Raw genomic sequence first — 288358 nt, forward strand, 5'->3', positions numbered from 1 at the left:
CGCTGGTCATGTGATCCTCGCTATCCAATGGATAATGGTGATCATGTAAAAGTTAAAAACAGTTGAACTTCAATGCTCCTTTCGGTTTGGGTCCCGTTGTGCATCCAGACATAAAGATTAGGGCAACAATGGGTGTGTTTCTGAACACGGGACAAACAAGGGGATCCTTTTTGGGGTGAAAGTCTTCATTTATATGTGTGCGGTCCAAAAAAAACTGTTTTAAAAGTGACATAATTGCCAAAAAAAATGAAAAACTTTATTTTTTTCCTCCTGGTTTGCTTAGATTCATTCAAAAACTGTGGGGTCAAAATACACAGTACACCCCTAAATGAATTCGTTAAGGGGTCTAGTTTTCAAGATGGGGTTATTTGTGGGGCTTCTCTGTCGTTTTGGCCGCTCAAGAGCTCTACAAGTGAGCAATGGGGCCTGAAACACCTTAAAGCAAAATTTGTGTTCTGAAAGCCACCGGCTGCTCCTTTCTGTTTGGGTCCCGTTGTGCGTAGAGACATAAGAATAGGGCCACAATGGGTATGTTCCTGAACACAAAACAAACAGGTATCTATTTTGGGGTGTAAATCCTCATTTTTATGTGCACTATAGAAAAAAAAGTCTTTTAAATGACATATTTGAAAAAAATATGAAATTAAATTTTTTCTCCTCTAAATTGAAATAATTGCTGAAAAAAAACTGTGGGGTCAAAATACTCCTGACCCCTGAATACAGTAAGGGGTGTCGTTTTTAAAATGGGGTCATTTCTACGTCTCCTAAATGGTTAAAAAAAAAAACAGTTTTTCAAATGTGCGTCCAGAATAAAGTAAACAGATAGAAATATATATCTTGGCAAAATTTGTACAGTATGTTTGGACATATTTGAGATACAGTTGAAAATGTGAAAAAATAACTTTTTTTCAAAATTTTCCAAATTTGGGCACTTTTAGCAAATATACACAAATTCAATCGGTCTATTTTTACTACCTAAATGAAGTACAACATGTGGTGAAAAAACACCATCAGAATCACTGGGATATGCAAAACCTTTACGGAGTTATGATATGTTAAGTGACACATGTCAGATTTCCAAAATTTGTCTCCGTCACTAAGGCACAAACGGGCTTGGTCACCAAGGGGTTAAAGTTAGAAGTTAACTCATAAAAGTTAAATGTTTGAAGCCCGAATAAACGTGAATGTTTCTCACCGGAGGAATTATTGATGGGGCAGCTTCTAAAGATAAGAAAACTCCTAAATACCCGAGGGAGTGATTGAGAACGATGCTGTTAAGAAAAGGATATGACTATTAAGCAATGTACGTCTCCTTCATCTGTATCCTTGTAGAAGAATCGATGCCACATACTGTATATTGCGTACTCTAATGAAAATCTAATGTTCAAAAAAATAAAATCCCTTTAAAAGGGTTTTCTGGGCATTTACTATAATATATAATTATTGATGACCTGTCCTCAGGATGTCCCCTCAATAGTTGAGCAGTGGAGATCCGCTGATCTGCATCCCTGGCGATCATCTGATCCTCCAACCTGCTTTGAGTGCTGCAAGGCTGGAGGTCCTATTTTGGATCAGAGTCGGGAGTGTAATAGGTGCCGCTCACATTGATTACAATGGGGACAAAGTCTTTCTATTACATTTTTGGGTCCACTGTACTGACAGTAGACTGGAAGGTCTGCGGGGATCCTGAGCAGCGAATTCCCGACGGTCAACTACTGATGACTTTTATACAGAATTCAATTCAAACTCACTACCCTCATCCATAAAGCTCTTCATAGCGCCGCCCTATATTGCATCCCTCTTCTCAATCCAACACCCAGCGCACGCCCTCCGCTCCACTAATGAAATCAGATTAAGCGCCCCTTTAAGTTGAACCTCTCATTCCCGCATCCAAGACTTCTCCAGAGCAGCACCGGTCCTCTTGAACGCACTACCAAAGGCTATCTGGGCAATCGCTGACACACTAAACTTCAGGCGTGCTCTAAAAACGCACCTCTTTACTCCGCGTGATAACATGCCCCCTGTCCTACCGACTGCAATCCCTTTCAGCCACAATCAACTGCCCCCTGCAGTCATACCGATTTTGGCCACCACACGGCTTAATTTGACCATTGTCTATGTACATAGTAACCGTCACTCTCCACCTCGCCATACCGTGCACGTCTCCACCCCCTTCACCTTCTGTATCACCACATTATCTGTAGTATGTAAGCTCGTTGGAGCAGGACCCTCACCCCTACTGTCTCCATTAATTGATTACTAGATGTAACCGTAGTTTTTATTTCTGTATGCCTTCTGTCTTGTAAGCGCTGCGGAATATGTTGGCGCTATATAAATAAAGATTATTATCATCTTGAGGGTAGATCATCAGTAGTACATGCTTAGAAAACACTTTATAATATGTGTATATCCTATACAGGGTGAAGACACTACACATAAAGCCCCCTTCACACGGGCGACAGTCGCACGATTTTGTCACGTTGCTGCAATGCTACAAATCGCCAGTATGTGCAGCCCATGCTTTCCTATGGGTTAATTCACACATGCGATGTTTTGTAGCATGCGATATCCCGACACAAAAACATCGCAGGTCCGGCGATATGCCCGCAGCTCGTGAGGTTTTTGTAGCCCATGTTTCCCTATAGAGCCTTCCTCGATTTTGGTACGGTGCAATGCAACTTTGACATTAGGAAATCCTACTGTCAAAACCCTAATCTAAGCCCATATACATCACCTTAGAAGCACTGTCAACCAATCCCAGCCATTCATCGAGCGCTGGCTCTGATTGGCTAAGTGTCAGCCAATCACAGCCAGTGCTTCCAGGAGGCGGGGATTTTTCAATCCCTGGCCAAAAGAGATGAAGAAGACCAGTGCTGGGGACCATCCATCACGCCTCTCAGCTGAGGATCAGCAAGTGTTTCCCATTGTTTTCAATGGTAAACCCCGCACTGCGCTTGCCTGCCCCTCCCACGCCGTGCGATGTGTTTTACTGTCCCATTGAAAAGCATTGGAGATGTGGTCCAAGGAATGAGCAAAGATAGAGCATGCTGCGACTTGTTCCCGCACCGCATCACTCCTGTATCAAAATAATGGATTTCACATTCGTGCTTCTTACAGCCCACAAATCTCACGCGATTTTCTCAGTGGTGTGGAAGCAGCCTGAGTTTGCAAAGCAAGTACAAGGAAATATCTGAAGGGAAGTGCAATGCAAAAATCTCCAACCCCCCGCTGCTTTCAAAGGGGAATTAAACCCATTAGGTATTTATACATCAATGCAAACAACGCGATTCGGCAATCTAGAGCCCCAGTGCTGCTAAGCATCAATGCTAACCACTGAGCCGCCCAGCTTCCAGCACATGCAGATTATACATCTTACTGCATACAGTTCCCTGTGAAAAAGCTAAATGACAGGGGAATAATTAGGGGGTCTCATAGTACCCAGAATCTCTTGTGAGAAGCAGCCACTTAACCATAGACTAAAATAATAATATTCTGTTATACCTGCAGCTGCCACTAGAGGGAGCCCCTTAAATATAGATCAATAACAACTAGTATTGAAGGGGTATTCTGGACTTTTACAACTGATGACCTATATACTCTATATACTCTCCACACCGTTACACAAGAAAACCCTATATGGTTGGCAGTGAGACCCCGGCTAGTCTAGCACCGATGACCCGGCCTACTTGGAATCACTCAGATCGCTGGATTTTCCCATCTAATGTGGATTCACACTGAAACTGATCAACAGAAAACTTGTCATGTGATTTCATGCTGCAGTCCTGGATCAAGGCTCTAGTTTCTATACAGGAAGCCCCAATCATAAAATGATCGGGGTCGGTAATAGAGATTGATGTATACGCTGAATGGCCCCTTTAACCTACCCTAAATACCCAGGGGGGTTCACATATTAACCTCTAGGCACACTGGAGCATTGGGTTATTTTAAGGAATACTGTCATCTCTCTATGTGCAAATATGTCAAATAGTGTATGCAGAAAAGCGGTATAATAGGCGTGGGGAACATGTCTACCACAGCCAACAACAAATTTGAAAGCCTCACCCCTTAACCCTTTGCAATCCAATTTTAGATTCAGGGTTTCCTAGCAGGCTTTCTCTTTCTGCCTTTATACAATGGCGCCATCTGCTGGCTAGAGCCAGTACTGTGGTATGTGACATGCTGGAGAGGCCCCTGACAACAGAGCGGCCAGTAATCTACAGTAAGAATACCCTGCCGGACGTTTTCAGACATGGAAGCTGTACAGCCTTCAATCAGAATGTCTTTAGACGTCAGGCAGTGGATTGGAAAGGGTTAAAATCCAATGTTCTTACTTGATTAGGGATCGCCGTTACACTACTGGGTTAAGTTCACTTTGTACAACATTGAAAAGTTTAAAAAGTTTTGTAACTTTGCATTAAAATCTGCATTGATCTTTTTTTTTTATGAAAATGATCCATAACGAGGAGTGACCATGACAAGAGAATTACCTGTGCCCAGGTAGGTCGCTGCAAGTTTGGGGTATTATCACACGCAATGACAAATCACATCCACAGGAAATAATAGGGCAATGATGAAGCTTGATCGATGCATGCAGATTTCCATGTCTCTAGTGGCTGCAGTACAGAATATCCAGGTCACCGTATGGCTGTAACTTTTGATGAGTCTACATCTTCTACGGTTTTGACATTTTGAACATTTTTTGTCTAAAAATACGGTTTCCATGGTAAAATGATTCCATTTATAACAGAAATAAACCCCAAGGAAACTGTTGGATATGTCAAGCTGTTCAGTGAGTACAAGCGGTCAGGTGTATTAGTCCGGGAGAAATAGGATTTTAATATGTAGTTAGATAGAATGGACTTGGGTGAAAATGGCTCATAAAGCGCCCCCTAGAGAACCCTACAGAGAGCGAGCTTACACCTCTGCCCCTTTATCAGGGCCGCTCTTCTTTCTCTCTTTGCGTTGCTCCCTTATTATCTTTTCTTAATGAACAATGCCATTTGTATGGTGTCATTGCATAGTAGCAGTCCGTGCCATAAAAAGTGATCGCAATGACTGCATTTAGGCTTCAACTTAATGTCATGGTCACCTTGCTGGAGGGTGACCAGTAAATGCTTTTTATCTGCAACACAATGTAGATAATACAGCTTTCTCTCTCTCCCTGTAAGGCCCCCTGTCCACGGGCGTTGGGGGAGCCGCTGCCCGGGAGCAGGAGCCAGCAGACGGATCTCCGCCGTCAGCCTATATGACAGGTAGGCTGACCGCGGAGAATCGCAATGATTCTCCGCTCGTGGACACGGGGCCGGCGCTTTCCATAGCGACGCTATGGAAAGCTTCAGACGGCGTGATTTGCCAGCGATTTATCGCTGACAATATCACAGCTATGGACAGGGGGCCTGAATGATGTCGTTACAGATAGTACTACCTTCCTGTTTCTCCCTGTAAATAATGTAACTACAGATAGTACTGCTTCCCTGTTTCTCCCTGTAAATGATGTAGTTACAGATAGTACTGCTTCCCTGTCTCTACTTGTAAATGATCTAGTTACAGATAGTACTGCCTCTCTGTAAATAATGTAACTACAGATAGTACTGCTTCCCTGTCCCTCCCTGTAAATTATATAGGGACATATAGTACTGCCTCCCTGTCTCTACTTGTAAATGATCTAGTCACAGATAGTACTACTTCCCTGTCTCTACCTGTAAATGATGTAGGTACAGCTAGTACTGCCTCCCTGTCTCTCCCTGTAAATGATGTAGGGACAGATAGTACTGCATCCCTGTCTCTCTCTGTAAATAATGTAGGCACAGATAGTACTGCCTCCCTGTCTCTACCTGTAAATGATGTAGGTACAGATAGTTCTGCCTCCCTGTCTCTACCTCTAAATAATGTAGGCACAGATAGTGCTGCCTCCCTGTCTCTACCTGTAAATGATGTAGGTACAGATAGTTCTGCCTCCCTGTCTCTACCTGTAAATGATGTAGGTACAGATAGTACTGCCTCCCTGTCTCTACCTGTAAATAATGTAGGCACAGATAGCACTGCCTCCCTGTCTCTACCTGTAAATGATGTAGGTACAGATAGTTCTGCCTCCCTGTCTCTACCTGTAAATGATGTAGGTACAGATAGTACTGCCTCCCTGTCTCTACCTGTAAATAATGTAGGCACAGATAGCACTGCCTCCCTGTCTCTACCTGTAAATGATGTAGGTACAGATAGTCCTGTTGCTTTGTCTCTCCTGACACAGTGTCACAAAGCACATGCATGAGATTTCACCAGCGCTGTTACATTTACTATGCAGTCAGTCATTGACTTGTGGTTGTGGCTTCGGTGGCAGTCCTGAATACTGTGACTCATCTCTGGAAAATGAGTCTTCTACGCTCATTAGCATACAGCGTGGGAAAAATTCAAGATCGATTTGTAAAGGTAAATGAGGTTGTAAGGCCATAGGAAGCAGTTGGTTCCGCTTGCTCCCACGTGTCCTGCAGGCTAGTAATGTTGGTGTAACACACAAAACCGTCTTCACAGGTTCCCTTTGATGCTCACAAGCGCCTTTACATGCTCCTTAGCGTTGCATTTCTGCGGAGCAGTGCTTTTTTGCGTGCATATCAGCGCGTTTTACTGCACGTTTTTCGCTCGCATGGCATGTTCATGTGCGCACGGCAAACAAGACGCACCGCTTGAAGTAGCTAATGAGCTCGAGGTGTGTTATAAGTCCAGCGTAATTACGCAGTGTATTATGCATCTCCTTGCATATTGCGAATGATCGCAGATGCGATCGTTTTTTCCGTGTGCATGTACGTGTATGCACATCGTATCATCCGCGCAAAGGAAAGCTCTCTTTCTCCCCTCCAACTGGAATTCCATCTTTTCTATGTATTTTCCTATCAAGTTGCGAGCGTTTCTGCCACTCGTGCACAATGTTAATTGCGAATGGGCTGCGGATCGCTCACATCCCAAGTTATCTACTGAGGCCGTCCGCGCGGAATCTGCGTTAAATTGAAGCATGCTGCGTTTTTTTTTCAAATTTTCAGAATACACAATTAGAACATGCAAGTATGAAGGAAAATTGGAAAATACATGTCTTTCAATGCCCGCATTTTACCGCGGATCGCGTTTTGCGGCTTCCACAATTAAAATCAGTTCGTGTGAGACTCCCCTAAGGGCGCCTTCACAGCTGCGGTCAGGGAGCCGGAAAGGGGAATCCCTGCGGCCGAACGGTTCTGTCTTTGATGGAACCAAGCAGCGTCGGACGGACCCCGTTTTCTATAATGGAATCTGTCCGCATTCCACTCGGCTTTTGTACAGAAGAAGAAGCGCTGCATGCATTGCTTTTGAGCCGCAACTATGACCGAGGTTCCAACGCAGATGTGAAACCGACGTAACCGAATGAAGTCATAATCCGGATCCGGAAAAGTTTTAGGCTGGGTTCACACGGAACGGATTTGGTGCGGAAATTCCGTGCGGAATTTCGCTGCAGCAAATCCGCATGCAGACGCTAATCCCGGGATTAGCCAGCCATGTGGACGAGATTTCTCAGAAATCTCGTCCACACGAGACGGCAAATCCGCTGCGGCTAACCCGGCAGAAGCCGCTGCTGCGGCACAGATTTGCCGAATGCAGCATGTCTAATTTTTTTTTCCCCGCTGCGGCCGCGCTCTTCTCTATGGGAGCGCCGGCCGCAGTGGAAGAGCAAGCGGCCGGGCTGTTCCAAAGCTGCCCCGGCTTTTTCCGTGGCGGTTCTCCCGGCGGAAATGTCGCGGTTTTTGCTGCGGCCAAACCGCGACATTTCCTTCGGGAATCCGCCCAGTGAGAACCTGGCCTTAATGCACCAGTTTTTTTTGCAAAAAGCTCTTTCTTTGTTGTTTATTTATACTTTCTTGCTTGTTTTTCAAATTCTTTCTTTATTTTCCTTGTTTTCTCGCTTGTTTTGATGAATCGATACAAGGACCTCGATGGCTTCTACATAGAAAAGTCTTCTTATTTTCAAATGTCTTTATTTCATTAATCACTTGAAGTCTATGAATAGCCTAGGAGTTTAAAGAGAGAGAGAGGTTTTATGTGTCACCAGCGAGATGATGGATGAAGAGGCGAGAGCTGTGAGCCCGAACCGATCACTAATAGAGAGAGTACCTGTCAAAAGCTATTGATTCCATAGTGCTATTAGCATATTGCTGGGCTGGATGCGTCTCCTCCAGGCTGCTCCATCACACAGCTGTGCAGCGTTCTGTCTGCTGCAAACTGTTTGCACCTCCGAAATGAATGGCTGCACGGCTAGTAGTTAGTAATGTCAGGTGTTTTCTGCAGCCTGGACCCATGGGTACTGCACATATGACAGCCCTGCACATAAGACTAATGGCAAGATGCCCCCGTGTGCTGTGACAGCTTTGCCCAATTTGATTGGCTGCGCTATCGCTTATTGTGTTGGCAGGCCTCCAACATCACCGTAAAGGCAACTGTAAGGAAAATGACCGAGGAAGCATCGTCTGCCCGTGGCTATAGGGGATCTGTGCTGGGAAGCATCACTCATGCCTTGCTGTACTGTAAGTAGAATGCATCCCCCCCCCCCCCCCTCCCTCTGTATTAGACATCTGCATTCCCTTCAATGACCCCGATACATTGTGCTGCCTGATTTTACTAATATTATGCACGAACTGAGGTCTTCATAGAGAGAATTATCAGGCAGAGCATCATCTCATCAGCCCCGGCTTCCATCGCATCACAATGGGGGCATTTCAAAGAATTGCAGCTTCTCCTTACTATGCAGCATTTAGAGTCCGGCTCGGCATCTGCTCTGGTTAAATGGCAGTTTTAAAGACGTCTTGTGGATGTGGAAGAAATATTTAGTGGTTTGTGGGGGGCAAGTATCCTGGGATCAGATTACTGCATTGCACCTAATTTACTTGCAGGCTGACTGTTACTATTGACTTGAGCAAGTTTGGAAAGTTATGACTAGATTACACGGAGAGGAAGGGGCGATGTGATTACCGAGAAGCCGGATGTTTTCTGTTTGATTGAAGGATATTACTGCATTTGTAGAACAGAACTCCGGAAATTCAGGTAGTCTGTCATTAGCCCCAAAATACCCCCCTTTAAAATAGTGCTGCTGCAAGATACATGGTGGAAATGCCTTTTGCAACAATGTATCAAAAAGTGTAATTTTGCAAATAGTCCTATTTATATCTTGGGGCGTAATACATAATTAAATACGCATGCAACGGGTATTTACTGCGTGTTTTAAACCCCGTAGCCTATAATGGGCGCATCGAAATAGGGCGTGCTGCTTTTTTCACGTGTTTTTTATTTTTATTAGTATACAGAGTGTGACATGATGGAGTAACACTGCATGGAAAGACATTGGTGCTGTATACAGAAAACGGTAAGGGCGCCCTCACACTGGGGGCTGCGTATTACATGCGTGTGAAGAAAACGCATGTCTGTATTGCCCAATGTAATATGCAGCCCATGTGAGGGAGGCCTCACCGTTTTGTGTATGCAGCACCGATGTCAGACTACATTCATACGGGCATGTGCAATTTCGGGCCGCAAAACCTGGCCTGGTATCGTGTACGCCAACGTGTGTTTTACCCGCGATTTAAATGCAAAAATGCCTTGCGTCGCTGCAGTGAATATACAATCCTCCGGCGCTTGTTTTACGCGCATCGGAGGATCGGCAAGTGTTTCCCTTTGATTTTAATGGGAAACATCACATGGCACTCGCATGTACATCATACGGCATGCAATGTGTTTGACCGTCCCATTGAAAATTATGGGCGATGCGTTCCGGGAGAACGCAAAAAAATACAACATGAGCTTTGTACGTTGAAGGACACGCAAAACTCGCACGGAAATACAGCCCATGATCTGCAATAGGTGTGTTTACATGCGGGGTTTTCTCTCCCTGCAATGCTTTGCGATCCAACAATAGCAGCATGCCCTATTTTTTTTTTGCAAATCTGCTGAAAGCTTACCCGTTATTTCAGACGGGCGAGTTAAAAGAAAACGCGTTGGACTCCTGCGTAAATGCGAGTTTCATGCTAACGCAATTTTTAAAATTTCCTATTGAAATAACTTTAGATCGCGTTTGGTGATGTAATGCATTTTTCTCGCAAGCGAAATAGTGGGTGTACGAGCGCCATATCTGTCTGAGGGCGGTTTCACGCGGGAGCATTAATAGAGCCCATTGTTTTCAATGGGTTCATCCTCATTTTTGCTTTGCATGCTCTATTTTAGTGTCCCTTAGGAGCCTATGGAGGGTGCGCAGACGCATACTGGAGACTGACGCGATTGTGCAATATACTGCGCAATGTTGCGGGGAAAAGAACACACTGGGGTCTAATTACGCTAAACAGCCCTGTAATTCGGGAGGCGGCTGTGCTCCGCCCCCATGTGAACGGTCCCGGTCAGCGCAAAAAAACACAGTAAAATGTGCAGAAATATGCGTGATAACACGACATTCGTGGTGCAAGAACGTTGCACTTGAGCGTGCGTTTTGCGCATACGCTCGTGGTAAGCCTTTCTGACTTTCTCAGCCTGATATCACACTCGCCTGTGTAAATGTAGCATAAGGGCTTATACAGACAAGCGCATGTGAAATCCGCTCGCCGCTACGGAACATATTTGCACATGGGCAAGTCAAAATTTTTTTTTCTTTTGCCACTTAAATTTCGCCCAATTGTGCGCGATGTAGAAAAAAATAAAAGCAGAAAGATAGTTTTACATTTGCTTTCGAACACCGCTCCCTGCGGCTGGCAGTGTGTTTTTAGCGCACCCCATCATTGTGATGGGTGATGAGGTGCGCTAAATGGCCAATTATAGATCAGACTCCGCTCGAAAATCGCCACGATCGTGCGCATGTCTGCGAGTCCCCATTGATTTCAATAGGAGTGTTATTCTGTGGTTAACGCGGCGTTCAGTCGCTGCGATAAAAAGCGCCTGTGTGAGAGCGGCCGAAGTCAGTGAACAACTGATCGTTTCACCTTGGATTCCGCTGCAGTTTTTCTGTGTGTGCGATGCGTTTTTGAGATATCACCCATTTTGCATCGAGTTTACGTCCATTTTTCACACCCATAGAAAAAGCTGTGGTTACAATAGTAAAATGCCCGAAAAGCACCTCGCGCCAATTACAGAACAGGCGAGTGCAATCTATTATTTTTAGACTCTCATAAAAAAATAATGGGTGATTCTTGCAGCAGAATCGCCAGAAATAGGACATTCAGCTTTTTTTGTAGCTCGGACTATTGAGAGACAAATCACTCCTGTGTATTAACCCATTGAAATCAATGGGTTGGTTTCTCTTGTGAGTTCTGTCCATCGCCGTGTGAATACACCTCAAACCCTACTGCGCCCCCCTCACCTCACACCTGTGTATACAACGTCATAAAATAGTGTCTCTGCATGGTTAAAGGGACTCTGCCACCAGGTTCATGAAGTTGGACTCAGAGTTGGGTGCTGAGTCACGGAGGCGGGCCGTGTCAGCTTCTCCCCGCCCCCAGCATGCAGAGTGACAGCTCTATACACAAGGGGAGAGAGTTGTGGGTCTGCCTGCTGGGGGTGGGGAGAAGCCGCTATTTTATGAAGGTCTCTCCTCCGTTGTGGTACCTTCACGCACGGCGTAATCGCTGCAGTCATTCTGCAATGGAAAATTACACTGCAATACCACAGGGATCAAATCCACACGAAGGGCTTCTTCCCACAAGCGTACGCGCCAAAACACTTGCAGCGGTGCAACTTATTTGCACATGAACGAGGTTGAGCCGCGTGCGTGTCTGCGCATATTACTGTACTGTTTGCGCACGCAGGGTCAGTTCACACATGCGCTACGCACCGCTTCCGTGGATTAAAAGGCTAAATGAGGTCTAAACGTGTTCTTTTCTCCGCGTTTTTCGCAGTGTTTCACGCTTTCCCTTGCGTAATTGCGCACCTCCTGCAGACTTCTATGGGGCCTGTGCTGTGCAAAACATAAAAAATTGGAGCAGCAAAAAACACTCATGAAGACGAAACCCATGGAAATCAATGAGCTCCCATTCTTCGTGTTTAGCGCGAATTTGCTCATCTGGATAAGCCCTAAATGGTATGGATTTGGCTGCAGTTTTTTGAAGCAGTGGGTATGGATGCTAATGCATATTCCCTACTTTTTTGTTTATGTACCCAGAGATCTTAACCCCTTAACGACTGCCCATACATCTTTTGATGGCAGCCAGTAAGGGGCTTTAATCTGTAGTGCCGTCTTTTGACAGTGCTGCATTAGAAGCTGGGCGCAGGTCTCCCGTTCCGGGGGAAGTGGGTGCTCAGCTGTCGGATGACAGCCGGGCACATGCTCTAACATCGGGGACCGGAGAAACTTCTGATCCCCGGTGTTTCACCCTTTGCATGCCACGGTAAGTGCGACCGCTGTATCTAAAAGGCTGGCAGATGGAGGGAGCTCCCTCTGTCACCCGTCAGACCCCTGCGATGTGATTGTGGGGTCCCAATGAGTTGCTATGGTACCTGGAAGCTTGGAATATAGCCTCTGGGTCTGCCAGCTACTGTGGCCTATAAGGCGCAGTGTGTGGCTGACCTCATAGGCTTTCTGATGTATAGTGTATTAGCAGAATGGGAAAAGATGTTGATATTCAAATCCCCTAGTGGGACAGAAATAAAAAGTTAAAAAATGTTTTCAAAAATAATAAAAATAAAATAAAAAATGTTAAAACCGCACTTTCCCCCTTTGCTATGTAAAAAATTAAGAGAATGCAAAAAAAAAATCATATATGAGGCATCGCTGCGCTTGTAATGACCCAGACAAAAGTTAGCACGTTATTTAACCCGCACAGAGCAGGTAATGAAAAAAAAATTATCGAAACGAGTTAATTCTGCCTATTTTCTCAAAACGGAATAGAAAGTAATCAATATGTCGCCTGGATCAACAAATGCTTCTATTGAAAAGTACAACTCATCCTGCAAAAGAAAAAAAAAATACAGCAGTGTAGTGAAGTTCTTCCAGCATTCAATGAATGGCTGAGAGCTGCCTGCGATTGGCCGAGCGCTCAGCCAATCAGATACAGCCCTTTCAGCAGGCGGGGATTTTAAATCTCTGAATACACCAATTTAATTCAATGGGTCCGTACTCTGTCATTTATATCCTTACACTCCGTAGGAGGGTTCATATACTTAAATGTACTTTTCCTCATTTTCTTAAAGCGACAGTAATCAACTATTTACTACAAACTAGAATGTTGTAAATCCAACATCTCATCCATCTCCTCCGTGTGGCAGCAGCAAAACTTGTGACGGCTCAGAACTTTACTAAATACGCTCGATATTAGTTGTACTCCAAATATCCATCACCTATAGCCCAACCGTTCACACTCCGCAGGAGCTGCATCCTTAACACATTGGATGCCCGATGTCTTATCCATGGGGTCTCCTACAGAAAACACGTGGCTTTATACATTACCGCGTCACATAGGACTAAGTATGCCCCACTGCTCTACCCATCAGGTTCATGCTGCGCCACTACAGCCCTAATAGACCTCACATCTTACATCATGGACATATAACATTACAGCAACACAGCAATAAACTCTGCAAGGCCTTGCACTAAACTACGGTGCTATACTTTCATTACGCTCATTAACGTCAACTCATTTAGAAAGTCCCATAAAGTCCATATCCCCCACCCTGGCCAAGGATTCTACATGGCCCAGTCCAGGGGGAATTATCACACTTCCTCAGTACCACTTTTAGCAGTTTGCTTCTGCTTCATGTTTACCTGTGCCATGCTTGTTGCACGGACCTTTTACAGCATCCACTGCACCTCTGCCTCTATGTTATAGCGGGGAGGCAACTACTAGAGGCACTATTACTATTGGGGCTACTACTGTGGGCACTGTTACTATTGGGATCACTATTAGTATTGGGACCACTACTGGGGGTACTATTACTATTGGGACCACTGCTGGGGGCACTATTAGTATTGGGACCACTACTGGGGGCACCATTACAAATGCAACCACTACTGGGGGCACTGTTACTATTGGGAACACTGTTAGTATTCAGACCACTACTGGGGGCACTATTACTATTCGGGCCACTATTGGGACCACTATTACTAATGGGACCACTACTGGGGGCCCTGTTACTACTGGGAACACTGTTAGTATTTGGACCACTACTGGGGGCACTATTACTATTGGGACCACTGCTGGGGGCACTATTAGTATTGGGACCACTACTGGGGGCACTATTACTAATGCGACCACTACTGGGGGCACTGTTACTATTGGGAACACTGCTAGTATTCGGACCACTACTGGGGGCACTATTACTATTCGGGCCACTATTGGGACCACTATTACTAATGGGACCACTACTGGGGGCCCTGTTACTACTGGGAACACTGTTAGTATTCGGACCACTACTGGGGGCACTATTACCATTAGGACTACTATTATTATTCGGACCACTACTGGGGGCACTGTTAGTATTCGGACCACTACTGGGGGGCACTATTACTATTAGGACCACTATTACTATTAGGACCACTACTCGGGGCACTGATACAATTGGGATAATTATTACTATTGGAACCACTGTTTCGGGCACTATTGGGACCACTTTTACTATTGGGGCCACTACTGGGGGCACTGATACAATTGGGATAACTATTATTATTGGGACCACTGCTGGGGGCACTATTACTATTTGGATACCTATTAGTATTGGGGCCACTGAGGGGGTACAGTTACTATTTTTCTTTGCTCTCCTATATGCAGTGATATATGAATATGTTATTTATCTTTTTTAACACTAATTTTATAGCGAACAAGAAAAATAAATGCTGCAGTAAATGACAATGTAAAGCCCCACTATAATTTGGGATGTAGTAAATGGGACATTTACATGTAAGCACTGAATTGTATGTGTGGGTGTTAACATCTAGCAATGGTTAATACACAGAAATGTGTGATGGGGATTATTTTACTGTTATATTTGAATTCATGCCCCAGAATTAGTTTAAAAAACCGTTTTCGCCCATGTTATAAAAAAAAAGTTTACAATTGTTGTCTAGTGTTGTTATATTTGTGGCCCCTCCTCTGTGTAAGCACTGAAGTAATGTATACTATATTTAGACTTCCATCATTAGAATGCCATCACTTCCTCCTCATTGTACAACATCCAGACCTCTCACCGCATAAACAGAATTAAGGCCTAATGTCATTAACAACCTGGAATTACCTACATGGAATATTATGGACAGTTCTGGGCACCGGTACTCAGGAAGGACATATCAGAGCTTGAGCGGGTACAAAGGTGGGCAACTAAAGTGATAAATGGAATCGGCGGACTACAATACCCAGAGAGGTTATCGAAGTTGGGGTTAAGTTTAAAAAAAGACGGCTGAGGGGTGACCTGATAACGACGTATAAATATATCAGGGGACAATACAGAGATTTCTCCAATCATGTATTTATACCCAGGACTGTAACAAGGGGGCGATCTAATCACTATGTATAGATATATCAGGGGATGATACAGAGATCTCTCCTATCATCTATTTATACCCAAGACTGTAACAAGGCGGCGCCCTCTGCGTCTAGAGGAAAGAAGGGTTCTACACCAACACAGAAAGGGGTTCTTTACTGTAAGAGCAGTGAGACTGTGGAACTCTCTGCCTGAGGACGTGGTGATGGGGAACTCACTAAAAGGGTACAAGAGGGTCCTGAACATCTTTCTTGAGTGATACGATATTATACGTAATAGTCCCTAATTACTTCAGACGGGTCGGTGATCCGGGATTATTCCAATTGCCAGATTGGAGTTGGGGAGAAATTTTCCCCTTAACCCCTCAGTGACTAAGCCTCTTTGTGCCTTAGTGACAGAGCCAAATTTTGGAAATCTGCCATGTGTCACTTAACATAGCATAACTCCGTAAAGGCTTTACATATCCCAGTGATTCTGACAATGTTTTTTCGCCACATGTTGTACTTCATATAGGTGGTAAAAATAGTCCGATAGAACCTGTGTAAATTTATTAAAAGTTGGGAAAATTTTGAAAAAATTGTCATTTTTTTTCACATTTTCAACTGTAATATCTCAAATATGTGCAAACATACTGTACAAATTTTGCCAAGATATTTATTTCCATCTGTTCACTTTATTCTGAATGCACGTTTGAAAAACGTTCAGTTTTTTTTTAACCATTTAGGAGACATACACATTTAACATTACTTTTCAGCATTTTGAGAAACACCTTTTTTTCCTGCACCAAGCCAAGATTGCAAAGGCTCATAGGTGTCAGAATAATAGATACCCCCACAAATGACCCTATTTTAAAAACTACACCCCTTAATGTACTTACTGAGGGGGGGCAGGAGTATTTTGACCCCACAGTTTTTTTTTCAGGAATTAATGCAATTTACAGGAGAAAAAATAACATTTCATATTTTTACAAATATGTCATTTCAAAGACATATTTTTTTTCTATAGTGCCCATGAAAATAAGGATTTACACCCCAAAATGGATACCCCTGTTTGTCCTGTGTTCAGAAATATACCCATTGTGGCCCTAATCTTATGTCTGGATGCACAACGGGGCCCAAAATGAAAGGAGTAGTCGGTATCTTTCAGAACAGAAATTTTGCTTGAAGTCCTTTCAGGCCCCATTACCCACTTGTAGAGCTCTTGAGCTGCCAAAACAATAAAAAAAAAACACAAATGACCCCACTTTGAAAACTAGACCCCTTAACGAATTTATCTAGGGGTGTACTACTTATTTTGACCCCACAGTTTTTGAATGAATTCAACCAAAGCAGAAGTAAAAAAAATTATGATTTTGGTTTTTTGGCAATTCTGACAATTTAAAAACAGTTTTTTTTAACAGCACACTTATGAATAAAGACTTGCACCCCAAAATGGATATCCCTATTTGTCCTGTTTTCAGAAATATACCCATTGTGGCCCTAATCTTCTGTTTGGATGCACAACGGGGCCCAAAATGAAAGGAGTAGTCGGTGGCTTTCAAAACAGAAATTTTCCTTAAAGGCCTTTTAGGCCCCATAGGACTCTTGTAGAGCTCTTGAGCGGCCAAAGCCATAGAGAACCACGACAAATGACCACAATTTGAAAACTAAACCCCGTAACAAATTTATCTAGGGGGGTACTGCCCATTTTGACCCCACAGTTTTTGGATGAATTTAAGCAAAGCAGAAGGAAAAAATTATGAGTTTTGTTTTTTTGGCAATTCTGTCATTTTAAAAACAGCTTTTTTGTACAGCACATATATGAATGAAGACTTGCACCCAAAAATGGATACACCTGTTTGTCCCGTGTTCAGAGACATACCCATTGTGGCCCTAATCTTTTGTCTGGATGTACAACGGGGCCCAAACCGAAAGGAGTAATCTGTCTCTTTCAGAACAGACATTTTGCATGAAGGTGATTTAAGCCCCATTGCCCACTTGTAGAGCCCTTGACTGGCCAAAACCGTAGAGAACCCCCACAAATGACCCCATTTTAAAAACTAGACCCCTTAACGAATTCATCTAGGGGTCTACTGAGAATTTTCACTCTACAATTTTTGAATAAATCAAAGCAAAGTAGAAGGAAAATATTACGATTTTCATTTTTTTGGCAATTGTGTCAATTTAAAAACAGTTTTTTTTGTACAGCACACAAATGAATGAAGACTTTCACCCCAAAATGGATCCCCCTGTTTGTGCCGTATTCAGAAGCATACCCACAGTGGCCCTAATCTGCTTACAGGACACATGGCTAGGCCTATAATGGAAGGAGTACCCGTTGGATTTTAGGGTACAACTGAATTAATTCCAGGCCCCATTGCCCACTTGTAGAGCCCTTGAGCGCCCAAAACAATAAAGAACCCCCACAAATGACCCCACTTTGAAAAGAAGACCCCTTAACGAATTCATCTAGGGGTGTACTGCGTATTCTGACCACACAGTATTTGAATGAATCTAATCAAAGCAGAAGGAAAAAAATACGATTTTCATTTTTTTTGGCAATTGTGTCAATTTAAAAACAGTTTTTTTGTACAGTGTACATAGGAATGAAGACTTTCACCCCAAAATGGATCCCCCCATTTGTCCCATGTTCAGAAAGATACCCATTGTGGCCCTAATCTACTTACAGAACCCATGGCAAGGCTTATAATGCAGGGAACATCCGTTGGATTTCAGGGCACAACTGAATAAATTTCAGGCCCCATTGCTCACTTGTGCTGAAAAAAAAATTGACTTCCTAAAAATAACCCCCCCCCCCCCCACACACACAGCCACCACCACCACACACTCCGCGCCCTTTTTGGCCTTCCCCAAATCTTAGATAAAAGTAATAATGTGAACTGTGTGTTTTTTTTCGAAGACACGGGTAATTACGGGGGCCTGGTTGGGATGGGTACATCGGGCAATAAAACCGGGTATCCCCCCTCCTCTCATGCTTTTTGTGGGGTACTTCTTGAGCTCAGTGGCAAGGATGGGGTGTAAGACTGGGTTCACACTGGGCGGATTTGCAGCGGAAATTCTGTCCGGAATTTCGCTGCTACAAATCCGCATGCGGCCGCTAATCCTGGGCTTAGCCAGCCATGGGGATGAGATTTCTCAGAAATCTCGTCCACATAGGACGGCAAACCCGCCGCGGCAAAGCCGGCACTGCGGATTTGCTGGCCGCAGCATGATCGTTTTTTTTTCTTCTGCTGCGGCCGTGCTCTCCTCTATGGACGCGCCCGACGCAGCGGAGAAGCGAGTGGCCAGACTGCTTCAAAACCCCTGGCTAAGTGTCACGGGTTTTGAAGCAGCAGATTCCCGGCAGAAATCTTGCGGTTCTTCGCTGCGGCCAAACCGGAATCTGCCCAGTGTGAACCCAGCCTAAAAAGTCGCACTGAGTCTCCGTAAGCTTGCGGCGGTCTCACACAGAAGGCGCTCAACAAGCTGCTCCTGGAACTGCAAGAAGGCGAGCGTTCCCGGGGCTTCTTGTAAATTACGGACTACAAGTAATGATCTGAATAATGCCGGGTTCGCACGGCCGTAAGTGGAATCTGCTTGCGGAGGCCTGCAGCGGATCCCATCTGTGAGCCCGGCTATGGCACTGCATACAGACATGTAAGGTACTGCGCATAACTGCCTACTCACACAGGCGGTCATGCGCAGTACACCTTTTTTTTGTTTTTATTTCCCGTGCCATCGCTTAGCGATGACATGGGTACCAGCAGGCGGTACACGATGTGGATGCATATGGGCAGCGGGTATATCCATGACCATAGGGCACAATAGGCTCTATGTTGCAGATAAAACCTGCTGCGTTCTCTTTTCTGCGAGTGGATTATACAATTCCAACCCACTAATGTGAGCGGAATTGTGTAATCCAATGCGATTGATCTGCGTATTACCACGGATCAAACGCATGCGGAATCCGTAATTCCTATCCGGTCATGTGAGACCGGCCTAAGGTAGATCGCTATCTTTTTATCATGTGACCGGAGACCGCTCAATGAGGCCACCGGTCACTGCTCCAGGCTCTCGGCGACCGTTGTTCGCCGGGAGCAAGGAGACTTTAGGTTTCCTGGGCTCCCCGCCTCCTGCGCATGTGTCCAGCATTTTGCCAGCGGTTGCATGCGCAGAATGTCAGTAAGGTCCACGGAGGAGGAACCCGTCCGGGTTCAAATACGGAGGCCTCCGGAAAAAAGTTTCCCATCGGTGAGGGGAGATGAAACCAATTTTTTTTTTAACTTTTACGTGATTGCCATTAGCCACTGGATAACGGCGAACACGTGATCAGGAACCGCTCACCGCGGCCCCCCGTGACATCTCCAGGTTCTGGGCTAAGTTTTGTAGCCAAGAGCAGGGAGATTTTAAATTACCCTGGCAATCCACGGCTTTTGCGCATGTGTCTGCCGTTTTGGGGACAGGCGCGTGCACAGAAGCTGGGGTAAGGTCCGCAGATAAATCCGAGCATTTCCTTTTTTTGTTTAACCCCTTAAGGACCAGACACTTTTTAGGAATTTTACCCATGTAGTGGTTTTACTTCCGTATTTTTTTTCCTTCAGTTTTCTTTCCTATGACATATAGGGCTATATTTTACATTTCTTAACTGTCTTTTTTTCAGTTTTTTAGCTTTATTGGGGTAAAAAGGTAAAAAAAATGATTTAAAAAAAAAAACATTTATAGTTTTCTTTTAATTAGTAAATTTACACTAAAATAAAGTACAGGACCGGGTTCCTCATTTTGTTTCGGACGTTTTGATATATAATATGTACTGCCACTTTCACTTCTTAGTACATTGAGTGCTATGTACCCGGAAAAGGAGAAGGCAGAAGTAGTTAAAAAACCTCTTCTCTCGTCTTCTCTGGGTTCTCAGCTGGGACAAACAGCCGAGGACCCGACCTGCTCCTGATTGATTGCAGCAACAGAGGCTTTAATTCCGAGCCGTACATCTGCTTTTGGGCGGGATTAAAGCCCAGGTTCAAGTCGTAGATATTTACCGCGCTTTGTCCTTAAAGGGGTTAAAGTAAAATGGGTAAAAATAAACCCCCCACATGATTGGTATTGGCACATCCGTAATGACATGATCAAAAACCGCATCAAAATCGGCACTATTGGTACAGATTCTGGCTCTGATTCAGCTGCAGATCCAAGGTGGATTTCCGGCTGCAGATAAGCCCCCCTCCCCTTCGAATATCGCACACCATCACCTGCAGACACTACGGAGCGCCGCCGCTAGTCAGGTGGGCTGCCAGTCACTGGAGGAAAGATAGCGGCGCTGGGTAGTGTCTGCCGGGTGCCGGTGTGCGCTGCGCTCTTGGTGCTGACAGTGAGGGCTCAGTATTTGGAGGGGAGAGGAGCGCCGTTATGTGCCAGCTGAAGTCAGCTGCAACTTCACAGCTGAATCCGAGTCAGAATCGAATTTTAACAGGTTTTTGATGCAGAAACGCTGCTGATTTAGCCGTGGATTTTCCTGCTGAAGGAAATTCACAACATTTCTGCTATGTGTAAAAGTACCCTAAAAGTGATCAAAAAAGTTGTATGTACCCCAAAATGCTTGTCATGCAAAAAAAAAAAAGCCCTCGCGCAGTTCGATTCATGGAGAAATGCAAAAAAGAAATATTCTCCATAAAAAAAGCAGTTTGTGGAAAAACCTAAAAATATATATAATTTTGAAATCGTTGTAATCGTACCGACCTGCAGAAAAAGTTACGCCAAACATGGCAGAATGTATGTGTTTTTTTAGACCACTTTTGCATCTGTGTCAGGGGATTCTGGTTTCCTGCTCCAATCAGAGAACAGGAAAGGAGAATCCCCTGGCCAAATGGGTCTGTCTTATGATTGAACCGAACAGTGCCGAATGGCGTCCGTTCGGTTTCCGCTCGGCTGCTCAGTGCTGCATGCAACGCTATTTCTTACTGCACTTTATGCAGAGGTTCCAGCGTGGATCTGAAGGACGCTCACACATCAATAAAAGTTCTACAATACATTATATGTACTTCAGAATGGTAACAATAAAGTTTGCAGCTCCCCACACAACGGCGAGCCCTCATGCGACTTTGTTGATGGAGAAGTTAAAATGTCATGGCTTTTAAAAAGTGGCAATGAAAATCCCCAAAGAGTGTTGCGTCTTTAGGGCTCAGTCATGGGGCGTTTTTTAGACCGATGCGCTTGCGATCTGCGTCTATATAGACCCAATGCTTTGCAATGGGATCGGTCACATGTCCGTTTTTATGTGGATGTGCTGAAAATTATATGAAACAACGATTCGCAGAACGCATGTAACTGCGTTCTGCGCAAATCGGTGTTCTTGTATGTGCGCTCAATGGGGCCGGCAGCAGCAGCACCGACCCCATTGAGAACATATACTAAAGATCGTTCTCCTCGTTGAAAGCAATGGGCTGCCGGCAATTGCTGTATTAATTTTCGGGGAAGGGCTTCAAATATAAGCCCTTCCCTGAAAAGCATCCAAAGAAAAGTGTAAAAAATAAAAATATATATATATGCTTACCTTTTTGCAGCTGCCGGGGTCCAGCCGGCTCTTCTCCTGAACTGCTTTCTGTAGTATTCAGCAGCCGGGGATTTAAAATCCCCGCCTGCTGAATGGGCTGCCTCTGATTGGTCCCAGCCCTCAGCCAATCAGAGGCAGCACTCACTCACCCATTCATGAATTCATGAATGGGTGAGTGAGTGCTGCCTCTGATTGGTCACAGTGCTCAGTCAATCAGAGGCAGCTCTCAGCTATTGAATGACAGCTGAGAGCTGCCTCTGATTGGCTGAGGGCTGTGACCAATTAGAGGCAGCCCATTCAGCAGGCGGGGATTTAAAATCCCCGCCTTCTGAATACTACAGAAAGCAGTTCAGGAGAAGAGCCGGCTGGACGCGGCTGATCCCCGGCAGCTGCAAAAAGGTGAGTATACATATATTTTTATATTTATTACACTCTTTTGGATGCTTTTCAGGGAAGGGCTTATATTTGAAGCCGTTCCCTGAAAATTAATACAGCACTTGCCGGCAGCCCATTGAATTCAATGCCACTTATGAATGGGGTCAAGTGCACCCTTTGGGCTGATAAATGCTGCTAGCAGCGTTTTTTTCTGCCGTGATGCTGGCTTCGGTCACGCGATATTTTGTGCGCATCAGTTTAGCGCACAAAAAATCGTGCGAAAAAATGCCCATGTGACTGAGCCCTTAAGTAGCAAAGTAGGTCACGACCTTCAAGAGTTAAAACTGAATATAAGAAATTGATTTGCCCAATGGCTCTTGTTTAGGAGTCCTAGCAAGTCAACGGGAACAAAGCCTGAGCCGACCTATTAGCCCGGCTTCTATGTTCTGTAAGAAGTGGTATATGGGATATACAGGACAGTTCATATCAGTAGTAGTAGTATTTTGCTTTCCGTCGGTCAGATTCAGCCTGCAAATCCTCTTTACTGCAGAGAGATGGCGCTCTATCAGAATGAAACGACACATTGCTGAGGGCATTTAAAGTGCGTTGCATAGCAACCATGCAAGAAAGTGAAAAGGAGCGGAGTGAACGTTAAGAGCGAAATAACATCCACATTTATAGAAAGGAGGGAAGAGACAGGAGCTTTCAGTAATGTTTCCTGGCTTGTGAGATAAGGTTATGAGATTAGCTGAGAAAACGGGGACATAAATGGAACTAACTGCAAAGTACTTAAAGGGGCGAGCTCTTCCCGGCATGACTTGTGCTTATTATTTATTTACCATTTTCTGAAGCTCCGCTGTATCTCCAGGACTGATATGGCTGATATTTCACAGTATGTAGATCTTTTCCATACTGTACAGGGTTGTTGCAAATGATGGGAAACCCTCATGATTCACGTTTAATGACACGCGGATACATAAACTTGACATGAATGAAAACAAACTTAAAAAGTTTTGTTGCACAACATCAAAAATGCTTTACACATCAGAGGTGTTCAATATGACACAAATGGAGCCTGTAGTCAAGGTCCTGCTATACAGATTATAGCGGATCATGACTGACTGATACAATGGCTTCTGGGATGCTGCAGATCATACATGGCAGGTGGTAAGGGGGGCATGTAGACTCTAACACTCCCCCAGACAAGACATCACAAGTAGAGATGAGCGAGCATACTCGCTAAGGGCAATTACTCGAGCGAGCATTGCCCTTAGCGAGTACCTGCCCGCTCGGAAGATAAGATTCGGCTGCCAGTGGGGGGGGAACGGTGAGTTGCGAAAGTGAGCAGGAGGTAGCGGGGGGGGGGGGGGGGGGGGATGGAGGGAGAGAGAGATCTCCGCCCCGTTGTTCCGTTGTCCCCCCCCCCCCCCCCCACGCTGCTCCCCGTCCCACGCCGGCACCCGAATCTTTTCTTCCAAGTAATTGCCCTTAGCGAGTATGCTCGCTCATCTCTAATCACAAGGCGTACAGTCCGGAGAACATGGTGGCCAAGGAAGAAGTTCACTATCATCACATCTGCACGGCCAATCCATCTGTTTGGTAGTCACTGCTCACTTCTGAATTCATTGTGAAAATGGCGTGGGCGTCCTGTCCTGATGGAAGATGAAACCTGGGATGTCCTGTCCCGGCTGCAGCAGAAGCCAGATCTGTAAGGTTCAGGTATGAAATCCACAGGATTGTTTCCTGGTGGAATAAGAAGGGGCCATACACTTTCCTACAGGTTATAGCGCAGAGCACATTCACTTTGGGGGAGTTGCACATACGCTCCACGAAGACAGGAGGAGCGTGACCCCCCTCAGCGACTCGTGCACGAAAACTGCATGATGTCCCTGCATTTAGACAGAACGAGAATCACTCAAAAGACGGCTTTGAGCGATTTTTGACTGATTCTCGTTGTGTCTAAAAAGTCCTTAAAGGTGGTTTCACATTAGCAGCAGGGAATCTACTTTCCTGCACTGTTCAAGGATAATCCCTGTGGCTCGATGGAACCGAAGAGCATTGAGTGAATCCCATAGAGTATAATGGGGTCCCCCCATTTTATGCCCACCTGTCCAGCATTTGGATGGAAAAAAAAGCGCTGCATGCAGCACCATAGGCTGCGGTCACGTGGGTCGTATTCCCAGGGGAAATCTCACGGTTTTGCCGCAGCGAAAAAACACGAGATTTCCATCAGCTTCAAAACCCGCGGCACTTAGCTGCAGGTTTTGGAATGGCTTGGCCGCATGCTTTTCCGTTGCGGCCGGCGCTCCCATAGAGAGGAGCGAAGCTGCAAAGGAAAAAAAAAATAGACATGCTGCAGCTGGAGAATCTGCGCCGCAGCGCCAGCTTCTGCCGGCTTTGCCGCAACGGATTGGCCGTCCCGTGTGGACGAGATTTTTGACAAATCTCATCCACATGGCTGGCTAATCCTGGGATTACCAGCTGCAGGTGGGTTTGCCGCAGCGAAATTCCGCACAGAATTTCCGCAGGTAATCTGCCCTGTGTGAACCCAGCCTTATTCTGCTGGTTTATTCAGCTGGATCTGCAAACTCCAAAGTTAGTTAATAAGTTACATAAAAGTAAACTAAAAAATAAACAAACAAAGAAGAAAAGTAAATAAATAGGAAACCTTTTCAGATTCCACTGATTAGTTTGCACACTGGCAATGTTTACTCGTGTGGTGGAGCATAGATTTATATTGAAGACCACACTGGGCCCTCAAGGTGCTGTCGCTGCTAGTGGTGGAGCTGCTGCTCTCCTTCTCCAGTTTACACCATGTTTCCTCCTCCTACTCCCCCCTTAAATGAAAAATATGGAAATATGGGGCTACAGTTCTTATGTTTCTATGAGGAGCACACTGTGCCCTCCAGGCGCTGTTGTTGCTGGTAGTGGGGGTGCTGCTGCTCTCCTCCTTCCACCATGTTTCCTCCTCCTTCTACCAAAACAGAAGTTTCCTAAACCACAAGAAACAGCGGTAGCTCTACAGCCTTTCCTTGGAGCAGGCCCGTGCTTGGCTGTTCTGCTCACCTGCTAGAGTTTGTTTCTTGCAAACTTCATGACATTGCTTTTAAAACAAGCAGCACACCTTTTTTAGGTAGCTCTACAGCTGCTCCTTGGAGAAGGCCCGTGCTTGAGTGTTGTCTTCACCTGGCAGAATGTATGACATTTTCAGGACTTTATCTACATTGGGGACCTTCTAGAGAGCAAATTGGTGAACCTGATTTTTACTCCCATTGACTTTCACGGCAATCGGAATCAACTGCCCCAATTCATGATGAATATTTCACTAGTCGCTCATCACTATTGGGGGCAACTTCATAGTGGCATCCATGGTTCTGCAATGCTTGGCATATATGGATGAGATGTTTAGGGGTCCCATTTTTTTTGTCTCCCTGTGGTGTACATGTGTAATGAAGAAGATTACTACCTACTAGACGAGTTAAAATTCAAAAGGCACAAATGGTAAATTATACAACACTCATCTCTACTGAAAGCGTCCCTGTGATATGAGATGTTCTTTTTTTTTTTGCACTTGACCCCATTCATAAGTGGTGGTTTTTATGTGTAATTTTCACATCATTTCATCCATCATCAATCTCCACTACCAATCTGCCTGGTGACCCATGTGTCAAGATCCCTGCCGAAATCCCAATTATTAATTTATCTCATTCCAAAGTGGTAATTTGGCAAAAAACTCCACTTGCTGTTAAGTCATTTTTTTAATATGCGGCTCTGTCATTATCAGACACAAGTACAAATTGATCATCAATGTTCTTGCCCGCTTGAAACAAATGGCCATAAACCTTCCCTGATATGTAGAAGCTCATTAAATGTGACAGTGACTGATCTACAGTATGATTTAAAGGGGAAACCATCATTCAAAAAATATATATTTGGCCACATATACATTAGTAGGGGGCCTTGCAATAGAATCCAAATGATGCTCAAATACAGGGGCCAAATCTAAAAATTGGGCTGATGCTTGTTTACCCCCAAATCCCTTTTGAATAGAAGGGCTGAAAGATGCTCTGGTGTCGTCTTCACCTTCAGTGTTCAGCAAACTGTAAAAGCCAAATCTGATTTTTGGGTCAAACTTTGCTAAATTCCACCAAACTTTGCTGAACCCACTAAAAGGAAAAGAAGGAAAAAGAATGAGGGGAAGGAAAAAGGAGAATTAATTTTTTTCCCAGCTTCTTTTTCCTTCTTACGCTTTTTCCTTCTCATTGTTCTTACATTCTTTTTCTTCTTCATTAAGTCTGCCTTAGGGCAGCTTCAGACGTCCGTATATTAGCCGGGTTTTCACGCCCGGACGATATACGGTGTCCCTCTCTGCAGGGGGAGGATGCTGGAAGAGGCGGGAGCAGTGCACTGAGCTCCCACCCCCTCTCCGCCCCTTGCCACTGTTCCGGGAATTTAGCTCTGCCCCAATCCTGGCCCCTCCTATTGCAAATAGTGGCGAGGGGCGGAGAGGGGGCGGGAGCACAGTGCACTGTTCCCGGCTCTTCTAGCCTCCTCCCCCTGCAGAGAGGGACACCGTATATACGGTCGTCTGAATAAGCCCTTAACAACAGTTTAAAAGTACTTAATAAACTCCTAGGTATTGGTAAAGTTCCAGTTCGGTTTAAACTAATTTGGACCGAACCAAACTTTTTGCCGAAATTCGTTGCACCGGCTGAAGCAAACTTTTCAAAAGTACTTGGATATACTCTTGGTGATCTAAGAGTGTTATAAGGGCTTTTATGGATCTGAGACAATGTTATACCACTGTTTAAGGAGGATCGGTGAAGTTCCAGTTCGGTTCGAAATCATTTGGGACGAATCAAATTTTTTGCCAAAATTTAGCAAATTAGCCAAATTGAACTTTTCATAAGTGCAGTCATCACTGTTCACCTTTGTCTTACAATGCTGCAGTGCGGCTTGAAAGCAAGAGATCTTGTTTAGGTTCTCATCACCCATTGAGGACTCGGATGCAAGAAACATGAGCAGAGGATTTGTTACAATTGTATCTAGTCTAGACAATCTAATCCGACACAAATAGTCTGGACGTCAGACTGATTAATGTTACCTGCACTGATACGTTGTAGCAGACTATCAGATTTGTGCTGATGCATTTAGGGGAGGTGGATATTCTGCTAATGCAGTGACTTGAGGAGCTAAGGTCCCCGCTGGGATGACTGGAGACCGGGCATTTACATATAGGATGCCAAAGAAGAAAAGTAAGACTTTAGGGGCGCTCCTACTCTGTGTTTATAGACAAATGTGTGGAATGCATTGAACATGCTGGTTAGCACTATGGCGGTGGCTTGAAAGCGAAAATTATAGTGACAGTTTAAAAAAGTGTCGAAAGGGTGCATCAAATGTGACAGTTTTCTGCAGTTTTGTGATTTCAACTAGACTCATGAGCATTAGTAGTAATTAGAGATGAGCGAGCGTACTCGCTAAGGCAAACTACTCGAGCGAGTAGTGCCTTATACGAGTACCTGCCCACTCGTCTCTAACGATTCGGGTGCCGGCGGGGAGCGGCAAAGGAGAGCGGGGAGGAACAGGGGGGGGGAATCTCTCTCTCACTCTCTCCCCCCCGCTCCTCACTGCTCACTCCCGCAACTCACCGCTCTCCCCTGCCGGCACCCGAATCTTTAGAGACGAGCGGGCAGGTACTCGCATAAGGCACTACTCGCTCATCTCTAGTGGTAATCTCTTGTCCATGTCACTGCTGGCATTATATGGAGGAAGATCTGGCGCTACCTCTCTCCCCCTATAATATGCCAACTAGAGACCACCTTAAAGGGGTTTTCTGGCACTAAAGGTTCCTTTACACGGGGCGATAGTCACCCAAATAATTGCTCAGACGAGAGATTATGGGCGACTGCCGGCCAGTCTACATACGGCCCGCGACACGGCACTCAGTAGTCGCTAGTCGTTCTGTTTCAGCTCACTAAAACGGAATGACTACTGAGCGGCTTCATCAATCCTTGAATGACTGTCTGTTTGGAGCGATCCGTCTCCATTCTCTGACAGGCTATCTGTCTTATGTAAGAGCACAGGAGCGATAGGCGCTGGGATGGCTGTCCGCCGCTTATGCACCCAATGATCATACTATGTAAAGTTACCTTAGGATATTGATGAACTATCCTCAGCACAGGTCATCCATATCAGTGGGGGGTCCGCCACCGATGGGCTGTCTGAAGTGTGCTTGGGTGAGGGGGCCTTCACACTTGTGATTGCGGTATCGCTGCGTTTTTTAACACATATGTCAAAGGGGTTTTCTAATGTTAAAAATGCATCGCAAGTTTGTGCGATTGCGATTTTTGTGCGATGCGTTTTTAACGCAGCAATATCGCAATCGCAAGGGTGAAGGCAGTAGTAATCCCCGTGGGGTCATACTGCAGGGGCGATCAAAGCATCCCTAGTTGTGGTCCCTGAGGGGGACTAAAAGAAAATGTAAGAACAATAAAGTTTTACTAATTATTTTAAAAAAAAGTAATAAAAGTTTAAAAAAAAACCTTTTGCCATATTTACAATAAGAGAATCTAAATAATAAAACAAAAATACATATTTGGTATCGCCGCCTGCGTAAAAGTCCGATCTATCAAAGTAATGCAGTATTTACCCCGCATGGTGAACGTCGTCCAAAAAAAAATTAAGAATGTTAGAAATGCAACATCCTGTCTCCAAGAAAAAATGTAATAGAAAACGATCAAAAAGCAGTTTGTATTCAAAAATTGTATTGACAGAAACTACAGGACATCCCACAAAAAATGAGCCCTCCGCACAACTATGTCAACGGAGAAATAAAAAAGTTATTGGGAGCAGAAGATGGAGACAGAAAATAATTTTTAAAAATTAATAGAGATGAGCGAACGTACTCGGTAAGGCCGATTTCGCAATCGAGCACCGCGATTTTCGAGTACTTCACTACTCGGGTGAAAAGTACTCGGGTGCGCTGTGGGTGAGCGGGGGGTTGCAGAGGGGAGTGGGGGGGGGGGGAGAGGGAGAGAGCTCCCCCCTGTTCCGCTCTGCTACCCCCTGCTCCACCACACCCCGCCCCACAGCGCCCCCGAGTACTTTTTACCCAAGTACTCGAAAATCGCGGTGCTCGATTGCGAAATCGGCCTTACCGAGTACGTTCGCTCATCTCTAAAAATTAAATATCTTTAAAAAAAATACAATGAGTACAGCAAAAAAAAAAACTATATATAAGTTTGGTATCGCAGTAATCGTACTGACGCATAGAATAAAGATATCAGGTCATTTTTGTTGCAGTTTGTGCGCCGTAGAAACAAGAGGCACCGAAAGATGGCGGAATGTCGTTTCTTTTCCACTTCTCTCCCCTTTGAAAGTTTTTCAGTACATTAAATAGCACCATTGAAAAATACAACTCGTCCCGCAAAAAACAATCCCTCATACAGCGACGGCGATGGATAAATAAAGGAGTTACGATTTTTTAAAAGAGGGGAGGAAAAAACGAAAATAGAAAAAAACAAAAAAGCTCCGTCACTAAGGGGTTAAGCCAGAAGAAGAATGTTGTAGAATGCATGAAATTACCAGCTGCCAAAAATGATGAAATTGCAGCAGATTAATCAAAATGATGCATACAGCATGATAAATGTGGTGCAACTTGCTAGGTATGTTACACACATTACCCTTCCTAATGCAACTTCCTCGTTGCTGTACACGGATACCAAAAGTTGCCAAGTCTTTAGTAAATGTGGCACAACTCCTTCCCGGAACAGTTTTTTTTTCTCAACATATGTTAAAAAAGTCCCCACTTATGTGGCATCCACAGGGATGGAAGGAGCGCCAGGTTCCAGGATGTATTAGGGCAGCCGGTACAAGCTGCAACCAGCTGCCAGAAATGGTGCCGGCGCTCCACTAATGGACTTGCAAGACAGAGGACATAGCAAATCAGCCGGTCAAAAAGACGGATCTGGCGCTATATCTCACTACTGGTGAAATAATAATGGTGTAGTTGAATGGATAGGCGTGAAGGTGCTATGTGATGGTATGGTACACAGCTACTAAGGGCAGGGGTGTAACTAAAGGCTCAGGGGCCCTGATGCAAAACGTGAGTTGGGGCCCCCCTCTATCTGTATCTGTACCCGTACCCATACCTAAACCATGCTGCACAGAGGCATAACTTGAAGCTCCTGAGCCCCAATGCAAAACCAGTAACAGGGCCCCAACTATAATGCTTTATTCATAGTACTGGGCTCCCTATATGGAGAAGAGAGGCCTTATGGGCCCCCTAAGGCTCCTGGGCCCAGGTGCAACCGCATCCCCTGCATCCTCTATAGTTATGCCCCTGCCTGAGGGCCCCGGATTTCAATATTGTGTTGTGGCCCCTGTAAAAGAGAGAGAGTAAAACCCAACTAAAAAGTTGAAGAGTAACATGTGAGATGCAGCAATCCGCTTTCCACGTCTTTCTGAGGCTCCCTTCACACGAGTGCTGCATTTTTGCGCATCTTCGTAGTTTACGGTACTTTTGTCCGTGTGCAAGGCATGTGTGGTTGCGTGCGGAAAAAAAACTATGCACTGATTGAAATGGCTAATTAGTCTTATGAGCTCCAGATGTGTTCTTCATCCTGCACAATGACAGTGTTTCACACATCTCCTAGCATATTTTGCGTGCATTTGCGCATCCTCATTGACTTCTATGGGCGTTCTTCGTGCGCAAATGCGCAGGAAAATAAGCCAAGTTGTCTTTTTTTGGATGCAACCGAAATGCACAGGAAAAATACGCGCATGTGAACAAGCCTATTGAAATCAATGGGTTTTATTCTTTGCATATTGTGTGCGCAAATTTTGCGTCTGCGAATACCCCCGTGTGAAGGGGGCCTAAGTCTTGTGGGACCGCTCCTATGACCGAAGTAAGGAAAGCGTATTGAAAGCGGCCTCCTTCTGCTACAATACATGCATGTGCAAATTGTAGCACAAAGGCGTAGATTGGAATTTGGCGCGATCGCCTCGTTGGACCTGGAACTCTCAACTCAGATCGCTACTTGACTCTCCTGCAGACAGCGATGGATGACTTCCTGGATGATCGGTCCCTATTGTAGCAGAAGGAGGCCACTTTGAGTACGTTTTCCTTACGTCAATCATAGCCGCCGTCTCGTGGGACTTCGGAAAATGCAGAAAGTGGATCTTCAACTTTACATTTGGTTTTACTCTCTGTCTCTTACAGGGGCCACAACACAAAATTAAATCCATGTTACAGGGCCCCGGCGCCATACCATCGTGTAGCGCATCTGCGCCTTCCTATTCGAGAACGCCATTGTTATTTCAATATAGGACGCCAGTATGGAGATATAGCGCCGGATCCGTCTCTTTGACTACACCCTGGATTATGGAATTGCTATTCGTGGTTGCGTAGACTTTCTTCTGCGCTTTCCGTAAAATATGGAGCAGATAATACGGATCCTGGGGTCACGTCTGACGCCCGCGCCCCTCCATATCTCTGCCCATCCTCTCAGCTGACATCAGGCTTCAGTGGATGTGCTTCCTCCTCCCGCTGTCCCTGTGGGCTTGTGCTCTGCTGTCTGCACTCAGCCGCTGACATTGCTTGCTCCATGCTACAGCAGCAGCCGCTGCTCGCTCTACATCTGGGGACACTATACAGCAAAGTGAGAAGAGACTGGGCTGTAACACTTTCAGTCTGCAATCCACTGGGAGGAAAAGCCTCAGTCAGTGCTTAGCTCACAGGAGAAGGCAATGATCTGCAATGAAGTTCCTGCTTTGGAGACTCAGTAGCACTAGGAGAGCTGCCAGTAGGGCAGTGCCCTGTTGCCCCAATGTGCCACTAGATCCTGCCCTTGGCTGACAAGGTAAGAAATAAGAATCCATTCGCCTTTCCTTCTTCTTTTCCTTCTCCGGTGACTTGAGATGCTGCAGGCAGACACGGTTTTTCTTCCTATTAACTGTTGCTGGTGCCTTTTATTTCAGAACATAGAGATGAGAGAAATGTGGCAATAGTTGCAGGAGGAAAGACATAGACAATGGCTACATCCCTGACCGAGATGGAGGGGGACTTACTGGGGGTATAGTAAGGTTTGTGTGGATGATGGTGGGGTACACTATGGGGTGGTGCACATAACCAAGGGTTATCATGGTGGTTGTGAGATGTGGACATGACCGTTTATCAAAGTTCATTGTGGGGGTTGTATGAATGACCGAGGGGTGTAGTGAGAGGGTTGGATGAAGACCATAGGATGCAAGAAGAGGTTGTATGAAGATGGTAGGGCATAATGGGGATTGTAGAAAGAGCACAGGGTATAATGGGGGTTATACGAAGACCGCAGGGTATAATGAGGGAGTGTTCGAAGACCGCAGGGTATAATGAGGGAGTGTTCGAAGACCGCAGGGTATAATAGGGGTTGTATGAAGACCACAGGGTATAATGAGGGAGTGTTCGAAGACCTAGAGCATAATGGACGTTATACGAAGACAGCAGGGTATAATGACAGATTGTTCGAAAACCTAGGGTATAATGGGGGTTATACAAAGACTGAAGGTATAATGAGGGAGTGTTTGAAGACTTAGGGTATAATAAGGGTTGTACGAAGACCGCAGGGTATAATGACAGATTGTTCGAAGACCACGGGGTATAATGGGGGTTATACAAAGACCCCAGGGTATAATGAGGGAGTGTTTGAAGACTTAGGGTATAATAAGGGTTGTACGAAGACCACAGGGTATAATGACAGATTGTTGGAAGACCGCAGGGTATAATGGGGGTTGTACGAAGACCACAGGGTATAATGGGGGTTATATGAAGACTGCAGTGTATAATGAGACATTGTTCGAAGACCATAGAGTAGAATGGGGGTTATACAAAGACCACAGGGTATAATAATAAGATGTGTGAAGGCTATAAGATATAATGGAGGTCGTACGAATACCGTAGGATAAAGCAGGGTATTATAAATGACTGTAGGGTATAATGAGAGATTGTTCGAAGACTGTAGAGTATAATGGGAGTTGTACGAAACCACAGAGTGTAATGATGGGTTGTATGAAAACCATAAGCTATAATGGAGGTTGTACGAAGTCCGTGGGATAACACAGGGGTTGTATAAATGACTGTAGGGTATACTAAAACTGCAGAGTATAATGTGGGGTTGTTCGAAGGCCATAAGGCATATTGGGGGTTGTTCGAAGACCAAAGGATTTAACGGGGTTGTACAAAGAATGAAGTTTATGGGTTATACGAAGACCATAGAATATAATAGGAGTTGCATAAAGACTGTAGGATGTAATGGGGGCTGTATGCATGACCATGGTGTATACTGGGGGGCTTGAGCAATTAAGAATGGGGTGTTAAGGGGTTGGCCATGGGGTGTAGGTGAAGGAGTTGTCCACTCATTCAACACCATTGCCCCTGGAATTTGATGCGGAAGATGATGTTACAGGAAGTCACTTTACTACTGCAGCCAATCAGAGGCTGAAGCATCACCGTTCTGAACTCCTGGCATCATGGTGACCAGGATGTGAGCATTGATCCTAGGAGAATGGGTGGTGACACTGCAGCAGTCAGGCGACTTCCTGTGACATCTCCACAACAAACAATGGGAGGATGGCGAGGCTATAGCTCTGGATCTCCACGGCAGAGGGCATGTAAGTATGGCTGCTTTTGATATTTTAACACCGTTGGTCGTATAGGGGAAATGTTGTCCGGTAATGGACAACCCCTTTAAGGGTGTGTGAATGATGATCGGGCATAATGGGGGTCCTGCAAGTAACCATGGGGTGTAGTAGGAGTTGAAAGAATGAGTGGGTTCACACAAGTGAGCATTGCTTATAGTGTGGGTTTGATCAACCGGTAGTGGAGTATAATAGGTTTTGTACAAACACCCCTTGGATACATGGGGGATGTAGAAATGTCTATTGAGTACTATGAGGTTGTGCAATTGACCTTAGGGTGTAGTAGGGGTTGTTCTAATGACCATTGATTATGAAGAAGGGAGCACTATCCATGAGGCGAAGCGAAAACCATTTTGTAGACATCAGCCTTCCCTGACAGCAATGGGGCAGCGTTTTTGTGGGTCTCAGTCCATTACTGTACCTTCTTATCTCCAATTTGGGGAAAGGGGACCCCATATCACATTTTGGAAAATGCTAAGAAACTCACCTAGGTATGGTGAGTGATGTGCAAATTACCACAGGATATAATGGGGGCCTGAGGCACTGAGGCCATATAAATGGACATGTGGTAAACTGAAGGGTGTGCTAATGACTGTAGAGTATATGTGCCAGAAACACAGAAACAGTCATACACATTGGATATCTAATTGAAACTCCACAACTATTGTTTATACTAACTGCATAAAATTGCAAGGTTCTTAGGACATATTTTGATCAAAGCATGTGGGCCCATCTGCCACATCCAGACGAACATTATTGGATGGGTACTCACTGCTAAAAGACACCTCTCTTTGGGCCAAAGGCCTCCAGTGGACTTAATGAGAGGAGAGCTGGATACTCAAGGAGAGCTGGATAGCTGGAGTCCACCGGAGGACTTTGGCCCAAAGAGAGGTGCCCCATAGAGCTATGTACTTGTCTGATAAGGTTCACCTGGATGTAGTGGATGGACCGACATTTTAATCAAAATATATGCTAAAAACCTTACATTTTTATGCTGCTAATATAAAGAATTGTGTTTCTGCTACTGTTTTTGTTGCAGCCGTAGCTTACGTGTGCCTTCACTTTCAATTATTTTGTTGGAAGTGCTGACTTCTGGTTTTTGTATGTATAGGGTATATGTGAATGACCAGGATGTATAGTAACGGGTTGAGCAATTGATCATGGAGTATAATGCACATGTACGAAGAATCATGATAAATAGTTGGGGTTGTGCAGTAGCCCCTGGAGTATGGGTGGGAGTTGTACTAATGAATGGTCTGGCCGATAACGATCAGCACACTACTGGAGTATATTGGGGGTTGTAGTGTTGGTCATTGGGTATGGTCAGGGTTGTACTAATGACTATGTGTAAATACATCAGGGGACAATACAAGGATCTCTCCCATGATCTGTTTATACCCAGGACTGCGACAGTAACAAGAGGGCATCCGCTACGTCTAGAAGAAAGCAGGTTTCATCACCAACACAGAAAAGGGTTCTTTACTGTAAGAGCAGTGAGACTGTGGAACTCTCTGCCTGAGGACGTGGTGATGGCAAAATCCATAGAGGAGTTTAAGAGGGGACTGGATGCCTTTCTAGAGCGCTATGATATTACAGCATATAGGCATTAAATAACCAGCAGGGTTGCTGATCCGGATCTTGGAGTCAGATAAGAACTTTCAAACTTTGATCCAGGGATTATTCTGACTGCCATTATGGAGTCGGGAAGGAATTTTTCCCCCAAAATGGGGTAAATTGGCTTCTGCCTCATTGTTTTGTTTTTTTTTTGCCTTCCTCTGGATCAACAAGGGGGAAGGGGCGTGCAGTCAGACCGAACTGGATGAACATTGTCTTCTTTCAGCCTAACATACTATGTTTTTGAGAATTGTCCTAGAAGCACTCACATTTGCCACAGCTTGGCAGCGCTCACTTCTTCTTTATGACTTTTTGTTAGGTTTTCCATCATGTTTGACGGCAAGAAAAGCGCAGCGGTAAATGGGGTTGGCCATTCCGATCCATTTTATGACAGATCCACCACAATGTCATAGTTCTTCTACATGGAAGTCATGATACCAGTGTTAAGCATAGCCCATGAATCTCCCAAGAGCTGCCTGAGCATGCTGAGACTTATAGTTCTCTGATGTATGAAAAGGCACTATAATTGCCAACATGCGCCCGCCGGTTCCATCTCTCGATACAATGCATCTGTGAGGTTTCCCTGCACATTTAGGGAGTGTTGGCCGGCTGACCGGACTGATTGGATGAAGAGCTTTTCTGAATAACTGTTTCTTTCACTCTCACAAAAAAAACACCACTGAATTTCTTCAGGAAGGCAAGAAAATCTGTTTATTTGGCTGGTCACGCCGCTATCGGCCTGCTCATTAGTCGCGAGGCGTAATGACTCACGGAGAGCTGTTTCAGCTGTCACAAAGTGATGTCCCCTTCCTGGTCTCTTACACACAGGAACTGATGAAAAGTTAATGTAGCAAAGTGAAAACTCAAATGTATCCAAAGTCCTCTGTGATTAAAGGGGCAGGCCGCCTAAAAACAAGAAGGCCGCCAGGTTTAGTGGGAGACATTCTGTAATTTATAGAGGTTGTTTAAAATGAAATATGTGCAGAGTAATCAACGCAGGATATTATAATCAATTCACTGACTGCAAGTGAATAACAGGAGGAAGATGAGGAAGCAAAGCACAAAAACATTAGAGACTTGCAGAACTTTTCATTATGCAATGATTAATGTTTTCTGCAGCACCTGCTGTGTGTATTATATTATATAGTATCTGCGGTGTGTAATATATTATATAGTATCTAAGGTGTGTATTATGATATATAGTATCTGCGGTGTGTAATATATTATATATGGTATCTGTGGTGTGTAATATATTATACAGTATCTGCTGTGTGTATTATATTATATATAGAATCTAAGGTGTGTAATATATTATATTGGATCTGCGGTGTGTAATATATTATATTGGATCTGCGGTGTGTAATATATTATATAGTATCTGCTGTGTGTATTATATTATATATAGAATCTAAGGTGTGTAATATATTATATTGGATCTGCGGTGTGTATTATGACATTATGCAGCATGTGAGGAGTGCATGATGATGCTCTGCGGTAGCTGATAAGTGTATTATGAGGTTCTGCAGCATCTAAAGTGTTTTTTTTTGTACTGCAGCAGCTGAGGTGTGTATTATCCTGTTTTGCGACAGATGAGGTGAGTATTATGATGTTCTGCAGCATCTGAGGTTATTATATTTTACAGTATCTAAGGTGTGTATTATGATGTTCTTTAGTATCTGAGGTGCGTATTATCATATTATACAGTATCTAAGGTGTATATTATGATGTTCTTCAGTATCTGAGCTGCGTATTATGATGTTCTTCAGTATCTTAGATGTGTATTATGATGTTTTTCAGTAACTGAGGTGTAAATTATGATGTTCTTCAGTATCTGAGGTGCATATTATGATGTTCTTCAATAGCTGAGATGTGTATTATGATGATCTTCAGTAGCTGAGGTGTATACTATGATTTTCTTCAGTATCTGAGGGGTGTATTATGATATCATACAGTATCTGAGGAGTGTGTTATGATGTTCTTCAGTGTCTGGGATGTGTATTCTATTATACAGTATCTAAGGTATTATGATGTTCTTCAGTATCTCAGGTGTGAATTATGTTCTTTAGTATCTAAGGTGTATATTATGATGTCCTTCAGTTTCTAAGGTGTATATTATGATGTTCTTTAGTAGCAAGGTGTAAATTATGATGTTCTTCAGTATCTGAGGTGCGTATTATGATGTTTTTCAGTAGCTGAGATGTGTATTATGATGTTCTTCAGTAGCTGAGGTGTATATTATGACGTTCTTCAGTATCTGAGATGTGTATTATGATGTTCTTCAGTATCTGAGATGTGTATTATGATGTTCTTCAGTAGCTGAGGTGTAAATTATGATGTTCTTCAGTATCTGAGATGTGTATTATGATGTTCTTCAGTATCTGAGATGTGTATTATGATGTTCTTCAGTATCTGAGATGTGTATTATGATGTTCTTTAGTAGCGAGGTGCATATTATGATGTTCTTCAGTATCTGAGGAGTCTATTATGATGTTCTTCAGTATCTGAGGAGTGTATTATGATGTTCTTTAGTAGCAAGGTGTAAATTATGATGTTCTTCAGTATCTGAGGTGCGTATTATGATGTTCTTCAGTATCTGAGATGTGTATTATGATGTTCTTTAGTAGCGAGGTGCATATTATGATGTTCTTCAGTATCTGAGATGTGTATTATGATGTTCTTTAGTAGCGAGGTGCATATTATGATGTTCTTCAGTATCTGAGGAGTCTATTATGATGTTCTTCAGTATCTGAGGAGTGTATTATGATGTTCTTTAGTAGCAAGGTGTAAATTATGATGTTCTTCAGTATCTGAGGTGCGTATTATGATGTTCTTCAGTAGCTGAGATGTGTATTATGATGTTCTTCAGTAGCTGAGGTGTAAATTATGATGTTCTTCAGTATCTGAGATGTGTATTATGATGTTCTTCAGTAGCTGAGGTGTAAATTATGATGTTCTTCAGTATCTGAGATGTGTATTATGATGTTCTTTAGTAGCGAGGTGCATATTATGATGTTCTTCAGTATCTGAGGAGTCTATTATGATGTTCTTCAGTATCTGAGGAGTGTATTATGATCTTTAGTAGCAAGGTGTAAATTATGATGTTCTTCAGTATCTGAGGTGCGTATTATGATGTTCTTCAGTAGCTGAGATGTGTATTATCATGTTCTTCAGTAGCTGAGTTGTAAATTATGATGTTCTTCAGTATCTGAGGTGCGTATTTTGATGTTCTTCAGTATCTGAGATGTGTATTATGATGTTCTTTAGTAGCGAGGTGCATATTATGATCTTCTGCAGTAGCTGAGATGTGTATTATGATGTTCTTCAGTAGCTGAGGTGTAAATTATGATGTTCTTCAGTATCTGAGATGTGCATTATGATGTTCTTTAGTAGCGAGGTGCATATTATGATGTTCTTCAGTATCTGAGGAGTCTATTATGATGTTCTTCAGTGTCTGGGGTGTGTATTATATTATACAGTATCTAAGGTATTATGATGTTCTTCAGTATCTAAGGTGTATATTATGATGTTCTTTAGTATCTGAGTTGTGTATTATGATGCTCTTTAGTAGCAAGGTGTAAATTATGATGTTTTTCACTATCTGAGGTGCGTATTATGATGTTTTTCAGTATCTGAGGTGCATATTCTGATGTTCTTTAGTATCTGAGCTGTGTATTATGATGTTCTTCAGTATCTCATATGTGTATTATGATGTTCTTCAGTAACTGAGGTGTGTATTATGATGTCCTTCAGTAGCTGAGGTGTGTATTATGTTCTTCAGTATCTAAGGTGTATATTATGATGTTCTTTAGTATCTGTGGTGTGTATTATGATGTTTTTTAGTATCTGGTGTGGGTATTATCATATTATACAGTATCTAAGGTGTGTATTATGATGTTCTTCAGCATCTGAGCTGTCTATTATGATGCTCTTCAGTAGCTGAGGTGTATATTATATTCTTCAGTATCTGAGGTGTATATTATGATATTCTTCAGTATCTGAGGTGTGTATTATGATATTCTTCAGTATCTGAGGTGTGTATTATGATGTTCTTCAGTATCTGAGGTGTGTATTATGATGTTCTTCAGTATCTCATATGTGTATTATGATGTTCTTCAGTATCTGAGGTGTGTATTATGATGTTCTTCAGTATCTGAGGTGCGTATTTTGATGTTCTTCAGTATCTGAGATGTGTATTATGATGTTCTTTAGTAGCGAGGTGCATATTATGATCTTCTGCAGTAGCTGAGATGTGTATTATGATGTTCTTCAGTAGCTGAGGTGTAAATTATGATGTTCTTCAGTATCTGAGGTGTGTATTATGATGTTCTTCAGTATCTTATATGTGTATTATGATGTTCTTCAGTATCTGAGGTGTGTATTATGATGTTCTTCAGTATCTGAGGTGTGTATTATGATGTTCTTCAGTATCTTATATGTGTATTATGATGTTCTTCAGTATCTGAGGTGTGTATTATGATGTTCTTCAGCATCTGAGCTGTCTATTATGATGCTCTTCAGTAGCTGAGGTGTATATGATATTCTTCAGTATCTGAGGTGTATATTATGATATTCTTCAGTATCTGAGGTGTGTATTATGATGTTCTTCAGTATCTGAGGTGTGTAGTATGATGTTCTTCAGTATCTTATATGTGTATTATGATGTTCTTCAGTATCTGAGGTGTGTATTATGATGTTCTTCAGTATCTGAGGTGTGTATTATGATGTTCTTCAGCATCTGAGCTGTCTATTATGATGCTCTTCAGTAGCTGAGGTGTATATGATATTCTTCAGTATCTGAGGTGTGTATTATGATGTTCTTCAGTATCTGAGGTGTGTATTATGATGTTCTTCAGTATCTGAGGTGTGTATTATGATGTTCTTCAGTATCTGAGGTGTGTATTATGATGTTCTTCAGTATCTCATATGTGTATTATGATGTTCTTCAGTATCTGAGGTGTGTATTATGATGTTCTTTAGTATCTGAGGTGTGTATTATGATGTTCTTCAGTATCTCATATGTGTATTATGATGTTCTTCAGTAGCTGAGGTGTAAATTAATATGTTCTTCAGTATATGAGGTGTGTATTATGTTGTTCTTCAGTAGCTGAGGTGTATATTATGATGTTTTTAAGCATCTGAGATCTGTATTATGATCTTCTGCGTTATCTGAGGTTTGTATTATGATATTTAACAGTATCTAAGGTGTATCTTAGCTCGTCGACATCTGTTTTCTCTGCAATTCTGGGACTACAAATCCCAGCATAGTTTGCTATTATGAGATTGATGTGACTGCCTATCATTATGGTGGCAGAGCGCCGTCGTCCGCTGTGTTGGAATAAGTATGACACATGATAAAGCCAGCATCACACGGGCGAATGTGTATTTGCGCGTGCATGAGCGCGGCCTTTTCGTGGAACAAATCATTTTCTTTTCCGTATCGCACCGCACTGTTTGCGCCCGTGGGGCATGTTTTGTTGCGAGCAGAAAACAAAGATACAACGATTACAATGGCTAATTAGTCTAATTCAGATGTGTTCTTTTTCCTGCGCAGTGTTCCACGCACCTGCTAGCATATTTTGCGCGCATTTGCTCACCCCCATTGCCTTCTACAGGGACTTTAGTGTGCAAGAGCGCAGGAAAATAAAACACGCTGCCTTTTTTTGTGCGATAGAAATGCGCAGGAAACATACGCACATGTGACTATACCCATGGAAAGCAAATGGTTATATTCCTTGTGCATTGCGCATGGAAGTGAGCAAATATGCGCGCAAATATGCCCGTGTGACGCCGACCTAGGGGCTCTTTTACACGGAATGATAATTGTTTAAATAAATCATTGCATTGGGCAAATCTGCCTGATGATTGTACAGTGTAAACGCGACCAATGATTTACCGATAATTCATTCCCATTCGCTTGCACAGTCCTCTGGAAGACCAACGATTGGATGAATGACGGAATGGCGATAAAATGTAAATGACAATCCGCATGTGTAAACGGACGGTTTAAAGCCAACGACTCGGCATTCGCTCTTTCCAACAATTTCTCGCTCTAAAAGGACCCCAAACTCGCAATTGCGCACACCTCAGCGCAGCGTATTTGTGCCACGAATGAGTCTTTTCTTGCACATGTTTCAGCATGGTTACAGATACTGCTGATTGCAGGTTCCTAGCGTCATGGTAGAACAGACCCTGTAATGGCAGAAATAAGTCCATCATTGGCGCACATTAATAACAGCTGACAATTATTTTAACCCTTTCCAATCCACTGTCTGACGTCTTCCTACATTCTGACTAAAACCTGTACAGCTCCGATGCCGGAAGACGTCCGGCAGGGTATTCTTACTGTATATCACTGGCCGCTCTGCAGTCAGGGGTCTCTCCAGCATGTCCCATACCACAGTACTGGTTCTAGCCAGCAGATGGCGCCATTGTATAATGGCAGAAAGAGAAAGCCCCCTAGGAAACCCTGAATCCAAAATTGGATTGCAAAGGGTTAAAAGGAATGTGTCAACAGAAAATCTCTTCTATAAAACAATTTTTGATGTTAACCCCTTAGTGACGTAGCCTGTTTGCACCTTAATGACCAACTCAATTTTCAGTTTTTTTCCATCGTCTCATTCCTAGCCCCACAGTTTTTTCTAAATTTTCCGTCAACATAGCCGTATGAGGGCTTGTATTTTAGAGGGTTTTGGAAAATAGACAGAAATTCCGCCATTTGTTTTTTGGATTTCATTTTTACAGCTTTCTGCGTGTAAAATAAATAATGTGATTAATATTCTTCGCGGGTTCGGCACGATTCCAGTGACATGAAGTTTATACAGTTTTTTTTTATGTTTTTACTATTTTTGTACACTAAACACTTTTTTTTTTAAAGATTTGCTCTTGTGTCGCCGCATTCCTAGAGCCAGAACATCTTTAGTTTCCCATCGCCAGAGCTCTATGGGGGCTTGTATTCTGCGGGATGAACTCTGGTCTTCATTTATCCAGTTTTTCGGAACATATAACAAATCTATTAAACAGTTTCTTCTCAAGTGTATTCACAAACGAAAAGGAAATGCCACACAAGATGAAGGGGAATAAAATGAACCCCTCACAAAATATCTCATACCTAACGCAGGAGGAGGTGCGGAAGCGATTAAAGAAGACTAAAATCGATAAATCGCCGGGCCCAGATGGAATACACCCAAGGATACTAAGGGAACTAAGTGATGAGATAGCTAGGCCACTATACCTAATATTTCTAGACACTATCAAGACCGGTATAGTACCATTGGATTGGCGCATTGCCAACGTGGCTCAAATTTACAAAAAGGGGAGCAAAGGTGAGCCTGGTAACTACAGGCCAGTAAGTCTCACTTCAATAACGGGAAAACTTTTTGAGGGGATTCTGAGAGATGCCATCGATGAGTACCTCAAGGAGAACAAGGGAATAACTCCTCACCAGCATGGATTCATGAAGGGTCGCTCATGTCAGACAAATCTGATCAGTTTCTACGATGAAGTAAGCTCTAAGCTGGACCAGGGAGAATCTATTGATCTTGTATATCTGGACTTCTCTAAAGCCTTTGACACCGTGCCACATAATAGGCTAATATACAAAATGAGGCAGCTCGGACTGGGCGAAAACGTGTGTAAGTGGGTAAAAAATTGGCTCAACGATAGAAAGCAGAGGTTGGTAATAAATGGTGCGTACTCTGATTGGACCACAGTCGCTAGTGGGGTGCCACAGGGTTCAGTATTAGGCCCCACTCTGTTCAACATATTTATCAATGACCTGGTAGAGGGGCTGCACAGCAAAATATCAATATTTGCAGATAGATGACACAAAATTATACAATATAATTAATACAACGGAGGACAATGTGCGGCTACAAACGGACCTGGATAAGCTGGGGGCTTGGGTGGGAAAATGGCAAATGAAGTTCAATGTTGATAAATGTAAGGTTCTGCACATGGGCAGGAGAAACGGATGTCACCAATATACACTAAATGGGGTACCACTAGGGAAAAGGGATATGGAAAAGGATCTGGGGGTATTAGTGGATTGTAGACTGAACTGGAGTAACCAATGCCAGTCAGCTGCTGCAAAGGCAAATAAAGTCTTGGGGTGCATTAAAAGAGGTATAGGGGCGAAGGACGAGAACATTATCCTTCCATTATATAAGGCAGTTGTCAGGCCTCACATGGAATACTGCGTACAGTATTATTACTCTAGAAAAAAGACGGTTAAGGGGCGATCAAATAACCATGTATAAGTACATTAGGGGACGATACAAGGATCTCTCCCAGGATCTGTTTATACCCAGGACCACGATGGTAACAAGAGGACATCCGCTACGTCTAGAAGAAAGCAGGTTTCATCACCAACATAGAAGGGGTTTTTTACTGTAAGAGCAGTGAGACTGTGGAACTCTCTGCCTGAGGAAGTGGTGATGGCAAAATCCATAGAGGAGTTTAAAAGGGGACTTGATGTCTTTCTGGAGCGGAAGGATATTATAGGTTATAAATCTAAGGTTAATTGTTAATCCGGGTATACAGGCAGGTAGGAACTATTAGGGGGTTGATCCAGGGAACAGTCTGATTGCCATTAGGGAGGTGGGAAGGATTTTTTTCCCCAAAAGGGCTAATTGGTTTCTGCTTTTGGTTTTTTTTTTGCCTTCCTCTGGATCAACACAGGAGGATAGAAGGCTGGACTAGATGGACATTGTCTTCATTCAGCCTAACGAACTATGTTACTATGTTACTATGTATTTGATAGATTTTTATTCAATTTTTTTTCTAGAAGCGAGATTAACAAAATCTGCTATTCTGGCATGTTTTTAATAATCTGTTCAAAATGCAGTATAAATAAATTAATTCTGTGGGTGTGATTACAGCAATACCAGATTTATATAGGGGTTTTTTTTGCAACTTTTACACACTTTAAATGATGTCATTGAATTGCTGTGATTGGTTAATCCATCGCCGGCTTTCATTGGCTGACGTGGCTCTGGATTACCCAATCAGAGCATTAGCTTGCTGGAGGCGGGGTATTCTAGCCCTGCTTCCAGAAAGAAATGCTCTGTCGGCGTGGAGGAGGACGCAGCAGCCTGCAGCAGCGCCGCAGACCATCGTGAGGACCGGAACGCCGGTGGTAGGTGAGTATTGGTGTTTTTGTTTTTTTTTTACATGTAGTGAAGTTCGTTACCCAATTGAAATGTATTCAAACGCCATTAATCCGGAACGCATTAATGGCGTTTGAATTCATTTCAATGGGGAAAAGTGATTTGACAAACGAGTGTTTTGGGTTAAGAGCTCCGTCATGGGACGAATTGCACTTGTATGCCAAAGCAGCACTGTATCCCATTAAAGTGACCTAATAATAATAAATATATAGTACAAAATAAAGTGCGTACTGTAATTACTTCACCTGCACATCTAATAAAGCATCTCAGGCTGCTGTCACACCGGCGTTAGGGTCAGTTCGGAGTTTCCCTATCTCTGCTCCATTTTTGGAGGAAAGAAGCCGAAATGAAACAGAAACAACGGACCTGCTTTACTTCCCCATTGATTTCATTGGTGTTTAGAAAAACAGTAAGCAAACAGAACGGCTTCAGTTCGCTTCCATTCCGCCAGGTTTACGTTTTTTTAATGGCAGAATTACCCTGCAGACCGCGCTGAAGCCTTTCCATTTGCTTTCTTTTTTTTTTTTTTTTTTTAAATCAATCGGGAGAAAACTGGCCTGTTTTTTTCCATTGTTATCTTCGTTTTTCTCCACCAAAAAAGGAGCAGACAGACAGAACCCCTGAACTGACCCTAACGCCGGTGTAGAAGCAGCCTTAGTAGATTAAGCCAAAATGTCATAGAATTCAAGAATAAAGTGCAACAGTACAACAAAACCTTCAGTGCAGACCAATATATAATATAATAGGAGATGGCGTCAGCCCCGACACGCACTTCCATCCTCTCTATGTATGAATTTCAATAAAGATGTGATATGTTAGATGCGCAGCATCCATACTTGTAGGATTTAGTAATGTATTTTATGACGCAGCGTGATATATGATGATGGTGCAGATATAGTATAGTGGTACAGGCGTACTATTTTTCTGCACATTGCATGACTACTATTTTTTGTTCGTGGCTATTGTGTTTATGGCCTATGAAGCTGCTGTAAAGCATAATATTGAATGCTGTGAACTGCAGCACAGGCAAGATAACCGACCCATAGTGATGTACAGACAACAGGATGAAAACATCTACAATCGGAAAATAAAAACAGATTAGAGAAATGGAAAATATGTAACTATCTGATTTTAATTAGTAAGCAAACATGGATGACCTTTAGGCCGCCTGCAGACGGACGGGTCGGATCCGGCGGTGAGAATTCTCTGCAGGGACCAGCGCGTACTCACCCATGCCCGCTGGCTCCGGCTGTTTGATGTGCCGGCTTACCACTCTGTGGTTTCTGGTCACTGCCGGCCGCCGCCTCAGTGGTGCGTGACCGCTGCTCCCCCGCTGCATCTGGAGGCTCTGTCCCGGGCGCTGGGTGTGTTCTGTCAGGTCACTTGAGGCCTGCGCCGCAGTGCTGCATGACCTCCGCTCACAGCTCCTAAAGTAGCAGCACTCCGCAGCACGGCACTTCAGCCATGCAGGGGGAAGGGCAGCGCTTGTTGCTGGCCGCGGCAAAGCCATTTCACGGTGCTTTGCAGTCCCTGCTGCCGAGGCCACCCTGCACTTCTTTACTGAGTGGCGCAAGCGGGGAAGCCCCTTGCAGTTGCGGGCACCGCTGTATGCCTTGGGAAAAAATGCTTTGTGCCCTTCCAGGACCTGCAGCAGCATCGGCTCTGCAGCCAATCAGATACAGGGAGCATCACCCCTCTGTGAATCTTGACTCCACCAGGACTTCTTGGTGGCATCAAGATACACTAATACCGTAATACCATGAAGTGTATCTGCTACACTATGCAGTAGAGGCAGAACCATTCCCTTAAGAAATACATGGAAATATGTGTACTGTATCATATATGCTACAAAATGCAGTGAAGGGTTCTTTAAAGTCCCAGAATACCCCTTTAATCTTGCTTCTGCTTGTGTCACATTTGCTGCCATCTAGTGGTTTTCTAAGCACTGCAATAACCATGGTACTGTAAATCATAACATTTAAAGGGGCATTCCTATCACAGTAAGTTATCCCCTGTCCACAGCATAGGGAATAACTTGCTGATCAGTCGGGGGCTGACTGCTGGGACCCCACCAATCCCAAGATTTCAGCTTTAACACATCCCAAAGCCCTGGCTGCAGAAGCTGTGCATGTGTGCATCCACTCTATTCACGTCAAGGGGACCACCAGAGATAGCTGAGTTCAAGAGAAGTCCCGCTGAAGTGAATGGAGTGGAAGCGTGCGTACAAGGCCTCCACTCACAACATTTTGAGACGTGCCAGCGCTTTAATCTCAGGATCAGTGCAGGTCTGAGGGGTCGGACCCCCTCTGATCAGCAAGTTATCCCCATCCTGTGGACAGAACTGTCATAGAACTCAGACCACTAAAAAGGGGATCTTTAAGGCCATAGGCCCTTTGAGATGGGGGTTGCACCAGGTTGGGCGGGTGCCCTGTGTATATTTTCAGTGATATGAAGTGTAGTTTGGACAGCAGTAGGAAGATTGCTCCCTAGACAGTCACCGCATGTCTGCAGTGTTATACTCTCGCAGACGAATAGGACCAGATACAGAGGAGCTCGGCTATTTACACTGGTTTCCAGTGGGATTACCTCTGCATCTCCCCCGCACGGTGTTATAAATGACCGCAGAATAAGGATAAGAATCCAAAAGCGAGATCTGTTTAATTCTTTCATGTATTATAACATTTAAAAATGTCATATTTGCCAATACATTCCCAGAAACTGACATTTACAAATGTCATCAGAAAGATATGGAGTTCAGCTCCTCTACTCCTCCCCCGCTCTCATTGAACTTGACTGTCCGCCTGGGGGGTGGGAAAGGGTGAGGGGGGTGCAGGATTGATTAGCTCTGGGCCCTGTATACACTGTGAGAGGACTGGGAAATTGTGCAAAATGTCCAGTGTGAATAATCCTATCTATCTCATATCTATCTATCTATCTATCTATCTATTTATCTCATATCTATCTATCTATCTATCTCATATCTATCTATCTATCTCCTATCTATCTATCTATCTCATATCTATCTATCTATCTATCTCCTATCTATCTATCTATCTCCTATCTATCTATCTATCCATCTCATATCTATCTATCTATTTATCTATCTCATATCTATCTCCTATCTATCTCCTATCTATCTATCTATCTATCTATCTATCTCCTATCTATCTCCTATCTATCTATCTATCTATCTATCTATCTATCTATCTATCTATCTATCTATCTATCTATCTATCTATCTATCTATCTATCTCATATCTATCTATCTATCTATATCTATCTATCTCATATCTATCTATCTCATATCTATCTATCTCATATCTATCTATCTATCTATCTATATCTATCTATCTCATATCTATCTATCTCATATCTATCTATCTCATATCTATCTATCTCATATCTATCTATCTCATATCTATCTATCTCATATCTATCTATCTATCTATCTATCTCTCTCTCTCATATCTATCTATCTATCTATCTACTCATATCTACATCTATAACATTACTGATGTATTAATTAGCAGTGATATTTGGAACTCCTTCAGTGTCTCAGCACTGATTAGATCCTTTGCTCCTTGGATAAGTCGTGTGGCTTTAATGAATTGGCTTAGTTAATTTTTATTGTGCTAACTAATGGATCTCATTACGGTGTAACGACTCTTTAGCATTGCGCTTTCTGTTGTACGTTCTTTAGTAAAACATTGGATAAATTCTATCATTTGCTCTAATAAGAAACATTTCTGAGCAGCGAGGAGAGCTTGAACATTGGGAGCGATGGAATGAATGTATGTGCCATGTATTGTAGATAAGGGCACACCACCAACTATGGAGGATCAACCATATGATGTATAGTACAGGGACTATACAGTATAACATCTATGAGGTCTATTGTGGCATCATCCATGTACTTATATGCATTAAGTAGGTATTAGTTTTAGGAGTTCTGCAGTGGGGCAGCCCACCAGTAACATCATTGGGGGACTTTCAAGGGTAACATCAGACAATTAAAGGAGTATTCCAGGACTTTACAAGCTTCTAACCTTAGACCACAGCCAGCCTCCGTAAAGCATTTGACAATGCCTTAAAGGAGTGTTTGTGCTTCAGGGAAGGTGGCACATGACCCCTTCTGTCCTGACATCCTCTGATGCAGGGGCGTAACTAAAGGCTCAGGGGCCCTGATGCAAAAGGTAAGCTGGGCCCCCCCCCTCTATCTGTACCCGTACCCATACCTAAACCATGCTGCACAGAGACATAACTTGAAGCTTCTGGGCCCCAATGCAAAACCTGTAACAGGGCCCCCAACTATACTGCTTTATTCATAGTACTGGGCTCCCTATATGGAGAAGAGAGGCCTTATGGGCCCCCTAAGGCTCCCGGGCCCGGGTGCAACCGCATCCCCTGCACCCTCTATAGTTATACCCCATCTCTGATGTAATGATCATGGTCAGAGGCTCCAGCTTCCTGTCCTGACCATTCTATCTCAGCTACATGAATATTTATGAGCTGGGCGGGCAGTAAGGAGCAGATGATCTCCCAGAGTTATAAGCAGACACAGTTCAAATCTTAGAGGAGGATACTGCATGCTCCCTAATCCAACCCAGCCCCGCTGCCTTGTCCCTCTACCTGTTACTGCTCTGATGGCTGCCATTCGGCTAATTCTGAACACAACCACATCCCCAAATAGAAGTTCATATGTAATGGCCACTCTCGTGTCCCATTCCCCTTGATGTCAGTATGCAGAAAGCACTGGTGGGCATGTGCGGTCAGCACTCTACTCATTCCAATGGGGCTGACTAAATTACCGAGCGGGTGCAGCTTGGGTATCTTGGCAGTCCCAATGAGAGTGAATGGAGCGCTGGTGCGCTTGTACTACCAGCGCTCCATCCAGCCTCCTCCTCTCTGCAGGCGATGCAGTAACCCCACAGTGAGGACATCCTTGAGATTAGTGAGACCTGCACCGATCAGCAGGTTAGCCCATGGTTAGTGGATAACTTCAAATTCTGGCACAACCCCTTTAAGAAGTTTCCCTTCCTTTCCTTAAGGCTAGTTTCACACGGACGAGTGCGATATCACAGCGAGAAAATTGCGGCAATATTTTGGAGGCCCCATGAGCGAGTAAGAAAGGCTTATCGCAGCAAGATAGGACATGCAGCAATTTTTTTATTCACGCCACATCGCATGCATTAAAACATCGCACATGTGAAGAAGACCTTGAACTACATGGGATTCATTCATTCATTCATTCCTTCTTGCATCCCTGGAAAATCGCAAGATTTTATCACCCGTGTGAAACAGGCTGAAGAAAGCAATTTGTGGGGAAAGCTACAACTCCCAGTAGGTCTCCTGGATGTCTGCAGCAGTCAGTGAATGGTGGGAATTATAGTTCCCTGTGGGGGGGGGGGGGGGATTTGGCAAGAATGATGGTGTTTTTTACTCTCCAGTAGGAAGGGGGCGCACATACTTTTTTCTCAGTATTAGCTGCTGCCTGACTTCTGCCTAGATCTGTTCCTGTCCGGTTGGTCCTCAGTAGCCTGCTGCCAGCCACTTGCCTTGGGCTAGTCCACCCCTTGGTTCAGTAAGGGTCCTTTCACATGGAATGGAATAGGCAGCCCGGGGCACCACGAGCCGCGGTAAATTCCACATCAAATTCCGCAGGCCATCTTTGGATTTTGATGCAGAAGTTAAAATGGCTTAAAACCTGCCTGCAATCCTGCAACAAAACTGCAGTCAGACTTGTAGATTTCGGTGTGGAATTCCGCAGCTGCAGATTTGGCTGCATCCTTCGGCGTAATTCCATCCGGTATGAAAGGTCCCTAAGCTGGACATACATACCCAAGCAGCACCATGCTGCAGCAGCAACACGTGTAAGTCAATGGAAGCCGTCCGATCCGCGGCCCATCCGCGATGGAATTGCGGGCGGCCACAGATTCAGCGGGAAAGCAGAAGATTAAAAAATGAAAATCTACTGCACATGGGCGCCGCCGGCTGCGCACACATCTGCAGACCCGGAAATAGAAGGCCAGGACTGCACGCAGAAGACCGCGAGAGGTAACCGCAGTGTCCTTTGGTGCGGGAAGGGTCGAATTCCGCTGCAGGCTCCCACATGCAGAATCCGATCCGCCCGTGAACATGAAGCCTATGGGCTAATGCCCACGGATGGATTTATGCCACGTTTTGCGGCGTAAATCCGTGGCAGAATCATGCAGCTATTCGGTTCTATTGAGCCTAATGGCTCACTCCTCACATGCAGGATTCTGCCGCGGATTTATGCCACGGGAAAAGATCGCAGCATATTCTATTTTCCACGGCGTGTGGTCTCCATTAATATAGTATAATAGAGACCGCAGAAAAAGGTGCATTTTTCCACGATCGCCAGCGGGGACTTTTTTGTTAATCCCCGCGGCATAGAACCGCGGGTGCATCCCGTTCCGCCCGTGGCCTAAAGGATCTATAATTACCACTCTCTACTCTTATTTAGTAAATCGTGGACCCCCTTTAAGCCTCCTGGACAGTTGTAGTCGTGGTATCAGTGCCTACAGTGCAATCTGAAGGGAAGCCCCTGCCAATGATGAGCGCGGTTCTATCCCCACGGAGCGGGAAGTGTCTCCCACACCCACACGCCACATTCTGAAGTGTTTGCAGCCAGATCCGACGGCTTTGATAAACACTTGTAAAGAGGATTTGTGAATAACTGTTCCTTTCATTCTCTCGCTGTTGAATTCCACCGGGAAGCCAAGAAAATCTGTTTGTTTGGCTGGTCACACCGCTATCTGCTGCTCATTAGAGAGGAGATATAATGGCTCAGCAATCACGAGAGCGGGCATACAGTCACCACTGGCTTCTGTGCTCTGTGCCCACACAAATGGAGATTTAAAGGGCACCCATCAACATTTATGCCCTACGCAATAAACACAGTACAGGTCTCTATACAGTCCCGGGGTCATCTCTTTTTTTCTTATAGCTTTCTCAGCCCCCAAATCCTTCCACCTGTCACTACACACTATATATCAGGAGTCTCCTCTTCAGGTCCTTGAGAGAATGTGATCGTTTGCTACGTTTTACCCACACTGATACATTGTATCAGTCTGCAGTCCAAGGCTGTTCAACTGACAGACAATTATCTAGAATGGATACAATTCTACCAAACTCTCAGCTGTGAGAAGTGTTGGGTCTGCAGGTGTTTTCAGTGTTCCCTATCATTGGCAGCAAGCGGAGGTCATACCCCATAGTGATCACCAGGGGCGTAACTATAGAGGGTGCAGGGGATGCGGTTGCACCCGGGCCCAGGAGCCTTAGGGGGCCCATAATGCCTCTCTTCTCCATATAGGGAGCCCAGTACTATGAATAAAGCATTATAGTTGGGGGCCCTGTTACAGGTTTTGCATTGGGGCCCAGAAGCTTCAAGTTATGTCTCTGTGGAGCATGGTTTAGGTATGGGTACGGGTACAGATACAGATAGAGGGGGGGCCCCAGCTCACCTTTTGCATCAGGGCCCCTGAGCCTTTAGTTACGCCCCTGGTGATCACCAATACACCTTTTACGGCAGTCACTCATGGGCTTTAAACCTAGATATACATCTTTTTATGGCTATGGATTGGCTGACTACTGACAGCCAGGCTCCTGCTCTAGCTGCCAGGAACATAGAAACCACAGATCCTGGCAGTTTAAACCCATTACATGCCGCAATCAATAGCAACCGCAGCCTTATAAGCAGATGACGGGGTTCTCTCACCCATCGGCATGCCGCAGTGTTATCGCAAGGTACCAGTGGGTTCCCATGACAGCCGGAGTCTCATAGGCTGTTATCATAGGCTTATTAGAATGCACTGCATAAGTAATGCAGTGTACTATTCTAAAGCAGGAACAATCACATCTTCAAGTCTCCTTCAGGGACTAAAAAATGGGGCCAAAAAAGGTCAATCAAGTTTAATTTAAAGAAAAAAATATCCAGTTAAAAAAATAAATAAAACATTTTTCCCATTAAAAACCCATTGGAAATGGATAAAATATTTAAAAAATGTGAAAAACAACAAATAATAGGTATTACGAAACAACCCAGTCAATGGAAATATTTTGTTATCTATCATGCATAGTGATAAGGGATAACTTGTAGGGATGAGCGAGTATACTCGCTAAGGCACTACTCGCTCAAGTAATGTGCCTTAGCCGAGTATCTCCCCGCTCGTCCCAAAAGATTCAGGTGCCGCAGCTGACAGGTGAGTCGCGGCGGGGAGCAGGGGAGAGCGGGCGGGAGAGAGGGAGAGCGAGATCTCCCCTCCGTTCCTCCCCGCTCACCCCCGCAGCTCCCTGCTCCGCGGCGGCACCCGAATCTTCAGGGATGAGCAGGGAGATATTCATCTAAAGCACATTACTCGAACGAGAAGTGCTTTAGCGAGTATACTCGCTCATCCCTAATAACTTGCAATCTTGGTGCGACGCCTTTAAAATGGATTACGTTTAATTTATTTACTTGTGTCGATACTTGTTTTTCACATCAGTAAAAAAAGAACGGGGTGGTGGTGGGGAATTGCCGAATACTGGATAACCCCTCTTTAATAAAGTGCCTCCCCAAAATTAAGACCTACCCTGATAATAAGCCCTACCCTGATTTTCAGGGGGCTTGAAATAAAAGCTCTCCCCTGAAAACAGGTTCTAGCCACACTACATGGAAAAATAAATTAAGTCGCAGGCGCCGGCTCCGTCCCTCACGCTGCTCTCCAGGCGCTCTGGCAGTCTTCCGTGTCGTCCTCAGCGGTGACAGAGCTTTCTCTTCCTGGTAACGGAATACCCCGTCTCCAGCAAGAGGCTGTGATTGGCTCAGGACTGCAGCTTCAGCACCTGGAGAGCAGCGAGATGGACGGGGACGGCACCTGCCAGGTAAGTATTAGGACACCCCCTGAAAATAAGACACTGTGCCTCTTTTTGGGCAAAAATTAATATAAGTCAGTGTCTTATTATCAGGGAAACACGGTAGGACCTTTTAGAGTAAAATAACAAGCAGATACACTAACCCCTCAGTGGACGCCGAAATCCAGCGCTGCAACACATAGCGATTGTGGAGATCCCTGTGATAGATGATGTCAGAGGAAATCAGGTGACATCATCCTGGCATCGGTGCTCACAACCTAAACGCCATGATGCCAGGAGCAGGTATATATATATATCAGTTTGTTATTTTACCCTGGGGGTCCTACTGAAAAGGCGTTGTCCAGTATCCACACAACCCTTAAGATAAAATTTAAGAGCTCAATGCTTCTCTATGCAGGAATAGTTGTGGGCGACTTCTGCCCGTGCCGCTATTGTATTTTCTTTCGCCTAGGGAAACCTTTTACGAGTGGCGGTTGCAGAAAAATCCCAATTTTACAGCCACTCTTGTACGGAGATAAGTCTTTGTAGAGCCGCAGCCTTACAAGGTTATAGAATTATCGCTCACAGGATGTGGACATTGGCGCTCCTCATGTCAGCCGCCGTGTGACCTACATTTCATCCTCTAGGATGGATGACTGAATGAACGGACAAACAGATAGATGAGAGAGATACAGGGGGTGTCAAAATAATGGAAACACCTAGCTGTGGATTATAGACGGATATAGAAGTATACGGTATATGGCACTTAGAACGCTCTGTGAAATCTGATGAACGTGGCTGCACAATGCATCCTCCGAGTTTACAGCCAGCGCTGCGTTCACACCGGCGTTAGGGTCAGTTCAGAGTTTCCGTTTCTCTGCTCCAGTTTTGAGGTGAGAGAAAGTGAAATAGAACTGATTGAATGGAAGCCTTTCCGTTTTGTTTTTTTTAAACCCCATTGAAATCAATGTGGGAGAAAAACGGATGCGTTTTTTTAAAGTTTTATATCAGTTTCTCTCCTCCAAAAATGGAGCAGAGAGACGGAAACTCCGAACTGACCCTAACGCAGGTGTGAAAGCGGCCTAATTGAGCCAGAGCAAGGATCGATGGAAACACAAGATCCGCCTGTGTGCTTCAGAGCAGACGTTCGGTACAGAAGCCGCGGGGATGAAGTGACCTTTCCGAGTCGGCTTGTATCTCCTGGCATGGGACATTGATCAATACAGTCCGTAGTCTCCAGGGAGCCTCTGTGCTCCAGTGATTGCATGCTGTGCCCAGAGCTGTGCCGCCTAGGCGATCCGACATTTACATTCGTGCCATTTAAGGGCCACAAAATGAGATAATTCGCTCGTTTGTCATTTATAGCCTCTTTTATGTGCTCATAAATGTCGTTGTTTGTTAGCGGCACATCCCCGTGTGCGAGCAGGGGCGAGCGGCCAACATAATGTAACTGGGGGGAACGAATGATCATTCAAACGTCTTCCTGCAAAGGCCTCCCAATTATTCAGTAAATCAAATGCTAGTAAACGAGCGCCCAGCGATGTGCGGTATCATGAGTTACGGGCGATTTAAAAGGGAAATCTAAGGGCTCATTCGGACGAGGGTTGCGGTTTTGTGGCAGACGAAAATCGCAAGAATGAAGAATAACTGCGATCAAGTCTTGAGATTAAGTAGCGTTTTCCCGTCCATTCACGCGGGCGTATCACGTGAAAAATATGCTGCTGCCTGGAATTCCGTCGGACTTCCTCAGAATGACTTCTAATAGCTTTAATAGAGCCAGCTGTCTTAGTTTCCAAGCGCCGGACGCAGGTAAACTCCCCCCTCTCAGTTTTTTTCAGCTCCCATAGGAATTTATGGGAGCCTCCAGCAATTTTCGTCAAAAAATAAATCAAGACCTGCCTTCTCACACAGCGTGAAAAATCGGCGATCGATCGTTACTAGAGATGAGCGAGCACCAAAATGCTTGGGTGCTCGTTACTCGGGACGAAATTATCGCGATGCTCGAGGGTTCGTTTCAAGTAACGAACCCCATTGAAGTCAATGGGCGACCGGAGCATTTTTGTATTTCGCCGATGCTCGCTAAGGTTTTCATGTGTGAAAATCTGGGCAATTCAAGAAAGTGATGGGAACGACACAGAAACGGATAGGGCAGGCGAGGGGCTACATGTTGGGCTGCATCTCAAGTTCACAGGTCCCACTATTAAGCCACAATACCGGCAAGAGTGGGCCCCCCCCCCCCTCCCAACAACTTTTACTTCTGAAAAGCCCTCATTAGCATGGCATACCTTAGCTAAGCACCACACTACCTCCAACAAAGCACAATCACTGCCTGGATGACACTCCGCTGCCACTTCTCCTGGGTTACATGCTGCCCAACCCCCCAACCCCCCCCCCGCACGACCCAGTGTCCACAGCGCACACCAAACTGTCCCTGCCCAGCCTTCAGCTGCCCTCATGCCACACCACCCTCATGTCTATGTATAAGTGCGTCTGCCACAGGAAAAGCAGGCACACACTGCAGAGGGTTGGCACGGCTAGGCAGCGACCCCCCCCATAAAAGGGGCGGGCTGATAGTCCACAATGCTGTACAGAAGCAATGAGAAATCCAATCCTGTGCCACCTCCATCTGGAGCTGCACACGTGGGCATAGCAATGGGGAACCTATGTGCCACACACTATTCATTCTGTCAAGGTGTCTGCACGCCCCAGTCAGACCGCGGTTTTTTATAAATAGTCACAGGCAGGTACAACTCCGCAATAGGAATTCCGTGTGCACCCACAGCATGGGTGGGTGCCAGGAAGCCACCGGCGGTACATAGAAATATCCCATTGCATTGCCCAACACAGCTGAGGTAGTAATGTCGTGCTTAATGCAGGTGGGCTTCGGCCCACACTGCATGCCCCAGTCTGACTGGGGTTCTTTTCAAGTGTACAGATGTAGTAAAAACTCCGTGTGCACCTACAGCATGGGTGGCTCCCTGGAACCCACCGGCGGTACATAAAAATATCCCATTGCATTGCCAAACACAGCTGAGGTAGTAATGTCGTGCGTAATACAGGTGGGCTAAAAATTTATTTGATTACACTGTAGGCGAGGGCCCACAAAAATTGCTGTATCAACAGTACTAATGTACCTGAAAAAAATTGGCCATGGCCAGCCAAGAGGGCAGGTGAAACCCATTAATCGCTTTGGTTAATGTGGCTTAAGTGGTAACTAGGCCTGGAGGCAGCCCAGTTTAACGAAAAATTGGTTCAAGTTAAAGTTCCAACGCTTTTCAGAGCATTGAAACATCTAAAAATTGTTTAGAAAAATTATGAGTGAGCCTTGTGGCCCTAAGAAAAATTGCCCGTTCAGCGTGATTACGTGAGGTTTCAGGAGGAGGAGCAGGAGGAGGAGGAGGAATATTAGACACAGATTGATGAAGCAGAAATGTCCCCGTTTTGGATGGTGAGAGAGAACGTAGCTTCCATCCGCGGGTGCAGCCTACGTATTGCTTACGTATCGCTGCTGTCCGCTGGTGGAGAACAGAAGTCTGGCGAAATCCAGCCTTTGTTCATCTTGATGAGTGTAAGCCTGTCGGCACTGTCGGTTGACAGGCGGGTATGCTTATCTGTGATGATTCCCCCAGCCACACTAAACACCCTCTCCGACAAGACGCTAGCCGCAGGACAAGCAAGCACCTCCAGGGCATACAGCGCTAGTTCAGGCCACGTGTCCAGCTTCGACACCCAGTAGTTGTAGGGGGCAGAGGCGTCACGGAGGACGGTCGTGCGATCGGCTACGTACTCCCTCACCATCCTTTTGCAGTGCTCCCGCCGACTCAGCCTTGACTGGGGAGCGGTGACAGTCTTGGTGGGGAGCCATAAAGCTGGCCAGGCCCTTAAAGAGTGTTGCACTGTCTGGGCTGTACATGCTGCTCGATCTACGCACCTCCCCTGCTACATGGCCCTCGGAACTGCGCCTTCTGCCACTAGCGCTGTCGGATGGGAATTTTACCATCAGCTTGTCCGCCAGGGTCCTGTGGTATAGCAACACTCTCGAACCCCTTTCCTCTTCGGGAATGAGACTGGGAAGGTTCTCCTTATAGCGTGGGTCGAGCAGTGTGTACACCCAGTAATCCGTTGTGGCCAGAATGCGTGCAACGCGAGGGTCACGAGAAAGGCATCCTAACATGAAGTCAGCCATGTGTGCCAGGGTACCTGTACGCAACACATGGCTGTCCGCACTAGGAAGATCACTTTCAGGATCCTCCTCCTCCTCCTCCTCCTCAGGCCATACACGCTGAAATGATGACAGGCAAGCAGCATGGGTACCGTCAGCAGTGGGCCAAGCTGTCTCTTCCCCCTCCTCCTCATCCTCCTCATCCTCCTCCTCCTCCTGAACGCGCTGAGATATAGACAGGAGGGTGCTCTGACTATCCAGCGACATACTGTCTTCCCCCGGCTCTGTTTCCGAGCGCAAAGCGTCTGCCTTTATGGTTTGCAGGGAACTTCTCAAGATGCATAGCAGAGGAATGGTGACGCTAATGATTGCAGCATCGCCGCTCACCACCTGGGTAGACTGATCAAAGTTTCGAAGGACCTGGCAGATGTCTGCCAACCAGGCCCACTCTTCTGAAAAGAATTGAGGAGGCTGACTCCCACTGCGCCGCCCATGTTGGAGTTGGTATTCCACTATAGCTCTACGCTGCTCATAGAGCCTGGCCAACATGTGGAGCGTAGAGTTCCACCGTGTGGGCACGTCGCACAGCAGTCGGTGCACTGGCAGATTAAAGCGATGTTGCAGGGTGCGCAGGGTGGCAGCGTCCGTGTGGGACTTGCGGAAATGTGCGCAGAGCCGGCGCGCCTTTACGAGCAGGTCTGACAAGTGTGGGTAGCTTTTCAGAAAGCGCTGAACCACCAAATTAAAGACGTGGGCCAGGCATGGCACGTGCGTGAGGCTGCCGAGCTGCAGAGCTGCCACCAGGTTACGGCCGTTGTCACACACGACCATGCCCGGTTGGAGGCTCAGCGGCACAAGCCAACGGTCGGTCTGCTCTGTCAGACCCTGCAGCAGTTCGTGGGCCGTGTGCCTCCTATCTCCTAAGCTGAGTAGTTTCAGCACGGCCTGCTGACGCTTGCCCACCGCTGTGCTGCCACGCCGCGCGACACCGACTGCTGGCGACATGCTGCTGCTGACACATCTAGATTGCGAGACAGAGGTTGAGGAGGAGGAGGAGGAGGGTGGTTTAGTGGAGGAAGCATACACCGCCGCAGATACCAGCACCGAGCTGGGGCCCGCAATTCTGGGGGTGGGTAGGACGTGAGCGGTCCCAGGCTCTGACTCTGTCCCTGCCTCCACTAAATTCACCCAATGTGCCGTCAGGGAGATGTAGTGGCCCTGCCCGCCTGTGCTTGTCCATGTGTCCGTAGTTAAGTGGACCGTGGCAGTAACCGCGTTGGTGAGGGCGCGTACAATGTTGCGGGAGACGTGGTCGTGCAGGGCTGGGACGGCACATCGGGAAAAGTAGTGGCGACTGGGAACTGAGTAGCTCGGGGCCGCCGCCGCCATCATAGCTTTGAAGGACTCCGTTTCCACAACCCTATACGGCAGCATCTCAAGGCTGATAAATTTGGCTATGTGGACGGTTAACGATTGAGCGTGCGGGTGCGTGGTGGCGTACTTGCGCTTGCGCTCCAACACTTGCGCTAGCGACGGCTGGACTGTGCGGTGCGAGACATTGGTGGATGGGGCCGAGGACAGCGGAGGTGAGGGTGTGGGTGCAGGCCATGAGACGGTTGTGCCTGTGTCCTGAGAGGGAGGTTGGATCTCAGTGGCAGGTTGGGGCACAGGGGGAGAGGCAGCGGTGCAAACCGGAGGCGGTGAACGGCCTTCGTCCCACCTTGTGGGGTGCTTGGCCATCATATGTCTGCGCATGCTGGTGGTGGTGAGGCTGTTGGTGTTGGCTCCCCGGCTGATCTTGGCGCGACAAAGGTTGCACACCACTGTTCGTCGGTCGTCAGGCGTCTCTGTGAAAAACTGCCAGACCTTAGAGCACCTCGGCCTCTGCAGGGTGGCATGGCGCGAGGGTGTGCTTTGGGAAACACTTGGTGGATTATTCGGTCTGGCCCTGCCTCTACCCCTGGCCACCGCACTGCCTCTTGCAACCTGCCCTGCTGATGCCCTTGCCTCCCCCTCTGAAGACCTGTCCTGAGTAGGCGTTGCACACCAGGTGGGGTCAGTCACCTCATCGTCCTGCTGCTCTTCCTCCGAATCCTCTGTGCGCTGCTCCCTTGGACTTACTGCCCTTACTACTACCTCACTGCAAGACAACTGTGTCTGATCGTCATCGTCCTCCTCACCCACAGAAAGTTGTTGAGACAGTTGGCGGAAGTCCCCAGCCTCTTCCCCCGGACCCCGGGAACTTTCGAATGGTTGGGCATCAGTGACGATAAACTCCTCTGGTGGGAGAGGAACCACTGCTGCCCAATCTAAGCAGGGGCCCGAGAACAGTTCCTGGGAGTCTTCCCGCTCCTGAGCAGGTGTTATTGTAGTGGAGTGAGGAGGCTGGGAGGAAGGAGGAGCAGCAGATAGAGGATTCGGATTTGCAGCACTGGACGGCGCAGAACTGTGGGTGGATGATAGCTTGCTCGAAGCACTTTCTGCCATCCAGGACAGGACCTGCTCACACTGCTCATTTTGTAATAAAGGTCTCCCGCGTGGACCCATTAATTGGGCGATGAATGTGGGGACGCCAGAAACGTGCCTCTCTCCTAATCGCGCAGCAGTCGGCTGCGACACACCGGGATCAGGAGCTCGGCCTGTGCCCACACCCTGACTTGGCCCTCCGCGTCCTCGGCCACGTCCACGTCCTCTAGGCCTACCCCTACCCCTCAGCATGCTGTATTACCAGTGATTTGATTTCCCAGGCAGGAAATAAATTGGCGCAAGCCTGCAGGCCAAATATAATGTTTTCGCTTTTTTGCAAAGGGAAGACCCCACTGCGTATATTCAATGAACAAGAAGTTTAATATCTGTGGTGTGGCCCTCAAAAAGTGTCACACAAGTATAGTGTAGCAGAGTTATTAACTCTAGCAGAGCAGGTATTTGCCAGTCAGGAAAGACAATGGCGCTAGGCTGCAGTAAAGCGTAGCTGGTTGCGTCTGATTTTTGTACGTTGTACACGCAGCACACACATACACGGAGACCTTAGGACTGACACAGGCAGGCCAAATATAATTTTTTTCCTTTTTAGCAAAGGGAAGACCCCACTGCGTGTATTCAATGAATAATGTATGTCTTCTGGCCCTGCCTACACAATTCTATCCCTGTAGCATTAATGCCGGGTGCAATGCTCTGCACAGCCGGTTTTGAGAAAAAAAAAAAAATATGCAACACTGCTAACAGCAGCCTGGACAGTACTGCACACGGATAGATGTGGCCCTAGAAAGGACCGTTGGGGTTCTTGAAGGCTACACTCACTCCTAACACTCTCCCTGCCTAACCCCCACTTCTGTCCCTATTGCTGGGCGCAATGCTCTGCAGATCCAATTTTGGACAAAAAAAAAAAAAATACAGTGCTAACACAGTACTGCACACGGATAGATGTGGCCCTGAGAAGGGCCGTTGGGGTTCTTGAAGCCTACACTGACTCCTAACGCTCTCCCTACAGCAGCACCAGCAGCAGCACTTTCCCTCAGCTAAGTCACAAGGCATCTGAGGCGAGCCGCGGGAGGGGCCGATTTTTATACTCGGGTGACACCTGATCACCCCAGCCACTCACAGCAGGGGGGTGGTATAGGGCTTGAACGTCGCAGGGGGAAGTTGTAATGCCTTCCCTGTCTTTCAATTGGCCAGAAAAGCGCGCTAACGTCTCAGAGATGAAACTGAAAGTAACCGGAACACCGCGTGGTACTCGTTACGAGTAACGAGCATCCCGAACACCCTAATATTCGCACGAATATCAAGCTCGGACGAGTACGTTCGCTCATCTCTAATCGTTACATTTTAACGGTGAGATTTTTTTTTTTTCCCGTGCCCGAAAATCGCCCATGTGAATGAATGGATTGGAATCCCATGCTTTACACGGTCGCAATTTTCAGCCAATGTTTTATCGCACCTAAATAGCCACCTAAATACTCCCATGTGAATAAGGCCACATTGCGAATATGCGGTGGATTTCACACCAAAATTCTGCAGCAATCTAAGTGAACGCGGTTTCTCACTGAGGTCACATTGATAGGCATGAGTTTCTCGTACGAAATCTGTGCGTTTTGAGATTGTTGTCAATGAGGCCAAAATAGGACAAGCGTGTAAATATGTGCGAAAAAAATTTAGATCTGGATACTCCAATGAAAATCATCGGGGTTTCAGCACTGCGGATTACAGGCGTAAAAAAACTACGCACGCAATTACGCCCGTGTGAATGAGCCCTTAATCTGTGAGTGTTGGATAGCATCTGTTCTTATGTATTTCCAATGAAGCAGGTAGATGAAGGAGGCGGGAGGCTCGGAGTTACTGCTATCATAGGTGACAACCCCCCGGGGAGCGGACAGGTTGTTGACACCTGTGAAGGTTCTGTCATTATTACCGCGAGTCCATAGAAGAGCTTGTAGGAAAGACGACAGATGAAGATAAGTAACATTAGCATCTACCGGGTGAGTGCGGGCGGTAGTATAATGAATGTAGTGAGATCTCTGTATATATTATAGTCCCACTACGTCTTATAGACTACCACTATACTGGTTATTATCTAGTAATATAGTCCCGCTACGTCTTATAGACTACCACTATACTGGCTATTATCTAGTAATATAGTCCTGCTACGTCTTATAGACTACCGCTATACTGGCTATTAACTAGTAATATAGTCCCGCTACGTCTTATAGACTACCACTATACTGGCTATTATCTAGTAATATAGTCCCGCTATGTCTTATAGACTACCGCTATACTGGCTATTATCTAGTAATATAGTCCCGCTACGTCTTATAGACTACCACTATACTGGTATTATCTAGTAATATAGTCCCGCTATGTCTTATAGACTACCACTATACTGGTATTATCTAGTAATATAGTCCCGCTACGTCTTATAGACTACCACTATACTGGTTATTAACTAGTAATATAGTCCGGCTACGTCTTATAGACTACCGCTATACTGGTATTATCTAGTAATATAGTCCCGCTACGTCTTATAGACTACCACAATACTGGCTATTATCTAGTAATATAGTCCTGCTACGTCTTATAGACTACCGCTATACTGGTTATCAGTTAGTAATATAGTCCTGCTACGTCTTATAGACTACCGCTATACTGGTTATCAGCTAGTAGTATAGTCCCGCTATGTCTTATAGACTACCACTATACTGGCTATTATATAGTAATATAGTCCCGCTACGTCTTATAGACTACCGCTATACTGGTTATTATATAGTAATATAGTCCGGCTACGTCTTATAGACTACCACTATACTGGCTATTATATAGTAATATAGTCCCGCTACGTCTTATAGACTACCGCTATACTGGTTATTATCTAGTAATATAGTCCCACTACATCTTATAGACTACCACTATACTGGTTATTATCTAGTAATATAGTCCCGCTACGTCTTATAGACTACCACTATACTGGTTATTATCTAGTAATATAGTCCCGCTATGTCTTATAGACTACCACTATACTGGCTATTATCTAGTAATATAGTCCGGCTACGTCTTATAGACTACCGCTATACTGGCTATTATCTAGTAATATAGTCCCGCTACGTCTTATAGACTACCACTATACTGGTATTATCTAGTAATATAGTCCCACTACATCTTATAGACTACCACTATACTGGTATTATCTAGTAATATAGTCCCACTACATCTTATAGACTACCACTATACTGGCTATTATCTAGTAATATAGTCCCGCTACGTCTTATAGACTACCGCTATACTGGTTATTATCTAGTAATATAGTCCCGCTACGTCTTATAGACTACCACTATACTGGCTCTTATCTAGTAATATAGTCCCGCTATGTCTTATAGACTACCACTATACTGGCTATTATCTAGTAATATAGTCCCGCTACTTCTTATAGACTACCACTATACTGGTTATTATCTAGTAATATAGTCCAGCTACGTCTTATAGACTACCACTATACTGGTTATTATCTAGTAATATAGTCCCGCTACATCTTATAGACTACCGCTATACTGGTTATTAACTAGTAATATAGTCCCACTACGTCTTATAGACTACCACTATACTGGCTATTATCTAGTAATATAGTCCCACTACGTCTTATAGACTACCACTATACTGGCTATTATCTAGTAATATAGTCCCGCTACGTCTTATAGACTACCGCTATACTGGCTATTATCTAGTAATATAGTCCGGCTACGTCTTATAGACTACCACTATACTGGCTATTAACTAGTAATATAGTCCCGCTATGTCTTATAGACTACCACTATACTGGCTATTAACTAGTAATATAGTCCGGCTACGTCTTATAGACTACCGCTATACTGGCTATTATCTAGTAATATAGTCCCGCTATGTCTTATAGACTACCACTATACTGGTTATTATCTAGTAATATAGTCCCGCTATGTCTTATAGACTACCGCTATACTGGCTATTATCTAGTAATATAGTCTTTTCGGAGTCTCGATACACATGCCCCGTCCGATTCGTTCAGCTCACTTTATCTTCCATGACCGGTTGTACTAATCTAATGTCCGAAATCCTGAGAGGAACCCTTAGTCCACATTCTCTGCATGTCCGTAGAGTCTCTTCCCCCATGACTTCCCAGACATTCTTCATTATACCGGCGTGTTGGACTTAAAGGGAATGTCCACCTTTTTCCGTCCTCTGCCCTGGTCAAACCTAAATGGCCGCACTGGGGATTTTGACACAGCAGAATTAAATTCATCTCAATTCCACGTCTGCACGTTGGATATTTGGGTTTGGGTGCAGAATTTTCTACACAACTGCAAATTGCGCTGCGTTTGTCTGGGCAGGCGGCACAGGAATCGGGTGCGATGCGGACAGCGGGCTTACAAAAATGCATTGATTTCTTTATTTTAACATGTAACCTTGAAGCTTCTCCAAGTCATATGCGGTTATTCAGAAACCTTAGACAATCTGATTCTAACTAGTCGTATGTTTACCTGTATCGTGAGTGAGGGATGGTAACAATCTGTTACAGATCAGCAACACGCTTCACTGTAGGATATGTGATAGTATCACCCAATGCTTCAACCCAGCAATGGCGTTCGCCCGCACACGGTCTGAAAGTAACAAGTGTTGTCCATTGAATTGTCCACAAATGGCAGATGAATATATGTTCCTCTTGTGTCAGCTCCAGCTCACGTATTTTAATTGGCAGGCCTACTACCCATATGCACATATTCAGCCTTTTTCTGAGGGCCGGCCTCACTTACATATCTCCAATGTGTTCGGTACCACCATGTAGGTCACACATCTTTGAGAGTCTGTTGAAGGTACCTGCTGCAGGCCAATGTGAATCCTTTGTAGCAGTCTACCAGCTTTGTTCTCTCAGCGATGTCGGCTCTAGAACATTATGGAGCTGCACTTCTCAAACACCGGCTGACTCCCTTCAGGTGCAACTGTCCCTCTCACATGGGCCGAGACTCACACGGCTCAGCAAGCTGAATCCTCACAATTCTGGAAGCTCTCTCTTCAGGCTCAGTACCACAGCAATCACGTGGTGCATTTGTGCACTCAAATACTCACTGGAGTGCGCAAAATATGCAGGCGTAAGCACATTTCAGTCACGCAAATGTGGGGTATTTGCACGGCTAAATTGCGCCTGTGTCCATGTGAATAAGCCCCGACAGCCATGATCAGCATGAACACTGGTCACAGTTGCGGTGGGCAGGTGTCAGCTGGCAAAGACAGCCGGCACTTGCTGTGTACGGAACAGGATTGGCACTAGCTCCTGCAACATATAAACCCCGCACGCCCAGGATGCGGACCAATTGCGGATGGATTGGACGGCTTCCATTGACTTCAATGGAAGTCGTCCATGAGGAAATAGCAGGAAAATGGAACATGCTGCAATTTTTCATCCACGAGTGGAAACCGCAGTTGGTGTCCACTTATGTGCATGAAGACTCATTTTCCCATAGCATGCTATGGAGGGCTATTGCTGCAGATCCCGTAGGTGGACGCCCGCTCCGGATTCCGCAGCAAAAATCCACCCGTGTGCATTAGGCCTAAGTGAATACGGATTTCCCTAGCAAGGGACGTAAAAATGTTTTAAAAAATGTAAAAAATTTATTAATTTTGAAAATAACGTAGGAAAATAGTAATAAAAAACCTTATTTGAACACTTTCCCCTCTGAATTAAAAATAAAGAAAAAATGCTGTGAAAAAGCAAAAAAAATCCAAAAAATTGAGCCAAAATGCTTTTTTTAAATTTATTTGGACTACTATTGAATGACAGCTGAGAGCCGCCCCTGATTGGTCCCTGCGCTGAGCCAATCAGAGGCAGCACTCACTCACCCATTCATGAATTCATGAATGGGAGAGTGAGATCTGCCTCTGATTGGTGAGGGCTGTGACCAATCAGAGGCAGCCCATTCAGCAGGCGGGGATTTTAAATCCCCAGCTGCTGAATACTACACAGAGCAGTTCAGGAGAACTGCAGGCCGGCCGCGGCTGAACTCCGGCTTCAGGGACAAGGTGAGTATTTTTTTTATTTTTTATTTTTTACACATTTTTGGATGATTTTCAGGGAAGGGCTTATATTTTTAAGCCCTTCCCGAAAATTCATCCCGCGCTCGCCGGCAGCCCATTGCTTTCAATGGAGCCAGCTGTATTGCCGGCTCCATTGAATTTCAATGGGTTGGACAGCGCTCCTTTGATCAGGCCCGTTTCGCCGAAAACGCTGCTAGCTGCAGATTTTTCAGCGAATTGTCGGCCCCGGTCACGTGATTTGCGGATGTGCATCCGTCATGCGATCCGCAAATCGCGGCAAAAAATGATCGTCTGACCGAGGCCTTATTCTGTATAATTACCGAAATTGCAAAAATCAATGTTACAATTTGTGTTTTTTTTTCTCTCTCCTCTCCCAAAAAAATTAATAAGAGTTAAAAAATGCACTATATGTACGAAAAAAATGGTACTAATAGAAAAAACAGTTCGTCGCGCGAAATACAAGCCCTCGATGGAAAAGTAAAACAGTCGTGGCTTTTGAAAAGTGGAGATGAAACCCCCCACCAAAAAAAAAATTGTTTCGTCCTTCTGGCCAAAATAGGCTGCGTCACTAAAGGGTTAAGGACTATTTAACCTGAAAGAGGTTTTTACCTACAGGAACTAGTGGTCAAATATGGAACTGCTAGTGACCGGTATTTAGAGAGGGTAGATTAGTACTTTGCTATGGCAGTCAGACCATATAAATGACGTATCACGTACCGTTCGCTATTTCGGCGCCGTTACAAGTGCTCCGCTTGCTATGTACAGTAGATAAAGGAATTTCCCGTATGAAGATGTCGGCTTTTGTATTTGTGATCGCCGCCACCTCGCTGGCATTTCCTTTTCTCCGCGCGGTTCTGTAATCCGTGAAGTGTCCTTATCTGAATTCTCTCTGTAAATATCTGAAAGGCCTCGTCCTCTTGACTGCAGATTCTCCATGAAGAGAAATGTACTTTTCAGTGACGAGACTTGAAACTGTCGCCGGCTGTCAGGAAATTCATTATAAATTGGTCGAGACCCGAGCGGGAAGTTCTGCAAATAGATAGGAGGTTGCAGAACACTAATGAGATGAAGCTGGAGGTGTCAGAGCCGCCGCTTATCCCCATCCCTCCCCCGCTCTTAGCCGCGTTCTTATTGAGATGTTTTATTCCTAACGAGTGCGAATAATCAGAGGACGGAGGCCGTCGCGAATCGCTGCCGAACACATTCTGGGATAGGGGGGCATCAAGCCCAAAAAATGGACTATTGTGTCACTTGGGCTTCGGGGGTCAGAAACGCTCTTTTCTCCTTAGGGAGAGCAACTATAAACTAAGTGAGGAGACTCAAATGGCCACGCACGCTCCTCTGGGTAATATGCAAATAAGGGAGATGGAATAAATCCTCCACAGTGCCACCTAGTGGAGGATTTATTCTATCTCCCTTATTTGCACTTAAAGGGGTTGTCCCGCGCCGAAACGGGTTTTTTTTTTTTTCAACCCCCCACCCCGTTCGGCGCGAGACAACCCCGATGCAGGGAAGTAAAGAAAGTTTACCGGAGCGCTTACCTTAATCCCCGCGCTCCGGTGACTTCAATACTTACCGCTGAAGATGGCCGCCGGGATCCTCTGTCTTCGTGGACCACAGCTCTTCTGTGCGGTCCACTGCCGATTCCAGCCTCCTGATTGGCTGGAATCGGCACGTGACGGGGCGGAGCTACACGGAGCCGCTCTCTGGCACGAGCGGCTCCATAGAAGACTGCTGAAGACCCGGACTGCGCAAGCGCGGCTAATTTGGCCATCGGAGGCCAAAAATTAGTCGGCACCATGGAGACGAGGACGCCAGCAACGGAGCAGGTAAGTAAAAAACTTTTTATAACTTCTGTATGGCTCATAATTAATGCACAATGTACATTACAAAGTGCATTATTATGGCCATGCAGAAGTGTATAGACCCACTTGCTGCCTCGGGACAACCCCTTTAAGCTTCGTTCACAGTTGCAGATATATGCTAAAAAAAACGGGGTGAAATGAGACGGCATGCAGCGCTATGAAATCCAGAAAAATGACGGAAACCGACTGGACCGTATTGTAGTCAGTGGGATCCGTGCGGCACCGTTCAGTTCCATCATATGATGGTTCCGTCAGTCCAGAGGTTGCATTGACATTTTCTTGCTCCCGGAATGGAACATGAATACGGAAACCCCTAGTGCTGATCTGAACAAGCCTTTATATACTCTTCTCAAAGTCTCTTCTTGCTTTCTGTGAATAGAAGTGTTTATCGTTTACACTCAGAAGCAGAAAGTCCACCGGCAGCAACAATGTATCTGTGTACAATACCAAAAGTAATCGGACACCTGAGCAAGATTCAAAAGTACAATGTATTTACTATTTAGTGGGGCTCCTATGGCCCCTAATGACATCGGATACTCTCTGTGGCATACTTTTTACTAATGTCTGATACACTTCAGCTGACATTTCCCTCAATTCATCCTGCAAATGTCTGGTGAGTTCTCTCATAGAAGATGCATTGTCCAGATGGTGCAATGAGTGTCATTGAGCAAAGGAAGAATGTTCTATGGGTTGACAAATCATGTTACTCCATTTTTAATTCAGATGGATGTACCTGGGTGTGGAGGATGTCTCGGGAATGCCTTTTGCCACAGTTAAGTATGGAGGAGGTTCTGTTATGGTCTGGGGATGTGTTACATGGCATGGTCTTGGTCCGTTGGTTGTAGTGACAAGAACCATGAACACAGCAGTGTACCCTGACAGTCTTGACAATAATGTGCTGCTGACAATGTGACAATACTCTGGGAATGGTCGGCCATACTTCCAACAAGACGACGCACCTTGTCACACATCCAACGCTGTTTTATGTTGGTTTGATGATATGGATGTTCCACGATTAGACTGGTCTGTATAGAGTCCCGATTTGAACCCTACTGAACATCTCTGGGATGAACTGGAACTTCAGGAAAGGAAATGTGAACAACTTCCATCTTCTTTGAGAGAAGTTGGCAGACATTTGCAGAATGAATAGAGGGAAATACCAGCTAAGACGTTATTAAAACATATGCCACGGAGCGTATCTGGCCACCCCCGATGGATGTTGGGTTATCGTATACAGTGAAGCAGTGACCTCCTATTTGAAAGTCTAAGCGAGTCACTGTCTTTCACTGTCGAGGAGCCAGAATGCCTGGCATGACATGGACAGCCTATTGATTTCAATGAGAACCGTGTAATACATTTTTTCCCCTGTGGAGGCACTGTGGGGGGAAAAAACACTTGCTACTGGGTTTTCCACAGATTACAAAGCATCGGGACGACCTGTGATTAGTGTATTTTTAAGGACCCCCTTCTAACAAAAACGGATTGTTTAAATTGGAGCCCCCATCAGGACCCTCTTGTTGGCGGCGCAGCTGTGGATTTCTCTATATTGTAAAACTCTTAACTATCCCCTTTATACTATATCAAAAGATTAAGGGATTTTCATCCCGGAGTTGTGGGATTATAATATCAGCAAGGAACCGACCACTTTTTACCGTATATGAAAAGATTAAAGGATTTTCAGCCGTACGATTTAAGAACTGAATAAAAACACTTTTCATCTCCACAGTTTCCGCTCGTTCCCTGCGACGCGGCGTCCAGATAAGGCGGTCGCCATCTTAGCTTCTCCTATACGGAGACGAACGGAACGGCAGACATACAAGCATACGTTCAGCCATGTGCATTTTCCTGGATGGCCATGTGATGAGGACAAGCCGGATTCACATACGTGTATTTTACGTGCGCATTTTGGTCGCGCCAAAAAATTCGCAACATGCTCGATTTTCCCGGGCATTTGCACAGAGAAAGAACACATACTGAACTCATTAAACTAATTGGCCATTTCAATAGCCGAGAACATTTTTTGCCTCTTATTTTGCGCAAAAGTTTATAGCGAACTTGAGCGCAAATATGTAATGTCCATTGAGCAAAAACGAATCGCAAATGCGTGCATAAATACGCATATGCTAGTGTGAATTCACCTCAAGTCAATTAACTAGAAACCGTAAGGCTTCGTAATATGCAGTGAGTAAAAGCCATTTGCTTCAATGGGTTCGTTCACAAGTGCGTATTTTGCGCGTGCGATTCCATCAAGCAAAAAAAATTCGCAGCATGTTTTATTTTCCTGCGTATTTGCTCAGGGAAATAGAACATAGTAAACTAATTAGGCTAATTAGCCATTTTAATGTACGGACAGTGGCAGCGTTTTTTTATTCCTGTGCGCAAATGATGTGCGTGTGTCAAAAGTACAGTAAAAAACAGTTATGTGCAGAAAGGCACAATGTCAAAAAGATGGCGCACATACGCTCGTGTGAATTTGGTCTAAGAGTGTGTTTACATGTAGCAGATGTGCTGCAGGTCTTCCATAGCAGAAAATCTGCAGTTAAAACTCCGCATTAGGCCGACTGCATGCAGTGGGGTCGGATTCTGCATGTGGGATCCCGCAGCGGAATCTGACCCTGTGCCTGGCCGGTGACTCTCACGTACCTGTCCGCAGTCTTCTTATCTGTATTGCGGATGTGCTGGCCGGCGCATCGGCGCACATGCGCAGTAGAGATAATGGCGTGTCATCACTAGGCAATGATGGGGATCCTGCGACCTTTCCGCAATGATGATTGCAGAAGGATCGCGGGTCAGACGGCTTCCATTGACTTCATTGGAAGCCGTCCGAGTGGAATCCACCTAGGAATAGAGCTTGTTGCAGTTTTTCCCTTGCAAGTGGAAAATCGCAATTGCTTTCCGCTCGTGGGCAGAGAAAAAAAAATCGCTTTTCCATTGCATGCTATGGCAGGTATTTGCTGTGGAATCCGGAGTCAAGCGGCCATAGGCCGCCTGCAGACGGGCGGGTCGGATCCGGGGGCGAGAATTCTCGCCGCGGGACCTGACCCGCGCGCCTGCAGGGACCAGCGCGTACTTACCCGCGCCCGCCGGCTCCGGCTGTTTCATGTGACGGCTCGCCGGGCAGCCGGCGCATGCGCAGACCGGAGCCGGCAGTAGGTGAGTGACATTTCTGTCCGGGGCTCTGCGAGTCCTGCACAGAAGTAGAGCATGCCGCGGTTTGTTTGTTTGATATTTCGCGCGGCCAAATCGCGGCCATCTGCATAGGATTGCGTTTGTTAATGCAATCCTATGCAGGCTTCTAGCAGCGGAAATTCCGTGGGAAATCCCGCCGCGGAATTTCCACTCGTGTGCAGGGGGCCATAATCAGTGCAGGATGTGATGCAGATTTTGCTGTGGATTTCACCCCTCATTTGAAGAAGTGGAATCCGAACTGAAAATGCGCAACATAAACTGCTGTGGATCTAAAATCCGAATCGTACGCAGCGGATTTCGTTTGCAATTTTTCCATCCTATGGATGAGTTTTTTTTAACTCTCGCCGTCGCGGCTTGTCGTGTAGATGCTGTGGTTTTACAGTACAAACCCTAAGACCGCGTTCACTCAGGGAAGATTTGACGCAGATTTGACCGCAGTAAGGGCAGTTTCACCCGACCGTATTTGTGCGCACAATATGCAGACGATAGAACCCATTGTTTTCAATGGGTTAATTCTCACTAGTCTTTTTTACAAACACATTTCACATGCGCAAAAAAAAACGCACTTAAGGTCCCCATAGAAGCCTATGGGAGGTCCGAAAATGCACACTCAATACTTGCTTACTCAAGCGTTTTCGCACATACACTTGTGTGCAGGGGCGCTAAGGATGAATGCACACAGGCGTACTTGTATTGTGGAATCTGGAGCAGGCGTCCGCCTTCGGATTTTGCAACAGATACTGCCCATAAGCATGCAATGGCAAATCACTTTTCCATGTCCGCGAGCGTAAATCAGTTACGATTTTACGCTCGTGAAGGGAAAATCGCAGCATGTTCTGTTCCAGCACGGATTGCGCGTGGACGCTTTCCATTAAAGTCAATGGAAGCCGCCCGATCTGCCTATCGCCTAGTGACGACTCGGCATGATCTGTACTGTGCATGATCTCGTATCGTAGCCCCATTGAAAGGAGAGAACTCCGCGATCCTCTGCCGCAGCTGTGACATCTGGGTCAGGGAACTTCCTGTGGCCCCAAAGTGATGCGAGGCTGTTTTCACATGAAAACGCCTCGCATCCACGGGGCTTTCACATAGTGGGCAGCGCAAGATTCGGGGGGTGGTGTGGTGGAGCGGGGGGTAGCAGTGGGGAACAGCGGGGAGCTCTCGCTCTCTCCCCCTCCCCCCACTCCCCTCTGCAACCCCCCTCTCACCCCTGGCGGAATACTGATATGTGTGCACCAAATCTTTAGAGAAACACGGGAGATTTAAAAAAATCGCACATCACAGAGAGATAGAGCATTCTGCGATTTTTTTGTTCTGGCAACATCATATCAGTGGAGACCGCTAATGGGAAGGAAACCATTGAAAATGTTTTAAATCTGCTTTTTTACTCACTCACATCGCGCGGAAATTGCACCAATGTAACGGTGAAACCACCCTTAAATAAAGCAAAAGCGCAAAAAAATTGGTCATGTTGTGTTTTTTTAAATCCCAGGAAAAAAATCCCGTATGTGAATACAGTCTTAGGAGCGAGAGTGATTAGTGCGATGACTCTACTACCCTGATGAGGTAGATTTGCGTTTGTTACTTGGCACAACAGATCGTGCTACATATTGTGTTATTCTGTGGTTTTCAGCGGACTACCACAAATGCCAAATTCATCTCCGCTGTATTAACTATGCTTGAAAAAAGCGCAGTAAGTGGGCTGAAATAATGAATAATGAATAAAAGATGCTTTAATATACACATGTGAGTGCGCGAAATTCTTGGAGAATATTTCTGCACCCTGGATGGGGAACTAATCGCTGGGAACTGTCTATTGCAAGGCTGTAGTGCTGCTTTACTGTGTTGATTATATCTATCAACATTCTATCTATCTACATTGTATCTATATTGTATCTATCTACATTTCATCTATCTACATTCTATTTATCTACATTGCATCTATCTATCTATCTACATTCCATTTATCTACATTCTATCTACATTCTATTTATCTACATTCTATTTATCTACATTCTATCTACATTCTATTTATCTACATTCTATTTATCTACATTCTATTTATCTACATTCTATCTACATTCTATTTATCTACATTCTATTTATCTACATTCTATTTATCTACATTATATCTATCTATATTCTATCTACATTCTATTTATTTACATTCTATCTACATTGTATCTATCAACATTCTATCTATCTATCTACATTGTATCTATATTGTATCTATCTACATTTCATCTATCTACATTCTATCTACATTCTATCTATCTACATTCTATTTATCTACATTCTATCTACATTCTATTTATCTACATTCTATGTATCTATATTCTATCTGCATTGTATCTATCTATCTATATTCTATTTATTTACATTCTATCTACATTGTATCTATCTACATTGTATCTATCTACATTGTATCTATCTACATTGTATCTATCTACATTCTATTTATCTACATTCTATCTATCTACATTCTATCTATCTACATTCTATCTATCTACATTCTATCTATCTACATTCCATTTATCTACATTGTATCTATCTACATTCCATTTATCTACATTCTATCTACCTACATTCTATTTATCAACATTCTATCTATCTATATTCTATATAGCTACATTGTATCTATCTATCTACATTCTATTTATTTACATTCTATCTACATTCTATTTATTTACATTCTATCTATCTACATTCTATTTATTTACATTCTATCTACATTCTATGTATCTATCTACATTCTATGTATCTACATTCTATTTATCTACATTCCATTTATCTACATTGTATCTATCTATATTCTATCTATCTATCTATCTACATTGTATCTATCTATCTATCTATCTATCTACATTGTATCTATCTATCTACATTCTATTTATTTACATTCTATCTACATTGTATCTATCTATATTCTATCTATCTACATTCTATCCTCATTCTATCTATCTAGTCTATCTAGCTACATTCTACTTATATTGTATCTATTTATATTCTATCTATCTACCCATCTACATTCTATCTACATTCCATCTATCTATCTATCTATCTATATTTTATCTATCTACATTCTATCCTCATTCTTTCTAGCTACATTCTATTTATATTGTATCTATTTACATTCTATCTATATTCTAACTATTTATCTATCTACATTCTACATCCTATCTATCTATCCGTCTACATTTTATCTACATTCCATCTATTTTCTATAATTCCTATATAAAGGATGAAGCGCTGAGGGTTAACGCTTCGCCGCTGAGCCATAAACAACAGTAATAAATGCCTTTTCTAGATCATATCCCCACCACTGCTGGCAGCTTCCAGGATTAGCGTTTAATCTTTGCTCCACTGTCTACATAGTGACTTGGAGCAACGAGACTTAGCAGGCTCGAGATTCCTGCCCCGATGTCATAATAATTGGAAGTGGGATTTAAAAAGAAAAAAAAAAGCGCCCACATCAATGTCTCTGGCACTCACATGGCTCCGCTTCATTAACTTGACAAATTACATCCACAAGCTGAAATAATGTAACCCCTCTGCCAAGACCCGGCCCAGGGATAATGTACGTCACAGTCCATAAATCTGTATGGATTTTGGTCCTTCACTGCATTTTCTGGATCTTCAGTTTAAAGCTAATAGATGGGGTTTTTAATTAACAGGTTACAAGTCCCGTGAGGTTGTCCGAGAGGGCCCCATGCAGTTTCCATATCCGTACATTTCCTCGAGGAGCGCAACAACCAGAATGTAATAAATTGTTCCGTCATATGCTCGATTCCTAAAACATAAGGGAACAAAGAGCAGCATAGCGCAAAACCGTAACGGTACGCAGCATAGATGTTAGTATCAATGGTTTCACTCACCTGCAGCAATCGAATAGGCATGACTTTATGGGTCACGTATGTAATTCACTCCTCATTCCAAATCGAAGCTTGATATCTTCTTGTTAATCTTGATCGTTCTGTTTTTTAAAAAAGCTTGAAAGTTGACAACCTTAAGGCCCATTTACACGCAACAATTATGGCTCAAAAATCATTTAAAAAAAATCAAATTTGTGCAATAATCGTTAGCAATAAATAGTGATGGCTTCACATTTACACGTGAGTTTCAGCCTGCATAAAAATGGTTATTAGTTTGTTTGCTTTCTGCTACATTTAAATGTCATTCCTTCAGTCTTTGAAAGACTGAACAACTTCAGTGGAGGGGTGATTGTTTGCCTTCTAACACAATGACTACTTGTTTACTCAGGCCAGCCAAAAACAACCGCTTATCTTTACACTAATTAAAGGCTCATTCACACGCAAAGATAATCTTTCAAATGATTGAAAGATTGAAAGTTTTAGTAATCTTTTTGCATAAAGTGTTAATGGACAAATGACCATTAACACTTTATCATCTTTGTTTGCATGTAAATGAGCCTCCAAGATCTGTTTGCAGCGTGTGATTCATCACCGGTCCAGCTGTGCACACAGATGCATTTTTCTCCTTGTGGGTGCCGGCAGACTACCATGTTATGTGACGGATCCCCACAGAGATAATAGCCTATGGTTGACTGACAGATAAAGCAAACTGCTTTATCTCCAATAACTGAATGATTGATTTTAAGTTAACCTTAAAATAATTGTTTAAACGAAAAGTGCACGATGCCTGCGTTTACATGTAACGATTATCGCTCAAATTTGGTCGCTTGAACGAATTTTGAGAGACAATCGTTGCGTGTAAATGGGCCTTAAAAGCCTGCCAGCCATTGATTCCTCCATGCCCACCTGAGCAAACAACATATACAGTTGCTAATGAGGAAAAAGGAAGAGGATTTCAAACAATTTTCTGTACATTTCTATGCAAAAAAGTTGTTAATTCGTTCAGTCCTTCGTTCGTTCAAACGATAATCGTTATGTGCCAATGAGTCTTTGTTCAAGACCTAGCAGATATCGGGAACCTAAATATAAAGGCGATTGATGCCTTCTAAGCAAATTTTCGCAAGTTGACCGAAGTCATGGAAGACTACTGTACTTGTCTAAAGATGTAGAGCTCTATTAGGGCAATGCTCCAGGTCAACAGACTCGTTAAATACGAATATATGATTGGGGCGTGTGCTATGCGCTAACCGGATGTGGGCCCGAGTGTCCTGAAGGACAGGGTCCCACACCCAATAGTCCTGTCACAAATCAAGTGACAAATAGCAACACCTCGTCCTAGCAGAACATCCACCAATAGGAGAGCGCCAGGGGAGAGTCCGGGGCACAGCGGCACAGCGGTCAGAGGATAGGAAAGGTATAGAAATAAAAAGTCCCAGCGCTGCAGGTGTAGAGATTGGCTCAAGTGTATGATAGAAAGATAGTTCCCCAAATCAAAGGATTTGGAAGTATTCAGCATCCAAGAAGGTGTGTACCCATATCCAGCTTATTCTGACTAGACAGACCAAAGATAGTGCAACGCGTTTTACTGATCGCTACTAATTATCTTCATTGGTATCAGTAGGTTGCTAAGACACCGCGGACTTCCGATCCTGCAAAAACCCATACTTAGGTCTCATTCACACGAGTCGCATCGCAATGTCATTCAATGAATGGTTGTGATTGGTTCATCGAGTGCCGGCTCTGATTGGCTGAGGAAATGCTCATGAACCAATCAGAGCACTCGCTTGCTAAAAGTGGGGTATTCAAAGCCTGTTACCAGCAAGAGATGCTCCTTCAGTGTTGAGGACTACACCGGAGACCAGCGCGAGGGACCCGGACACCGACTGCTAGGTGAGTATAAGACACCCTCCAAAAATAAGACCCTGCGCCTCTTTTGGGGCAAAAATTAATATAAGACAGGGTCTTATTTTCACTGTAATTCCTAAATAGACGCATCTGTATGCTTTTCCAGTGTTGAATGCAGCTAGACTCCCTCCCCCTCCTTTTTTCCGCAGCTCCCATAGGAGTCCGAAGAGACTGTGGAGAACACAAGGAAAAAATAAATATAAGTCTATGTAGAAATGGTTCCTCTCAGAATCATTCAATAAAAAGCAATTTAAAACCAATCTGCATGTTGTGTCACTTCCATTTAAGTATAAAGTAATCAACGTATATATGTTAATATGATATACAAGAGAGTAAAAATGGTGCACAACAAGGGATGAGCGAGCATACTCGGTAAGGACTGACACTCGAGTGAGTATCGTCCTTACCGAGTACCTGCCTGCTTGCCCGCAAAGATTCGGGTGCCGACGGGGGGCGGGGAGCGGCAGGGGAGAGCGGGGGTAACGGGGGAGGGGGAGAGATCTCTCCCCCCCCCCGCTCCCTCCTGCTCACCACCGCAACACAGCGCTCACCCCCGCTGGTAATAACCAATCAATATAATCCAACACTAAGACCCAACTAGGGGAATAAAGGAGAAGACGGAAAGGTAACATAGTAACATAGTATGTAAGGCCGAATGAAGACAATGTCCATCTAGTCCAGCTTGTTTATCCTCCTGTGCTGTTGATCCAGAGGAAGGCAAAAAAAAACAAGAGCAGAAGCCAATTAGCCCTTTTGGGGGAAAATTCCTTCCCGACTTCCTAATGGCAATCAGACTAATCCCTGGATCCACCCCTAAGGGTGCGGGCAGACGAGCGTAGGCGTATTTACGTTCGCACGAGCGCAACGTATAATCGCCCGAGCGATCGTTTTTCACCGATCACGACCAGAGCTAGAAAGCGTATTTTCGTTTGTTCCTACTTTGCAAACGGTCTTTTCGGCGATCGAATATGCGTTGGCGCGTATTTCGGTCGCATATGTTCCGTTTTTTTTCGAATTGCCGTTTTTACGCGCCGTAAAATCGCCCATGTGAACGAATACATTCGAAACCATTGCCTCAGATGGTCACGTATATACGTTTGGTCGCAAAAACGCGCCGTTTATGCGCTCGTCTGCCCGCACCCTGATAGTTCCTACCTGCCTGTATACCCGGATTAACAATTAACCTAAGATTTATATCCTGTAATATCCTTCTTCTCCAGAAAGACATCAAGTCCCCTTTTAAACTCCTCCATGGATTTTGCCATCACCACGTCCTCAGGCAGAGAGTTCCACAGTCTCACTGCTCTTACAGTAAAGAACCATTTTCTGTGTTGGCGATGAAACCTGCTTTCTTCTAGACGTAGCGGATGCCCTCTCATTAGGTAAATCAGTGAAGTATGGTAATTTTGAAAGCATGAATAATTATATGGTAATCATAGTGTTAATCTTTTTCTTTATACTTCCAGATATAGATATTACTTTATATTTACATTGAAGTGAGACAACGCGCACATTGGTTTTAAATTGATATTTATGGATTGCTTCTGACATGTGAAAATTGATTTCCAGATCAAATTTTTCTACATTTACTTATTTTTAGTTTTTCCTTGTGTCCTCATTTGTCTCTTTGGCCGCTCATTTACATATATTCAAATTAGAGTTAATTTCAAACACGCATTGTCTTATATGACATCAAGTGAGAGGCAAAACTGCTGTTCGCTCGTTCTCATAACTATGGGTTCTTCCAGGATCATAAGACCGGAGCGTCTCAGCAACCCACTGATACCAATGGAGGTAATTGGTAGCAATCAGTAAAATTCACTCCTGCAACTCACCGCTCACCCACGCCAGCACCCGAATCTTTTCTTCCGAGCGAGCAAGTACTCGCTAAGGTCAATGCTCGCTCAAGTATTTGTCCTTAGCGAGTATGCTCGCTCATCTCTATTCAGAATCCTTTGTGGTGATCTTGGGGAACTGTTACTTAAGGTGAACCTGGACCTTATGGGGACTCGTAGGGATCACGACCTCCTTTCAGAATAAGTAACTATCTATTATAAACTTTATACTGTCAGAGCTAATACTGCCATGTATATCAGCCAACTGAAAGAAGCAGTGCAAAACCGAAAAACATGGGGGGAGGGAGCCTCTTGGGTCACTGAGGGTCGTGAACGAGTAAACGGCTAACAACAACAACATTATACACTTGAGCCAATTACTTCATCTGGAGCGCTGGGACTTTTTATTTCTTTGCGTTTCCTGCCTTAAAATGTAGTCTGATTCAGCATCTAGACTGATCCCCCTTATTGATGGGTTGGAATCCCTGCACTGTCCTGTCTCCGTATCGGACGAAGCCACCAAGCCCTTTTTTGGAAAGAACATGGCAAGGCAACAATAAAAGCTTGGCTGAGAAGCTGTAGATCACACTAAAGGCACATAACAGGCTAATCTAGTCCTGAAGAGCAGAAATATAAATATCTTCTCACCACCTTGGAATCTCATGGATGAAGCAAGGTTTGGCTGATGCTTGGAAAACTTTTCTTTCTCTTCCCTGTAGAGTAATTGTCCGGGCTGGTACTCCATGGTTTAGGTTCCTCCTGGTTTCAGTGAAGACGCTGAACGCTTCACCCTACGTTGGCATTCTGGAGAATTTCAACATTGTTTTAAGAAATGTTCTTTTGTTTCAGCAAAACAAGAAAGTCTTAGGGTTTGATTGGCTCAACTATGCCAAAATCAGGCCTTACCTCTCCAAAGTTCTTCTGAGTGGACATTAATCCCAGCAGTCATATTACTTAATGTAGTTGAAAATTTTACGAGAAGAATGGTTGAAGAGGGCAACTTGAGCTGTAACACAAGCATGTCTGGAGGAGTTACAAATGTAGCAAATGTGAGCTTGAACTAGCAAACATTGACTGTCACCAGACAGTAACACGTTAGAGGTCAAGTTAATATTTTCAAGGTCAAGTTGAAGGGGTTTTCTGGGTATACATTGGTGGCAGTGGGGGGACGAGTTACATATAGAAAACCCACTAATACTCCCTGCTGCCTCGCTGGTCCCCCATCACCAACCAGGGTCCACCGGTCTTCTATTGTTTACCCAAATGACCGCTGGAGTCAATAGAAGGCCTGGCAGGGACATCATCAGTGATGTCCTGTAAACCTGCCTGGGCTTCTACGTGACAGGTTCATTGGACATCACAAAGCCTTCTGACCTACCGTGTTTCCCCGAAAATAAGACACTGTCTTATATTAAATTTTGCCTCAAGGCGCAATGTCTTATTTTTAGGGGTGTCTAATAATACCCACCACCGGTGTCCCGATCCTTGCGCTGGCCTCCGTCGCTGTTGCAGGATACCATGTCCTCCTTCAAGCCGACACAGCAGTTCTTCCTGAAAGCTAGGCTTGAATACCCTGCCTCCAGCAAGCTAATGCTCTGATTGGTTAATCGAGTGCCACATCAGCCAATGAGAAACGGCACTCGATTAACCAATCACAGCCATTCAATTACATCATTGAAGGGCTGTGGTTGATTAATCAGTGCTGACTTTCATTGGCTGATGCGGCACTGGATTAACCAATCAGAGTATGGCCTCCGTCGCTGCTGAAGGCTACCGCGTCCTCCTTTAAGCCGACAGAGCAGTTCTTCCTGAAAGCTGGGCTTGAATACCCCGCCTCCAGTAAGCTAATACTCTGATTGGTTAATCCAGCGCCGCATCAGCCAATGAAAATCAGCACTGGATTAATCAACCACAGCCCTTCAATGATGTAATTGAATGGCTGTGATTGGTTAATCGAGTGCCGTTTCTCATTGGCTGACGTGGCACTCGATTAACCAATCAGAGTATTAGCTTGCTGCAGGCGGTAGGTGAGTATTTTTTTTGTTCTTTTGTTTTTTACATGTAACCTAGCTAGGGCTTATTTTTGGGGGAGGGCTTATACTTCACGCTCCCCTACCCCCCAAATTGGGGGAGGTCTTATTGTCGGGGAAGCGCGGTAGTAACGTCGCCTGTCAGATGTCGTAATGCCACAGTATATTTCTTCTATGTAGTTTTGGGCACGGGGAACACCTCATTAATGTTGCACCTGTACAGTTAGAGGAGGAGGTGTTCATACACATGGGTATTTCTTGATTTGCTGTATTTCTGCTTTTGCTACTTTCCATCAGTAATGTTACAGAAGTCAGTGAGATTTGTTCAGATGAGACATTTCTGGTTGTTTACTGACTTGTTAAGTTGCTGATGTGTTAATTGATGTTTTCACGGTCTCTGAAGATCTCCGGCTTGCCTGTACAGGGAACCGTCCCCCAGTGGTGCAATTACGACTTGTAACGCTTCTCTGTATTCCAGGATATATAATTGTATTATTTACTCTACAGCTTTACAATGTAACCAGGTCCACAGGAGGCAGGTGGATACACAGATCCACTGCAGATTACTGCTAACGGGGAGCCTGAGCTCTCATGAGTCCGCGCCGTCCCAGGACATTTCTTCTATCTCTACGGAGGAAAATGTTTGTCTTGTAAGAGTTTTGTTTTTCTTAAAGGAATACTAAAGGAGTGATCTAGGACTATAAAAAAGAGGCAGCTTGTTTTCCCAGAAACAGCGCCACACTTGTCCACAGGCCGGATCTGGTATTGCAGCTTAGTTCTATAACTCAAGCCATAGGCTGCATTCAAACTTAGTATTTTTTACCGTGTTTTTGGAACGCATTTTTAAAACAATAGCTTTTTTTTTAGACATACACACACATTGTTAAAAACTGCGCTCAGTTTCTAAAAGTGAGTACACCATTTTTAACTATGTATGTGTGTTTTTTTTTTAATTTAAAGCATAGTTTTTCATGTTTTTTTTTTTTTTGCTGCTGTTCCAAAACACTACAAAAAAACTCCATGTGTGAGCCCAGCTGCAGAAAACCTCTTTAATTTCATGTCTCTCCCCCCTTCTGCCCAAGCAATGTGAAGAGTAGCTCTACAACTCCACAGAAGGCAAGAAGGAAAAGGTTCAGTTGCATCTTGTCTCCATCAGAAGTATGGGTGGAGACAGAGTGATTGAATGTATCAGCCTTTGTAACGCCCCCAAGCTCCTAAGGAGCGGCTTCACTACCAAAGCTCTGCGCATGTAGGAGGAGGCAGCAGAGCAGAGTCCTGACCAGTAGCGTTATGAGCGAGGAGGCAGCAGAGCAGGGTCTTGACCAGCGGCGTTATGTGCAAGAAGGCAGCAAAGCACCACACGGGGAGAAGGGAGTATCACACATAGGAGCCCGCCGGGGAGAGTCACAGTGCCGGAGGCAACAGGGGAGAAGTGAGACCTGGGGGAGAGTTGTAGCCCGCAAGGGAATAATGGGAGACTGGCAGGGAAAGTCACAGGGGGGTAGTGAGCGGAGATGCCACCCCGGCATGGGGAGAGTGACAGGGTAGCCAGGAGCGGATATGGAATGCCGCAACCGAGAACTGTGACACCAGGGGCATGTACAGCTGTGAGGAGGAATGTGTGCAGCAGCCAATCTGCTTTTCTGGCTCTTCCCTACAACTCTACCCGGCCAACCCATGTCTCCACCCCTAGTTCCGGTGGAGACAAGATGCACCAGTGCCGAAGGAAAATGGGGCATGACGTAAACAGTTGAGCAATATTAGGACATAATGTGGTTATTTGCTCTGTGATGGAGTGTGAAAAATTTGCTACAGATTTGATGTCTAAAGAGGTTGTATCATCATTAAGCATTAAAGGGGTTCCTGGGACTTAATATTCATGGCCTATCAATACCAGGTCAGTGGGGGTCCAATTCTGTCAGCTGAGTGAAAGAGTCATTGTGCTCCAACAAGCGCTGTGGCCTCTGCATTGTTCATCAGGCACAGCGCCGTACATTCTATACTGGCAGTACCTGATATTGCAACTCAGTCCCCTTCATTAGAATGGGACTGAACTGCAGAAAGGCCATGTGACCAATATACCTGATGTCACAGTCCAAAGAGGGTTCACGTCAAACAGCTGATCATGGTGGGGCTTGAGTCAGGCCCCCTCTGATCTTACATTGATGATCTATCCTATGGATGGGTCATTAATATTAAAGTAGCGGAAAATATTCGTTTAAGGCATAGAGAGGGGTTGCCTCTCTACTACTGGAGCCTGGAGTCGTTGCAAGCTGCATCAGTCGCAGACAATTATGTAACAAATCCGCTACATGTGAATATACACATACAAGGGCCTATTCAAACGAATGCAGTTGCGCAGCGTATTGTGCATGCAGAATTTGTGCGCACAACTTGCAGTAAATAGAACCCATTGATTTCAGTGGGTTCGCTCATATGAGCGTATTTCGTACGCACACAAAAATACACAGCGTTTTCTATTTTTGTGCTTATTACGCACGAACATAGCAAATATTAATCTAATTTAACTTAATTGCTCGTTCAAGCCAATGTAAACATGCTTGTGTGCTGTTTTTTGAGTGTGCGAATGCACACAATATGCATGCGCAAAAAATACATTAAAACACCCGCATGGGCATGCAAAAAACGCAAGGGCCATTGCACGAATACACTGCGCAAATGTGCATGTAATGCCCGTGTAAAGCCGGTATAAGGGTTCGTTCACACGTCGCTGATTTGCTGCAGATCTGCAGTTTTCACTCCTTGAACTTGAACTAAACTGAAAGGGTGAAATCTGCTGCAGATCCGTGACAAAGTCCGCAGCCAATCAGCGGCGTGTGAGCGCGCCCAGAGATATTTATCACGAGCTGTTAGACATTTACTGGGTATGCCTCAGCCGTCGCCTGCAATGTTGTTTCCAGCACTGTTATTGATCCTCAGCTCGGTGCACGCCCTTTACTAATATCGGATAATCCATAAGTATGGCGTCTGTCCTGCCCCCCCTACATACGCAGTGCGCAGCGTGCTGATCCCCTGTCCCGTCTCACATCCCCCTGCAGCCATTTACTGACCCACTGCACAGAGTCGTCGCTATTATTTCACCTCGCTGACTATATAGGTTATGTGTTACAATGTAATAGAACCTGTTTACAACTGACTGACATAAAAGGCTGCCTGAGTGCAACGTTATGTAACCGCCTAGTGCCAGGTAACACCATGAGCGGCGCGATGTCTGTGCCGAGGACCGCTCCGAAATGTGTTATTAGTAGTATTTTTTTTTCATTAAAAAAAAAGAAATTTGAATATTATATTAAATATAATTACTATCTATCTCATATCTATCTATCTATCATCTATCTATCTCATATCTATCTATCTATCTATCTCATATCTATCTATCTATATACTATATGTCTATCTATCTCTTATCTATCTATCTATCTCATATCTATCTATCTATCTATCTCATATCTATCTATCTATCTATCTATCTATCTATCCATCTATCCATCTATCTATCTATCTATCTATCTCATATCTATCTATCTATCTAATATCTATCTCATATCTATCTATATACTATATGTCTATCTATCTCATATCTATCTATCTATCTATTTATCTCATATCTATCTATATACTATATGTCTATCTATCTCATATCTATCTATCTATCTCATATCTATCTATCTCATATCTAGCTATCTCATATCTATCTATCTATCTATCTATCTATCTCATATCTATCTATCTCATATCTAGCTATCTCATATCTATCTATCTATCTATCTATCTATCTATCTATCTCATATCTATCTATCTATCTATCTATCTATCTCATATCTATCTATCTATCTATCCATCTATCTATCTATCTCATATCTATCTATATACTATATGTCTATCTATCTCATATCTATCTATCTATCTATTTATCTCATATCTATCTATATACTATATGTCTATCTATCTCATATCTATCTATCTATCTATCTATCTATCTCATATCTATCTATCTCATATCTAGCTATCTCATATCTAGCTATCTCATATCTATCTATATCATATCTATCTCTCTCATATCTATCTATCTATCTATCTATCTATCTATCTCATATCTATCTATCTATCTATCTCATATCTATCTATCTATCTATCTATCTCATATCTATCTCATATCTATCTATCTATTTCATATCTATCTATCTCCTATCTATCTATCTATCTCATATCTATCTATATACTATATGTCTATCTATCTCATATCTATCTATCTATCTATCTATCTATCTCATATCTATCTATCTCATATCTAGCTATCTCATATCTAGCTATCTCATATCTATCTATATCATATCTATCTCTCTCATATCTATCTATCTATCTATCTATCTATCTCATATCTATCTATCTATCTATCTCATTATCTATCTATCTATCTATCTATCTATCTATCTATCTCATATCTATCTCATATCTATTTATCTATTTCATATCTATCTATCTCCTATCTATCTATCTATCTATCTATCTATCTCATATCTATCTATCTATCTATCTATCTAATACCTATCTATCTATCTATCTATCTATCTATCTATCTATCTATCTATCTAATACCTATCTATCTATCTCATATCTATCTATCTATCTATCTATCTATCTATCTATCTATCTAATACCTATCTATCTATCTACCTATCTATCTATCTATCTCATATCTATCTATCTATCTCATATCTAACTATCTATCTATCTCATATCTATCTATCTCATATCTATCTATCTCTCTCCTATCTATCTATCTATCTATCTATCTCATATCTATCTATCTCTCTCATATCTATCTATCTATCTATCTATCTATCTATCTCATATCTATCTATCTCTCTCATATCTATCTATCTATCTATCTATCTATCTCATATCTATCTATTTATCTCATATATATCATCTCTCTATCGCATATCTCTCTATCTCTCACATCTATCTATCTATTATCTCTCGATTGCATATCTATCTATCAATCTAGCTTATATCTCATATCTCTCTGTCTCATATCTATTTAATATCTATCTATATCATATCTATCTATATCATATCTATCTATCTATCTATCTATCTATCTATCTATCTAATATCACACCACATTCCAGCATTTTCTGTTATATGGCAGTATCTCATTGACTGTATCAGTACAGGGAATAACAGGTTTATTAGAAGTTGCAGTGTTGCATGGGGGATCTGCGGTGCGAGAGGCTTCCTGACTTTCCGGCTGCTGATGTTGAAATACTTACTGGATGCAGCAAAAAATCGTGTCATTAGTAAAATGGAGCATATGTTGTCCCCTCGTGAGGCAGCCTGTCTGGGATCCGGGTCCACGTGAGATCCGCATCTATCTCATTCTATTATTTAGAGTTATTTATGTGATAAGAAGCCGATTAGAATGAAAGATTTATAGGATTGCTGGTTCCAGCGCAGACGCTGTGTCCTGCTCATTACACCAGGAGGCGGCAAAAATGAGAGAAAATCACTTTTGAGTGCAATGCCATAGGCTACAGCTATATATTGTATATGGAGGCTTTCGTTGGCTGCAGGCCTACCAGAAGACCCTCAGGGCCAACTCCAGAGGTATGCGGGTCCTATCCGATCCTCAGGGTGACAAGTGTTAAGCTTGTTTACAGTGATTGGCATTAGACACCTGAGCCCAGTAGGACTTGGCATCTGCCCAGTACAAAAACTAACCCTGCTATAGAGGCGATGATATGCTCTGCCACTCTCCTCACAGTCTGGCATACTGATCCTCTGTGCAACAGCTTTCTGCCTGCTTGTCAGAAAAGAAAAACCTCTGAAGTACATGGAGATCTAGCTGAGATGACTTCTGACTGGGAAGTACTTTATCAGCTGCCAGAGGGGGAAGGAGACTAATTCTTAGGCTGTATAGATTAGCAGCATAAAATGGGACAAACTGAAGCAAACAAATAAAGATAAAAAATATCTTTATGTTAGACACATAAATTATATCTTAAAACCCATTATCAACAGCCATTCAGGACCTTTTATAGGTGAGTGCAGCTCTGGAGTTAAATATAGGATGTAACTCAGGATCAGTACAGGATAAGAAATGTAGATACACAGTGACTCCACCAGCAGAATAGTGAGTGCAGCTCTGGAGTATAATACAGGATGTAGCTCAGGATCAGTACAGGATAAGTAATGTAGATACACAGTGACTCCACCAGCAGAATAGTGAGTGCAGCTCTGGAGTATAATACAGGATATAACTCAGGATCAGTACAGGATAAGTAATATATGTACACAGTGACTCCACCAGCAGAATAGTGAGTGCAGCTCTGGAGTATAATACAGGATATAACTCAGGATCAGTACAGGATAAGTAATATATGTACACAGTGACTCCACCAGCAGAATAGTGAATGCAGCTCTGAAGTATAATACAGGATGTAACTCAGGGTCAGTAGAGGATAAGTAATGTATGTACACAGTGACTCCACCAGCAGAATAGTGAGTGCAGCTCTGGAGTATAATACAGGATGTAACTCAGGGTCAGTAGAGGATAAGTAATGTATGTACACAGTGACTCCACCAGCAGAATTGTGAGTGCAGCTCTGGAGTATACAAGATGTAACTCAGGATCAGTACAAGACTGGAAAGGTAATGTATTAACAGAGTAACTCTTTATGTGATTAGATCTAGTTAAGAGCATTTTCTTTATGAAATAATTTGCCAGTTTGCCCAGAATCTTCACCTACAGGTGAATTCTGTGTTAAGGCCCATTCACACTCAACGATTATCGCTCAAAATAGGTTCAAACGAGTGAAAGTGAGCGATAGTCATTACATGGAAACGCGGGCAGCCGAGCACCATTTATTCACTTGTCGCTTATTGCAGAGTTTCAGCCTGCATAAAAATAGTCGTTAGGTAGTTCGTTTATCCTGTGGTTTAATTGGCCATCATTCAGTCTTTGAAAGACTGAAAGACTTCAGTGGACGGGTGATTGTTTGCCTTGCTAAAAACATAATGACTACTTGGTTACTCAGAAGACAATGGTTTTTCTTTATACTAATTAAAATCCTTCCTGCCAGAGTTTCCTCGCATAAACACACGCCCGCCTGAGCAAACAACATATACAGATTTACTTTAGTTAATGAGGAAAATGAAGAGGATTTCAAGTGATTATCTTTAAGTGATATTATGCAACTATCGATAATGTTTAAGCGATTATGTTTAAGCGATTTTATGCAAAAAAAAGGCAATAATTCGCTGAGTCGTGCCGCCATTCAAACGACATTTGTGTGTAAAAGGGCCTCTAGTTGGATATTCCTTTAAATAAGTTTTCTGACTCATGCAAAAATTCTCAGCCAGAAACCTTTTACCCCCAATGTACCTCAACTCTAACGGACCTGTATGACAGCAGTCGGTGACGTCTGTGGTTCTCACCGGACACCCACACGTTCCCTGGGGTCATTGGGAGAACAAGGTCTGTCAGCTCCTCGCAGCGCCCCCTGGCATTGCACTGACAGCCTGCTTGGGCACTGACTGAGTTCTTCAGTTTACACTTAAGACGTCTTGGTACATAAGCAGCCACCACTCAGGGTCTAAATTTAGAGGCTTGTTGTAAGTAATAATCTGGTGCCAGTGGATCTGCGCAGTGCTTTATATTAGTCATAAGAGCGATCTGGATTGTTACTATATTCAGCCCTCGGGTCTAAATGTTCGGAGCTGCAAATGGCAAATATTCTCCAGAACAATATAATGACAGATTACATGTTGACTGCAGCAATTACCGGCTCTGACGGTTGGGTCTGTGGGCTGAGGCCAATGCTGATGGAGTTACAGCTCTCTTTAGAAATATGTCGCTGGTCATTTAATATCAACTACAATATCTGCAGAAAAAAATGTCATGTGTTTTTTTTTTTATTGCTATTTTTATGTTATTTTCCAAAGTGCAAAATGTGTGGTACTGGCTGAAAACCACAAACGAGCAGGCTAGTAGCTATTACCAGATCTTATTACAGCTTTTTGAATCCTGTTTATGCCATGTACACAGTTCAGGTCTTTAAGGGCTCTTACCCGCTAGCCCTGCCCTCTCACGTGGCTAGAGAAGGATCACTATAATAACCCATCTAGCCCCGCCCCCTTTCAAGCCCCCCTCTTGGGAAAGCCACTCTAGCCCCACCCCCTATCTCTCCAAAATATGGGGAGAAATGTCAGAGATCCCCTGAAGCTCCGCCCCCTCCCTCTGGGGGATTCCTAGCCTGCTTCGCAATCTTCTCCTATTGATTTCAATGGGACTGGAGCTGCTGCCGCCGGCCCTATTGGAAAACAATGGGCAATATCGCAGATTATTCTTAGCGCTGTGAGGGTTGAGTGAAGACATCACAAATGAGAATGAAGTCATTGAAAATCATTGGTTTCATTATCATGCTTTTGTCACTCACTCTCGCATCGCAGGAAAGTCTATCGCCAGTGGGTAAGAATCATAAAGGGGTTGTCCGAGCTGTTTTGCTGCAGGAAGCAGACAGCTCCGTACAATTTGTAGTGGCCTGAGTTGGTACTGCAGGCTGAATCCTACTGAAGTGAATGGGACTCGGCCTGCAATTCCAACCCAGGCCACTGCACGATGTATGGAGCTGTGTGCTTCCTGCAGCAAAACATTTAGAAGTGGGAAACCTCTGTAGGTCTTCATTCACGTTACATTTCCTCCTCATGTCCAGTGGTCCCGTCTCTGTTGACTGCTGAAATCTAAAAATGGGATTGGGACAAGACCGCTAGACATGAGCTATCTTGACCGTTATACACAGTTGCTGAAACGGAGACCAACAGGATTTATCTGAGCTGCACCAAAATCTGCAGCAAATCAGCGATGTGTGAACATTCCTTGTACTTTATATTTTTCAGAAAACCTCTGCGGCGCACAACATGAAGGAGGAGAATTTCCTCCGGCGCAGATTTTCCTTGTGTCCAACCGCCATTACTCCTCAGAAACATGACAATACCAAGCTGGCACGGAACTTGTCCTTTGGAGCTGATCAAGACATCAATGCGCTTAATACAGGTGGGTATTGGGGGGCTCATTAATATGCAAAGTACCCGGAGGTACCCTGGCGGTTGCCTTAAGTAACTCACAAGTACGAAGTAGAAGAGACGCTCAGTGCTGTTGATGGATCTCATCGCAGCTTTATTTAGATGTACATTATTCTATCAGTAGAACGGATCGTGTCTTGTTAGCATCTCACGTGTCCTACAGCATGCTACATAAGATGCCGACCCTCGGAGGTGTCAGCTATAGCTTGTGATGGGAACTGCATGCTATTGGATGTACGAATTATGCCGCTACACACAAGCCATCGATCACAGAACACAATGCGTTGGCCCGTCTACAATGGTGCAAGGAGCGTCATCATTGGACAGTTGAGCAATGGAAGAGATGGGTTATAGAAGGCCTCATATCTTGGAGCCTCTACCACCTCCCACTGGTTTTGGGTTATCATATGCAGTGAAGCAGTGACCAATCATGTTTGTGAGCCCCTCCTTGAAAGCCTAAGGCCTCATGTCCACGGGGAAAATCAGGCCCGCTATGGATTCTCCATGGAGAATCCGTAGCGGGTCCCTCCTGCCCCGCGGACATGAGCGCTGAAAAGAAGAATAAATAAGAATAACTTACCCGCAGCGGACCGGGCAGGTCTTCTCTTCTTCACGGCCGGATCTTCCTTCTTCGGTCTGGCGGATGTACTCGGCACGCCGGCAGCGTGCCACGCGCATGCGCCGGGCATATCCGCCGGGCCGAAGCAAGAAGATCCGGCCGTGAAGAAGAGAAGACTTGCCCGGTCCGCTGCGGGTAAGTTATTCTTATTTTAGGTCTCCCGCGGATCCGGACGGCTTCCATAGGCTTCAATAGAAGCCTGCGGGAGCCGTCCCCGGGGGAGACCCGCACGAAAATGGAGCATGTCACGTTTTTTTTCATGCTCCATTTTTTAAAAATTCACTTTTATTGACCATCCGCGGGTATTTATCTACCTGCGGGTGGTCAATGCATCCCTATGGGGTGCGGATCTGCATGCGGGTGATCCGCTGCGGATTTAAAATCATATTTTGCCCGTGGACATGGGGCCTAAGAGGGTCACTGTCTTTCTCTCTCTCAGACCCAGAATGCCTGCCTTTACGTGGACAGCCTATTGATTTCAATGAGAACTGTGTAATACTTCTTTTCCCCTGTGGAGGCACTGTAGGGGAAATGAACACTTGCTACTGGGTTAATGCACAGATTACAACAGCAGTGGGACGACTTGTGATTAGCTTATTTTTAAGGATCCCCGTCTAACAAAAAGAGATTGTTCAACGTGGAAAACCCGTCAGGTTGCCACAACATATTCAGGCAAAAGACGTTCCCCCCTCATCCTCCACACCCAGGTACGTCCATCTGGTGTGAAGATGGAGTAGCATGATTTGTTACTCCATAGAACTTTCTTTCATTGCTCAACTGTCAAGACAATGATCCTTGTACCATTGTAGATGGTAAATGAGCCGATGCATCATTGACGTTTGCAGGGTGAATGGAGGGAAATACCAGCTGAAATGCATTGGACGTTAGTAGAAAGTATGCCACAGAGAATATCCAATGTCATTAGGGCCAAAGGAGCCCCACTAAGTATTAACATATGGAAATAAATACTTTTGGTTCTTGCTCAGGAGTCCAATTACTTTTGGTAGGATAGGGTATATTTTGGCTCTTGCCTAAGCCTAATTAATGCATAAACACTGCTGCGGTGTTCATGGTCTTTTATTGGTCCTCTGCAGGGAAAGATACAGAACACAACAGTATACCACCAATTCTGAAGGATGAAGCTCCGCTGACTCCAAATGCTGCTAGTAAGGTACCAGATATGTGATTAATGTATATCTATGACTTGTACACAAGGAGATATTCTGGAATGGGCAATTTACACCTAAAAACCCCCATGCCTCATATCTCAGTATCTCTTGTCTGATAGATCCATATCAAAATCTGCAGCAGAACCGCTACATGTGAACCCACCCTAATACATGTGGGTATATATATGTAATGTGGTCAGAAGGATGCATGGAGCAGGATTAACAGCCAAGTCCACTTCATAACCTTGGTTGTCCGCTGGTTTTAACAGCTGACAGTCAATGGCAACTGTGTGATCGGAGTTACGTCCAATTATGGCAGTTAACTATTTAGATGCCACAGTTGAAACTGACCAGATATCTAAACAGCCTGCCGGAGGGGGTGGGGCCCTGTGGTGCCCCACTGGCATTGTGCGATGCAGTTGTGGGATACCAGTGGATCGTAGTGATGGCACCCACAACTGCTATTCATGGATGCCTAATAGGCAGCATTGAAAATTATTACATACTGCAATACTAAGGTATTGCAGTTTATAGTGCAAGTGATCCAGTGATCATATGACTAAAACAAATGTATGAAAAGGTTTAAAGGGGTTTACCAAGATTCCAACTTTTCGCCTACCCACAGGATAGGGGATAACTTGCTGATCAGCGGGAGTTTCACTGCTGAGACCCCTGCCAATCTTGAGAACGGGGGTCCTGTGTCTCCCATCCTCCTCAGGGCTTATTCACTGGAGCGTATATCGGCTGCCGTTTTCACGGTTGGCCGATATACACTACCATCTGAGCTATCTCCCCTCTTCCCTCCCCGACTCTCTGCCTGTCTCCTCCCCTTTCGGCTGTTTGCAATGAGAGGGGGTTGGACAGGGGGGTGGCGCTAAGATCCGAAGCAAGCAATGGGAGGGGGAGGAATGGGGTGGAGCTTAGCTCCGCCCCCTCCCATTGCAAACAGCTGGAGGGCAGGAGAGAGGCAGAGAGCTGGTGAGGGGGAGGGAAGGGGAAAGACAGCTCAGATAGTAACATATATCAGCCGTCCGTGAAAACGGCGTCCGGTACACTCCTGTGAACAAGCCCTCATTGTGAGACCTCCACTCGACCCCTGTCCTGTGGTACAACTCTTTTAATAAATTTTTTAAAAACCGTAATGAAATAAAAAATAATAAAAGATAAAAAAAAACCTTTCCAACAAATGTGCGAACTATTAAAAAAATCATACATTTTGTATCACCGTAATTGCACCCACAAAACATAGATCTCTTACTAACTTTTTGTACTGCACTGTAAACTCTGTAAAAACGAAACCCCAAAATTGCGCCATTGCATTTTTTTTCTATATTACCCCACTTAGAAATTTTAAAAAGTTTTCCAGTATATGATTTAGTAGACTAAGTAGTAAATTTAAAAAGTACGTTTCATGCTCCAAAATGAGCCCTGATACATTATGCAAGCCGAACAATAAAAATCTTATAGCTCTTGAAAAAAAAAAAAAAAAAGTTAAAAATCTCTGGTGTCGAAGGGGTTAAAAACCCCATCCGCATGAAGCTGAAAAAAAAAAACCTGTATGGAATTAAGGGGACGCTGCAGATTATACTAAAATATGCCAAAAAATAACATGCAGCAAAAACCGTAACAAAAAAGTCCCTGATAGCATCACTGCCTTCTATTGTGCTGGGTGGATGGAAGCGAGACATAATGGGCCCATGTAACGCTGGAGCCAGCCCTGATCGCTCGCATGCATTATCATGGATATTAGTCCATCCCAGAATATCTGGCTGCCTCTTCCGTGTCCTAGCAACCGCAATCCATGAAATACCCTCCCAAATCTCGAGCGTGCAATGAGCGGCACTATGAGGAGCTGCTTCTGTAATGGTATAATGGAGCTGTGAAGTCAGGGTCCGGCCCCACTGCCGGAGACTGCAGCAGAATCTGTTCCAGGCCCTGGTGGTAAATAATTCATGTCAGCCGCTCTGCAGTAAACATACTGTACATAACCCAGCGCCGTGCCCATGCATTATTCATACCCACAACCTCCAACCTGGGAAATATGCAAATTATCCAGATTGTCAATAAACACTACATAGTGTTATTACTACACTTTACTCCTTAGGATTAAATATTGATAGCTGCGCCGAGACTCGCACAATTCTCCGATTCAAGGGGCCACTCTGCTACAGCTTCTGTTTCTGCCTATTAGAAATGCATATTCTTTACTTTATCATTTGTTTTTTCTTTTTGGCTGGAAAGTTAAATTTAGTTCTTGTATTGTGGGGTTAAAGATTTTTTTCATATATCTCCCACACCACCCCCACTGTGCGTAATCTTCGTGTGATGACTATATCACATGACCACACAGATGTGATGCTTGTTAGGGTATATGCATGTTATTGAGGATAATCCTCTGCTTAGGTACCCCCCCTATATCAACTAAAGTAGTTGCAGTTCTGCAGAACCCGGCCCAGCCTCCTAGAATGATAGGAATGGGCAACATGTAATACTACATTTGCCCTGCAGAGGTCACTGTGGGGAAATTGAGTAGCTGCAAGTAGCTTCTCTTGGTGAAGTCAAGTGATCACTTGAGGTTAGGGAGGTTAGACCTGCTGATCACTGTAGCAATTTCATTCTGAGATTTCCGGTCACCTACGCTGCACTCGCTTGTGTAAATATGACCTAAGTGGGTTTTTCACCTCTGAACTATTGAGGATCTATCCTTAATGACACAAGTTGTACAGTTACATCCTGTGTGTTCAAGGTTTTTATGGAGGAGGATGGGGAGAGTCCATACAATGTGGGTGCCGGCTGTTTTACAGCCAACACCCACCCAGCAACAGCTGCAGTCCTCACTCCCGCTGATTGCGGCTGTCAAGCCTTTAAATGCCGCTGTCAATTCTGACAGCAGCATTTAAATGCTCCAATCAGAGTTTGGATGTCCCGAACGGCCCCCCGCGATGAGATTACAGGGTGTCCTTCAGTTGCCATTGCAGATTGCCTATCAAGCCATGCCTGGCTTGATAAGCTACCTGTTAAATCGCAGTGTAATGTAATACTACGATATTGCATCATACTGCAGGAGCGATCAAACAATTGCAAGTTTATATCTCATATGGGGACAAAAAAAAAAAGTTTTATTACAGAATTGCACTTTTTTTTGGTCACACAGTCTCCAAGAAAAACAATAATAAAAAGTTATCAAAAAGCCATTGTCACATTCGTCCTTGACTGCTAACATGAACAGGGTATGGGGGGCAGCCAAGACAGACGCAGGGAAGCGCTGGTACAGGTGGTTAGATGCAGAACAGACAAAGAGCACCTCTGCAGGAGGATAAAGGCCTGTATATCTTGACCGTGCCACGTAAATGCAGAATAGATTAAGGGAAATCCTTTCCCTGCAAACCTCTACCCCGGGAGGGAGCCCTGCCTAGTTGGCGAGCCGATCGCTTCCGAGAGGTGCGGACCCACACTCGTACCTAGGCCACTACAAATCCCTAGCAGGAGGCCCTGAACACATGGGGTACAGTACACGGAAATAAGCAGGACAAGTACAGACAAACAATAGACACAAACAGGGAACAAACCAAAACACTGAAGCCAGACACACAGGAGCTCTGAGCAGGAGGACTGCTCAGGGATCACTGAAAATTAATCAGCAACCCCCAGTCAGTAAGAGCTGGATCTTTTAGGGAGGGGAGAGAAGCCGATTGGCTGACAGAAATGTCAGTCACCAGCCACACCTTTCAGACACTAGCAGGACTAATTAACCTAGACTAGAAAACACAGGATTTGTTAACCCTGGCTAGTCTGGATAGAACCTACAGAAACTAGGTGACCCAGCTGAATTTTGATCCTGCTTCTGAATTAACCTTCACTTTAATCACTCTGGTATCTAACCCTGGACTACCTGACCAGTCATTTGGCCCATAGTTATTCTCCAGTATTCTGATCAGCTTGTTCTGGACCTGGATTTAGTCTTCTGATTTGACTTGTACTTATATTCTGTATACCAGGTGTTGACCTTAGTCTTCCCATGGTATATGCTCTTCCTGTCAGTTTTCCAGTAGGCCCTCTGCAGACATAACCAGGGAGATCCTTGTAGCCAAGGCTGGTTGCAAACAAAGCATGGCCCTTGGCAACATAAAAAATGTGGCCAAATGCCCAAATATTCTACCAACACCAAAGGCACATTCAGTCAATTCAGGAGGTGGCGTGCAGAGCGCCCTCTCTACATTATCCCCATCATTGCACAATCCCCCTATCTATAATGACCTAGATAGTAATAACGCTACCTGTGGTGTCTCAAAGAGTAATAGTATACTCCCTTCTGTGCCCTCTGTAGGCCCCACATTGAAAGTGCCGCTTTTAATGCCACTCGCACAGTAAATGTGCCCCCTTTTATGCTCCTACTCAGTAATAATGCCCCTTATATAACCTCATTCTTTAATAATGCCCCTGTTGTGCCCTCAGGCTTTACTAATGCCCTCTTTATGCCCTGACTTTAATCATTGTACCTTTATAACTTCACTCTTTAAAAGTGCAGCCTTTATGCCGGCAGTCTTTAATTGTTCCCTCTTTATACCTTTAGTATTTAATAGTGCCTTCAGCTTCTAATTGTGCTACCTTTATGACCCGAGTCTTTAATAGTGCCTTCTTTATGCTCCCTGTTTTTAATTGTGCCTCCTTTAAGCCCTCCATCTTTAATATTGACCCTTGCATGCCCTCTCTTTAATAATGCCCCTTTTTCCTGTCCCAGTTTTGGATACTACCCTCAATCTGTAGTAATGCCCCCAATCTTTATATCCCCCACTCAGTATTAATAATGGCCTTTTTTGTGCTGCTGGTTTGGTCTCTCTTCACTTCTGGGGTAGTGCAATCATGTGACTGTTGGGGCCAATCCCTGGCCTCAGCCGTACGATCACTGAGGCTGGGGACTGATCATCTGACCGGCTGCTGGGGGGCAGTGAAGTGAAAGCAACAGCAGGTGAAGTGAGAGGGGAAGTGAGTATTCAGTTTTTTAAACGTTGTTTCCCTATAAATGTCCCGTGCCTGTGATTGTTTGGGAGTCGCCCTGGGGATTAGGGCCCTGGGCAATTGCCCATTTTAGCCACTCCCCCACATATCCTCCAATGCTGGCAATGCTTGTAGCCAAGTCCCACCCATGAGGAGCGCAAAGATGAAGACCAGGAGCTCTCAAAGACTCTACTAAATGGAGCAACTATCGCCAAGACCAACCGGCCTTTCCAGATGAATGAGCTAGACCTATGCTCATGATCAGTCTTCAAGAAGACCCCTCTATAAACTGTTCTCATGTATCCTAATATTGTAGATTCTCAGTTTGATATTTTAAAAATAACAAACTGTATAAGAAAAGCTGCTAAGATTTGGTGACAGAACCTGCGGCAACAGAAACAGCGATTTCAGAATACAATTTACAGTTGAAATTTGCTACAAATCTGAAGACCTGTAGAAAAATGTCTTTAATTCAGAGGAATTACCTTTACCTGGGAGACTGGAGAAGTATGGTAATGAGCAATTACTATGAAAAACTGGGCAGAGTGGCAGCAGGATAATGTAACGGCGGCACGTAATTATAGCAATTTCCAATGGGCACCCAGGCGGAGGGACAGGAGACTAATGAAACCGGTGCAGAGAAATGCCTGGGAGCTCTAGAATGGTGTCTGGCATTTCCCAGATCCAGATGGTTCCTCGTCGAATTGATCCTCCTCCCATCTTTTATCCCTACCTTATTTTTAGGTCAAACATTCTGATACGGAGCTCCAAATCCCCTGCAGGAATGCTAATGAATGAATGTAATTATAGAAATTGAATGTTCGTTCGTCAAAAGAAGTTCCAACTCCTATAAAGATATACTATGAAGTTAAAGGGGTCGTCCGGTTACTGGACAGCGCTGCTTCAATAGGACCCTCCGTGTTAAAATAATAAAATGAACTATACTTACCCCTCCGTTGCTGCCGGGATCCAGTGCTGTAGTCCCGCTGTGGTCCCAGTGATTGCTGTGATAGATGATGTCACAGGAAATCAAGTGTCCGTTGCAGCCAATTAATACAGTATTTTGGCGCATAAATACGCACAAAGATAGGAGGGGTTCTCTTACTGTATATTGCCAGCCTCTCTGCTGTCGGAGCCTATCCAATGTGTCACCTCATGCAGTACTGGCTTTAGCCAGCAGATAGCGCCGTTTTATAATGGCAGAAAAAGAGTAAGCCCCCCTAGGAAAGCCAGGATACAAATTAGATTGGAAAGGGTTAATAAGATGCTCCAGAAATGTTTTATTATGGGGAATATAAGTATTGTCAGGGGAGGAGGTGGTGAATGGTTTCTGCGGGGTGAAGGTCTATGGATACTGTATCTTGTTTAGCAGGCGGGATGTGACCTCACACAGCAGATACATTGATTCATCCTCTGCCGTATTGTGGCCTCTTTTATGGATCGCCCTGGAAAGGCGCTGCAACGTGGAGCATTTTGTGCTGAGAGAAGCAGGAACCTTTCCATAAAGCTCCCCGGTGACATTTAACCAGCAGGGACGTGTCGGACTTAATTTCTTTAGTCCTGTTGAGAACAGCAGAATCTTCTGAGCAGCTAAATCAGGAGGAGCCAAGATTCACAATACTAACTCTGCAATAATGGACTCCGTGTCCTGAGGCACCTGTTACCCCTTCTTCTTGGCACAGGCAACTGACGTCTACAGTTCTGGAACAGAATATTCCACATCATTTTCCTCCTTCAAAGCAATAGTGCCCCCTACTGCTCAGGAGAAAGACATTTAGGTCTACAATGCCCATGCTGGTATATAAATGTAAAGTATTTCTTACCTAAATCTTCAGCTCTATTGGGGTTCACTTGGCTTGGTCTGTGTGCAGCAAGCGCCGGATATTCTTTTTTTTCTCACTTTTAATTGTTTATTAATTCTACTTTATTGTCCTTGCTGTAATAGAAATCTATTTTCCGTATACTGATGAGCTTGTATGGCGGTATTATCTGGGCACAATATGGTGATACTAGTTAAATCCTGTGTCATGGCGGTATTATTTGAGCACTGTATACATAGCTGTATTATTTCGGAACTGCATAGTGGGATTATTTAACCGCTTAACGGCCTATGACTGATGCATATACATCATGGATCACAAGGGATCATATGAAGCAGGCCCGGGAGCCAAGCTGACTTCATACCCTGCGGCTATCAGCTGTTTCTGCCACAGTTGGAGCGGCTCTGACTGCAGCTTTTAAGCTGCTTAAGTATTGCGGTGGATGCTGACTGTGGCATCTAAGCAGCTGGCAAGGGAGGCCTCCTCTGGCATTCCATCGCCCTCCCAACACTCAACGTGATTGTGAAGTGCCGATGGGTTACCATGGCTGCCTGGAGTATTGTGAAGGCTCTCAGGCCCGGGATTAATTGGCTGCTGGTATTACTACAGCTTACCCTGCAGAAAGCAGGTACCTTTACACTGCACCATCAATACAAAAATAAAACGTTCTGGGGGTCAGCAGATCGCGAGAGAAATAATTATTTTAGTAGTTTTTATTTTTTTAATGTAATAACACATAAAAACTATATAAATTTGGTACGGTTGTAATTGTGCTGACCTATAATAAAGAGGTAAAGGGGTTATCCAGATGTAAACTTATCCAGTAGTAGATTGATGGGACTTTTCTGCCAGGAACCCTTATTGAGCAGCTGTTTACAGGGCTGGTGTACACATGCATTGAGCAGACAGCTCCGTTCCCACTACAGTGGCCAGACTTGGTATTGCTGGCCAATTCCCCACTGAAATGAATGGGAACTAGTTCTCATGGAAGTGAGAACAGAGCTGTCTGCTTCCTGCAGAAATCAGCTCAGTGCACAAGAGTCTTGGGTGCATATATTGTATTTCAGCCGCACTTCAGTAGCGGTGAGCGATTCCAGAGACCTGATTGGTTGTTGGGTACACACCCCCCCTTTGGAGATGTGCACGAGTGCTACTTCACGAGACCAGCGGGGGGTTGGGTTTAGGGTTAGGTTTAGGCTTAGGCTTAGGGTTAGGTTTAGGGTTAGGCTTAGGGTTAGGTTTAGGCTTAGGGTTTGGGGTTTAGGGTTAGGCTTACGGTTTAGGGTTAGGGGTTAGGTTTAGGGTTAGGGTTTAGGGTTGGGGTTAGTTGCCGACCCTCCTACAGCCCTGCTGCTGCTTATTTAACGGGCCGGCCACTCGTGCACATCTCCATAGGGGGGTGTGTACCCAATAACCAATCAGGTCGCTGGAATCGCTCACCGCTACTGAAGTGCGGCTGAAATCCCAAATATGCGTCCTGGGTCACAGATCCCCGCCAATCTACAATTGATGTCCTTATAATGAGGCTAGGCCATTAATAGTTTACAACTGGACAACCCCCTTAACGTGCCAATTTTACAGCACTGATAATGTTATAAAAACCAGACCCCCCAAAAATGGTACAATTGTGGTTTTGTTTTTGTTTTTGTTTTTTATTTTATTTTTACATTTCACACCAGAATGCATTATGTGTTAAATAATACAATTAAATATATAACTCATCTTGCTGAAAACACGCCCTCATACGGGTTAGTTGATGGGAAAATAAAAAGTTTATAGCTCTTAGAGGGTGGGGATGAAAAATGAGAACGGGAAAAAAAAAGTGGCTGGTCGATAAGGGGTTAAGTAATGTGTGATTGTAATAGTTGGACACTGTCTGGCGGTTGTAATTGAGCACTGTATGACGGCGTTATGTTTGGCTCTGTAGAGTGATGCTAGTTATATAGTCTGGCTGTATTAGTTCGGTATTCTATGGCCGTTACTTGAGCACGCTACGGATGTTCAGTATTGCGCAGTCTCTGTGTGATACCGCATTAACACGACCGTGTGCGAGCTCCACCCGTAAAAATAAATATTGAACCGCACACAAACGGTCCGTCTGCTGTCATGTGTTCCTGCACTGCATGCCCTGCTCACGTCTGTAAAAACATGCAGCGATTTTTTATTTTTTTTCACTCGGACCATCTGTCATATAAAAAACGGACCGTCTGAATTGGCGGCTGTGTTTACAATTTTCATCCGACGGGCAGTAGCATAATGAGGCTGTTATACAATCAGTGTCTCTCTAACAGAACATGAAAGATCTTTTGTCCAATGCCCGGTCAGGAACGCTGTCTTTTCTCCTTAGGGAGAGCACCTAGATGGTGAGTGAGGAGATTTATAAGGCCATGCATGCTCCTCTGGGTAATATGCAAATAAGGGAGATGGAATAATACCTCTGCAGCACCACCTATCGGAAGGCAGCATTCCTGCAAGTCAATGTTAGACTCTTTATACAAGCCTTGTAACAATGACTGGGTATTGAAAGCCAAGCCTGAATCCATACATAGACAGCTGTTTCGGAGTATTTGCCCCTCATCAGTGTGCAGTAGGATCCTGGCTTGGCTAGAGAGAGGCCTGTGATATGGGTTAGAAATGCTATCTTTTCCCCTTAGGGGGAGCACTTGGAAGGTGTCACTGAATACGTATGGCCGGTCAGAACGACTGTAATGGTGGATACATACTAACATGCGAATGGCTGCATCAACGTAACAATAATTTGTACAACAATTGTTGAACCATCGACCTGCTCTTGTGGAGTGTGTATGGCCACTTTTACATCACATCCATATTTTGTGCCAGACTACGCCCTTTATGATCCCACTCAGCTATATACTTTTTTAAACACTTCTGAAAATTGTCTAATAAGTTGTGAAAAGTATCAGAATTTGAGCCAGAAGTCTGGTGCATTTTTGCTTAGTAAATCTCCTCCATCGTCCTGCCGCACGCCGGTTACACTGCTGCTCCCGGCAAGGACTGAGCTGTCATGGCGGCAGTAAAGTGTAAAGTTCTGCTATTGGGTAGTGAGTGTGCTGTAGAGAAGGGGCGAATGACGTTACTGTGCAGCCCCCGCTTTACCTCTAAATGCAAATTGGCAATTCCTAATGGCAGAACAGCACCGACTTTTCTTCATTATTTCTGGATGTGTCTTTTTAATGTTGGAGGAATTCAATGAAGACCTTTGGACAATTTGTACGATTACTTCACAAGGATGAAACCGCGGCAGAGAATTCCGTTTCAATACATTTCTAGTTATTATGTAGGGAATACAAGTGGTTATATAATTATTCAGTTCTACAGTTTCTACAGATGAAGCAAAGTTTAACTTGATTCTTAGTGTTGTAAGAAAATGTTGCAGTTTATTTGCCGTTTCAATAGCTTTTCAATGGCTTTCATTCCCAAAAGCAACTTTTATTACCTATCCATAGGAGAGGTCACCACTGAGACTCCCACTGATCCCGAAAAGGGGGTACTGTGTCCCCCTCTCGTTCTCACTACAGGCACTCTGCACCCCTCTGAAGAGGAGATTGAATGGAGCGACAGTAGCGTATGCACAGCACCATTCCATTCAACTTCAATGGGACTGAACGGAGCGTCGGGGGCTGCACATGTGAAAGCTGCTCCATTCAATCTCCTCTTCACTGTGGGGGGTGCAGTGAGCTCACAGTGATGAGAAGGGGGGTGGGGGGGGGCATGGGATGTCCATTCCCAGGATCCATGGGAGTCTCAGTGGTGAGACCCGGCCAATCAGACTTCTTTCACCTATCCTATCGATAGGGGACAAAAGTCGATTTTGGGACAACCCCTTTAAGTTAACAATAGCTATTCAATACCCTATGATAGGGGGTCTTCAAAGGATGCAGACGGGGACAACAGGTGTCCAGACCGTCCTCAGGGAAGGTGAGAGAAACACTTCAGACCAGCATGCATAACAACCAGCTCTGAGTGTGAATAGGACAGAATAAGTAAAATGACCAGCATCCTCTCACCAGAGGAGCTGGTATATATGTGCAGCAGACCAGTGGGGATTGGCAGGCTAGAGAAACTCCACACCCAGCCAGCTCAATTATCCCTCACCTGAGAAGGTGTGCTCACGGAACCTCATAGAACTACAGGTCCCAGCAGCACAACCTAACAGTATCTAGCACCCGGGGCACATGCCTAACTTAGGGTTTCAGCTTATGGCAAAAGCTGTGGTGGGATTGATTGGATGGGTCTGACACCTGGGATTTCCAACAATAATGAAAATGGTGTCCCATGTCCCACGGATAAATGGAGTGGCAGTCAAGCATGTGCGCTACTGCTCTATTCATCTCTATAGGAATGCTGGCGATCGCAAAGCTCTATATCCGACTTATTTTCCGTAGTCCCATAGAGATGAGCAGAGTTACTATAGACCCAGAGTCAATATCGTTGGTTACGATACTTATTGAAGACTGGATAATGTACCGCAGTGTTATAGCTTAATGTTCAACCCGTGTTTTCTAGACTGACAATAAACTCTGCAATGGCGCAGACAAGGAATGCTTATCACCTACATCAAGGTCGGCCAAGATGGACACCCTCAAGGTAAGAGGTACTATGTAACCATGAATCGCTATAATGTGTAACAATGGATATGACTCGTTTGACTGCAATGTCCTGTAATACAGATGTAGCAGACATTAAAGGGGTACTCCCGTCTCCCTGCTTTACCACCTTTGCCTCGTGTGGCACAAAGTGTTAAGGCAGCAGAATGCAGCCCTAAGCTCTCACTCACGACCTGAAGGTTGCAGGTTCAATCACATGGTTCAGGTAGCCAGCTCAAGGTTGACTCAGCCTTCCATCCTTCCGAGATCGGTAAAATGAGTACCCAGCTTGCGGAGGGGGGGGGGGGGGGGTAATAGAATTACCTGAAAGCGCTGCGGAATAAGTTGGCGCTATATAAATAACAAGTCCCTTCCCCATCTATGGCAGACTACTTCCTGGTTTCCACTGGGCGGGACTATATCTCCTGAGTAAAAGCTGGCCATGCACATTCCTGCTATATAGTCTGTAGGCATACTGGGCCTTTGCATCAATATCCCCCCTACTCTCCCCGTCTTCAGTCCTTTCTGCCGGTCACCTACTTCATTCAACCTGATCACCACCCTGTATATAGAGTGTTATCTCTATAAATGTACATGTAGAGATAACGGCACACTGACAGCCCTGATAAGGCATCTCTATGCACAGAGAAGGGCTACTTAGCTCTATAGAACGGCTTCTGAGCTACTGGACCTACCTAGAAGCCATCATATAGACATCAATAGGCAGAGAGGTGCTCATGCTCTCAGATCCCAGCCACCTACATGGAGAAAGCTTTCAGTGTGCGATGCAGAAGCATGGCCACCACAGTTGGATCGCAGAGGTAAAAACAGCCACTGACCACCGGCTAAAAACAAGCTCATTGTGAATACAAGAATATCTGCAGAACAGAGAAAGTTGGAAAAAGTTTCAAAGGGTGAAAACATTATTTTTACATTGTCTGCCAAATGAAACATGATTATGGAGATGCGCATACCCCTTTAACTTAACATTCAAAACAGCATCGGTGGTTCTCGGTACACTTGCACATAGTTTTTGAAGGAACTCGGCAGGGAGGTTGTTCAGACATCTTGGATAGAGATGAGCGAGCGTACTCGGCCACGCCCCTTTTTCGCCCGAGTACCGCGATTTTCGAGTACTTCCGTACTCGGGCGAAAAGATTCGGGGGGCGCCGTGGGTGAGTGGGGGGTTGCAGTGGGGAGTGAGAGGGAGAGAGAGAGAGGACTCCCCCCTGTTCCCCGCTGCTACCCCCCGCGCCGCCACGCCTCCCCCCGGCACCCCCCGAATCTTTTCACCCAAGTACTAAAGTACTCGAAATTAGCGGTACTCAATCGAGTAATTACTCGAAACGAGTACGTTCGCTCATCTCTAATCTTGGAGAACTAAGCACAGATCTGTGGATGGTGGCTCGCTCCAATCCTTCTGTCTCTTCATGTAATCCCAGACAGACTGGATGATGTGAGATGAGGGCTCTGTGGGACCAAATCATCACTTCCAGGACTCCCTGTTCTTCTTTACCCTGAAGACAGCCAATGTCATTAAGAACTGTATGTTTGGGGCTGTTGTCCAAAATAAATTTGGAGTCAATCAGATGGCTAGTTTCTTTTTAAAAAAAGTCTTACTTTGCGCCTGCCTAACACTTTTACGCAGTACTGTATGTTGGTTCTTAAAGGGGTTTTTCAGGAGTTTGAAAACTTTTTTTACAGGGATAAAATTAAGAGAAATGATATACTCACCTATCCTGGCGGCTTCCTGTCTGGCGTTGCAGCCCTTGTGCCGGAACCCGGAAGAAGCGGCGACGATCACATGCCAGGCACATGGCCACTCAGTCACTCGCAGGCTTCAGTGGTGATTCTTCTATGGCCGCTGAGGCCTAAGAATAGTTGATCAGCCACTCACACAATGAACGGCATGTGACCGCCCGCCTCTTCATCTGCATTTTGTGTGGCAGGCATCAGGGCTGCAGCTCTGGATGGGGAGCCATCGGGATAGGGGAGTATTCAATTTCACTTCCTTTTACCCCTGTACATTTTTTATTTAATGTCCATGAAAACCCCTTTAATAGATGAATGGCGGGGCAGTAGCACAGTGGTGTCCTCACAAATACCTACTACTTAGCATTACTCCAGCTGCAATATACTGTACACTGTATTATCTCCCTTAATTAAACTCCATAGAGCCATAATTCAGTCCTTATTAATTTCAGAATATGTCGTTTTTGTGGGCGGGGCTTGGTTTTCCTGATAGCGAGCTCCAAGTGTTTGCATATTGAACCAACCCTATTCTCCAGATTAAAATTGGTTTACAAAAGACTTACAGGCTACATAGACTTTTAGCAACATTTTTATTGTTCCATTGCATCTAAACTAAAAATAAAGCAAACTCCGTTTTGTTTACAGCTCCTCTGCAGCCCTATGTGTCTCCATGGTAACAGACTACAAACAAACCCTGTGTAGTCTGATCCTGCAGTCACCTGTTACATCATTTTCTCTACCTCCTCTTCTTGAAACTGTAATAGACAGACAGTAAAGGAGGCAGATGGGAGGAAGTAGCACATGACTGTATTATCCATATTTAATATAGGGCCCCCAGGAGGTCAGACCCCAGACACCCAGTCCAGAAAAAAAAAGTGTTCTATTGATGATTAATCCTTCTACTTTTTATTACTCAGGTACAGAAAAAGAATTACAGGCAGGAGAAGAAGAGAGCCACTAAACAGCTCTTCAGTGCCCTGAAAGACCCCAGCGTGGTGATTGTGGCTGACTGGCTGAAGGTAATCGATAAGGAACCGGTCCATAAATCTTGTAATGCTCCTATAAGATGTCTACAGTACAGGAGCTGCATTTCTGCTCCTGTCTATTCTCTGTTGTGAGCAGACGAGTTATACATAGAAATTCACAAAACCTTCACAAATTTATTAAAGTACATTTGTCACACCCCAGAATGATAACAGCAATAACCTCTAAGGCTGCCTGTCCACAGGCATTGCGATATCCCACGGGGGATATCTGCCACGGGAGCCGCCGCCGGGAGCAGGAGCCAGCTGACGGTTCTCTGCGGTGAGCCTATCTGGCAGATAGGCTCACAACGGACAATCGCGGCAATTCGCAGCATGCTTCGATTTGTCGCCCAAGAGCGGAGAATCGCTATGATTCTCCACTCCTGGACAGTGGGGCTGCGCTTTTCATAGCAACGCTATGGAAAGCATTCACCTCATTCCCCGCAGCCTTAATCATAGCATGGGGGAAGTGTGGCAGTATTATAGCAATTATATTCTTGTACATAGGGGGTAGTATTATAGTAGTTATATTCTTGTACATAGAAGCAGTATTATAGTAGTTATATTCTTGTACATAGGGGCAGTATTATAGTAGTTATATTCTAGTACATAGGGGGCAGTATTATAGTAGTTATATTCTTGTATATAGAGGGCAGTATTATAGTAGTTATATTCTTGTACACAGGGGGCAGTATTATAGTAGTTATATTCTTGTACATAGAGGGCAGTATTATAGTGGTTATATTCTAGTACATAGGAGGCAGTATTATAGTAGTTATATTCTTGTACATAGAAGCAGTATTATAGTAGTTATATTCTTGTACATAGGGGCAGTATTATAGTAGTTATATTCTAGTACATAGGGGGCAGTATTATAGTAGTTATATTCTTGTACATAGAAGCAGTATTATAGTAGTTATATTCTTGTACATAGGGGCAGTATTATAGTAGTTATATTCTAGTACATAGGAGCAGTATTATAGTAGTTATATTCTTGTACATAGGAGGCAGTATTATAGTAGTTATATTCTTGTACATAGAAGCAGTATTATAGTAGTTATATTCTTGTACATAGGGGCAGTATTATAGTAGTTATATTCTAGTACATAGGGGGCAGTATTATAGTAGTTATATTCTTGTATATAGAGGGCAGTATTATAGTAGTTATATTCTTGTACACAGGGGGCAGTATTATAGTAGTTATATTCTTGTACATAGAGGGCAGTATTATAGTGGTTATATTCTAGTACATAGGGGGCAGTATTATAGTAGTTATATTCTAGTACATAGGGGGCAGTATTATAGTAGTTATATTCTTGTACATAGAAGCAGTATTATAGTAGTTATATTCTTGTACATAGAAGCAGTATTATAGTAGTTATATTCTTGTACACAGGGGGCAGTATTATAGTAGTTATATTCTTGTACATAGGGGGCAGTATTATAGCAGTTATATTCTTGTACATAGGGAGCAGTATTATAGTAGTTATATTCTTGTACATACGAGGCAGTATTATAGTAGTTATATTCTTGTACATACGAGGCAGTATTATAGTAGTTATATTCTAGTACATAGGGGGCAGTATTATAGTAGTTATATTCTTGTATATAGAGGGCAGTATTATAGTAGTTATATTCTTGTACACAGGGGGCAGTATTATAGTAGTTATATTCTTGTACATAGAGGGCAGTATTATAGTGGTTATATTCTAGTACATAGGGGGCAGTATTATAGTAGTTATATTCTAGTACATAGGGGGCAGTATTATAGTAGTTATATTCTTGTACATAGAAGCAGTATTATAGTAGTTATATTCTTGTACATAGAAGCAGTATTATAGTAGTTATATTCTTGTACACAGGGGGCAGTATTATAGTAGTTATATTCTTGTACATAGGGGGCAGTATTATAGCAGTTATATTCTTGTACATAGGGAGCAGTATTATAGTAGTTATATTCTTGTACATACGAGGCAGTATTATAGTAGTTATATTCTTGTACATACGAGGCAGTATTATAGTAGTTATATTCTTGTACATAGGGGCAGTATTATAGTAGTTATATTCTTGTACATAGAGGGCAGTATTATAGTAGTTATATTCTTGTACATAGGAGCAGTATTATAGTAGTTATATTCTTGTACATAGGAGGCAGTATTATAGTATTTATATTCTTGTACATAGGAGCAGTATTATAGTAGTTATATTCTTGTAAATAGGAGGCAGTATTATAGTAGTTATATTCTTGTACATAGGGGGCAGTATTATAGTAGTTATATTCTTGTACATAGGGGGCAGTATTATAGTAGTTATATTCTTGTACATAGAGGGCAGTATTATAGTAGTTATATTCTTGTACATAGGGGCAGTATTATAGTAGTTATATTCTTGTACATAGGGGCAGTATTATAGTAGTTATATCCTTGTATATAGGGAGCAGTATTATAGTAGTTATATTCTTGTACATAGGGGGCAGTATTATAGTAGTTATATTCTTGTACATAGTGGGCAGTATTATAGTAGTTATATTCTTGTACATAGGAGCAGTATTATAGTAGTTATATTCTTGTAAATAGGAGGCAGTATTATAGTAGTTATATTCTTGTACATAGGGGGCAGTATTATAGTAGTTATATTCTTGTACATAGGGGGCAGTATTATAGTAGTTATATTCTTGTACATAGAGGGCAGTATTATAGTAGTTATATTCTTGTACATAGGGGCAGTATTATAGTAGTTATATTCTTGTACATAGGGGCAGTATTATAGTAGTTATATCCTTGTATATAGGGAGCAGTATTATAGTAGTTATATTCTTGTACATAGGGGGCAGTATTATAGTAGTTATATTCTTGTACATAGTGGGCAGTATTATAGTAGTTATATTCTTGTACATAGGGGCAGTATTATAGTAGTTATATTCTTGTACATAGGGGGCAGTATTATAGTAGTTATATTCTTGTACATAGGGGGCAGTATTATAGTAGTTATATTCTTGTACATAGGGGGCAGCATTATAGTAGTTATATTCTCGTACATAGGGGGCAGTATTATAGTAGTTACGTTCTTGTACTTATAGTCTTCTATATAAGCTAGTATTATGGCAGTTATCGTCTTGTACATGGGCAGACAGTGTTTTAGTATTATACAATACATAGGGGCAGTATTTAGCCTACTTTTATTTAATGATTACAGTATTCTTCCTTTGAATTAGTATTTGTTGTTTCAGATTCGTGGCACATTGAAGAGTTGGACTAAGTTGTGGTGTGTTCTGAAGCCAGGACTACTTCTGATATACAAAACACCAAAGATTGGGCAGTGGGTGGGAACCTTAATGCTCCACTCCTGTGAATTGATTGAGAGACCAACTAAGAAAGATGGCTTTTGTTTTAAACTTTATCACCCTCTGGATCAGTCCATTTGGGCAGTTAAGGTAATTTGTTTTATTTTCTCAATGTACCAGAATCATAAGTGGATAATGCAGCTATAGGGAGCAGAGGTTATTTACACCCGGGCCCTGTCGTGCTTCATAAACCAACAACAATGATATTTATGGATCAACAATCCCTATGGATCCCTCTTGTTCCTGGTATTCGGGTGGGAACTTAATTTGGCAGAATGTTTAGTAACTTCTCTATAGTTGCACTTTAAATACTGTACATAGACCAAATAGTGACTGTATGATTTTTGCTTTTTAGGGTCCTAAAGGTGAAAATGTCGGATCCATTACTCTACCTCTTCCCAGCAGCTATTTAATATTCAGGGCTGCTTCCGAATCTGACGGTAAGACCACATTTTTAAAGAGATGAGTAACTCAAAAAGCTAGACAATAGAAAATAAGGAGATTAAGGTTAGCAGATTCCATGAAATTGTATCATTCAGGATCCACCGGAATCTAGTTTTAGACGAACAGCTTGATTGCCCCTCAAAGTTTCCTATTGGAAGTATAGGGTTTGAAAATTTAGATTTTAACCTGATCAATCCCGTGGTTCTTCCAAAGATAACCAGCACCAGACGTGTCTGCAAGATATTTAGATGCCTTTATCTTCAGAAATAGCATGGATATTTGGTCAAGCTCTTGGTGGAGTTGGCCAATTTAGGTTGAATAGTCCAAATTTGACCATAGATATGAGATGTTGATCAGCCGATCCAGCCAGATTTGGTGGGATCTGTCAACAAGCTAATGTCTAAGGATCACCATGGATATTGAATTGTCTGCAATTCCCATCAAAATTGTCTTAATCTGCCAAGAAGTATCTGTTCTCTATTCCGGCCGTGGATATGCCATGACCTACAGGCACTCTACTACTATAAATCATTATACCCTCTGAGACTTCCACCAACATACTCTTTGTGTTTCAGGACGATGTTGGATGGACGCTCTTGAATTGGCTCTTCGGTGCTCCAGTCTCTTCAAGATTAATTTGCCCAAGCAAGAAAAGGATGGAGATGCCATGACCCCACCTGATGTGAGCCATAATGGGCTGTACACCTTGCTGCAAGCATCTACCATCTCCGAGCAAGAGCTCTTCCAGTAAGATCCTTAGGCCTGTACCAAAAATGCTAAATTTCTTGTAGCCAACCTTAGAGAGTTTTGGGAGTCTTAAGAGACCTTTCTCCTGGTCATTTTTAAATAAGGCTCCCTCAATTAACACTTACAGCTGTAGCCAAGTTTAACTTGATTTCCAATGTGTTAAGAAAACTTTCTGTGCTACCGCTTATTTGCCCTTTCAATTGCTTTACGATGGCTTGCATGTGTTAAGATAACAATGGATTTTCAATGGCTCAATATAAGAAAAACTTATTGTAGAAAGTTATCGCAGACACGTTAAACTTTTTTAAGCTGCTTTTTCTCCGGTTTAGGCTTCATGCATCTGCTCCGGAAAATGATGCCTTGTCTGACAAGTCAGAAAAAGACAATATAGAAGAGTCTGAAACCGAGCAGAGTCGAAAAACGAGTGAGAGCGACCAGTCCGAATTGCATGGAGAGATCTCTCTAGATAGAGAAGGGACCACATACATGGAGGAACTATATGAGGAATTTGGGGAGGTACGCTGGGACACCCAAAACCCCAAATATATTTGGCACTTCTAGTTGGTGCCCTCCTTGGTGGGTTCAACCATATCTTCCATATTTAAGTGCCTTGCCCATTCGAAATCATTATGGGTGGAAGACCTGCATGTGCTAAAGTCACGTGTTCTTAGTCCGTATGAGACATCTTTGGTATATTACACCTTAGTGTGGTTATTAGGCCATGTTCTGTGGCAGTTTATAGGGCAATACTTGTGGATGGGGTTCAAATTTTGTCTGAAAGCCGCCATGGATGCAGCGTCAAGTAGGGTCAGGTTTCTATGCATCATATATATCGCTGAGCAATAAATTGATCCTTTGTCTGTCTCTTCTGCTGTCAGATCGGAGAAGCGTCGCAGATGGAGACCGTCTCTGACGAAAACAAGAGCTTGATGTGGACGTTGCTAAAACAAATGAGACCCGGCATGGACCTGTCCCGAGTCGTTCTGCCCACGTTTATCCTGGAACCGCGCTCTTTTCTGAACAAGTTGTCGGATTATTACTATCACGCAGACATCCTCTCACAGTGAGTGCGCGACTATCGCCGGGGCAGTAAATCTACACATCATATCGTGGTACAAGATGCTAATATCGGTCACATTTTAGCAGTAAAGATCCACCCGTGAACTTGTCGTCGGTGAGCCGGTTTAAAGGGGCTGTCCAGCTCTGAGGAGTGATGATCCGTCCTCGGGGTAGGTCATCTATAACTGAATGGCAGGGGTCCGCTGCTCAGAACCTTGTTGATTAGCTCTTAGCCACTGGAATGTGTGTGGAGTTGAAAGCACGCAGCTCAGGACACTTTGGAGTTGCCCCCATGGTATTGCGAGTATGGAGGCTCTCCCATTCACTTCAGTAAGAGCTGTGCATGCAATACCACACTGGGCACAGCGAAGTGTACTGAGTGGTGTGCTTCCAACTCCATACACATCAGTGGCCGGGCTAAGAGCTAATCAACAGGGGTCCTGAGCAGCGGACCCCTGCCATTTAGTTACTGATGACCTATCCTGAGGGTAGATCATCAATCTTCAGACCTGGACAGCCCCTTAAATAATTCTATACAGTACAGGATAAGTAATGTAATGTATGCACACTGTGACTGCAGCATCAGAATATTGAGTGCAGCTCTGGAGTATAATACAGGATGTAACTCAGGATCAGTACAGGATAAGTAATGTATGTACACAGTGACTCCACCAGCAGAATAGTGAGTGCAGCTCTGGGGTATAATACAGGATGTAACTCAGGATCAGTACAGGATAAGTAATGTATGTACACAGTGACTCCACCAGCAGAATAGTGAGTGCAGCTCTGGGGTATAATACAGGATGTAACTCAGGATCAGTACAGGATAAGTAATGTATGTATACAGTGACTCCACCAGCAGAATAGTGAGCGCAGCTCTGGAGTATAATACAGGATGTAACTCAGGAGCAGTACAGGATAAGTAATGTATGTACACAGTGACTCCACCAGCAGAATAGTGAGTACAGCTCTGGGGTATAATACAGGATGTAACTCAGGATCAGTACAGGATAAGTAATGTATGTACACAGTGACTCCACCAGCAGAATAGTGAGTGCAGCTCTGGGGTATAATACTGGATGTAACTCAGGATCAGTACAGGATAAGTAATGTATGTACACAGTGACTCCACCAGCAGAATGAGTGCAGCTCTGGAATATAATACAGGATGTAACTCAGGATCAGTACAGGATAAGTAATGTATGTACACAGTGACTCCACCAGCAGAATAGTGAGTACAGCTCTGGAATATAATACAGGATGTAACTCAGGATCAGTACAGGATAAGTAATGTATGTACACAGTGACTCCACCAGCAGAATAGCGAGTGCAGCTCTGCAGTATAATACAGGATGTAACTCAGGATCAGTACAGGATAAGTAATGTATGTACACAGTGACTCCACCAGCAGAATAGTGAGTGCAGCTCTGGAGTATAATACAGGATGTAACTCAGGATCAGTACAGGATAATTACTGTATGTATACAGTGATCCACCAGCAGAATAGTGAGTGCAGCTCTGCAGTATAATACAGGATGTAACTCAGGATCAGTACAGGATAAGTAATGCATGTACACAGTGACTCCACCAGCAGAATAGTGAGTGCAGCTCTGGAGTATAATACAGCATATAACTCAGGATCAGTACAGAATAAGTAATGTATGTACACAGTGACTCCACCAGCAGAATAGTGAGTGCAGCTCTGGAGTATAATACAGGATGTAACTCAGGATTAGTACAGGGTAAGTAATGTATGTACACAGTGATCCACCAGCAGAATAGTGAGTGCATCTCTGGAGTAAGGTGTGGTTTGTTGGAGCTCCTCAGAGAACCAGGGTGTGGTTGCAGTCCCAGCTGGAAGCCTGTTTTTGGAGCCCAGGATCAGAGCACGTAGCTGGGCTTCTTGTTCTATGGAGTCCCGCAATTCCCCCCCACCCGGCTTCGGTCGGAGGGGGGGGAGTGCTGAGAAGGCAGCGACAACACCATCAGCGGCGCTGGCGGCATACGTGGTTTCAGCAGCAACAACCAGGAAAGCCGGAGCAGCTAGTAAAGCTGCGAAGAGAGAGGGTCCGGGTCGCAGGCGCAGTGACATGGCCCAGCAGGTTGGTGCAGCCGCATCTGACAGCGCCGGAAGCGAGATGATGACCCGCAGTCAGACTCGCAGCCAAACGCTCAGCAAAGAAGGTAAGCCACAGTGGAGTGATCGTCGGAAAGGGGAGTCTGTGGTAGAGCTGGCCTCCCGTCTGGCCACCAGCATGGCGGATTATGAGCGAGCGGGGAGAGAAATCCTCCTGCAGAAGGAGAAGCGGCGGTCGGCCAGGTCACTGAAGGACCAGACCGCCGCTAAAGGAAAAAGAGATGCAATCAGCAAGTCCATACAGGACTGTAAAGACTGCATACAAAGGTGCAAGGAAGAGAGGGACAGGATTCTTGAGCAAAGTGGTCCCTTTAGGGAAAAATTAATAAACAGTGATAGGTTCTCCAAGATGGCGTCAGGACACAGCGGTCACAAGGAGGCTGATCACTCCAGCGATGGAGACAGCAGTGGTGACTGTTCTGAGGAGGACACCTACCAGGACAGTCTGAGGGAGCAGCCTGTCTGCTCAGGAGAGCAGACCCAGAGTGGCACTACAACCACCAGCAGCCTCCGGCCGGAGCAGGTTGCGCTGCCTCTAACCTCCGGGGATTCTGATCCAGAAGAAGATAAAAGCGATGGGGGCGCTTTAATAATGCAGCAGATAAGGCTGTTGGAATCCCCCCCTAATATGAGCAGCCTTAAGTTTGGTGATGATTTACCAGAGGAGGAAGTGAAAATCAAGGCGAAAAAAGGAAAAAAAAAGAATTTGGTGCAGGAGAAATTTGTGTATGTGACGGGGGGCGCTGGTTTGGCTGCAAAGTCGGATCAGGGCACCCCCACCCTGAGAACCCCGGTTTCTGACTCTGCAGTGGGTTTTGAACATGGGAACAGGGATAAAGGAGTTAAACTGGCCAGGTCCCCTGTCCCTGTTTCAGTTAGTGCAGTGACAGAAACAGCCAGCAGGGCGGCCAGCACAGGACAAGGCAAGGTGGCAAAAGAGTTTGGCAGTGGCGGAACTGCCAGCGCCAGTAAGGCCAGTGATGCGGAGGGTGCTGCGGGATCGGGGGTCCCCCGTGCGACAGGTCGGTCTGCAGGGGTCCCTCAGTCTAGGTCCCAGGCACCCAGTGATGTGGAGGCTGCTGGCAAATGTAAAGGAAAAAGCAAAAATAAAAATGTTAATACTGCCGGAATGCAGAGTGCTGACCATGGGGGGGTCATTACGGTGGTTGCAGCTGCGCAAGATGGGGCAGCAGTGCCACCCCCCAGGTCTACCAAGGCCCAAAATAAAAAAGCTGCTTCTAACCCCAAGTCCGGTCCAGAGGGTCTTGGAATGAAAGGTCTTGGTATGAAAGGTGTGGATGTGTCTGGTGCAGCCCGCGAGTCTGATGCTCCGACGCACTCGGAGGTACGGGCTGAAGCTACTGTTCTCAGCACAGGGGAACCTACTGTAAATATAGGCACAGGTTCTGGGGATAGTCAGGGTACATCACAGGTTCCAGTCGCCCCTCCGGCGGCGACGACAGCTGGTAGGAGTTATGCCAGTGTCGCCGCTGGAGGGGAAGGGTCCTCCTTGTCTCCAGGCTCTAGAGAGGGCGTATTGCAACAGCGCCTCCTGGGGGCTCTACGGAAGGGGGAGAGTTCAATCACAGTTGGAGGAAGAGAGGTGAACCTATCTCTTTGGACAGAGAGACACGGCTTAGGAGCCTTCCGAGAGCAAAGGGGGGAGACCGTATGGTCCCTACCAACACCCGGGCAGGACGCAGGTCGTAGGAATGTGGTCCGTCTTCGTTGGAGGGGCAATGATACATGCCCCCCGAGGGCGAGGGTAGTGGAGCTTCTACTGAAGATGGGCTTTAGGGCGGTTGATATCTTTGCCCTAATCCATCCCTTCGGCACGTCTGAGTTTGACATCAGCTTCGTTCGCCCAGAGGGTCTAGAACTCTTCTGGGGGAATTACGAGCTGATGAAAAGCGAGCCCGGCTGGCGAGACTTTGCCGTCCAGGTGGTGTCTCGCCAGAACGAAGTCAAGAAGGTGACCGTTTTGACTCGTAACGAGTCACTTTCTTGTTTTGATATTATGACGTGGCTCGGTCGATATGGAGAGGTGACAGACATGCCCAGAAAGAACAGGGATGAGCACGGCATATGGTCCGGGGCCTGGACGTTTATGGTCAAGCTGAAGCGTTCAGGTAACTCAGTGGCACACATTCCATCTGCAGCCTTCCTCGGCAGGGATCGTATCCTGGCCTTTTACCAGGGGCAGCCGAAGCTCTGCCACAGGTGCGGCGACCCCTCACACTTGAGCGCCGCTTGTAAGACCTTGAAGTGCGCTCTGTGTGGGGGTCTGGGTCATCTAGCCGCCTCCTGTGCGGAGATTAGGTGTAACCTGTGTGGTGATCTCGGTCACCCATTCAGTCGCTGTCCACGCTCCTTTGCCAATGCGGTGTCAGCCCCTACGGATGGGGGCCATGGTGCGGCCTCCGGGGGTGAGGGGACTAGCAGAGGTGGAGGAGCTCAGGAGCCAGGGAAGAACCGGCAAAAGACGCCTGCTGAGCAGAGGCGTCAGGACAAACGCAGACGGAGCAGGGAGCTGACAGGAGCGCCCACAGCAGGTGGGTCAATGGTGGCCCCTGTTCCTGAAGCAAATTGTGCGGCTGAGGCCTTGAGGGACAGCGAAGTGGATGAAGAGGACAGGAGGATCCAGAGGGAGGAGAGAAATACCAACTCTTCAGATTCCTCCCACTATGAGAGTGTGGATGAGGAAGGAAAGAGGTGGTTAGAGAAACGGCGTAAGCTAGGTGCCACTAGGAGAAAGCGAAGGGGGGATTCAAGATCTTCTCCCACCCCTGGCAAAGTACTGGAAGGAGAAGCCAGCTCGCCTCCAGTTGGACTCTCCAACAGGTACCGGGCCCTTCAAGACATCTCTTCCTCCTCTGAGGGGGAAGCGAAGGGCAAGGTGCCTGGGGCAAAGAAAGGGTCAACAGGGGGCGCTGAGTCTCCTACTCGTGGAGGCATAGTTCCTTCCGGGGAGGGGGCTACTCTGGAGCCTGGAAACAAGGACGATGGGGTCGGGGGATCCCCTGCTATGGACACATCTGTGTCCAAAAAAAGAAGCAAGGGGCTTTCCTCTGACCCCGAAGAAGCGGGTGTGAGGAAGAAAGCCATCTAATTTAATCACTCATGATGGCGGCACCCACTCCGCTGACTCTGGCATCAATTAACGTTGCCAGCATTAAGTCGGATACGGCTAGATTTGCGGCCTTTGATTTTCTCGGCCGCGTTGAAGCCGACATTTTATTCTTGCAGGAGACCAGGCTGTCCGATTTGGCAGCCATACATAAGGCAAAAAGGGAGTGGAGGTCAGGCCCTTCCTACTGGTCTCTTGCGGCCGAGCCGTATAGCGGAGTGGCGGTCCTTTTTACCGCAGCGGTCGAATGCCGACGAGTTATTGAATTAGAAACGGGAAGGTGCCTGATCTTAGATGTCCTCATGAAGGGACAAGAATTGAGACTTGTAAACATCTACGGTCCCCAGTCAAAAAAGGACAGGAAGAGTCTCTTTATGAGGATCAAGCCCTACCTTTTTACCAGCCGCCAAGTTGTCTTTGGAGGTGACTTTAATGCAGTCACAAGAGCCCGCGATAGGGGAGGCTCTGGAGACAGGCGGTTGACTTTTGACAGCGTCGCACTTAATAGCATAGCTAGCGAGGCTCGCCTGGTGGATGTCCACATCCGGCACACCCCAGGCCACGAGGGATTCACCTTTTATAGGGGTCAGAGCAGGTCTAGAATAGACAGGTTTTATTTGAAGGAGGAAGCCATCTCTTCACCAGTGTCCGTTGTTGAGGTGGAATTCTCCGATCACTGTCTAATATTGTTTTCTCTGAATGTTGCAGAGACCCCCCGGATGGGTAGAGGTTTGTGGAGACTGAATTCATCACTCCTGGAGGAAGCAGAGATAAGACAGTCCTTTGAAGATTTTCTGCAGAGCCAGGTACCATTACTGGATCTCTGTAGCAGTAAGTCAGAGTGGTGGGAGATGTTCAAGAGGAGGGCGGCGAGGTTCTTCCGTGAGCTCTCCAACCTCAGATGCCTGGACAGGTACCGCCTGTACAACGGCCTGAGGAGGAAACTCGAACATCTCGTTTCGACTGGAGGTAGCCGCGAGGAGATCTCCAGAGTGAAATCTTTACTCAAGACGTGCCAGTATGACAGACACGCATCCTTGGTTTTTGAGAGGGATTTCGGGAAGTACCGCTCGCCCGACCCTTACAGAAACTGTAGGATGTCAGTGAATAGTAAAGTGGTCACTGGACTGATTGACAGTACGGGGTCCCTGAATCGATCCAGATCAGGGATTCTGGAGGTCGTCAGATCCTACTACTCGCAACTCTTGGGAAAGAGGGATCTAGATTCGGAAGTGATGTCGGCTTTCCTGGCTGAAGCTGTCCCTGGGCCAGGGGTAGACACCTCTCTTGGCGTTTTGACAGAAGAGATCAGAGAAGAGGAAGTTAGACTGGCGATTGATGGGCTCCGGCCCAAAAAGTCGCCAGGTCCGGATGGATTAACATCCGAGTATTATAAGACCTTCAGGGACCTCTTGAGTCCCCTCTTGACGGAGGTATTAAATGAGTGTCTTTCCTCGGGCACTCTGCCAAAGTCAATGAGGAGGTCGGCCTTGATCATTCTGTCAAAAGGTAAAGACTCGAGCCGTATTGAGAACTGGCGTCCCATAGCGCTTCTCAATACGGACAGGAAGGTTCTGGCAAAAGTGCTGTTTAATCGGCTGGTCAAGTTTGCACCCCGGCTCCTCTCGGGGGCGCAGCATTGCTCTGTTCCAGGCCGTAGCACCTTTAGCGCTGTTCTCGGTGTCCGGGAGGCAGTGGAGCAGGGTAGGGCTGGTCACTGGGAGGGGTACCTGCTGTCCTTGGATCAGGCCAAAGCGTTTGATCGGGTTAATCACGAGTACCTCTGGTCCGTCCTTCTGAGATACGGCCTGCCAGTGGGGTTTGTTGATTGGCTGCGAACATTGTATGCAGGGGCTGAGACTTTCCCGCTGGTGAACGGTTGGCCCGGCCGCCCTTTTGAGGTGGGGTCCGGCGTCCGTCAGGGCTGTCCTCTAAGCCCCCTGTTGTATGCGTTTGCGATAGATCCCTTCCTTAGGAGGGTTGATTGTGGACCTATAGCAGGGGTCGGGATGGACCGGGCGGTGCCGGAGGCTACCCTGAGGGCAGTGGCATACGCCGATGATGTCACGCTCTTCGTGTCCTCGAGAGAGGAGGCGGAGTTTGTGGTGTCGGAGGTGGACCGCTACTCGGAAGCTTCCGGGTCTATGGTCAACTGGGATAAGTGTGAAAGTCTCTGGTTAGGAAGGGGGGATCCTACGTTTGATCTCCCGGACACCCTTCCGGTGCCCCAAACTTCAGCAAAAGTACTTGGCATCAAATTCGGCCAGGGGGATTACCCCATGCAAAATTGGGTGGACAGGCTGGATGGTGCAACTCACAAGGTAAATCAGTGGAAGGGTTGGTCTTTGACCCTTCGGGAAAGAATTAGCCTGATCAAAACATACCTGCTCCCGTTATTCATCTACCTGGGCAGCGTATGCATTTTGCCAGAACCTCTCTGGACTCGGGTCTACAACCTGTTCTTCCTAATGTTGTGGGGGAATAGGTTGAACCTGATCAGGAGAGATGTTACATACCGCACGAGGAGACTAGGGGGGTTGTCTATGGTCAACCCCGTGGTGTTTCTTGTAAACACTTTTTTTAAGATCAACATAGGCAACCTCTGGCAAGAGAGGGCTCCTCCGTGGGTCTACTCCTGCAGGGGATGGTTTCGGCCCTTCTTCCAGGAATGGGAGACAGGAGGGCGAGTGAAGGACCTTCGCACGCAGCACGGACATCTCCCGGCTTACGCTACCTTGGTTCTGAAGGTGATACGCCGGTGGGGTCTGGGGATGTGGGAGATCAGGACTCTGACGAGGAGGCTCCTCGACGAAAGAGTCCTGTTGACCCATTTCCAGAAGCCCCTGGCGCTCAAGGACTGCCCAAGTCGGGACCTGGAGGGAGGGTTACGTTTACTGAATTCAACCCGGGTCCCCTTGAAGTTTTGGGACTTGGCTTGGCGCTGCTTTCACGGGAGACTGTATGTAAGGGGTAACTTGAAGAGCAGGCCTCTGATTGACAGGGGTTGCCCCCGTCAGGAGTGCAGCGACGTGCTGGAAAGCATGGAGCATTTCCTGCTTCAGTGCCCCTTTAATACAGAGGTATACCAACGGGTAGGGGTCTCCATAGGCTGGCGTCAGCTGGCACACCTCTCCTATGCGGAGTGGGCTTATGGAGCCTTCAGAGGTCTTGGTGGCAGGGACCGCTGCACTTTATTTCTAGTTAGCCTAGTGGTCAGGTTCCACATCTGGAGTGCACGGTGTTTAATCTCGACGGAGCTGAAAGTCCTCCCCGTGGATACGGTATGTAGGAACATCCTGGGTGACCTGGTGAAGGTGCGTTCTTTGGAGTATGAGAGGCTGGGCACATCTAAAGCTTCTCTCCTATGGAGAGGGCTTGTATTTCGTTAGGGACAGTTTGTTCTTCTTAATTTTCTAGGGGCAGAGTAGGGAGAGAATAGGGACAGGATAGGGAGAGAGGAGGGATAGGGCAGGGACAGGTTTCCATGAAGGGTCAGACTGAGGGGCAGACTAAGGACAGTCTAGGGCAAATTAGGGAAAGAATAGGGAGAAAATGCAAGGGATAGTACATTGTGATGTCTGTGCCCAGCTTATCACCTCCAATCCCGGTGGCGGGCTGTGAGTGCACCATAAAGCTTTTTGTTTTGATTTGGGCAAAATGGAGTGAAGTAGGGCTGCAGGTGAGCCGACCTTAGGCTTTCGGGTTATGTTAATATATATCGTGTATGTCATGTATATTGGTTATTGTATGTTTTATATGTATATATTCACGTTCTGGGTGGTAGTTAGGTTGGGTGGGGGGTTGGGGGGGAGTGGTTTCACGCCTTGAGCCGTAGCCTGGCACGTCCCGAATATTGAACTCTGGGCACGGACTGGTGGAGCGGGCATGGCCCCCAGTCTGCGGCAGGCAGAGTGTTGTACAGTTTATATATATTAAAAAAAAAAAAACCCTGGTGTGGCTTGGCACGTCCTGAACTTTAGAACTCTGGGCACGGACTGATGGAGCAGGCATGGCCCCCGAGCTGCACTGGGGACCCAAAAAAAAAAAAAAATTTTGAAAAACTATTTCTTTAGTTATTTTTGTATGCCGGTTGGCTTGGTCTTTATTTTCATATTTAGTTAATTATTGGTATATATATATGTTATGTTTACGTTATTGCCTAATTTTGTTTATGATGGGGTTTCAGTGCGGTACGGCTGGACCTGGAGTTTTAGTTTTAGTTTTATCTTCTGGATAGCTGGATGCTCTTCTTTTAGGTATATTGTGTTTTGCTTTGAGTGTGTGTGCGAGTGTGCGGCAGGGGGGAGGGGAGTCCAGACATGGGGTTTTCTTTTGTTTGTGGACCATGGACTCTGGGTGAAGGGCCTTATCTCTGTATACGGTTGTATTATTATTATTTACTATTGTTACAGTTTGCTTTTATTGTTATGTTTCATACTTTTATAATAAAAGATCTACAGGATGTAACCCAGGATCACTACAGGATAAGTAATGTATGTACACAGTGACTCCACCAGCAGAATAGTGAGTGCAGCTCTGGAGTATAATACAGGATGTAACTCAGGATCAGTACAGGTTAAGTAATGTATGTACACAGTGACTCCACCAGCAGAATAGTGAGTGCAGCTCTGGAGTATAATACAGGATGTAACTCAGGATCAGTACAGGATAAATAATGTATGTACACAGTGACTCCACCAGCAGAATAGTGAGTGCAGCTCTGGAGTATAATACAGGATATAACTCAGGGTCAGTACAGGATAAGTAATGTATGTACACAGTGACTCCACCAGCAGAATAGTGAGTGCAGCTCTGGAGTATAATACAGGATGTAACTCAGGATCAGTACAGGTTAAGTAATGTATGTACACAGTGACTCTAGCAGCAGAATAGTGAGTGCAGCTCTGGAGTATAATATTGGATGTAATTTAGGATGAGTATAGGAGTCATGGCCTTCTTTTAAAAGGGAGGTCTGAATCCCTTATCAGTAATCAGGGTTATCACATGTCTGCAGGATATGTGTCTGGTTTTGGTTCCATATATCTGAAGTTAAAAGAGTATGTAATGCGCTTCTTCGGCCATCCATAAAGAAGAGCCGGGGTTTGCGCATTATTTCTTGACCTTCTAAAGATGTAAGGTCGGCTCTCAAAGGCTTCTCTGGATTACATTCTCGCAGTCCATTAAAAACTGGATGATGAATAGCAGATGTCTGACTGCATTGTCTTTGATTATCCTAAGAAAAGTCATACAATTATGGCCCATCACCCTGATCAAAGGCAACCGCACTTACGTCAGAGAGCGCTGAAGGCCCGGCGGCACCAGAAGTGGCTTCTAGTTCTCCACAAATACAATGTAACATACAGGATTCAAATAGTAGGGCTATACACATGACAGTGGCACCGCAGAGATCAGTCCCGATCACCTCAGTCTAACCATCCTCTCCCCAACCCACCCCCACCTAACCCCGATCAGTCCAAAAAACACACATTTGGCCACAGCAGCCATTTTATTAACAAAATTTACAAACATAAAGCAAACCAGCAAAAAAAAAGTGTGTATGTATGTATGTATGTATGTGTATATATATATATATATATATATATATATATATATATATATATTCCATATTTAACATGGTTTGAGTATGTGTGTGTATATATATATATATATATATATATATGTATGTATATATATATATATATATATTCCATATTTAACATGGTTTGAGTATATATATATATATATATATATATATATATATATATATATATATATATATAGTCGCACACACAGTGGAACTTGAGTAGAAGAAACAGTAACCTCAATACACCACCCGTAAAACATGACACTGGATGAAGGGGGTCGGTTTGGAGCTACAAGGCCTGACTACCAACCTGCCCACATCCTAGAATTGCCCCCCAACTGGCCCAGGGGCACTACTACCAGCAGCAGATGGCTCAATTCCACTAACCATACGCGTTCCCAGCACACCACCCATGGTGGTACCCATGAGAACCCAAAAATAAGCCAGACCAGAACAACAATGACTCTGTATAGTTTTGAGGGGAACATAACCACTATGACTCTTCCCACCACCAATCAGTTTCACACCAATTCCCGGCCAACCCAGCTGCTGTGATGATATGCCCCCCTCAAGCTTAAAGTGCACAGGACAAACATACCCACTAACCCTTTTCCAACCAAGGCTTCTACCCCACCCAGAGCAACCAGAAAGGAGGGGGGAAGGGAAGGGGGGCACTGTGAAATGCTGCTGCCATACTGGCCACCCAGTATTGGAGATGACCTTAAACACCTCTTCTCCTCTTTACTCCCTCTTCCTCCATACACTACCCTACCTACTCTCCTTGTCTCCTTGCTGGCCCTGTTGCACTCGCCTTCTTCCAGCTTCGCCTGTGTCCGGCTTCACTATATATTATGATACCCTCATATAGTGCCCAAATAATAGAGCAATTCAGTGCTATAGACCATATCCAAAATACGAGATTTCTCCCAGCACTCATATGAAATTAAAAATAAAACTTTTATTATAGCATCCTTAAAACATCCTCATAGAAGCAGACGGAAAAAAAAGGGGAACAGTTTTTACATGTTTCAAGCCTAATTATGAGGAAGAGCCCAGGCTTGAAACGTGTAAAAATCCTTCCCACTTTTTTGTCCATCTGCTTCCATGAGGAGGTTTTTAAGGATGTTATAATAAAAGTTTTTAACTTTATATGAGTGCTGGAAGGAATTTTGTGTTTTGGAATTGGATCCATCCATGACTGAGGCGGCTTTCTTCCCTACATCGTACTACTTAGATTCCAAGATAGTGTCCGGTGTGGGTGAGCAGCTTTCACTTTTGGTATACACCATAAACCTTACTAATCCCATGAGGTCTTGGTTAGTGGTAGGGCATGTGATACAAGTACTGGGTGCCAAAGGGATGGCCAAGAAGCTATTCGGCCTTGGCTACAATATTTAGATGCAGGGCCAGGGCTGCAAACTTAATCTTGGGTAAGGGGAACGGCTAGCTACATCTCTTCCCTGACTCAGAATGCCGACCACCTTCACCATGTAGGTGGATGACCTCAAGGCCATTGCCCCCTTGGCCCTCCTATAGTCCGATCCTGGGCAATCATAAAGCATTACATAGCAACAATGGTGTAGGAACCGGATGTTGTAGATTAATTAAATCCTTAATTTTTCTATATACAAATGAAGACCAACCAACCTCCTCCATCATACTTGTATATATACGCGGAGTAACTAATGATACTCCATCAGACAGATGTTTCGTGACGGGATCGGCAGGCAGAAAACAGAACTGATCCGCTCTGCTTAGAGAATTGCAAGAACTCGTGAGTCCTCCGGGGATTTGTCCGCACTTCTACATACACGATATTTTATTATAGGTTTTGTAGCAGAGCTGCGCGGTAATATTCCAACAATCACCCGAGAATTAGGTCTTTCCTGGACAGACTCTGGCGCTCCTGGCAGAGAAAGGACAAGTCTTGCAGTTTTTATGCTTGCCTTGTAAAATGCATGTACTTAAGGTTATACGACTTCATCAGGATCGCTCTCAGGTTCATTATCATTTACTTCGTGTCGTAAAAATGTAAATGAACTGGAATATCGCTGTGATACTAAGTCATCAGAAAGTGGTGGAGAGGAAGTCCATAGCCTACTGTATAGACAGTGGCCGTACATAGAAAGATACTTGTGGCCAGTTTCCATTGGCATATATGGTGCCAGCATATACCGCAGCGATAGATATTATTGCAGCCGGTGTCATGGTGTACTTCCGTCGCCGCTCACCTGCTCATGTTGCCGTCAGAGGTTGCGAATGGGCTCCTGCTCACACCCGGATGTCTGCCTGTAGAACTCATGTACGCTCCTGACCACTCTCTTGGACTTTCAGCACACGCTTCCTTAGTCACCCTCCCTCCAGTCCCAGTCCTGCATTGACTATATTAGGCATCTACTCCCTAGGGTGGATGCCTAAGCAATTAGTCTCATTGCCATTGTGATAAAGCCCCTGTTCTGTGTATTCATGGTTTTGACCCGTGCCTGTCCTGACTATTCTGATTTATATGCTTCCTGACCATGGTTCTGTATTTTGGACTCTACTTCTGTTTATTGCCTGTCCTGACCTTCAGCTTGGACCTCGTTTACGCACCTGTGCTGCCATTTCCTCACTACATCACTGTTCAGACCTTCAGGTACGGCGCCTTGGCCCAGTGCAGCATCAGCAGCCACACAACTAAAACTATCTGTGTGTGTAATGGATTGGGGACCCTGTAGCAATGCCAGTGTCTTGCTTAGAGGGGTTAAGCATGAAAACTGGGGTTCTCCAGGTGCTTCCACCGCGGTTCGCCCACAGCCATACCGGTGTGTGGCAAGGCAGATCTACATCTGTCTGCCTGACATATAGTAGGATTACATACTATAGCTGTGACCCTAAGGAAAAAACTACTTACCTACTGTCAAACTAAAGGCACTAGTACACATTAGTCTTTAGTCATCCGAACTTACTGATAACAGTGGCACTGGGCAGTTGATACTGATACGGCTTAACTTTCCCCAACAGATGATTTGGAGGCTAGAAGGATCAAGGATGTTGAATTTCAACTCCCAATTCTTTGTTCCTCGGGAGATAAGCTGGTGCCAGAGCTGTCTGGCTGCTGCTTACCTCCATAAACACATGAACATTCGTCCAGCAGTTGGTTAAGCCTTAAGAGGCTTCATTCTTAGACCTGCCAGCATGGCTGGGTGTGGGTATATGTTGGGTCTTGGGTGACAGGTTGATTGTTGGCCTCCTCTTTGCGACACCATCTGCTTGATGCCAGCATGGAGCCCGTTACTTCCGTATGCTGCTGTCAGTGTCACGTAGGGCATCTAGGTCTCTCCTACATTCCTGTATATACGGGTCACTGATAATATTAATATAGCAATCATTATGTATTTCTTGGTGATTCTTTTTTTAGTGATTACTTCTTAGTCCTTTTACACTAATCAATTTCTCCCAGGTGATGTGCGCCAATCAGCAAGATCGGCGCTCATTTGTCTTACCTTCACGCAGGCCGAATAGGACTCTTTAAGGGGACCGATGATGGTTCATATGGTTGTTCATCCCCATTGAGTTTTTCATTGTCAGCAGCACATCCTCATTGACACGGGGCGAATGATTTTTAATACGATCGTTGGTCCCCGTAAAGCTGTCATTGGTTATCATATACAGGAGGACACATATTATCTGTATAAACATACTAAATAATACTCGCAACGCCAGAGCTTCAGTGTACCTCTCTGCTCTTATAAGTAACATTTGCTTTGCTTTCAGGGCAGCAGTGGAAGACAACCCTTACTGTCGGATGAAGCAAGTCCTGAAGTGGTATCTGTCAGGGTTTTATAAGAAGCCAAAGGTAAGGATTAGAATTCTTCTTTCTTTATTGTTTGGGAATGTGAAGTTCTGAATAGATATTTCCTTATTCTCTCCATTGACCTCCTAGGGAATAAAGAAGCCGTATAACTCCATCCTGGGAGAGAAATTCCGCTGCTGCTGGTTCCACCCGCAGACGAATAGTCACACGTTTTATATAGCGGAACAGGTAACGGATTCCTGTGTTTTATGTATAGGAGGTGAGCGGGGTGTACATAGAGGTGAGAGGATCTTGTAGGAAAGAGTAAAACCAGGTGTCAGGGCATGCTGGGAGCTGTAGTGGTTGCAGACCACTACTCTAGACCCTTATTTTGTTGCAGGCCTCATTGTTCTGCTCATCTGTCCGGCATTTCCAATTCAAGTGTCATATTAAGGGAGGAAAATTATATGTAAAAGCTCCCAGTTCTGCTACATTATTACATTCTCAGATTATAGATAATTGGCCACATTCCAGGGTGGGAGTTATTCACACACTCACGGGGCGATAAATAAACTGTGACCAGACAAGACTTGTTTTGTCCTGATGAAAAGGTCAAAAGTAAAGGACCACGTCTGCATGTATAAATTTATCCAATAGAATTAGAAGAGTTGTCCAGTTGTAGACCATTGATAGCCTATCCTCAGGTTTGGCCATCAATAGTAGATCGGTAGGGGTTTGCCACCCTGGACCCTCATTGATCAGCTGTTTGCCAGGCTGGTGTGCTTTGCATGTGGAGCTGATTTATGCAGGAAGCAAACAGCTCTGCTCCCACTGCAGTGGCCAGGCTTGGTATTACATGCAAACTTCCCATTCACTTCTATTGGAATTTTGCCTGCAATTCCAAGCATGGCCACTGCTGTGAGAACGGAGCTGTCTGCTTTCTGTGGAAATCAGCTGAGTGCACAAGCGCATTGGCCTGGTGAACAGCTGATCAATAGTCTACAACTGTACAACCCCGTTAATCTGGAAATGTTAAATATCCAATTTGGGATGAGGAATCGATGTATAATGAAGACTTTATATGTATAAAAACAGAGTGGCCCTTCTATTCTGTGAGCATTATCTTGATTTGTGTGAATGGTCGGCAGTCGACCTTATCTTCCTGAAGACTCTGTCTCTATTGAGTGGTCTTCTACTACAATGTCAGGAAATCTAAATGCCATGGATAGATCAGCGGCCAGGGGGAACATTTCCTCCGTAAATCAGAATTACTGTGAGCTTGCATTCTCAGATTATGCTGATGAGTACAAAATGTATGTTTAGTCCACATTATTCACTAATCCTATTTCTTGCAGGTTAGTCATCATCCACCAGTGTCGGCCTTTCACGTCAGTAACCGTAAGGACGGGTTTTGCATCACAGGGAGCATTTTGGCCAGATCCAGATTTTATGGTAATTTCATCCATTTTTTATGGACAGCATACGACACCGTTAATTTGTATTGTGTATTCAGGAGGGCATGCCCTATTTTGGTCTGTATCACAGACCGAAAACGCTCATTAACCCTTTGCAATCCAATTTTGGATTCAGGGCCTCCTAGGGGGCTTTCTCTTTCTGCCATTATACAAGGGCCCCATCTGCTGGCTAGAGCCAGTACTGCGGTATTGGACATGCTGGAGAGGCCCCTGACTACAGAGCGGCCAGTAATCTACAGTAAGAATACCCTGCCGGACGTCTTCCGACATCAGAGCTATACAGCCTTTAATAAGAATGTCTGAAGATGTCCAATCAGACAGTGGATTGGAAAGGGTTAAGGTCTATAGTATCGCGTAAAAAAGCTGCAGATACACAGTAGCATGCATATTCACTTAGGCATGTTGCCAAAAGACTTTGGGAGCACACAGAAAACTGTCCGGACTCAAATGCACTTTGCGGCTGCGGGCCTGGGTTTGATACCAGGGTAGGGTCAAACAGTGTCGGCTCGCCAAGATGAGACCACCATCTCTTCTCCTCACCTCGATAGGGGAGGTCAGGACTTGGGAGGACAGTAAGGCGAATCGCTACACATGCTGAACCCAGAGTGACTGTGCGAGTCGGACAGTCACAGAGTTGCAAGTGCCGCCCGCTGCCTCGTCATCTGTATTAGCCTGCTAGTGAGTAGAAGCTCACGGCCTGCCACTGCCAGGTACCGCTTGCAGCCTCTTCCAGATTCAGCCTGCGCAGGGCACCCTGCATGGCTGCATTCATAGCCATTCTGGGCTGCATGTGACCCGCAGGCCTCAGTTTTGGCACCCCTGCCCTTTCCCCAGTGTCAATGTGGCAGACTAAGTAGTCTACCCGTTCCAATTTTGTAATAGGCAAACTAGTTAGCAGGAGTTTTCAGCACTGACACCAGGGGAACGACGTGGGAGGTATGTAGAACACTTACTGTACATCCCCGGACTCAACGGATCACCAACTTTCAGCCCATAAGCTCAGCACATAGGGCTAAAAGTAGGTGACCGATTTCCTTTAACAGTATCATCTCTCCTGGAGAGCACTTAGGCCTTAGTCAGACGGGCGTTTTTAGCTGCGATTTGCGCATGCGCATGCGTCCGGCGATTTTATAAAACCATTGCTTTGCAATGGTATCGGACACATGAGCGCTTTTTATGCGCTCGTCCGATAAATTATAGAACAAAAAAATCGCAGATCGCACCTATCTGCGATCTGCGATTCCTGTTCTCTTCTCTATATGCGCTCAATGGGGCCGGGGGCAGCAGCGCCGACCCCATTAAGAACATATAGAAGAGAAATCATTCTTCTCTGCCACAGCTGTAACAGCTGTGGCAGAGAAGAACGATGTTTGCCCATTGAATTCAATGGAGCGGCAATACAGCCGCTCCATTGAAAGCAATGGGCTGCCGGCGTGCGCGGGGTGAATTGTCGGGAAGGGGTTAAATATATAACCCCTTCCCTGCAATTCATCCAGAAATGTGTTAAAATAAAAAAAAATTGTATACTCACCTTTCCGCTGCAGCCGGAGTCCAGCCGCGGCCGCTGTCAGTTCTCCTGAACTGCTTCTTGGCACTATTCAGCCGGCGGGGCTTTAAAATCCCCGCCTGCTGAATGATCTGCCTCTGATTGGTCACAGCCCTGACCAATCAGAGGCCGGTTTCACTCACACACCCATTCATGAATTCATGAATGGGTGAGTGACTGCTGCCTCTCAGCGCTGAGCCAATCAGGGGCAGGTCTGACTCACATCCATTCATGAATTCATGAGTGGGTGTGAGTGAGGCATGCCTCTGATTGGCTCAACGCTGAGCCAATCAGGGGGCAGGTCTGACTCACACCCCCTTCACACCCACTGCAGGACGGCCGCGCGGAGCTCCGGCTGCCGGGAGAAGGTGAGTATACAATTTTTTTTTATTTTAACACATTTTAGGATGAATTGCAGGGAAGGGCTTATATATTTAAGCCCTTACCGACAATTCATCCCGGGCTCGCCCGCAGCGCATTGCTTTAAATGGAGCCGGCTCTATTGCCGTCTCCATTGAATGCAATGCGCTGGACAGCTCCGGCCCGTTTCTAATGAAACGCGGCTAGGAGCAGATTTTCGGGCGATTTGTGGGCGACTTGCGCGCACCGGTCACGCGATTTGCGGATGCGCATCCGTCATGCGATCCGCAAATCGCGCGAAAAAACGCCCGTCTGACTAAGGCCTTAGAAGGTACCTGAGGAGACACATAGGAGGCAAGTGAGGAGACTTATAAGGCCATGCAAGCTCTTCTGAGAAGTATATGCAAATAAGGAAGATGGAACAATATGTCTGCAGCGCCACCTATTGGATGGCAGCATTCCTGAAAATCAATGCAAGACCCTTTATACAAGTTTTTATAATAATGATTGGGAATTGAGGAAAAGCCAGAAAACCATTCACATACAGCTGTTCCCAATCATTGTTATAAAGACTTCTTTAACCCCTTGAGTGGCAGGTTTCCTACCACCCTGTCGTGCCCACCAGGGCAGGTTTTTTAAAATGGTCTAATCATTGAATTTCAACTAATTTTGCAGTTGCGTCCCAAGAGCCATAACTTTTTCATTTTTCCATTGACATGGCCATATGAGGGCTTGTTTTTTGCGGGACAAGTTGTGATTTTTTAAACAGGGGGGAGGAAAAAAAGAAATGGGGAAAAAAGAAAAAAAGGGGCCATGTCATTAAGGGGTTAAATAATGTATTAACTTCCTTCTCTGGGTCATTACGACGCACACGTATACCACATGTGTGATTGTATTTTTGATTTTTTACAAAGTAAAGGGAGACAAGTGTTTTTTTATTTTTTTATAATTTTTTTACTTTTTTTTTTTTTTATTTAAAAAAAATTTTTTTTTTTTGTCCCTTTAGGGGACTTCCACAGGGACCCATCAGGACCCCTGATCACATTCCGGGGGTCCGATGGTGACAGCCCTTTACATGCTGCAGTGACAGCCCTTTACATGCTGCAGTCACATAGACTGCAGCATGTAAAGGGTTAACACAGCAGAGATCGGAGGTTTTCTCTGATGTCTGCTGTAAGAGCTGGTGCCTAGCTGTCCTCTGACAGCTAACAACCAGCTCTCCCTGCCACAGAGACCATCGGCTTGCTTCTGACAAGCTGATGGTCTCTATGGCAACTTTTAAACAAAGCAGGACATTGCCGACATGTCGGCAATATCTTCTGCTGGTTTTTCAAAGCCCTTGCACTGCTCTGTGTGGGTCTGTGCAGGCAGAGCACACTGTCACAGCTTGTGGCATTGTGCTCTGCAGCTCCCATAGTGATACATAGCCTGGAAATCTTCCAGGCTATGTCGCTATGAGCAGTGGAGCTCGTCCCGGAAAATTTCCGGGCGTGCCACTCAAGGGGTTAAAGGGTCTGACATTGATTTGCAGGAATGCTGCCATCCAATAGGTGAAGAGCTATAGAAAGAAAAGACTAGTAGATGGGCGCAACTCTGCAGAAAAGATGGCGGGACGGTACGATGTATTATCCAACTTCTCTTTTATGAAATATATTAATAAAACATCATAGGATACACGTTTGGGGGTAAAACCCCTTCTTCAGTCAAGCTGGGTGGGACATCACTTCTGGTACAAACGGGTATGGGACCGAAAGGTGCTGGTGGTACCAGTGATGGAGCTGGAGACAGCAGGAGAGGTGTAGGTCATCCTATGCTGTTTTTTAATGTACTTAATAAAAGAGAAGTTGGATAATACATCCTACCATCCCACCATCTTTTCTGAAGAGTTGTGCCCATCCACCAGTTTTTTCTTGCTATAGCTCTTCACACATCTGCCATGCCCACCTTTGTTGGGTTCTCCTGGTTGGCAGCACCTCCACAGTTCATTCCCTCCAAAGCCTACGATACCATCAGGTTTACTCCACGCCTCTCCTTGTTTACACCATCCAATAGGTGGCGCTGCAGAGGTATTGTTCCATCTTCCTTATTTGCATAGATTCCCTTTAAAACACACCAATCCTACCCTATTTTCCTTGAACAAGAGTCAAGAGGGGTGTCGGCTCTCCTTAAGGAGAGCACCCAAAAAGTGTGTGGAGACACCTAGAGGGAAGAGTAGTCGGGATGAAGGGGGGTGGGGGTGGCATCGTCTCTCCCCAAGGAGAGTACCCAGAAGGTCACACGCCTTCTAAGTACTCTCCTTGAGGAGAGACACTGCCCCCCTCCTGACCCACTCACCCCCTAGATGTCTCCACACACTTTTTGGGAGCTCTCCTTAAGGAGAGACGACACCCCTCTTGACCCACATCACAGGCCTCTCACCAGCCAAGCCAGAAACCTACTGCACACTGATGAGGGGTAAACACCCTGAAACAGCTGTCTGTGTATGGTTTTCTGGCTTGGTTTTCTATTCCCAATCATTGTTTTACAGACTTGTTAAAGAGTCGTACATTGATTTGAAGAAATGCTGCCATCCAATAGGTGGCGCTCCAGAGGTATTGTTCCATCTTCCTTATTTGCCTAGAACAAGACTAGAGGTGCATTTACACCCACAGATGATTGCTCAAAATTTGCCAGAAACTGACAGTTGTAAGTGATCATTTTGCATAGGTACTCATGGGCTAATCAGATCTTTAGTACCTCATTGCATGTATTTAGAGAACAGTGGGTGGTCTGTTCTCTAAATACATCGCTATTGTTCTCCAGCGGGACAGTGGCTGTTAAAAAATGTTATCAGCTGCCCGCGCAGGAACTCAGTGTGCAATCCATCTTATCTTATCGTCCTGAGGGTCGAGGATTTCATGCGGACCTGAAGTCAGCGATGGACGAAAAGTGCACGTTAAGTGCACGATGGGCACACATTTACACACAATGATTATCGCTCAAAAGATGGCTTTTGAGCGAATTTTGAGCGAATCGTTGAATGTAAAAGGGCCTCAATACCTTATAGTGACCTTTCTGGGTGACTTCACTGTCTATGTCCCCCTGCCCAGGATTACACATCTGCAGAGATCCCCCTGAGGTTGTATATAATTGTGAGTACCTCTGCATACATCCTTCTGCATCTGATGATCACACAGAGAACGCTTCAGAGCCAGGTAGGATCTGTCCCATATTACACCAGTACTGTATTGTCAGCATTCTCATCGAGCCACTGGGATTGTCACAAAGAAAGATGACGCATCAGAATCCGCTAATTGTGCATTATTATATTTCTTGCTCGATTTATTGTTACGGTTATATAATTATCCGGCACTGAAACAAGCAATTAAGCAAATGTAAAACCCCGTCATTTATCTTCATTATCGGGTTTTATATTTTCAGTAATTCTTTAATTCACTTTTGCCGAATGAATAAATATCTGGCTTCTACCTGGAACCGGCAAACAAGCTGCTGCTGATGGATCTTACTATAATCTTATGATTATGGCTTGTCTGATTGGCCGGGCGCAGACAGGTGACCTCATTAACACGTAATACCTCAGAACATCCAAATAGAAGGATTTATTGACTAATTCCCCGCAATGCCAGCTTAATGAACCAATTAGACTCACAGCCTATTCATGGCAGGATGCCGTTATGCACTCGAAGTACTAAACACGTAAAGGTGCCACATAAGCGTCCGACAGCCGTCCTAACGACCGTCGCTCCTGAGCTGTCACACAGGCGCCATAGTCGTTCAGTGAGCGGAGCCAGAGATCTCTTCCAGCCGCCCGCTTCCATTGATTGCTGACAGGCAGCTGCTCATAGATTGAACGACTGCTGTCCAAACTAAGTGAGAAGTAACTACTGAGCGACTATCGCCGAAAATTCCGGGAAGATGGCTCCTACCGTGCACTCTGAGAAATCCTCCATTGCGGGCAATTAACGTCTCCAACTAAAAGCTCCCCAAGGCTGTCGTATATGACCTGGTATAGTTTCGGCATGTCCTAGTAGATGCGCGTGCATTCTCTTCTGTTCAGGCATATACTTCATATCATGGCCCTTCCCTTTGCTGGCCACAGGATTTGGAACCCACCATTTACACATTTCTATCCTGTACTGTATCCATGAATAACCCTTTCAATGGCAAACAAACGATTGACAGTTTTAGCGATTGCTTAGCATAAATTGTTATTGGACTCTTATGTCCATTAGCACTTTATTAGCTTCATTTGCGTGTAAAAGAGCCTCCGGGAGCTGTTTGCAGAGCACAGCATGTGGTCTGAGCTCTGAGCATAGCTCTATTGTTCTCACAAGGGCTGTTGGCAGAATACAATGTAATCTCCAACTCTCATTCAGAACACAGAGCGCGGTCCCTGCTATCTTATCTCTGGCTGAACGATGGATTTTCAGCTCACCTTCAAATCATCGTTCAGCCGAAGAGTGCACGATGGTAGCGTTTACAGGCAATGATTATCGCTTATATGCCGTAGTTTGAATAAATTTTGAGTGATAATCATTGCGTGTAAATGGGCCTTAAGTCTCAATAGGGAATTTTTCAGTGAGGCTGTACTGACAGGAGAGGAGAGATAATCGTCTAATTTGTGACCACAACAAATAAACATTACTGTGTCATAAATTAGCGGGTGCAGGAGAGAAGGGAGAAGAGGAAAACTAATGGCCCTTTTACACGGGCCGACAGTCTTTTAAATGACTGCATGAGCGCTGATGTCACCGCTCAGGTTGTCAGCACTCGTGCAGAGCATTTAAACTAAAATGCCTCTCGTCTGCTTCTCGCTCAGCGCTTCACCCCCTATGGGAAGTGCTCAGCAGAAAGCATTTACACGGAACGACAAGTCAGTGAACCAACAAGGTTTTTTAAGCTGACTGAAAAGTCACCTTAACCGACCGCGAACGACAACTGAGCGATTAGCGCCCACTGTTGTTTGAACAAATTTTGAACGATAATCATTACGTGTAAATGGGCCTTAAGTCCAGACTCCCTGATGGATCTCCTATTGAGCCTTTTGGTCCTCTTACCCCTTTTTCACACAGGCATTGCGATTTTTGGCCACTTAAAAGCGCATGAACGAAAGAAAGCCGTGATCAAGTCGCGTTTTCTCACTCATTCAGATGGCCGGGTGCGGCTTATATACGCAGCAGCCCAAAATCATGTCTCGGACGAGGAGAGAGAGTTTAACGATGCTAAACGCTCTCCCCTTCCCTATGCTGGCTGATCGTTGCAATAGAAGCTCACATAGAAGCCTATGGGAGCTGCCGAAAACGGAGGGCTCTTTCTCGCGGCCGTATGCATTTTACGTTTTCTTGTCCATGCTGTATATTTGCATGAATGGACGTTTTTTCACAATCACGGCCAGCAATTTCTCGCCTATTCACCGGACCGTGCAAAAAAATACGTTACACCCCGGAAAACCCTCGCTCTGCAAAAATCCTCGAGATGCCTTCCAATGCCTATATAGAGGCACATGTAAGCTTTTTTGCAGCGTTGGACACTGCTAAAATGCCTCCCCTCCTTTTCTTTGTCCAGCTCCCATAGGAGTCTATGGGAGTCACAGCCGTATATCAGGCAAAAAATAGTTCCACAACTACCTTTTTACCCACCGTATAATCCCCAGGCCAGTATTTCAGTCGCGTATATGTTCCATCTTTGACGGTCCGACCTAATTACGTGCCGTATTTAGTGAAAAAAAAGTTGCCCCTCAAAAAGGTGTCCATAGCTTTGAGGAAGTTTAAAAAAAAAAATCGAAAGGGCAGCAGTTCCATACGAATCTTCACCTTCAGTGCACTCCTCTGAGAGCCGTATCTTCTCCCTGACCTCCAGGACATGTCCTTTGCTACCGCAGCATCAGCAGACCCATGGGGCTCTGCCACTCCATGTCACTGCTCACGAGCGAGGTGACAGGCCCCGTCATGTATCATCTGACAGTTCCAGGGAGAATGGGAAAGATTAAAAACATGGCGAAATGTCTCAGAAGTCGGAATGGCAACAGATATTCTCTTTGCGGAAGCTTTCCCTGTCAAGATACATTCTGAGAGCTGCGATAAATTATCTCTGTACATCCGAAGGAGAAAATCTCAACTCGGAAAGAAAGAACATTTGTAAGGACGTTGAATGTGAGGTTCCTATTTTTGAAAATGCCAGCGTACCAATTAGCGGCTTGTAAAGTCGTGTACTGAGCGGTCGTCTGTAATGAAAGACGCAGATAGAGAGAACAGAACATTCCTTATTCTTCCAGGAGCTGGCACAGTAAGCTTAGTGGTTTCAATTCACATTAGAGGTACGGTGCTTGATGGTTACTACTCACTTGGTGACGCTATAGTTCGAACGTCATAGAACTTTTGGAGTTAAAAACAGCACTTTAGGGTTACTGTTACTCTACAGGACAGAGCAATGCTCGCTTGTCACTGCCCTAATATCCTTAAAGCATAACCAGCCGTACGGACTGGGCACAACTGGCGCCTGTGTCGCAGTTGGTGGTGTGCAACACAGATTTCAGGATATGATGCAGCAGATGGAGTTACCAAAAATATACAATGTTTATGTAGGAAATGCGAGTATAGGGATAAGTGAGCAATGCAACTTTTACCATATATTTACTTAAGGTTGTTATTATAACCTTATATTTATGCGGGGTTCGGCTTTCGGATATGCTTCTCCATGTGATAACTCACATCTAGCCGCGTCCACAGGTCACTTATACACTCCACCACTGTTTTATAGGAAATTCGCTATCTGCAATACTAGATGGGAAAGCGAGGCTGACGTTCATGACCCGCGATGAAGATTACATCATCACCATGCCGTATGCGCACTGTAAAGGTATCAGTACAGGATAAGTAATATATGTCCTCTGTATATGTGAAGGAGGGGTGAATCATGTCTGTATATTTTGTTGCACATCTATGTATAATATAATAACTAAAGACCTATTTTCTGACAGGACTTCTGTACGGCACTATGACCATGGAGCTTGGAGGAAAAATTAGTATTGAATGTGAGAAAACCAGATACACAACAGAGCTAGAGTTTAAATTGAAGGTAAGAGAAGCTGATCTACCTTAGGGGACATGTCCATTTTCCTTATGACATAAGCATAGGGTGATGTACATCTTGGTATTATCGTAGTGCAATATGTCGACACCGGAAGCTAGGGGTTGGCCAGGCAGAGCTGGAGGTAACGCCCCGGTCACGCCCCAAGCTTGCCATTGGCTTACTTGCAGCCGGTCTCTGCTATCCCGTCCCCACTGACGAGCTGCCCTGGTGTCTTAGCGATGTTACTTGCCGGCTGATGCAGGCTCCTGCCCTAGGGGGCTGTCCTGTCTTCAGTGATGACTGTTCCCGGCCCCACAGCACTGTAAGTTTCTGCCTGATGCTAGCTCCTGCTTTCCGCTCTGACAGCGACCGGCTGCAGGAATGTACTCCGGTTGTCCCGCTGCTGCAGCTGGCCACCCAGCTCCTGCAAACCGCTCTGGCAGTGCCACTGCTCTTCCTCCTGGCCAACCAGCTCATGGAAGCTATGGCAGTACCGTTGCGGGTTCTCCTGATCGGTCACCTCATGCAGCCATGGTCCGGGTCCCTCCACAGGTCGTTCTCCTCTCTGCCCTCAGTGCTGACAGACGGGGATGGGAGCCAATCCGCAGCTTGGGGCATTCCCTGTAACTCACTATGTCTCCACCCATACTTCCAGTGGAGACATATTGCAGTAATACCGTACATCTCTACTAGACAATGCTGGGAATTACTTGGTTTCATTGTATCTCTACATAGGAGATGTCATGCTGGAGTCCTCGGCAGAGTGAAGTCCTTACTACTGCGTGTAGGTAACCAGTATGCTCATGGCCACTCGGATGGACTCCTTTCTGCCTGGGACTCTTGCAAGAATAATCTGAATTTGTAGCAGGAAATATTTCAGGGTTCTGATGTCTCCTTTAAAGAGAGAACACTCAGCAATGTCCGTAGAAGCTGTATACTAAAGGTTGTTACATAATCCCAAAGTGGGGCACCACAGGACTCTGTCCTGGGCCCAGGGTTGTTCAACATTTTGTATAAATAATCTAGATGAAGGAATTGAGGGGAAACTGATCAAAATTGCTGATAACACAAAGCTAGGAGGGAGGGATAGCTTACATTAGAGAAGAGAGAGAGAGAGTATTCAAAAAGATCTAGGAAAGCTTGCACAGTGGGCAGTGGCTAACAGAATGGTATTTAAGAGCGAGAAATGCAACATCCTACATCTGGGCAAGAAAAATAAAAAAAAGAACATACAAAATGGGAGGAATTGAGCTAAGCAGCAGCACATGTGAAAAAGACTTGGGTATACTAATAGATCATAGACTGAACATGAGTCAACAGTGTGATGCAGCAGCCAAAAAGGCAAACACAATGCTGGGATGTATTAAGAGAAGCATAGAGTCTAGATCACGTGAGGTAATTATCGCCCTCTACTCTTCCTTAGTCAGACCTCATCTGCAATACGGTGTCCAGTTCTGGGTACCACAATTTAAAAAAAAAAAAAAGAGATTGACAGACTGAAGCAAGTTCAGAGAAGAGTTACCAAGATGGTGAGCGGTCTGCAAACCATGTCCTCTAAGTTAATGGATCTGGGAATGTTTAGCTTGCAGAAGAGATGGCTGGGAGGAGACTTAATAGCTGTCTACAAATATCTGAAGGGCTGTCACAGTGCAGAGGGAATAGCCCTATTCTCATTTGTACAAGGAAAGACTAGAAGCAATGGGATGAAACTGAAAGGGAGGAGACACAGATTAGATATTAGACAGAGAGGGTGATCAATGACTGGAAGAGGTTGTCATGGGAGGTGGTGAGTTCTCCTTCAATGGAAGTCTTCAAACAGAGGCTGGACAAATATCTGCCTGGGATGATCCTGCATTGAGCGGGGAGTTGGACCCAATGACCCCGAAGGTCCCTTCCAACTCTACCATTCTAAGATTATAATCACATGGAAAGTAGTAACAGGTCCCCTTTAAGAAAAGGGAACATTCTTATAAAGCAATGGAAACAGTGTTTTTCTTCTTGACAGTCAATTCAATGTGTAACCTGAAATAGCACCCAACAATGAGTTCATAAATTCTTACTGTATGCTATGTGACACCCCATTTTTTAATTTCTACAATTTTGATCACTTGAAATTCTGTCATTAGCTCAGCCCATCAATGAGAATAGAAGTAGTGGCACCTTGCTGCTATTTACTACTACTTGCTGTAGTGCAGGGGTGTCAAACTCATTTTCACTAAGGGCCGCATCAGCATTCTGGTCGCCTTCATAGAGCCATTCATAATTGTAACACTGTATTTTAAAGGGTATTCAGACGCCAAGGGGAAGAACAGAGAGACCAGAGCAAGGTTTTAGTCCAGGAAAATTGGGGCACAGGTTTCCCAACACTGACTCTTTCTAAATTGCCAGGTAGTCGGAGAAAAGGAAAAATGGGAGTCAGCAGAACCTTATGAAGAGTTTCCAAAAGACTCCTTAGGGCAGAGCCCTTGCTTACAGGGTTAAACAGCCGTATAACACAACGTCCTCGGTGATCCGTGCAGGAGGCTCATATTGATTGTTCCCAGCAAGAGAAACCACGTAATCTTGTAGATATGATACCTTGTGATGGCTAACAAAAATACATGATGTTAATGCGAGCTTCCGAACCAATGTAGGGTTCTTCTTCAGGCTTAAATGACATAGATCCATAGAGGCACGTATATTTGTACACACTTATAACACACATACTTATGACAAGGCACAGACATGGATGTGATTGGTTTGCACTTAAAGCAATACTGCAACAGAAACACAAACATTTTTAACTAGACACTGATAAGGGAGTGAAAGTTTTATGGTCGTGAATGGGAGGTATGAGACATCTATAGCACAGATAAGGCTGCTGGCCTGGTGACCCCCAAACAGTAATTCAGGGACCATAAAACTTTCACTCCCTTATCAGTGTCTCATTAAAAATGTTTCTGTTTCTGTTGCAGTATTCTTTGAAGTGCAAACCAATCACATCCATGTCTGTGCCTTGTCATAAGTATGTGTGTCATAAGTGTGTACAAATATACGTGCCTCTTTGGATCTATTTCATTTAAGCCTGAAGAAGAACCCTGCGTTGGTTCAGAAGCTCGCATTAACATCATGTATTTTTGTTACCCATTAAAAGGTATTATATCTACAAAGTTACTTGGCTTCTCTTGCTGGGAAGAATCACATTTTGCTCTACTGGCTAACATGGTGCCAAACCTTTGGAGACTCACAGGATATGGACAGCCAAGCTGGGACAGACTGTCCTCTGCAGGATGGTAGCGAGGACATACAACGCAGCTCACGGTCCGAGCCCCGGCAAGCAGGATAGGCTCAGTGGGAGAAGCAGACCGGGAGGAACACTAAAGGCTTTGGGGGCTGCAGTAACGGCCACAGCTCTCAGTCCGCATCCACCTGACATTGCATAGTAGGACCAAGATGGCAGCCGTGATCCCGGTACCCAGTGGCAGGCCACAAACGAGTCTACAGTGCGCCAGAGGGTCTTCCTGGCAGAGCACAGTACCCTCTAATCTAGAAGAGGCTCTTCTACGTCCGGACCTCGTGGGCCACATAAAACAATGTGGTGGGCCAGATTTGACTCACTGACCTGGAGTTTGACGCATGCTTTAGGCAATGATTCCTGAGCCACAAGGTGACAGAATATGCTGGGACTTGTAGTTCCTTGGAATTATATTCACTGCTTCCTCAGGTGTAAAGAGACGTAATATAATGTAGTCAGCGGCGCAGATTCATATCCAGCAGACGTATATCTCGGAATATATTAGTCTGGGAATGGATGTGTCTGAAAGCAGCAACCTGGGAACCGCACTATATCGTTTTACGGGAAATGATTTTGTCAAGGAGATCGTAAAAAGTACAGATTGTAACAGAAAAGATGCATAAATAGGACATTTCTGTCAAATGTAGCAATGGATAGAGCGGGGAGGAAACGGACTATTACATCCAGCCGGCAACATTCGTACTTCTGTGTCAGGATCACAAATAGCAAAACAAGCTACTTCAATATATATATATGTATGTGTGTGTGTGTATATATGTATATATATATATATATATATATATATATACCTAATTCTTCTTCATGTCACCCGGACTAAGGGACTACAATCCGTGACGTACCCACCACAGGGGCCCAGAAGGTTGGCCCCGATTCTGGACCACTACTCACCCTATCAGATTCCCAGATTATCACTCTCTGTCCCCACTTGTTCTTGGAGTAGAATGCCGTCCCGCAGAGTATCGCTCCTGTGCTTTTACATAGGCGCGATAGTCGTCCATGGAACGGAGGCAGAGTACGCCGGGGGTCGCTTTTATCAGCTCGTCTCCATTCACTGCAAATAGGCAGTCGTTCATAGCTAAAAGCAGAGACTGACTTGTACACGGGACGCCGTGGGCAATAATCGCCCCATGTAAAAGTACCTTAAATCTGTTCTGGTCATGTGATGCACGGCTTATTGGGGCCCTATCACACAGGCTGAATATTTCTGCATTTCGTAGCTAAAAAAAAACTGAAAATTCAGCACCGAAATCTGCATGTATATACACAGGTAATAAGAGCACATACCCGCAGCAGCAGATTTAGCTGCGCAATACGTAAATATCCTCCCGCGTGAAAGGGCTTTACAGTGCGGTTATCAGCGTTTTGTCTTCCAACGAGCCGCACACCTGTTAGAACCCGGAGGTAAACAGTGAAGGTTCCTACTAAACGGCAGCAAGCAGAGATCTTGAAATTCCAAAGGCACTGAAAGAAAGTTTATTAGAAAATTGTCTAACTTTCATGATACAATGAATGTCATTTATTTGGTGACACTGATAAGTCCTGGAACTTTGGGACATTTCTTTAAAAGAGTCGGAGAATTGGTTTCCACATCTTTGGGAAGATGTAATACCGCCACTCCGTGCAAGTGGTGCTTCAATATTTTACCCAACATGCAACATATTCATTAACCCAATTTTGGATTTAGGGTTTCCTAGGGGGCTGTCTCTGCAATTATACAAGGGCGCCATCTGCTGGCTAGAGCCATACTGCGGTATGGGACATGCTGGAGAGGCCCCCCGACAACAGAGCAGCCAGTAATATACAGTAAGAATACCCTGCTGGACGTCTTCCGACATCGGAACTGTGCAGCCTTTAATAAGAATGTCTCAAGATGTCAGACAGTGGATTGGAAAGAGTTAATAGTCCACATGGCATGGTGCTGACTTTGGCACCGAGTCAGACCCTTAATAGTAAGGTGGTGGAATTTTTATTTCTTCGCCCTCGGTCAACTTTCGCGTCCTAGGTGTTGGATAAAGTGCTGCAGGCTCTACATCTGGCAGTCACGCATCACAGCTAATGATACCAGTAAATGATGAGTCTCCATCTACAGTAGCGGCGTGCCAGGAACGACTCTCCGTCTGCCCATCACTCACTCCGCTGCTTTAGATTTCAGTCGCTCTCACATTTCTCTTTCAGCCGTTCTTCGGTGGCAGCGATACGTTAAACCAGATCTGTGGGAAGATAAAAACTGGCAGCGAAGTTCTGGCAAACCTGGACGGACACTGGGTGAGTCTTACGTAAGGCCGGGCGCGATGCCAGGGAACAGGAGGAGGCTGTCACGTCTTATTTAAAGTATGAGAATCCTTTGATTACCGTCCAAATTAGATCAAATGGCCTGCACAATATTTGTTAAGCGTAGAGTGTGCAGCAAACGAACAATTCGTGATAAATCGTTAATTACCTCTGATGGAATCTTTCATGCAGACCTGAAAATTATCGTTTGTCTGCGGCAAATTAAATTGCGTAAATAGGCATCAAAACGATTTGCAGAATATAAAGCAGCAGCAGATGGGTTGACTAAGGTGTGATTATGTTCCAATGAACGATCAAAACTATCCAATTATTGTTCAGTGTAAACGCTGCCAAGTGAATGACAGACGATCGCTACCTCACTGCTCGTGCGTGCTCCAAGAGCAGCGCTGGCGGTATTTTCCCAATAAAGTGCCACGTGGGTTCTCAGATAAATGGTGGTAGCCAGAGTTCTTGTATGAACACTAGTAGGCTATGCACCCCCTTAACCGGCGGCGGTCACTAGCCAACGATTCATGCAATGTAAAGGTGTATTTGCATGCGCAATATGCAGGGAATAAAACCCCTTTCTTTCAATGCGTTCATTCACATTTCCATATTATACGTGTGCATTTTAGTTGCGTTAAAAAAAAAAAGCTCCCTTTTTTATTTTTCTGCGTCTTTGCGCACTAAATAGATCCCCATAGAAGTCAATGGGGGGGGGGGACAAATGTGTGCGCAATACACAAGAAGATGCGTGCAACACTGTAATTCTGGAGTTACAGAAATGGCATAGAGAATCCTGCTGAGCCGTTTCCATAATCCCGGCCTCCCTGTAGATGCGGGTCCACCTCTTGGACCCGCATCTGACTTCTGTGGCACATCCTGTGAATATACCATACAGGTCTGCGGTGGGAATACCACTTTAAACAGTTCCATCCAATGTTCATACCGGCTGGTATTATGTAAGGAGGGTCTCCTATATGGAGCGGTCAGTATGACGTATATTTAATGTCATCGTAGAGCAACGATCCGAGGTCCCTGGAGATGAATGATCTGTTTCATCATGGCACCTCCGCATGGGGGCTGTAGGGTTAAAGTGATCTCCTCTATATTAGCCGGATGCAGAACTACTGGAGGCGATAACCTATTTGTGCTCTTCTTCCAGGATCGGGAGGTTTATCTTGATGATGTCCACACCGGCAGCAGGGACATATTCTGGAATCCGACTGCTGAGATCCGAAGGCAAAGACTGAAGCGTCACATTGTGCTGTTCGAAGAGCAGACGGAGATGGAGTCAGAGAGGTGACGACCACCTACAGGCCTAATACCGTAACCCGCAATAATGCACATTGCTACATCCGCTATACAGTGTATATCAGGGCTCTCCAACCTCTCCGGTTATTGTGAGACTGCAGCTCCCAGAATGTAATGGCATGCTGGAAATTGGAGTTTTGCAACAACTAATAAACCTCTGGATCGCTACTGGGTAGAATAATATCTTTATTATAGGTTGGGAGTCAGAAATGGGGAAGGGCCAAAATATCTTTAAAGGGGTTGTCTGGAACTTTGCGGTTGATGACCAACGGTATACTCCTAATAGGTCATCAGTAGTTTGTCATGGGGGTCCACCACTCGGGATCCCTAACGATCAGCTGATTGCCAGGACCGCTGTCAGTGCAGCAGCGCTAGGAGCAGATAATGCTGTCCGTATTGCAGCCGCCCAATTTGATACTGAAGGCAATCCAATGAGGATAATGTAATATATTCTCCTACGCCGGCACTACAGGGAAGTCCTACACTTGTTACAGGTCCCCACATACATTATTACTGCTGGTGGTCCCAGCAGCTGGTAACCCTGTGATTTGCTTATTGTTGGGGGCTGGCTATAGCAAATGACCCAATGTGTTTACTGAAAAAAATGGGCTCCGATGGGTCAAATTTGCGGCGGGGAGTGGGGGGGGGGGAGGGAGAGATCTCCCCTCCGTTCCTCCCCGCTCTCCCCGAATCTTTAGAGACGAGCGGGGAGATACTCGGCTAAGGCACTACTCGCTCAACTTTAATACCATATAAATGTACATTGGCAATGAGGGAATACGTGTCTACGGTACTACACGGATTGGCCACGTTATTAGAGACCCCATCTAGTAGCGTTGGACTCCTTCGGCCTTTAGAACGGCAGCAATTCTTTGTGGTGTAGATTCCATTCGTTCATAAAATCATTCTGCAGGAATATCGGCCCCGGCGGACAGGAAGCTTCTTGTAGTTGCTGCAGATTAGATGGCATGTGCTGATCAGCTGACAGGAAGGAGTCATCTATTCATGCCGCTTGCACCAAATTCTGACCTCCCATCAGCACATAAATCTGGATCCATCTGACCAGGTGATGTTTTTCCGCTGCTCAGTGATACAATTTTTGCGCTATTTTGCCCGCAGGAGTCTTTCTGCTTCTGTAAGACACAATGGCATTGGGACTGGTCGTCAGCTGTTGTGGCCCATCCGTGCTAAGGAACAATAAATTACTCAAATTCCAGCATCCAGCAAGAATCTACATGCTGCCCAGACTGATCGGCCAACGATAATTATAATTCGCGCTCTCATCGTTCAGTCTCTGCAGGCATAAAAACTGAACGATGATTGATCCGTGTAAACAGGCAGTTGGTCATCTATAAATGACGACCTGTTTACTGAGAATGGAGGCGGGCAGCCGAAAACAATCGCCGCCTCACTCCACCTCCATTCACTGAGCGATGATCATACACAGGAACGATCATCGCTGGAACGATCTGACAGTTGTGTCTTCAGACAGGTTAGTTAGAGCACCAGCGTTGTATTAGGCTATGCTGCCCTCCGGGGTCATGGCGCTGAGTTCCATATAGAAAAGCTCCAATCATGGGAGGGCCGAGGTCTAATAAAGTGGCCATCAGAGTCTCACGATTTACTCCATATGCAATTTGTGCTATTTTGATAAATTTGCATCATTCTTCACGCTCCGCTTTTATGACCGGTAACCGATCTTTTCCCACGCGTTTCCTGGAACGCAGTGACTGTTGTATTACTCACGCCAGCAGGCAAGGCCTCTCCTAGATCTGTATTTAGTAACGCCAATTAAAAACGTATATAATACTCACAATCATCGCAGTTACCATGGCAACCTCAGGACAGAAATGAGATATAATTAACTGTGCGATAGAAGTATAATACGCGGCTCTATCAATGCACTTTAAAAACTTTGCATATGTCCTCATTACAGACTCTGGCAACATGTGACCAGCGCGATCAGTGATGGAAACCAGCGGCAGGCCACTGACGAGAAGTACATCATAGAGGACGCTCAACGAAAAGCGGCGAAGGAGAGGAAGGACAATAACGAAGAGTGGGTGCCGCAGCTTTTTACTTATGACGAGATCCTGGCAGAATGGCGCTATAAGTATGAAGAGTGAGTAATCTCTTAAAGGAGAACTCCCACTAATTCTGTATGAACCTCTTGGGTGCAGCCGCCTTCTGTCCATCACAGTCCCCTCAGCATTGTCATAGCGCCACTTTGTAGATCCGTCCGGCATGAATGTCTACACACCTTAATGCAGATCAGTTAAAGGGAGGAGCTTAATGAATTCCATCTAAAGCGAGATTTACAGGTGCAGATTATGGCGCACTACCGTATCGGAAAAATCCCAAAAATAGTCATTAATATGGATTGGGGTAAAACGTGCCAGTGCAAAGAAAAAAAAAGTCTTGTTATGTGTTCGTATGAAATCAGATGGGAGGGGAATATATTCTCCTTGGGGAGAGCACCAGGCAAGTGGGAGGAAAGTTAACGAGGTTGTACCTTACGTTATCCCCATTACACAGGATAGGGGGTACTTGCTGATCGGTGGGATTCTCACCGTTGAGACCCCCACTGATCTCGAGAACGGGACTCCCGTGTCCCACTTTGCCCGTCACTGTGAGAATGGCTTTTTTTCCCCGCAGTGATGTCAGACGAACATGCGCGGTCGCCGCTCCATTCATTTCCAAGGGGTTGACACACATACCGGAACGTTTGCTGCTCAGCTATCTCCAGAGGCCAGTGAAAGTGAATGGAGGGTTAATGCGCCCCATCCAGTCTCCTCTTCACTGCAGGGCAGATGTAACCACAAAGTGAGACCCCCAACCGATCAGCAGCTTAAAACTTGCAATTATGGCACAACCCCTTTAAAAAGTAATGCAATGCACCTCTGGGAAATTTGGAATGCACATGGGAGATGTTACACCTCGGCCGCGCCGCCTGTTAGAAGATTGCCTACAATCACTGTTCGAAGTTTTAAATGAAGTACAGTGTATACACCTCGACGTCGCATCGCTGCACTGCGCATGCGCCCGAAAATGCGCCGTTTGGTCCTTTGGTCATGTCTTCCAGCACATGTGCAGTGAAGCAAGATGTATATACCTCGACGTCGCATCGCTGCACTGCAGGCTGAAATCACGCGCATGGTCTGCTGAGGCATTGTAACATCTACCATTTGCATATGAAATTGGAGACGCACAGAAGAACAGTATGTGCCCATAGATTTCTAAAGGTGCCATACTATAAACCATAATACGGGCATCTATATTAGGGCTTTTACCCACTAGCGATATTTTTTCCAGCGATGCGGCAGCGATGATTATGAAACCAATGCTTTTCAATGGTTTCCTACTCATTTGCGATTTTTCACTCCAGCCTCACAGCGCAGAGAAATAATCTGTGATATCGCTCAGTGTTTTCCGTGGGTCGGCAGCAGCAGCGTCAGCCCCATTGAAAACATAGGGCGTACATCGCGGACCTCTGCCACGGCTGTGGCAGGTTTTTCTTAATCCTCGCGGGGACGCACCTGAGCGGCAGAGAGGTGAGGTTATGTATATATATTTTTTTCACCAGTTAGGGATGATTTTCAGGGAAGGGCTTATATTTCAAGCCCTTCCCCGAAAAACATAGCTGTGGGGGTTGCCTAAAACCCACTGCTTTCAATGGGGCCGCACCAGCGCTGACCCTATTGAAAGCAATGGGACAGCATCCTGGACTTCTACCATCATATAGTCCGTGATATACTCCCTATGTTTTCAAAGGGGCTGGTTGCTGCCACCCCATTGAAAGCAATTAGCGATATCACAGCGTCTTAGCCTTGGGAGGCGTGTGTTTTCACTTGCTCTCGCAGCGCAAGAAAAAATATCACTTGTGGGTAGGAGCCCTTAGGCCTCAAAATAATTCCTTGTGCCTATGACAACCCTAAACCTGTCACAGTAAGTGTTGTCAGAGGAACACAGGATCTGTGGCGTTTATGCTTAGTCACTGATTACTCAGAACATGAATAAGGTGTGTTAAACCTTTTCGGTGTCCTGTGGGGGTCTAGATCTGTGCAGTAGACCCTCCAGGTATTGCAGTTGTAATATAGATACCATATATGGCTATATCACAGCGGCCTAAAAGGGACATTGACCAACTTTTCTCCAGGGTACCGCTGACGGGCTGCAATCAGTGGGATGCTGGCTGCTTGCGGCGTCCTCCGCCACATCACCGCACCGACCCGGAGATAAGATAATAGGTTCTTGGCTTGTCAGATGCTGCAAGAACATAATAAATTGCATTACCATAGTTAGGCGCCTGCCATCTCTGCTCCACCCCTTCAGGGGAGATCCGTGCAGCATGTGACTAATGCATTAAATGTCATGGCCTCCGCAGCATCCGCCCCTGGCACCCGCTGACTGACATTGCGCAATACGAGAAGGATGGAATACTGCAAACCGTGAAAAGGAACCTGACCAGCATGCTGACCCCGAGGACGAACCCCCAGCACAAGGTACAACCCTGTCACCTCCCTCACAATGGCGCTAATGTCTACCCATTATCTGGGGTAGCCGTATAGTTCACGCTCATCAAATTGTTCTCTGTTATCAGTTATAGGTCGAATTAACATTTTTTAATGTGACAGGAAGTTGAAAAAGTCCTGTTCTTTGATAATTAGTGCTTCCTGGTATATACACTATGCTGACACAAGGATTGGGATGCGCACAGGAGTTGATGACATTCGATTTCATTCACATTTGTCCTTATGGTGTTGGTCACCTTTGGCCTCCATGACTGCTGTAAACCTCCTCGGCCGCTTTCCACCATATTCCCATAGATGTGTGGAGGGCTTTGCCTCCGTTCCTCGATGAGTAATGATGGGGGGGGGGGGGGGGGGGATGTTGGGCGCACGGATATGGAGCTCTGTTTCGTCCCAAAGATGCTTGATGAGTTTGAGATCCGGACTTTGGACCGGCCAGTGATGTTTGCAGACGTTCTGCTCCTCCACCCTGCGTATTGTATGACATGGTGCTCGGTCATGTTGGTAGAGACACAGCGTAGTACCAAAACCCCAACACCATAACAGAACCTCCTCCAAACTTCACGGTTGAGACGATGCAGTTGTGTAGAAACCGCTCTCCAGGAAACCGCCATACCCAAGTGCCGCCATCCGATCGGAAGATGGTGTACCGGGATTCATCTGTCCACAACACTTGCTTCCAAGGACGCTCCGAGCCCCTTTGCAGGCGCCGCTCATCCTTGGTAACCCTTCACATGCTGTTCCTTACGGATGGTTCTGGGGCTAATGGATGTCCCAACGGCCTGTGAGACCTCCGGGGCGAGGGCAGACGATGTGTGTGATGTCTTCACAGCTGGTACAAGGCTTCGTTGTCCACGTTCTGTCAGTCTACGAGGTCTCCATGAATGTGGAAGCACCATATACAACAATAACATGGCCGACAGTGGATCCTGGAAGGTCCACAAGCTGCAATGTCCTGTAGTGATTGGTTGGTGACATCCCACCAATATACCCCATTGTCAGTTCTACACCTGGGGGCATCTGAGGGTGTCTGTACTGTGATCTGCTTGTGCGATCCTCTCGTTCATACTTGATGCCACCCATCCCCTTCACCTGACAGTACAGGACTGGTGGGGGCCAATACTTATGTCAGCATAGTGTATTTTCAATCCCAAGATCCTCCATATATATTAAAGGGATTTTCCCACTACTTATAACTACTTCACAACCTCTCTGTCCTTCCTGGTTTCTGCTGACAGGACATGTGACAGCTGCAGCCAATCCCTGGCTATAGAACGTCACTGCACTGGCTAATGATTGGCTGCAACAGTCACATGTCCTGTCAGTAGCCGCCAGGAAGGACAGAGTGGCTGTGTGGCAATTTTAAGCTGTGGAAAACCCCTTTAACCTAAATAGGTGTGGAAATATTAGGAACTCTGTTTATAACGCTGCCGCACTATTTTAAGGCCATTTCAATGGGTTTGTTCACAAAAGTTTATTTTGCGTGAGCGTTTGGCTTAAGCTAAAAAAAATATGCGGCATGCTCTATTTTCCTGCACATGAAAGTAGCACATATTGAACTAATTAACTTAATTGCCCGTTTCAATAAATGCAAGCGTGGCTGCCCGCACAAATACAAGCAATTTATGGGCGCAAAAAACACAGTAAAACGCGCACATGCGTGTGCAAATACGTGGCAGCGTGACACCGGTCTAAGGTTTGCCTCTAGTTTTGTATATTCTCATTAAAGGGGCAGTAAACAGCCTTATTGCTCCTTTAGATTTAGAAACCCTTCACTGGTCTTGTGGAGACATCAATCGGGTAATTAGCGGTAATACAGCGCTAATTATTTTCCAGCTCAGTGAACGTACATGATAATGCCGGCAACCTTAGCAGCCAGGCAATAATACCGCATATGCGCTGATCAGCCATAATATTATGACCTCCGAGCAGTGAAGCAAGTAATTTGGTGACAATGGTGCCTGGCGGGGAAGGGGATATATTAGGCAGCATGTGACCAGTCAGATCTTGGATTTGATGTGTTGGAAGCAGAACAATGGGCAAGTGTAAAGATCTGAGCAGAAAAGAACCGGTGGACGGGGCCATGGGCACGCAAGACTTGTTGAAGGGAGGGAAGACGGGTCCATCTGGCCTATTCTAGTGCATACTGCTAAAAAAGTCCCCGCAGACGATTATATAAAGGTGTCAGATCACACGGCATCGCAGCTCGTGGTCTATGGCGTGTGTAGCTGCAGACTGACCAGAGTACCAAAGCTGACTGCTGACCACCACCGAAAGTGCCTACAATGGGCACTGGACCATGAAGCAGCGGAAGAAGGCAGCCTGGTCTAATGAATCACATTAGTGCATCACTTACCTGGGGAAGAGATGGCACTAGGATGCACCATGGGAAGAAGACAAGCTGGCAGAGGAAGTGTGATGTTCTGGGCAATGCTCTACTGGGTAGTTGGTATCCTGGCATCATGTGGATGTGACACGTACCACCTAACTAACATTGTACAGACCAGAAGCCCCTTCATGGCACCAGGACTGCCTATTGGCTATGCCCTCTATCAGTAGGATAGTGGCGTTGGCCCCACTACAAAAATGGATGAGGAACATGACAAAGAGATGAAGGTGATGACTTGTCCACCAAATTCCCCAGATCTCAATCCGATCATCTGTGGGGGGTGCTGGGAAACAAGTCCGAACCATGGAGTCCGCACCGAGCAACTTACAGGATCAGCTGCTAACGTCTTGTGCCAAATACCACAGGAGACCTCGAGAAGTCTTGTGGAGTCCGAACCTCAACAGGCGGAATACGAGAGGGACCTACAGAATATTGGGCAGGTGGTTTCAGTGTTATGGCTGATCGATTTATTTATACCTATAGTATACACAATGGTGCCCATGTATAACCAAACTATGCCTGCAAAGTCCAAGACAGGAGGTAGCGCCCTCTGCTGGTCATCTTACATTTCAACCAATCATGTGAAAGGTTGGGGTACTTTTTCTGACATGATTGGCTGAAAAAGACTCACATGATCAATGTAGGGAGATTGAAGACTGGTGACTCCCAGAATAATGTGGAGGAGCCATAAACACCCTTCTGTTCATTTCATGGGACGGGATAATGTTTTAAGAATCTTGCGAATTATTTTTATGCATTCATTCAATATTTATAAAATTGCGTCCCAATGACCGATTCCTTAATTACTTTACTAGAGAGGAACCCAAGAAGGAAGACATCGGAAAGCCAGCGAGCAGCCGTCCATAAGCAGCCAGACCACGGACAGCAGCTGTTCCACTCCGGAGCCCAGGCATGAATCTTCTGATGAGGACGGTTCGTCTATGACTCTCCTTCCTGATACATAATATATATGTGCACCCCATTCCTATACTGTATCTCTAAAAAGGGGGGGTTCTGAATGGAATAGATATATTATAAAAGTTGGATCATTGGGAACTATTGGGAGCCCTATGATCCTCACACTGGGGGGGGGGTTTGCCTTGATCCCCTTCCTTGGGATCCCCGACAATCACCCATTGGTGGCCTTTCCTGAGAATAGAAATAGTCCTGGACAACCCCTTTAAATTTAACACTTGTTATTCCAACAAGTGCCAAGAGGTGGCAGTATAGACCCACGACTAAATGTTTTTTCTGCGTGTTTGTTTATAGGTTTTCAGGGCCCGTGTTCTCAGTGCGGAAAAGAGAAGCATGAGCTTAAAGAGATCCAAGCTGCCGTCCTATCTCTGCAGAAAGCACAGCAAGATATAAATAGGTAATTTATAATCTACACACCGGCGCCTGCGGCGGCGCGCAGTACTGCTGCCTGTTCAGTGATCTGTCAGCGGGGGAACTGGAGTCAAAGAAATTAGTGCAGTCAGCAGATCTGCGGGTCAGAAAAGTGGTCACCATTTAAGAAAACTACTGTAACACTAAGTAAAAACAATATATATATATATATATCTACTGTAAGGCCGCGTTCACACAAGTGTGTATTTGTGCGCGCAAAACCACACGTCTGTTAGAACCATTGGCTTCCTATGATATGTTCACATGTCCGTGTTTTAAAGGCGTGCAAATTTGGTCCGTGGTGCGCGTCTATATTCTCCGCAGGGAATTCCCTCAGTGACACTGTCATAGTGCTCAGTGACAAGGGGACTCCCCGCAGGGAGTAAAGAATCCCCTGCCACAGCTTGCACAGCTGTGACAGCTGTGGCAAGGGAACGTGATGTTCTCCCATTGCTTTCAATGCCGGCAGCCCCATTGAATGCAATGGGCTGTAGGCAACCACTGCAGTGCTTTAAATATAAGCCCTTCCCTGAAAATCATCCCTAGTTTGTGTAAAAAAAGAATATATACAATTATACAATTTAGGACTTCTCTGTTTGTTCCTCTCGCTGTCCAGGACATACGCAGCAGCTTTCGCCAGCACCACAGCTCCAACGCATCAATCCTCCTCCTATCAGCTTTTTTTGCAGTCCAGCTCTCACATCCATACATGGCTCTCGGTATTCCGGTGGTTTGCACTTTCCTGCATTTAGTTGCTGAAGATGGACAAAATATGGAAAAGTAGGGATATCAGTATAGCATGGCACTGCGCCCAATGCCATCCTACTTTTTATCTCTGGCATAGATTCTCCAGCTTCGTCAATTGTTGAGCCAAGGAAGATGAAGTCTCACCCGCATTCTATGGCCTCGTTGAATTTGGCCATTTTTTGCAGTTATTCATAATTTTAGTCTTCTCTAAATTCAGGTAGAGGCCCGTTCTAGAATATAACTACTATAATACTGCCCCCTTATGGATACAAATGGGTATGAGTAGGAGAATTTTGCTATTTGACTGTATTACATCTCAGCGATGAGATCTTCCAGTTTGCTCTTTATGTCCCCTCTTATCTCTGTAGTGACATTTGCCTCTTGTCTCTCCCCTAACAGAAGCCTCAGCTCTCTGACCGGTCACCGCTCGTTTTCTGCATGCTCTCCATCCAGAGCTTCGTTGCTGAATTCCCGCCATTGGCTCCTTCTCTGCCTTTTCCTCGTCTGTCAGCTCTTCATCAACTTTGTGTTCAAATAGAATCTAATGTCGGACGGACAGACAGAAGTTATTGCATCTCCAACAACAGCGATGAATCCGGTCGCCTGGACGTTAAGGGGGATTGGTTGCTTCCATTAGTTTATCGTCCCTATGTCTGACTTTACCACCTTCCGGGTGACCAAAGGGTTAATGAACAAGCATGATCCAGAGAATGCCGTACGGATACAACACACAGGAAGCGATAGAATTCTGCAGATCCCACACTGTGTTTTGTCTGCTGTTCGGTTTAAGGTGCTGAGTCCTCGCCTGGCCACAGATTATTAACACTGAAAGGCATTTCCACCTTAAATCTAAACTTCCCTGGTAAATGCACAGAATGGCCACTTTATTACAGACCCCTCATTTAGTCGGATTACCTTTAGCCTTCAGAACCCCATGGTATGCCAAGAAACCCTTCCACACTCCATCTCCGTCAGCCGGGGTCACCGATTCATGCTGCTTGCGCCAAATTCTAACCTCTCATCCACACGGTGCAACAGAAATCTGGATCCGTCTGACTTTCTACTGCTCAGTGATACAAGTGTTGCGCTCTTCTGCCCGCCGGAGTCTCGTCTTTCTGTCTTAAACACAATGGCGCTGGAACTGATCGCCTGCTGCTATGACCAAGGAATGACGAATTGTGCATGCGGATATGTTAATTGAAGCACCGGAGCTGTATTCGGCTGCAGTTTGCTTGACTGCATAGCACTATTCATCAGAACGATTCCTGACATCCTCCCCTGACCCCTTTCGGTGATCAGTTGTTTCCATCCACAGGATCCCTTTTCGCTGGATGTTTTCCTCCATTCTATGAGAAAAGCCCACGCGGTTGACAGTGAAATCCAAGTCCCGGCTAGTCTACCACCGATGACCCGGCCTCGTTGGATGACCTTGGCCTCGTAGAATTTTCCCATCTGATGTGGATTTACCCTGAAACTGATCCACGGAAAACTTGTCACGTGATTGTATGCTGCACTCCGGGGTCACGGCTCTAGTTTCCATACATGGAAGCTCCAATCGTGACCGAGTCAGGGTCTCTAATAAGGTGGCCAGTCAGTGTATATACCCTTCAGTCGTCTTCTTCTGTCAACTTGATACAATTTTATTAAGTCTCATCTGACCGTTTCCCAACAGCAATGGCCGCCATGATATCAGACGCCAGGATTACCATTCAAGAATAATTTTTTACAACTTCACAGCACAAAACGACTGACTAATGAGTGCGACCTACTAATGAGCACCAAGCGTGATTGTACCTCCTATCCGGGATGTGTGGTGTCCAGTGGAGAGCTTGTCCTGAACATCTCAAGAAGGATCTACACATCTCGGGTAGAGTAAGATGGACCCCTACTTCCCCGAATTCCCAGCTCCACCGGTAAGGTCCATGATGGTAGGAGGCACAATCATGTTGGGGTACTTAGAAGGTTGCACCCCTTCTCACTTGCTGCTAATGGGGCAACATTTTCTGAAAGTGTAAAGCTCCTTTAAGGTGGAAATCGTTCCCAACGCCCTCCGTGAGAACCTGGCTGAGCCCGGTGCCGTTTTCTACATTTTTGGGGTTTCAGTTAAGGAAATAGCACAATAGTCTACAGGTTTAATGAGGCACAAACCCTTTCACTTCCGTCACCATGAGACCTCAGCGATGTAGCGATGTATCGTCCTTTTGTACTTTTGATGTTTGTATTTTATGGCGCCTTTACTGTCTATGGAAGGAGACGGTACTGCATACCGGCACGCCACCTCCTGCTCTCCATAGCCTGCCGCCAGTCTCCGGTTCTAGAGCATGCCTAGCACTTTAATCTGCATCCAGGTCCAAAAATATGTCATCCCAGACTGCTGTTTTCAGCCATTCTGTCTTATCACATACGTGCTCCTTGTAAGAGCGCTCCGCATTAGTCACCATTACTCCACCGTATATGGCATTATACAGATGATACGTAACCTCCCGTCCTCCTCCGAACGCCGTTTTATATATTCATATGTTCTACATAAAAGTTGAGTCACTGTGTAGATATATCGGCATTATTTATCCTGTACCGTAGCCGGTAGTGTTGGAACGTCCATCTGGATGTTACACTGCAGATCCGGCTCCGAATACTGGAAGAAAAAGTGCTGCATGCAGAGCTTTCTCCTCCGTCCAAAAGCCGGCAGCTGAGCGGAACCCGAACAGACCCCATTAGGTCAATGGGGTCCGTTCCGTTCTGTCCTGAGATGGAGCTGTTCAGCCACGGGGATTCTCGTTTCTTGCTTCCCAAATGGAGCAAGCAAGCAGAACCCTGAGCGCAGGTGTGAAATCACCCTGATTCTTGGGAGGTATCTTGTATTGTACTCCAGAGCTGCACTCACTATTCTGCTGGTGGAGTCACTGTGTACATACATTACTTATCCTGAGTTACATCCTGTATTATACTCCAGAGCTGCACTCACTATTCTGCTGGTGGAGTCACTGTGTACATACATTACTTATCCTGTACTGATCCTGAGTTCCATCCTGTATTATACTCCAGAGCTGCACTCACTATTCTGCTGGTGGAGTTACTGTGTACATGCATTACTGATCCTGAGTTACATCCTGTATTATACTCCAGAGCTGCACTCACTATTCTGCTGGTGGAGTCACTGTGTACATACATTACTTATCCTGTACTGATCCTGAGTTCCATCCTGTATTATACTCCAGAGCTGCACTCACTATTCTGCTGGTGGAGATGTACATACATTATTTATCCTGTTCTGATCCTAAATTATGCCCTGTATTATACTCCAGAGCTGCACTCAGTATTCTGCTCATTGTCACTGAAAATGGCAAATTTCTGAAAACAGCGTAGCTGAGATACTACAATACAGGCGGCTTCTTTCCGGTGACTGTATAGTGTCTGGTGTAAAGGCAACAGTTACCATAATGAGAATCAAACTCTGTGCAGATACGGAACAAGTAGGATATGCTATGATATTTTAGCTCTGAAGCCTGCAGAATATTGAGTGCAGCCCTGGAGTATAATACGGGATGTAACTCAGGATCAGTACAGGATAAGTAATGTATGTACACAGTGACTCCACCAGCAGAATAGTGAGTGCAGCTCTGGAGTATAATACAGGATATGACGCTGGCTCAGTACAGGGTAAGTAATATATGTACACAGTGACTCCACCAGCAGAATAGTGAGTACAGCTCTGCAGTATAATACAGGATATGACGCTGGCTCAGTACAGGGTAAGTAATGTATTTACACAGTGACTCCGCCAGAATAGCGAGTGCAGCTCTGGAGTATAATACAGGATGTAACTCAGGATCAGTACAGGATAAGTAATGTAAGTACACAGTGACTCCACCAGCAGAATAGTGAGTGCAGCTCTGGAGTATAATACAGGATATGACGCAGGCTCAGTACAGGGTAAGTAATGTATGTACACAGTGACTCCGCCAGAATAGCGAGTGCAGCTCTGGAGTATAATTTAGAATAACTCCTATAATGAATGTACACAGTGACTCAACTTTTCAGTAAGTTACTTCTATATGTGAAAAGTGAACATATATTTTATCAAAGCATAATATATATTTATTTGGGGCGGGGGGCATATTCCATGCATTTTGTGTAGTCACAGATCTTTAAATTCATCTATTTTCAGATTGTTTTGTCTCTTTATACATTACACTGAACAAATATGTACAAAATAAAGATAATTCTATATATATATATATCTTTCTCTTGTGATGTTGCATTATGTTTTTGTACAACATGGGGATAAACAAAGACTGAACTAATAATAAATCCCACTGAAGCTCTGCGGGGGTGGAGACAGGGGGTGGGGAATTTACTTAAACACCTCCCTTGGTCAATGCAGGCCCGTCCCCCCTCAAGACCTTCTATAACTGAACAGCTCATATGTCCGACTCATTGGGGAAAAGTTGTCTGAACTATCACCAAGAAAACTGGAGCATTTCCTGACAGCAACCAATCAGATTACAGGTGTCCTTTTTCAAAGGTTTTAATGAAAAAAAAATGCAGGTTAATTATTCTCTTTGGGCAAATCCTGGATTTTTCCAAAATCCCGGTTTATTAATAACAATTAATTCTGAACCAGATAACTAAAACTGTGGAGAGAAAAATGCAAGCAGCCCCCCAGCTATCAGTAAGGTTCTGACATGGTGTGAAAATTTAGGATTATCTCCGAGGACCGTATACGAATACAGTGAGAAATATGTGCCAAAGTCAAAGACACATGTCCCATCCAATAGTATATAGACCACGCCCATATTGTAATATGGCTCTGGAAGGTGACCTGTGTTGAGCCCATAGTGGAAAGAGGTGGAGAAGCCCTGGTTTACTGGACACCCCGCACAGCACCACCTAGTGGATGAGCCTGAGTTGCTGCTGGCCAAGTGGTAGAAAAGTCTCCCTGACATTATAGGAGCGTGGGTATGCCACCCTGGGAAGGTCACTTGTCACTAAGGGTTCCTCAGCCCATTGTAAGTGCAGCGGGGCTAGATGTCCGCAGCGATAGCTTCACTCCCAATGAAATGTACAGGAATGATGCCTTCTATTACACGTCCGGCTCCAACCACAATGCAGACATCCGGCTCCGCTGTACTAACAGGGTCAGAGAATCAGCTGATACATGCCTATCTACTACCCGGAGGATAGGTCATCAATAGTAAATGCCAGTAATACCCCTTTAAGACAAAGTTACTATTGATCTGCGCCAACAAGAACAGATGTTAAGCATCACTAGACACTTCCCAAAAATGTCTAGAAAAAGGGGCGGGGTTTTATTTGTGGGAGGTAATTAGACAGATTTATCAATTGAGACGTTTTAAAAAGTCTCAAAATAGGAAAATAGCTACAATAAAAGTGGTATCAAAAATTCGTCACCGTTGTGTTTTTCACTTCTGCCGAAAATGGGGGGAAATAATGAGACCCGTCTAACAGGAAATCTGTCTTTGCTTCTCATAGTAACAACATCGAGCACAACTTTTATTTCTTATGCCAACTCCACCCGGGCAAGCGCGATATGGGGGCCGTGAATCCCGCCCTCATATCGCGCTCGCCATCCATGTGAAAGCCCCAAGACGATTTCATGTGAAAACAGCCTCGCATCACTTCGGGGAGTTTCTCCCATTGTTTTCAATCAGAGACCTTGCATCGCGTGCACCTAGCATGTTTTGCGCTGCTGCCGCCGGTCCCATTGGAGACCATGTGTGAAGGCACGCACAAGATAGAACATGTTGTGATTTGTTTCCCATGCAGGGAAGCCTCGCTCATGTGTATCACCCCGTTCAAAAGAATGGGATTCATATTTGTGCGAGATTTGTGTGTCTCACAACGCACGAATCTTGCGTGATTTTCTCGCCCGTGTGAAGCCAGCCGTTGGGTGCGTTCACACGGAGCTGATTTGGTTCCAATCTGCAGAGGATTTCAAATTGAAAGGGTGAAATCTGCTGCAGATCCGCACCAAAATCTGTTACAAAATCAGCTACATGTTTACAAACCCTTCTATCCCTGGACAGAGGAGGACGGAGCGGCTGTGGATGACCGAGACTTCCTGTTTGTTGCAAATCAGAAAGTGAAAGTAGAGGGGCTCGCCCAGCCCTGGGTTATATGGAGTCTGCTGTTACAGATCTGCTATGGGGCTCCCAGAATACCTGCAGAGGTTCCCCCTGCAGACTGCGGTGCTGATCCTCAGCCTCTTCTGCTGCTCTCTAGGAGGTAAGTCACACTTTATGCTTCTCTTATCAATGTGTCTGATAGAACTGCAAAGTGAAAGGAAAAGAAGAAATGCAAAGTCATAGCTTGGCCTGGAATATAACCTGGCCCTCCCAAAATCTGATGTTCCCCACTGTCCACAGGAAGAGTATAAGTGTATGATGGGTGGGGATTTCACCACTGAGACCCCCACCCTGATCCTAAGAACAGGGGTCCCATGACCTCCTCTCCTGTCACTGCAGGGTCGCTTCTCCCACCTGCAGTGGAACCTCTGATCCCCCCTGTTTAACCCTTTGTATCCTGCTGTCTGTGCAATCATTGCATGTAAAACACTAACGGAGTGAGCTCCCTCTCTCAACCATTGGACCCCTGCGATGTGATCATCAGGGGGTCCCAAAGGATTGCTATTATACCCAGAGGCTTGAATTTGACCTCCGAGTGTGTCGGCTATGGTGGCCTGTGAGGCGCAAAGTTTCATAGGCTTTATAATACACTGCTTTAGGGCTCCTTCCCACGGACGGATTTCCGCCGCCTAATACGCGACGGAAATCCGCTGCGTTGCCCGCAGCTATTAGGTTCTATTGAACCTTAATAGCACAATGCTTACGGTGTGGAATTCCACCGCTCTATTTGCCTCGGGTGTGCGCGCAGACGGCTTACATTGCAGTCAATGGAAGCCGTCCGTGACGCTATCTTCTGCTGTAGCAGAGTGGAAGATAGCGTGAAACCACTTCCCCATCTAGCGTCATGCGGGACGTAGGACGCCGGATCCAGAGGTAAGTATTGGGGTCTCTGGGGGCGCGCCGTGACCGGCTCCGCCACGGAATTCCGCGGTGAAGCCGGCCCTACTGAAGTCTAGTAGTGTATTAGAAGAATGATGAAAGATGGCGATATTCAAGTTCTCTAGTGGAACACCAAAAAAAAATAAATTAAGAAAAAAATAGTAAAAGTAAAAACGGCAAAACTCCACCTTTCCCCTTTTAGGCTTTATTCACACGAGCGTATATCAGCCGCTGTTTTCACGGCCGTCCGATACATGCTACCATCTGATGCATTAGATTCCAGATTATATAGGCGTATTCCCGTGGCGTAAAAGCGCCCGGCAAATATAGCGCCTGGCACTTTTAGGCCGGGCAGGATAGATAGAATTATCTTTCCTGGCCAGCATACGGCTGCTGCCATAGACTCCTATGGGAGCCTATGACAGCTGCAGAGAAGGGAGGTGGGAGGGAGTTTAGCAGCGTGACTGCTAAACTCTCTCCTCCTTTCCGCCCCTTGACGGCTGTTTGCAGTGGGAGGGGGCAGGGGCGGAGCTAGTTGCTAAGCTCCCACCTCCTTCCCTTGCTAAGATCCGGCGAGGGGGAGGGAGGGGGAAGACAGTCTACAGAGCTAAACTGTCTCCCCCCGCCCAACGACATTGTGGGCTCGGCATATATGCGCTGGACCAGGGCCATCTGGATGGGCACACAAACGTTAGCTTTGTGTGCCTGTTCACGCCTTTTTACGGCACTGGCGGGCGAACGTAAAAACACCCAACGCCTGTGTGAATAAGCCCTTACGCTGTAAGCAAATCTTAAAAAAAAAAAAAGTGTTTATGTACAAAAATAGCAAAACATAAAAAAGGGTATAAACTTGGTATCACCGGAATCGTGCCGACCGGAGAATAATGTTATCACAGTAGTTCTTTTGCACAGTGAACGCCATAAAAATGAAGTCCAAAAAACAAACGGTAGAACTTTTTTCCTCAATCCCCCTAAAAAATTATACAATACATTATGGCCTCATGTCCACGGGGAAAATCAGGCCCGCCGCGGATTCTTCATGTAGAATCCGCAGCGGGTCCCTCCTGCCCCGCGGACATGAGGCCTAAAAATAAGAATAAACTCACCTGTTCAGATGCTGCGGATCTTCCCTCCGTCGCGGCCGGATCTTCTTTCTTCGGCCCGGCGGATGTGCTCGGCACGCCGGCAGCGTGCCGCGTGCATGCGCCGGGCCGAAGAAAGAAGATACGGCCACGACAGAGGGAAGATCTGCAGCGTCCGGACAGGTAAGTTTTTAATTCTGGTACGGGTGTTCTGCGGATCCGGACGGCTTCCATAGGCTTCAATAGAAGCCTGCGGGAGCCGTCCCCGCGGGAGACCTGCACGAAAATGGAGCATGTCCATTTTTTTTCCCACACGCGGATCCGCACCTGACGGGAAAAATGACATCTGCAGGTATTTAACTACCTGCGGGTGTCTAATGCATCCCCATGGGGCGCGGATCCGCGTGCGGGAGAAACGCTGCGGATTTTAAATCACCTTTTCCCCGTGGACATGAGGCCTATATGTACCCAAAAATGATGCCATTAAAATAAAACTTGTCCTGCAAAAAACAAGCCCTCATACGGCTGTCGACAGAAAAATGGAAAAGTTATGGCGCTAGGAATGCAACGATGAAAAAAGCTGAAAAAAGTAGTTGGTCATTAAAGCATAAACAGGCTTTGTCACTAAGGGGTTAATTAGCCTGCAGCGAGGAGAATAGTTTGGGCTGGCAACCAGGGCCCAGGGACCGTGCCCTCATAGCTGTGTGCTCTGCCCTATTAGGCCGGATTCGCACGGCTGAGAAACCCGTGCAGGATTTGTGCGCTGCATGAGACGCACAAATCTCGCGCGAATATGAACCCCATTCTTTTGAATGCAGTCATATACATGAGTGATGTATTCCTGTACCGCTTCACTGCATGTCCTGTCTTTTCTCGTTCTTCGGAACGCATCACCCATTGGTTTCAATGGGACAGTAAAACGCACGGCATGCGATGCACACGCGAGGTTTCCCATTGTAAACAATGGGAAACACTTGCCGATCCTCTAATACAGCTGAAAGCCGCGCCATAGGATCGCAACTTCACAGAAGTGATGGGAGGCGATTTTGACAGAGTTTCCCGTCCCAAGGTCGTGCTCGTCCCTGTGAAGGTGATCTAAGGATGCAGTGATAGAACAGAGGTGTGGCCCACTTATTTACCACAGTCCCCTTATGCCCACGTGCCAGCCAGAACACCCACATATCAGTCCTTACGCCACTCACAGGTCCACAAGTTTCCCCCACAGCTCTGCCCGTGGGTACCGTCTGCACTCTAGGGGAGCTTGTACAATCAGGAGTTTGGGTCTGGGGTCTGTATAGTAAAGTGGTATCACCTGCGTTTTTCATTAGTGGATCTAGTCTTTGGTTTTACACAAAATTGGCACTGGGCAAAATTAAAAATGGGGCCCATATGATGAAATATTGTACTAACAACGCAGGCACATGCCATATACTACAGTCACTATACGAAGACCAATAGTAATAATGATGCCACGAAAAAGGTAATAAACACTTTAGGAAACAAAAATCGAAGAATGAGACCACTATATGAGGCCCAAATAATACCGCCACATCATGACCATTACTATTCAGTAGGGACTCATTAATGTTATCATACTGCTACTAAATAAAATGAAGTGTACAAGAAAGCTATTACCACTATGCAGTGACCATATAGTGGTAGATACCGGACCTACAGAGGTGCTCTGAAGACTGTATATGTGATTACAGTTATATCTAGTGACACTCGGCTGGAGTCTTCTGTGTTTGGAGTCATTCACTTTTCCCATCTATTCTATCCTGCCCAGATCGCCATAATGACTTCTTCTAGCCATAATTTAGGTCTATAGTTTGTTGTCTGGACATCTTTGACTCTTTGCTTTTTTTTAAAGGACCTATACTTCTTAACACTATATGCACAGCAATGTGAAGGAAGGGGTTAACAGGGTTTTTGCTCCTAAAGACATTTATGGTATATCGAGGGAACATACCAGAGCTGTCTGATCATGAAAGGGGATGGGTGACTACGTTGACTCCTACTATACAAATCCCAATAACTCTAGTCCTGAGAAGTCTGTGGGAGATACAGAAACAGTGGAGGTCCCCCAGTTGTCAGACCCCCACTGATCAGACATTTATGGCATATACGGTCACAAATCCCTGCAGTGGTCGACCTAGCACCAAATTCTCTACTGTATGAATTCCAGTGCGGTCACAACACCCCGAATGGGTTCTCTAGGGCATGGTACACCTCCACTGATGGAAGCAGCGTTCTACAAGTATGTCACCTACTGTAGATATATATAACAAGTCATGTCAGCATGCCGTCAAATAGATTACTCTTATTTATCTTTCAGGTAAATTAGAAATCCGCAGGATCGATTCCCCCGTGAAGGCACTGCTCGATAAAATTGGGGTCATTCCTTGTCACTTCTTTGGCTATGAGCCTTCAGTTTTGGATCAGTCTATGATTTCAGTGGGCTGGACTGTGAGCACATCGCAAAACACAGAAAAACGTGTCTATTTGTTTGACGGTAAAATTCATAATGCCAGCAGATCTGGGTCATATATACCAGACGATGGACTTGTGGGAGGAGATGCCAGTCTGCATATACCCAACTTGCAGTTCAGTGATGAGGGAAAATATACCTGTACTGTTATCATCACTCCTGACAAAGCGATAAGTAAAGTCACTCTGGAGGTGTCAGGTAAGTGCTGCTACTATAGGCACAACGAGGGTCATAGCTCATAGAAATCTGGCACAGTGTAGTCCGGGGTTGCTCAATGCAACACAGTAGATACTTTAGTAGATACTGACAGTGAGGGTAATGAATGATGGAACAGGTTGCCACAGGAGGTGGTGAGTTCTCCTTCAGTGATAGTTATCAAACAGAGGCTGGACAGGCATCTGTCTGGGATGATTTAGTGAATCCTGCACTGAGCAGGGGGTTGGACCCGATGACCCTGGAGGTCCCTTCCAGCTCTACCATTCTTTGATTCTATTCTATGATTATATGCCCCATGCTCATCGCTGCTAGATCTACACCATTGATACCACACTGCTTATCTGAACTGTTTTTGCCTATGGTATGCATTCTGCCCAGATTGTATTATGTTCATACGCTTTTGGTTCAAACTCCCCCAAATAGCATCACCCCCTACCCCTATGTCCAGTTTTAGTGTGGAAGTGGTGTTTATCAATGCCATGAGCCTCCTGCTGGTCACTGGCCAGTTGCTTAATTAATCAAATCTAACTAGCCACTCCCAGCTGTAGCCAGTTGCTTGTATTTTACAAGTAGCATTCACTCCCCTGGCACGCATGTCTGACTCGTATGAAGTCACCTGAATCAAGTGGTTTATGCAGTTATACATGGCGGTTCAACAGGGCAGGCGACAGGTAGGCTACATAAATTGCCTAAATGCCTTGCTCCTTATCTCCATCACTACTACTGCCGCCTCTATCCTCATCTTTACTGTTAGCTTAAAAGCCTACTTCCCATGCCAACCTCTGGTGCATTCTATCCATATCAGCCAAACCCACTTTAGTCACAGTTTCTGCCCAACCCAATCTCTCTCCACGCTTGTCATCCCAAGGGAAAATGCTCGTATCAAGGTTATATGCTGGATGATGGCTACAGCACCAGCTAATCCTCTTGTCACAGCTTTACATGTCTTGTCAACAATCACAACACGTCTGAGTAAGAAACTACCCCTATGGACTATTCACAGGCCCATGTAAGCAACAAGGCGCCTCCACACGCTTCTCACGCTGGTTGAGGTCAGCTGCCATCGGGTTCCCCATCAATCATGTTGTCTGAGGGTGTTACACCCCAGCGCCATATTGGCTACGGCAGGGTCTCAACTATATCCTTGTGAGCCACCGCACGTCACATTATCACATAACGGCGTCGTTGTCCCATAAAACAGCAACGAGTTAAAACATATGGTTTGATCATCAATAGAAATCATTTTTTAAAAGTTCCGGAATACCCCTTTAACCAAAAGGGAACAACGGAATAAAAGAGAGGGAAACCCAGCTTGATGGACTGAAATGAAGGCCTAAAATTAGACTCTATCAGCTACTTTGAACCCTTTTAGCTAAACTTATGGACGCATAGTAAGTGACCCGTTGAGTCCAGGGATGTAAGTTCTATACTTTCCAGCTCCGCTGTTCCCCCGGTGTCGGTGTACAAACCAGCTCTCACTGAATACATTGTGCAGCATGCCAAGTAGTCCTGCTGTTCTAAGTTTAAAATGGGAGGACTACTTAGCGTGCAGCTCGATGCACTGTAGCATCCGGTTTCAGTGCTGACACTGGGAATACAGCGGGGAAGGGTAGTATAAAATTTACATCGCCGGACTCAGCGGGTCAGCTACTTAGAGCACATAAGTTCAGCTCATAGGACTCAAAGTGGCTGACAGAGTCTTTAAGTTTCAATCTAATCATAGCAGCATCCAGATGTCTTTGCTTTCTGTTACTGAAAAAAAACTACAAAAAGACTAATATTACCCACCATACAGTGACCATATAGAAGTAGATCCTAGTGCTAAACAGTCGCATTGCAGACTGTATAGGTGCTTACAGTGCAGTTACCTCCAGGGATCATAGGTGATGTCTTCTCTGATTGGAGTCATGCACTTTCCCTTTTCTTATCCACCTGGTCCAGACTGCACTGATGACTTCTTCTAGCCATAACTTGTCTCTGCAGAATTTTACATGTATACACACATATATCTTTGGCTATATGCTTTTCCAGTACCCTCTCTATGTTATCCACACCTGTACACAATCTTCCCATTCATAGTGCCCTAGGTAGTAACAACTACACCCTTAGTATCCTGTGTAGTAATACTATATCTACTTTTGTGTCTTCTGTTAGTCCCACATTTAGGGACACCCACACTGTAAAAGTGCTCCCGTTTATAACGTATGCATTATAACATCTCTTTGTTCCTCTTCAGCTAAGCCGGTTTGCGCAGTGAGTGACCCCACGTTAGTAATGAATCCAGACACTGAGAAATCGGCTAAATGTTATGTGACTGGCTTCCACCCAGAAAAAGTGACAATACAATGGCTGAAGGCTAGTAAAGCTTCCTCTGACATATCTGACCTGGATAGTCGGACCTGCACCAGTGTAGCTGTTCAGAACAAGGATGGAACGTACAATGTGACAAGTGTGCTGTCCGTGACCCCCATGAGCCTAGATGAAGATGGGGATGTGTATTCCTGTGTAATCAGCCACAGGTCGCTGAAGGATGCTTTTATGGTTAATGTTACCCTCTCAGTGCAACCTAGAGGTAAGTAAGCCACAGATTGGAATGTCCTTGTAACATGCATTAGATCAACCTACTTATTTGGGCTCTGAACATTGTGACTTGGAATATTCTTCTGACTCCTAATATGAGGTGATCACTTGGAGTCATGAATTGTGACACGTTATTTGTATATCAGTATCGGTAGCGGAATATTTTTTTCCACCTTTTATAGGTGATGGACTCTGGTCTAAAAATGTAGTTGTGTTCTGGAACAGTTTGAAGGAATGAATGCAGTTTCTACATCTAATTATGGAAGTACATCTTCTGCTTTGTGTCATGGATCGGCCAAGCAGCTTCTCCTACTTACAGTACCAGACACATGTTTGGACACGTTTTTCTTGTACACTGTAGTTTCATATGGAAGACATAAAAAAGAACACTCATGGAATTAAGTAGTAAACCAAAAAAGTGCAAGACGAGAATATGTTTTATATTTTACATTCTTCAAAATGGCCCCCTTCTGCTTTGATGGCAGCTTTGCACACTCTTGGTATTCTGTCATTCGGCTTCATGAGGTAGTTACCTGGAGTGGTTAACCAACAGTCTTGAAGGAGTTCCCAGAAGTGCTGAGCACTTGTTGGCTGTTTTCCTTCACTCTGTAGTCCAACTCATCCCAAACCTTCTCAGTTGGGTTTAGGTCAGGTGATGGTGGAGGCCACGTCGTCTGACGCAGCACTTCATCACTCTTGTTCTTGGTCAGATAGCCCTTACGTAGCCCAGAGTAAAGGTGTTTGGGGTTATTGTCTTGTTAAAAAAAAATTATGGTACTATGAAGTACAAACCAGATGGGATGGCACGTGGTTGCAGAATGCTGTGGTACTTGACTTGAAGTGTGACTTGAATTTTGCATAAATCACCAACAGTGTCACCAGTAACCCCCCACAATTTAACACCTCCTCCTCCTCCTTCGCAATGGGAACCCCACATGTAGAAACCAACAGCTCACCTTTTCTGCACCTCACAAAGACACTGCGGTTAGAACCAAAAATCTCAAATTTGGACTCATTAGACCAAAGTATAGATTTCCGCTTGTCTAATGTCCATTCCTTGTGTTTCTTGGCCCAAGCAATTTTCTTCTTGTTGATGTTCCTCAGTAGTGCCTTTTCTTAAGCAATTTGACCGTAAAGGCCTTATTCTCAGTCTTCTCTGAACAGTTGATGTTGAGATATGTCTGGTACTTCATCTCTGTGAAATATTTATGTGGATTCTAATCTGAGATATTATTAATTAGCTGTTTCTGAGGCTGGTAACTCTAATGAGCTTCTCCTCTGCAGCAGAGGTAACTCTTGGTCTTCCTTCCCTGGGAAGGTCCTCAGGAGAGCCAGTTTCATCATAGCATTTGATGGTTTTTATGACGATATGAGGATACTTTCAAAGTTTTTGAAATGTTCAGGAGTGAATGACCTTCATGTCGTAAAGTAATTATGGACTGTCATTTGAGTCTTTACTTAGTTGAGTGTTGTTTTTTTTGTCAGAATGTGGATTAGAACAGTAGTTGAGTAGGTCTAAACACTGTATGGAACTGCGTAGCAACCCAACCTCTGCACAACACCACTGATGGCCACAAACACGTGAAGAAGGCAAAAAAATTCCACAAACTAACTCTTGACAAGGCGAACCTGATAACTGAAAACCACTCCAGGTGACGACCTCATGAAGCTGATTGTGAGCATGCCCAGTGTGTGCAAAGTAGTCATCAAAGCAAAATGGGCTACTTTGAAGAATCTAAAATATAGTCTGCTTTGTTTAACCCTTTAGTGACCACCCATACGTGTTTTCACATCCTGGGTGTTTGGGCTTTAATCCCCAGGGCTGTAAAAAGACACCGACCCTGCAGACCTAAGCCTCGGGGACTCTGTATGTGACAGCTCCCTGTTATCGTCTGTCGGAGGTAGCCGATAGCCTGTAGCTGTTATTAGGGGCTGCGGTGTGCGACCCCCAGTCACGCAATCGCCATTATCCAATGGATAACACAGATCACATAAAAGTTAAATAAAGTTAAAGTTTCATCTCCCCTCATGGATCGGCTCTGTGAGGGAAGATGAAATTACTTACCTAAGGCCCCCAGATTTGTCCCCTGGCACAATGTTTATCCATAGACCTTTCCCCAACTTCTGTGCATGCGCCCGTCAGCAAAGTCAGGGACGCGTGCGCAGAAGTTGCAGAGGGTCCGGAAAATTTAAAATCTACCTTTTCCTGGCTACCAAAGGTAGCCAAGAACCTGAAGATTTTAAGGGGGGCTGCATTATGCGGTCCTTGGTCATGTGATCACCGTTATCCAATGGATAACGGCGATCATGTAAAAGTTAAAAAAAAAAGTTAGTTTTACCTCCCCTCATGGATCAGATCTGTGATGGGAGGTAAAATTACTTACCTAAGGCACCCAGATTTGTTCCCCGCCAGGATCTTAATCCACAGACCTTCCCTGGCTTCTGCACATGTGCTCGTCTGCAAAATGGTGGACGCAAGCACAGAAGCCGCGGAGGGCCCGGGAAATTTAAAATATCCTTGTTCCCTGCACCTCAGCAAGCTTACAAGTCTGAGGAGGTGCGAAGGTTCGCAGACCACCACTTTCTACACCCCATCCCTGCTGAGGTCAAGAAACACCCCCACAAAAAGTGATGGGTTTGCAGCAAGCGTGGGAGGAGGGATACCTGGTTTTATTACCCCATGTACGCATCCTAACCAGGTCTCCATAATTACCCCTGAGGGAGGAGGGGGGATTATTTTTAGAGAGTCCCCCTTTTTTTATTTTTTTTTTTGCACAAGTGTGAAATGCCGCCTGAAATTTATTCAGTTGTGCCCTGAAATCCAATGGGTGTTCCCTCCATTATAGGCCGAGCCATGTGACCTGTAAGTAGATTGAAGCTACAATGTGGGTTTTGCTGAACACACAAGTACCAGTGCTTTAAAATTTGGGGTGCGTCTCCCCAGTTTTCCCTTCTTCTTTGCTTATATTTATTAAAAAACTGTGGGGTCAAAATACACAGTACGCCTCTAGATGAATTCATTTAGGGGTCTAGTTTTCAAAATGGGGTCATTTGTGGGGGTTCTCTGTCGTTTTGGCCGCTCAGTGGCTCTACAAGTGGGCAATGGGACTTGAAACACCTCCAAGCTAAATTTCTGTTCTTAAAGCCACAGGCTGCTAATTTCGGTTTTGGCCCCGTTGTGCATACAGACATAATATTAGGGCCACAATGGGTATGTTTCTGAACACAGGACAAACAGGGGGTATCCATTTTGGGGTGCAAATCCTCATTTACATATGCACTATAGAAAAAAACTTGTCTTTAAAATGACATATTATTGCAATAATATGACATTTTATTTTTTTTTCCTCTAAATTGCATTAACTCCTAAAAAAAATGTGGGGTAAAAATACTCACGACCCCCCCCCCCTCAGTGAATACAGTAAGGGGTGTGTTTTTTAAAATGGGGTCAATTCCTGATCTACTACCATAACTTTGTAGAGACAATTATCTTAATTTCACATGTTGTGTTTTGATGTATGTCTTGAAAATGTTTAATAAAAACATACAAAAAAATTGGGTCAATTGTTAGGGTATCTATCATTCTGACACCTATGAGCCTTTGCAAACTCAGCTTGGTGCAGGAAAACAAAACGTTGCTCAAAATTTTTGTATGTCTCCTAAATGGTTAAAAACTAAATGGTTTAAAAAACTAAAGTTTTTTTAAATGTGCTTCCAGAATAAAGTAGACATAAAAGAAATATACATCTTATCAAAAATTTGTGCAGTATGTTTGTACATATTTGACATATTGCAGTTTAAAAGGTGAAAAATATTACATTTTTTTTCAAAATTTTCCCAATTTTGACGCTTTTATTAAATCTCCACCAATTTTATGGGTCTCTTTTTACCACCTAAATGAAGTACAATAAGTGGCGAAAAAAGCCAGAATTACTTGATATGCAGAACTTTTACGGATTTATTCTATGTTAAAGGGACACGTCAGATTTCTAAAATTTGGCTTGGTCATTAAGGCGCAAACAGGCTTGGTCACTAAAGATGTTTTTATTTACTACTTAATCCAATATGTGTTCCTTCATAGTTTTCAATATGAATATGCAGTACAGAATATACAAAAAAAACAAGCACACACCACGGAATGAAAAGGTGTGTCCAAACTTTTGACTAGTACTGTAAATAAAACCTCAGGGCACTTTGTTAGATTATATAGTTGGTTTCAAATGTAAAATGGAGCTCAGCTAGTTCCACTTCACCTGTTCTTGGATGGAGAGCATTATGGGCCCTAAAGAGACACTCAGAGCCACTGTCCTTGGTTCAGATATTTATCATCTTTAGGCTGCATTCCCACGAACGTATATCGGCTCGGTTTTCACGCCGAGCCGATATATGTTGTCCTCGTGTGAGGGGGGGGGGGATGGAAGAGCCAGGGGCAGGAACTGAGCTCCCACCCCCTCTCTGCCTCCTCTCCGCCCCTCTGCACTATTCGCAATGGGGAGGGGCGGGGGCAGGGCTAATTCTCGGAACTTAACCCCGCCCCATCTCCTTTCATTGCAAATAGTGCAGAGGGGTGGAGAGAAGGCAGAGATGGGGCGGGAGCTCAGTTCCTGCTCCTGGCTCTTCCATCCTCCCCCCTGCACATGAGGACGACGTATATCGGCTCGGCGTGAAAACCGAGCCGATATACGTTCGTGGGAATGCAGCCTAAGGTTTAGTGCTTTTGTGTTTAATTTAAGATACCAAATTGCTCTATATTACATCATTAGCAATTAGCTGGTTAAATGCTTAGGAAAATCTCAGGAGGAAGCCGGTACCCCTCCTCATTGTGACTGTTTATTCCTTTCTTTTGTCCTCTTTACTTTCTGACAGGGCACAGTACAATACCGTGGATTATACTCGGGCTTGTTCTGATGGCCGTCATCTGCCTTATAACGGCAGCAATAATGTACAAAGGTAAGAACATTATTTACAGTCTTTAGTAAGAATTAACAGATAAAGCAAGCACAACATCCATAGGTTTATATGAACCAGCTTTCCTTGACTGGAATATAACCAATGAGCATCACTGTTTAGAGAGCCAATGAGGTTACAGTTGAAGATCTGAAGGCCATGCATTAAGGTCTTAGGGTCCGTTTGGACCTGATGATTTCTTGTTTGATTGAGCAAACAACGTCAGAGTTAACGATGCAGCATAAACGATGAGCGATGAGCTCATCGTTCAGTGTAAATAGCGACCGTTCATTAGTGAACGGCCACTGTATTATCTCAATGGAGAGGGGCGGGGGAGCGAGAGTAGAGAAATCTCCTGCACTGCCTCGCCCCCCCTGCTGGCCGTTCCATGAGCGAGTTAGCAGTACAAGCTCAGACACACAGGGACAAGTTTTAATACCCATGTACTGAGCCCACTCAGGTAGTAAAATGGCCCTTTCTATAGTATCCGTGATCTCGTATGCAGCAGACAGGCCTATGACCTCCCTCATTTCTGCAACCTAATAACCCATAAACTGTCATTTCTCATCTTTACAGTAAAACCAAGGGTCTCCGAGATCACTGCAAAAGATCTGCTTCATATGACAGAGAATACTCTAAATTGCCAAATATCAGGCTTCAGACCAAAAAATCTTACTATAAACGTATATTTGGAGAAAGATGTAGGAGTCAAGAGTGAAGAAACTTCTTGGAGCTCCGGAAAGCCAAAGAGGACCGAATCACAAAGCACCGATACTGAGCAGGCTGTGCCTCTACAGACCAGAAATGATTCTGGAAACCTGCGCCTGGACCCGGTTATAACATCCTATATGCACTCGTACCTCTTCAACTGTGACTGCGCCATACATATAACTCCCGAATTCCAAATACATAATAGGGCCGCGCTTAATCTGGAAGTTCACCATGCAGCTCTGAAGTCGCCCATTCGCAGATATCAAATACTGAAGGTGAAATGTAAGTATGACTATCTTATCCTGAGAATACAATCATAACTGATGGTGTTTACACGGCAAAATTCGCCATGGAATCTTCCATGAAAATCTGCCCCTAAAAACCATGTTGAAATCCGTGGCTTTCTGCAGTGGTTTTTAGCATGGATCGGCATGCAGAGATAGCTCTGCCAATGGGCAAAATCCATGTGATGAAAATGCGTCAGAATTCCGCACGATGACTTTACCCATTGAAGGACTAAATCCACATGCGGCTCCGAGGCAGACAGGCACAGATGTTTTTGGAGCCAGAATTCGTACAAAAAAAAAATTCCCAAACAAGTTCGACTGCGTGACCATATCCTTAGGCCTCATGCCCACTGCCGTAAAGAACTCCTCCAGCGTCCGTCACTTAGTTAAAACATCGCAAATGAGTATGAAACCATTGAAAATCATTGGTTTCATAATCATGCGTTTTCACTCACTCTCGCATCGCAAAAATATCTATCGCCAGTGGGGGTGAGCCCTAACTGTGACAGGGGTGTCTGTGTCCCCCTATAGGCAGTTTCTGTAGTAAGTGCATGTAACACCATCACACAGACTGACAAACTGATTTAATTTGAGAACACATAATCGCAAGTAGATCTGAACTGTTCGTAATTGAGATCACATGACCATCTGAGTAAAAAGAGACTAGGAGTTTAAAACAGAAAGAAATAACTAACCAAGGTAACACTACCCCACTAATATATACTAGGGGGATAGCTACAGGTCACTAATGGGCTTTATTCTGATGCATACGCCTTTTTAGAGCACAATATCAGAATACTGGCAGGGGTACTCCGAGATGATAGCAATGGGGGCACAGTACCTGTTTAACAGCGGAGACTGGAGAAACCCCTGATCTCCACTGTTTTGCCCTTTACATACCTCGGTCAATGTGATTGCAGCATGTAAAAGGCTGACAAAGGGAGGGGGCTCCCTCTTTCATCTATTGGACACACCATGATGTGATCATGAGGTCCTGATGGGTTGCTATGGCCTTCAGGTCTGCCATCCACATAATAGTGCAGATTTCACCACAGGACAGGATGAATCTCAGGAGAGCAGTGGTTGGAGATATAATGCATTAATTGTGGCCACATTAGGACAATCTATTCTCTAATTGACTTTTAATGGAGATACTATTTGTGTATTTTCCTATTTGCAGCTATTCCCAAACTGGATCCAATTCAGAGCAACCAAGAATCCTACGGGGTTGGGGATCAGTTGGAGCTGACATGCAGAATTCATTCATGTTACCCAAAAAGTTTACAAGTGTTATGGTACAAAGATATCGAAGAAATTCCATCACAAAATACTGAAGAAACAAGAGATGAAAATGGACTCTATCCTCTTACAAGTTCTGTGAACCTTTGCACCATTACAAAGGAAGACTTTGGGAAAACATTTCGGTGTAAAGTGAAGTATCCGTCGGGTACAACGCCTAGGGTTGTTCAATGGAAACTGGAGATGTTGGGTAAGTAACCGAGGCAATCAGTGCTATGATACGGGTCAGAACATTGGGGTCCTATACTTCAGAATAATACTAAAACCGATATGTGAACCATTGTGCACCGGCTTCCACCTAATCTATAGTAGATATAAAAAGTCTACACCCCTGTTAAAATGCCAGGCTTTTGCCATGATAAAAAAATCCCACAAAGGTGAATCATTTTAGGGTGGAAATAAAAAAAAATAATGTGGTTGCATAAGTGTTCACACCCTCTTATACTTGGGGATGTGGTTGTTCAGAATTAGCCAATCACAGCAAAACTCACGATAAATAGTAGTCAGATTCTGATTTACCCCATATAAAGTTCAGGTCTTCTCGTAGGAGATTGCTGACATTTTCTTAGTTGGTACGTAAAGAGCTTACAGTACATCAACGGGATTGGATTGTTGGAAGGTATCAGTCAGGAAACAGGGACCAAAACATCTCCAAGACATTACATATACCATGGGGCACAGTGAAGTCGTCATCAAGAAATTTAATAAATTTGGCACAACAATGATATTGACGCGGCTTTTCGGTCACGACAGCGTCGTTGCATGGTGGCCTTAACGCAGGCCATGACCTGTCACCTTGTTATGCAGGACAAGGGTTAATGCACCATGTGCAGAGACTGCTGGGTGCTGTCTCTCTTTGGTGCATGATGCATGCTGGATTAGTCATACCTGGGAGAAGGTTGGAGGTGTGCTCCTCTAATTGCGGTGCCAATCCTCAGGTGTGGAGTAGCTTTATATTCTCACCCCTCCCTTTGCTCAGTGCTGCTTATTCAGCTCCATAGAGAAGTAGTGGAGAGTGGAGCTCCTCTGTGCGGGGTGTACTGCTACTTCCAGATAAGTTGCTGCGATTTTCTTTTCAGTTGTATTTCTGTTTTCACTTCTATATTGCTTTGTTGTTCAGTTCATCTCTCCAGGGGCCTCTATATGGACAATCAGCGCCCAGGAAGAAGACCGTAGGGCTCCTTTATCGAGGTCTTTACTCCGCTTCTAGGCAGGGACCCTTTACCCCCCTGCTAGATTAGGGCCAGGCTTCTTTCTCCCTAGAGTGGGGCTACGTCTCTTTCTGCATAGCGTGGTGTGCGTCTATTTCCAGCAGTGTGTACATTCTCTAACGCCATGCTGAGCGTAGTACTCTTGTGTCGCACGGGCTTTACATACTGGTTTACGTACTCCTGTTGTGGTGCGCACTGTTCTACAGTGCATAGCATTATCAACTGCAGGTGTTATGTATGTCACCCTGCATCCATGCTGAGCGCGGTGCTTGTGTGCTGCACGGACATGACAGACATTACCAAGAACTGGATGCCCTTCAAAAATTGATGAAAAGACCAAAAGAAAATTGGTCCGGGAGGCAGCCAAGAGGCCTACAGCAACACTAAGGAGCTGCAGGAGTTTTGATTATCTAGTGTATGTGACAGCCATCTCCCGTATTCTTCATATTTCTGGGCTATGGGGTAAAGGGGTAAGAAGCCATTTCTAACAAAGAAAAACATCCAAGCATGACTAGGTTTTGCTAAAACTCACATGAAGTCTGTCATAAGAATGTCCAAGAATGTGCTATGGTCTGATGAGACTGCAGTGGCCCAGAGTTAATGGGAAACCGCATGAGTCAATAGAGGGAGAAAGGAGCCACTAATAAGTGAGAGAAGTGTTAGTGAATAACAGGAAAAAGAAAGAGTTACCGGGAGCGTGAATGCCTACAGATAACTGGGACTGTAGATATGAATACCCAGTGAATCCTCCCTGCATCACCAATGTGAGAATTGCTAGACTGTTATAATTTATACATGTTTAAGTAAACGGGCAGAACTAAACATTCCTGGTTCCTGTTCAGAAAAGAGTACTTAATTTCCCGGAATTGACTTCGGAGGAACCCACCACAGAGGACGGATCGATGGCGTCACGAGTGACAAGTTGAACTACAGGTAACAGTGGTTACTGTTCCCATGATCTCCCCCAGCAGTAACAAGGTCGGGTCCTGAGCTATCCTTAGGGAGGAGACAGTAGAGCCCTGTGATAAGGTTATTTCTCTACCACGCTGTCTCCTCGGACACTGCAAGACCGAGGTTGAACATTTGACCAGAATTCCAAAAGGTATGCTTGATGCAAAGCCAACACTGCGCATCACCAAAAGAACACCAGACCTGCAGTGAAGATGTTGGAGGCAGTATTATGCTTTGGGGCTGTATTTCAGTTGCTGGACCTGGGTCATTAGTCAAGGTGGAGGGAATTATGAACAGTTCCCAATATTGGTCCATTTTGGCTCAAAACTTTCAGGCCTCTGATAAAAAGCCGAAGATGAAGAGGAATTTCACCCCTCAGCATGACAACGACCCAAAGCATACCTCCAGATCAACAAAAGAATGTGTTCAACAGAAGATCGAAGTTTTGGAGTAGACCTGCCAGAGCCTAGACCTGAAACCCATTGAAGATCTGTGGGTTGACCTGAAGAGGGCACTACACACAAGATACTCTCAGAATCTGACAGATTTGGAGCGCTTTTGAAGGAAGGGTGGGCAAAGATTGCCAAAGCTAATGAAGACAGCATATCTTTAGTTGTGGGGGATTTTGAGCATTTCATGGAGACCATATTTAGTCAATGTATTCGCATTCTTTCACTTTTATTGGTGTAAGATAATTTAAGCAACTCCTTACATTATATATTTATTCATCAGTGTTTAACGTTATAATGATTTGTTATTTTACTACTGCAATAAGTTGTAACTTATGGAGTTGTCCACTGTTATTGGACTATTATTGACTTCTTTGTTCTACTTTTTGCAATAAAAACTCCTCTGAGCGGACTACTTCCTTCAGAAGGGCTTTGGAACAAGACCTAATTGTTCCATGTAGTGTTCTTCTCCGATGCACAATACAGACAATTAGGCATACATTGTTGATGAGGCTTTGATACCCTTTATCACATAAATTAAGGGATTACTGCAACACCAGCATGCTTCTCCTCTCATTCTCAGTCCCTACACATAGCTCTGATCTTCTCCCCAGTCTCCAGCATGGATCCTCTCCTTCTCAGTCCCCATCATGGCACCCCTCTCCTGTCTTTCTCAGTTCCAAGTATGGCTCTCCTGTCTTTCTCAGTCCCAGCATGGCTCTGCTCTTCTCACAGAATCACAGAATGGTAGAGTTACTCATATGACATGATTTGCAGACGACTCACCATCCTGGTTACTCTTCTCTGAACTTGCCCCAGTTTGCCTATGTCTTTTTAAATTGTGGTGCCCAGAACTGGACACACTATTCCAGGTGAGGTCTGACTAAGGAAGAGTAGAGGGGGATAATTACCTCATGTGATCTAGACTCTGTGCTTCTCTTAATACATCCCAGAATTGTGTTTGCCTTTTTTGCTGCTGAATCACACTGCTGACTCATGTTCAGTCTGTGATCTATTACTATACCTGTCTTTTTCACATGTGCTGCTGCTTAGCCCAATTTCTCCCATTCTGTAAGTGCTTCTTTCATTTTTCTTGCCCAGATGTAGGACTTTGCATTTTTCCTTGTTAAATATAATTCTTTTAGTCCCCACCCACTTCAAGGTTTTCTAGATCTTTTTGAATTAGCCCTCTCTTCTCTACTTTGTTAAATGCTTTACTAAAGTCAAGATATACTATATCTACAGCATTTCCCTTATCTGTGATTCTGTCATAGAAGGAAATTAGATTAGTCTGGCATGACTTGTTTGTTACAAACCCATGCTGGCTCTGGTGAATTACTCCATTTTTATCCAAGTACTTGCATACATGCTGTTTAATAATTTGTTCAAAAATCTTTCCCAGTATAGAAGTCAGGGTCACAGGCCTGTAGTTTCCTGGATCCATCTTCTTCCCTTTTTTGAAGAGAAGGACATCTGCCCTTTTCCAATCTTCTGGGACTTCTCCTGTTCTCCAAGAATTTTTAAGGATTATGGCAAGTAGTTCAGCAACTACCTCTGATGCTTCCTTTAGTATCCTAGGATGTAATTCACCTGGAGCTGGAGACTTGAATTCATTTAACTTAGCCAAGTGCTCTCTCACCATCTGTCTGTTTATAGATAGCCTGCATTCATTTACTCCCCCAATAGCACAGGGAAGATCAGTTGATGTTACATTTAGTTTCTGAGAGAAAACACGTACAAAATAGGAATTAAAAAATTTGGCATTCTCAACATCATTTTTAACCAATTCACCATTTTGATCCTGTAAACATCCTATTGCATCTTTGACTTTTCTTTTACTTTTGACATGCCCACAAAATCATTTTTTATTGCTTTTAGCCTCTGTTACAACCCTTAATTCATGATTAGTTTTAGCTTTTCTGATACTTGCCCTACAGTTTCTGCAGACCGCATTATATTCTTCTTTAGATATTCCCCCCTCTTTCCATTTGATAAACAGATTTTTCTTCCTTTTTAACATGTGTGCAAGTTCTGTGTTCATCCATCCTGGTCTCTTTAAATGCTTCCCATTCTTCCTTATTTTAGGGATTGTTAATGATTGTGCTTTGAGAATCGCATTTTGCAATATTTCCCAACCTTCCTGGACATTTCTGTCCTTAAGAACATCCAGACATTTGATTCTTCCTACCACCTTCCTGAGTCCATTAAAATCTGCCTTTCTGAAATCTAACCTTGAGGTCTGAGTCTTCTCAGGTCTTCCTCCCCTTATTATCCAAAATTCAAGGATAGCATGATCACTGCCTCCCAAGGTTGCAGCTAATCATGCTTCCTCAATGATTTCCTCCCTGGTGATAAGAATTAGGTCCAAGATCGCAGATCCTCCTGTTTTCTCTTTTTGGAAGATAAAGTTATCAGCAAGAGCGGATAAGAATTTGTTGGACCCATTACTTTTGGCTGAGAAAGATTCCCCAAAAATGTCTGAATAGTTAAAATCTCCCACAATCACTATGTCCTGCTTTTTTGAGAGCTTGGCCATCTGATGTAGAAAGAGTTATCCATATCTTCTGCTTCTCCAGGTGGCCTATAGTAAATGCCTACAATAGTGTCCTTTCTGTTATTCTCTCCTTTTAATCATAGTTAAACAGTTTCTACAGAACTCCCAGCTCTGAAGCTTGAATCTCTGTGGAGCTGTATGCTTTCCTAACATACAATGCAACACTTCCTCCTCTTTTATTAGGTCTGTTTCTTATAAAAAGGTTGTATCCTTCAAGTATTTTATTCCAATCATGTGTATCATCCCACCAAGTTTCCATGATGCCTATGACATCATATTTCTTCCCGTGTTAGAAGCTCTAATTCCCCTTGTTTATGTCCCATGCTCTGTGCATTTGTGTAGAAACATTTTAGTTTGTAATTGGTGTCTCTTGCTCCTCTACTTTTCTTCAGAATTTTTGGTCTTTGTTCTTTCTTTCTACTTCTAATAGCAAGGTTCTCAAATGTTTTAATATGTATATTTTTACCTGATCTTTCACTTTCCTTCCCATATTCTTCTAGTTATCCTCAGTCCTCAGGATGGCTCTCCTCTCCTTCTCAGTCCCCAACATGACTCTTCTCTCCTTCTCAGTCCCCAGCATGGCTCCTCTCTCTGTCGACAGTATGGCTCCGCTCTCCTTGTCAGTCCCCAGCATGGCTCGGTTCTCTTTCTCTGTCTCCAGCATGGCTCTGCTCTCCTTCGCAATCCCCCAAATGGTTCTGCTCTTCTCAGTCCTCTGAATGTCTATACTTTCCTTCTCAGTCCGCCAAATGGCTTCGCTCAACTTCTCAGTCGCCAGCATGACTCCATCCTCCTTCTCAGTCGCCAGCGTGACTCCGTCCTTCTTCTCAGTCCCAAGCGTGGCTTTGCCCTCCTTCTCAGTCCCAAGCGTGGCTTTGCCCTCCTTCTCAGTCCCAAGCGTGGCTTTGCCCTCCTTCTCAGTCCCAAGCGTGGCTTTGCCCTCCTTCTCAGTCCCAAGCGTGGCTTTGCCCTCCTTCTCAGTCCCAAGCGTGGCTTTGCCCTCCTTCTCAGTCCCAAGCATGGCTTTGCCCTCCTTCTCAGTCCCAAGCATGGCTTTGCCCTCCTTCTCAGTCCCAAGCATGGCTCTGCTCTCCTTCTCAGTCCCAAGCATGGCTCTGCTCTCCTTCTCAGTCCCAAGCATGGCTCTGCTCTCCTTCTCAGTCCCAAGCATGGCTCTGCTCTCCTTCTCAGTCCCAAGCATGGCTCTGCTCTCCTTCTCAGTCCCAAGCATGGCTCTGCTCTCCTTCTCAGTCCCAAGCATGGCTCTGCTCTCCTTCTCAGTCCCAAGCATGGCTCTGCTCTCCTTCTCAGTCCCAAGCATGGCTCTGCTCTCCTTCTCAGTCCCAAGCATGGCTCTGCTCTCCTTCTCAGGCCTCAGCACACATTTTTTTGCCCTAAAAATTAAAATGCAAGTTTAAAAAAGAGATTTATTGCAGCTAAAGACTGACTTAAGATCAGCACTCTTTAGTAAACTCCCACCGAATTTCCATGGCTTGGTTTGGTAGATTGTGATGAATTCATTTCAGTTCTCTTTCTTACTTCTATCTATTCTCAAAATGATTTCTCCTTATGTTTGGCTGATATATTTCTGTACATTTACAGCTGAGCCCATTCAATCCAACCAAACATCCTACAATGTTGGAGACCAGTTGGAGCTCAAGTGCAGAATTCACTCATTTTACCCACAAAAGCTAAAAGTGACATGGTGCAAAGAAGATGAAGTGATGCCTTCACAGACGTCTGAAGATGAAGAGAGTAAAGTACTTTGTGTTATTGGATGTATGAGTTACACTGTTAAAGAGGAAGACTTCGGGAAAATGTTCACTTGTAAAGTTGAGCACGAGTGCAAGAATAATAGCATCCAATGGAAACTGGAAAAAGCAGGTAACAATAGCAGGAGATTGTCCGAAATATTATTGTCCCATCTCGGAAACTCATATTTACAGAACACCTGTCAACTTTCGGATTATGTATAGACTTATTAATTTAAGAATCCCAAGGATAATCCTTCATTTATGAACAGATGAGCACAAACACGCGCCAAGTCCTGCTCAACCTCTACACATTCCCACAAGGTTTAATACCTGTTCACCGCAGAACTTTTAGTTGTGTTTTTTCCTTTTCTCCTTTCTCGCTTTCAAATAAAATCCCTTTTTTATTGTTCCACTGACTTCTCTACATGAGGGCTCGTCTTTCGCGGACAAGTTGTATTTTTCAATGGTTCCATTATTGTACCAGATAATGTATTGGAAAACTTTGAACAATTTCTAAGTGGGGTGAAATGGAAAAAAAAGGCAATTGGCCAGTTATTATTACTGTATTAACGGTGCCAGAAAAATAACATCTACTTAATTCTGTGGGTCAGTATAAGTATAGAGATAGAAAATTCACATAGGTTTTTTTAAAAATAGTAATAGTATTAAAAAAATAAAATACATTTAAAACTAAAATTTGCTTGTAGTCGCCATTTTTGACCCCCCCCCCATAATGTTTTTAATATTCCGTCAACGCAGCTGTAAGAGGGCTTGTTTTTAGTGACCTGTAATTTTTATTGGTCCCATGTCTGGGATACATGTGACTTTTCCATCTCTTTTTCTTTTGTTTTTACCTTGGAGACAGGGTGCATTTTGGTGTGGCATTTTTTTGGGTGGGATTAATAATGTGGTATTTTAATAAATTGGACTTTTACGGATGCAACCTTGGCAATTTTTATTTTTTTAAATAGTTTTTATTCTGTGATATGACAGCTGGGAAAAGTTACAAGCATATCAAAAAGGGCATTTTCCATGAATACAGAGTGTATTATGGGTTGTGCACCCATCTTTACTGTGGAAGCTATCCTCTCTAGAATCAGCCACTTAGGTCTGTCCTAAGCCACCCACTTTGAGAGCTGGATCTCTTAGGACAGATGTCTGGGTATATTTCCTGCCAAGCAGAGCTCATCAATATTCATTCACTGGAGGGGCCTTTAATCCCTTTTGCTCCTTTTGGGACCAGCAAGGAAGCCCTCGGCTGTAGTGATAACAAAATTAGCCATTTGCAGGAAATTCCAGTCTCCCTGTCCCTCCAATACGCATCCTCCAGACTTACTGACTAAGATTTTGGAACAAATCGATTATATTTTCAAAACTCTGAATGTACTACGAACGCAGTGCATTCACTCCCCCTGCTGTGCGACCCATGGAATTGCATACCTGCTAATCTAATCATCTATCAAATGTCATGTTTGGTATCCACTTGCTGGTAAATTCATGATATGAAATATGGTGGCCTGAGCATTGCAGTGCCCTGCTTCTTATTTTCATACGGTTTGTGTATTTGAATGCTCCTTACCGTTTTGCAAATATCTCATTTTGCATATTTTACATAAGTACTACTCGCCCTTTTTATAGTAAAGCTTTAAACTTTATTTAGTCGTCCTTGAACGCGACCCATAACCTCAATGTGTGTTAACTGTGTGTCGGCTGGTGGAAATCAAGGGCGCTCGTATCCACGTAGTAATCAGAACCAGGGTGTCTGACCTAGCTGTCATAAATACATAGTGAAGGCAATGAAGTGTGTTGGGGCATGTTAGGCCATGTTGAGTGCAATTTGGGCTTCATCTTACACGAGTTGGGGATCCAGGAAGCTGAAAATAAGTCAACCCCGCGGTCTGCCCCTGGGTGCCATGTGTCTCACTACCGACTCTTGGACCCATAAAACCCCGGTACTGTGACACAGAGGGTTAACCTTTCCACCACCTTACAAGCGGTCCTTGATATTGAAGCTCATCCCATTCAGTCTCTTCCAAGTGAACGTGATGAGCTGCAGCACCAGATGCAACGACTCCATTATTGTACCGACTGGAAGATGTTGGAGCCACCGGTCAAACATCATGGATTATACTAAGGAAAGACAAAAGAGAAGAATTTACAGATATTGCTTATTTAAAGAGGAGCGGTCAGATTAAAGTGATACTTTGTAGCCACATTTGGATAGTGAATTCCCGATCTTAGCCCCGGCTGTATTTGTATAGATACTATGACAATTGCTAATAGAGGTTCAATTATTGTAACTATTGTGTAAAGTGTTTTTTTTTCTTTTGTCTTGTAGGAAAAATAAAGGAAAATAAAGTTGATGTGGGGTCAGCAGAGGATCATGTGGGGTCAGCAGAGGAGAACTGCTGCAGTACAAGTCTACCCTACAGGGACGGGATTAAGGGAAGGTCATTACTTCTAGGGGAAGAAAATGTGAAATTATGAAGACAACCACTGGACAGTCCACGATTAGAGATGAGCGAGCACCAAAATGCTCGGGTGCTCGTTGCTCGAGCCGAGCTTTCCGCGATGCTCGAGAGTTCGTTTTGAGTAACGAACCCCACTTGAGCATTTTTGTATATCGCCGATGCTCGCTAAGGTTTTCATTTGTGAAAATCTGCAAAACCTAAGAAAGTGATGGAAACGACACAGAAACGGATAGGGCAGGCGAGGGGCAACATGCAGGGCTGCATCTCAGGTTCCCAGATCTCACTATTAAGCCACAATAGCGGCAAGAGTGCCCCCCCCCGCCCCTAACAATTTTTACTTTGGACAAACCCTCATTAGCTAGGCACACCTTAGCTAAGCAACACACTACCTCCAACTAAGCACAATTACTGCCTGCGGGACACACCGCTGCCTCTTCTCCTGGGTTACATGCTGTCCACCCCCCCCCCCCCCCCCGCATGACCCTGCGTCCGCAGCGCACACAAAAGTGGCCCTGCGTAGCCTTCAGCTGCCCTCATGCCACACGCTGGCCTCATAGCCACACCACCCTCATGTCTATTTATAAGTGCTGTGATAGACATGATGATTATTTATAAAATGTCTATCGATTAATATAACCCAAATGTATTTTGCTATTGTAATGACTTCAACCTAATGTGGAACTCTGCTGCATAAGGAAAGAGTTAAATCACAGTGTTATGTTATTGCTTGAGTGTTTTCCCAGTCCTCCCATCCTCCACACACAGAATCTTCTTGAACAAAGGGATATCTACTTTCACTTTCAGGTTCGAGCACATGTTTGTGAGACAAAGACTTGCTTATACATTGGACTTGAGAGAAGGTGGGCAGGAAGGAGGGGGGATTATATATGATCCGACAAATGAGAATCCTATATGTTACTGATGTAACCTGTTGCACGCCCATTGTGTGTCTGTACAATAAAAGGCCCTGTCTGGCTGTTTCTGGGCAGAGAGCCATTTTGGATATGAGATTGATCAGCTCGTGTCTCAATCTGCGCGACGATGTGTGCACACAATACTCAATTTGGAAGCGACAAAATACCCCAAAAGCCTGCTGGAGAAAATTATAATCCAGTTCAGTGGCGTCCCTGGGTGGGCCGAGTTAAGAGATTTTGATTTCTTTCATTCTGGAAAAATACAGAGATCGGCGGATGGCACGCAGAACTCAGGGGCCCGAAAATCTACAGAACACGGTAAGATTGCTTTATGTAAATCTACCGATGTGATCTGGGTTCTGACTGCTTTTCTGCCTGTTCCTGGTCCAGAGTGATAAATCAATGAAAGGCAGGTAATATAGTTCTTTCTTACTCGGAAAAGACCACCGTTTTAACCTGCTTAAGGGGTATTTTGTATGCTGTGGCTGTTATGTCTGAGACGGTTAAAAATTGTTTATGCAAGACCAAGAGATAAATTCTGTGAGGGTTAATGTGTCGGGAGGGCGGACTCGGCTGTTTAAGTCTGAGGGAACACGCCAGTGACACGTGCTCCTAGGTAAAACTAGTGTGAGGTTAGGAAGATTTATGATACATATACTTACCATATGATTGAGCGTGTTATGTTCTCATATGTGGAAAGGTATTTACGGGTGAATATAGCCGTGGTGTGACGGCTGATTTCTCCAGAATATTATTGAGGTTTTGGTCATTGAAAATAATCATCAGTCTCTGTGTATAGCTAAATGTCCTGTCTAGATCGTGTACAAGGAGTGCTCTTGGGGATTACTAGTATACGGTGGGCTGTTATAAAGGTAGATGAGATATATACCTTGAGCCGTTGTGGGTATTCTCCAGTAATCCCGTCTGTCTGCTATTATAGAAGCAATGTGCAGTGTTGATTATTGGGGGAGGGGTGCTGGTAAGAGAGTGAACTGAAAGTTTTTTCAATTAACCCTTTCTGTTTACTTTGTCGTTCCCTGTGTAGAATTAATGTGCATTATAATTCTGAGTGGGAAAGAGGTTATATGGGAAGGATTTGAAGAAAGCAGATTTTACAAGAGAAACAGTATTGTGTGCAGAAACTTTGAATAGAATAGAATAAGCAGGTAGCATAGAGTTGAGCAAAGTGAGCAAGGACAAAGGCCATAGAGCTTGTGATTTGGTTACTGAACAATGGGAAAGGACCAGGAAAAGTTGCAGAAAGAAATATTAGGTCATGGACAGATAAGATAGGCTGTAGAAAGTTTTCAGACGATGAGCAGGAAGCCTAGCAGAAAGAAAGGTGTTTTTAGATTGCTAGGAGAAGGTATAACGTAGTTAAGAGATTGAAGAGGGGAAAGCATGTAGGGGGGTATGTGTATTGCTAATGAACAATGTAATGTCTTTGTGTTGACTCTACAGCCCCTCCCTGTAATGGCGGCTGGCTTGCAATGTTTACAATCCAACATAGTGTGACTCTGCAGTAAATGTAGTGAGGCCTGCCCCCACCCTGAAGTTACTTCCCCCCCCCCATGTGCTCACTTTCAGGGTGTGTGATGTTACTTCTGGTCCCTCCCCATCCGGGACAGGACCTGGCCCCGCCCCTTCCTCCTCCAGCGGCCATCTTGCCTCACCTGGAAGTGCTGCTGCTCAGCAGCCATTTTGCCTCACCTGGGAGTGCTGCTGCCCCTGGCCCCGCCCGTTCCTCCGGCAGCCATTTTGCCTCACTTGGGAGATTTGTAGCCCCGCCCCTTTCTGCCTCTGGCAGCCATTTTGCTGCACTTGGGAGGCCTATATTTCCCAATGCCACTGTATCCAGTGCTAACATCATGATTGTCTGAAGTAAGGTTTTGTTTGACCAGACTTTGTTACGCTCCAAGATGTGGCCACTTTGGATGTGTGATAAGTTCAGGGAAACAAACCTTTGTGAAGATGCAGCTTGGGACATAGTAGATGACTAAGCTGGTTTATAGTGTATGGAAGATTGGAGTTGATGCATGGGGGGCAGAGACCGGGAATACATGACAGGGGACGCTCTCTCATGTTCCCAGGGGCTCTGTTTTCCACTGCCCGCTTCTCCAATGCATACTCAGACAGATGATGTTATGGAAGGCTCCTACAGATGGAATAATTTCCCTATAGTCACCCAGCAAACTTTTTCATGCAATTTGGTGAAGTAATTTTACTTTTTATGTGAAGAAAGAGGGACTGAATTGCCCAGAGTAGGATGTTAATTCATCCGTATTCTTTAGTTTTTCTTTAAGCCTTTTGTATATTCTAGTGTCAGTCTACACTGAAGCTATAATTATATTCCGACAGGAGAGTAAAAGCTAAACGCTGGCCATACCCTGAAATACTATTACACTGGGTGACGTAAAATTTGAATTGTGTGGCGCCCCCTTGTGTTAAAAAATGCTAACTGCAACCTGAAAGAAAAAAAAAAAAAAAAAATTTTTTTGTAAGGAGATTTTTGCTCAGACTTCGCTGCATACAATGTCACCTTGACCTACAAAGTGCTTGTTTTTGTGCCTCTTGGTTTACTAGTTTGAACGCAATGACTCTTTTTCCATTGAGTATTGCGGTTCAAAAGGGGGGAGGCATAGGTGATCTGGGTCATAGATGATCTAGGTGTTGTAGATCAGCTATTGGGTTTGGAAAAAAAATAAATAAATAAATGGAATAAGATAACAAGGTTCCGAGCCATGTGAAATAGAACATCAGAACGATTATTTAGTACTAATTCAGTAAGAAACTGCAGGTATGCAAACAGTTATCAGAACCTCTGTTGATAATGCATATGTTGAGCTTTTTGCAGATGGTACCAGGGTGAGGACTGATGACTCCACATCGGATATGCAGTGGTCACACAACAAGATGTCCTAGAAGCAGAAGCTCTGCCTCCGCATGTCACAGTACAATAAGCGGAATTGAAGGCCCTCACTGAGGCGAGTAGAGTGGCGAGAGGTAAGACCGGCAACCCTTTACACTGACTCCTGGTATGCATTTGGCACAGCTCATGATTACGGCCCAATATGGAAGGCCAGACAGTTTTTACCTTAGCAGGACAACCAATTGAGTATGGTGCAGCGGTGCAGAGTCGCATGGAGGCCCTGCTTCTACCTGACAAAGTTGAGAGTTCGCACCGATTCCTACACTGGAGAGGCGAGAGACGACACCCTCGCTGACAGCGCAGCAAAGGCAGCGGCCCTCAAGCCGTGGAAGAAAGAAGAAAGGTACTGACAGCATGAGTCAGTGGCAAAAAACTTTGGACATTGACAAAAATTTGGACTTTGATATGCTAAAGACTTTTACAGTTACCAGCCAGCAAGGAAGGAAAGAATAAATGGACTAATATGGGAGCAGCAGAAACAGGACAGCGTGTGGTGACCAGTCAACAGCACTTGCCCACCACAGTTCCTGTATCCCATGATGGCCCAGCTGATGGACGGAAAGACCCACCTAGTAAAGCAGTAATGACGACGACGCTTGAAAGAGGTTGGGCGACTTCTAGATTCTCTGTAGCTGCTGCATCATTTGTCCGGTTTAGCATGATCTATGCCATAGGTGAGTCAGGGCAGAAGTAAATTTGCCACATCACACTTGCCGGGACCACTCTACCCATTTCAGGGATTGCAAATTGACTACGTTCAGCTCCCACTTGTTGGGAAGTATGACTACATGCTTGTTGTTGTTGATGTCTTTGCAGGTTGGAGGCCGACCCTGTTACCAAGGTAAACAAGTAGGTAACCGCAAAGAAGCTCATGAACGAGGTAAACTGTGAATATGGGGTACCAGAGGTGATTCAGAGTCAGACAGAGGTATAAACTTCGCAGGTGAATGTAACATGTCATGTCTGCTCTGGGTGTATCCCAGGCCTTTCACACACTCTACCATCTTTAGTGTAGTGGAAAGGTGGAGAGACGTAGTGGCACGCTAAAAAGTAAGATACTTAAAAATGACGCCACTTTGGAAAGACTGTCATCCAATAGCCTTATACAGTGTTAGATATGAACCTAGGGGGGATTATACATTATCTCCCTATGAGATTGTTTGGGCTAGCCCCACGGCTAGGTCGTTACTATCCTCAGTGGTTATAATTACAATCTGATGTGTTGACTGAGTATGTGATTTCCGTTGTTAAAGAACTAACCAAAGCCTATGCACAGGTGTTCTCTTCCAGACTCAGAGGCAGACACTGGGACACATATCTTGCAGCCTGGGGATTGGGTGTGCGTCAAGAAGTTCCTCAGGAAGCACCCTCCTGAGCCCAGATTTGATGGCCCCTACCAGGTGCTTCTGACTACTGCCACAGCTGTGAAACTAGCCGAAAGACTTACATGGATCCACGCTTCATACTGTAAGAAAGCTTCAGATCCGGGAGACCAGTCTTAAGTTGTGCCAAAGACATTACTCTGGTTAGGGCTAGTGAGAGAGGAGGGTGGCAACTGGAATCCTTAGTCGGAAGAATATGAGGGTATGGTTACCTTCTAGTATAACTCGTCCAATGCTCAAGTAGCCGCATATTCCTTCGACTATTGTACTGTGGTCCCGTGTCTAGGCGCAAGATCCCACCGCAGGCCAGATTTAGCTCAGTCCAGCTGGTTATATGACTTACATACCCGGGGAATACAATATGTTTGCGCCACTGATAAAGTCTGGGGAGAAGACTGCCGTTATTGGGAATTAGTGGGATGGAACACAGGAATAGACTAGTCCTATAAACCGCGAAGTGCCTTAAATAAGAAAAATAGGAGCGGGAAATCCCTAATTAGTCGTATAACCCTCCTTGAGAATAATAAGGACAGCAGGTATTGGAAGGCTGAACTTAGTATGTTGCTTGGTTTTAATGCGGTTTTTACATTAACCATGGGAGATCCAAGCCCGGGGGACGGGGAGACTTATAGTCTGGGGACATACCGGTACGGGAGGACAGATCCCTTAGGGAAGTTTAAAATAAGGGATATGGTAGATGCAGCCGAATGGAAGCCTTCACTTAGTCCCGTGCCCATAATTAACCCCCTCCGCCGTAAGATAAAGACCTTGACGAACATGATGATCATAGCCGACCCTACCTTTGAGGACACCTTGACAGTAGCGACTGGCTACTCTGACCAGAATCTCTGGTTGGAGTTGATGAGGTACAATGCTAACAGGAGCACCAAGTCTAACTGTTGCGTGTGCGGTAGTGCCCAACCACACTCGGGGATGGTCCCCCTAAATCTCCCTGTAGATGCTTAGTCTCTTCACGAACATTTCCGCTAATTACACTGTCCGTGAGAAATGGAAGAAGGAATACTCTATAACTACTTAAGTGTTTTGCACCGGAGAGAGTATTACTGACTACCCTGGAAACTACACCTGCCAGGCAAATAGGCAGGGTGGAGGGAGATTTTTGGGGAACTCACCAACGGGTATTGCTCCTCCTACAGTATGATAGGAGGGGAATAGATGCAGAATCAGGTCCAGTCCTTAGGAGACGTTTACTGGCTTTGTGGAGACATGAGGTTGGAGGACCCGCCTGGAGGGTAATTGGACAGGGGAGTGTGCCTTAGTAAAGCCCTTATGCTCCTCCACATCCTGTCAGACACCAACGTTTCCCTTGTTTGAAAAAGATGAAGAGCCAGTTCCGATAATGCCAAACACATACGCTATCAAAGAAAAAGGAGAAATGTACTAGTACTGCGCCTGCCCCGATCTCCTAAGATGGATTGTCAGTGGAATTCCCATTTGCCTAGGGATAGTGCAGAAGACCTTAGGTTCCGGCGAGGGCACACCCTGTGGGGTGTTAACTTGTACAGATAGAGGGTATGGATGCCCGGAAATGAGCCCAGGGAATCCATGGCCTCCCTCTGAGGTGAGGTAGGGATCCCCCCCTCTTAGGAGTAGGGACTTACGGGCAGTGGGAAAACCCTGACGCAAGGGTGAGGCGACTTGGACGTGTTCACCATTAGGACTATCTCCAGGAGGGACTTTGGTGTGGGTGAAGATTAGGGAGTCCCACGCCGTGCGTACCTGTGCACGCTACTAGTATTGTAACATTATGCTAGAGCGAGAAGAGAGACCCCTGGTGGTAGCTTTGATCTACACGTGTACATTGACGTCATAGGATAGCCAAGGGGGGTACCTGACAAGTTTTAAAAATTAGAGACCAAGTTAAAACTAGATTCGAGTCCATTTTCCTGATCATTATGGTAAATAAACGTTGACTGGATTAATTATGTTTATTATAATTAGCAGTGGTTTATAACTTATACTAGAGACGCCTTATAGGGACTAGTCGACCAATAGGACCTACCTCGACTATTGACTTTTTTAAAAATAGAGTGACCTCAGATATGACTTTAGCTAAAAAGGGGAGTGTCTGTAAGATGATAGGGGAGACTTGTTGTACCTACATCTCAGACGACACGTGACCCGCGGGTAAAGACGCACTTGTCATTAAGAAGCTGACCGCACTAACTAAAAAGAGCTAACTTTTGGGACCAGCACTCGCCATGGATGAGCGGGTGGTAAAGGATCCTGGCACAGACGGGCGTCGCTGTTGTATGTGAACTGATGGTTACCTTTTCTGTTCTAGTCTGCTGTGTTATCCCCTGTGTCAGAGAGACCTGTGAAACTGATGCTGGAAAAGTCGCCCCCACCATGAGTTTGCTGAATGCATCCCCAGAAGGAGTGGACAAGTCCTACACCCCCTTGAAGACTCTAAAACGAACCTTCAACGCGCTCCAGTTATAGGCTCATGCGCAGGGAACTGTGAAAATTAGATAGAGAATTAGAGGATAGACATTTTAAGGGGGGATTGTGATAGACATGATGATTATTTATAAAATGTCTATCGATTAATATAACCCAAATGTATTTTGCTATTGTAATGACTTCAACCTAATGTGGAACTCTGCTGCATAAGGAAAGAGTTAAATCACAGTGTTATGTTATTGCTTGAGTGTTTTCCCAGTCCTCCCATCCTCCACACACAGAATCTTCTTGAACAAAGGGATATCTACTTTCACTTTCAGGTTCGAGCACATGTTTGTGAGACAAAGACTTGCTTATACATTGGACTTGAGAGAAGGTGGGCAGGAAGGAGGGGGGATTATATATGATCCGACAAATGAGAATCCTATATGTTACTGATGTAACCTGTTGCACGCCCATTGTGTGTCTGTACAATAAAAGGCCCTGTCTGGCTGTTTCTGGGCAGAGAGCCATTTTGGATATGAGATTGATCAGCTCGTGTCTCAATCTGCGCGACGATGTGTGCACACAATACTCAATTTGGAAGCGACAAAATACCCCAAAAGCCTGCTGGAGAAAATTATAATCCAGTTCAGTGCGTCTGCCATGAGGAGGAACCGCAGGCACACACTGCAGAGGGTTGGCAGGGCCAGGCAGCGACCCTCTTTGAAAGGGGCGGGGCGATAGCCCACAATGCTGTTGAGAATTGATAATAGATTGACGTTCGATCTTCATTCCAATCCTGTGCCACCTCCGTCAGGAGCTGCAAACGTGGGCATAAAGTGGAGTCTGCTGCCAGCCCAGCACTTCTACACATCTCCACAATGCAGCAATACTCGTGTGGGAAGTATGTGAGCGGGCCCTGGGTCAGCCTCTGTCCCAGCAAACACCCTGAGGGGCCCAAGATGCTGCGAGTGACATAGCAATGGGGAATCCATGTGTCCACACACTACTCATTCTGTTTGGGTGTCGGATACCTCATCGACAACGCAAGGGGTAAACCACCTGCACTCTGCACCCTACCCAAGTCAGTCAGTGTTTTGGGGACAGAGAGGTAAAACACCTCAATGGGACGTCTGTGTGCACCCGCAGCATGGGTGGCTACCAGGAACACACAGACGGTACATAAAGAAATCCCATTGCAGTGCCCCGGATAGCTGAGGTTACGTGAGAGGGAATACATGTTGGCTGCGGCCCACACGCCATGCCCTAGACATTCTAGGTTTTTTTTAAAAGTGCCAGTTGGAGGCTGACAGCGGTTATGTAACGCACACTGCAGTCCCCAAAAAATTATACGCAAGGCTGCAAAAAGGTTAGCCTAGCTGGGTAATAGTGAGGCAACTCCCAGCAGCCACGCAGTATAATGCACACGGTCACAGGTAGCCCTAAGAAGGAGCTTTTTTGGGTACTTGTAGACAGGATTCTACACTACCACTGTCCCTGCCTCACCAGTACTGCCCCTATACTCTGCATAATTGACTGCAGACTGAGAACGCTATAGCTGTAATGGCCTGCACAGCCCAAGATGAAGAAAAAAAAAAAGTGCAAAACTACTCCCAGCAGCCACAACACTAATGCACACGGTCAGATGTGGCCCTAAGAAGGACCGTTGGGGGTTCTTGAAGACGCTAACACTCTCCCTATAGCAGCAGCACCAATCTCCCTAATCTCTGCCAGCATGTGTCTGAGGCGAGCCGCGGGCGGGACCGCTTTAAATACTCGGCGGTCACTTGATCTCCCCAGCCACTCACTGCAGGGGGGTGGTATAGGGCTGGAACATCACAGGAGGAAGTTGTAATGCCTTCCCTGCATGTCTATTGGCCAAAAATGGCGCAAAACATGCAGGGAAGGAAATGGAATTGACTCGAGTACCACGTGGGGCTCGTCTCGAGTAACGAGCATCTCAAGTACCCTAATACTAGAGCGAGCATCAAGCTCGGACGAGTACGCTCGCTCATCTCTATCCACGATCCATACACAACCCATCGGTTGATCATGTGACACACAATCTACATCTCATATACCTAGGACTGAATATGCTGCATTTTCCCAGATTTTTTTACTATAATTTTACTGAACAAAGTTAAACTAAGGACCACCAGTTCTCGGAGCGACTCTTAGGCCGGATTCACACGACTGAGTTCGTGCGGGTATTTGTGCACGCAGCACTCAGTGAATGGATTGCAATGCCTTCGTTCACATAAGTGTATTTTTCCATTTCGGTTGTACAAAAAGAAATCCGTGCTCTATTTTCCTGTGGATTTTTGTAGCAAAAGTCCCCATTGACTGCAGAATGCTCTATTTCACGCGTATCAGGGACCGCCCTATACTTTTGTATGGGTGTCATATGCACAATGCATTGCGTTTGAGCAATGATACATGCACAACGCCACTATTAGACAAAGACAAAAGTCACGCTGCACAGGAGCGCGTGCGTGGGATATGCTGTCATGCGCCATGCTCTGGCTGCCATACGCGGTGATAGCCATCTCTCTGCCGGCTCACACAGACCGGTAAAACGCTGCATGACTCACGGTTGTGTGAATAAGCCCTTAGGCTAAGTTCTGCCAAAGTCCAAACCTCCCATTCCCGTCTCCAAGACTTTTCTCAAGCTGCACCAGTTCTTTGGCATGCGCTACCCAGGACAATCCGGTTAACTCCCAACACCCACATTTCAGTGTGCCCTAAAAACACATCTTTTACGCATCTTTATAGGCACGTCTGTCACATTTCATAAATTGACTCTCGTCCGTTTATCAGCTTTACTCCTCAGAACCTCAGCCCTTTATTTAACCATATCTTCTGCACTCGAATGCACTTCATATCTGTACATGTATGGATACCAGCTGTTACTGGGCCATTTATATAAAAGATGGCCGGACCGTCGTACAGAACAAGCACTTTTATTTCTTGCCCCATCACTATATCCTCATAGATTGTAAGCTCTTGTGCGCAGGGCCCTCACTCTTCTTGTTTGAACTATTATTACTATGTTACTCTGTATACGGCCATGATAATCACATACTGATTTCTATAGGAGATCTGTGATTTCGTTTTTCGCTAGTGGGATTCTCCCTCGTTAATACTGCGGCCAAAAGATGGGACCCGCCCTGTAGTAAATACATCATGCGGTAAAGATCGGGCGGCACCTATCCTCCCACATGTTTTTTTTCAAGCTCCTGCACTCTGGCGCAGAGTTTGAATGGCCGGCAAAGGGGAAGAACAATTCGTCATTTAGGCGCCCCTAGGCTCCGTACCGCGCAGCGTGTTTGCGCATGAATGAGGTTTAAAGAGGTACATAATCTGTGTGTCCCATCATGTGTGCGCCTAGTACTTCACTTTCTGCGCACACAAGGCCAGTTCACACGCGCGTGACACATCCTTTCCGTATCCTAATGAGCTTCAGATGTGTTCTATTTCCTGTATTTCGCGCGGTGTCGCACCCTCCTATTGCGTATTTTCGCACCTCCCATAGACTTCTATGGGACTTTGGCTGTGCTAAATGCAGTGCGCATTTATGGGAAAAAACCTATTGAAATCAATGGGTTGTATTCTCAGTGTTTTGCATGCGCAAACACGGTTGTAGCGGCCCTAAGCATGCGCACACAGACAGCCGCCTCTTTAATCCTATGAGGGTCCTTTTACACAGAATGATATATAATTATGTAAATTGTGTAAATTATGCCAGCGACTGAACGGCGAACGATGATTCGCTCACTTATGGTTTGTTCCGTTTATGCATGCTTAAGAACGGAACGGCGATCGGCCCGTGTAAAGCCTATGTTCATCTATGAATGGCCGCCTGTTTACTGTGAATGGAGGTGGGCGGCCGCAGGGATCTCTGGCAGCTCTGTCTCAATTCATTGAGCGATTATCACTGGGACGATTGCCGGGCACACCTGCACCTGACAATCCTCCTGTGTGACAGGACCCTAAGACTCCCACTCCCACTGCACCCCTAGATTAACTTTTGCACCCGGGCCCTTAACCTTTAGCTACGCCCCAATATGAGCTTGGAACAACAGGCTGTGACATGTAATGTCCAGCCCATGCACTGTGTTGACCACACCATGAGCTTCCTCCTACATTTGCCGCCCTAGGCGCTGGCCTCTGTTCCCTACACAAAATGTGTCATTAGTAGAGATGAGCGAGCGTACTCGGAAAAGCTCTACTCGCTCGAGTAATTTGCTTTATCCGAGTATTGCTGTGCTCTGGTCTAAAGATTCGGGTGCCGCTGCGGCTGACAGGTGAGTCGCAGCGGGGAGCAGGGGAGAGCGGGCGGGAGAGAGGGAGAGAAAGATCTCCCCTCCGTTCCTCCCCGCTCTCCCCTGCAGCTCCCCGCTCCGTGCCGGCACACGAATCTTCAGGGACGAGCACAGCGATACTCGGATAAAGCAAATTACTCGAGCGAGTAGTGCTTTTCCGAGTACGCTCGCTCATCCCTAGTCATTAGTATTATACAGTATATAATTATAGGACATCTCTAGTGTGGAGCTCCAAGATTCTGGTTTAGGCCGGCTGCACGCAGGAGAGCTGGATTCTGCATGCGGGAATCCACAGCGGAATCTGTCTGCGACCCTGCGTATCTGATATTTCTGTATTGCAGATGACCGCGGATGCTCGCCATGTGCAATACAGATTTATTTTAAAAACATTTGTATTTCCCCCACCATTGCTATGCGATGATGCGGGTACCCGCGGCCTATCCACAATGTCACTTGCGGATGGACTGCGAGTTGGATGACTTCTATTGACTTCAATGGAGGCCGTTCGTGCGAAGGTTTTCCTCCGCTCACGGAATATGCAATTAGTTTTCATGTGAAGGAAAAAGCGAAAGCTCGTGCCTTTCAATGCGTGCGATTTGCTGCGGATTCTCCATGCGGATACCAATCGCGGATTCTGTAATAGGAATCCGGTTGTGTTACTCTTCCCTTAGTAGAAATGGTGGACTTTTATATACTTACACCTAGATTTATCTAATCTTTGTTTATTTTCTGATTTCACATTTTTTTGGGTTGTGGGCATGACCTGTGCAGGGAGGGGGGGGGGAGGTGCGCTGTGTCCATCACCTCTTATAAATGAAGGATCCTGTGTAATCTGCCTTCAGCTGTATAATATAGGTGCTACCTGTCACTGTAATACTGCCTGTGATAATAAGCTGGTTGTTGCCTCCCTCCAGCGACGAGCTGACGAGCTGTAGGTTTGTATTACCCTTTATCCCCTGCTGTGAACGTCTGTTTGATATTTTTATATCTATTTTGTACAAATAAAGTATTTTACGGATAATAATGAAATCTTCGATGCATGTCCTATTATCTGTATTGTGCGGCTGTAAGCTGGTGGTAAGTGTACAATTACACTACTGTAGGTACGTCAGGGCAGTTTATATAAAGAAGTCTCGTTTTGCCGCCCTACAGGCCGTTTGTTTCGGTTAGTTTTTCATCTTTTTTCATTCTAACATCCAAAAACCCCAGTTTATTACACGGTTTGATATTTCTATTACTCGTGCGGCCCGGCCTTTTGTGGTGACTTTTCCTCATAGTTTTTCAGTTTTGACATTTGAAGCCCCTCAGGGGACATTCCCTGTGGCGGACTTAGTATGCTTTCCCTGGGCGCTCGGTGCACTGAACACATCATGGCGGGGTGCAGGCTTCTTCATGTAGAGGGCGCATCCCTGTGCGCCTAGACAGAGATGTATACTCGGTCCCACCTGGGTACATTTCTGGTATAAATTAAACCTAGATCTGTTGGTCTGCAGTGGGCACGGACCCTTCCAACATGCCCCGCCCACTTTTAAATAAACTGGCAGGACCAACGCAGAATGGAGAAGTGTCGCACATTGTGCGACTTTTGTACGGCAGAAACTGCAGTAAAAACCTGTATAAATGTGTCCGATCATTTTTAAAATTGGGCAATAAGATGTTTTATCCACATCGTCGGGTCGTGGCGGTGAAATTTTGCGCTGCTGCCACTTGAAGGTCGACACAGCGAGAAATGTGAGTGAGGAGCGAGGAAACCGCGAGCAGGTGAGGCTAAGGAATGTAATGTCACCTGTGGGGGGTCAAACCGAGACCATTGAGCTGATGCTGTCTGCCTCCAAATTGGTCTTTAGGGGTGAGTACTCAGACGACACAAATGGACAGCCACATGCACGATGGGAATGCCATGAGTGAAGTGAAGTTTATTCAAAGTTACAGATGATATAGGAAAGGTTTGCTGACGTATTGATTTGATTACTGCGCATGCCCCAGGCTACATAACATCTGTTCATTTTAATTAGCAATACACATCTTTCAAAGAAGTCTCCTACATGAGCAATGCATCAATGTCCGGTGACAACTGTATCACAACAAAATGTTCCTGGACGCTTCTTACTAGAAGGGAGTGAGCTTTCTCAAGGGAAAGGAGACATGAAAGAAAGAGAAGCTGATAAGACATATGTGAACATATTTAAGGTCATTATTATAATTGGGATCTAACATCTTTCTAGGTAAAAGGTGAAATTTAATACAGATGCATGTATTAAAGCAAAACAAGCAAAGAGATACAAAATGGAGTCGCTGTAGTCTATTATTAAAGTGTCGGCCCTTACACGTATAAAGCTTAAACCTTTAGCAGAAGAAGACGCAACTTATAAACACATAAGTATTCTGTGAAATACACTTATCAATTTAAAGGCATAAACGTGAATTAACCCCTCACACACCTATTACCACTAGGAGGCACCACAGAGACATAAAGCTGACGGCCCGCTTCCTTCTGTGACTGACGGGGATTTGTATCAGAAGCCGGAGGAGCTCTGACGTCTTATAAGATATGAGGATAGGACTTTGCCTCTAATATGACGGCTTTTATAGCCGGATGGGAAGATTCCCCAAAGACCTCAAAGGACAAAGCCAAGAAGGAAAACAACAACATGTGATAAGAGACACGGTTACCATAGTAACACCTGACCCTGGAACCCCGATAATATTATCTACACTACCAGCAACATGATGCAACACCAGGCAGCCATCTTATATCCCTGACACCAATCGGCCTTCTTATATCCGTGACACCAAGCGGCCATCTTATATCCCTGACACCAATCGGCCATCTTATATCCGTGACACCAAGCGGCCATCTTATATCCGTGACACCAAGCGGCCATCTTGTATCCCTGACACCAAGCGGCCATTTTATATCCCTGACACCAAGCGGCCATCTTATATCCCTGACACCAAGCGGCCATCTTATATCCCTGACACCAAGCGGCCATCTTATATCCCTGACACCAAACGGCCATCTTATATCCCTGACACCAAACGGCCATCTTATATCCCTGACACCAAACGGCCATCTTATATCCCTGACACCAAACGGCCATCTTATATCCCTGACACCAAGCGGCCATCTTATATCCGTGACACCAAGCGGCCATCTTATATCCCTGACAGCAAGCGGCCAACTTATAGGATGGCCACATGGTGTCAGGGATATATCAGTGACACCAGGCGACCATCTTATATAAGTGACAGTAGGTGGCCATCGTATATCAGTGACAGTAGGTGGCCATCATAGCCATGACAACAGGTGTCCATCTTATATCAATGACACCAGTTGGGCTTCTTATATCCGTGACACTAGGTGGCCATTCTATATTAGTGACACTAGGTGGCCATCATATCAGCGCCACCAGGTGGCCATACATCTTATATCTTTTTTGCGGACTGATGTTGCACATAAAAAAAAGCAGCATGTCCAATCTTGGTTCGCATTTATAGACCAAAACCGCCCATGTAAGTCTACGGAAGCAAGAAAAGACGCCGTGAACACGGATGTTATTTGTGAGTTGACTACATTTTCTATGCATGTTGCCAATGAAAAAATGACATCAATTGGGCCTTCTTGCATTTGCGAGCATGTAAAAAAACAGATGACACACGGATCCAACATGGGCGTAAAAAACTGCACATGTGTAGTATAAGTGCATGTAACACGCTTATACACAGTGAAAATGGTGCGTTTTAAACTGACCAAAAGTGTGAATGATCCCTCACAATGAGGAACAGGACTGAGCAGTGACAGCGGGCAGCGTTACCCCTCTCATAGTGGGGCCTGTTGTATATTATAGGGTGTTACATCCCCTGACCCCCTCAGTGTCCGCTCCATAACACGACTCCTCCTGTGTGAGGGATTAAACCGCACACATACACGACCATTCGCCATTCATTTCCGCGATCACTCACAGGTCTTCCATCCAACCCATTGTTGTGAGCCCGGCCTAGATCAGAGTGCAGCAAACTGAGCTGGAATTAATGTTTTCTTGATGCACTAATGAAGGAAATAATTCTTGTTCGCCTGCTCCAGATTTAATGTTTAACCCTTTCCAATCCAATTTGTATCCAGGTTTTCCTAGGGGGCTTATTCTTTTTCTGCCGTTATACAACGGCGCTATCTGCTGGCCAAAGCCAGTACTGCATGAGGTGACACGTTGGATAGGCTCCGACAACAGAGAGGCTGGCAATATACAGTAAGGCTGGGTTCATACAGGGCGGATTTGCCGCGGTTTTGCCGCACGGAATTTCGCCGCGGCAAGTCTGCCTGCGGCCGCTAATCTCAGGATTAGGCAGCCATGTGGACGAGATTTCTCAGAAATCTCATCCACACGGGACGGCCAATCCACTGCGGTAAGTCCGTCTGGAACCGCAGCGGCCGCAGCTTCAGAATATGCAGCATGTCCATTCTTTTTTTCATTCCGCTGCGGCCGCGCTCTCCTCTATGGGAACGTCGGCCGCAGCGAAAGAGTGAGCGGCCGGGCCGCTTCAAAGCCGCCACGGCTTAAACCGCGGCGGTTCTCCTGGCTACAATCTCGCGGTTTTTGCTGTGGCCAAACTGCGAGATATCCGACAGGAATCCGCCCCGTGTGAACCCAGCCTAAGAGAACCCTGACAGATGTCTTCCAACATCGGAGCTGTACAGCCTTAAATCATAATATCTTCAGAGGTCAGACAGTGGATTGGAAAGGGTTAAGCAAAACTTAAGTTTGTTTCCATATATAAAGGTTCATCGTTCCATCTGATGAGAAGGAAAAACTTCCTCAATTATGCACATTTTTTAAATAAATATCATGGTTGGAGCGCGCCTCCTGTGGTCTCATTGCAATCGTGATTATTTGTCTGTCTTGTGTAATGGAGGAGACAGGTGGTGGTTTTGTGTATTGTGTACAGTCACTGTCAGGTCAAATGTCTGGTGTTGTGTCTGTCTAATTTGTATATGCCTCTATGTGAGACACCCAACCCTCATGGGTCTTGTGAGTCACCCCCAAAGGCAGCCCTGGGATCGGTTAGAGGAGTTCACCCAGAATTCCCCGGGTCTAGCCAAAGGGAAGTTTATAAATAGGAGTGCAGGGGTGTAGAGAGAGAACAGGAAAAGAACTTGAGACACCCAAAGAGACAAGAACAGAGCCTCAGGGAAGAGAGTCTATGTCACTCCTGCTGTAAGAGTCATGCCCAGACAGAACAAGGCCTCTTAAGGCCCATTTAGACCCAACGATTCTTGCTCGAAGCCGTCTCTTGAGCGAGAATTGTTAGGTCTAAACGCGCAGCCATCGTGCTGTTTTTGCCGCACGCTGAGTTCTCAGTTGGATACTATTGTTTCAGCTGGTATCCAGCTCAGAGAACACAGCCGGAGTATGCAGAAGACAGCGCTCCAGCTGTGTTCTGCATACCCTGCTCAGAGTGCTCAGCTGTATACCAGCTGAGTCCTCCGTGAACATAGCAGGAGTATGCAGAAGACAGCGCTCCAGCTGTCCTCTGTATACGCCGCTCAGAGCACTCAGCTGTAGCGCTCTGAGAAAACAACAGCTGTATGCAGAAGATAGCAATCCCGCTTGTCTTCTGCATGCAGTGTGAGCCGTCATTTACACACCTATGCAAAGGGAACTCTCAAAACTGTGACTCACACTGCCATTTGAGCGATCATCTTGCCGTGTAAATGCATACAAGGATTATCGTTCAAAAGATGTCTTTTCAGCGATAATCGTTGTGTCTAAATGGGCCCTAAGTCACCCTGAAGAGACAGAAAGTAACCATCAGTAAGCTACCTCTGAACAACCAGAAAGGATAGTGGCCATGGGAGAAACTAACTTTTGAGATCTCTCTCACTCTCCCCCCCGCCCCCCCTGCTCGGACGAGAATGCAGTTACTCGAGAAGACCGATGATCGCTCATCTCTAATTGTCACTATAAAAATATTGTTTGGAATTGGTTATGGACTTTATTGAAGAATTGAGTAAACTTTATATCCCTGGTTGATTGTTCTCTATAATCGTCAACAGCACATTGACATGAAAGGGTATTGGCGACACAACCTATTTGCCCGTGTCCATTTGCAACTGGCGAATGGTTGAGCCAGGCCACAGCCGACCTATGAAGCAGAGCAGTAGAGCCACCAGTGACAACCATCTACTAAACATCGCTGTCTCCCTCACTCGGTGAAGTCTGCGCTCGGCCACCGCACTGGTAACGGGGTGAAATCTCTTCTCTGCGTCATAGAGACGTCTAGTGGTCAACAAGCTCTACACAAGTGGAAGAAGAGGTCACTACACACAAGGACCCTCCAAGAGCCTCTTGTAGGCCAAGGAGGAACCACTTTTAGGGCCTCCGGTGACAAGACCGTCCATCTAATCACTACAACTCTCATCATTTACAGATCTGCCTGAGATGGAACTGAAGGACGAGTTTTGCAGCAAAACAACAACTTATTCTAGGGGGCGGGAGGGGCTTTTTTTTTTTTTACAATGAGCGGGGATAGCTACATCATGAATGAGTTAAATAAACCACCGGAGTGCCCTTTAAAAATGTACCCCCCATCCCAGCCTGAGAAAGTACCCTAGGCGGTCATATATCCCTGCCTACCCTGTGTCCCAGCCCGGCTTCTCTACCCCTGGGCCAGACTGTCATGAAGTCTTCCTCATCTCTACTCATGCCTCCCTAACCTGTTTCTACCTACAATGTTCCAGTGGTGCAGCTACCGCCGTTGCCGCTCCAGGCTGCCGGGACGCCCGAGAATGCAGATACTAACTAGAGGGAAGGCTATAAAATAAAAAAACAATATAGTCACCGGCTATTTGTTCCCATCTATTATTACACATCCTGTAACCACAGTCACGTGCTAAGTTCCAGGAGATTGCTGTGACGAATCCGTGGCCTTAGCATGTTACGTCAAGGATTGGCCATCATAGTCATGTGTGCATGTGATCTCACTACCAGAAAGAAGGACGGGATGGGAAAGGAGCAGCGAGGGAGCGGAAAAGGCAGCGAGTAGATTGTTTTTTTTATTTTATAGTAAAAATGGCATTATTACTCATGGGCTATAAGTGGGAATGGGAGCACAAGGAGGAAGACTGAATAGTGAAGGGGCACAAGGTGGATCCTTAATGGCGATGGTGGCATAATTACATATTACTGGTGGGGCTTAAGGAATCATTATTGATAATGGGGCATAAGGGGCAGCATTATTATTGTTGGGTGGAAAAGAGAACAATGTTGTTGACCGAGTTATAAGGAGCAGCATAACTAGAGATGGGGGCATAAAAGTAGCATGGGATCTTACGCTTTATTAAAACCTTACCAAACTCTTATAAATAACCGACACAGACACCAATATTGGATAAAGAAGGCCGCGGTGTTTATTAACGGGGTTACAAACATTGGGGAGAAATGTAACCAATAATAACCATAACACTTCCACTAAACTCTGTTTTACAGACCCAGGTTTATTAACCAATCAATAACCATAACAGTTCATGTAAACTCTGTCTTACAGACACGAGTTTACCACCACCAAACTCTCCCCAAGTTTACCTGCCCACCCGCCTAATGCGGGCGACAATCCCCCACCAGGCCATGACATCCACTAATGACATGGCCCCCCCAACACCCGCAGCCTCCTCAATCATCTACACAAAGCCATATTAAAAATATCCAACTCAATCTCTGACAAGTATACTAGATCATTCCTATGGAAGCCTGGAACAAAACCTTCCAAATCAGCATGTCTAAACAGAAAACATCCAGCCCTGGCATGAGCTCTACCACCAGGTTAACCCTTCTCCGAATTCTCCCGCTATATACAGACCTCGGCAATGACCCTAATAATCGAGGAACAATATCTGAAAAAACTATCACTGTATCTGGAACCTTGTTTAATGCTCCACATCACCCTTTCAATGTCCCATGACATATCAATGTGTTCTCTTCTATGTCATTAACCCCTAATTGTAAAATTAAAACATCTGGACAGGGCCCAAGTGACTCTATGCGTACGTGACTATCCAAGACCACGTGACTCTCTATGCCCACGTGACTCTCTATGCCCACGTGATTCTCTATGCCCACGTGACTCTCTATGCCCACGTGACTCTTTATAGATCAGTTCAGCCATTAATCCCCTCCACCTCATACTTCTATTACCGCACCAAAAATGTCAAACTGTGATCTGTACAATCCCAAATTTTAGGAATAACAGCGCTCTGCTGCCCTTCTGCAGGCCCAGTACACAAAGGAGGGTCCAACAATCCACACAATACTTTTCTCAATTCTTAAAATATAAAAAGAATTAGTACACCATATTATTCAGGCACATGTACAACTTAAACCGAGATGAACCCCATCTGTCTACTTGTTCTTCAATAAAACCACACCTGTAAACAGTTTTAAGCACCATTATACATTAAAAGCAAGATAATGACCGTCCATCCCTGTCTCCCCGAAAACAAGACAGGGTCTTCTACTAATTGCTCCATAAGATCTTACTTTTACCATGTATAGCTGCCTGGACACTATTTACATTGACTTTTTTTTTTTAATTAACTGCAACTAGGGCTTATTTTTGGAATAGGGCTTAAAGTTCAAGCATCCTCAAAAATCCTGAAAAATCCTGCTAGGATTTATTTCCGGGGTATGTTTTATCTCCAGGGAAACAGGGCACATGGATCAACAAAGAACCTGGTGCTTGTGGGCATAGACACATAAACGCCTGCAAATTCCTAACCAGGCATATATTCTCATGAAAATGAGCAAACAAGCGAATCCACGCCGCTTTACCCATTATGTCTCTAATTATTATAAAGCTCCCATGGTTTGACAAATCCTTAGGGTGCATTCACACGAACGTATATCGGCTCGGTTTTCACGCCGAGCCGATATACGTCCTCCTCGTGTGCAAGGGGGGGGGATGGAAGAGCCAGGGGCAGGAACTGAGGCTCCCGCCCCCTCTCTGCCTCCTCTCCGCCCCTCTGCACTATTTGCAATGGGAAGAGGCAGGATGGGGCGGGGCTAATTTGCAGACCTTAGCCCCGCCCCCGTCCCGCCTCCTCTCATTGCAAATATTGCAGAGGGGCGGAGAGGAGGCAGAGAGGGGGCGGGAGCCTCAATTCCTGCCCCTGGCTCTTCCATCCCCCCCCCTGCACACGAGGAGGACGTATATCGGCTCGGCGTGAAAACCGAGCCGATATACGTTCGTGTGAATGCAGCCTTAAGGCCCCAACATCACATCTAAACAGCCGTACCTCATATACTGATCTACACACTTCAGGCAATACTTTTACCAACTTCCCTTGTAAGCTCAATGTGATAGAGCATTGATCAGCGGCATCAGCTACTGCCTTACAGCCCCTGATCAATCGCTCAACCTGCAAAACAGAATTAATAGGTACCAGATTATGCCATCTTTGAAAGAAAGCAATACCCGACAATACCTTCCAAACTGAGTTATATGAGCTGCATCCTAAGGGCGCCCACCCACTGGCGTTTTTTTTTCCCTGCAAAATTCGCAGCATTTTTTTTCTGCAGGGGTCTATGGGACTTGTAATGTTAAAATCGCGATCGCGCAAAATCGCAATTTACCGCGAAATCGCGATTTTGCGCGATCGCGATTTTAACATTACAAGTCCCATAGACCCCTGCAGAAAAAAAAATGCTGCGAATTTCGCAGGGAAAAAAAAAAAAAAAAAAATCGCCAGTGGGTGGGCGCCCTAAATGTTGGACTCTTCTTCCTTGAATTGCTGCATCAGCACACCAGACTATGAAATAACAGCCGCATTAATCTCATACCGACCATCTCTAACCCTCAGTAAGAGGTTATATGTTAGACATAATCTGACTAGTATACAAACTAACTCCTGCCGACCGGCTCTTACCAACCATCACTCCATAACCATTACCCACTGATGTCAGCACCTCATGATAACTCCTCCGCTTCCACAAGCTCCCATCACCAAGCTGACTGACCATTAAAGTCAAAGATACCAACCATACACTAGATCCTGCTTTAGCTCCCTTGACATCTGCGCATGCGATGTATGGGCCTTCCAGCCACACATCACCACACATGACCTGCGGGAATACCTGTGACCAATAATAATCACCTGTGAAGCCAAACAGGACCGACCTGCTAACCGCTGCAACTCCGTCCATGTAATCGTCCTTCATACATAATGTCTGACTAATTAAACCCATAAACTATACACCCCTGAGATTGGCAATTAGAACAACCATCGCAATGCTATCAACTGAATACCTAAAAACTCCAACCGAGTACACGGCCATATCATTTCTCCCGTTTGCCAGCGGCACCCCAAAATCCTCCATCCTGACCACATGCCCTCTAAAACTTGTGCACCCCTCGTTATCCTGATGCCCCATAAACAACAATCATCTAAGTAGTGCATTACACCAACATCAGGGGATTCCTTCCCCCCCACCTACTCTAACAATGAGGATAGTCCTAAATAATAGCGGGATGCCTTAGATCCCATCGGTAACACCAAACCGGAAACCAAAGGATTAACACCCCAACCAATAAGAAGTTATCCCAATACTGCATCACATGACCGAAGTGCCATAATAAAGCCAATGTAGTCACATGATGCATATCTTAATGCCAGCAGCTCAGGAGCCCCTCAGCATTCAGAGACCACTGCTTGGGGCAAGATAGATGATAAATCACTGAGAGGAGATAGACTACTTCTGTGCATCACCCTTAAAGGGGACAACCTCAAATGGAAAAAAGGGGGGTATCAAAATGATCGGCAACTCTGCCCTCATCTGTCTGATTAGCAATTTAACTACCTCAGGATCATAAATACCTGAAATTAACTTATTAACCCCTTCACAACCGAGTCCCTTTAACTCATGCACATATAAGCCGTACCGGGAGCCTTCTTTAATGAGCCGGGCCTACTTCCAATATGGTGGCCTCACTGGAGTCTGGCCCTATTGCAGGAAACTCTCTATTTCCTGGATGCAAGGAATTTGTACCGATTTCTGACTAAAACAACCATAAATGGATGAGAGCGGCCCAATATGAGCCCTCATGGCAGTACCCACAGCTCTTACCTCAGTACCCACACCGCTCCATTACCTCGATCCCATAAATGTAACCACACATCCAGGTAGTGAGGCGCCCCAAGGATGTCTAAGACCACTTAACTAGTTACACCGAGGTAGTGAGGCGCCCCAAGGATGTCTATAAACCACCTAACTAGTTACACCGAGGTAGTGAGGCGCCCCAAGGATGTCTATAAACCACCTAACTAGTTACACCGAGGTAGTGAGGCGCCCCAAGGATGTCTATAAACCACCTAACTAGTTACACCGAGGTAGTGAGGCGCCCCAAGGATGTCTATAAACCACCTAACTAGTTACACCGAGGTAGTGAGGCGCCCCAAGGATGTCTAAGACCACCTAACTAGTTACACCGAGGTAGTGAGGAGCCCCAAGGATGCCTAACAACCACCTAACTAGTTACACTGAGGTAGTGAGGCGCCCCAAGAATGTCTATAAACCACCTCACTAGTTACACCGAGGTAGTGAGGAGCCCCAAGGATGTCTAACAACCACCTAACTAGTTACACCGAGGTAGTGAGGTGCCCCAAGGATGTCTAACAACCACCTAACTAGTTACACTGAGGTAGTGAGGCGCCCCAAGAATGTCTATAAACCACCTCACTAGTTACACCGAGGTAGTGAGGCGCCCCAAGGATGTCTATAAACCACCTAACTAGTTACACCGAGGTAGTGAGGCGCCCCAAGGATGTCTAAGACCACCTAACTAGTTACACCGAGGTAGTGAGGCGCCCCAAGGATGTCTAAGACCACCTAACTAGTTACACCGAGGTAGTGAGGCGCCCCAAGGATGTCTATAAACCACCTAACTAGTTACACCGAGGGAACACCAACATCCCGGTAACCATTATTAACCATTTCTGTTCCTCCGGTCATCACAGCCTCATCCTCCGGTTACCCCACAGCCGACAGTCTGCATACAGTGGTCAATTATCTCGCAGCTGACAGATACCAAGCAGTGGCTAATTCAGAACAGTCTCCAGCAGCGCCCAGCCACCTCAGCGCAGCGCCCAGCCACCTCAGCGCAGCGCCCAGCCACCTCAGCGCAGCGCCCAGCCACCTCAGCGCAGCGCCCAGCCACCTCAGCGCAGACATGATACCATTAATAAAACACCATTGTTAAGCAGACATACATTCCCCATCATCCCCTGACTCGCCCTTTCTTTACAGCCTAGTAAGGGTTAACACTAACATATTTAAATTGACAAATCTACCTTAGGGGGCGCTCACACGACGGCCCCCATGCCCAGCACCCTGTGAGCCAAAGCCAGGAGCAGAGGGGAAGCATAATGGAAAGATTCACATGTCTTCCCTATAATGGACCCGCTCCCGGCTCCGGACCGCCATAAAACCGAACACAAAAACCGCCGTGCGAAATCACTCCCAACTGGTACACAAGCTAAATCCTTCTATACACAGGTGCCAGTGACCAGGAGTACAACCTGGTTACCGGGGGTCTCACCAACTTGTAGAGCTTCACCTGTACGCTGCGCCGGCAGCAGCACAGGACTTGGTGTTGGCACCTGCTGGGCACTGCTCCCGCTGGTGTTGGCATCTGCTGGGCACTGCTCCTGCTGCCAGGTTTCAGTCGCCTCCTATCAGATGAAGGTAAAGGCAGCCCCTGCGTTCGCTTCGCTGGTGGTTTTCTACTGACAAGTCCTCCTCAGATACAAGTGTTCACACGATGTCCTCTGCAGCTCCTCCTGGCCGACACTGCTGACAAGTCCTAAGCTGAAGCGCAGGGGATTCCAGACATCTCCTCAGCTATTCCTCACTGTCCACTTCATCCTCGCCGACGATCAGCCGCTGCAGAAGGTCCTCCATCTTCACAGAGGATCTGAAGCTGTGACAGGAACTGTGAGGGGAGCTGGCAGGAACTGTGAGGGGAGCTGGCAGGAACTGTAAGGGGAGCTGACAGGAACTGTGAGGGGAGCTGGCAGGAACTGTGAGGGGAGCTGGCAGGAACTGTGAGGGGAGCTGACAGGAACTGTGAGGGGAGCTGACAGGAACTGTGAGGGGAGCTGACAGGAACTGTGAGGGGAGCTGGCAGGAACTGTGAGGGGAGCTGGCAGGAACTGTGAGGGGAGCTGACAGGAACTGTGAGGGGAGCTGACAGGAACTGTGAAGGGAGCTGACAGGAATTGTGAGGGGAGCTGACAGGAATTGTGAAGGGAGCTGACAGGAATTGTGAGGGGAGCTGGCAGGAACTGTGAGGGGAGCTGGCAGGAACTGTGAGGGGAGCTGGCAGGAACTGTGAGGGGAGCTGGCAGGAACTGTGAGGGGAGCTGGCAGGAATTGTGAGGGGAGCTGACAGGAATTGTGAGGGGAGCTGACAGGAACAGGGATCTGTCACCGGGATGCTGCTTGCTGCTTCCTTTCCAGATGATGATGGCCCACATCCCTGCACCTCCATATCTCACTGCTGCTCCTCTCAGCTTGTTCCTCTGGGCCAATCACCAGCCACTGTCAGGCCACCAGATTCTGCCTGACAACCACAGGCATTTCCCGCCATTTTTCTACAGCCAATCATTTGCTGTTGCCAACCAATCCATCATTGGGCAGAACTCACTCTGTGCCATCTCATGTGACCCAGTAATGACCTTTGTAACATATCATGGTTAACCAGAAAACCTTCTCCATAGAGAGTGACATATCCATCCATCATGTACATAAAGCTCCCAGATCCCATTAGGCTTTCCCTCCTAACTGTCCCTCAAGCCTTACATTATTGTTGATGGGGCGTAAGAAGCAGCATTATTAGTGAGTGGGGGCATAAAAGTGCGCACTTTTATTATGTGAAAGACACTAAGTAAGGCAATCACTGTGTGGCCCCTAATTATCTGGAGCACACAATATGGAGAGATTGTGTAGAGGTGTGAAAAATATAGGGAGGTTGCTGGATAGACGTTTATATGTCAAATTCTGCAGAGACAAAATTGTAGCTGGGAGAAGTCATCGTGATGATCTGGACAGATGGAAAAGAAAAGGGACAGTAAACAACCAGTCAGAGAGCACGTCACAAGTGATCACTAGATATTACACTACTATAATCACTTGGGGCTAATGCCCACGGATGGATTTCTGCCCGCGTTTCACGTGGCGGAAATCCGCAGCTATTAGGTTCTATTGAACCTAATAGCTTTTTGCCTTGCAATGTTCACACTGCGGATTTCTACCACAGAATTCCACAGAGTGAAAGAAATCGCGGAAAACCGCGCAGCCGGCTTCTATTGTAGTCAATGGAATTGTCTGTGGATTGTATGGATTACCCCAAGAAATCCTCCGTCACATCACCTTCTGGGAACGTAAAGTGTTTCTGAACTGTTATTGTTCTTTGTTTGAATTAAGTAAACAGACGTTACCGACCGCTCCCGGTTTGCCCGGAAAGTTATCTCTGTGCGTCGATTACTTTATTTTCACTACAACATTCACAGCAGAGGACGGAACGGTGGCGTTACAAGTGACAACGGACTGTAAGGTAACTGCTAGATAGCCTTTTCCTTTTAACCTCCCCCAGCAGTAACTTGGACGGGTACCAAGCTACCCCCAGGGGAGGAGATGGTAGAGCCACCGTGACAGAAATCCTTTATCTACACCGCCATCTTCTCGGCTGTGGGCCCACTCCTCAGACGCTGCAGATGTACTCAGGATCAGTACAGGATAAGTAATATATGTACACAGTGACTCCACCAGCAGAATAGTGAGTGCAGCTTTGGAGTATAATACTGGATGTAACTCAGGATCAGTACAGGATAAAGGTTAAGGCAGTAACGTTGGGGACAGAGGCCCCATATAGTGGAGGCCGCACATGACGCGGGGGGGCAGACAACTTAAGCAGTAAGGGAAGGTAAGGGTTAATGAAAGTTAGGGGGTTTGGTAGAATGTTCTGGGAGGTAAGGTAAGGGTTAACGAAAGTTAGGGTGTATAGTAGAATGTTCTGGAATCAGGGGGGGAAGATAGTGATTGGTAGAAAGGGTAGAAGGCGGGGGGATATATAAGCAGGGGGTTAGAGGCAGCGCCATCTTTTCCAGAGAAATTTGCGAGTCCCACCCTCCCGCCCGTATGATTTGGTGAGAAGGTGTGGGGGATCTTGTTTGTCATGGCAGCTTGGCGGGTGGGGGGTCCTTGGAGTAGTTGGAAATCGTGTGGGGGGGGGAGTTGGGTGGGCATGGGCTCACCTGTTTAGACTCCCTCCTTAGGTATTAAGATGGTGTCTGGTGCGATTACTTGGGCTGTGGAGGGGGCAGTAGACTCCCTCCGCCTTAAGTGACGGTAGTGGTAGCCACCCAATGGGCGGCCTGTTGCCCTTGAGCCTATATGCCGGCTGTGGGGCGAAGTTCTGGTTTTATGGTATTGTCGCACCAGTTTTTGTAACTCCAAGGACTCCCCCCTCGTGCGTTGGTATAATCTTGTGTGTTTTTGTTATATATTTGTTTGTTAATAAACTGGCTGCTGTGGCCAATTTAGCCAAAAATAAGTCTATGTGTGATTTTTGGGGGTGAAGGGGGGTAGATGGCTACAGCAAAAGGGCGTTCTGCCCTCCCCGGGTCATGTATGTACCCAGTGACTCCACCAGCAGAATAGTGAGTGCAGCTCTGGAGTACAATACAGGATGTAACTCAGGATCAGTACAGGATAAGTAATGTATGTACACAGTGACTCCACCAGCAGAATAGTGAGTGCAGCTCTGGAGTATAATACAGGATGTAACTCAGGATCAGTACAGGATAAGTAATGTATGTACACAGTGACTCCACCAGCAGAATAGTGGGTGCAGCTCTGGGGTATAATACTGGATGGAACTCAGGATCAGTACCGAATAAGTAATGTATGTACACAGTGACTCCACCAGCAGAATAGTACTTGCAGCTCTGGAGTATAATACAGGATATAACTCAGGATCAGTACAGGATAAGTAATGTATGTACACACTGACTCCACATCAGAATAGTGGGTGCAGCTCTGGAGTATAATACTGGATGTAACTCAGGATCAGTACAGGATAAGTAATGTATGTACACAGTGACTACACCAGCAGACTAGTGAGTGCAGCTCTGGAGTATAATACAGGGTGTAACTGTTACAATCGTGTGGGCAACCTAAGCATGGGAGCCCACACGATCGTACCCAAAAAGGGATAGAGAGAATGGATGAGAGGGACACACACAGGTAGCACAAGGGTCACACTGGATTAACAGGTTACAGACAACTGACCCTGTTCTACACAGGAGGATGGCATGGCCCTACCTAAGCGGGGACATTGCCCCAATAAGGGCAGCCCAGCGGTCTTCGGATCTGGGCGCTAGCTGATCCTAGGAGCCACGCCACAGAACAAGAGACATACACATGCCACATGACAGAGACTGAACAGGACTTAGAGCCAGAATACACAGCATACAGCAGCCACAATGCAACCACTAGTAACGGACGATCAGCTATATATAAATACCAGGTATTGGTTGACATTTTGTACAAAACATGGAAGCTAGCAGGCCACTTCATGGCTCCTGGTTATACCGCTAGTCCCTACACTAACCAGAAGTCCAGCAGAATCGGACAGAGTTCACACAGAAAGCTGCAACAGGACAGGACACAGATAGCAGGTCATGCAGCAAACTGGCACAAAACTGACAGAATTTAAACGTACAAATGGACATGAACCAGCAAGACAGAGATTACTCAGTAAAGCTTGCAACAGGACAGAACAGAGCACCGGACACAGCCAACTGCAACATATAGAAACACAGACAGACTCCACCCAGAGCTCACATGCACACAGATGGAACTCACAGCAAGTCTATGTGTCCTCATACCAGGGGAATAGACAGTCAGCTACACAAGCTGACATAAGGAACCGTGTCCAGTTACACCAACTGACACCCAGAATAAGACATAAGACCTTTGGAGGCTGCACCTGTACAGGGGGAAGGAAAAGGGGGCTGTACTGCAGACTAGGACTACAGGTGTCCAAACAATCTTGGGGGAAGCAGAGACACAACAGACCTACTTGTAAACACAGATTAGAGTGGGAACAAGCTGAACATGACTGATAACAAGTTACAGGACACAGAAGTAACATGAGTGCTCACCCTAGGGTCTAGCCAGAGACTGACCAGGAGCTGGGTTCATATGCGAGCACAGATCCAGGAGATTGGCTAGCAGGAAGAACCACACCCAGCCAGCTCAATTAACCCTCAACCACCTGACTGTGCTGCTAGGAGTACATGGTACCACAGATCTCAGCAGCACATGTAACAGTACCTCCCCTTTAAAAAAGGGGCCTCCGGACCCTTTAAGCATAACATCAAAAATTATGCAACTCCTCCAAAAGACACAGACGCAGAACAGGACTTATCACTACGGGCCTAGTACTGCCGAACATGTCACCCAGGATAGTCGTAGCACGGGACTTATCCGTACGGGCCTAATGCAAACACACAAACACCTGTGAAGGAGGGGGCAAACGTAACACATAGCGTGCACAAAACCAGAGGAGAAACATGGCAACCCACCCTACTGACATAACGTGCACAGGACTTATCCATACGGGCCTAGTGCGGACGCCAGCCAGTCAGCAGGAGAAGGAAAAAGGCTCAGGTACATACCATACAGGGGTCTACAGCAAATTACGTCCGCTGGGCGCACCACGCCGCAGGACGGACACCGGGACAGGAATACAGACTGCACCACAGGACGGGTAACAGGCAGAGCTGGAACTCAGACAAAACAGGGAAACAGACCAAACAGGCCCTAACATCCACCTACCAACAGACTAGGGGTCAGGATACAGATCAGGCGTCCGCTGACCAACGGACGGATAGCTATACAGGAAACGGAATCAGGCGTTCACAACCAACGGACGGGTGGCTCAGACAGACACATGAAACAAAACGGAGTTTACATACATACCAAGAACATGGGGCACAACACACAACAGAGATGTTGCACAACACACAACAGAGATGTTGCACAACACACAACATGCTAACATAGCATACAACATACTCAGAAACATGTAACATACCAAAACATAACATAGCATGTCCATAACATATCATACAACATAATGCACCCCCTTTCGTAAGAGGGGAGACATATTACGATCATGTGGGCAGACCTAAGCATGGGAGCCCACACGATCGTACCCAAAATGGGTTAGAGAATGGATGGGATGGACGCACACAGGTAGCACCAGGGTCACACTGGATTCACACAGGTTTCAGGCAACTGACCCTGTACCACCCAGAGCTCACATGTGCACAGATGGAACTCACAGCAAGTCTATGTGTCCTCATACAAGGGGAATAGACAGTCAGCTACACAAGCTGACATAGGGAACCGTGTCCAGTTACACCAACTGACACCCAGAATAAGACATAAGACCTTTGGAGGCTGCACCTGTACAGGGGGAAGGAAAAGGGGGCTGCATGTACTGCAGACTAGGACTACAGGTGTCCAAACAATCTTGGGGGAAGCAGAGACACAACAGACCTACTTGCAAACACAGATCAGAGTGGGAACAAGCTGAACATGACTGATAACAAGTTACAGGACACAGAAGTAACATGAGTGCTCACTCTAGGGTCTAGCCAGAGACTGACCAGGAGCTGGGTTTATATGTGAGCACAGACCCAGGAGATTGGCTAGCAGGAGGAACCACACCCAGCCAGCTCAATTAACCCTCAACCACCTGACTGTGCTGCTAGGAGTACATAGTACAACAGATCCCAGCAGCACACGTAACAGTAACTCAGGATTAATACAGGATAAGTAATGTATGTACACAGTGACTCCACTGGCAGAACAGTGAGTGCAGCTCTGCAGTATAATACAGGATGTAACTCAGGATCAGTACAGGATAAGTAATGTATGTACACAGTGACTCCACCAGCAGAATAGTAAGTGCAGCTCTGGAATATAATACAGGATGAATACAGGATGAGTAATGTGGGAATGTACAATATGGGAATAAACAAAGACCAAAATAATAATAAATCCCACTGAAGCTCTGTGGGGGTGGAGACAGGGGGAGGGGGGTATTTGCTTAAACACCTCCCTTGGTCAATGCAGGCCTGTTCCTCCTCAAGACCTTCTATAACTGAACAGCTCATATGTTCGCCTCATTGGGAAACTTATCTGCACTATCACCAAGAAAAGTGGAGCATTTCCTGACGGGAACCAATCAGATTGCAGATATCATTTTTCAGAGGTCCAAATAAAAAAAAACCAAAAAACAAATTCTGCAGGTTAATTATAACTATCCTCTTTGGGCAAATCCTGGATTTTTCAAAAATCCCGGCTTCTTATTAACAATCAATTTTGGACCAGATAACTAAAAATGTGGAGAGAAAAATGCAAGCAGCCCCCCAACTATCAGTAAGGTTCTGACATGGTGTGATCATTTTTTTATTGCCCCATCACATAGACAGCGACGTTTCGGCCATAGTGGCCTTCCCCAAGCTTGAGGAAGGCCACTACGGCCGAAACATCGTTGTCTATGTGATGGGGCAATAAAAGTCTTTGTGCTATTCACATCCATGCATGCTGCCGGCTATTTCTTTTATTGGATTATCACGTGGAATCTGTCTGGTTTGAACTCCGGCCTGGCTTTGCATCTTACCAGTCTGACCCTGAAGTGGGATTATCTGAAGTGCTGCTAGTGGAACTTTTGCGTATTCATGGTGTGAAAATTTAGGATTATCTGCAAGGGCCGTATCTGTCTACTTTCGAGAAACGAGTACAGTGAGAAATATGTGCCAAATTCAAAGACACATGTCCCATCCAATAATATATAGACCACGTCCATATTGTAATATGGCTCTGGAAGGTGACCTGTGTCGAGTCCACAGGAGAAAGAGGTGGAGAAGCCCTGGTTTACTGGACACCCTGCACAGCACCACCTAGTGCAGTGATGGGCAACCTTTTGAGCTTGGTGTGCCAAAATTCGCCAAAAAAACGAGCATAACTCAGGTGGTGTGTCACTTCGAGAAAGGAAACATAAATTCACGATTTTTATAGTATAAATAACAAAAATGTATAATTGTAATGTATAACTGTATTTAGTAAACCCAAAACACCCATAGCACAGGCCCTCGCCTCTCCCAGCGTCCCCCTCACTTATCTTAATAATGATGAGCCCCCAGCAGTGACAGTGCCCTCCACAGCAGCCCCCAGCAGTGACAGTGCCCCTCACAGCGGCCCCCCCAGCAGAGGCAGTGCCCCCCGAGACCCACGTACTCACCCTATCCACGTCCTGGAAGCTCTGCTACTTCGCTGCCCTCCGCGCTGCTAACAGCGATGATCTCCGGCGCACACTGACGTCAATGTGCTGCTGGACGCCTCCTCCCCCGGACGCTCTTGCGGAACCAAGTGGTAAGAGACGTGGGGGAAGGAGGATCCCAGCTGCACACTGACATTACAGTGTGCACTGGGATCAGCGCTGCTACCGGTAGTAGCGCTGGTTAGTGAATACCAGCAGGGGAGCTGCGGCCTCTGCTAGTATTCACTAACTGGGTGAACGGCCGCGTGTCAGCGACTATGGCCCAGCGTGTCACTGCTGACACGCGTCATAGGTTCGTCATCAAGGACCTAGTGGATGAGCCTGAGTTGCTGCTGGTAGAAAAGACTCCCCGCCGTTACAGGAGCGTGGGCAGGCAACCCTGCGAAGGTCACTTGTCATTTTTTGTTATCTGAAGTTGCATTGTTATTGTGATATTCCCCATGATTCACATAGGACTCTCGGTTGCACGATCCTCTTAGTAATGCATTTTGCCGGATCGTTGTGTGGACACCCAAACTTACTCATGTTGCACTACTATTCTGACATATATCATGAGGTCTTTTGGTGTATTTCAATTAAAGGAGTATTTCAGGCATTTCCTATTGATGATCTATCCTGAGGAAAGGTCAATAGTTGTTTGACGGGGTCCACCACTAAGGATTCCTCGGCCCATTGGAAGTGTAGCGGGTCTAGATGATAGCTTCACTCCCAATGAAATCAGCGGGAATGATGCCTTCTATTACACGTCCGGCTCCAATCCAAATGCAGACATCTGATTTTGCTGTACTAACAGCGGGTCAGAGAATCAGCTGATTCGTGCCTATCCTCTATTGATGAGCTACCCGGAATACTCCTTTCAGACAAAGCTACTATTGATATGCGCCAAAAAGAACAGATGTGAGGGCTCCCACACACTGGCGCTTTTGCAACTTGCGTTTTTAACATTAGAAAGTCCCACTGACAATCGCGTTAACAAAAAACGCAGCGTTACAAAAACGCCAGTGTGTGGGAGCCCCAAAGCTAAGGTGACCAGATGTCCCGATTTAGGCGGGACAGTCCAGCTTTGGGACTGTGTCCTGCTTTCTGGGTCACCATTAACCCCTTCCCGTCCCATGACGTAAGGGTACGTCATGGGAGTGGAGTACTACCCGCAAAATGACGTACCCTTACATCATAGGGATAGCGCAAGATCATAGCAGATCTCACGCTATCCCGTAGCGGGAGCCAACCGTCACTAGTAGTATGCACCCCCCCCCCCCCCCCGCTGTTAACCCCTTTCCTGTCGCGATCTAAGTAGGTTGCGGCAGGGAAAGGGTTCACAGAGGGAGCGCGCTCCCTCTGTGACTTCAGCCGGCTCTCGCGATAACATCCCGAGAGCCCAGTTGGTTGCTATGGCAACAGGATGCCAGATAGCGGCGTCCTGTATTGCCATAGCCTATGATCGCTATAGTAAGCGATAAGGCATGGCAGGAGAGAAGTCCTGCCATGCCTTATCGTAGCGATCATTAGTGCTGCAGTAAAAGTCCCTCAGAGGGACACAGATAGTGTAAAAATAAGAGCAAAATAAAGTACAAAAACATTTTTTATGCTTTTTCTCATATTAGCATAAAAAATTTTTTTTTTAAAATTTAAAATCCCACATATTTGGTATTGGCGCGTCCGTAACGATGTGTACAATAAATTAAACACACTTTTTATCCTGCACGGCAAAAAATAATAAAAGTTTTACAATGTAGTCAATGTAACCAAAAATGGTACCAATAAAAACTACAGTTCGCCACGCAAAAAGCAAGCCCTTATCCGGCCGACGGAAAAATAAAAGTTATGGCTTTTGAAAAATGGAGATGAAAAAAAATACTAAAAAATCGTTCGGTCCTCAACGCCAAAATAGGCCATGTCATTAAGGGGTTAAAGTAGAGATGAGCGAACGTACTCGGTAAGGGCGATTTCGCAATCGAGCACCGCGATTTTCGAGTACTTCACTACTCGGGCGAAAAGTACTCGGGTGCGCCGGGGATGAGTGGGGGGTTGCAGCGGGGAGTGGGGGGTAGAGGGAGAGAGAGAGGGCTCCCCCCTGTTCCCCGCTGCTACCCCCCGCTCCGCCGCGCCCCCCTCTGCCCCCCCCCCCGGCGCACCCGAGTACTTTTCGCCCGAGTAGTGAAGTACTCGAAAATCGCGGTGCGAAATCGCGAAATCGCCCTTACCAAGTACGTTCGCTCATCTCTAGGTTAAAGTAATTGACAGTCGGGGTACCGCAGCTCCCTGACTGGTAATCACTCTGCGGCACCACTGCCGGATGCACAGGGATTTAAAAAAAATCGGTACTGCGCATGTCAGATGACTTGCTGGGCGGACTATCCACAATACAGAAGAAGACAAGTAAATGTCATGTACGTGTGGATGCCGGCTGAGCACAGGGTTGGATTCCACTGCGGGCTCCTGCATGCGAAATCCGAACTTGTTGCGTGCAGCCGGCCTATAGCATCACTAGACACTTTCCAAAAATGTCTGGAAAGGGGGCGGGGCTTTATTTGTGGGAGGTAATTAGATTTATCAATTCAGATATTTTAAACAGTCTTAAAAATAGGAAAATAGCTGCCATAAAAGTGGCATCCAAAATTCGTCCCCGTTGAGTTTCACACCTCTGCCAAAACAAAACGGGGTGAGAATAATGAGACCCGTCTAACAGGAAATCTGTTTATGCTTCTCATAGCAACCACATTGAGCATAACTATACGGTGTGTTCACAAGTAGCCGATTTGCTGGGGATCTGCAGAGGATTTCACCTTTTCATCTGAATTCCAAAAGGGCGCAATCCGCAAATCAGTTACATGTTCACAAACCCTTCTATCCCCGGACAGAGGAGCGGCTGCAGTGGATGACGGAGGCTTCCTGTTTGTTGCAAATCAGAAAGTGAAAGTAAGTAGAGGGGCTCGCCCAGCCCTGGGTTATATGGAGTCTGCTGTTACACATCTGCTATGGGGCTCCCAGAATACCTGCAGAGGTTCCCCCTGCAGACGGCGGTGCTGATCCTCAGCCTCTTCTGCTGCTCTCTAGGAGGTAAGTCACACTTTATCCTTCTCTTATCACTGTGTCTGATAGAACTGCAAAGTGAAAGGAAAAGAAGAAATGCAAAGTCGTAGCTCAGCCGGAATGTAACCTGTCCCTCCCTCACCTGGGGGAAAAATCAAACTGGTGCCCCCCGCCCCAAGAGAAAATTTAGAGGGGCTATCCCAAAATCTGATGTTCTCCACTGTCCACAGGAAGAGGATAACTGTATGATGGGTGGGGATTTCACCACTGAGACCACCACCCTGATCCTAAGAACAGGGGTCCCATGTCCTCCTCTCCTGTCACTGCAGGGTCGCTTCTCCCACCTGCAGTGGAACCTCCGAACCCCGTTGTTTAACCCTTTACCTGCTGTGATCGCAGCATGTAAACCATTGACAGACATAGGGGGGCTCCTTCTCTCCTCCATCGGACCCCTACCATGTGATCAGGAAGTCCCAAAGGGTTGCTGCGGAACCCAGAAGCTTGAATATGGCCTCCAGGTCTGCCAGCTAGGATCTGTGTTCTATTTTTACAGCATGTTACACACAATAGAGCCCTATTGTTCCTTATGGGTCAGCGACAGAGCGAAACATAAAAAAGAAACAAGTCAGACAGCGCATGACGGCGTGTGTGAGCCTGACCGTAGTAGAATGATGACATATGGTGATATTCAAGTCTCCCAGTGGGACAAAAATAAAAGTATTAAAAAAATAGTGAACATTTTTTTTAACCCCTTAGTGAGCAAGCTTTTTTTTGTTTTTTCCTTCCCCTTTTTAAAAAATCGTAACTCCTTTATTAATCCATCAACGTCGCTGTATGAGGGCTGTTTTTTTTTTGCCGGATGAGTTGTATTTTATAATGGTACCATTTAATGTACCATATAATGTATTGAAAAACTTTTAAAAATCTCTAAGTGCAGTAAAATGGAAAAAAAAACTTCTGCCATCTTTCGTTGCGTTTTCTTACTATGACGCACAAACTGCAGCAAAAATAACATGATAACTTTATTCTTTGGATCAGTACAATTACTACGATACCAAACTTTTTTTTGCTGTACTTTATTATTTTTCAAAAACATTTTCTCTCGACACAGTTGTGCGAGGGCTCATTTTTTGCGGGACATTCTGTAGTTTGTGTTGCTACTATTTTGGAATACGTACGACTTTTTGATCGCTTTTTTTGCATTTTTTTTTCTTGAGGACAGGATGACCAAAAAAGCGCGTTTCTGGCGTACAATATATATATTTTTTCGGATGACAATCATCGTGCGGGGTAAATAATGCGTTAGTTTGACAGATCAGACTTTTATGGACGCAGCGATAGCAAATGTGTATTTTTGTTTTAGAATTTAGATTACTTTATTGTAAATACAGTCAAACCTCTAGTTTTGTTGGTAATCCGTCCAAAAGCAATCGGCCAAATTTGAAACCAATGAAACTCGAGACAATTATTTCCAGAGGAATTAATGTAAATCCAATTAATTTGTTCTAGACACTCCAAAAAACACCAAACCAAATTTAATAGAGAATAAATGTTTGTTTTTTTAATATCAAAAACAACAACAATAATGCACATAAAAGACTACTGTAAGGCCGCCTGCAGATGAGCGGGTCGTATCCGGCGGCGAGGATTCTCGTCGCGGGATCCAACCCGAGCGCCTGCAGGGACGAGCGCGTACTCACCTGCGCACGGCATCCCCGGCTCTTTCATGCAACCGGCGCATGCACAGACCGGAGCCGGCAGCCGGGTGAGTGACGTTTCTGTGGGGGGCTCTACGAGCCCCGCACAGAAATAGGACATGCCGCGGATTGTTTGCCGCGCGATATTTCGCGCAGCCAAACCGCGGCCGTCTGCATAGGATTGCGTTTGTTAACGCGGATTCGCCGTTCCATGTGGACGAGACTTCTGAGGAATCTCGTCCACATGGCTGGCTAATCCCGGGATTAGCGGCTGCGGCAAAATTCTGGACAGAATTTTCGCTGCAAATCCACCCAGTGTGAACCCAGCTGTAAAATCCTAAAATTTGAGTTAGATGGATTGAGTCACCTGTCAGGCAAATTGAAAGTTATAGTTAAGTCTATGGACGTACGCCACTAGCCGTGGAGAACAGCTGAAGTGACGGCTCGGGAGGAGAGAACAGCCGAAGTGGCGGCTCGGAAGGAGAGATGAAGCGGCAGAGAGAGAGGGAAGGGGAGGGAGGAAGAAGCGGCATAGAGAGGAGGGGGAAGGGAGAGAGAAGCGACATTGAGAGAGAGAGGGAGGGTGAGAAAGAGAAGCGGAATTGAGAGGAGGGGAAAGAGAGAGAGAGATGGGACATGGAGATAGGAGGGGGGGAGAGAAGTGGCATGGAGTTAGAGGGAAAGAGAGAGAAGCAGCTTAGAGAGAGAAGTGGTGCAAGGTCCGCTACTTGTGTCTGCTGCTCTCACGCAGTACTAGGCAGTTGTAAGCATTGCTCTGCTCTCCCACTGTTGAGGGATCCTGCATATCGGTTTTCAGACAGCACTGAGAGGGTTAAAGGGGTTCTGTCACTAAAAAAGAAAAATGCTATTCTTATCTATTCCTCCCCCATCAGTCTACTTACCAGATCTTCACCTCCCCTATCTTCTATCTCCTGCAGTCCTGGGGCTCACTTTAGCTCCTGCTGCCTGATTCTGCTCCTTTCTACATTAGGTTGGCAGTCTGCCAATGTAAGTTATGCCACAGGCCAGCAGGAGGACTGCCTATCTTCTTCAGAGATTGCTCATGTGAGCTATCTCTGAAATAGATTACAATTCCTTCCTACACAGTGAAGCTACAGCACAGGGATGTGACCTTCACTGACCTGGCAGGAAGGAGTTTGTGATAAGCATCCTTCATAACAAGCTGGGCCCAGCCTGCAGTGAGCTGACCTGGGGTACTGGAGAAGCTCAACCAGGAGAAGATGTGATAAGGAGACAGATATGGAAGGGATAGGTAAAGTTGTTTTTTTGTTTGTTTGTTTTTTTATGACAAAACCCCTTTAACCAATCCCCTGCCTCTCAGCTCTGCTGTGGGATTAATGGGCAATCTCTCCCCTATTTAAGCTGAGCTGATGCACTTCCTGGTTGCCTCAGAATTGGTGTGTGTTAGGGTCTGACACCCAGCTTTCTCAGGTCGCTTCTGTGTGCTCAGTCTGTTTCCTTCAGCCTCCCTGTGTGGCTTCTTGTATCTGTTGTTGTGTACGTTTGCTTTCTCTCAGTTTCCTGTCAGTTCACACTCCTGTTTATGGTGCTTTCATCTGTGTAGTTCTCTATCTGGTGTCAGTTCTTACATTTGCTACCTAGAGATGAGCGAGCACCAAAATGCTCGGGTGCTCGTTGCTCGAGTCGAGCTTTCCGCGATGCTCGAGAGTTCGTTTCGAGTAACGAACCCCATTGAAGTCAATGGGCGACTCGAGCATTTTTGTATATCGCCGATGCTCGCTAAGGTTTTCATTTGTGCAAATCTTCAAAACCTATGAAAGTGATGGAAAGGACACAGATACGGATAGGGCAGGCGAGGGGCAACATGCTGGGCTGCATCTCAGGCTCCCAGGTCCCAGTATTAAGCCACAATAGCGGCAAGAGTTTCCCCCCCCCCCCCCCCCCTAACAATTTTTACTTCGGACAAACCCTCATTAGCAAGGCACACCTTAGCTAAGCACCACACTACCTCCAACCAAGCACAAGCACTGCCTGCGGGACACACCACTGCCTCTTCTCCTGGGTTACATGCTGCCCAACCCCCCCGCACGACCCTGTGTCCGCAGCGCACACAAAAGTGTCCCTGCGCAGCCTTCAGCTGCCCTCATGCCACACGCTGGCTGCATAGCCACACCACCCTCATGTCTATTTATAAGTGCGTCTGCCATGAGGAGAAACCAGAGGCACACACTGCAGAGGGTCGGCAGGGCCAGGCAGCGACCCTCTTTAAAAGGGGGGGGGGGCGATAGCCTACAATGCTGTTGAGAATCAACGAGAAATTGATGTTCGATCTTCATTCCAATAAGGTGCCAACCTCCGTCAGGAACTGCAAACGTGGGCATGAGTTACATAGCTATGGGGAATCCATGTGCCCACACAGTATTCATTCTGTCTAGGTGTCGGATAGCTCAATCGCCACCGCAAGGGGAAAGCCATCTGCACTCTGCCCCCTACCGAAGTCAGTCAGTGTCTTTGTGCCAGACAGGTCAAACACTGCGAAGGGAAGTCTGTCTGCACCCCCAGCATAGGCGAGCAGAAGGAATCAAAAGAAAGTAATAAACATGAAGAAATTACAGTGCCTAAACATGGCAGACTTACACTGCGCCGAGGACATCGGCCTCGGCCAACAGCTTCAGCAATCGTAGGCATGAAGCGGATTTCGATGCTAGTACACCTTTGAAGGTCTCAGTAAATCGGTTACGTTTTCTTTCACCGCTCCAAAGACTGGATTAACCAGGAAAAAGTTCCACAGGCCCAACCCGGCGCAGTTGCAGTTCCCCCGGGACATAGGCCTCAGCCCACATCCTCAGCAATCGCGGGCATAAAGCGGACTTCGATGCTAGTTCATCTGCGACGGGCTCATTAAATCAGTTACGTTTTCTTTCACCGCTCAAATGACTGGATTAGCAGGAAAAAGTTCCACAGGCCCAACCTGGCGTAGTTGAAGTTTCCCCGGGAATGGGCAATCTGGGTCCCCTCACACTATTCATTCTGTGTTGGTGTCGGATAGCTCAATCGACACCGCAAGGGGAAAGCCATCTGCTCTCTGCCCCCTACCCAAGTCAGTCGGTGACTTTGTGCCCGACAGGTAAAACACCGCAATGGGAAGTCTTTGTGCACCCACAGCATAGGCGAGTAGAAGGAACCAAAAGAAAGTAATAAACATGAAGAAATTACAGTGCCAAAACATGGCAGACTTTCACTCCGCCGAGGACATAGGCCACTGCACACACCCTCAGCAAACGCGGGCATAGAGCGGACTCCGATGCTAGTTCAGCTGTGAACGTCTCATTAAGGCAGTAACGCTCCTCTTCAGTGGCCCAAACGAGTTTCACAGATAACTGTGGTAACACGAGAGAAAATACATATTGGCCTCGGCCCACAATTCATGCCCTAGTCAGTGAGTGTTTTGGGCCAGATAGGTAAAACACCGCGATGGGAAGTCTGTGTGTACCCATAGTATAAACAGACCCCTGTAACATTCCAGTAGAAAAGGTATAAGCACACCCCAGTAACATTTCGGTTGCAGTAGTATAGGCTGACCCCAGTACCATTTTGGTAGCAGGAGTATAGGCAGACCCCAGTAGTACCATTTCTGTACAAGTATAGGCAGACCCCTGTAACATTTACGGAGCAGCAGTATAGGCAGACCCCTGTAACATTCACGTGGCAGAAGTATAGGCAGACCCCAGTAACATTCACGTGGCAGAAGTATAGGCAAACCCCAGTAACAATCTTGTAGCAGAAGCATAGGCAGGCAGAACCCAGTAAAATTTCTGTAGTAATAGTATAAGCCAACCTCTGAAACATTGGGGTACCATGAGTGTAGGCGAAGGCCGGAAAAATTAGTTGGATAAGAGTGTAGGCGTGGGCCCGAAAAAATAAGTGTACCCCTGAAAAATTTATCAACCAAGAGGGCAGGTGAAACTCATAAATATTTTTTGAAAGATACAGCTCACTGTTGCTTAATTTGTAACACAGCCTGTAGGCAGCCCTGTTGAAAAAATTGGTTCATGTTATAAAGTATTAATACTTTTGAAACTTTGAAAAATTGTAAAAACATTGCTAGATGAGCCTTTTGGGCCACAGAACAAATTGGCAGTTTAGCGCGATGACATGTTGTTTCTGGAGAAGGAGTAGCAGGAGGAGGACTAATGTCAGAGACAGATTGACAAAGCGAAATGCCCCGTTTTTCCAGTGATAGAGAAGAGTGCTTTTATCTGCGGTTGCAGCGAAAAGAATCTTTAGGTTCCGCTGCTGTCCGCCGATGGAGAAGAGAAGTTTGGGGAAATCCAGGCTTTGTTCATCTTTGAGTGTAAGCATGTCGGCACTGGCAGTTGACAGGCGGGTACGCTTGTGCGTGATGATTCCCCCAGCTGCACTAAACACCCTCTCTGACAAGACGCTAGCGGCAGGGCAAGTCAGCACCTCCAGGGCATACAGCGCAAGTTCATGCCACGTGTCCAGCTTTGACACCCAATAGTTGTATGGAGCAGAGGCATCACGGAGGACGGTGGTACAATCGGCTACGTACTCCCTCACCATCTTTTTACTGTGCTCCCTCCGACTCAGCCTTGACTGGGGAATGGTGACGCAGTCTTGCTGGGGAGCCATAAAGCTGGCAAAGGCCTTGGAGAGTGTTCCCCTGCCTGCGCTGAACATGTTGCCTGATCTTCATGCCTCCCCTGCTACTTGGCCCTTGGAACTGCGCCTTCTGCCGCTAGCGCTGTCAGATGGGAAGTTTACCATCAGTTTGTCCACCAGGGCCCTGTGGTATTGCATCACTCTCGAACACCTTTCCTCTTCGGGAATAAGAGTGGAAAGGTTCTCCTTATACCGTGGGTTGAGAAGGGTGTACACCCAGTAATCCGTAGTGGCCAGAATGCGTCTAACACGAGTGTCACGAGAAAGGCAGCCTAACATGAAGTCAGCCATGTGTGCCAGGGTACCAGTACGCAACACATCGCTGTCCTCACTAGGAAGATCACTTTCCGGTCCTCCTCGTCCACAGGCCATACACGCTGAACAGATGGGAGGCAAGCTGCATGGGTAACCTCTGCAGTGGGCCCAGCTGTCTCTTCCCCCTCCTGTTCCTCCCCATCCTCCTCCAAAACGCGCTGAGATATAGACATGAGGGTGCTCTGACTATCAAGTGACATACTCTCTTCCCCTGTCTCCTGTTTCGTCTGCAAAGCGTCAGCCTTTATGCTTTGCAGCGAACTTCTCAGCAGGCATAGCAGAGGAATGGTGACGCTAATGATTGCAGCATCGCCGCTCACCATCTGAGTAGACTCCTCAAAGCTTCCGAGGACCTGGCAGATGTCTGCCATCCAGGCCCACTCCTCAGTAAAGAATTGGGGAGGCTGACTCCCACTACGCCGCCCATTTTGGAGTTGGTATTCCACTATTGCTCTACTGGTCGGCTGAATGCTTCAGCTAGGAATAATGGAATAGGACCCCGGTTGTATTTTTTTCGGAACTGGGGCCATGATTAAGAGGGACGGCCGGGGGCATTCGTATTGTGCCAGTAGAGGTGAAATTCTTGGACCGGCGCAAGACGGACCAAAGCGAAAGCATTTGCCAAGAATGTTTTCATTGTTGGAGGGGGAGGGTTTAGAGGAGGTGGCATAGACCGCCGCAGATACTAGAACCGAGGAAGGACCCGCAATTCTGGGTGTGGGTAGGACGTGTGCAGTCCCAGGCTCTGACTCGGTCCCAGCCTCCACCAAATTCACCCAATGTGCCGTCAGCGAGATATAGTGGCCCTGCCCGCCAGTACTTGTCCACGTGTCCGTTGTTGAGTGGACCTTCCCAGTAACCACGTTGGTGAGGACACGTTTGATGTTGCGTTAGACGTGCTGGTGTAGGGCTGGGACGGCACACCAGAAAAATAGTGATGACTGGGGACCGAGTAGCGTGGGACCGCCGCCGCCATCATGTTTTTGAAAGCCTCCGTTTCCACAAGCCTGTACGGCAGCATCTCCAGGCTGATCAATTTGGCAATGTGCACGTTTAATGCTTGAGCATGCGGGTGGGTGGCGGCGTATCTGCACTTGCGCTAGCAACAGCTGGTCGCTGCGCTGAGAGACATTGCTGGATGAGGCCGAGGACAGCGGAGTCTGCCTGCTCATCAGAATGTGTCATTTTCATGGAGTGAGGAGGCTGGGAGGAAGAGGAGCAGCAACCAGAGGATTCTGAGTTGCAGCAGTGGACGGCGTAGAAGACTGGGTGGTCGATACATTGCTGGATGCATTTTTTGCCATCCACGAGAGGACCTGCTCACACTGTTCATTTTGTAATAAAGGTCTACCACGTGGACCCCAAAATTGTGATATGAAGCTGGGGACCCCAGAAACTGTCCTCTCTCCTACTCCCGCAGCAGCCGGCTGCGATTCACCTGGACCAGGAACTTGTCCTATGCCCACACCCTCACTTGGAGCTCCGCGTCCTCGCCTACGGCCACGTCCTCTAGGCCTACCCCCTACCCCTCAGCATGGTGGATTACGAATACAGCAGACACAGAGCGGTGTAAAAAATCAGGCAATTATTGGTGTGCACTTGGAGGCTGACAGCGGTTATGTTACGCACACTGTAGGCCCAAAAAATTATACGCTGGCCTGCAGCAAAGCCTAGCTGGCTAATAGTGAGCCACTACAACTCCCAGCAGCCACGCAGTAAACTGCACACTGTCACAGGTAGCCCTAAGGAGGATTTTTTTTTTCAGCTTTTCTTTTTGAAAAAGCCAACAGCCTAGATAGCGTGTATATGTCTTCCCCTCTATCAGCGGCTGTGGCTGTACGCTGTGCGTGATGTTGACGGGACGCACAGAGCAGTGTAAAAAATTAGGCAATTATTTGCCTGCACTTGGAGGATAACAGCGGTTATGTAACGCACACTGTAGGCCCAAAAAATTATACGCTGGCCTGCAGAAAGGCCAAGCTGGCTAATAGTGAGCCAGTACAACTCGCAGCAGCCACAACAGTAATGCACACGGTCACAGGTAGCCCTACGAAGGAGCTTTTTTGGGGTACTTGTTGACAGGATTCCACAGATTCCACACTACCACTGTCCCTGCCCCACCAGTACTGCCCCTAAACTCTGTATAATTGGCTGCAGACTGAGAACGCAATAGTCTACAGAGCCCAAGATGAAAAAAAAAATTGCTGCAAAACTGCTCCCAGCAGCCACAACAGTAATGCACACGGTAAGATGTGGCCCTAAGAAGGACCGTTGGGGTTCTTGCAGACGCAAAGAGTAGCCTAACACTCTCCCTATAGCACCAGCAGCACTCTCCCTAATCTCTGTCAGCGTGTGTCTGTGGCGAGCAGCGGGCGGGACTGCCTTATATACTCGGCGGTCACTTGATCTCGCCAGCCACTCACTGCAGGGGGGTGGTATAGGGCTGGCACGTCACAGGAGGAAGTTGTAATGCCTTCCCTGCATGTCTATTGGCCAGAAAATGGCGCAAAACATGCAGGGAAGGAAATGGAATTGACTCGAGTACCGCGTGGTGCTCATCTCGAGTAACAAGCATCTTGAGCACCCTAATACTCGAGCGAGCATCAAGCTCGGACGAGTACGTCCGCTCATCTCTATTGCTACCCCATCCGAGATAGTCAGGACCGAGGTTCCAGCGCAGGGCCACCTTTATCAAGGTGATCGCCCTGTTTATACATAGGGTCCTGCCATTTCCCCTGAAGCCTAGGGTTAGTCTCCCTTTGCCTGGCAACTGTCGCACTGCCTGAGGAGTCAACTTCCAACCATACCAGGACGGGTCCCTGTTTGGTAGGTTGGCCCAGTGCATCCACATTTCCTGTAATCCATAATGAGCAGCATGGAGGAAGAGAGAGGAGGAGATGCACATTTTTCCAAACATTTCATGTTTGCGTAGTGAACATCCGGTCAATCTAGTAATAATAATGATGCCACAGAAAATGCAATGTAAACTTTAACCCCTTAGTGACCAAGCCTGTTTGCGCCTTAATGACCAGGCCAAATTTTGCAAATCTGACATGTGTCACTTTAACATGGAAAAACACCAGAAAGGTTTTGCATATCCAAGCGATTCTGACATTGTTTTTTCGCCACATGTTGTACTTCATTTAGGCAGAAAAAATAGACCGATAGAATTTGTGTTTATTTATTAAAAGCTCCAAAATTGGGAAAATTTTGAAAAAATCGTCATTTTTTCACATTTCCAACTGCAATATCTTAAATATGTGCAAACATAATATAGAAATTTTTGCTAAGATTTATATTTCCACCCGTTTACTTTATTTTGGGCGCACATTGGAAAAACTTTCGTTTTTTTTTTTTAACCATTTAGGAGACGTACACATTTAACATTACTTTTTAGCATTTTGAGGAACACTTTGTTTTCCTATACCAAGCCAAGATTGGAAAGGCTCATGAGTGTCAGAATAATAGATACCCCCCCCCCAAATGACCCCATTTTAAAAACTACACCCCCTAGTGTATTCACTGAGGGGGGTCATGAGTATTTTGACCCCACAGTTTTTTTTCAGGAATTAATTCAATTTAGAGGAGAAAAAGTAAAATTTCATATTTTTGCACATCTGTCATTTTAAAGACATATTTTTTTCCTATAGTTTACATGAAATCAGGATTTACACCCCAAAATGGATACCCCTATTTCTCCTGTGTTCAGAAATATACCCATTGTGGCCCTATTGTTATATGTGAGTCAACAAATGGGCCCAAAATGAAAGGAGTAGTCAGTGTCTTTCAAAACAGAAATTTTGCTTGAAGTCCTTTTTAGGCCCCATAGCACACATGTAGAGTTCTTGAGCGCCCAAAACCATAGAAAACCCCCACAAATGACCCCATTTTGAAAATTAGACCCCTTAAGGAATTTATCTAGGAGTGTACTGCATATTTTGACCCCACAGTTTTTGAATGAATTCAAACCAAGCAAAAGGAAAAAATTGTGATTTTCGTTTTTTCGGCAATTCTGTCATTTTAAAAACAGCTTTTTTTTGTACAGCACACATATGAATGAAGACTTGCACCCAAAAATGGATACCCCTGTTTGTCCCGTGTTCAGAGACATACCCATTGTGGCCCTAATCTTATGTCTGGATACACAACGGAGCCCAAAATGAAAGGAGCGACAGGTGGCTTTCGGAACACACATTTTGCTTGAAGTCCTTTTAGGCCCCATTGCCCACTTGTAGAGTTCTTGAGCGCCCAAAACCATAGAGAACCCACACAAATGACCCCATTTTGAAAACTAGACCCCTTAAGGAATTTATCTAGGGGTGTACTGTGTATTTTAACCCTACAATTTTTGAATAGATCTAAGCAAAGCAGTAGTAAAAAATTACGATTTTCATTTTTTGGGCTATTGTGTCAATTTAAAAACTGTTTTTTTTGTACAGCACACATATAAATGAAGACTTTCACCCTAAAACGGATACCCCTGTTTGTCCCGTGTTCAGAAACATACCCATTGTGGCCCTAATAGACTTACAGGACCCATTGCAAGGCCTACAATTAAAGGAATACCCGTTGGATTTCAGGGTACCACTGAATAAATTCCAGGCCCCATCGCCCACTTGTAGAGCCATTGAGCGGCCAAAACTATAAAGAACCCCCTCAAATGACCCCCTTTTGAAAACTAGACCCCTTAACGAATTTATCTAGGGCTGTACAGAGTATTTTGACCACACAGTATTTGAATGAATCTAAGCAAAGCAGAAGGAAAAAGTTACGATTTTCAATTTTTTTGGCAATTTTTTCAATTTTAAAAACAGTTTTTTTGTACAGTGTACATAGGAATGAAGACATTCACCCCCAAATGGATACCCCCGTTTGTCCCGTGTTCAAAAACATACCCATTGTGGCCCTAATCTACTTACAGGACACATGGCAAGGCCTATAAAGGAGGGAACACCCGTTGGATTTCAGGGCACAACTGAATAAATTCCATGCCCCATTGCTTATTTGTACGGAATAAAAATTGACTCCCTAAAAATCCCCCTCCGTGCCCTTTTTGGCGTTCGCAAATCTTAGATAAAAGTAATAATGTGAACTGTGTGGTATTTCCGAAGACAGGGGTAATTACGGAGGCTGGTTGGAATGGGCCCATGGGGCAATAAAACCGGTATCCCCCCTCCTCTTATGCTTTTTGGGGGTATTTCTTGACCTCAGTGGCAGGTATGGGGTGTAAAAAGTGGCGCTCTGTGAGTCTCCGTAAGCTTGCTAAGGTGCGGCGGTCTCACACAGAAGACGCTCAACAAGCTGCTCCTGGAACTGCATGAAGGCGAGCGTTCCCGGGGCTTCTTGTAAAATACGTATCACAGGTAGCTGTCTGAATAATGCCGGGCTCACGCGGGTGCAGGCGGAATCTGCTTGCGGAGGCCTGCAGCGGATCCCATCTGTAAGCCCGGCTGTGACCCTGCGTACGGCTGCATAATGTACTGTGCATAACTGCGTACTCACACAGGCGGTCATGCACAGTACACCTTTTTTGTTGTTTGTATTTCCCGCACCGTCGCTTAGCGATGACACGGGTACCCGCAGCCCGTATACAATGTAGTTGCGTATGGGCAGCGGGTATATCCACGACCATGGAGCACAATGGGCTCCATGTTGCGGATATCCGCGATAAAATAGAACCTGCTGCGTTCTCTTTTCTGCGAGTGGATTACACAATTCCAACCCGCTAATGTGAGCGGAATTGTGTAATCCAATGCGATTGATCTGCGTATTACCGCTAATCAAACGCATGCGGAATCCGTAATTCCTATCCGGTCATGTGAGACCGGCCTAAGGTAGATCGCTACCTTTTTATTACGTGACCGGTAACCGCTCAACAAGGCCACCCGTCACTCCTCCAGGCTCTCGGCGACCGTTGGTCGCTGGGAGCAAGGATATTTTAATTTCCTGGGCTCCCCGACTCCTGTGCATGTGTCCGGCTTTTTGCCGGCAATCGCATGTGCAGAATTCGGGAAGGTTCACAGAGGAGGATCGCGTCGGGGTGCAAATACGCAGGCCTCCGGTAAAAAGTTTCATCTCTGACCGATCGCATCGGTGAGGGGAGATGAAACTTCAAATTTTTTTTTAACTTTTACGTGATCGCCATTATTGGATAATGGCGAACACGTGACCAGGAACCGCTCACCGCGGCCCCCCGTGAAATCTCCATGCTTTTGGCTACGTTTTGTAGCCAGGAGCAGGGAGAATTTAAATTATCCTGGCAATCCATAGCTTTTGCGCATGCGTCCGCCACTTTGGCGACGGGCGCGTGCGCAGAAGCTGTGGTAAAGTCCGCGGATAAATCCGGGGGCCTTAGGTACGTAATGTCAATCATCGGGCGCGCATGCGCAGATGGGGATTCGGGTCCCGGGACACCGCTGAGGACTGGGGGTGAGTACTTTTTTTGTACTTTTTATTTACTTTTTTGCGATCGGCGCTATCCATTGGATAGCGCCGATCGCAATGCCGGGGGGGGGGGGGGGGTCTGAACAGCCCGGGATGACAGCTCCATGCTGTCGGCTACCTGCGGACACCGACAGCATGGAGCTGTCACGTCCAGAGCCCGAGGGGCTTTATTCTCTGCAGGATACGTGTTTTTATGTCCTCAGAGAATAAAGCCCACTTCGGGAGGACGTAAAAACACTATGGGCTGGTCGTTAAGGGGTTAAGAAACAAAAATTGGACAATGAGACCACAATACAAGGCCCAAATCATACCGCCACACCATGACCATTACTATTCAGAAGTGACTCAATAATGCTACCATACTGCTAGTCAATAAAAATAAGTGTACAAAAAACTATCGTGGTAGATACCAGTCTTACAGGGGTGCTTTGCAGACTGTATATGTGATTACGGTTATATCTAGTGACACTCAGCTGGAGTCTTCACTTTTCCCATTTATTCTATCTGGCCCGGATCGCCATAATGACTTCTAGCCACAACTACTACTCTAGGGCATGGTACACCTCCACTGATGGAAGCAGCGATTTAGAAGTACATCAACTACTGTAGATACTGATATTGGACCTAATAGGGCTCCTCTTACATTCACTGCATGGGCCAAATTAGATATTCCGAAGTTTGTGCACAAAAGGTAACAGATTGACACAATGCTCTGTATCAGGCCAGTACGCTTCTGATGTATTCAAAGGAATACAATTGTTTTTACGGACAAGCGTTACATCACAAACTAGGAGTTATTGTCCTCATACAGGATTGGTTACTACAATGATATGCTAATTCACACGTTAGTAAAGTATCAAAAGGAAAATAATTTGGAGAAAGCATATAATGTTATCAGTAAATGAGAAGCTTATCCAATCAGAATGTACAACCACTCTGTGTAAAACATGAGGGGGAGGAAGATGCACGGGCCTAAGACATTCTGAACAAGTTTGTATATGAACACGTTTAACTGCTAACCTCTTAGGGCTCATGTCCATGGGCAAAATATGATTTAGGATCCGCAGCGGATCTCCCGCACGCGGATCCGCATCCCATAGGGATGCATTGACCACCCGCGGGTAGATAAATACCCGCGGATGGTCAATAAAAGGCATTTTAAAAAAAAATGGAGCATGAAAAAATCTGGACCATGCTCCATTTTCGTGCGGGTCTCCCGCGGGGTCGGCTCCCGCGGGCTTCTATTGAAGCCTATGGAAGCCGTCCGGATCCGCGGGAGACCTAAAATAGAAATTTAAAGCATTTACTCACCCGCAGCGGACCGCGAAGCTCTTCTCTTCCTCACGGCCGCATCTCCCTTGCTTCGGCTCGGCGGATGTGCCCGGCGCATGCGCGCGGCACGTCGACGACGTGCCGGCGACGTGCCGCCGGCGTGTGGAATTCATCCGCTGGCCGAAAAAGAAGATCCGGCCGTGAGGAAGAGCAGAGCTTCGCCGCCCGCTACGGATAGGTAAATTCTTATTTATTTGTATTTTCAGCGCTCATGTCCGCGGGGCAGGAGGGACCCGCTGCAGATTCTACATGTAGAATCCGTAGCGGGCCCGATTTTCCCCGTGGACATGAGGCCTTACTAAGAGAGTAGATATAACTATATATCTATATATATATAAATTTGTCTAAGCTGATATAAGAAACACAAGACAAGATAATAAATGATATATAGCGTACAAATATCATTACTATAACAATAAATCTATATATATGTCATGTCAGCATGCCGTCAAATAGATTACTCTTATTTATCTTCCAGGCAAATTAGAAATCCGCAGGATCAATTCCCCCGTGAAGGCGCTGCTCGGTGAAAGTGGAGTCATTCCTTGTCACTTCTCTGGCTATGAGCCTTCAGTTTTGGATCAGTCTATGATTTCAGTGGGCTGGACTGTGAGAACATCGCAAAACACAGAAAAACGTGTCTATTTGTTTGACGGTAAAATTTATAATGCCATCAGATCTGGGTCATATATACCAGACGATGGACTTGTGGGAGGAGATGCGAGTCTGCATATACCCAACTTGCAGTTCAGTGATGAGGGGGAATATACCTGTACTGTTATCATCACTCCTGACAAAGCGATAAGTAAAGTCACTCTGGAGGTGTCAGGTAAGTGCTGCTACTATAGGCACAACGAGGGTCATAGCTCATAGACATGTGGCACAGTGTTGTCCGGGGCTGCTCAATGCTCACAGTAGATACTGACAGTAAGGGTGATGAATGAGTGGAACAGGTTGCCACGGGAGGTGGGGAGTTCTCCTTCAATGGAAGTTATCAAACACAGGTTGTTAAAGGGGTATTCTGGGACTTTTTACAGTTTTTCTCTATTGCTGACCACAGGTCATCAATAGATGATTGGCGGAGACCCGATGATCAGATCCCCACCAAACAGCTGATATTCGGGGCTGTTGGAAATCTGACGTTTCACTTTAACATAGAATAACTCCATAAAAGTTTTGCATATCCAAGTGATTCTGACATTGTTTTTTCGCCACATGTTGTACCTCATTTAGGCCTTAGTCAGACGGGCGTTTTTTGCCGCGATTTGCGGATCGCATGACGGATGCGCATCCGCAAATCGCGTGACCGGTGCGCGCAAGTCGCCCGCAAATCGCCCGAAAATCTGCTCCTAGCCGCGTTTCATTAGAAACGGGCCGGAGCTGTCCAGCGCATTGCATTCAATGGAGACGGCAATACAGCCGTCTCCATTGAAAGCAATGCGCTGCGGGCGAGCCCGGGATGAATTGTCGGTAAGGGCTTAAATATATAAGCCCTTACCTGCAATCCATCCTAAAATGTGTTAAAATAAAAAAAAAATTGCATTCTCACCTTCTGCCTGCAGCTCCGGGCAGCCGTCCTGCAGTGGGTGTGAAGGGGGTGTGAGTCAGACCTGCCCCCTGATTGGCTCAGCGCTGAGCCAATCAGAGGCATGCCTCACTCACACCCATTCATGAATTCATGAATGGATGTGAGTCAGACCTGCCCCTGATTGGCTCAGCGCTGAGAGGCAGCAGTCACTCACCCATTCATGAATTCATGAATGGGTGTGTGAGTGAAACCGGCCTCTGATTGGTCAGGCTGTGACCAATCAGAGCAGATCATTCAGCAGGCGGGGATTTTAAAGCCCCGCCGGCTGAATAGTGCCGAGAAGCAGTTCAGGAGAACTGACAGCGGCCGCGGCTGGACTCCGGCTGCAGCGGAAAGGTGAGTATACAATTTTTTTTTATTTTAACACATTTTAGCATGAATTGCAGGGAAGGGTTTATATATTTAACCCCTTCCCGACAATTAACCCCGCGCACGCCGGCAGCCCATTGCTTTCAATGGAGCGGCTGTATTGCCGCTCCATTGAATTCAATGGGCAAACATCGTTCTTCTCTGCCACAGCTGTTCCAGCTGTGGCAGAGAAGAATGATTTGTCTTCTATATGTTCTCAATGGGGTCGGCGCTGCTGCCGCCGGCCCCATTGAGCGCATATACAGAAGCGAACAGGAATCGCAGATCGCAGATAGGTGCGATCTGCGATTTTTTGTTCTATAATTTTTCGGACGAGCGCATAAAAAGCGCTCATGTGTCCGATACCATTGCGAAGCAATGGTTTTAAAAAATCGCCGGACGCATGCGCATGCGCAAATCGCGGCAAAAAACGCCCGTCTGACTAAGCCCTCAGGTGGTAAAAATAGACCGATTTAGAATTTGTGTATATGTATTAAAAGTGCCGAAATTCAGAAAAATTTCACATTCTCAACTGTGTAAATATAGTGTACAAATTTTTGATAAGATATATTTATCCATTTGTTTACTATATTCTGGAATACATTTGAAAAACTTTTTTTTAACCATTTAGGGCTCAGTCAGATGGGCCTTTTTATGTGCGGATTTTTGTGATCAAAAACGCATGCCTAAAAAAAATTTGCATTACTGAATTGGGCGTCACGCAGGAAAAAACCGCACTTGGCCGTGTTTTTGCGCACATAAAGTACGCTGCCCGCTATCCCCTGCTGCAGCTGTGACAGCTGCAGCAGGGGATTCCTTGGATGTGACACCTCTGGAAGCTGTCACATCCAGGGGTTTCACCTTTGGGCAGTGGGGCCGGCGGCAGCAGCGGCAGCCCCATCGACATACAGAGAACATCACAATCCTCTGCCACAGCCACAGCTGTGGCAGAGGATTTCTTCATCTCCGCGGGGAGTCCCCTTGTCACTAAACACTGTGACAGCATTGTCACAGTGTCCTGTGACAGTGGGACTTCCCGCGAGGAGCGCAATGTTCTCCCATTGAATTCAATGGGGCTGGCACTTTTGTAGCCCTATTAAGGCCCCTTCCCACAGACAGATTTCCGCCGCGTAATTCGCGGCGGAAATCTGCGTTGCCTGCAGCTATTAGGTTCTATTGAACCTAATAGCTCAGGGATCACGGTGCGGAATTCCGCACCGTGAAATCTCCCGTCTTCACCCGCGGCATGCTCTATTTGCCGCAGGTGTAGGCAATGGAAGCCGTCCATTCACGCTATCTTCCGCTGTAGCACAGCGGAAGATAGCATGAAAACGGTTCCCCGCCTACCGCTGCCGCGTCATATGACGCGGCTGGCGCGTCACATGACACGGCCGGCCATGTCACATGACACGGTGGGCGTGTCATGTGACGTGGCCGGCGTGTCACATGACGCTGCGGCGCGTCACGCCGAAGCGTCATGCGGGAGCGAGGACACCGGATCCACAGGTAAGTTTGGGGGTCTCTGGGGGGGCGCCATGACGGGCACCGCCGCGGAATCCCGCGACGGCGCCCGTCACGGCCGTGTGCAGCCGGCCTAAAAGCAATGGGCTGCCGGCAAGCCCTGCAGTGATTTTCAGGGAAGAGCTTTAAATATAAGCCCTTCCCTGAAAATCATCCCTAAAATGTGTAAAAAAAATAAAATATATACTCGCCTCTCCACAGCTGTCAGGGCTCAGGCGCATCCAGATGGGTCTTTTTCCTGCACTGCCCTGAAGTGCTTTCAGCGGGCAGGGATTTAAAATCCCCGCATGCTGAAAGGGCTGCCCTCTGATTGGCTGAGCACTGTAACCAATCAGAGGAGCTTTCAGCTATCGAATGACAGCTGAGAGCTGCCTGTGATTGGTCCCTGTGCTCAGCCAATCAGAGGCAACACTCACCCATTCATGAATTCAATCAAAGGCTGAATTCACGTCATAGGTTTTTCCACTTTTTTTGGTAATTTTTTTTTCCTAAATCGCTGCTTTCAAAGTCCTATAACTTTTTTTTTTTTTTTTTTCTCCATGGACAGAACTCTGTGAAGCTCTGTTGCGTGACAAGCTGTAGTTTTTATGCGTACCGTTTTGGAGTGCATTTGGCTTATTTGATCCCCATCAATCATGTTGTCTGAGGGTGTTACACCCCAGCGCCATATTGGCTACGGCAGGGTCTGAACTATATCCTTGTGAGCCACCGCACGTCACATTATCACATAACAGCGTCGTTGTCCCATAAAACAGCAACGAGTTAAAACATATGGTTTGATCATCTGTTGATCATCAATAGAAATCATTTTTAAAAAGTTCCGGAATACCCCTTTAACCAAAAGGGAACAACGGAATAAAAGAGAGGGAAACCCAGCTTGATGGACTGAAATGAAGGCCTAAAATTAGACTCTATCAGCTACTTTGAACCCTTTTAGCTAAACTTATGGACTCAAAGTAGGTGACCCGTTGAGTCCAGGGATGTAAGTTCTATACTTACCTTCTCCGCTGTTCCCCCGGTGTCAGCACCCAAACCGGCTGTTGCTGAATACATTGTGCAGCATGCCAAGTAGTCCTCCTGTTCTAAGTTTAAAATGGGAGGACTACTTAGCGTGCAGCTCGATGCACTGTAGCATCCGGTTTCACTGCTGACGCTGGGAACACAGCGGGGAAGGGTAATATAACATTTGCATCCCTGGACTCAGCGGGTCAGCTACTTAGAGCACATAAGTTTAGCTCCTAGGACTCAAAGTGGCTGACAGAGTCTTTTAAGTTTCAATCTAATCATAGCAGCATCCAGATGTCTTTTCATTCTGTTACTGAAAAAAAACTACAAAAAGACTAATATTACCCACCATATAGTGACCATATAGTAGTAGATCCCAGTGCTAAACAGTCGCATTGCAGACTGTATAGGTGATTACAGTGCAGTTACCTCCAGTGATCATAGGTGATGTCTTCTCTGATTGGAGTCATGCAGTTTCGCTTTTCCTATCCATCTGGTCCAGACTGCAATGATAACTTCTTCTAGCCATGACTTGTCTTTGCAGAATTTGGCACATATACACAGACACACACATTATGTGTGTGTGCGTGTGTGTGTGAATATATTGTGAGGGATTAGCGTTTAGGATCGGTAGCAACCTGGGCATAAGCAGTCAGAGACAGTGACACATAGGATAAAGTCTTTAGTCCAGGCTTTGCCTGGGTTTATTTCCAAGCAAACAAAAGCAAAATACAGCCTTAGGGCGAGCACCCACTGGCGTTTTTTTACCTGCGTTTTGCGTTTTGCGTTTTTCCTGCACAGGCATAGAGATAACATGTGTTCCTGTCCACTGGCGTTTTTTTTGCGTTGCGTTTGCGTTTTTAACATAGGAACTGTCAGTTGCATATGTGTCCTTATTTTTCTCCATGGAAATTAATGGAAAAGCCGCGAAAAACGCAGCGAAAAACGCCGCGAAAACGCCGCGGAAAACGCTGCGTTTTTTCCCGCGGAAAACGCAAACGCCAGTGGGTGCTCGCCCTTAAAGGGGTTGTCCCGCGGCAGCAAGTGGGTCTATACACTTCTGTATGGCCATATTAATGCACTTTGTAATGTACATTGTGCATTAATTATGAGCCATACAGAAGTTATCAAAAGTTTTATACTTACCTGCTCCGTTGCTAGCGTCCTCGTCTCCATGGTGCCGACTAATTTTCGGCCTCCGATGGCCAAATTAGCCGCGCTTGCGCAGTCCGGGTCTTCTGCTGTCTTCTATGGGGCCGCTCGTGCAGAATGCCGGCTCCGTGTAGCTCCGCCCCGTCACGTGCCGATTCCAGCCAATCAGGAGGCTGGAATCGGCAATGGACCGCACAGAAGAGCTGCGGTCCACGGAGGGAGCAGACCCCGGCGGCCATCTTCAGCAGGTGAGTATGAAGACGCCGGACCGCCGGGATTCAGGTAAGCGCTGTGCGGGTTGTTTTTTTAACCCCTGCATCGGGGTTGTCTCGCGCCGAACGAGGGGGGGGGGGTTAAAAAAAAAAAAAAAAAAACGTTTCGGCGCGGGACAACCCCTTTAACATCAGGCAAACATAACATAAATCCTGCTCGTCTGAGCACTTACTATACATGTAGCGTCCCTGTCTACACACTGGTAACACAAATGGCTCCTGCACACAGCCAGCCAGGGCTCTCAGACCTGCAAAGGTCTCAGCTCTCCCTCTGGCCCTGTAGGCCCAGGCTTTATATGGCCTGGTAGCAGCCCCACCTGGTACGTGGGAGTGACCATCCCACCCTTCACTTTGGTCACTCCAGGAAAAGCCGGCCCGGATTATGTGGCTTGGAGCCACTTACATACTACAACATGTTAGTGGCTTAATGCTACTAACACAATACTGCCGGCTTCCTCCACCGAGCCCAGGCTGCTCGGTGGCACGTATCTGTCCAAGCGCTCCCCAAAGCAGCATAGGAGAGCATCCTAGGTGACACATACCTGCCCTCCAGGACCTTGCCGGTCACCGTCTCACAATATATATATATATATATATATATATATATATATATATATATATATATATATATATAATTATTCTCTTTGGCTCTTGGCTTTTCCAGTACCCTCTCTATGTTATCCACACCTGTACACAATCTTCCCATTCATAGTTCCCTAGGTAGTAACAATGACACCCTTTGTGTCCTATACACTAATAGTATCCCTACTTTTGTGTCTTCTATTAGTGCCACATTTAGGGACACCCACACCGTAAAAGTGCTCCCGTTTATAACGTATGCATTATAACATCTCTTGGTTCCTCTTCAGCTAAGCCGGTTTGCACAGTGAGTGACCCCACGTTAGTAATGAATCCAGACACTACGAAATCTGCTAAATGTTATGTGAATGGCTTCTACCCAGAAAGTGTGAAAATACAATGGCTGAAGGCTAGTAAAGGTTCCTCCGACAAATCTAACCTGGATAGTCGGACCTGCACCAGTGTAGCCGTTCAGAACAAGGATGGAACGTACAAGGTGACAAGTGTGCTGTCCGTGACACCCATGAGCCTCGATGAAGATGGGGATGTGTATTCCTGTGTAATCAGCCACAGGTCGCTGAAGGATGATTTTATGGTTAATGTTACCCTCTCAGTGGAACCCAGAGGTAAGTAAGCCACAGATTGGAATGTCCTTGTAACATGCATTAGATCAACCTACTTATTTGGGCTCTGAACATAGTGACTTGGAATGTTCTTCTGACTCCTAATATGAGGTGATCACTTGGAGTCATGAATTGTGACACGTTATTTGTATATCCGTATCGGCTGCGGAATATTTTTCTTCACCTTTTTAGAGGTGATGGACTATGGTCTAAAAATGTAGTTGTGTTCTGGAACAGTTTGAAGGAATGAATACAGTTTTCTACATCTAATTATGGAAGTACATCTTCTGCTTTCTGTCATAGATCTGCCAAGTAGTTTCTCCTACTCACAGTACCAGACAAAAGTTTGGACACGTTTTTCTTGTACATTGTAGATTCATATGGAAGACATTAAAAAAGAACACTCATGGAATTAAGTAGTAAACAAAAAAAAGTGCAAGACTTGGATATGTTTTATATTTAACACTTTTTTCAAAGTAGCCCCCTTTTGCTTTGACAACTTTGCACAGTCTTGGCATTCTGTCATTCGGTCGTCACCCGGAATTGTTTTCCAACTGTCTTGAAGGAGTTCCCAGACATGCTGAGCACTTGTTGGCTGTTTTCTTTCACTCTGTAGTCCAACTCATCCCAAACCTTCTCAGTTGGGTTTAGGTCAGGTGATGGTGGAGGCCATGTCATCTGATGCAGCACTCCATCACTCTTGTTCTTGGTCAGATAGCGCTTACATAGCCCAGAGTAAAGATGTTTGGAGCCATTGTCCTGTTAAAAAAAACAAATGATTGTCCCACAAAGCACAAACCAGATTGGATGGTATGTTCCTACAGAAAGCTGTGGTAGCCATGCTGGTTACATGTCACTTGAATTTTGAATAAATCACCAACAGTGTCACCAGTAACCCCCCCACACCAGCACACCTCCTCCTCCTCCTTCACAATGGGAACCCTATGTGTAAAAAAACCAACAGATCACCTTTTCTGCACCTCCCAAAGACACTGCGGTTAGAACCAAAAATCTCAAATTTGGACTCCTCAGACCAAAGTATAGATTTCGTCTTTGTTAAATGTCCATTCTTTGTGTTTCTTGGCCCAAACAATTTTCTTCTTGCTGATGTTCCTCAGTAGAGGCTTTTTTGCAGCAATTATATCATAAAAGCCTTATTCTCACAGTCTCCTCTGAACAATTGATGTTAAGATATGTTTCATATTTGATCTCTGAAGCATTTATGTGGGCTCTAATCTGAGGCTAGTACCTCTAATGAACTTCTATGTAACTCTTAATCTTCCTTCCCTGGGAAGGTCCTCAGGAGAGCCAGTTTCATCATAGCATTTGATGGTTTTTATGACCGCACTTGAGGATACTTTCAAAGTTCTTGAAATTTTTAGGAGTGAATGACCTTCATGTCGTAAAGTAATTATGGACTGTCATTTGAGTCTTTACTTAGTTGAGTGTTTCTTGTCATAATGTGGATTAGAAGAGTAGTTGAGTAGGTCTAAACACTGTATGGAACTGCGTAGCAACCCGACCTCTGCACAACACCACTGATGGTCACAAACACGTGAAGAAGGCAAAAACAATTTACAAATTAACTCTTGACAAGGCGGACCTGATAACTGAAAACCATTCCAGGTGACGACGACCTCATGAAGCTGATTGTGAGCATGCCCAGAGTGTGCAACATTGTCATCAAAGCAAAAGGAGCTCAAAAATATAAAACACATTCTGATGTTTAACACAGTTTCGTTCACTACTTAATCCTTCATACTTAATCCTTACACTACTTAAAACTTCATAGTTTTCCTGTTTTAGATATGAATCTGTATTATAGAATATGCAAAATAAAAAAAAAAAAACGCACCATGAAATTAAAAGGTGTCCAAACTTTTGACTAGTACTGTAGGTAAAACCTCAGGGCACTTTGTTAGATTATGTAGTTGGTTTCAAATCTACAATGGAGCTCAACAAATTGTCGTTTACCTGTTCATGGATGGAAAGCGTTATGGGCCCTAAAGAGACATTCAGAGCCTTGGTTCAGAGAATGTTTCTTGTCTTTAGGTTTAGTGTTTTTATTTTTAATTTAAGATACCAAATTGCTCTTTATACATAATTACCGATTAGCTGGTCAAATGTGATTGTTCCCAGCAAGAGAAGCCACGTATTCTTGTCGATATGAGATTAGCTGGTTAAATGCTTGGGAAAATCTCAGGAGGAAGCCGGTACCCCTCCTCGTTGTGACTGTTTATTCCTTTATTTTGTATTCCTTTCTTACAGGAATAGACAAAGTATAAAAAAAACCTCTACGCTCATAAAGAAAAATGGTTTTCTGCAATTTTTCCCCCCAAAAAGTGTACAGAAAAGGGTAAAGAATGTGCCACTTACTTTGGAGGAGGAGGGTGTGGATTCGGCACACAGAAACGTAGTAGTAGTACTACCACCTACACAGTGAGTGAGGAGACTCAAAAGGCCATTTATGCTCCTATTGGAAGGCAGCATTCCGTGAAGTTAAAGTTAGACTCTTTATACAAGCCTTATAACAACGACTAGGAATTGAAAGCAAAGCCAGAGTCCATGCACAGATAGCTGTTTCAGGGTATTTGCCCTTCATCAGGCTAGGTCAACTAGCTTACATGGATACCCTTTTTCTTTAAATCTATTTTTGAGAACTACCGCCTGTTCTTCATAATTCTGGACAGATGAGCAATTTTCTTTAAATTCTCTTGAATTGCCCATAGGGTATATTGACTTTCCAAGCTTTGGCATGGCAGCTTAAGAAGTCAAGGTAACTATTAGTACCTCTGATGCCAGTTCAGCAAACGTTATATATCTTAGACTCTATACGCTTCATTTTATATAATAATAATTTCACGTTCAAAAATCAGCACTAGATCCAAACGAGGGGTACCGCTATGGGTACCATATTTGTGCCCTCTTATGCAAATCTTTTTATGGGGGCCTTTGAGAGTAGAATTGTGGATCCCCATATTGTATTTCACAAAAGGTTCATTTATGACATTCTTTTAATTTGGAATGGTAATAATGATCTTAATGTATTTATAGACAATTTTAATAACAGTTGGGGACTTGAGTTTTCCGGGTAACTTTGATCCTTGTAATGCCATCTTTATGGCTCTGGAAATATTTATTAAGAAGGGAGACCTACATATGAAAACCCATTTTAAAGCAACAGATACTAATAGTTACCCTGACTTCTCAAGAGAATTAAAAATAATTGCTCATCTGTCCAGAATTCTGAAAAACAGGCAGTAGTTCTCAAAAATAGATTTAAAGAAAAAGGGTATCCATTAGAGATGAGCGAACCTACTCGTTTCGAGTAATTACTCAATCGAGTACTTCCGTACTCGGGTGAAAAGATTCGGGGGGAGGCGTGGCGGAGTGGGGGGGTAGCAGTGGGGGAGAGGGCTCCCCGAATCTTTTTGCCAGAGTACGGTAGTACTCGAAAATCGTGGCGCTCGGGCGAAAAAGGGGCGTGGCCGAGTAGGTTCGCTCATCTCTAGTATCCATCTAAGCTAGTTGACTCAGTCTATCTGAAAGTTCTGAAGAAAAATCAAACCAGTAGATTACTCCCCACTAAGGAGAATTTTGACCAGAAGTCCTTATTCATAAGTACCTTTATATACTCGAGTATAAGCCTAGTTTTTCAGCACATTTTTTTTTTTATGCTGAAAAAGCCCCCCTCGGCTTATACTTGAGTAAGGTAAAAAAAAACAACAAAACCCCACAATACTCACCTCCCAGCCTGCGTCTGTGTCTCCGGCGCGATGGTCTCCCTGGCGGTGCGGCAAGCTGCTTGAGAATTCTCCCCTCTGTGATCTCCCTGCTCAGATTTGAATTCCCCCGCCGGCTGTGATTGGCTAGCACTTGATCCAATCACAGTGTTACTTACACAGCGCTGACGGCGGGGCAATTGAAAATCGAGCTGGGAGATGACAGTGAGGAGAATCTGAAGCAGGTTGCCACACCGCCGGGAAGACCATCGTGTTGGGGACACAGACGCCGGCTGGGAGTATTGCATTTAGTTTTTTTTAACCTAGTATATACTCTAGTATAGCTAGGCTTATAATCGAGTCAATAAGTTTTTACCAGTTTTTTGTGGTAAAACTTATTGACTCGGCTTATACTCGGGTTGGCTAATACTCGAGTATATACGGTAAGTGCAATTTGCAACATGCCTCTGTAAAGAGAATTCTATGGAAACACTAGGATACCCTGAAAGGAGACCCCTTCCTACAGACAGATATCCCAGAACAACCTAAGGGGATATTCCGGAAGAATAAAACCTTAAAGAACATTGTTGCACCTTCATGTCCACATTATATAGGACATACAGTAGAAGGAATGCTCTGATGAAGCCCCTTACGGGTACCTATAGATGCGGCATCAGTAGATGCAAATATTGTAATAAGATCCAACACGCTAAAGGAGACGATCTAATTAAAGAGGACCAGGCTCCATATAAAGTAAAACAGTTTTTGAACTGTTGATCGACGTATGTTATTTATTTAATCAAATGCCCTTATAGCCTTAGATATCTCGGATGTACCACGAATTCCCTACAAATGAGGATAAATAAACATCGTTTTAATATCCTCAATGGGTTTTTAAAACAGTGTCTCGAGACATTATTTTATTTTATTTTTTTTTAAACTGTCAAAGTAAGGACTAGAGATGAGCGAACACGTTCGGCCCCGCCCCTTTTTCGCCCGAACACCGAACTTTGCGAACACCTCGGTGTTCGGGCGAAAAAGTTCGGGGGCCGCCGTGGCAGCGCGGGGGGGTGCGGCGGGGAGCGGGGGGGAGAGGGAGAGAGAGAGGGCTCCCCCCTGTTCCCCGCTACTGCCGCCCGCGCCGCCGCGCATCTCCCCGCCCCCCGGCGGCACCCGGACACTTACGCGCGAACACTCCAGTGTTCGCTAAAGCCGGTGTCCGGGTGCGGATGTGTCCGTTACGGACACGTTCGCTCATCTCTAGTAAGGACGCATCTAAGTTAAGTGACACCTTTAGAAAGTGTGAGATTGGGACATTTTTCACACCTTAAGGGTGCATTCCCACAAATGTATATCGGCTCGGTTTTCACGCCGAGCCGATATACGTTGTCCTCGTGTGCAGGGGGGGGAGGGAGGATGGAAGAGCCAGGGGCAGGAACTGTGCTCCCGCGCCCTCTCTGCCTCCTCTCCACCCCTCTGCATTGTTTGCAATGGAGAGAGGCAGGGTGGGGGTGGGGCTAAGTTCTGAGAATTGGCCCCGCCCCTCCCCATTGCAAATGGTGCAGAGGGGGCGGGAGCTCAGTTCCTGCTCCTGGCTCTTCCATCCTCCTCCCCTGCACACGAGGACAACGTATATCGGCTCGGCGTGAAAACCGAGCCGATATACGTTCGTGGGAATGCAGCCTTAAATAGGGAAATGTTCTGGGTCTTCAAACTGAACACTTTAGTGCCCAGTGACTTCAACGAGACGAGAAATAGTCATATATATGAACCCTGGCTATTTTAATGAGGACTTATTCTTTTTCTGGTTATTTACTATTAACCCATAAGAATAATTCCAACTATCTTTAAATATTTCAGCCAAAATAACGCTGTATCATGTTTTAGCGGATGAATTGTTTATTGTATATTAGGAACTTCTAGAATATGTTTTTAACATTTTTTTTGATCACTACTCATGGAGCCCACGCTGTGCGTTCCGACAGCGACAAGAGCGACCGCCTGCTCATAGGGGTTGAATAGCGGTAATTATATGTATTTCTGTCACACTACGTATGCAGGCTTGAGAAAGCTGCTTCCTTATAGCACAGAAACGCGTTGCCCTTACCATGTATGTGTCTGTTTGTTGTGAATAAAACATCCATTCTGGACCTGACACTTTGCCTAACGATTCTGGTTATTACTAGGAGGGGGTTTCTGTGTGCCAAATCCATACCCCACCCCCCCCCCCCCCCCCCGCCCTCCTCCAAAGTAAGTGGCACATTCTTAACTCTTTTCTGTACACTCTTGGAGAAAGAATTGTAGAAAAACCTTTTCTCCTTTTTTATACTTTGTCTATTTCCTGTATATGTTCCAAAACTCCTTTTGAGTTTGTTTTTGGATTCCTCTGTGGCTGTCCAAATTGCCCATCTGGATGCCCATGTTGGCATAAGAAGACTCGATCATATAGACTAAGACTACAGGTGTGGCACCTGGTCCCTACCAACCTGGATGCCCGGTGCCCACACCAGGTAAGTCCCCTTTATATACCACCATTTGCTGTCATACATTTTTTTTTTTTTAACTCTGAGGCGGTATCCTATTTTTTACTATTCCTTTCTTACAGGGCACAGTACAACACCGTGGATTATACTCGGACTTGTTCTGATTGCCGTCATCTACCTTATAACTGCAGCAGTAATGTACAAAGGTAAGAACATTAATTACAGTCTCTAGTAAGAAAATGTGTGGTAGTAATAGGACTGAAGTGGGCGTTGACAGTGTGGTCATGTGGTCCTGTCCAGATGGACCTCTTATAGGGACAGAGAAATGAGAATACACTAGCGGCCAAAATTGAGGAAACCTTTTGGGGAAAAGTGCATTTTTGATGTTTCATGGCTCATAACACCAGTTTTTTTTAAATAACACCCTGAAATTCGACATCATTGGAAAGCTAGTTTAGTGTAGAATTTAAGGCAAGAATAATTGTTCAAGTATCTCAATTCTATCCAAAGCTAAATAAACAGAAAAGGCAAGCACAACATCCTCAGGTTTACTGGACTGGAATGTAACCAATGAGCCTCACAGTTTCGATAGCCAATGAGGTTACAGTAGCATTCAGCTCTCAGTCATGTATTGGAGAGAACAGTAGAACATCTGTCTTAATGTTTTGCGCTTTTTTTTATCATCTTGGTCGCATTTCTTGTTTTCTATTGTGTAGTGGAGTTGTAGAACTTATTACAATGAAATAGAAAACTGTGAAAATAGTGACTGGTCAGTCAGAAAGTGATGCAAAATAGTCATTTTGCATGAATAAAGCTATACTTATGATGACATTCGAAGAAAAAACTGTGGAAATCTCTCCAAAAGACATATTTCAACCTTTGAAGAGGTCTAGGATTTCAATGGAATCAGTCTGTGCGGAAACCACACTAAAATAAATGCATACTGCGATTATATATATATATATAATTTGTTTTTTTTTTATTTCCGCTCGTGTGCAGGAAAAAGCGCTTTTCCATAGCATGCTATGGGCGGTATTTGCTGTGGACGCCCGATCCGTATTCTGCAAAGCAAATCCGCCCGCGTGCAGCCGGCCTTATAGCAGCAATAATAAAATCTTGGTTTTACATTAAAACACTTGAACTTAAAAAACTAGGCTGACTCCATAGGAAGGCATTGTAAGGCCATAATTAGGCTAAGGCCAGCTGCATTGCGGAATCTATAGCGGGCGACCGCCTCCAGATTCCACAGCAAATATCGCCCCTAACAAGCTGTGGAAAAGCGCTTTTTTTTTCTGCACACTAGTTGAAATCAACTGATTTTTCTGCTCACGGAGGAAAAATCGCAGCATGCTCTATTTTTGTGCGGGCTCCGCACAGACGGCTTCCATGGAAGTGAAAGCTCGCGGATTCCGCAGTAGATAGATACCATAGCGTGATATGCAAAATCGCTTTTTCCTGCCCACGAGCGGAAATCAATTGCAATTTCCGCTCGCAGGTGGAAAATCGCAGCATGCTCTATTCTAGTCAAAGGAAGCCATCCGCCCCACGGCACTTCCGTAGTGAGCACTGCAGAAGGGTCGCGGGATCCACATCATCACCTAGTGATGGCACCTACTTCGATGGCCAGCACAGAGGTCGCCTGCACACGAAGACGCCAGACAGGTACGCAGAGGTCACCGCCGGGACACAGGGTTGGAAGAAAAACTGTCTGTCTGGAAGAGTCTAAGGCCGGCTTCACACGGACGTGACGGGCTCCGCAAGCGGAATACCGCAGCGGAGCCCGTCACGGCGCCCCCCCAGAGACCCCATACTTGCCTCCGGATCTGCTGTCCAACGTCACGCATGACGCTTCGGCGCACATGTGCAATATAGCATGTGACGCGCCGGTCGCATCATATGATGCGGCTGGCGGTAGGTGGGGAAGCGGTTTCACGCTATCTTCCGCTGTGGAAGATAGCGTGACAGACGGCTTCCATTGACTGCAATAGAAGCCGTACACCGGCGCCAAATGGAACATGCTGCGGGCGAGGACGGGTGAATTCACGGGGCAGAATTCCACACCGTGAGCATTGCACTATTTGGTTCAATAGAACCTAATAGCTGCGGGCCAACGCCGTGGATTTCCACCTGTGTGCAGCCGGCCTCAAAACACATGATAAATGTGATGCAAAGCACGTGAGACAGTTTTCTGTTGTGATTTGCACTCGTATTCTGAATAGTAACTAGGCCCCTTTTGTGTTTCACCTTTCTTGTCTATAACTGCTGTTCTACTACTTGCATTACATTCTACAGTAAATTATTTTTCCAACAATGTATAATTTTATGATATTACTGAAAAAAAAAACTGGAGTTGCGAGCCGTCAAACAGCAAAAATGCATTTTTTTTTCAAAAAGTTTCAACAGTTTGGGCCACTAGTGCAGCTGGTGTGATGAAAAGCAGCGAGGGGGCGCAGTGCTGAATCTGGCTTACTGCAGGTCCTAAATGTTGAACCCCACCGATCAGAAAGTGAGGGTATATCCCAGCAGTAGAGTGGAGACCGCAGGGAAGCCTGATGGGCCAGGGTTAAGTAAGGGGGGGCATTTTAATCCCTGTGTACTGAGCCCGCTCAGGTAGTAAAATGGCCCTTCTATAGTATCCCTGATCTCGTATGCAGCAGACAGGCCTATGACCTCCCTCATCTCAAGCACTAGAGTCTCTGCAACCCGATAACTCATAAACTGTCACTTCTCATCTTTACAGTAAAACCGACGGTCTCCGAGATCACTGGAAAAGATTTGCTTCATAATGCAGAGAATACTCTGAATTGCCAAATATCAGGCTTCAGACCAAAAAATCTTACTATAAAGGTATATTTGGAGAAACGTACAGGAGTCAAGATTGAAGAAACTTCTTGGAGCTCCGTAAAGCCCAAGAGGACCGAATCACAAAGCACCGATGCTGAGCAGGCTGTGTCTCTACAGACCGGAAATGATTCCGGAAACCTGCGCCTGGACCCGCTTATAACATCCTATATGCACTCGTACCTCTTCAACTGTGACTGCGCCATACGTATAACTCCCACATTCAACATACATAATGGGGCCGTGCTTAAGCTGGAAGTTGACCATGCAGCTCTGAAGTCGCCCATTCGCAAATATCAAATTCTGAAGGTGAAATGTAAGTATGACTAACTTATCCTGAGAATACAGTCATAACTGATGGTGTTTACACGGCGATATTCGCCACGGACTCTTCCATTTGAATATCCCTCTAGAGACTGCATCGAAAAGCTAAAAATAGGGCTCAGATAAGCGCAACTTTTGATTCATTTGACAGACAGTGATACTAATTAAGGGCTATTAGTACAATTAGGAATTTCTCGTTGTTTAACCCTTTGCAATCCAATTTTGGATTCAGGGTTTCCTAGGGGGCTTTCTATTTCTGCCATTATACAATGGCACCATCTGCTGGCTACAGCCAGTACTGCAGTATGGGTCATGCTGAAGAGGCCCCCGACAACAGAGCGGCCAGTAATATACAGTAACAGTACCCTGCCGGACGTCTTGCGATATTAGAGCTGTACAACCTTCAATCAGAATGTCTTCAGACGTCAGACAGTGGATTGGAAAGGGTTAACTACCTGATTGTGATCAGATGTATTAGGTGGTTTAACCTCTTAAGGACCAGGCTGTTTTGTACCTTAAGGACCTGACACTTTTTAGGGATTTTACCCATGTGGTGGTTTTACTGCCCCATTTTGTTTTTTCCTTCAGTTACCAAAAATATTTTTGCTGTATTTTTTTTCTGTGACCTATAGACCTCTGTGAAGTCAGCACCCCATCTTTCAAAAAAGTTAATTTTTTCATAAGTTCTGTATGCACCCCAAAGAGTTCTAGAGTTCCCAATTAATTTTAAAAATAGTTCTAGCGAATTAAGCAAAAAAATCAACAAATGTATCTCTGCGGTGCTAACTTCCAAAAATGATATTACTAAATCAGTGAGAACTTTGTAAATATGGGTTCTAGAGCTTCGAGCATTAAGAGTTTTCCTCAGAACTCTTGAGGTGCTACCCAGAACTCTTATAAAATCACGGGATTTCCCAAAATTTTTTTACACATAACTGAAATTTTTTGATCCGGCATCTAAAAATCAGCGAGAACATTGTAAATATTGGTTCTAGAGCTTCCAGCAGTAAGAGTTTTCTTCAGAACTCTTGAGGTGCTACCCAGAACTCTTATAAAATTGCGGGATTTCCCAAAATTTTTTTTACACATAATAACTGAAATTTCTCAATCCGGGATCTGAAAATCAGCGAGAACATTGTAAATATGGGTTCTAGAGCTTCGAGCATTAAGAGTTTTCTTCAGAACTCTTGAGGTGCTACACAGAACTCTTATAAAATCGTGGGATTTCCCAAAAAATTTTTTACACATGATTCAAAAATTTCAGTTATGTGTAAAAAAAATGTTTTGGGAAATCCCGCGATTTTATAAGAGTTCTGGGTAGCACCTCAAGAGTTCTGAAGAAAACTCCTAATGCTCAAAGCTCTAGAACCCATATTTACAATGTTCTCGCTGATTTTTAGATGCCGGATCGAAAAATTTCAGTTATGTGTAAATACATTTTTGGGAAATACCACGATTTTATAAGAGTTCTGGGTAGCACCTCAAGAGTTCTGAAGGAAAGTCTTAATGGTCGAAGCTCTAGAACCCATATTTACAATGTTCTCGCTGTTTTTTAGATGCCGGATCAAAAAATTTCAGTTGTTACGTGTAAAAAAATTTTGGGGGGGAAATCCCGCGATTTTATAAAAGTTGTTGGTAGCACCTCAAGAGTTCTGAAGAAAACTCTTAATGCTCGAAGCTCTAGAACCCATATTTACAACGTTCTCGCTGTTTTTTAGATGCCGGATCAAACAATTTCAGTTATGTGTAAAAAAATTTGGGGGGAAATCCCATGATTATATAACAGTTCTGGGTAGCACCTCAAGAGTTCTGAAGAAAACTCTTAATGTTCGAAGCTCTAGAACCCATATTTACAAAGTTCTCACTGATTTTAGTAATATTTTTGGAAGTTAGCACCCCAGAGAAACATTTGTTGATTTTTTTTTTGCTTAATTCGCTAGAACTATTTTTAAAATTAATTGGGAACTCTAGAACTCTTTGGGGTGCATCCAGAACTTATGAAAAAATTAACTTTTTTGAAAGATGGGGTGCTGACTTCACAGAGGTGACATATAGGGCTATTTTTTTAATATCGTTTTTTAGTTTTATTGATAAAAAAAAATGATTTAAGATTTATAGGTTTTTTTTTTTGTTTTTGTTTTTTTAATTAGTATATTTACGCTTAAATTAAGTATGGGAATGGGTTCCTTATTTTGTTTTGGACGTTTTGGTCTATAATATATATGGTTTTGGATTATAGGTCGTATACGGCAACTGTTTTGTTAGGCGTCGGCTTTGGGTCATTTTCTTTTTTTTGTTTTGTTTATTTTATTCTGTAATTTTGTTTTACTTATTTATGCAATTACTTTTTTTTTACCATCTATGTCCCCCCATGACGTCATATAAAACCTCTGGGGAATATTACATGTTTAAAAAAAACCTTTCCCACTGTAGTGATAATGGTTACTAGTAGAGCTGATCAGGGTCTGCGCAGACCCTGTAGCTCTGTTGTGACCGCCGCCTCGCGTAATGGAAGTTATACTTCCACTTTCACTTCTTAGTACATAGCACTTGTTAAGCGCTGTGTACTAGGGAAAGGAGAAGGCAGAAGCGGTTAAAAAACACTTCTCCCTCCCTGTGACTAACAGTTGACCACCCGACATGCTTGTGCTTGATTGCAGAAGCGGGGTTTTAATCCCCGCCATATTTTTACTATCGACTGGGATTAAAGCCCAGGACCAAGCTCCGTAAATTTACGGTGCTTGGCCCTTAATTGGTTAATGAAAGATACGTCAATGATGATGACTGAAAATGTTTATTTATAGTTATGTAAAACTAAAATGCTTCAATAAAAACTGATTAGGCATAAAGACCGCATCAAAATCTGCTGCTTTCTGTCTTGGTTTTTGGCATAGATCTATGTGCAGAGTTAGCTCTGCCAATGGGCAAAATCCACATGCCGAAAATTTGTGGCAGGATATGCCGTGGAAAAATTCCATCGCATGTAGAATTACCTTCATTATTGTTGTTTCACAGCCAGCTTAGCCAATAGCTAAGCACTAGCTGGTATTGGCTGAGCGCTCAGCCAATCAGCACAGCCCTTTCAGAAGGCGGGGATTTTTTAAACATTTGGTGTAACATTTTGGTGTAAAGTGAAGTATCCGTCGGGTACAACCCCCAAGGTTGTTCAATGGAAACTGGAGAAGCTAGGTAAGTAAACGAGGCTATGATACGGGTCAGAATATTGGGGTCCTATACTTCAAAATCATACTAAAACTGATATGTGAACCTTTGTGTAACGGCTTCCACCTGACATGTGAATATGATCTATAGTAGATATAAAAAGTCTACACACCCCTGTTAAAATGCCAGGCTTTTGCCATGATAAAAAAAAATCCCACAAAGGTGAATCATTTCAGATTTATTTCCATCTTCAATGAGACTTGTTATCTGTAGAATTCCATTGAAAAACTGAAATCTTTTAGGGTGGAAATAAAAATAATGTGGTTGCATAAGTGTTCACACCCTCTTATACCTGAGGATGTGGTTGTGTTCAGAATTAGCCATTCACATCTAAACTCATGATAAATAGTAGTCAGATTCTGATTTCCCCCATATAGGTTTAGGTCTTTTCGGAGGAGTTTACTGACATTTTCTTAGTTGGTTCGTAAAGATCCTACAGCACATCAAGGGGATCTGATTGTTGGAAGATCCCCAGTCAAGAGAAGGGGATCAACACATCTCCAAGACATTACATATACCATGGAACACAGTGAAGTCGTCATCAAGAAGTGGAATAAATTTGGCACAATAGTGACGTTACCAAGAACTGGACGTCGCTCAATAATTGCTGAAAAGACCAAAAGAAAATTGGTCCGGGAGGCGGCCAAGAGGCCTACAGCAACACTAAGGAGCTGCACTAGAAACACTAAGGAGTTTTGGTTATGTAGTGTATGTGACAATCATCTCCCATATTCTTCATATGTCTAGGCTGTGGGGTAGAGGGGCAAGAGGCCTTTTCTAACAAAGAACATCCATGCCAGCTATGTTTTGCTAAAACCGATGTCTGTCATAAGTATGTCCGAGAATGTGCTATGGTCTGATGAAACTGTAGTGGCCCAGAGTTAATGGGGTCCCCTCCAGAATGTTCTATGTTTGTCTTGTGCACTGTCTTGTTTGTGGAATGCATCAGGTTTATGTGCATTGGAAGGATGCAGGCATGAATGGGTTAATGTCTGAGTCATGTCTGGAAAATGTATTTTGGTGTGGTATAAAAGAGTGGTCAGATGATGAGAAGAGAGTGAAGTGCAGAGAGAGAAGAGCCGGTGGATTAGAAATGGAGGAGTCTGAGAGGTGGTCCGTTGTTCCCACCTGGGCTTAGCCTTTAAGGAATTCCCCTTAGCTCCATCTCTAAAAGAATTAAAAGTACCCGGACTGGAGTAAATGCGTGGAAACCTCATGAGTCCAGAGAGGGAGAAAAGGAGCCGCTAGCAAGCGAGAGAATTATGTGTGAATGACAGGAGAGAAAAAGAGAGTTACCTGGAGAGTTAATGCCTACAGATAACTGGGACTGTAGGGATTAATTTCCCGGAATTAACTTCGGAGAAATCCACCGCAGAAGAGGGAACGTTGGCGTCACGAGTGACAAGTTGAACCACAGATAACCATGGTTACTGTTCCTGTGATCTTCCCCAGCAGTAACAAGGTGGGGTCGCGAGCTACCCTTAGGGAGGAGATGGTAGAGCCCTATGATAAGGTTATTTCTCTACCACGCTCTTTCCTCGGCTGAGGGCCTACTCCTCAGACGCTGCAAGACCGAGGTTGAATTTTGTGACCAGAATTCCAAAAGGTATGTTTGGTGCAAAGCCAACACTGCGCATCACCAAAAAAACACCAGACCGGCAGTGAAGATGTTGGAGGCAGCATTATGCGTTGGGGCTGTATTTCAGTTGCTAGACCTGGGTCATTAGTCAAGGTGGAAGGAATTATGAACAGTTCCCAATATTGGTCCATTTTGGCTTAAAACTTTTAGGCCTCTGATAAAAAGCTGAAGATGAAGAGGAATTTCACATTTCAGCACGACAATGACCCAAAGCATACCTCCAGATCAACAAACAAACAGCTTCAACAGAAGATCGAAGTTTTGGAGTGGCCCAGCCAGAGCGAAGACCTGAAACCCATTGAAGATCTGTGGGTTGACCTGAAGAGGGCGCTACACACAAGATACTCTCAGAATCTGACAGATTTGGAGCGCTTTTGAAGGAAGACTGGGCAAAGATTGCCAAAGCTCATGAAGGCAGCATATCATTAGTAGTGGGGGATTTTGAGCATTTCATGGAGACCATATTTAGTCAATGTATTCGCATTCTTTCACTTTTATCAGTGTAAGATAATTTAAGCAACTCCTTACATTACATATTTATTCATCAGTGTTTAACGTTATAATGATCTGTTATTTTACTACTGCAAAAAGTTGTAATTTAGGGAGGTGTCCACTGTTATTGGACTATTATTGACTTCTTTGTTCTACGTTTTGCAATAAAAAAACCACTGAGCGGACTACTTCCTTTGAAGGGCTTTGGAACAAGACCTAATTGTTCCATGCAGTGTTCTACTCCAATGCACCATACAGACAATTAGGCATACATTGTTGATGAGGCTTTGATACTCTTTTATCACAAATTAAGGGATTACTGCAACACTAGCATGCTTCTCTCATTCTCAGTCCCTACACATAGCTCTGATCTTCTCCTTAGTCTCCAGCATGGCTCCTCTCTCTCAGTCCCCATTATGGCACCCCTCTACTGTCTTTCTCAGTCCCCATTATGGCTCTCCTGTCTTTCTCAGTCCCCATTATGGCTCTCCTGTCTTTCTCAGTCCCCATTATGGCTCTCCTGTCTTTCTCAGTCCCCATTATGGCTCTCCTGTCTTTTTCAGTTCCCAGAGTGGCTCTTCTGTCTTTCTCAGTCCCCAGCATGGCTCTTCTCACAGAATGGTAGAGTTCCTCATATGACATGATTTGCAGACTACTCACCATCCTGGTTACTGTTATCTGGACTTGCCCCAGTTTGCCTATGTCTTTTTAAATTTTGGTGCCCAGAACTGGACACAGTATTCCAGGTGAGGTCTGACTAAGGAAGAGTACAGGGGGATAATTACCTCATGTGATCTAGACTCTGCTTTTTTTAATACATTCCAGAATTGTGTTTGCCTTTTTTGCTGCTGCATCACACTGTTGACTCATGTTCAGTCTGTGATCTATTAGTATATGCTTTACCAAAGTCAAAATATACTATATCTACATCATTTTCCTGATCAACCCAGTCGGTGATTCTGTCATAGAAGGAAATTAGATTAGTCTGGCATGACTTATTTGTTTCAAACCTATGCTGGCTCTGGTTAATTACTCCATTCTCATCCAAGTACTTGCATACATGTTGTTTAATAATTTGTTCAAAAATCTTTCCCGGTATAGAAGTCAGGCTCACAGGCCTGTAGTTTCCTGGACCCACCTTCTTCCCTTTTTTGAAGATAGGGACATTTGCCCTTTACTGATCTTCTGGGACTTCTCCTGTTCTCCAGGGATTTTCAAGGATTATGACTAGTAGTTCAGCAATTATCTCTGCTTCTCTGGACCTTGAGACTTGAATTAATTTAAGTTAGCCAAGTGCTCGCTCACCATCTCTCTGTTTAAAGATTTAAAAATCCCCGCCTCCTGAAAGGGCTGTGCAGATTGGCTGAGGGCTCAGCCAATAGCAGCTACTGCTTAGCTATTGGCTGAGCACTCAGCCAATGGCAGATAGCTCTTAGCTATTCATTCTGTGGGTCAGTATAATTATAGAGATAGAAAATTCACATAGGTTGTTTAAAATAGTAATAGTACTAAAAAAATAAAATACATTTAAAAATAAAATTTGCTTTCAGTCACCATTTTTCACACCCATACAATGTTGTTATTCAGTCAGTGCAGCTTTATGAGGGCTTGTTTTTAGTGAGGTGGCCTATAGTTTTTATTGGTCCCACGTCTGAGATACATATGACTTTTTATTCTGTTTTTACCTTGGAGACCGGGTGAATTCTGGCGTGGCATTTTTTGGGTGGGATTAATAATGTGGTATTTTAATAAATTTGACTTTTACGGATGCAACCTTAGCAATTTTCATTTTTTACATTGTTTTTATTCTGTGATATGACAGCTGTGAAAAGTTTTTTGTTTTTTTTTACTTTTAATATCTTTTAGATTTTGTAATAATTAAGAAATCTCTATTTTACTTCATTCTACACCGTTCAACCAACCAAGCCCTATCAAAAAGGGCATTTTCCACGAATACAGAGTGTAATATGGTTTGTGCACCCATCTTTACTGTGGAAGCTATCCTCTCTAGAATCAGCCACTTAGGTCTGTCCTAAACCACCTACTTTGAGAGTTGGATCTCTTAGGGCAGATGTCTGAGTGTATTTCCTGCCAAGCAGAGCTCATCAATATTCATTCACTGGAGGGGGATTTGGATCAGCAAAGAAGCCCTCTATTGTAGTAAAAAAAAAAATTAGCCATTTGCAGGAAATCCTACTGTCTCCCTGTCCCTCCAATACGCATCCTCCAGACTTACTGACTATGATTTTGGGACAAAGCGATTATATTTTCAAAACCATGAATGTACCACGAATGCAGTGCATTCACTCCCCCTGCTGTGCGACCCATGGAATCGCATACCTGCTAATCTAATCATCTATCAAATGTCATGTTTGGTATCCACTTGCTGGTAAATTCATGATATGAAATATGGCGGCCTGAGCATTGCAGTGCCCTGCTTCTTATTTTCATACTGTTTGCGTATTTGAATGCTCCTTACCGTTTTGCAAATATCTCATTTTGCATATTTTACATAAGTACTACTCACCCTTTTTATAGTAAAGCTTTAAACTTTATTTAGTCGTCCTTGAACGCGACCCATAACCTCGATGTGTGTTAATTGTGTGTCGGATGGTGGAAACCAAGGACGCTCGTATCCACGTAGTAATCAGAACCAGGGTGTCTGACCTACCTGTCAGAAATACTTAGCGGTGGCAGTGAAGTGTGTTAGGCCATGTTGAGTGCAATTTCTTACACGAGTTGGGGATCCAGGGAGCTGGAAATTAGTCAACCCCGGGGTCTGCCCCCGGGTGCCATGTGTCTTACTACCGACTCTCGGACCCATAAAACGCCGGTACTGTGACACGGAGGGTTAACCTTTCCATCACCTTACAAGCGGTCCTTGATATTGAAGCTCATCCCATTCAGTCTCTTCCAAGTGAATGTGATGAGCTGCAGCACCAGATGAAACGACTCCCTTATTGTACCGACTGGCAACCGTCCGGGGATGTTGGAGCCACCAGTCAAACATCATGGATTATACTAAGGAAAGACAAAAGAGAAGAATTTACAGATATTGCTTATTTAAAGAGGAGCGGTCAGATGAAAGTGATACTTTGTAGCCACATTTGGATAGTGAATTCCTGATCTTAGCCCCGGATGTATTTTGTATAGATACTAGGACAATTGCTAATAGAGGTTCAATTATTGTAATTACTGTGTAAAGTGTGATTTTTCTTTTGTCTTGTAGGGAAATGAAGTTCATGTGGGGTCAGCAGAGGATAATGTGGGGTCAGCAGAGGAGAACTGTTGCAGTACAAGTCCACCCTACAGGGACGGGATAATAGGAAGGCCATTGCTTCTAGGGGAAGAAAAGACGAAATAATGAAGACCACCACTGGACAGTCCACGATCCATACACAACAACCCATCGGTTGATCATGTGACACGCAATCTACATCTCCTATCCCTAGGACTGAATATTCTCCATTTTCCCAGATTTCTTTACTATAATTTTACGGAACAAAGTTAAACTAAGGACCACCAGTTCTCTGAGCGACTCTTAGGCCGGATTCACACGACTGTGCGTATATTTGTGCACGCAGCACTCAGTGAATGGATTGCAATGCCTTCATTTACTTAAGTGCATTTTTGCATTTCAGTCGTAGAAGAAAAAAAACACACGCTCTATTTTCCTGTGCGCTTATGCACAAAAAGTCACCACAGACATTTTTTGGGCGTGCAGTTGCGCACAAAACAGAAAAAAAATACTGTAAAATACGCCATTGCCCGTTCAAAAAAAAAATAACATTCATTCATGGTGAATGGACTCAATGATAGTACATGGACCTCCCATCTCCAAGAAATTCCGCCATCTGTGTCGGCTGTAATAAACAGCCAGCACCTGCGCTGTATGAAGAGAAGTTGCCCCAGGATCTCTATTCATACATACCCCGATGTACGCCCTGGAGCGGGAAGGGGTTAAAGCCTAATGAGCTCCCGATGTGTTCTATCTCCTGTATTCTGCAGGGTGTCACACCTTCCCCTTGCGTATTTTCACAGCTCCCATAGACTTCTATGGGACTTTTGCTTTGCAAAATGCGGGAAAATAGAGCAGGTCCTACTTTTCCCCGTGCGTGCGCAAAACGCGCTTATGCAAACAAACCCATTGAAATCACTGGGTTGTATTCTTAGGTCAATCTGGACAGGTCTTTAATCAGTTTGAGGGCCCTTTTACACAAAATGATTCGCTCACTTATCGATTGTTCCGTTTATTCATGTCTAAGAACGGAACGGTGATCGGCCGTGTAAAGCCTATGTTCATCTATGAATGGCTGCCTGTTTACTGTGAATGGAGGTGGGCGGTCGCAGTGATCTCTGGCGCACTCCATCTCCATTCACTGGGACGATTGTCGGGCACATCTGCACCTGACAATCCTCCTGTGTGACAGGACCCTAAGACTCCCACTCCCACTTAGTCCCTACGGTATGCCAAGGGATCTACTGTTGACAGTTCTGGCTTTGCTCTGTGCCTATTCTCCTGTTACGCCTCAGTGTACAGAATGAGCTTGGGACGACAGACTGTGACATGTAACATCCAGCCCATGAGCTTCCTCCTACATTTTCCGCCCTAGGCGCTGGCCTCTGTTCCCTACATAAAATCAGTCATTCCTATTATACAGTATATAATTATAGGACATCTCTATTATGGAGCTTCATGTTTCTAATTTAGGTAGGATCCTGTATGGAATCTGGCTCTGACCCCAGCCGGTGACCCCGTGTACCTTCTATTTCTGTATTGTGGATGACCGCGGACACACGCCATCTTTCATGCGCAATACAGATTTTTTTTTTATATTTATTTATTTGTATTTCTCTGTGACGTTGCTAGGCAATGATGCGGGAACCCGTGGCCTATCCATTGACTTCAATGAAGGATGGCGGTGCAGAGTCCGCAGCAAGATAGGGCATACCGTGATTTTTTCCTCCACTCATGGAACATGCAATTTATTTCTGCGAGTGTGAAGGAAAAAGGAAAAGCTCATGCCTTTCAATGCGTGAGATTTGCTGTGGATTCCGTAATAATCTGGTTGTGTTAAGCCGGCCTTAGAAAAGGAAAAGTGTTCCTCTTCACTTAGTAGAAATAATGGACTTTTATATACTTACACCTATAATTATTTAATCTTTGTTTATTTTCTGATTTAACATTTTTTTTGTGCTGTGGGCATGACCTGTGCAGGGAGGGGGAGGAGGTGCACTGTGTCCATCAACTCCTCTAAATTAAGGATCCTGTGTAATCTGCCTCCAACCTTATAATAGAGTTGCTACCTGTCACTGTAATACTGCCTGTGATAATAAGCTGGTTGTTGCCTCCCTCCTGCGACGAGCTGTAGGTTTGTATTACCCTTTATCCGCCATTTTGAACATCTGTTTGATATTTTTATGTCTATTTTGTACCAAAATAAAGTATTTTACGGATAATAATGAAATATTAGATGCAGTCAAATAAAACAGGAATGCACGTCCTTTTATCTGTATTGTGCGGCTGTAAGCTGGTGGTAAGTGTACAATTACACTACTGTAGGTATGTCGGGGCCGTTTATATAAAGAAGTCTCGTTTTGCCGTCCTACAGGCCGTTCGTTTCGGTTAGTTTTTCATCTTTTTTAATTCTAACATCCAAAAACCCCAGTTTCTTACACGGTTTGATATTTCTATTACTCGTTGTGCGGCCCGGCCTTTTGTGGTGACTTTTCCTCATAGTTTTTCAGTATTGACATTTGAAGCCCCTCAGGGGACATTCCCCGTGGCGGACTTAGTACGTTTTCCCTGAGCGCTCGGTGCGCTGAACACATCATGGCGGGGTGCAGGCTTCTTCATGTAGAGGGCGCATCCCCGTGCGCCTAGACAGAGATGTATACTCGGTCCCACCTGGGTACATTTCTGGTATAAATTAAACCTAGATCTGTTGGTCTGCGGTGGGCACAGACCCTTCAAACATGCCCCGCCCACTTTTAAATAAACTGGTGGGACTAACGGAGAAGGAAGAAAAGTCACAAATTGTGCAGAAACTGCAGTAAAAACCTTTATAAATGTGTCCCATCATTTTTAAAATTGGGCAATACGATATTTTATCCACATCGTCGGGTCGTGGCGGTGAAATTTTGCGCTGCTGCCACTTGAAAGTCAACACAGCGAGGAATGTGAGTGAGGAGTGAGGAAACCGCGAGCAGGAGAGGCTAAGGAATGTAATGTCACCTATTACCACTAGGAGGCACCACAGAGACATAAAGCTGACGGACCGCTTCCTTCTGCGACTGACGGGGATTTGTATCAGAAGCCGGAGGAGCTCTGACGTCTTATAAGATATGAGGATAGCACTTTGTCTCTAATATGACGGCTTTTACAGCCGGATGGGAAGTTTCCCCAAAGACCTCAAAGGAAAAAGCCAAGAAGGAAAACAACAACAGTATTTCTTACATGTGATAAGAGAAACGGTTACCATAGTAACACCTGACCCTGGAACCCCGATAATATTATATACTCTACCAGCCACACCTGACACCAAGCGGCCATCTTATATCCGTGACACCAAGCGGCCATCTTATATCTGTGACACCAAGCGGCCATCTTATATCTGTGACACCAAGCGGCCATCTTATATCCGTGACACCAAGCGGCCATCTTATATCCGTGACACCAAGCGGCCATCTTATATCCCTGACACCATGTGGCCATCCTATATCAGTGTCACCAAGCGACCATCTTATATAAGTGACAGTAGGCGGCAATCGTATATCAGTGACAGAAGATGGCAATCGATATCAGTGACACTAGGTGGACATCGTATATCAGTGACACTAGGCAGTATCAGTGACATCAGTATCGGTGACAGTAGGCGGCCATCGTATATCAGTGACACTAGGTGGCCATCGTATATCAGTGACAGTAGGTGGCCATCGGATATCAGTGACACTAGGCGGCCATCGGATATCAGTGACACTAGGTGGCCATCGGATATCAGTGACACTAGGCGGCCATCGGATATCAGTGACACTAGGTGGCCATCGTGTATCAGTGACAGTAGGTGGCCATCGTATATCAGTGACACTAGGCGGCCATCGTATATCAGTCGCACCAGACAGCCATCTTCTATCAGTGCGGGCCCATTCGCACCGCGTACTTTCTGTCCATATTCGGTATCATTTACTGACTGGATACGAGCTGCGGACGGACCGCATGAATTAAACTGGTTATACAGATTGTTCCAGTGGACGGATGTTGCGCGCTAAAAACAAAGCAGCGCGTCCTATTAGGGTCGAATTATAGACCAAAATCACCCATGAAAGTCTATGGAAGCATGAAAAAATGCAGCGGTGCGGAAAACACATATATACATTTATATTCAAGATAAAAGCTGGAAAAGTCTTCTAATTGGCTTCTATAAGGAGAACTGTAGATGATAAAACCTGAATCCCCCCAAAATTATTGTAAACTGCCATGAGAAAAGCAGATTAAATGCTTCCTGAATGCTTTAATCTGGATACCCAGAACAACAGCGGCAGCACTGATGACATCACATGGCAGATGACATCACATACATCACATGATGCCACAACTGCTTCAGAATGTCCAAAGTTTTAACCAGAGCCATCTTGTGTCACTTCGGCTTGAGGTCTCGAGGAGGACGAGTGCAGGTATGTAGCTCCTCAGCAGTGAGGCCTCGTTCACACATGGTGCAGCTGCGGAGGGTGACGTTCAGATCTGCACTATTTACCCCACAATCTCCGCAGACCCCTGTATTTCTTGCCGTGATTGTCAGAACAGTTCTTTAAAAGGATTCCATGTAAATTGTACAGATCTGGCGCCATGGGCCTCATTTAACCAAACCATCTAACAGACGACTGCTGTGTTGCCCGTAGCAACCAATCACAGCGCAGCTCTCATTTCTTAAAGTGCTCTGGTACAATGAAAGCTACGCTCTGATTGGTTGCTACGGGCAACAAGGACAGTCTTACTGTTAGATACTTTTGATAAATGAGGCTCTATGTGTTTTGCGCCTCCACAAAATATGCCATGTGTGACCCGGCCTCACAGGGGTGTGCTATCTAGTTATGGTCTGATGGCGCCATGCGGCGGACACTAGACGGTAGACTGACGGAGGGGTGTAGCGGGGACAGTTTACAGAACTCTTACACATGTGTGGCGGTGATCATGTATGTGCGGGGTTTATAGTGTGGATCTCTGCAGCGTCATAATCACCCCTGTAAATATATGTAATGGTGGCGGGGGAGATGTTGTAGGACGGCCGTGATTCATTACCTGCCAGTCGTCCTGTCCTTTACTGCATCACTAGTCTTATAGCCCCCATACACATTAGATGGACGTCGGCTGATCCCACCGATTCTGGCAGGACTAGATTGCCATTTATTGTGTATGGCGGCACCGGACTCCCCCCAACGCTGATGGATTCGGTATGTCTGATCCTTTGTTCCTGCAGGAGATAAGTCGCTGTCAGAAGCTGTCTGCCAGCCGCTTATTTCCCTTCCCCACTGAAAACGCATACGTACTCAAGCCAGCCAACATGTATAGGGGAAGTTGGGAGATATATATACCTTAAAGGGGTTTCCAGGGTTAGAAAAACATGGCTGCTTTCTTCCAAACACAGCGCTAACCTTGTTCGGGGGTTGTATCTGGTATTGCAGCTCAGCTCCCATTCACTTTAATGGAGCTGAGCTGCAATACCAAACACAACCCTAAGGAAAATGGTGGTGCTGTGTTTGGAGGAAATTAGTCATGTTTTTCTAACCCTGGAAACCCCTTTAAGGTACTATTTATATTTTAATAAAAGAATTCTAAAAATACAGATTGCCTGAGTGCGGCATGACGCTGTATTATGGACTGGCTGAGCGCGGCGCGACGCTGTATTATGGACTGGCTGAGCGCGGCGCGACGCTGTATTATGGACTGGCTGAGCGCGGCGCGACGCTGTATTATGGACTGGCTGAGCGCGGCGCGACGCTGTATTATGGACTGGCTGAGCGCGGCGCGACGCTGTATTATGGACTGGCTGAGCGCGGCGCGACGCTGTATTATGGACTGGCTGAGCGCGGCGCGACGCTGTATTATGGACTGGCTGAGCGCGGCGCGACGCTGTATTATGGACTGGCTGAGCGCGGCGCGACGCTGTATTATGGACTGGCTGAGCGCGGCGCGACGCTGTATTATGGACTGGCTGAGCGCGGCGCGACGCTGTATTATGGACTGGCTGAGCGCGGCGCGACGCTGTATTATGGACTGGCTGAGCGCGGCGCGACGCTGTATTATGGACTGGCTGAGCGCGGCGCGACGATGTATTATGGACTGGCTGAGCGCGGCGCGACGCTGTATTATGGACTGGCTGAGCGCGGCGCGACGCTGTACTATGGACTGGCTGAGCGCGGCGCGACGCTGTATTATGGACTGGCTGAGCGCAGCGCGACGCTGTACTATGGACTGGCTGAGCGCGGCGCGACGCTGTATTATGGACTGGCTGAGCGCGGCGCGACGCTGTACTATGGACTGGCTGAGCGCGGCGCGACGCTGTATTATGGACTGGCTGAGCGCAGCGCGACGCTGTATTATGGACTGGCTGAGCGCGGCGCGACGCTGTATTATGGACTGGCTGAGCGCGGCGCGACGCTGTACTATGGACTGGCTGAGCGCGGCGCGACGCTGTATTATGGACTGGCTGAGCGCGGCGCGACGCTGTACTATGGACTGGCTGAGCGCGGCGCGACGCTGTACTATGGACTGGCTGAGCGCGGCGCGACGCTGTACTATGGACTGGCTGAGCGCGGCGTGACTCTGTACTATGGACTGGCTGAGCGCGGCGCGACGCTGTACTATGGACTGGTTGAGTGCGGCGCGACGCTGTACTAGGGACTGGCTGAGCGCTGCGCGACGCTGTACTAGGGACTGGCTGAGCGCGGCGCGACGCTGTACTAGGGACTGGCTGAGCGCGGCGCGACTCTGTACTATGGACTGGCTGAGCGCGGCGTGACTCTGTACTATGGACTGGCTGAGCGCAGCGCGACGCTGTACTATGGACTGGCTGAGCGCGGCGCGACGCTGTACTATGGACTGGCTGAGCGCGGCGCGACGCTGTACTATGGACTGGCTGAGCGCAGCGTGACGCTGTACTAGGGACTGGCTGAGCGCGGCGCGACGCTGTACTATGGACTGGCTGAGCGCGGCGCAACGCTGTACTATGCACTGGCTGAGCGCGGCGTGACGCAGTACTATGGACTGGCTGAGCGCGGCGTGACGCCGTACTATGGACTGGCTGAGCTCGGCGTGACGTTGTACTATGGACTGGCTGAGCGTGGCGTAACGCAGTACTATGGACTGGCTGAGCGTGGCGTAACGCAGTACTATGGACTGGCTGAGCTCGTCGTGACGCTGTACTATGGACTGGCTGAGCGTGGCGTAACGCAGTACTATGGACTGGCTGAGCGCGGCGTGACGCTGTACTATGGACTAGCTGAGCGCGGCGTGACGCTGTACTATGGACTAGCTGAGCACAGTATGACACTGAGCATGGCTGGCCTGCGAGCTGGCAGAGCATGTGAGGACGCTGGCATGTGGACTGGCATAGCGCATAATGACTCTGGCTTGCGGACTAGCAGAGCACGTGATGACGCCAGAATGTGGACTGGCATAGCGCGTGATGATGCCAGCCTGCGGACTGGCTGTGCTCTTCCTGACTTTGGACTGTTGACTGGATGATGGCAGCATTTACGAGACTGTAAACTGGTATATCGCAGCGGTACAGTGGACAGAGGGAGGTGTAGCGGGGAACGTGCCGGAACATTTTACTGGAACTATTACTTTTGCAAATCTGTGATGGTAACAACTGTGTAATGTGTACGATGGCATCTGACTTTCCCCCCGATGGCAGATGTTCAGGGATTGGGCATATTGGTTTTCAGCATGCCTGATCCTTTCTTCCTGCAGGAGATAAGTCGCTGTTAGAAGTTGTCTGGCAGCAGCTTTTTCCACCCAGTGAAAACGCATGAAGTCGGACACTTTGGCGCATGGCATCTTCTGCACCAAAATGTGCGATTTTTTTGGGGGGGGGGGCCATTTACATTGATGAGTGCGCCCCACAATACACTTCACATCAGCACAAGGTTCACTTAGTCCTGTCTATAAAATGCCAGTCTAAGTAAATCTGCCCCGTGTGAATGGAGACGAGTGGCTAGAAGAAATCTCCGACTCATTGTGCCTCAGTTCTCTGAATGACTATCGCTCCTGTGTCTAAAAGCACAGAAGCGATAGTCTGTGGGACGGCTGTCAGGAGGCTATGAGCCCAACGGTCGTCCCGTGTAAAGGGACCTATAGATAGCTGACGGGTGGAAGTTACCTAAGGTGTATGGACACCGATAGCAAAATATCTATTATTCTATAAGACTTACAGTCCTCAGAGCAGGACATTTGATATATATATATTAGATTGTAAGCTCTTGGGAGTAGGACATCTATTATATATTAGATTGTAAGCTCTTGGGAGCAGGTTGTATTTATCTCTACAGCATCAACTACAGACATCTATGGAGCAATATGCAGCAGGACAGATTGGATCCAGGGTGACAGCCGATCGCCACATCTGGGGTCAGGAAGGAATTTTTTGCCCCCCTGAGGTAGGACTCTCCGGGGGGTCTTTTCGCCTTCCTCTGGATCTTTGGGTCCGGCGGCTCTCATCTCAGGATATCGGTAGACTGGTCAGAAGGACGGCAGCAAGTTCTGTGGTCTCCACCGGGCCGACCTGAGAGTCACTGTGATCATTGGGTCATTTATTAAAGGGCCGGTAATATTTCATTACAATGTTGCTTATTGCTCTTCTAATAAATAAAGAATTCTATCATCTACATGGCGGGGTTTGTCTTTTGTCTGGATTTCTCCTTTTATGGCGGCCATGATGAGAGCGATCGCTGCCGCCCAATATTCCAGAAGTATCTAATAAAGTGTATTATCCCCAAAGACACAACGGCAGCTGCTGCGGGGCAGGAACTATATGGGCTCCATATAGAGAGAGCAGAGAACATATATCTCCACCTATAGAAGATGTTAGGACATCACTATCTCCAGTTACACGTGTTATGGGGTTCAGTCTGATGGGGGCGCTAACATTGTCTGTGTCCTCACATCTACACAACATACTTCCTGAAAAAGACTGAAGAACTGAGTACACAAGATACGGGGAGTCTCATATATGAAAGACACTAAAGAGATGTCGTTCACAGGGTGCAACAAGAAGCCATGGCGGCCCAGCGACAAAACCTGGAAGGGATTGCCACTCAGCAATAACTGGTTTTAGCAAACAATGGTTCACATTTACTGAGAGGGGTCTATCTAATGCCAATCTAAGTAAAGGGGATAGTTGGAATGATTTGCGCCAAATGTATTAAATATGATGCATTTGGTCAGTAGTTTTTGGAAGAACTACACATAACACTGTTGTCTCCGCTGCGATCTAACACCAGTGATTGGGCCGTATGCCAAGAGAGGAACACAAACTATCATCTTTATTCCCAACTTTGAGGTCTTTACCGTATTGAAAACCGTGGCAAATCACTGCAACACCATATGGGGCTCTTTAGTTGCGGTTTTAATGTGTGAGCTAACCTACAATTCAACCCCCCCCCCCCCCATCCCCCATGGAAATACAACCTATGGGGGCTTCACACAGGACAACTAGCAACTGAAAAATGGCTCAAGAAAGGAATTTTCAGGAATAGTACCCCGTACGGGGCAACAGGGAGGGATCACTCAGTAATTACTTTATTTTCACTTACAAAGCAACCAGTCAGCGAGTTCTCACTCCGTTTACAGGCAGTCGTTCCTCTTTAAAGGACGGCCTCTTCACAGTGGATGGAGGCGGACGGTCAGAGATCTCCGGTGCTCCACCTCCATTCACTGAACGACTAATGCTCCTGTGTGACAACTATAGGCAATAAGTCTGGGGACGAATGTCAGCTGGTTATGTGCCCACCAGTCGTCCCATGTAAAGCCACCCTAACCCACCAAGCTGCCCAATCTATACATATGGCTTTGTGGTAATGAGAGAACAAGTGGGAACCTTATTAATAATGGGGGGTTATTAGTGATAGGGGCATAAGGTGGAGCATTATTACTGGTGGAGCTTGAGGGCTAATTATTGATCATGGCCAGGGGCATAGCTAATGACTCATGGGCCCCCCAACTTCTCTTAACCCCTTAATGCAGAGGAGTAACTTGAAGCTCCTGGGCGCCAATGCAGAACCTGTAACAGGGCCCTCAACTATAATGCTTTATTCATAGTACTGGGCTCCTGATATGGAGCAGAGAGGCCTTATGGGCCCCCTAAGGCTCCTGGGCCTGGGTGCAACCACATCCCCTATAGTTATGCCAGTCATCATGGGGCATAAGAGGCAGTATTAATATTGATAGGTGAGAAAGGAAGCGAAATATTGCTGACCGGGGCATAAGGGGCAGCATAGAGATGGGGCAAAAAAGAAGCATTATTGATGGGAAACAAGTAGCAGCATTATTACTGAGTGGGGGCATAAAAGTGGGCACCTGTATTGTAAGAAAGGCACTAAATGAGGTATTCACTTTATGGAGAGGTGTGTAAAATATAGGGAGGATGAAAGATGTTCGTAGGTCATATTCTGCTACAAATTGCAGCTGGGAGAAGTCATCATGATGATCTGGACATTTAGAAAATAAAAGGGAGAGTGACTAACTCCAGTCAGAGAGGACGTCGCCTGTGATCACTAGATCACAGTACTATAATCGCTGATACCGTCTGCAGTGTGCTTGTGCAGAGCTGGTATCCACCACTATTTGGTTACTGTATGGGTTGCTCTGCATTTGTACTACCAATATTTAATACTGATTAAACACTAATGTATTAGTGCCCCAAGACGATACATACAGACTAAAGACTTAATAAACCCACGTTGGCATGGGAAAAAAAAATAAAAAAAGGTTTACATCTTGAAAACAACAAAAAAAAACTGACAGGGTTGTCCCACTTAACTATTGATGACCTCCTGCATCCTCTGGAGCCCCACAAATCACATTTTACCCCCCTGGTCGCTGTTCTAATATACAGAGCTGCTGTGTTACCGAAAGCTCCGTATGTTGCGCAGTGGTCCGGAGTGGTACTGCAGGCTGATCCTATTCACTTCAATGGAACTTACGGTAGCCTACTATAAGTTAGAAGTGAACAGCCCCCTTAAGGAGTTAAATGTTGGAGATGAACTGTAGCAATTTAGGTAATCCTACTTCCTTATTATCATACAAAACCCAAATACTCTTGTGACTACTTTGTAAATTAATACCATGTAAACACAGAACTCAGGAGAAGGAAATCTTATGTTGTGTACACATACGGAGGGTTCACCCGTCTAATGTTTGTGATGTAATCTCATTGACAGCTGAGGAGTGCTGTAATAATGTTGTACACAAACAATGCCTGACAATGCCGGGGCGGCTGGAGGAGATTTCCCTCCTTGCTCTCCCCTGGCCGCTCTCCATTCACTTTACCAGCGGCCGTTCAGTACTTAACGGCTGCTGTTTATACTGAACGATCATCATTCATCGTTTAAGCTGCATCAAATCCTGAATGTTGATCTTCAGTGTAAATAGCAGCCGTTCAGTACTGAACAGCCGCTACTAAAGTGAATGGAGAAGGGCGGGGGAGAGTGAGGAGTGAAATCTCCTCCAGCCGCCCCATGCTGGCCGCTCTGTGAGTGAGCCAGCAATACACACAGGGGCGGGTGTCGGGCATCGTTTAATACAGATGCAGATTCTTGGTGTACGTGTATGCCAGCTATAAGGTGAGATAATGTAAAGAAATGTATCTAATGTGCCTGGTGATTTGTGCAAAATGTATATAGCTATAGAATTAAATGCTAACATTCTGTTGTCCTGCATACACAGTTATACAAATCCCATTGATTTAAGTGGGTCCGACTGCTGAGACCCCCAATGATTCTGAGCACAACGTTTTGGAGCATCCCATAAAGGGGTTGTATCACAATAGCAAGTTATTGCTTATCCATTAGATAGGGAATAACATCCTGATCAGTGGGGGTCTCACTGATGAGATCCCGTCCCACCGATCTGAAGAACGGAGTCCCGTGTCCCCGTCCTCCAGGGTTATTGCACATTGAGAAGACTGAACGGAGCGCTGGTCGTACTAGCAACTCATACACTTTCAGTGGGACTGCAGAGATAGTTGGTGCCGCTTGCGTATCTCCGTCAGCCCCATGGAAATAAATGGAGCGCTGACTGCAAATGGTCGACCAGCGCGCCATTCACGCTACAGTGGAGGAAGAAGCAGTCCCTGTAGTATCAGGAGAGCGGGATAAAGGACCCTCATTCTCGAGGTCAGCGGGGGTCCTGTGGATAGGTGATAACTTGTAATTATGGTACAAACCCTATAATGAATAGAGCAGTGGTCTCATTTCAATGGGACCACCTGAAATTGCCAAGTAAATACCCCCAGCAAATAACTAATCTCTAAATTTTGTTGTGCCATGTTGTTGCAGTAATGGCGCAGGTTCCTGGACAAAACTGGACGTAAAGAAGCTTTTACTGCTACAGTAGTTGACGTCTTGAGGAGGATGCCTTGAGGTCTTGAGGAGCCACAGTAGTTTGTCGGCTTCTTGGATACCAGACAAGCTCAATGCTTGTTGGGGTTCTTGGACAAACATTTGGGGGTCATTTGCTATATTCTAACTTTTTTGGAAAGAAGGAAAAGGTGAAGAATAGTGTCCCAATAATAATAATAGCATTATACAGCTGCAACTAATAATACTATATAATGCTCTCATAATATTATCATATAATCATCAAAGGCTGGCTTCAAACTACCGCACTCCTATTGTGGAATGCGCGGTTGGCATCCGCTCAGCATGCATTGAAAGGTATGTTCTTTCGCTTTTTCCTCCACACTCGCAGAAACAAATTGCATATTCCGTGAGTGGAGAATAAAATTTGCAGCATGTTCTATTTTGCTGCTGACTCTGTGAGGACGGCCTCTATTGAAGTCAATGTAGGCCGTCTGACCCAAAGCCCATCGACAATTGACATTGCAGATGGGCCGAGGGTACCTGCATCATCATCTAGCAACGGTGCAGGAAATGCAAATATTTGAAAGAAAACTCCGTACTGCACATGACCGACGGCGAGCGTCCACAGTCATCCGCAGTATAGAATTAGCATGTCGCTGGCCGGGCTCTTAGCTGGACTCCTCTGCAGATTCACACATGCAGAATCCAGCTCAGCCATGAGCAGCCGGCCAATGCTACCATGTTAGGTAGTGCTCAAATAATAATGTTACACACTTATTAATTATACCACGGTGATATCACGGAGGGAAGGACTTTAAATCCCGAGCATGTAAATATATCCTGCAGATTTCTGCACCATTTACCGCTGCTGCTATCCACAAGATCTGCTGGTGATTTTCCATTGTGGTAAACCTGCAGCGGACCCGCGTCATGAGACCATAAACCCACAGTCCAAGAAACCCGGTAAGTGATGAGTAATAAGCGAGGCATCTGTCTAAACATGAGTAACCACAATCTGTGGAATGTTGAAAGTAACTGTAAACTGTGCATACGTTACATCTTTCATTGTTACAGTGCAGCAAACTTTCTGCCATAGTAAAGAGCTGTGGGCATCCAGCTACAGGGGCCCAGAAATGCCAAAAAGGATATGAAAGGTCTAAATGAACTTTTTCTAAAATCTGCACTTGCCATCCAGCTGGTCTGCCACCCCTGGCAACACCTTGAAGAATGGGGAGGCCGACCACTGTACCCAAAACATCATTAATGGGATCCTTAAGGTGTGGAAGAATCTAATATCATGCACGAAACTTGGAAGTTTCCAACAGTTAACACCGGCGAAGTTCTTTCTTAAGTCTTCACCAGTATATTCTAGTGTTTCCCAACCTTTTTTGGCTCATGGCACTCTTCAGAAAAGAAATGTTATTTCACTGAACCCCCTGTAAAGAAAAAAAATAATTTCTCAACGTCTTCTTCTCTCTCTTTCCCATGGCACCCCTCGGAGGTTTTTACGGCATACCAGGTGGCACCATGGTTGGAAACCACTAGTGTATATAATCTATCTTGTATTCTATGATCCTCCTCCTCTGTTCCCAGAATGGCTGCACTCTCTTTCTCTGTCCCCAGCATGTCTCTGCTATACTTCGGTCATGTCCGACTGGCGCTAGACACCACACCCAGCCCGGACGCAGGGCGGCGTTCACACAGAACTGCAAACATACCTGCAGTATGATGCAGAGACGACTACACCTCGCCCAACTAGGGAAGCTTCACGACAATAATCCCTTGCTAAACAGGGTTAATCACAGAGACGGGAAGTCTATATGTAAATTTTTCTTAAAAGCCCTTCACAGATATAGACTAAAAGAATATAGTTTATTAGAAACTCTTAAAAACATATACGGGCTGACTAACAGTACTAACATAAATTCACACACAAAAAGAGGGAAAGATATATTTAGGTGCAAGTTTGGAATATGCACCCGATGTATCCAATGTAACTGAGGGTCACAATGACATGGTCAGTATAAGTAGATGGCTTTAGTGCATATAAAGAGTTACTGCACTGAGTGACTGATGACAGTCGTGTGTAGAAGTCACAAGAACTTCGGCTCAACGCGTTTCCCCGCTCGTTTTGGAGCGGTTCATCAGGAGCCACAAATGTATGTCTGACCGAAAAATCTTTAGTAGGATAAATAGCGTCAATGATTTAATTGACTCGGCTATCTACCTCTTTTAGAATATAACCGATAGAATTAGATTGGCAACAGGTAGGTTGTCTACAGAGACGTGGCCAGAAAATACTGAGTCCCGTCGGGCTGATAACCACCAAAATACGGTGGTATAGTAGCCACGTCGGTAAGAGAAGAAGGAAGACTAAGATGCAGACTTAGATCTAGTCTAGAGTTTATGCACTGACATTAATAGCAAGTCAGGTGCAATTAAGATCGGTCTGAACAGTTATAAGGGATCCTGTATTCAAAGCTGTACGCCTATCTTCCTACAAGCATTGCAGTGTCAGCAATGCTAGTATGGAAGTCCTAGTCTCCTAATAAAGAATCCGTCTCAGACAACTAATCTAATAGTTATGCGGGCATCAAAAAGTGGGCTTCAGCAAATTTTTTAGCTAAATCACTAAGTCCCTAAGATAGAGCTACCTAGTGTGCCAAACAAAAGATAAAATAGGAAAATAAACAGATAAAGCCTGTGGCCCTGATGGTGAGCCACAGGTGAATGGTTGCTAGTGCAGTATTAGCGCTGTATATACCTGGGAGAGAACCTCCCTTAGGGAGGGATTTGATGAGTCCACCAATGAGGGCTGCTGGGAGGAGGAGATCTGTCAATCATTCTCAATTAGGCTAAAAAAAATCACGTTTCTAGGTTTGTAAACATATAACCAGGTAGAGTACCTAATCTTTATGTTAGTTGTCTACCTTTAGTGCTCCTTGATCGTGGTGCAGTGAAGGCGATTGTCCGGTAATGATAAAGATATGATGCCCAAAACACGGACGTAGAGTAGTTACTCTGCGCATGCGCCCGCAACGCGATGACGCCAGAGCGCCATATCACGTGCTTACAGAGGGGCGGAGACCCGTTGTAGTGTATCTCTCTGCGTAAGAGTGATTTCCCATTGGTTAATAGATGAGGGGCACGTCTTAGTTATGCTAATGTGTGGGCGGCGTTTCGCTATGAACGAGCCGATCAATCTCATTCATAGATGTATTGAATGCACGGATATCGGGTAATAGTCACGACTCCAGGTATAAACGGGCTGTCATTTCATATATATCTTTACTTTATGCACCTTAGATGTAGAGCTGAAATAGGATATATGTCAAATGGATAAAAAAGGAGATTTCTTGCCTAGCATATTAGTAGTTATGCGCTCTATTCGCACCTAGTGTGATGATTATAGCACCTGAAAAGATGTTATAAAGTTGCTATTAGGTAGTGATGGAACAATAGGGCGCTTTGAAAGGGGAAATACATAGTGTGCTGGAGAGAATGATTGTCTATATCATTTATACTGAGAAACATGACATCATAATAAGGACACCGAGGGGTCCAATTGGGATCATATGAAGATAGAAAGATAGAAAGACAGCAGCAACCTCATCGGGGGTATTAGGACATCGGTATAATGCATGCCATCAATAAGTATGGAAAGAGTTAGTGATATCTATATGATACATAAATTCAGATGGTATTCCTAATAGAATTGGTATTAATGCCGTTTGATCAATATTTTCAGGAGGAATGGTACGGAACAAATAGTGAAAATTGGAAAAAGAGGCTATTTTACAAAAAAACTGTTGAAACACAAACTCTCATTCAAGCCACTGGGGCTTAGGGTGTTCATACGATATATCCAGGCTGCCTCTTTTTGTAGGAGGCGCCTGTCTATATCACCTCTGCGTCCGAAAGTCCTCAAAAGTTCAATTCCCTGGAACTTGAGTGTATTTGCATCGCCGCCATGTAGGGACCAAACATGGTCGGCCAGTGGTGTTGACTCCTGGCGATTTATATTTCCCACATGTCCCAAGATCCTACGCCGGAATTCCTGGATTGTTTTCCCCACGTAGTTCTTGGGACAGGGGCAGGTCGCCATGTACACTATGTTTTTGGTCCTACAGTTGATAAAACTGCGGCACTTGTATATTTTATTGTTAGAGGCACATTGGAAAGAATCGCTTTTCAGAATGTATGGACATGCCATGCAGCCACAGCAGGGGAAGGTACCATTTGGTCTGGCGGATCCTAGCCAAGTTTTTTTGGTGTCATCTTGATGCAAATGGCTTTTGACCAAATGGTCTTTAAGATTGTGGCCTCTCCGATATGTGATTAGTGGCATGGGTGATATTGAATCACCAAGATCCATGTCATTCTTCAAAATGTCCCAGTAGTGACTTAGGATGTTTCTAATTTGTTTAGAGGCTATATCGAATGTGCCTATGATGCGTGTGTACTGGTCAGTTGGACGTTTACGAGGTGTTAAGAGAGTAGTCCTATTTTGTTGCATAGCGTGAGAGAAGGCACTCTGAATAACGTCTTCCGGATAATTTCTATCCCTAAAACGTGTCATCAGTTTCTGGCTTTCTTCTAGAAACGTGGAATCGTTAGAGCAGTTTGGTCGGAGCCGCAAGAATTGTCCCTTAGGGATTCCGCTTTTTAGAGGGACTGGATGATAACTATGCCACCCAAGTAGACTATTTGTGGCGGTAGTTTTGCGGTACAGTGTTGAAGAGAAAGTGCCGTCCTCGTTCTTCTGGATCATTAAGTCCAGGAAAGGTAGACTAGTGGTGTTAAATTCACTCGTGACATGCAGGTTTAAGGAGTTCTGGTTAAGAGAGTTCACAAAATCTTGGAAGGAAGACTCTGTTCCTTTCCAAAGGACAAGGATATCGTCAATAAATCTGAGCCATAGTATGATATTATTTGACCATTCCATGTTGTTGTAAATGACCCTTTCCTCCCACCAGCCCAGGTACAGGTTGGCATAGGATGGGGCACATGGCGTCCCTATCGCTGTACCCCTGAGCTGGTGGAAGTACTCGGAGTCAAAAAGAAAATAGTTATGGCGCAGAGTGAACTCGAGGAATTCCAAAATGCACTCATTGTGATTCGTGAATTGGGAGCCTCTCTGTTCTAAAAAGAATTTTACTGCTTCGAGGTCTCCTTCGTGCGGGATGGAGCTGTAGAGTGCTTCTATGTCGAGTGATGCGAGGAAGGTATCTGGCTCAATCGAGATTCCATCAATGAGACGAAGAACATCCATTGTATCCCTGACATATGAGCGCAGGGATACAACAAAAGGGCGTAGGATGTTATCTATGTATGTACTTAGATTCTGGGTAAGGTTATTGATTCCCGATACTATTGGTCTCCCTCTGATCGGGTCAATACCTTTGTGCACTTTTGGCAACGAGTAAAATGTTGCCACTGTTGGATTAGTTGGATAAATAAATCGAAATTCTTTCTCACTAATGCAACCCAGATCTCGTTCTCGTAGCAGTAAGTTCCTCAATTTGGACAGAAATGTATTAGTAGGATAATTTGTCAGGCGACCATAGGTCGATGTGTCACTAAGAAGTTGTCGACACATATTGACATATTGCGATCTACTCATTACAACAATATTACCGCCTTTGTCGGCGGGTTTCACAATAATTTGTTGATTAGTTTCGAGATTCTTTAGTGCTACGAGTTCACCTTTTGTTCGATTAGGATGTACGTTCTTTGGAGTACGGAGTGCCTTCAGATCTTTTTTAACCAACTTTTCAAAGATGTCGATTTCCGGACTTTTCAAAGCTGGAGGATTTGATTTATTGGAGGGTTTAAGGGTCGTAAAAGGGCCAGTACCCTGATCTCTCTGGTTTTCAGCTTCTAGATCTAATAGAACTTGTAGTCCCACCTGATCAGAGGGCTCTAGGCCCATTTCATTTAGCTGTTCTCTGTTTTTGATGGTAAAATATTTTTTCCAACGGAGCTTGTGGGTGAAGAGGGAGATGTCCTTCATCCACACGAACGGATCATAGCGGGTCGTGGGGACGAAGGACAACCCCCTCTCCAACAGGCCAATCTCCTCTTTGGTCAGATTATAATCTGAGAGATTAACAATCTGTAACCTGTCTTCAGAGATGTTGGCATCAATGTGTGTAATAGACACAGTGGTTCTGTTATTTAGATCATGTGTTGACATGCTGGAAAGATGTGAACGAAAGCCAGGGATTAATTGATCATGTGGTGTCATTTCGATGTTGGAATGTCCCGTCTGCCCCTTAAAAAATATTGAGTAATGGGGGGCTCAGGACAGGCACTTTCCTGTGGTCTCCTGCCTCTACCCTTATTGCGTGGTTGATGTCGGCTTTTATAGCGTCTATACCCTAATCTATTAGAGGAAGTATCACTTTCAGACAAATCTTGGTCTGAAGAGCTGATCTCTGTTTCAGAGCGGGTAGAAGGATCAAGATATGCTCTATTCTCTTTAAAATCCTGTAAATCACGCCCGAATTGTAGATGTTTCCTGTCCTTTATTTGAGCAGTAAATTTCTCGATATTGGAGTGTAAGATTTTTTCTTTATTTACAAATTCAGGATCAGAGCTGAAGATTTTTACAGCTTCTATCTGTTCTTCTAGCTTTTTTTGATTAATAACAAGGGTTGATTTTTCCTCTTCTAACAGTAGGTTGATAAACCTAAGGGAAGACTGTGTTGATTCCTCCTCCCATTTCTTTAGGAAGGTCGTATTACGCAGTCTTTTGGGGGGCAAGATAGGGTTTCTCAAACCACGAGGTACTATACGATGTTCAATATATTTATTTAGCCCTTGGACCTCCCACCAATTGCGAACATATTCGCGATATATTAGGGTGAGATCTTTAAACCCCTTTTGGATTGATTGTTCCTGGGGTGAAGCTCTGAATTCCCCCTCGGAGAATACCGATCCGGCATCAGTTAACCATTGTGTCGTATTGAGGTCCTTTGAAAGGACCAGCTCAGGGGTACAGCGATGGGGACGCCATGTGCCCCATCCTATGCCAACCTGTACCTGGGCTGGTGGGAGGAAAGGGTCATTTAAAACAACATGGAATGGTCAAATAATATCATATTATGGCTCAGATTTATTGACGATATCCTTGTCCTTTGGAAAGGAACATAGTCTTCCTTCCAAGATTTTGTGAACTCTCTTAACCAGAACTCCTTAAACCTGCATGTCACAAGTGAATTTAACACCACTAGTCTACCTTTCCTGGACTTAATGATCCAGAAGAACGAGGACGGCACTATCTCTTCAACACTGTACCGCAAAACTACCGCCACAAATAGTCTACTTGGGTGGCATAGTTATCATCCAGTCCCTCTAAAAAGCGGAATCCCTAAGGGACAATTCTTGCGGCTCCGACGAAACTGCTCTAACGATTCCACGTTTCTAGAAGAAAGCCAGAAACTGATGACACGTTTTAGGGATAGAAATTATCCGGAAGACTAACGTTATTCAGAGTGCCTTCTCTCACGCTATGCAACAAAATAGGACTACTCTCTTAACACCTCGTAAACGTCCAACTGACCAGTACACACGCATCATAGGCACATTCGATATAGCCTCTAAACAAATTAGAAACATCCTAAGTCACTACTGGGACATTTTGAAGAATGACATGGATCTTGGTGATTCAATATCACCCATGCCACTAATCACATATCGGAGAGGCCACAATCTTAAAGACCATTTGGTCAAAAGCCATTTCCATCAAGATGACACCAAAAAAACTTGGCTAGGATCCGCCAGACCAAATGGTACCTTCCCCTGCTGTGGCTGCATGGCATGTCCATACATTCTGAAAAGCGATTCTTTCCAGTGTGCCTCTAACAATAAAATATACAAGTGCCGCAGTTTTATCAACTGTAGGACCAAAAACATAGTGTACATGGCGACCTGCCCCTGTCCCAAGAACTACGTGGGGAAAACAATCCAGGAATTCCGGCGTAGGATCTTGGGACATGTGGGAAATATAAATCGCCAGGAGTCAACACCACTGGCCGACCATGTTTGGTCCCTACATGGCGGCGATGCATATACACTCAAGTTCCAGGGAATTGAACTTTTGAGGACTTTCGAACGCAGAGGTGATATAGACAGGCGCCTCCTACAAAAAGAGGCAGCCTGGATATATCGTATGAACACCCTAAGCCCCAGTGGCTTGAATGAGAGTTTGTGTTTCAACTGTTTTTTGTAAAATAGCCTCTTTTTCCAATTTTCACTATTTGTTCCGTACCATTCCTCCTGAAAATATTGATCAAACGGCATTAATACCAATTCTATTAGGAATACCATCTGAATTTATGTATCATATAGACATCATTAACTCTTTCCATACTTATTGATGGCATGCATTATACCGATGTCCTAATACCCCCCGATGAGGTTGCTGCTGTCTTTCTATCGTTCTATCTTCATATGATCCCAATTGGACACCTCGGTGTCCTTATTATGATGTCATGTTTCTCAGTATAAATGATATAGACAATCATTCTCTCCAGCACACTATGTATTTCCCCTTTCAAAGCGCCCTATTGTTCCATCACTACCTAATAGCAACTTTATAACATCTTTTCAGGTGCTATAATCATCACACTAGGTGCGAATAGAGCGCATAACTACTAATATGCTAGGCAAGAAATCTCCTTTTTTAATCATTCGACATATATCCTATTTCAGCTCTACATCTAAGGTGCATAAAGTAAAGATATATATGAAATGACAGCCCGTTTATACCTGGAGTCGTGACTATTACCCGATATCCGTGCATTCAATACATCTATGAATGAGATTGATCGGCTCGTTCATAGCGAAACGCTGCCCACACATTAGCATAACTAAGACGTGCCCCTCATCTGTTAACCAATGGGAAATCACTCTTACGCAGAGAAATATACTACAACGGGTCTCCGCCCCTCTGTAAGCACGTGATATGGCGCTCTGACGTCATCGCGTTGCGGGCGCATGCGCAGAGTAACTACTCTACGTCCGTGTTTTGGGCATCATATCTTTATCATTACCGGACAATCGCCTTCACTGCACCACGATCAAGGAGCACTAAAGGTAGACAACTAACATAAAGATTAGGTACTCTACCTGGTTATATGTTTACAAACCTAGAAACGTGATTTTTTTAGCCTAATTGAGAATGATTGACAGATCTCCTCCTCCCAGCAGCCCTCATTGGTGGACTCATCAAATCCCTCCCTAAGGGAGGTTCTCTCCCAGGTATATACAGCGCTAATACTGCACTAGCAACCATTCACCTGTGGCTCACCATCAGGGCCGCAGGCTGTATCTGTTTATTTTCCTATTTTATCTTTTGTTTGGCACACTAGGTAGCTCTATCTTAGGGACTTAGTGCTTTAGCTAAAACATTTGCTGAAGCCCACTTTTTGATGCCCGCATAACTATTAGATTAGTTGTCTGAGACGGATTCTTTATTAGGAGACTAGGACTTCCATACTAGCATTGCTGACACTGCAATGCTTGTAGGAAGATAGGCGTACAGCTTAGAATACAGGATCCTTTAGAACTGTTCAGACCTATCTTAATTGCACCTGACTTGCTATTAATGTCAGTGCATAAACTCTAGACTAGATCTAAGTCTGCATCTTAGTCTTCCTTCTTCTCTTACCGACGTGGCTACTATACCACCGTATTTTGGTGGTTATCAGCCCGACGGGACTCAGTATTTTCTGGCCACGTCTCTGTAGACAACCTACTTGTTGCCAATCTAATTCTATCGGTTATATTCTAAAAGAGGTAGATAGCCGAGTCAATTAAATTATTGACGCGATTTATCCTACTAAAGATTTTTCGGTCAGACATACATTTGTGGCTCCTGATGAACCGCTCCAAAACGAGCGGGGAAACGCGTTGAGCCGAAGTTCTTGTGACTTCTACACACGACTGTCATCAGTCACTCAGTGCAGTAACTCTTTATATGCACTAAAGTTATCTACTTATACTGACCATGTGATTGTGACCCTCAGTTACATTGGATACATCGGGTGCATATTCCAAACTTGCACCTAAATATATCTTTCCCTCTTTTTGTGTGTGAATTTATGTTAGTACTGTTAGTCAGCCCAAATATGTTTTTAAGAGTTTCTAATAAACTATATTATTTTAGTCTATATCTGTGAAGGGCTTGCTAAACAGGGAGATGGGAAACCCCTGCCTGAATGCGGGGTGAGCGTCCTGATAAGGACGGCCCCACTGTCTTCTCCTGGGACCTGACTATCCCTGAAAGGGCACCTGAGGGTATATACAAAATAAAGCAAAGCTCATGTGAGAGACACTAATAGAGAAATAAAAGATAGAACAGCACTCATCTGTATGGAGATGGCTCCACTCCACATAGAGACTCCAACCTGCTATCACCAGAACACCTAAAGAACTGAATTAACAGCAAGGGAGGAAGGGGGAGAACCACGATGGGTCTACGTGCAAGGCTCAATAAACATAGGTCCAATGTAATAAACGGAATTATGAACCACATTGTATCATGGCACGTAGCTGCGGTACATTATAAAGACTGCGGTGTTATTTGTGTTAGTAGATTGGGTTGGAGGCTTATGACCGAATTGAAACCCTCCAAAAACGTAAAATGTTTTGAATATTTAGACTGAACACCATGAAACGCTTTGGGCTCAATAAAATAAAAATGTTTACGATTGATTTTCGGGCATCCATTTGATCGGGATTTCATGCATTTCTTTGTATATTCATTAACTACTGATACTATTTATTGAGAATTATTTGGGGATTATTGTTTGACCAAAATTGCCCATGAAAGTCTATGGGAGTATGAAAAGACGCAGTGAACAGTTGACTGCATTTTCTATGCATGTTTCCAGGAGACAGTCCAAAAAAATGAAATCCTTTGGACCTTCTTGCACAGAGCCAACCGGGGCGTAAAAAAAACTGCCCATGCGTAGTATAGGTGCATGTAACACACGTATACACAGTGAAAATGGTGCGTTTTTCACGGACCAAAATTGCTGTGTGAATGATCCCTCACAATGAGGAACAGGACTGAGCAGTGACAGCAGGCAGCGTTACCCCTCTCATAGTGGGGCCTGTTGTATAGTATAGGGTGTTACATCCCCTGACTCCCCTCAGTGTCCGCTCCATAACACGACTCCTCCTGTGTGAGAGATTAAACCGCACACATACACAACCATTCGCCATTCATTTCCGCGATCACTCACAGGTCTTCCATCTAACCCATTGTTGTGAGCCCGGCCTAGATCAGAGTGCAGCAAACTGAGCTGGAATGAATGTTTTCTTGATGCACTAATGAAGGAACTAATTCTTGTTCGCCTGCTCCAGATTTAATGTTTAAGCAAAACTTAAGTTTGTTTCCATATAAAAAGGTTCAGCGTTCCATCTGATGAGAAGGAAAAACTTCCACAATTATGCACATTTTTTCAATAAATATCATGGTTGGTGTGCAACTTTGTCCAAGCTTTTAATTTTGGCCCTCTGTGTATTTGAGTTTGACACCCCTACTCTAGATTGTGCAAACTCATAGGTTGTCGAAGGTGGCATCCCAGATGGTTCCATCCATGTTCTATTGGTGATAAATCTGGTGACCGGGCAGCCACGGAAGTGTGACAATGTTGTGGGGGCTCCTGTGACCCCCTTGTGTGTGCGGCCGAGCATTATCCTGCTGCCTCTTGGAAGCCGCTCTGAGAGGAACACATGTGGCTGCAGGATGTCCTGGTTAGAACGGCCCGGTGGGGGACAGTCCATCGATACGACCATCCATCCCAATAATGTGCCCCTCCCAGACTCTGGTAACAGAGAGAAAGTTCTTTTCTGCGTTGTAGAGGCGTCTAGTGGTCAACAAGCTCTACACAAGTGGAAGAAGAGGTCACTACACACAAGGAGCCTCCAATAGCCTTTTATAGGCCAAGAGGGAACCGCTTCTAGGGCCTCCGGTGACAAGACCGTCCATCTAATCACCACAACTCTCATCATTTGTATATCTGCCTGAGATGGAACTGCAGGATGAGTTTTGCAGCAAAATGAAAACTTCTTCTAGGGGCAGGAGTGTTTTGTTTTTTTTACAATGAGCGGGGATAGCTACATCATGAATAAGTTAAATAAACCACCGGAGTGCCCTTTAAAATTATACCCCCCACCCCAGCCTGAGTAAGCACCCTAGGTGGTCATATATCCCTGCCTACCCTGTGTCCCAGCCCGGCTTCTCTACCCCTGGGCCAGACTGTCATGAAGTCTTCTTCCAGCCACGAATCATGCCTCACTAACCTGTTTCTACCTACAATGTTCCAGTGGTGCAGCTACCGCCGTTGCCGCTCCAGGCTGCCGGGACCCACAAGAATGCAGATACTAACTAGAGGGAAAGCTATAAAATAAAAAAACAATATAGTCACCGGCTATTTGTTCCCATCTTTTATTACACATCCTGTAACCACAGTCACGTGCTAAGCTCCAGGAGATTGCTGCGACAAATCCGTGGCCTTAGCATCTTTTGTCAAGGATTGGCCATCATGGTCACGTGTGCATGTGATCTCACTATCAGAAAGAAGGACGGGATGGGGATGGAGCAGCGAGGCAGCGAAAAAATTGCATTATTAGTACTCATGGGCTATAAGTGGGAATGGGAGCACAAGGAGGAAGCCTTAAAGGGGTTGTCTCGAGGAAGCAGTGAAATTTTTTTTTTGCCCAGTCCCCCTAATTAAGCACACATTACTAAGCCCCCCTGTAAATGACTTTTCTAGCTGGTTTGTACTTACAGTTCCAGCGTTTCAGCAACTTATAAAAAGTTTCCCCAAGATGGCCGCTGGCTCTTTTCCCGTCGCTTGCTGTAGTCCGACGTGCGTGCTCCCGAGACGCTACCAGCTGTGTCTCCCTGACAACCAGACGCCCCGCAGCCGCCGACCGGACCCCGGGATTGAACGCGGCCGACCAGTCACCCACCGCCAGGCAGCAGGTAACCGGCGCTAGCCCCCGCCTCCCCCGCGCTAGCCCCAGCTCCCCCGCGCTAGCCCCGGCTTCCCCGCGCTAGGCCCCGGCTTCCCCGCGCTAGGCCCCGGCTTCCCCGCGCTAGGCCCCGGCTTCCCCGCGCTAGGCCCCGGCTCCCCAGCGGTAGGCTCCGGGGCCACAGCGGCAGTCAGTCACGCGTCACCCCCGTCAGTCCGTCACCCATCACTTACCTGGGTGGCTGGGCTGGGCTGGGCGGCTCGGCTGGGCGGCTGGGCTGCTGGGCTGGGCTTCTCGGCTGGGCGGCTCCAGTTTCTGCACCTTCTTCTAACAGAGGATGGTAGCAGAATGGCCGCTCCAGCGCGCTCCCGAGAAGATACAGCTCGTCTGCGCATGCGCAGAAGAGCTGTAGCGGCGAGCACACTGAAGCGGCTCGTGCTCAGAGCAGAAGACCGGACTGCGCAAGCGCGTCTAAAAAAGCAAGCCGCCGGCGAATTTAGACGGAACCATGGAGACGAGGACGCTAGCAACGGAGCAGGTAAGTGAATAACTTCTGTATGGCTCATATTTAATGCACAATGTATATTACAAAGTGCATTAATATGGCCATACAGAAGTGTATAGACCCACTTGATTTCGCGAGACAACCCCTTTAATAGTGATGGGGCACAAGGGGTATCTTTAATGATGATGGGGCACAAGAAGGATCCTTAAGTGATGATGGCACAATGATGAGCATTATTACTGGTGGGGCTTAAGGAATCATTATTGAAAATGGGGCGTAAGGGGCAGCATTATTATTGTTGGGTGGAAAATGAAGAGTAGTATTGCTGACCGGGGCATAAGGGGCAGCATAATTAGGGATGGGGGCATAAAAGAACCATTATTGTTGACGAGGCATAAGCAGCAACATTTTGAATGAATGGGGGCAAGCAAGTGAGCATTTTTATTTTGTGAAAGGCATTACATGAGCCACTCACTGTGTGGCCCTAATTATCTGGAGCACACTATATGGAGAGATTGTGTAGAGGTAAATGTAGGGAGGTTGAAAGATGTTTGTATGTCATATTCTGCTTTTGACGTTTTTCTGCTCTCCTATTAAAATGAGTTGAAGTCAGATATTTCCCTCAGCGCCAGGCTTGGTTGAGAGAAGTCATAAAGCATGCCAATTTTATTACACTATATGTTGGCGCAGATTACTGATGTACGCGTGCCAGCCGTAAGTTGAAAAACAGGTTGAAATGGTTATTCATGTTATATACAAGCAAATGAAGGGACGAAAGAAGACATCAAATCTAGCAATCTCAATACATATAAGGAAAATGTCTGTATTTATAAAACCGTTCAATAGTTAATGTCCTAATTCCAAATGTTCAAAGTAATTTACTAATGAAAGTTCAAGAAAATCTTTTTGAACATAAGTTGAAAAACACATGAGGTGACCGTACTTACTGATTCAATGGTACTCAGATACAGGCAGGGGAGGTGAACCCCCCCCCCAGCAGCATGCAGACCAGGCAAAATATATATGGAGGAACTGATCGGGTGCAAAATACTGATCAACAGCCACTCACACCTTCCACACAAATACAGCATACCCACAGTGCCCATACCTGTGGTGGGCATGCTCTGTATGAAGGCGCTCATACACCTTCCCCAACTGACGGCTGCATGATGTTTTCTCCTAGCTCCCCCCTTCACACAAATGTACAGCAATCAGCTGTTATCAGTGGTCCCCGGGCAGAGCACAGCGTGCGGTCTGTCTTAATATGGCTTTTGAGCGATAACACTGTGCAGCACAATTTTTGTAACAGATAAGTAGATACGCGGCTCGTAGTAACTTTAATGCGCTGAATTCAAATATGATATCCATTTTTTTCTGCAATGTAAGGTTTTCCAATTATGGGTAATAATTAGAGATGAGCGAGTATACTCGGTAAAGGCAATTGCTCGAGCGAGCATTGCCTTTACCAAGTACCTGCCCGCTCGAGATAAAACGTTCGGGTGCCGGCGGTGGGCAGGGAGCTGCGAGGGAGAGCGGAGCGGAACGGAGGGGAGATCTCTCTCTCCCTCTCTCCCCCCCGCTCCCTCCTGCTGACAGCCGCTACTCACTGCTCCCCCGCGCCGGCACCCGAACGGTTCATCTCGAGCGGGCAGGTACTCGCTAAGGGCAATGATCGCTCGAGCAATTGCCTTTAGCGAGTATACTCGCTCATCTCTAGTAATAATGTAATCCAATTGCCGTTGTATTGTATTTTTTGGAAATCTGCCTGTACAAGTAATCCAGTCGGCTCGCCATTAACCCTGCTTAATAAAAAGAACATAAGTGATTGTGCAACTATTTCGCAATCACTGTTACACGCCCCGTGCTAACTGACACTATAAGGAAAGGTTTATGTAACATATAGGGTATGTTTCCACGTGGCATAAACACTGCAGATCATCCACCAGTAAGGTGTAATTAATGAACTGTTTTTACAGGTCATTGGTTAAACTAAATATAAATGAAGAAATCTTCTGCTACAGCTGTAGCAGAGGACTGCAATGCTATCCCATTGAATTCAATAGAGCTGGCAATACAGCCTTTGTCCTTCTTCCTAAGGAAACTGCAGCATCTCATAGGGAGACCCCAGACACCTGACACGTAGGGGAACTGGTGGAATATAGTGCAGACGCGTCACGGTGGCACTTACCAGTCTCCTTACCGGTGGTATACACGCAGCCAACGCCAGAGTATCACTGCAAGGCCACCAAAGACCCCCCTAGGAGAGGGAATGCCAATGCACAGGATAATGGGGGTTTTAGTTGTCACGGGTGATGCCACCGTTCCTATGCACACCAGAATGACCCGCGGCAGAGAATAAATACAGTCTCTTAGTACCACGGGTACCTAGGAACAGTTAGGGCTTGGCAAACTTTACTTGGCAAACTTGAAATATAATTATTACAAGGCTGTTCAATTAATGACGTTACAGTGCAGGCAATTGACGTCACAACGTAGTACCTCCTCACGGCTCCCATAGACTTGAAGATGCACGTGTGTGACCAAAGACTAGTTTTCTCTCAGTACCTCCACTCTGATTTGAAGACGTGTGGGTGTGACAATTAAAGGGTGTACCTCTATGTGGTGATCCTGGCTCTGGATGCCCGCGTAGGAAACTTAAACAATCAGGTAGTACCTCTGCACTGGCCTTGAGAAGAAGTAGTTACTTACAAGTGCTCTCTAACGTTTTGGGGCTCACTCCACTCACATCCAGAACACAAGCAACACGAGGAATCTCTCCTCCTCTTTAATCTTCACCACAAGGAAGCTGAAGGTGCCTCCATGTGGCTCTGTGGTAGACTCTTTCAACTCCAGAAGATGGAAATCCTTTCCCACTCTTAATCACCCCTATTTATACCCTCTCTCATACCACATGACATAACAAACTGATACATTTACATGCAGACTTGGATTTTATTAAAGTTAACCTCTCAAGCACCACAGCTGTGCAACACACAATGGAAATGACAAGACAAGCTTTGCACAGTGCATTCACATAAGACAAACATGTATGACATTTATGGAGGGGACCAGGATGATGTACTGGGCCACTACAATACCATCAGCAGGAGCCCAGCTCAATAAAATCATTGTAGCACAACTATTCAGATGTCGGGTCTGTTCTCAGTTCCACGTAATATTCTTCATCAGACAAAATACGTTCCACTTCCTTTACATAATCAGAAGGATTCTGGATGAGCACACCACTTCCTTACTGCAACTTTGATTGTGGTCACAATTATCATGTTGTTTGGATGTATTTCTACACCCTGGCTGGCCGGAGGTGTCTTTGTTTTACCTGGTATTGCAGCATACTTGACCATAAGATTTCAGCAATTAGTTGTTGTGCACATGGCGCAACCTATCTAAGGCTGGTTTCACATTGGCGTCAGAACATTTGGTCGGAGGCTCCGTCACAGATCCAGCTCAAAATACCGGAAAAAAGGCGCTGTATGCCGTCCAAATGCCGGGTGGCTGGATAGGTGGATGGACCCCGTTATAGTCAATGGGGTCCGTCTGACGCTCTTCAGTTCCATCCAGGGACAGAGCGGTCCGGCTGCGGAGATTCCCCTTTCCTGCTCCACGAACAAAGCAAGAAGTGCAGATATGAAACCACTCCAACTTCGCCCATTGTGGGTGATACTATCCAAGGAAGTGCTCAGCCTTTAGTTTTTTTATAGGTATCCATGGCAGAGCGCTGTCATTGGCTGCTACAGCAGGTTTATGGGATGTCACAGCAGCCTGTAGACAGATAGCGCAACCCGAAGCTAGCGGAGATGGACAGGAAGCGGAGAAAGAGAGAGGAGCTGCTTTTTTTTTTTTTTTTTTTTTATTACCTCTTGGGGGACCCAGTGAGAGGGAGTCCTTAACTCAGAGAACCACTTTAATGTGCAGAGAAGTGGAGGAGGGAGACAACTGTCCCCTTACCTACTGTCAATACTGTGATCCTATGTTATCTGCCTGCACTTTAAAGGGGCTTTATCACCACCACAAATTACCCTGAAACTTGCAGGTCGAAGAAGGTCTGTCCACTGAGACCCCCACTGATCTCGAGGACGTGGTTCCGGAGCATCCCCAAATAAATGGATCAGTGGTCGAGCATGCACACCACCACTGTATTCATTCCAATGGGATTGCTGGAGATTGTCTTCTGTGTTGAAGCGCTCGGCCATCATAGCAAAAAACTAAACTCTAAATTTTGGCGCAGGTTCTTGGACAAAACTGGACGTGAATGAGCTTTTACTGCCACAGTAACCAGCCTTGTGTATTTTCGTCTCCGGTCCCGGCCCATTTCACACTTATTGTCTGAGGATTTTCTGCCTCTTTGGCTGCCACAATACATCATGACTTGCAGTTTCTCAGAAGTGCAGAACTTTGTCTATTGTGTTAAGGTGTTTCCTGTGGCAGACAAAGTTCACTTGCTGAGTGGGGGAGGGGTGGCATTTGCGACTGCGTCACATGGCGTCATCGGCTGTGCTTTCATTTTCATTGGTGTCGCCGGAAGTGCTGGAAGTCACGAAGATCACACGGCCAGTCGCATCTTCTGAGCAGATCACAAGGAGGTCCTCATGGGTTTTTTTTTCTTTGGTGACCTTTTTGCATCTCTTCTGACAAACAAAAAAACAACCTGCTCCTTTTTGTTCCCTGAGAGATCAGCCAGCTGCAGAGATGGCTGTAGCTTACCTCCCTAAACACACAAACCCTTCACCAAGCATTTAAGTATATGGGAGTGCAAAAAGACTCGTGCCGATTCTCTCAGCCATTGAAATGTCCCATAGTTTCGTGAG

At 45.4% G+C, this 288358-nt stretch overlaps 3 protein-coding genes across 4 annotated transcripts; all 3 read left to right on the forward strand.

The window, feature by feature from the left end:
* Positions 1–31948: 31948 nt before the first annotated feature.
* OSBPL5 (oxysterol binding protein like 5) lies at positions 31949–156000 on the forward strand. The gene is made up of 22 exons (XM_066583437.1): positions 31949–32225; positions 90006–90162; positions 91905–91981; positions 103325–103405; positions 106074–106175; positions 109411–109614; positions 109880–109964; positions 110544–110715; positions 111045–111231; positions 111594–111778; positions 126379–126460; positions 126548–126646; positions 127753–127849; positions 136538–136636; positions 136758–136855; positions 142320–142409; positions 143581–143717; positions 145666–145851; positions 148114–148231; positions 151463–151580; positions 151917–152019; positions 153180–156000. Exons 2-22 carry the CDS (start codon positions 90027–90029, stop codon positions 153316–153318), a joined length of 2595 nt encoding a protein of 864 aa, XP_066439534.1. The 5' UTR covers positions 31949–32225; positions 90006–90026; the 3' UTR covers positions 153319–156000.
* A 2895-nt stretch (positions 156001–158895) lies between these two features.
* On the forward strand, positions 158896–183241 carry LOC136582409 (CXADR-like membrane protein). 2 transcript variants are annotated; one of them, XM_066583438.1, is made up of 8 exons: positions 158896–159026; positions 163223–163573; positions 165828–166163; positions 171038–171121; positions 171695–172111; positions 173297–173605; positions 180183–180464; positions 182673–183241. In XM_066583438.1, the coding sequence occupies exons 1-8, from the start codon at positions 158945–158947 to the stop codon at positions 182819–182821; spliced, it is 2010 nt and encodes a 669-aa protein (XP_066439535.1). In that variant the 5' UTR covers positions 158896–158944; the 3' UTR covers positions 182822–183241. The 2 variants fall into 2 exon arrangements, with proteins under 2 accessions (XP_066439535.1, XP_066439536.1); XM_066583439.1 differs by lacking the exon at positions 180183–180464.
* Positions 183242–218067: 34826 nt separating this feature from the next.
* On the forward strand, positions 218068–259072 carry LOC136582412 (natural cytotoxicity triggering receptor 3 ligand 1-like). The gene is made up of 6 exons (XM_066583446.1): positions 218068–218221; positions 233126–233476; positions 239403–239738; positions 246063–246146; positions 248681–249097; positions 257688–259072. Exons 1-6 carry the CDS (start codon positions 218140–218142, stop codon positions 257693–257695), a joined length of 1278 nt encoding a protein of 425 aa, XP_066439543.1. The 5' UTR covers positions 218068–218139; the 3' UTR covers positions 257696–259072.
* The last annotated feature ends 29286 nt before the right edge of the window (positions 259073–288358 follow it).

This window comes from Eleutherodactylus coqui, chromosome 11 (genome assembly GCF_035609145.1).
Source record: "Eleutherodactylus coqui strain aEleCoq1 chromosome 11, aEleCoq1.hap1, whole genome shotgun sequence".
Taxonomy (NCBI): domain Eukaryota; kingdom Metazoa; phylum Chordata; class Amphibia; order Anura; family Eleutherodactylidae; genus Eleutherodactylus; species Eleutherodactylus coqui.

Bases quoted from the DNA above. Each gene is read 5' to 3' on its own strand.
- OSBPL5 (XM_066583437.1), top strand. From the start codon at position 90,027: ATGAAGGAGGAGAATTTCCTCCGGCGCAGATTTTCCTTGTGTCCAACC. The intron at 103,406-106,073 runs GTAAGAGGTACT...TTTATTACTCAG, and splicing joins CCAAGATGGACACCCTCAAG to GTACAGAAAAAGAATTACAG. The intron at 111,232-111,593 runs GTACGCTGGGAC...TTCTGCTGTCAG, and splicing joins TATATGAGGAATTTGGGGAG to ATCGGAGAAGCGTCGCAGAT.
- LOC136582409 (XM_066583438.1), top strand. From the start codon at position 158,945: ATGGGGCTCCCAGAATACCTGCAGAGGTTCCCCCTGCAGACTGCGGTG. The intron at 159,027-163,222 runs GTAAGTCACACT...TTTATCTTTCAG, and splicing joins CTTCTGCTGCTCTCTAGGAG to GTAAATTAGAAATCCGCAGG. The intron at 171,122-171,694 runs GTAAGAACATTA...TCATCTTTACAG, and splicing joins GGCAGCAATAATGTACAAAG to TAAAACCAAGGGTCTCCGAG.
- LOC136582412 (XM_066583446.1), top strand. From the start codon at position 218,140: ATGGGGCTCCCAGAATACCTGCAGAGGTTCCCCCTGCAGACGGCGGTG. The intron at 233,477-239,402 runs GTAAGTGCTGCT...GTTCCTCTTCAG, and splicing joins AGTCACTCTGGAGGTGTCAG to CTAAGCCGGTTTGCACAGTG. The intron at 239,739-246,062 runs GTAAGTAAGCCA...CCTTTCTTACAG, and splicing joins CCTCTCAGTGGAACCCAGAG to GGCACAGTACAACACCGTGG.